This window comes from Aedes aegypti, chromosome 1, assembly GCF_002204515.2.
Source record: "Aedes aegypti strain LVP_AGWG chromosome 1, AaegL5.0 Primary Assembly, whole genome shotgun sequence".
Lineage (NCBI taxonomy): Eukaryota > Metazoa > Arthropoda > Insecta > Diptera > Culicidae > Aedes > Aedes aegypti.
In genome coordinates this window covers 282,489,787-282,778,144 of record NC_035107.1, presented here as the reverse complement: position 1 = coordinate 282,778,144, position 288,358 = coordinate 282,489,787, and the positions used below count along the sequence as shown (strand labels likewise).

The following is a 288,358-nucleotide window of genomic DNA, read 5'->3' as shown; positions in this document are numbered from 1 at the left end:
AGTAACAATAGTTGTCTAACTAACATTCTTTCCCTTCCCCGATGACAAGGACGTGGCCTCCGCCATTATTAACTTTTAAATTATGAGCTCTCGGTTTGTGCACATTGAGAATTGTACAATTCAACATTGTTAAACAGACATTTTTTTCGATATTGTATCTAGATCAAATCATGTCAAATCATAGATGAGACGTCATCATTTAAACTTCAAAAGCAGTTCTTCTGAAAGCTGAAACTTACTCTACGAAATTGTGTTCACTGTGTTTCAGTTGGAGAATTGAATATAGGGGAAGACGGGGTAAGAGCGCCCGCCGGGCGTTCAGTTTGGCATGAAAATGGCAATTTTCTTAAAAGTTCACCAAGCACATTCCATTAACATAAGATTTTTTACTTTACGGAGCATTTAGTATAATATTTACATCAAATTTTTCATAAAAAATGTCAAAAACAAAGTTTCTGCTCGTCGATATTGAATTTGATCTAAATATAACAGATGCTCACTTAACGATTTCGGGAGGGATTTTTTTGGAAAAACATATTAAATTTCCGTCCATGCTTTAACAGAAATGTAAAATAGGCTTCGGTGAAGTGAAATATGAATTGTAAATATTAAGCTTTGAAATAAGGCCATAGTTGTGAAAATTGCGCAAGAGGGGTAAAACCGACCATTGTTGACGGGGTAAAACCGACCATTGTTGACGGGGTAAGACCGCCACCCCTAATTTATACCAAATAACCAGGCTTCAAATTTATCCCTATCATTTATCATTATCACGTCTATCTTTTGATACTATCTGTGAAAACTTTTCGCAGTAGGGTTTTACCAAGCAACTCGACTGAAATATATTTCATTATTAGTTTGGTATTTACATTTAAATGACTATTGTCTTACAAATTGGTTCTCAATTAGCCTGATAGTAGCGCACTTGGATGGCTTGGGTGGTTTTATACCAATACTAAAATTCAGAAAATCGAATTCACGTTAATCTTTTAAATCTAGGTTTAGTTCAACTTACGGTTTTTCAACTGATCAATAGGACTTAAATTAGTTATTCTAGGTCAATGTATACCACAAAGCGCTTGCTAGTGGATTCCTAGAAGGGTATACAAATTTGTGGTTATATGGTACAATTTTAGTATTTACGAAACTATATTACCACTTCAAAAAAACTTTAGGATTTGGATGATAAAGCAAAGCTCTATAACTCGAATTAGGCTTATTAATTAAATTCTTTAGAAAACTGCATAATATTATATGAACTATAAATCACTCAACTAAACGTGCGCGCATTCGTTCACTGTCAATGTATCGGTTTTTTGACATATTCGTTCTACAGTGTATCATATGAAGTGGGCTTAACAATGTAAAGGGCCAATCGTTCCCTCGACGCAACACCCCACCCCGTAATACCTAATCTTCAATTAGTCTTACTATCTTCCTGTATGTCGAGCATAGCTACCTTCGTCGCAGCCCGTTGCAATATTCCTGAATCGGTCTTGACGTCTACTTTCCTAACTTGTCCGTCTGTAGCTGGATATGTTCGGACAATGCGTCCACGTAGCCACCCATTGCGCACACCTTCATCTACAATGACGACCAAGTCACCAACTTGAAGAGGACGTACTTCCGTAAGCCATTTCGTTCTATGTGCGATTGTCGGTAAGTAAGCCTTAATCCACGTCCTCCAAAATTGATTCAGCAGATAATTTAGTAATTTCCAATTCAGCTTCAGTGTCACGGAATCGTTGATAGGCATTTTAGGAGCATTGTTGGACCCACTAGAATCCAGCAACAAAAAACTGTTCGGCGTTAGTACTTCCTGGTTTGGTTCATCAAGTGGAACAAACGTCAATGGATGAGAATTCACAATCATTTCTGCTTCCATTAGAAAGGTTGCAAATCCTTCATCATCGAGTTTATCTCGGTGACACAATGATTTGAAAGCTTCTTTTATGGAGCGAACCTTTCGCTCCCACACCCCTCCCATGTGAGGGGCGGATGGTGGTGTGAATGTCCACTTTGTATCAGCATTAGTGAACGTTGATGCAATCTTGATGTTGATATTTTTGATTTCCTCGGCTAGTTCTCGAGCGGCCCCTCGAAAGTTAGTGCCATTGTCACTAAAAATTTCTCGCGGTGATCCTCGTCGTGCAATAAACCGGCGAATCGCCATCTTACATGAATCAGAAGACAGTGAATGCACCACCTCTAAATGCACTGCCCTCACCGTAAGGCAGGTAAATAGTGCCACCCAGCGCTTAACATTCGTACGCCCTCTCTTGATGATCATAGGTCCAAAATAGTCCAACCCGATGAAGGAAAATGGTCGTACATATGGCTGAACTCGAGGTTGAGGTAGCGCTGCCATTTTCGGAGTTCGTGGAACTGCTCGATACACGCGACACCACATACATCGCCTCACCATCTTTTTCACGACAGTTCGGAGTCTTGGTATATAATACCGTTGTCGTAACTCGTTCACGACGATTTCCACATTGGCGTGTCCAAACTGTTGATGGTATTGCAACACTAATAATTCTGTCACGTGGTTATGCTTCGGAAGAACGATGGGATTACGAAAGTTGAAAGCATAATATGCTGCTTCCGGATCAATCCGAGTCTGTACTCGAAGTATTTCATCGTCATCGAGAAACAGGGATAATTTTGACAACGAGCTGGACTTTTCTAAGCGAATTTGTTCGTTGGTTGGCAAAGTTGCATTCCTTTTTAGGACAGAAATCTCGTTGGAATACTCTTGTAGCTGGATTATTCTCCACATACTCCTCTCAGCAGCTTCGAAGTCTTCCTGAGATAACAGTACCTTGCTTTCTGCCGACGGATACCTTGATTTGAGGCGGCAACATCGCCCAAAATGATGAAGGTAAGCTAACCGCTTTATTAACGCTTTTAGTTCAGAGAACTTTGTAAAGTCCACTATTGGTTCAAAGCTTATTACATTATGAATATTAGCTACTTTAAGCTCCTCCGGTGGGTCCAGGATGCCGGGACGTTTAATAATCCATTCAGTTTCGTATTGAAGAAGAAAGCTCGGGCCTCTATACCAATCACTCTCAGGTTCGAAATCTGGCCCAGTGCCCCATTTGGTTGTCTTGTCAGCGATGTTCTTCGATGTAGCGATCCAATACCACTCGTTTACCTCACTTTCAGAGAGTATTTCGGAGACCCTCAAGGCAACATACTGTTTATATTTTCGAGGATCGGCATGAAGCCAGGATAGAACAGTAGTTGAATCGGTCCATAGAAAACGTTTTTTGATTTTGAGAGAGTGACTGTTTTCAATTGTCTTCATGAGACGAACTCCAATGACGGCAGCATTTAGCTCGCATCGTGGGATAGAAAGAGGCTTTAATGGCGTAACTTTTGCTTTCGCGGATACAAGTGCACATCGTGGTGTTCCACGATCCACAATACGGAAATATGCAACAGCTCCGTACGCCTGATCTCCAGCATCTACAAAAACGTGCAACTGGAGTGAATCATAGCTGTTTGTATCATAATTTGGGAAGTAGCAGCGAGGGATCATAACTTTGTTGAGTAGTGGTGCCTGTAATATCCATCGCTGCCAGTTGGAGAAGTCTCTGTCAGTGATGGGATCATCCCACTTCACATTGGACCGCCAAATATCTTGGAGCAGTATCCTTCCGTGGATGGTATAGTTGGTGATTATTCCAAGCGGGTCAAAGTAGCTCATTACCACGCTTAAAACTTGGCGTTTGGTAGGAACGATACCATTGGACAGAATAGGTGTTAAATCTTGCCGAAACTGAGCTGAGAACACGAATACGTCGTTTTCAGTCATCCATGATATTCCCAGGACACGTTCCATTGGTGTGGCTTTCTCTGCAGCAAAGCTTTTCTCCGCTGCATGGTAGTTACCACCAACACGACGCAAAATTTCGGTGGAGTTTGACTGCCAATTTCTAAGGTCAAATCCCGCTTTTAAATTTATTTCCCGCACATCCAACGACAGTTGAACAGCTTCTTCGATTGTGTCCCGAGAATCGAGGTAGTCATCAACGTATATATTTTTGATAACGGCCTCTGCCGCTTCTGGGAAACTACTACTGTACTCAGAAGCATTCAAGTTTTTGGCATATTGCGCTGAGCAAGGCGAACATGTCGCGCCAAACGTAGCAACATCTAGCACGTATACTGTCGGATTGGATTGAGGACTATAGCGGTACAAGAATCTCTGCACTTGTCGATCTTCTTGCCTGATGATGATTTGATGAAACATCTGACGAATATCCGCTGAAACAGCGTATTGTCGTTGCAGAAACTGGCATAACACAGTCAATAAAGGCGTGAGCAGATCAGGTCCAGGCAAGAGAAGGGAATTTAATGAAACGCCGTTTAGTGTTGCCGCTGCGTCCCAAACAACGCGCACCTTGTCAGGTTTCCGAGGGTTACGTACAACTCCCAATGGTAAATACCAAGTTCGCTTGGGATCCGATAATCGGAGCTCCTCATCTGTCGCTACATGTGCATACCCGAGCTGTAGGTATTCACTAATTAACTCGTCAACTTTCTTTTTTAATTCTGGTTCCTTGTGTAGTTTTCTTTCGAGACAGGTTAGACGCTTAGCAGCCATAGGAAAGCTATTTGGCATATCGATATCATCACTACGCCACAATAAGCCGGTTTCAAACTTACCGGAAGAGGTGCGCTTGGTCGTGTCCTGCAAAATCTTCCGCGCACGTTGGTCTTCGAACGACTCCAGAGTTGAACCGTTGATTCCAATATTATCCATTGTGAAATATTCCTTAACCAGCTCATGCAAAGTATCATCTTTTGAACATCCACATACGTGAACCATAAGATTGGCGCGTTCAGCAGTGTTCCTCATACCTCCAAACACCGTCCAGCCAAGTCGAGTTTTTGTAGCCACTGGCTCTCCTACCCTTCTTTCACGACGATCCAATGTTAAGATTAAGTTCGCATTATTCGCTCCAATAAGTATACGAGGAACAGCATCGCGATAACTTCCAATCGGTAGGCCCTGCAAGTAAGGAAATTGGCAAGACAGCTGTCTATAATCCATAGTTTGCCGAGGAAGATCCAGTTTCTTAACTGTGCGAACATCAAACATGTCATATTGAGCTCCTCCATTAACATTTGAAATGCCCAAACTAACTCGTCTCGAATTTGATTCCTTTCTTGTTACATTTCCAGTCCATTGAAGGCAAAGAGGAACTGCCTCGCCATCAAGACCAAGCTCGTCTGCCAAATCTTGGTCCAACAGTGTGTGGCTGGACCCGTCATCCAGAAAGGCATATGTCATGACTGTTTTACCGGCCACATGCAGTGTAGCAGGAAGTATCTTGAAGTACGTAGATTGCAGCAAGCAATGATGTGTTGAAACTAATGCTGAGGAACTCGATGCGCCTTCCTTCTGCATAATACAATCCGTGTGCAACAACCTGTGATGCATCTCGCAACATCCATTCAGTCCGCATGGTTGTTTGGTTCGGCAAGGCCATTTTCCATGTCCCACCAGACAACGCATGCACAAACTATACTGGTCAACCAATTTTCGCCTTTCTTGTACAGTCGATCCCTTGAACTTGTCACAATCACGTAACTTATGTCCAATTTGGTTACATTTAGGACAAGGCTTCACATCTAGATTAGGGAAGTTCATTGGCTTTGTTGATTCCGACTCCTCTGAGATATGAGCATTGATGAAGCTCTGCTTATCCCTCTTTCTCGTCTGCACATCTTCTGTTTGAAATGTTTCTGATGGCAATGATACGTGGCATGCAGCAGACCGAATCGCTGATACGAAATCGCTAAATGCTTTCAATGAGACGTCCCCAGTTGATCGAGAACGTAATCCCCAATCGAGTCTCAAGTTTGGTGGAAGTTTTGACACCAACTCTGTGAGCAACATAGGATTGGAAAGATGGGCTTGTAGATTTGCTGCTTCAATGAATGTCACGAGGTTGCCGACCTCTCGACCAAATGTGATGAGTGTGTCCAATTTGTTAATGTTTGGATGGGGAGCGTTTCTGACTTTCATCATCAAACGGTGCACCAATTGGTCGGGTCTACCACATTCATCTCGTAGTGTTGCTATTATGTCTGGAACAGCAGCTGGCAAGGTGAGAATGCTTTGCACTTTTTCGCGAGCACAACCAATGAGAGATTTCTGTAGTCTAGCCAAATTTTCATCTGGTTGTATACCACATAACTGTGTTGTCGTCTCGAAAGCTTGCAGAAACATTGGCCATTCCAACGGGTCTCCAGAAAATTTCGGCAATTCTCTTGGAACTACCTGTCTAGCAGCGAGTTGCTGTGAACTGATCATGGCTACTGATTCCAACGGGTGGGACGGCTGTACTGATTGGTTCTGTTGATAAACAGATTGTTGATAGCTATGCGGATGCGAAACTCGTTGTGATGAGCACAATTGTTCAACAGCATGCTGGTGTGGGTTAGATGGTGTTGTGTGGTGACTAGCAGATAGTAGAGGGCTGCGTATGATTTGATCATCGGCATCACTATTGTTCAAATACCGTGATGAGACATTATGTCCATCTCGCTCATTTCGTGGAGCAGGTGAATTTGCAGAGAGGAACTGAACACCACCATGCTGAGGTCGATGCTGAGTATATACTTCTCGGTCGATCGCATATTGATGTCTTGGTGCAGGTTGAGGTGTACTTCGCTGATTTTGGGTCACCGCTCGTTCGAACGTGTATATAGATTGTTCGAGCTGATGAGAGGTAGATGGGATATAAGTAAGGCCATGTTGATTTTCTTCACACAATGATCGATTTGATTCCATTCTCCGAAGTGGCGCTACAGTAGGTAAATCCTGGTTCGTCATAAGGTTTTCTAAACCGGTTGGTTCCAGTACGCCGATTGTGTTAGTCGGTGGAGCCAGTGGTATTGTTTGACCAATAGACGAAGATATCGGAATACGACTTTGCTGACCTCGAATGGAATGCTTCGATGGTATTTGGTGTTGACTCATCATGTCCTCGTACATCGATGTTCGTACAGAATCTTTTGGTAGTTGCTTATCTCGCATCGAACCGTGAAGTTCAATCGCAGTTGGTGCCGTTGCGCTCCGGTGAAATATCGGTAGTTCCGCAGTCGACGTAAAAATTGGCGTTGTTTGGAGATTTCCGGAGACAGTTTTAGGAATTGTACCTGTGTTTATAACCAAAGCTGGTTTTGCAGACGGCCTTGATTCAGTAAACGCCAGATCGCTAACTGCAGCTTCCAACGAATGATTCTGCTCTGTTATCCAGTCTTGCAACGATTCACGACGACCATGCGAAGTCCCAGAACTTTTGCTGCTGCATGTTTCCGTGCCTTCTGAATCTATTTCGGCTTCCAGTTGATGCTTTTGTGCAAGGTAAGCACGATCTCTTTCAGCCTTCTCCATTTGAATGTTGTCCTCTAAAGCCTTTGCTTCAGCAAGTTGACGCAATCGTAAACGAGCATTAGAGCTAGTTGACCTGAATGACCGGAGCGATTTGCGACTCTCGGCACAATTCATACAAATCCAGTATCTCTCGCTTACCGATGCTTGTACTCCAGCACAATCGAAATGCCACCAATTACTGCACTGGTCGCAAGCCACCATGTTGTCTACATGAATGGGGCGATCACATCCTTTACAGCCTTGTGGCGATGTCGGCACGGATACCCTAGAGTTTTTTCCGCTCATCTTGTGCGCCACAATTTTCGAGATTGTGAAAACTTTTCGCAGTAGGGTTTTACCAAGCAACTCGACTGAAATATATTTCATTATTAGTTTGGTATTTACATTTAAATGACTATTGTCTTACAAATTGGTTCTCAATTAGCCTGATAGTAGCGCACTTGGATGGCTTGGGTGGTTTTATACCAATACTAAAATTCAGAAAATCGAATTCACGTTAATCTTTTAAATCTAGGTTTAGTTCAACTTACGGTTTTTCAACTGATCAATAGGACTTAAATTAGTTATTCTAGGTCAATGTATACCACAAAGCGCTTGCTAGTGGATTCCTAGAAGGGTATACAAATTTGTGGTTATATGGTACAATTTTAGTATTTACGAAACTATATTACCACTTCAAAAAAACTTTAGGATTTGGATGATAAAGCAAAGCTCTATAACTCGAATTAGGCTTATTAATTAAATTCTTTAGAAAACTGTATAATATTATATGAACTATAAATCACTCAACTAAACGTGCGCGCATTCGTTCACTGTCAATGTATCGGTTTTTTGACATATTCGTTCTACAGTGTATCATATGAAGTGGGCTTAACAATGTAAAGGGCCAATCGTTCCCTCGACGCAACACTATCAAATGATACTATCCCTATGGGTAGTGATAGGGATACTATCACTTCTTGAAAAATGATGGATAGAAGATAGACCATATTATCTTTATCAATTGATAGACGGATGGAGATACTATCAGCATTTTTTCATCACTGATGGATCAAGCATATCTTTATCATCTATCTTTGGGGAAAAAGATACTATCAGCAAATTTCCATAGCTATCCCTATCTATCCTATCTTTGAAACAAAGCGAAACAAAAATCTTGCGCATAATGGGAAAGAGCTAATAGAAATAACTTAAAGTATGTTCTCATGGGTATTTTCGGAATGGGCGCGACGAGGGGATGACGAAAATCGATGTCCGGCGTCATTTTGAAATCCAAGATGGCGGCCTCCGGATTAGTGAACTCATTGGAAACCCATGCAATATGAGTATTTTCGGAACGGGCACGACGGAGGGATGACGAAAATCGATGTCCGACGCCATTTTGAAATACAAGATGACGGCCTTCGGATAAGTGAACTCATTGGAAACCCATGCAATATGGGTATTTTCGGAACGGGCACGACGAGGGGATGACGAAAATCGATGTCCGACGCCATTTTGAAATCCAAGATTTTATCTACCCCGATTTAAGCACCCTTTTTGACCCGATATTAGCATCCTTTGTTCCCGATTTTGTCAGCCTCAAATTTATATTTATTTTAATTAGACTTAACACGTCTATACTGGCAATATTGGGTGCATAAAGTCAATTATGACTTTGGCTACGACAAAACAATCATCTGAAGATCGATTTTTTCAATTATGAAATTTTTAATAATTATCCGAAAAACTTGTCAATATTACCTTGGATTACGGTACATAGAAAATGGAAGTAAAAAAACAATGTTTATATAAACAAAATCATAAAACTAAGTCCTTAAGTTAATATAAAACTTGAAACAGTTAAAAAAATTTATCCCGATTTTAGCTCTTTCCCGATTTTGTCAACCGTAAATGCAGCATGGGGCAGACAAAATCGGGACATAACTGTAACACATGGGTTTCCAATGAGTTCACTAATCCGGAGGCCTCCATCTTGGATTTTAAAATGGCGTCGGACATCGATTTTCGTCATTCCCTCGTCGTGCCCGTTCCGAAAATACCCATATTGCATGGGTTTCCAATGAGTTCACTAATCCGGAGTCCGCCATCTTGGATTTCAAAATGGCATCGGACATCGATTTTTGTCATCTCCTCGTCGTGCTCGTTCCGAAAATACCCATATTGCATGGGTTTCCAACAATTATTACATTCCTGAAGCCGCTAAATATGGAATTTAGTTAATTTTCTATGCCCATAGTCCAACAATTTTTATTCTATAATATTATCAATTGATAGAGATAGAACCTCTATCATTATTTATTGAGAGATGTTGTTCTGATAGTATCATGATGAGAAATTTTTGGGATAGGGATACTATCTCTCTATCCTCTATCTCTGATAGAAACCGTTCTCTCAGTGATACTATCAGAGATAGACAAGAAGTGATAGTATCATCTGGCTGAACTGATAGTATCAGTTGTCTATCAGATAGATGATAGTATCATCGTCTATCTGATAATTTTGATGCCTGCAAATAACTGTATAAACCATTTTAAAACGTTGTACATTACTGTTCAAGTAAAATGAAATCAATTTTGTGAAAAATACAAGCCAAATCCGCATATTTTTCCAAAATATCGGTGTTTAAAGGTAATAATAAGTATATGTTTAAGTTTTTTGAAATAATTAACCCTAAAAATGATTCAATGTCCACGTTAATCAATGTAGAATTCATAAAACATTATTCTTTTCAGAATTACAGGAAACTGATATATTTTTTCGCAAAATTGTGTACGAAAATCGTAGTGGTCGCTCTTACCCCGTGGGTGGGCGGTTTTACCCCGTCGCTAAAAATAATCGTGATAAGACAGCACTTTTTTAAAGCTTCAAGATATAAATATTTTTTAGAAATACAACCCCTGTGATATTTTTCAATCATGCTTAATGCTTCAAAACACCACATGCTGCGTCGAAAAAGGATTTATTGATTCTTGATTTTGACATATGAATTAAATTGCTTAGGCGGGCGGTCTTACCCCGTCTTCCCCTAGAGAACACATTTCATGTAAAATTCTTGACTTTTAACGGAATCATTGCTTTAGAAAATTCTCAATTCAATGACGGATTCTGCTTCCTTAATATTCCAAATGTTTCAAACTATAAAAGGAAAACAAATAAATACCTGCAAAAACTGATAACAGTAAAACTGGACACGACTATACTATAAAGAGCACTTTACAGCACTCAATGAGAAGGCGAGAGTTTACATTTTTGAATATACATTTTCCTAATGATGTAATGCACAATTGTTCGTATCAAAATAATTTGTTGTTAATTTTCCTGGCATGATTTGGGAAATCCGCGAAAATCGCGACAGAATTATATTAACTCGCGATTTTCGCGCCTGGCCCACCAAATCCGCTACAAATCCGCGAAAATCGCAAAATCCGCGAGAATCGCGAAATTCGCGACTGTTGTAACAGCCCTGAAGATAAGACGATTCCTAAAGAAACGCCAAAACGTATGCTTTCACTAGCACACCATTCGTTTGCCTCGCAGATAATTTGCTGTTATAGTGTTCTGATCCATGATATGAGTCGATTTGATCCATAATACGGACCCATTTTTGACTGTAGCTCTGTAGCTGGTAGGAGTAGAAGCGAAAGCTTTGCTTTTTTTTGTTCGAAATTCAACTAGAATTTCGCGAAATTCCGTTTTATTGCGTTTGTTTTCAATTTTTCATGCAAATATTTTAACAATTTGGCGAAACGAAACGAAATAGCAAATTTCGCCTGTGCGAGCTCCGTGGAATTCCGCGGAATTTCGTTTCGAAGCGTATTTGACGGAATCATTCGGTATTTCGCATACCCTTATGTAGAAGTGCTTATCGAACACTAAGCTGAGAAGCAGACTCTGTACCAGTGAGGACGTAAATGCCAAGTAGAAGAACGATGTAACTTATTTAAATTCCAATTGCGTTCGTGGAGAAAAATTGATTTCCGCAGATTTTATCCAAGAAATCCGCACATCCACAAAAAGTCTCCGATTCCGTAGACCTACGAATATTTCCATAGATCTGGCATCGCTGCTGACTATAGGAGTCTACTCAAACTCAATCGTACAATCGAACTGGTGCTTCTGCTTCGGCTGCGTCGGATCATTAGCCAAACGCATATATGAGACGCATACTCGGCCGCGGTTCTCTCCATATTTTTGACCCTGGGAAATGGAACTAACCTCTCATTTGCACGCGGTGGCGTCCGCACTTTAGTTGATGCGCGCAATTAGCTTAGCCAAGGTCACGATCCTCGCCGATCTTCACCACCGGGTCCATCAATCGGTCAGCAGTGGCCAATATGTGTTCGTTCACTGCCGATGATGTACGTTACACACATAGTCATAACATGATGAGTGTCCATCAATTTGTTTTACGACCAATTTTTCTGATTTTATTCCGTAAAAAAAAAACAATAATCGACGGAAGCAAACATAACTCTTTGCTTGGGCCGCCGAATGGCAATTATTCCACGCTTGTTTACCAAGAAGCGCGCCGTTGTTTGCCCGATCGAAGCTCAAACATCGTGTGCGATTCGTGGCTTCGAAAATATGATCTCTATGAGATATTCTTTCAGATCACATATGCTTAGCGGTCTCTAAGCGGTTCTTCCGGTTTTGATTGTCTCGTTCAAAGATCGTAGTTGATTATGATAATGTTTTTTTCATCTCATATTCACAATGGAATTACGTACTGAGACAGATTGGTTGGGTGATCTGTCGCATTAATTCATTGTCAATGAAGGATGCTGTGATGAAGAGGTTTTGAGTGTAAACAGGTCAAAAATGTTTACAGAAGGTATTTTTGTGGCACTAATTCGGCAAACAGGCGATACGACATTTTTATTTATTTATTGAGTTCAACATCAATTATCTTTATAAAACCTCGACAATCATATTTCGCCAATTCACTCGGTTCATGACCACTTCTCTCTAACCTCCTATGTGACCCTCACTCTCCATGTCCTGGTAGACAATCCATGTAGTTTACTGTTTCCCAAGTTTCTTGTTTCGACCAAATTTTAAGTGTACACATTTTTTACAGGAGTGTGCCCTGCAATGCTTAGAACATGACCTGTCCAGTGTAACCGTTCAACTTCAGCCACCTTCAAGATACTGGATATATGCGGGGCATGACTAACCATTACACATTGGTCCCAAAGCCATATCTAGGAAGACAAAAATGATTGCACCTAAGCCGTCAATTTTAGGTATAAGGTGTCATCGGCATATTTTTCAGATATTTTTTTTTTCAGTCATGTGAAATTATGTGGCCCACATGGTTTACGAGATCAGAATATAAACTATTTTTGTTGACGCATTAGGCCTACACAATGTGTTAAAACAACCGATTTGGAGCATTTTTGCCAAAGAACTCAAATTTCTATCTATTATGGTTCGCGAGTTATGATTTTTTTTAAACAAATAAGTTAGGGTGGTTCTGAAAATCAGTTTTTTCTTGATAACTTTTGATACGATAACTTCTCGCAAAAACTTTGTTCCGAGCACTATTAGAACTGTTGATTGTGCAACTTTTTGCTGAAGAAACTACTGTTCTATCTCTTATGGTTACAGAGCTATCATTGGATATTATATATGCTAAAGTTAGAAAACCGGTATTTGATCCTCAGCTTGCACAACCTCTCGTTGATCGGCAATCAACCGAACACGTGGATCTGCATATAGCTTGACGACTAGAGGCATATAACAAAAATATAATAACATTTTTATCAGAATATGATATACATATTATCTTATGATAGAAATTAGTTAGGCAACGTTATCCATAACAATTATTGAAACAAAAATATAACATAACGGGTTATGTTTCATTTCAATATATGTTTTGTTTATTTCAATAATATACAATATTTGAAACCTTTACTTATCTTCTAGACTAACATTATATGGTTTTATGTTTTTTTCATCCAGTTCATTTTAATCATCTTGAAATTTTAATTTATTAAGCGAAGCATGTTATATTATTTGTGCCTGATCACCACATAATTTCAACAATTACACAAAATCAATCTTGGGATGTTGTTGTTTGTTTGACCATGTTACCCTTTTTTAAATATTAATCAATTTTAAATTGAATCGTTTGTTTTACATCAAAAGGTTCATGTTTCTGTCTTTTGCACCAAATATCATATTTTGTTAGAATTGTCCTGTAATTGATCAAAAAGCTTGTAGCTCAATGAAATACCATTCTATTACACAGTATTATGATTTAAAGTATCAAACATTGTAACTGGGTTTAATATGTTTTTGATAGAATTAAAACATTTTTTTTTTAATTTTTTTACAAACCATATACCTTTTTGTTATGATTTTAGTTATTTAAACAACATCCTGCATCAAGTTTGTAACAACTTATGTTTTATAAAATCTTTATATCATATTAACATTAGCTGATATAATTTTGTAATGCACCCTTAGTCGGGTATGCTTGCAAGCTTCTGGAAGAGATACTTCTAACCCTCTTGAAGAGAAGTTTCTGGAAAGAAGCTTCCAAGCTTCTGGAAGAGATACTTCCAACCCTCTTGAAGAGAAGTTTCTGGAAAGAAGCTTCCAAGCTTCTGGAAAGAAGCTTCCAAGCTTCTGGAAAGAAGCTTCCAAGCTTCTGAAAAGAAGCTTCCAAGCTTCTGGAAAGAAGCTTCCAAACTTCTGGAAAGAAGCTTCCAAGCTTCTGGAAAGAAGCTTCCAAGCTTCTGGAAAGAAGCTTCCAAGCTTCTGGAAAGAAGCTTCCAAGCTTCTGGAAAGAAGCTTCCAAGCTTCTGGAAAGAAGCTTCCAAGCTTCTGGAAAGAAGCTTCCAAGCTTCTGGAAAGAAGCTTCCAAGCTTCTGGAAAGAAGCTTCCAAGCTTCTGGAAAGAAGCTTCCAAGCTTCTGGAAAAAAGCTTCCAAGCTTCTGGAAAAAAGCTTCCAAGCTTCTGGAAAAAAGCTTCCAAGCTTCTGGAAAAAAGCTTCCAAGCTTCTGGAAAGAAGCTTCCAAGCTTCTGGAAAGAAGCTTCCAAGCTTCTGGACAGAAGCTTCCAAGCTTCTGGAAAGAAGCTTCCAAGCTTCTGGAAAGAAGCTTCCAAGCTTCTGGAAAGAAGCTTCCAAGCTTCTGGAAAGAAGCTTCCAAGCTTCTGGAAAGAAGCTTCCAAGCTTCTGGAAAGAAGCTTCCAAGCTTCAGGAAAGAAGCTTCCAAGCTTCAGGAAAGAAGCTTCCAAGCTTCTGGAAAGAAGCTTCCAAGCTTCTGGAAAGAAGCTTCCAAGCTTCTGGAAAGAAGCTTCCAAGCTTCTGGAAAGAAGCTTCCAAGCTTCTGGAAAGAAGCTTCCAAGCTTCTGGAAAGAAGCTTCCAAGCTTCTGGAAAGAAGCTTCCAAGCTTCTGGAAAGAAGCTTCCAAGCTTCTGGAAAGAAGCTTCCAAGCTTCTGGAAAGAAGCTTCCAAGCTTCTGGAAAGAAGCTTCGCTTCCAAGCTTCTGGAAAGAAGCTTCCAAGCTTCTGGAAAGAAGCTTCCAAGCTTCTGGAAAGAAGCTTCCAAGCTTCTGGAAAGAAGCTTCCAAGCTTCTGGAAAGAAGCTTCCAAGCTTCTGGAAAGAAGCTTCCAAGCTTCTGGAAAGAAGCTTCCAAGCTTCTGGAAAGAAGCTTCCAAGCTTCTGGAAAGAAGCTTCCAAGCTTCTGGAAAGAAGCTTCCAAGCTTCTGGAAAGAAGCTTCCAAGCTTCAGGAAAGAAGCTTCCAAGCTTCAGGAAAGAAGCTTCCAAGCTTCTGGAAAGAAGCTTCCAAGCTTCTGGAAAGAAGCATCCAAGCTTCTGGAAAGAAGCTTCCAAGCTTCTGGAAAGAAGCTTCCAAGCTTCTGGAAAGAAGCTTCCAAGCTTCTGGAAAGAAGCTTCCAAGCTTCTGGAAAGAAGCTTGCAAGCTTCTGAAGAAAAGCTTCCAAGCTTCTGGAAAGAAGCTTCCAAGCTTCTGGAAAGAAGCTTCCAAGCTTCTGGAAAGAAGCTTCCAAGCTTCTGGAAAGAAGCTTCCAAGCTTCTGGAAAGAAGCTTCCAAGCTTCTGGAACGAAGCTTCCAAGCTTCTGGAACGAATTTCCAAGCTTGTGGAAGAGAATCTTTCAAGCTTCTAGAAGAAAAGCTTTCAAGCTTCTAGAAGAAAAGCTTTCAAGCTTCTAGAAGAAAAGCTTTCAAGCTTCTGGAAGAGAAGCTTTCTAGCTTCTGGAAGAGAAGCTTTCAAGTTTTCTGGAAGAGAAGCTTTCAAGCTTTCTGGAAGAGAAGCTTTCAAGCTTTCAAGCTATCTGGAAGAGAAGCTTCAAAGCTTCTGGAGCTCCTAATCTTCTGGAAGAGATGCATCCAAGCTTCTAGTAGAGAGGTTTCCAATTTTCTGCAAGAGAAGATTCCAAGCTTCTCAAAAAGAAGCTTCCAAACTTTTATGAAAAGCTTCCAAGCTCCTGGAAGAGAACTTCCAAGCTTTCGGAAGAGATGCTTCTTTTCTTAGCTTCTGGAAGAGAAACTTTCAACACTCTGGAAGAGAAGCTTTCTAGACTCTTGAAGAGAAGCTTCCAAGACCCTGGAAGAGAAGCTTGCAAGCTTCTGGAAGAGAAGCTTCCAAGCTTCTGGAAAGAAGCTTCCAAGCTTCTGGAAAGAAGCTTCCAAGCTTCTGGAAAGAAGTATCCAAGTTTCTGAATGAAAAGCTGCCAAGCATCTATGAGTTAAGCTCACCAGCATCTGGAAGATAAGCATCCAAGCTACTGGAAGAAAAACTTTCAAGCCTTTTGAAGAGAAGTTATCAAGCTTCTTGAAGAAAAGCTCCCAAGTTTTTGGAAGAGAAGCTTCCAAGCTTCTAAAAGAGAAGCATCCAAGGTTCTACAAGAGAAACTTCCTAGCTTCTGGAAAGAAGCTTTCAAGCTTTCTGGAAGAGAAGCTTCTAAGCTTTTGGAAAAAAAAACTTCCAAGTATCTGGAACAGAAGCTTCCAACTTCTGGAAGAAAAGCTCTTAATCTTCTGGAAGAGATGCTTCCAAGCTTCTATTAGAGAGGTTTCCAATTTTCTGGCAGAGAAGCTTCAAAGCTACTGGAAAAGAAGCTACAAGCATTTAAATGAGAAGCTTCCAAGCTCTTTAAAGAGAACTTCCAAGCTTTTGAAAGAGATGCTTCTAAGCTTCTGGAAGAGGAACTTCCAAGCATCTGGAAGAGAAGCTGCCAAGCTTCTGGAAGAGAAGCTGCCAAGCTTCTGGAAGAGAAGCTTACGAGCTTCTGGAATAGAAGTTTCTATGCTTCTGAAAAAGAAGCTTCCCTGTGTCTGGGAGAGAAGCTTTCTTGTTCCTGGGAGTGAAACTTCCATGCTTATGGAAGAGGAACTTTCTAAGTTTCTGGATGTTAAGCTTCCAAGCATCCACAGAAGAAGCTCGCAAACATCTGAAAACGAAGCTTTCAAGCTTATAGAAGAAAAACTTCCAATCGTAAAGAAATTTTTTTTTTAAGTTTTTCATGCTTCTCTTCAAAAAGTTAAGCATCTGGGAAAGAAGCTTCGAAGAGATGCTTGCCAGCTTTTGAATGAGCAGTTTCAAGCTTTCGCTAAAAGCTTAAAACCATTGCTTTCTTTCTCTTTTAGAGATGCTTTCATGGTTTTGGCGATCTGCTTCCTAGTTTTCTAGTTTTGGTGCGACTCATTCAAGCCTGTTTTCATTTTGCAAACTAGTTTGTGAGATGTAGGATTTCTCCGTCGGTTTTCGACTTATTCAAAATGTGCAACCGTAAAAAATCGTATAAATGGATGATGTTGGCCTCCAAAAATGTTGATCAACTTCCTTGCTGCATCCATTAGGTAGCTCGTGTCACTTAATGGCTCTAGCTGTTCATTTTCCCCGCAAGATAACCCGGTTAGTGAACCATATGAAACTAATACCGCGTAATCTTTGAATGGGCACTTCGCCTGAACAGCGCTTAGCCTAGGTCTAGGTCATCGATCATTTTGAACAGAGCATCGATCGCCGATCCGTTTATTAATAAACCCATTCAAAAACGTGTCAAGCCATCATAATCCTGCCGGCCTAAAAATAATCCTTGACCGAACTGGTTCAACCCAACTTTAGCGCGATCTATTTCTGAGCGAATTTGAATAAGGCAAACGCCGCCGCCGCAGCAGCAGTAGCAGCAATGACCAAGCAAATTCCAAACGGCTTCGTAAAACAATGCACAAAGGTAAGTGAACCGTCGTCGCTTCGTCGTCATCGGATCCAGAATCGAACTGTCAACGCCATTATTTGCAAGCTGCACTGAGGCTAACGACTGACCAAAGTAATTGACCACTGACCCCGGAAGTTTTTGAATAATGTTCGCCGTTGTTGGAATTATCGTTGGCCGGCGTCGTCATCGCAATAATAGGACTAAAATGGGGATTTTAACGCAGGTGTGTCATTTTGCCTTTGGCATCGTGTCCTAGATTTATGCGCGTTCGGTTTAGCGATCGCACAGGAAATTGCTGGTTGTTGTATAATGGCTTTGAACAGTGCTTGACATGGTGCTCTAGCCATTAATGTGCTAAGTGAATACGGTGTGTGGTATTATTTTGAAACTTGATTTAATCGGTAATTTATTAGGTTAAGAAGTTGCATAAACTGAAGGACTAATTTTGACTCATACAAGCTGTTTTTCCATACACTGTCCTTCACAAGTCCGGGCCTTCCAATTTCAGTGGAATACATGTTAGGCATGTTCGAATGACCCATTTCAAAAGAAAAACCTGTGTCTAGTATTGATCGTATTATACTAGTCCGACTCTAGTTGCTTCGCGTTTCAGGCAGGTGAACAAATAGGCCACCATTTAAAATTTTCTCCTTTATATGTATGTTTTCCGCGAAGCAGACAAACTGTTCGGATCTCGTGAAATCGTACCAAAGACAAATTAAAGACCTCCATGTCCCTTGCAGTTGCCCAAAATTTTATGGCTCATAAGGTAATCTAGAATGCCGTGAAAAGTGTACTGTAATCTGTCAAACTTGGGTACCTTTTGCACTACCGAGGGACCAAATGCAGTACTAGAAGTGGTACCCAATCTGGGCCCGAGTGGGACGGACCTGATCGTACCTCAACTGCTAAGACCGGCTCTTCGCATGAGAGGATTATTCACAGTATCCTGGGATGATTCCTCACAGAATTCTAAGAGTATTCTCCACAGAATCCTGAGAGGATTCTTCACAGTATCCTGAATAGATTTTCCACGGAAGTCTGAGAAGATTCTCCACAAAATTTTGAGAGGATTCTCCACAAAATCTTAAGAGCAGCTAATAGCTTGGAAGCTCCTCCTCAGGAGATTTTTACCAATAGTGTGCTAGCCTCCTATTTAGCTGTTAGAATATATTTCGTGGGTGGTATCTGCAACCACCGTCTGCGCAAATCGCCTATCCGTTTTATTGCTCCATGTAATGCTCATCGTGTCAAGTTCGCGGCATTTGCGACACATTTGTCGCTCTAAACCATGGAGCATGGTTTCCAAAAAAAAAAAAGCTTCGCTCATTAGACGAGGAGGATTCAACCGACGGCGGATGATGCATGAATAATTCAACACGTGAGCTGAAACTAGTCACGTTAGCTGTTACCAATTGGCTCGTGGGTAGGCAGGCATTTATGTGTGTACGGTGTAAGAAAGATTGCAACCACACCACCTGCCAAACCTTCGACCAAGCAGAAAAAACTAGGCTAGTCGATGGCGCTAAATTTAAAGCTATTTTTGGGGGTCAAACTGTTGCGCTAAACGATGTGCGAACGGAGCCTTCGAGCAGATAGATATCGATGCGAAACCACGCGCAGCGGGCGATAGCCGAAAAGCTGAATATTAGCAGAAGAGTGGCGCAAAAGAGGAGTGTCGCGCGGTTTGGGGGCTTTGCAATTGGATGGACCAAAGCACGTTTCAGATAACAAGCGGAACGCATGGAGGTGGCGGCGGTAGGTCAATGCTACTGCTAAAAATTTAAAAATGTTGGAAAAGTCAATTTTTACATATCTTCCTTACCATCTTTACCATGAAAATAATGTTCTGTGAAAATTTCAGCTTTCTAGGTGGTGATATAAAGGTGGCCCAAAGACAAAGAAGGTTTATATGGAAATTACTATGGAGAAATTTTGAAAAATAATTAAAAGGAACACGTTGACACTGAAATGTAAATACAAAATTATAGTACCATACTGAAGACTCAGTCTTCAAATCTCAACGAAGAATGTTGCTTTTGAATTTTCAAACTGTTTTTAAATTTTGTACAGCCCTAATATGGGCTTTTCTTAGCCTAGTGGCAACGTCTGTAGCAAAGCCACGATGAATGTGTATGGGTTCAATTCCCATCCCATCCAGGATCTGTTCGTATTAAACATTTCCTTCACATCCAAAGCAAAAGACAACTTTTTTAAAGCAAGTTCCCAGTTGACCTGTAAATACTCAAAACGATTTTATTATACAAAAAAAAGGTAAAACTTGGCAGTTTTCAACAATTTTGATCACAATTTTCTTTAGAATCAAGTAGATTATTGTACTTGGCAGAGTTCCTCCGCTCTATAAATTCTATCTCTTGTACAAATACGTGGCTTGTTACGTTACATTTCGAAGCTAGTTAAGCTTACTTTTATTTCTTACTAATGGGCCCGCAAACTTTGTCTTGCCATCAAGTAGGCTGTTGAAAGACTATGGACACTCCCGTAAAAAGTGACAGATTAGTTTTCTTCCGTTTTTGTTTTCAACTATTCCGGAGACTAAACTTTTTCCTCATACAAACACGTCGGAACCCTTGGCGAATGAAACAGTGAAAGAATCAGGTCAATCCGTTGACTCTCAAGCCATTTCGTGACATACAAACACCATTTTATTTTTATTTATTGCGAATCTTTACTTTAATCCGCAGACTGTCCAACAAGTTGCGCGCCGGTGGCCCATGCGCCGAGTTGTGCGCCAGCCAAAAAGTAAATAAAGAAATGTCAAAATATCTCGCCGAGGAAGTGAATTACTTTTAGAGCTTCAGTCCTAAACTGGACAACGAGCATAATTGTTTAATCATTAAAAAACATATGGAACAAAAATGTTCGTACCATCTTGTTTTCAAGTTGCAAGCGTTTTAAATGGTTTAGATTGATCACAACTCGGCGCATGATCGATCGGCGCGCAACTTTTTCGAGGGTCTGCGGTTTTCAGAAAAGATTCGCAAAGTGCCCAACTAGTACTGGCGCGCAACACAAAAAGTAAAGAGAAAGTGATCGAAATGCTAAAAATTCTCGAGAAGCATAATATATAGATAAATTTATTTGTTATCAATGGTTTTTACCTGGGAGGGAGGCACCGATACTACACACGAAATTACATACAATTGTTTTCGAAATTGCAAGATAACTCCAGTTTGCCAATGGCAATCAAGGCAGGCTTACCGAAAGTCGCTAGTTTTTACTTGTTGTGTAGCTTCGATCTTTCTGGACAAACATTGAAAAAGGGCCACAGTTTTCTATGCGTTTAATTTTCAGTTTTAATGAAAACAGTAAAAAGAGCCTCATTTCAATACGTCACATTCAATAAGAATAAACGCGTTGCTCTCGTGACGTTACTTTTGATTGTGCATGAATTGATTCTAATTCGATTTTTGCTACTTTTGATAAAATGCCGTTAGATTTTGCTCACGATTTCGCGCGTTTTCGTCGCCGGAGATTTTTTTTCCCTGTTTTGGAGCGCTTTGCTGGGTAGGTATTTGGGAAGGCCCAAGCAAGACGGTTTGTTTTCGGAACGCCAAGAAGTTTTGCTGTCAGTGCCAGTTTTGTGTTCAGTCGAGAATGGATTACCAACTGGTGAGTTCGTTTCATGCTTATGATAACACATTTTTTCTTGAAAGCGTAACTTTTATGAAATATTAAATCAAACTTTGTATGGTTCGTCACTATAAGTGTCGGCATTATGCTATTTTCTTATACAATTTCAATATACATATATTTTTCTCTTTTTGACATTATTAAAAATTATCTTTTGAATTGTTCGACATTGTGAATGTTGACGTATTTTTTAAAACTTCTACCATATCGAGACAAAATGCACAGTAATACTCATATGCCATTTTCAAACAAACTATGTATGGTTCGTCACTACAAGTGTCGGCATTATTCCTGTTTCATATAATTTAAAATATATACATGTAATTTTCAGTTTTCGTCATTAATAAAAACGTCTTCTGAATTGTTCGACATTATAGATGTTGACGTATTTTTTAAAGTTTCTACCAAAAACTTCTCGAGACAAAAATACAAAGCTAGCTTTAAATATAAGTCGTATATTTCCCCCTTGTCCATGGATCGCATCACCGACCAGAGGTGACTCCCAGATCTTTTCCTCCCTCACTAATAAACACCCTTCCCGTGGTGATTGTGGAGATGCAGAGGTATTCTCGGTCTCTAGAAGCAACAATCATTACACCCTAACATTCCTTCCCCATCCTAACTGACTGTAAGGACTTGGCCGGCGCCGTTATTGATCAATAATATTAGATCTGCTAAAATTGCACTTCGAGAGTAAGCGGAAACTCCCATCCCTTATTCATTTGGATCGAAGTGCAATTCTTACCAGTTCCGATCAATCACGGAGTAGCAACCATTGACATGTACAGTCAGTCTATGCTATGCTATGCTTTGATAAAATGCAAAAATATGCTTAGGCTAATTACGCGCTTTTATCATGTTTGTCCATTGTTTAAGTTCCGGGCTCACAGTGACAGTTCGTGACAGCAAAATCTCGGCTCACTGTGACGTAGAGAAATTTTATATTGGTTTCTCCCTCCCAGGTTTCTACTAATTATAAATAAGGAATATATAGATACCTATTCATAATAATCCATTCAAATTTTTATCTGAGCAATTCTCGCTGAAACCAGGCCGCCATCGGCACCCATCGTTAGAATTCCAATTTTATGTCACTGATCGCTAGCTTTCGATAAAACTTAAGGGTGGTCCTTTTTGTTTTCTCAAATTGGTGGACCCCTCGTACGCCAGCTAGCTGAACAGTTTGCGAAAAAGTCCATTTTTAGATAAAACTTGGGTATTTCTTCACGGGATATGTCTCATATTTCGCTTGGAACACATAGCAAACTTAGTGGCATCGTATAGAGAAAGGATATAGCTTTAATTTGAAGTTAAAAAAAAATCCGGCGGCCATTTTGAATTTGGCCGCCATCTTGAATTTTGTTAGAAAAATCGTTTTTTCACCATTAGCGCACCGCTTGTTTTGAATTCTGAGATCACCATCAGAAAGCTGAGGAAAAATTGCGTAAGATAGGCTACAGAAACTAGTGTGCAATGGTATTTACCCTATGAAATGAACGATTTTTTAAAACATGTTCCACGATTTTGACGTATATGGCGAGTGCAATCAATGCAAACATCATTTTTTGTACAACAAAGATACAAGTTTCCAATAGTTGGTGTATTTTTCGAGTCAGATGAAGAATAGGAGTGTTATTTAGAGTGATAAAATCTGGCGGCCATCTTGGATTTTGACGCCATCTTTATTTTGACTAGTAGAATGAATTTTTCACCTTGACAGCACTCAGCATGTCGAATTTAGAGGTTACCAATAAAAACAAGGTTACGTATACTCTTCTTCTTATTATTCTTCATTTTCCTGACGTTACGTCCCTAGTGGAACCGAGCCTGATACTCAGCTTTATTAGTTATAAATACAGGTATTTTATAAATAGGAATTTTCTATTATAATGCGATTTTTAATAACAGAATATTTCTTCGACATATCTTTGAATTCAGTTATTATGAATAAATAAATTTAATGAATAAAAACCGTCCAAAAACATTGATTGAAATAAACAAATTTTTTGTTTACCATATTCTTTTTTTGTCATCGAATGAAGTTTATAAATTGTGCGTTGGGACATTAGTAAGTTTTGTGGTAATATCTGTAGTTTTAACGTAAAACATTTCCAAAAGTGCATTAATTTAGAATGGAAATCTTAAATTTTTAAGCAAAAAAAATCCTTGATTTTCTGAATCATAAAGTATTGTTTTTACTAACACCCAACATGCATGTGAAAAATAGCGAAATTGAAAGGTGAGAAGCAGGCTTTGTTCTAATGTGGACGTAATGCCGAAACTCAGTTGAATCATTTTGAGTTTGGAAAATCTGGTGGCCATTTTGGATTTCGACGCCATCTTAGTTTTTAGCAGTAGAATGATTTTTTACCATCTCAGCGCTCTTCATGTTTAATTAATTGAAGATCTCCGTTAAAAAACAAACAGATTCTTTATTTCTTATCTTATTTTAGCTGTTCAACAGATTGTTCATTTCTATCAATGGTTTCAGACCAAATAAATGAAAGAATTAATGCTATTTTTCAACTCGCAGATATGCAGAACAATCATTCAGGTGGCAAATAAGCGTTAAAAAATTCTACTTGTTAATTTATTTTTGAAGCTTAGGGGCTGGCTCTATTCCAGTAGGGACGTAACGTCAGGAAAAAGAAGAACAAGAAGAATAGTAAGTGTAACGGTGGCATTAAAATTCAACATGTTGAGTGTTATCAAGGTGAAAACTCATTCTACTACTTAAAACCAAGATGGCGTCAAAATCCAAGATGGCCGCCAGATTTTTTCACTCAAAATAATACTCCTATTCTTCATCTGACTCGAAAAATACACCAACTATTGAAAACTTGTATCTTTGTTGTACCAAAAATGATGTTTGCATTGATTGCACTCGCCATATACGTCAAAATCGTGGAACATGTTTTAAAAAATCGTTCATTTCATAGGGTAAATACCATTGCACACCTAGTTTCTGTAGCCTATCTTACGCAATTTTTCCTCAGCTTTCTGATGGTGATCTCAGAATTCAAAACAAGCGGTGCGCTAATGGTGAAAAAACGATTTTTCTAACAAAATTCAAGATGGCGGCCAAATTCAAAATGGCCGCCGGATTTTTTTTAACTTCAAATGAAAGCTATATCCTTTCTCTATACGATGCCATTAAGTTTGGTATGTGTTCCAAGGGAAATATGAGACATATCACGTGAAGAAATACCCAAGATTTATCAAAAAATGGTCTTTTTTGCAAACTGTTTAGCTAGCTGGCGTACGAGGGGTCCACCAATTTGAGAAAACAAAAAGAACCACCCTTAAGTTTTATCGAAAGCTAGCGATCAGAGATATAAAATTGGAATTCTAACGATGGGTGCCGATGGCGGCCTGGTTTCAGCGAGAATTGCTCAGATCTCAGAGTCATTCCAAGTACAATATAGTTGTGAGTTTGACAATCAAACCCGGAATAATCTATCTATCTTCTGTCTATCTATCTATCTTCTATCTATATATATAAATAAAAATGGAGTGGTGTTTATATGTCACGAAATGGCTAGAGAACGGGTCAACGGATTGACGCAAGTTTTTCACTGTTGCCCTCCACAAGGGATGCGACGTGTTCGTGTGAGTAAAAAGTTCAGTAAAGTCTCCGAAATAATGGGGAAAACGGGAGAAGACTAAAGTGTCATTTTGTATGGGGAATTTCTTGACGTTTTCCAACAGCCTACTTGATGGCAAGACGAAGTTTGCCGGGACCACTAGTATATAAATAAAAGTGGAGTGGTGTTTGTATGTCACGAAATAACTTGAGAATGAATGAGCGGAATGACGAAAGATTTTCACTGTTACACTCGCCAAGGGATGCGACGTGATCGTGTGCGGATAAAGTTTTGAAATATCTCCGTAATAACCGGGACAACGGGAGAAGACTAATGTGTCATTTTGTAAGGGAGATTACATGACGTTTTACAACAGCCTACTTGATGGCAAGACGAAATTTGCCGGGATCACTAGTTAACAATAAAAATGAGGTAATAATTTGCGAAATACATTGCATCCCGAATAAGGAATAAGAAATAATTGAAAACTAATTTGATGATGTCATATAATCGTGTAAAATAACTCAATATAATAATATTCTTCTTTTTCTTGACGTGACGTTCCAACCGAGAAAGAGCCTTAGTGTTATTATGAGTACTACCTGAGAGAGACTCGCGAAGAGGAAAAATATCAACGTCATATGCAGCCCAGATTCCCCTCTCACGAAACGTCAAATGCAGCCCACCGTTTTTATGGCTGAAAAAGTGAAAAGTATTGTGTTCAAAGTAAACTGTTATTAAAAACCTCAGTCAGCGGAGCAGTTTTTTCCAAAGTTGCTGATAAATCTTAGCAGAAGATGAATTATTTCTAATGTCTGCTACGTTTGCTGGCATGAAATTTCACGCAAACGGTTATTTATGATTCGATGTGATGCAAACTCAATCATTTTTTGCTGAGAGATTCATGTGTGGATTTGAACAGCATGCGCATAATTGGTATAAACACAAAGTGGAATAAGAAAAAACTCAGCAATCACAGAAAAAGAAGACCGTCTTCGCGAGTCTCGTCTTAGAGTACTACCCCTTCCACTTAAATGAGAGATTTGTTTGTCAATTGACCATTACTGCATTCGTTTATTGTGTGGCAAGATGATATTATATGTCTTTGGATGCCGAGAATGTCTTTTTTACGTAAATATCCTCGACCGACGGGATGTGAACCCTCTATGGAACGTCATGTTTGTCGCTATATACAGTAATACCTCGATTTAAAGTAACTCAATTTTTATTTTCGTTACGTTATATCGAAGCAAAATATGTTTTTTTGTAAATTTCGTTCAACATGTATTGTTTAATTAGAAAGTGAATCTCAAATTGATATTATTTACCTAACAGGCATTTTCAGAATTTCTTTCATATTTTTTTTTCTTTTTTTTTCTCCTGTTTAACGTGTTTTTTTGTTTCTTTTTTCATATTCTTCTTTTTATTTTTATTTTTTTATTACAATGTCTCTAATCTAATGCTTTTAATTTTTGGATAAGCTAAGAACACTCTGAGGAACTGTAGAAGAAATTTAAAGGCGAGAACTTTAAGAATTCTATAAAAGAAAATGACGAGCATTTCATGAACATTTCAAGCAGGAAATAATGGAACTTGAAGAGTTTTATTATGAAGAGTTCATGGCAAAATTATTAAAAAACAGATCCTTTTTAATTTATTGGAAGAGTTTGAGATTAAATTTCCCAAGAACTGTTTAAAACAATGCATAAAATAATTAATGAAGAAATTGCTTAAAAACTCCATTTAAAACCGAAACTATCCTTAAGCGATTTTTCAAGGAAAAGTTTCCGAATAAATCCTATTGAGATTATTGGCGGTATTCTAGGAGAATTCTCTTGGGGATCTGGGGAACTTGATCAGGAAGAATCTATGAATAAATTTTTAAATTTTACAAAACGTTGAAAAATCTCTAGACAAATACCTTAAGAATAACATGGAGAACTCACTGAAAAAATCATAAACTTTCTTATTGGTCATTATGTTTTGATAAAATCTACCGTTCGATTTTGGCACATTTCGACTTAGACAACATGAAAGTATTTTTATTTTTTTTTGAGATATCATTTAAAAATATCTGTAGAGATTCCTAAAGCTATACCACAATATTTTGTTCAGCATTTTTAGAACAAATAATAGCAAATAGACGTTCAAAAGATCGGGGTTGGAAGCATTGCCCGGCGATGCACAAGTTTAATCTGAGTTTGACCTAGTGTTTCTGTCTTTGTGATTGCCATACAATGTACACATGCTGGAGATTATCTGTAGAGCAAATGAATACTTTGTGCTAAACTAGTGGAGCAATTTCTGATAAATTTTGAAGAGCCATGTTGATCGCACTGAACTAGAACGATAGCTAGCACGAGCTCTCCATTTGTTCGACACATATGTAACATTATTTGTTTTGAGCACCTACATTATTCTCCTTGTTCCACAAATTATGACCAAGTAGAAAATGACGATGATTTACACCCACCTGATTTTCTCTTGCAAAATTTCTGTGTCAGGATACAATGTAAAGCTTCAATCGTGTGAAATGTACCGGGCGGCGTCGAAGAGTGATTAATTGCCGGCGCGTCGAACATCACTTCGACAACGACGACGGATAGGTTTCGTTGAGGAAGGTTATGTCGGTGGCTAAGGTATGAGCAGTGCATTGATGTCGATAGACGAAAGAGGAATGATCTTGAGCCGCAGCAATCAAAGGAGGCCGGAAAAGTGCTAAGTCTGTTGTTAATCATGACTGAACTAGTCAATCACGAACCATGACTGCAAGATGATGGCGGGCAATTGCAATACCTACCTACTTCGATCGAAATGGTCGGAAGAGTCCGCGAGCAATTTAAAATAAGCCATCGACTGCGAGAGCGACCTTGACGCAGGTGGAATGAAGAGAATGTTGAAACCGATTGACTTCCGCCATGGTCGGTGCGTAAGGTTACAGTTGCGCAAGGATGGAGAGGAATTAATGTACAGTACCGGACAAAAATGTTTCTGTGGGGAAATCAATTGCATTTCTGAAGAGGAACCTCTTAAGGCCCAAGTCAGTGGAGGATCTGGAATCAACCGACAATTTGAAATTTATTGAATGAACATCTTTACCGAAATGAACTAATCACTAACTCATGCGCAAGAGAATATTTCTCTACCGGAAAAAGTATTGTTATCCCCCACATGAGAAAATGCGACAATATTATGAATGTTTATCCACAATATTTAAAAATCTACCAGTACCACTTAGCTTTAAAAATAATAAACTTTTCGTTATTTATAATCCCTCTATATAGCAATCCAAGTCATCATGCATGATATGGTTTATCATATAAGGAATGCATATATAGGATAGTGCCACTTCATGATTGCATTACAAGGATTCAAATATCCCGTCAAAAATATTCAGTAAATAATTGAAAATGATGAGTAAACTACCTATCTAACTGAATCTTTTCTGAAATAAATTTGACTGCTCCAATTGCAATATTGAAATTATATGAAAATTCGCATGCCCACCCTAGCCGTTGAAGAAATGAACCGTTACTCTTTGAACGTGGCAAAGGATGGTATTAGCATGAATGGTGGGTGCGCTCGTAAGACATGCAGTTGTTTGCCCCAAGATTATTTGGTTTTCTAATATGAAAGCATACATTTTTTTATATACCAATGAATTGCTGAGAAAATTTGCAATCTATTGGTGCTAATTATAAGACTGAAAAATAAAATTCATAGCATACTTTTTCAATTTCCATTTCATGCGCAAATGATTTCCGCTGCAACAGCAGCGGGCCGTGGGAAGTAGAAATACGAAAAACCGACCAACAAGCGATAAATGAAATGTGTTCATCTAACTGTGAGTCATTTTGCTAATGATGTAGGATGGGTGATCTGCTGATACTGATATTGGTATCACGTGTTGATTACTTCGAGCCTCGAATTCTTGGATCAATTTTCGGTTCTCAGCTTGCTCCTGGCGATCAACATGCTCGTGCTGTACGTATCAAGCGAGCGTGCTTGTGCGGAATGTACTAAGTATACGATGCAACTGATCTTGAATTAAATATTTCAAATTACAATTGGCATTGGAAATATCAAGTAATTATTTGTACCTCAAGGCTTTCTAAGTGGGATGCTCGAAATTCATTGAAAATATTCTAATTGTTTGTGGCTGAGAACTTTGAACAGACAATTTGAATGTGATTATTGGGAATTTGTTGAATATTTTCCAATTACTGGTAGACACTGAAAAAGGCTGCAATATGAAAAGATGATTGCTTAAAAAGTCTTTGATATAGTGTACAATATTTTGAAAAACATCGAGTTGAAAACAAACAAAGCTATGACAAGAACACTATTTGTATGACATGTAGGTTTCTTAAAATAAATTCTAATAATATTTGAGATTTTTATGGAATAATTTGAATATTTCCGAATACCTGAGGACAAATGGGCATTCCAGACAAATATTTGAATGAGATGAGGAGCTTTACCAAAATTTTGAGTGATACATTACATTCGAATGAAATAAGGGTTTCTAAAAAAACAGTTCAATGAATAAACGAAATGAGTATTTTCTAAACTCTCGAATATTTGAATGTTCTCTCGAAACATTCGCATATTTTCGAATACCTGGGCATTTCAAAGATTCCGACAACTTTTTTTTTCAATGAGATTAGGGTATAAGATTTTTTTTTGAATAATAGGAGTTGCTGAGTATTTTTTCAGCAACATAGAAATACCTGTGTTTTGTGGAATTCTTTAAATTATTCTGAATATTTGATGGCGATTGAGAATTTCTGACTTATATTTGAATGAGATTAGAATATTTGAAAATTTCTGAAAAAATAGAGTATCTCGTCAGTGATATTTGCATAAAGAAATTCTGAAGAATGCATGAATGAGATAAGTATTTTTAGTGCAATTTTAAATAAGACGTCTCAATATCATATGAATAAAATTTAATTAACTATTTAAACAATATTTGTTCCTTTTTTAAGAATTACCGCTGAATGTTTGACTGAGATGAGAATATTTTAAATAACTCCGGAATAATTCAGTTATTTATGAAAATTTTGGATATTTCTGAATATTCGATGTTATTTGAGAACTTCTGGCAAATATTTTAATGCGATGAGGATTTTGAAAAATTTGAGAATAACAAAATATTAATAATATTCATATATGGTTTCTGAATGAAATTTTGATAAATGTATGAATAAGATGAGTATTTTTATTTCACTTCAATATTTAAAATATTATGGAGTTCTTTGGAAAAAATCCGAATTATCGATGGCAGTTTAAAATTTCAGACTAATATTTTAATGAGATGAGGATTTTTACGAAAATTCTGAGAAATATAATAATGCGATAAGTATCTCGTAAACAACATTCGAATAAGACAGAATTTCTAAAATAAATACGGTATCATGCATGAATGATACGAGTGTTTTGTTAATAACCCTCGACTATTTGAATGCTCTCTGGAATCTTCCGCATATTTACGAATACCTGGGAACTCCAAAGATTCTGACAACTTTTTCAATAAGATAAAAATATAAGAAAATTTCTGAATAATAGGAGATAGACATCTCGAAAGTAATATTTGCATATAAAGAAGTGTATCAAAAAAAATTCTGACGAGCATGGGATAGATATTTTCTTAATATAATTTCAAATGATATGAGTGCCAGAAAATTTTTTTATAATATATGAATAAGATGAGTATCTCATGAATGACATTTGAGTAATATCAATGCTTTTTACAGGAATTCCGCTAAATGTATGACTAAGATGAGTAATTTTTGAATTACTCCGGAATACTCGAATAATTTATGAAATACTTTGAACAGTCACGAATTATTATGATGGCATGATGGCAATCGAGAATTTCTGACAAATATTTTAATGAGAAGAGGATTCCAAAATATTTCTGAAAAATATATAAATGTGATGGGAATCTGTAAATGATATTAAAATTATAGAAAGGTTTCTTCTTCTGAATTCTGAGAAATATGTAAATGCGCTGAGTATTTTTTCAGTAACTTCTAAATTCTTGAGTATTTTATGAAATTCTTTAAATTATTCGGAATACTTGATGGTGATTGAGAATTACTGGCATATATTTGAATAGAATATTAGAAAATTTCTGAAAAAAATGAAGTATCTCGTCAGCGATATTTGCATAAAAGGAGTATTTTAAAAGAAATTTTTGAAGAAAGCATGAATGAGACAAGTATTTTTATAAATCAATTCTAAATAAAACGAGGATACTAGAAAATATCCATATAATATATGAATAAAATGAATATCTTTTGAATGATACTCAAACAATATAAGTGTTAAATAACTTCCACTGAATGTGTGACTGAAATAAGAATCTTTAAATTGATTCCGCAATATTTTAGTAATTTATGAAAACTTTGAATATTTCCGAATACTCGATGCCTATTTAGTACTTCTGATAAATATTTTAATAAGATGAGGATTCCAAATAATTTCAGAAAAAAAATATATGAGTGGAATTTCTCGTGAATGTTATTTATATACCATAAGGGTTTCTTGATGAAATTCTGATGAATGTATAAATGAGATGAGTATTTTTAATTGACTGTAATATTTAATGTAATGGAATTTGTTGAAAAATCCGATCTTGATAGCAATTGAGAATTTCTAACAAGCATTTGAATAAGATGAGGATTACAAAATTGAGTGTTTTATGGAATTCTTTCAAGTGTTCCGAATACTTGATGCCAATTGAGAAATTCTGACATATGTTTGAATGATATAAGGATATTATAAAATTTCTATTTTATGTTGGTTGGTTTGGTTTGACTTTATTAACGAGATTTTTAGCCCTGGGCTAGTTCATCTCGGGACCAACGGCTTTACTTCCCTTCCGAAGGAAGTCGTCACTATAACTTTTTACGTCATAAGTGACTATGTCGGGGATGGGATTCGATCCCAGGTCCTCGGAGTGAGAGGCGAGTGTTCTAACCACTACACCAGGTCCGTCCCCATATCTATTTTATGTATAAAAGAAGTGTTTGACAGGAATTTTTGAATATTGAGTGAAGAACTAGCCGGATATGTTAAAATTCATATAAATAAAGACAAAAAAAAAGAAGTTTTGAAGAATGCATGCATGAGATAAGTCTAAGTATTTTGTTTCAATTAATTTAAAAAAAAATCTAGAAAATGTATTGATAGTACCGTAAAATCGGGTGTAATTGATGAGAAGGGTGAAATTGATCATCGTATCACACGATTTTATTTATTCGTCATTGAGCACAAATATCAATGTAAGCTGTAAATTAACGTTGAAGTAAATTAACGTTGTTTGTCGTAAATATTGTCAAATTGTGTGTTGTGAAGTATTTTGCGTTAAAAAATGTTAGTAATAAACATGAAAATAATGTAAAATTTCGAAATCATGCACGGTGCAGTATTGACAAACACCTATGAACTTCTATTTATAAGCAAGGATTTGAACATGTTATAAACCTGAAAGTTTGTGAGGATGCTTTAGATATATCCCCAAACCAGATCTCATCACCAAAACTCGTAACAATTAGCTCATATGGCTTAAATAATTGAATTTCTGTTAAATATCATTAAATTCCTTAGGAAATTGCATACACACTAAGCTCTTACGGTGAATTTCACCGTAATCTAAACAGCTGAACAGTTCGGTGAAATAAAACACCGTAATTCCGTCGAAATTTTACGGTTTCCGATGATTTTTAACGGAATACTGTAAAAATTTACCGTACTTCGTTAATTTATTTCACCGAACTGTTCAGCTGTTGAGATTTTACAGGAATCCGTAAAATAATTTAATTGTGTACATTTAGGCGTTTTCCGCGTAATTCTTGAAAATTAACTATTCGTTATTTATATAAATATTGCATTGTTACGAATATTCGGATTCAGAGAGCTCAAATTTATCATGTAGAGTTGTTTTGAAAACTAACAATAATGGCATTGAAAAGTGATCAATTTCACCCCGAAATGAGATCCTCTGATTTTTTTATTTTAGAGATATTTGTTAACACTAAAATGACATTTGTTAGAAAATGTACTTGTTGTCCTGCATTAAGTTGTTTGGCGTTGTTAACATTATAGAAAACAGACTAGAAAAACCATGAAAAATGATCAATTTCACCCGAAATTACGGTTTATGAATAAAATTAATATCTCGTGAATGATATTCAAACAATATAAGTTTTTTTTTTTAGAATTTCCGCTAAATATGACTGGGACGAGAATCTTTTAAATGACTCCGGAATATTTCAGTAATTTATGAAAACCTTGAATATTTCTACATTTTCGATGGCAATTGAGAACTTCTGGCAAATATTTTAATGAGATGAGGATTCAGATATATAAATGAGATGAGTTTCTCGTGAATGATACTTATATACGATAAGGGTTTCTGAATGAAATTTTGAATTGACTAGAATATTTAAAATGTTCTGGAATTCTTTAAAAAATTAGAATCCCAGATGTCAATTACCAAGTTTGTGACAAATATTTGATTAAGAAATGTAAGAATAAGATGAGTTTCTCGTAAATTGCATTCGAATAAGATAGAATTTCTGAATTAAATACGAAAGAAAATATTCTAATTAACTCTTGCTCTCTAGAATCTTTCGCATATTTTTGAATACTTGGGCATTTCGGAGTTTTTGAAAATTTTCTGAATAAGGCTAAGATATTAGATAATTTCTGAAAAATAGGAGATAAGCATTTCGTAAGTAATATTTGCACACGGGAAGTGTTTTAAAAGAAATTCTGAAGAATGTATGAATTAGATAAATATTTTTTTAGTTTAAATTAAATTGAACCAAGGATACTAGAAAGTTTCTTTTTAATATATGCATATGATAAAAATCTCGTAAATGACATTTGAACAATATAAGTGGTTTTTAAAAGAATTTCCGCTTTAATATATGACTGGGATGAGAATCTTTAAAATGACTCCGGGATATTTGAGTAATTTATTAAATGCTTTGAATATTTCCGAATACTCGATGCTAATTGTGTGCTTCTGACAAATATTTAAATTGATAAGGATTCAAGAAAATTTTAGAGAGAAACAAAAATGAGTTGAGTATCTGAATGATATTCATATACGATTGGTGTATCTGGTTAAAATACTAATGAATGTATGAATGATTTAAGTATTTTTAAATTACTTTAATATAAGAAACATTATGGAATTCTTTGAAAAATCCGAATAATCGTTAGCAATTGAAAATTTCTGACAATTATTTGAATGAGATAAGGATTCCAAAATATTTCTAATATATAAAAAAATGAGACAGAGACGAGCCTACCAACGACTCTTTAATAAAGATACATAATGAAAGTAGAAATGAGGTTTCCACCTTATAAATTATATTTGAATTATATAATGATATCTCATAGAAATTCTGAAAATTGTATGAATTATGATTGTTTTTTCATTGACTTCGGAATACTTGAGTGTTTAGTGCAATTCATTGAATTATTTTAAATACTTGATGGCAATTGAAAAATTCATGTTTTGAATAAGATTAGGATTTTAGAAAATATCTGAAAAAATTGGAGATAAGTGTGAGTGATATTTGCATAAAATAAGTGTTTTAAAACTAATTCTGCAGAATGTATGAAGAGGACAACTTTTACCTTAATTCAATTTCAAATAATACGGGGATACTACAAAACATTTTAATAATATATTAATAAGATGAGTGAATGATATTTAAATAACATAAATACTTTTTTTAAAGTAATTCCGCTGAACGTATAACTGAGATTAGTAATGATTCCGCAATATTTAAGTACATTATGGAGTACTGTGAATATTTTTAAATACGCCTGATGCCAATTGCGAACTTCTGAAAAATATTTGAATGAGATGAGGATGAAAGAAAATTTTAGAAAATTATTATTGAGATAAGTATCTCGGGAATGTTATTTGAAGGGTTTCTGAAAGAGAATATGACAAATGTATGAATGCGATTATTTTTTTATGACTATGCAATGCTTAAAATGTTATGGAACTTTTTGAAAAATCTAAATTCTTGATGGCAATTGCGAATTTATGACAAATATTTGAATGAGTTGAGGATTCCAAATAATATTTCAATGAAATGTGTATTTTGTGTAAATGACATTTGAGTGATATAATTGTTTCTGAACGAAATTCTAAAGAATGTATGAATGAGATGCAATATGTTTCAACGACTCCGGAATACTTGAGTATTTCATGAATATTTTTTTTCAAATTTCGTACAATTTTTAGCAATTGAGACATTAGAACATATATTTGTATGAATAAGTATTGTCTTAATTCAATTTTAAATAAGACGAGAACACTAGAAAAAAATTTTCAATATATGTTCGATTTCTCAATAGCCATCAAGTTTTCGGAACTTTTAAAAGTACTCCATAAAACACTCAAATATTCCGGAATCATTGAAAAATTATTCATCTCATGCATACATTTTTCAGAATTTATTTAAGATACCTAAGACTTTAAGGTACCATTATATATTGGATATACAGTATTGGGAATAAAAAAGTAAACAAATGCCGATTTTCAAAATGGTCATGTTTGGAGGTATATAGCTCTATGCGTACTTATCAAAATGACATGAAATTCGGCGAACTAAAAATAACGTAAATTTATCATTTTCATTGGATTTTGAGATTATTATACACATGCCCAAAAAATTAAGACGGTTTGAAATTGGAAATAAAAAAGTAAACAATAACATGGTCTTATAACTAAGGAATGAAAAAAAAAATGATTTTTTTTACCACTAATTTGTAATCCGGCACAGTCCTTACACAAAAAAAACTGTGGGATGTTTTTGTAATATATATCTGTTTTGAGTTATTTAACATTGATGTTGTTTACTTTTTCATTTCCATTTTTAAACCGTCTGAAACTTTAAGACATGTGTATACAAAATGTAAAATCCAACAAAAGTAGTAAATTCACGTTATTTTTAGTTCACCACCGCAATTTCATGCCATTCGGATCATTGCACACCAAACTACCGGCCTCCAAACATGACAATTGACGTCTTATTTAAATTTGAATTAAAAAAATACTTATCTCATTTATCTATTCTTCAGAATTTATTTTAAAACATTTCATTTATTCAAATATCAGAAATGCTCAATTGCGATCAAGTATTCAGAATAATGTAAAGAATTCCACAAAACACTTAAGTATTTCGAAGTTACTGGAAATATACTCAGTGCATTTATATATTTCTCAGAATTTCTTCAAGAAACCTTTATATAATTTTAATATCATTTACAGTTTCCCACCATATTTAAATATTTTTCAGAAATATCTTGGAATCCTCATCTCATTAAAATATTTGTCAGAAATTCTCGATTGCCATCATGCCATCGATGATTGGAAACTATTCAAATTTAATTTATGGCATTTCGAGTATTCGAGTATTCCGGTATCATTCAAAAAGTACACATCATAGTCATAAATTTAGCGAAATTCCTGTAAAAAGCATTGATATTACTCAAATGTCATTCATGAGATACTCATCTTATTCATATATTATTGAGAAATTTTCTGACACTCATATCATTTGAAATTATATTAAGAAAATATCTATCCCATTCTCGTCAGAATTTCATTTGAAACACTTCTTTATACCCAAATATTACTTTCGAGACGTTTATTCTCCTAATATTCAGAAATTTTCTTATATCCTTATCTTATTGAAAAAGTTGTCAGAATCTTTGAAATTCCCAGGTATTCGAAAATATGCGGAAGATTCCAGAGAGCATTCAAATAGTCGAGAGTTATTTAGAAAACACTCGTATCATTCATGCATGATACCGTATTTATTTTAGAAATTCTGTCTTATTCGAATGTTGTTTACGAGAAACTAATCGCATTCTTATATTTCTCAGAATTTTCGTAAACATCTTTTCTCGTCTTATAAAAAATTGAATTAAGACAATACTTATTCAAACAAATATATGTTCTAATGTCTCAATTGTTGTGAATTGTACGAAATTAAAAAAAAATCCATGAAATACTCAAGTATTCCGGAGTCGTTGAAACATATTGCATCTCATTCATACATTCCTTAGAATTTCGTTTAGAAACAATTATATCACTCAAATGTCATTTACAAAATACATATTTCATTGAAATATTATTTGGAATCCTCAACTCATTCAAATATTTGTCATAAATTCGCAATTGCCATCAAGAATTTAGATTTTTTAAAAAGTTCCATAACATTTTAAGCATTGCATAGTCTTAAAAAAATAATCGCATCCATACATTTGTCATATTCCCTTTCAGAAACCCTTCAAATAACATTCCCGAGATACTTATCTCAATAATAATTTTCTAAAATTTTCTTTCATCCTCATCTCATTCAAATATTTTTCAGAAGTTCTCAATTGGCGTCAGGCGTATTTAAAAATATTCACAGTACTCCATAATGTACTTAAATATTGCGGAATCATTACTAATCTCAGTTATACGTTCAGCGGAATTACTTTAAAAAAAGTATTTATGTTATTTAAATGTCATTCACTCATCTTATTAATATATTATTAAAATGTTTTGTAGTATCCCCGTATTATTTGAAATTGAATTAAGGTAAAAGTTGTCCTCTTCATACATTCTGCAGAATTTGATTTAAAACACTTATTTTATGCAAATATCACTCACACTTATCTCAATTTTTTTCAGATATTTTCTAAAATCCTAATCTTATTCAAAACATGAATTTTTCAATTGCCATCAAGTATTTAAAATAATTCAATGAATTGCACTAAACACTCAAGCATTCCGAAGTCAATGAAAAAACAATCATAATTCATACAATTTTCAAAATTTCTATGAGATATCATTATATAATTCAAATATAATTTATAAGGTGGAAACCTCATTTCTACTTTCATTATGTATCTTTATTAAAGAGTCGTTGGTAGGCTCGTCTCTGTCTCATTTTTTTATATATTAGAAATATTTTGGAATCCTTATCTCATTCAAATAATTGTCAGAAATTTTCAATTGCTAACGATAATTCGGATTTTTCAAAGAATTCCATAATGTTTCTTATATTAAAGTAATTTAAAAATACTTAAATCATTCATACATTCATTAGTATTTCAATCAGATACACCTATCGTATATGAATATCATTCACGAGATACTCAACTCATTTTTTTTTCTCTCTAAAATTTTCTTGAATCCTCATCAATTTAAATATATGTCAGAAGCATACAATTAGCATCGAGTATTCGGAAATATTTAAAGCATTTAATAAATTACTCAAATATCCCGGAGTCATTTTAAAGATTCTCATCCCAGTCATATATTTTAGCGGAAATTCTTTTAAAAACCACTTATATTGTTCAAATGTCATTTACGAGATTTTTATCATATGCATATATTAAAAAAAACTATCTAGTATCCTTGGTTCAATTTAATTTGAACTAAAAAAATATTTATCTAGTTCATACATTCTTCAGAATTTCTTTTAAAACACTTTCCGTGTGCAAATATTACTTACCAAATGCTAATCTCCTATTTTTCAGAAATTATCTAATATCTTAGCCTCATTCAGAAAATTTTCAAAAACTCCGAAATGCCCAGGTATTCAAAAATATGTTAAAGGTTTCAGAGAGCATTGAAATATTCAAGAGTTATTTAGATTATTTTCTTTCGTATTTGATACAGAAATTCTATCTTATTTGAATGCAATTTACGAGAAACTCATCTTATTCTTACATTTCTCAATCAAATATTTGTCACAAATTTTCAAGTGCCATCTAGAATTCTAATTTTGTAAAGAATTCCAGAATATTTTATTTTAAATATTCAAGTCAATTCAAAATTTCATTCAGAAACCCTTATCGTATATAAGTATCATTCACGAGAAACTCATCTCATTTATATATCTTGTATTCTAAAATTTTCTAGAATCCTCATCTCATTAAAATATTTGCCAGAAGTTCTCAATTGCCATCGAAAATGTAGAAATATTCAAGGTTTTCATAAATTACTGAAATATTCCGGAGTCATTTAAAAGATTCTCGTCCCAGTCATATTTAGCGGAAATTCTAAAAAAAAAACTTATATTGTTTGAATATCATTCACGAGATATTAATTTTATTCATATACTATCAATACATTTTCTAGATTTTTTTTTAAATCAAATGAAACAAAAAATACTTATCTCATGCATGCATTCTTCAAAACTTCTTTTTTTTTGTCTTTATTTATGTGAATTTTAACACATCCGGTTAGTTCTTCACTCAATATTCAAAACTTCTTATCAAACACTTCTTATATACATAAAATAGAAATTTTATAATATCCTAATATCATTCAAACATATGTCAGAATTTCTTAATTGGCATCAAGTATTCGGAACACTTGAAAGAATTTCATAAAACACTCAAGTATTCCAGAGTCATTGATAAAATTCTCATCTCATTCATGTATTTTTCAGAATTTCTTTAGGAAACCATTATGTAATTCAAATAACAAGACACGCATTTCATTTACATGTTATTCAGATATATTTTGGAATTCTCATCTTATTCAAATGCTTGTTAAAAATTCTCAATTGCTATCAAGATCGTATTTTTCAACGAATTCCATCACATTTCAAATATTACAGTCAATTAAAAATACTCATATCATTCATACATTCATCAGAATTTCATCAAGAAACCCTTATCGTATATAAATAACATTCACGAGAAATTTCACTCATATATTTTTTCTGAAATTATCTGGAATCCTCATCTTATTAAAATATTTATCAGAAGTACTAAATAGGCATCGAGTATTCGGAAATATTCAAAGTTTTCATAAATTACAAAAATATTGCGGAATCAATTTAAAGATTCTCATTTCAGTCCCACATTCAGCGGAAGTTATTTAACACTTATATTGTTTGAGTATCATTCACGAGATATTCATTTTATTCATATATTATATGGATATTTTCTAGTATCCTCGTTTTATTTAGAATTGATTTATAAAAATACTTGTCTCATTCATGCTTTCTTCAAAAATTTCTTTTAAAACACTCCTTTTATGCAAATATCGCTGACGAGATACTTCAATTTTTTTCAGAAATTTTCTAATATTCTATTCAAATATATGCCAGTAATTCTCAATCGCCATCAAGTATTCCGAATAATTTAAAGAATTCCACAAAATACTCAAGAATTCAGAAGTTACTGAAAAAATACTCAGCGCATTTACATATTTCTCAGAATTCAGAAGAAGAAACCTTTCTATAATTTTAATATCATTTACAGATTCCCATCATATTTATATATTTTTCAGAAATATTTTGGAATCCTCTTCTCATTAAAATATTTGTCAGAAATTCTCAATTGCCATCATGCCATCGATAATTCGTGACTGTTCAAAGTATTTCATAAATTATTCGAGTATTCCGGAGTAATTCAAAAATTACTCATCTTAGTCATACATTTAGCGGAATTCCTGTAAAAAGCATTGATGTTACTCAATTGTCATTCATGACATACTCATCTTATTCATATATTATTAAGAAATTTTCTGACACTTATATCATTTGAAATTATATTAAGAAAATATCTAACCCATTCTCGTCAGAATTTCTTTTGAAACACTTCTTTATATGCAAATATTACTTTCGAGATATTTATCTCCTATTATTCAGAAATTTTCTTATATTCTTATCTTATTGAAAAAGTTTTCAGAATCTTTGAAATTCCCAGGTATTCGAAAATATGCGGAAGATTCCAGAGAGCATTCAAATAGTCGAGAGTTATTTAGAAAACACTCGTATCATTCATGCATGATACCGTATTTATTTTAGAAATTCTGTCTTATTCGAATGTTGTTTACGAGATACTTATCGCATTATTATATTTCTCAGAATTTTCGTAAAAATCCTCATCTCATTAAAATATTAGTCTGAAATTTTAAATTGCCATCGATAATTCGGATTTTTTCCAAAGAACTCCATAATATTTTAAATATTGAAGTGAAATAAAAATACACATCTTATTCATACATTTATCAAAATTTCATTCAGAAACCATATATGAATATTATTCAAGAGAAACTCATCTCATTTAAATATTTTGTTATTCTCAAATTTTCAAAATTTCGCATTAAAATATTTGCCAGAAGTTCTCAAATAACATCGAATATTCAGAAATATCCAAAATTTTCATAAATAACTGAATTATTCCGGAGTTATTTAAAATATTCTCATCTCAGTCAAACATTCAGCGGTAATTCTTAAAAAAGGAACAAATATTGTTTAAATAGTTAATTAAATTTTATTCATATGATATTGAGACGTCTTATTTAAAATTGCACTAAAAATACTTATCTCATTCATGCATTCTTCAGAATTTCTTTATGCAAATATCACTGACGAGATACTCTATTTTTTCAGAAATTTTCAAATATTCTAATCTCATTCAAATATAAGTCAGAAATTCTCAATCGCCATCAAATATTCAGAATAATTTAAAGAATTCCACAGAACACAGGTATTTCTATGTTGCTGAAAAAATACTCAGCAACTCCTATTATTCAAAAAAAAAATCTTATACCCTAATCTCATTGAAAAAAAAAGTTGTCGGAATCTTTGAAATGCCCAGGTATTCGAAAATATGCGAATGTTTCGAGAGAACATTCAAATATTCGAGAGTTTAGAAAATACTCATTTCGTTTATTCATTGAACTGTTTTTTTAGAAACCCTTATTTCATTCGAATGTAATGTATCACTCAAAATTTTGGTAAAGCTCCTCATCTCATTCAAATATTTGTCTGGAATGCCCATTTGTCCTCAGGTATTCGGAAATATTCAAATTATTCCATAAAAATCTCAAATATTATTAGAATTTATTTTAAGAAACCTACATGTCATACAAATAGTGTTCTTGTCATAGCTTTGTTTGTTTTCAACTCGATGTTTTTCAAAATATTGTACACTATATCAAAGACTTTTTAAGCAATCATCTTTTCATATTGCAGCCTTTTTCAGTGTCTACCAGTAATTGGAAAATATTCAACAAATTCCCAATAATCACATTCAAATTGTCTGTCCAAAGTTCTCAGCCACAAACAATTAGAATATTTTCAATGAATTTCGAGCATCCCACTTAGAAAGCCTTGAGGTACAAATAATTACTTGATATTTCCAATGCCAATTGTAATTTGAAATATTTAATTCAAGATCAGTTGCATCGTATACTTAGTACATTCCGCACAAGCACGCTCGCTTGATACGTACAGCACGAGCATGTTGATCGCCAGGAGCAAGCTGAGAACCGAAAATTGATCCAAGAATTCGAGGCTCGAAGTAATCAACACGTGATACCAATATCAGTATCAGCAGATCACCCATCCTACATCATTAGCAAAATGACTCACAGTTAGATGAACACATTTCATTTATCGCTTGTTGGTCGGTTTTTCGTATTTCTACTTCCCACGGCCCGCTGCTGTTGCAGCGGAAATCATTTGCGCATGAAATGGAAATTGAAAAAGTATGCTATGAATTTTATTTTTCAGTCTTATAATTAGCACCAATAGATTGCAAATTTTCTCAGCAATTCATTGGTATATAAAAAAATGTATGCTTTCATATTAGAAAACCAAATAATCTTGGGGCAAACAACTGCATGTCTTACGAGCGCACCCACCATTCATGCTAATACCATCCTTTGCCACGTTCAAAGAGTAACGGTTCATTTCTTCAACGGCTAGGGTGGGCATGCGAATTTTCATATAATTTCAATATTGCAATTGGAGCAGTCAAATTTATTTCAGAAAAGATTCAGTTAGATAAGTAGTTTACTCATTATTTTCAAATAACCATGAAACATAACAACACCTCCTTATCAGGTTTTAGCAAACATATTTTTATATTTTGATGACATCTTTTCCGTCATGCAAATCATAATTAGTGTGGAAGCGTCAAATAAATTCTAACTCACGCAAAAGTTTTATCAAGTTGTTGTATATTTCTTTCACTGCTGAACTGGGAATAAAAGTGCGAGATTGCTTCGAATCATGTTGGTGTCTTCAGATCACTTATTCTTTGGACTGCGATAAATAATACCGCTGAAGAAACTAACTCGATTTGATGCCATCGCGTACTTTCGTTAGCGTTCCCGCACTTGTAAAAACTTTTGCGATAGTCCAGTAGTGAATAAATGCGCAATACATTGGTAAAGAAATGTAACAAAATTCATGTCCTGCAAAAGCATTCATTTTTTTTGAATTTAGGAAATATATTCAAATGATATAGTATCCCACTTCATATGTGTGTTTCGATTATAGGGATCTTTGGCCTTCCTGACATCTATATCACATGATACGAAATAAAATTATCATTATGAACTTTCACCATGAAATTGTACTTATCCAAGAAACAAAATATCTCTATAATCAAAACTCATCAACCACCGGAAAGTTTCCCATTAGCTGCAACGTGGATTACTCTTAGAATTCATTTTGCCCACTTGGATGAACTAAGCCTGATTCATCGATCGTTGCATGGCTATCGTTGGCGATTTGATGGCTAATTTTATGAAAAAAATGATGATTTCTAAATCGCGTTTAAAAGACATTCCCGTATTCCTGCCTAATTTTATTGGAAATATTTTTTTACAGGAATAATCCTTGAGGAAATATCTATCGATGTATATTATCCAATTTTCAAAATATGCCCCCAAACAGCTTCTATCAGATGAAATAGCAAGCAATGTCTTATATTTTCGGCATTTTATTTACCACTCAAAAGACATTCCAGCTAAATATAATAACTTTATGAACATGGTTTCTTAACAAGAAATAATCTCCTTTCAATTTCGAAGGGACAAGTGAGTTTAGAATTTTGAAATAAGTAGTCAAATTTGTTAAAATTGCGATCAAAGTTGCCAGCGCGCATTTCAGACGCGCCACTGACTTGGGCCTTAAGGCTCTGTGAAAAATCCTCATAGCAGACCCGTTCAGGATTTGGTGATGAATTGTCCCAGGAATCTGGATGCAATCCTCTCAGGATTCTGAGGAGAATCCTCTCTGAATTATGTGGAGAATCCTTTTTTGATTCTGTGAAAAATCCTCTCATAATTCTGTGGAAAATCCTCTCAGGATTCTGTGGAGAATCCTTTCAGGATTCTATGGAAAATCCTTTCAGGATTCTGTGGAGAATCCATCACAGGATTCCATGGAAAATCCTTACTGAGTTCTGTGGAGAATTTCCTTCAGGGTTCTGTAGAGTAGCCTCTAAGGATTCTGAGGAGAATCTTCTCAGGTTTCTGTGGAAAATATTCTGAGGATTTTGTGGAGAATCCTCTCAGGATTCTGTGAAGTATTCTGAGAAGAATCATTTTAGGATTCTGTGGAGAATCCTTTCAGGATTGTGTGGAGAATCCGCTCAGGATTGTGTGGAGAATCTTCTCAGGTTTCTGAGAAGAATCCTCTCAGGATTCTGAGGAGAATCCTCTCAGGATTCTGAGGAGAATCCTCTCAGGATTCTGAGGAGAATCCTCTCAGGATTCTGAGTAGAATCCTCTCAGGATTCTGAGTAGAATCCTCTCAGGATTCTGAGGAGAATCCTCTCAGGATTCTGAGGATAATCTTCTCAGGATTCTGAAGAAAATTTTCTCAAGATTCTGAAGAGAATCTTCTCAGGATTCCTCTCAGGATTCTGAGGAGAATCCTATCAGGATTCTGAGGAGAATCCTCTCAGTATTCTGAGGAAAATCTTATCAGGATTCTGAGGAAAATTTTCTCAGGATTCTGAGGAAAATCTTCTCAAGATTCTGAGGAGAATTCTATCAGGATTCTGAGGAGAATCCGCTCAGGATTCTGGAGAGAATTCTTTCAGGATTCTGGAGAGAATTCTCTCAGGATTCTGAGGAGAATCCTCTCAGAATTCTGAGGAGAATCCTCTCAGGATTCTAAGGAAAATCCTCTCAGGATTTTGAGGAGAATCCTCTCAGGATTCTGAGGGGAATCCTCTCAGGATTTTGAGGAGAATCCTCTCAGGATTCTGAGGGGAATCCTCTCAGGATTCTGATGGGAATCCTCTCAGGATTTTGAGGAGAATCCTCTCAGAATTCTGAGGAGAATCCTCTCAGGATTTTGAGGAGAATCCTCTCAGGATTCTGAGGGGAATCCTCTCAGGATTTTGAGGAGAATCCTCTCAGGATTCTGAGGGGAATCCTCTCAAGATTCTGAGGAGAATCCTCTCAGGATTCTGAGGAGAATCTTCTCAGGATTCTGAGGAGAATCTTCTCAGGATTCTGAGGAGAATCTTCTCAGGATTCTGAGGAGAATCCTCTCAGGATTCTGTGGAGATTCCTATCAAGATTCTGAGGAGAATCCTCTCAGGATTCTGAGAAAAATCCTCTCAGGATTCTGAAGAGAATCCTCTCAGGATTCTGAGGAAAATCCTCTCAGGATTCTGATGAGAATCCTCTCAGGATTCTGAGGAGAATCCTCTCAGTATTCTGAGGAGAATCCACTCAGGATTCTGAGGAGAATCCTCTGAGTATTCTGAGGAAAATCCTATCAGGATTCTGAGGAAAGTTTTCTCAGGATTCTGAGGAAAATATTCTCAAGATTCTGAGGAGTATCTTCTCAGGATTCTGAGGAGAATCTTCTCAGGATTCTGAGGAGAATCCACTCAGGTTTCTGAGGAGGATCCTCTCAGGATTCTGAGGAGAATCCTCTCAGTATTCTGAGGAAAATCCTATCAAGATTCTGAGGAAAATCTTCTCAGGATTCTTAGGAAAATCCTCTCAGGATTTTGAGGAGAATCCTCTCAGGTTTCTAAGGAGAATCCGCTCAGGATTCTTAGGGGAATTCTCTCAGGATTCTGAGGAGAATCCTCTCAGGATTCAGAAGAGAATCCTCTCAGGATTCTGATGAGAATCCTCTCAGGATTCTGAGGAGAATCCTCTCAGGATTCTGAGGAGAATCCTCTCAGGATTCTGAGGAGAATCCTCTCAGGATCCTGAGGAGAATCCACTCAGGATTCTGAGGAGAATCCTCTCAGGATTCTGAGGAGAATGTGTCTTCAGGATTCTGAGGAGAATGTGTCTTCAGGATTCTGAGGAGAATCCTTTCAGGATTCCGAGGAGAATTCTTTCAGGATTCCGAGGAGAAACCTCTCAGGATTCTGAGGAGAACGTGTCTTTTTTCTTTTTATTATTCAGTAGGGATCTGTAGAGAATCCTCTGATGATTCTTTCAAGAACCCTCTCAGGATTCTGCAGAGAACCCTATTAGGATTCTGCGGACAATCCTCTCAGGATTCTCTGGAGAATCCTCTCAGGACTCTGTCAATACTCAATACTCCTAGGATTATATAGGGAATTTTGTAATAATTCTGCAGATAATACTCTTGGGCAGATAAACTTCTCATGATTTCGCAAACAATCCATTCAGGGATTCTGTGATGGCTCCTCTCAATATTCTATGGAGAATCCTCACAGGATTCTGTGGAAAATCCTCCCAGGATTTTTTCAGGATATTCATCGTGAGCTTTTCATACACAAAAATATGTCGTAACACTTCAGGAATATAACTTTGGGATAGTTTTCAAAATCCGATAGTCCGTTTTTGAGCCAACTCGTGACATACAAACACTATTCCCTTTTTATTTATATAGACATATGGGTAACAAGATCGCATAAAACCAACAATTTTTCAATTATGAATAAGTTGGTTGGTTGCCCTCTCCCTATCTATAACATGACATTATATTGAAATATATATGGTGATCCTAAAACCATGTTGACCCAAGAAACTGTTTGGAACCGATAGGTTTGATCTTTTGTCCATTTTAAACAAATGCATTTTTTAAATTTTCTGCGTTTTGAGGGCAGTAAAACAAGGTATGCTTATTCACAACAAAATGACAGTGTCATTCTGCATCTCACAAGACGCTGCAACGGTTCTTAATAAATGATGGTGAATTACCCATTCAGCAACGTTCACCTCATTCCGTCATCATCTAATTGCCTCGATCGAAGTACCAGAAAATTTCCAGAAACATCCAACCAGAAATATCGACTTTGATCCTCCATCCATCTACACCGGTTTGGGCTTAAGTCCGAACGTGCATTTATCCCATCGCGGTATCCATGTCGAAATGCAGTAAAAACATTGCCGGTCGAAAAAAAGTGCTGAGTTCATCATGAGCGGGCAGCTTACATTATAGTTAGCGTGTTTCCAGGAACGCAAAAAACATAGGGGGTAAAATGGGTCGCACGCTTCTTACCTGGATTGTAGGCGTAACTAACTGGGAGCCGTTAATCTGGTGTCAAATAAGCTTATCACTTTATTGCCCATAACAGCACAGCTGTCTTATATGGAAAAGTAGGCATTGAGAAACTAGAAGATTGTATTCTTATTCAAATGTTCAAAATTTTCTAGTACATTTTTGCATTCTAGATTCATTTTGCACCACTGCACAGATTGCTCATTTTGCTTCTAAAAGGAAGCGAAGCGAGCTTGAAGTTTGTATGGAAACAATCGACCAATAATATAATTAGGAACAAAAAAAACTATACCTAGTACCTAGGAGACTGAAATTCAGTTCTCCCCAGGGTTGTATAAAATGATTCCAAATAATCAAATTTGGTCGATGAAATTCAAGATTTTTACAAGTTGATTTTTCCAAAAAATATTGGCCACATTATAGGACAGTTATGCTTTTATGGGCAGTTTAGTTGCGTGATTAACTAGCAGTAACATTATAAGTGTTGTCAGTCAGCAATCAGCTTAAAAAAGCTTGTCGCCTACTAGGATATTAAGTCAAACGCTACAACGATAAGTAGCGTGACATTTATGGGCTAAATGCTCGGGCTACTTAGATCGTTAAACTTTTACGATCAATGTCAGGGGTAATTCATTAGGTTCAGTTTATGTGAGAAAACAGTAATAAGCTCATGATCGCATGATTTCGTAAATCTATTAACGTATCATCTTTTGCGTCACGATGACGCGCATTGGTCACACATCCTGTGGATTATCGCACCACAAACGGTTAATGACCATATCGAAAGGACACAAAAAATTAATTTCAAATCTCATTTGTCATGCGGCTGGTTCCATAGTTGGTTGCTGGTATGTGTGTATTTTTTTTTAAATGCCGAACAATCGGCTAGAAGATAAAATTTCATACTCGCCGATGTGGTCTGTCAAACACGTGCCCGGTGACCCAGGCAAATCCACTCCGAATTGCGACTGAAGCTGTTGCAATGATCGCCTTATGGTCGTTTGTACCACGAGGAAGACCTCGGGGAGGCCATCGATTACACAGTGGTACAAAGCTAGCCAAGAGTCAGAAAATTGAAGTTTGCTAATTAGTAGGAGAACCTGGTTCTACTCGGATCCAGTTCCAATAGGGTCCTAAAGCCCTGTTCCAATTTTAGTATCAAACGCTTAAACTTAGGTCAAATACATGTTAACTCAAATTTAAAGTGCAAACTACACAAACTTTTTTTTCGGTTTTAATATTTTGTCACACTCTGTTGTTCAAACTCATATTTTGGGTGCATTTTATCCTCCGTGTTCCAAAATGTCAGATAGGAACAACCCCAGTGTAAAAAAGTAAAACCCCTTGTAGCGTTTTTGACGACTATGTGAACGACAGACATGAGCAAAAGTGCCAAAGTTCAAATTTGAACCCACTTTCAAAATTAAAGTTTAAATATGATATAGTCGTTATTGGAGCGGGGAAATTTGTAGAAAATAGTGGCAAAAACACGCTTTAATTAAAACAAGATTTTATCAAAAAAGAAATAGCATTTCTGAACCTTGGCGTTGCTGTAAAAATCGTGTGTACTAAAGAGAATCAAAATCAAAAAAGTTGATTTTAGTATTGTACTTTTCAATTTCTCTTTCTTTTGACAGAAACGCGTATTTCGACTACCACATGTAGTCTTCTTCGGTGTCAGTTACTCGCATCCACTGGAGGTCATGCGAGTAACTGACACTGCTCAGAGGGTTCGATTACGTTAAAGAGTGCATTGTTGTCATAACCATATTCTGACTCGGATCTTACTCAATGAGTTGCGTTCGTTTTATATTTTTTTTTTATTTTCGAGTGCTCTGGTCTACTGTCTTACCTCTAAGCGTTTGTAAGCAACAATCAATCTAACAGTGTTTACTTACTTGATACTTGATACTTGATGGGTTACAATCCGCTACGCTGAATCTACGCCGAATGGATAATTCTTCTCCACTGGGCTCGGTCCTGAGCCAATCGCTTCCAGTCATCCTGAAAGTGAAGTGCCCTTAAGTCCTCTTCAACTGCAAAAAGCCAACGTGTTCGTGGCCTACCACGAAGCCGACGGCCTCGTCAGGGTTCTCTACTGAATATTATTTTTGCTTGTCGTTCTTCCGGCATTCGTGCCACGGGACCAGCCCAACGTAGTCTGCCGTGTTTTATGAGCTTGATAATATCCACTTCTTCATTACTTGGTACAACTCATGGTTCATGCGACGCCGCCAGATGCCATTTTCTCGTTTAGCGCCGAGTAATGTTCGCAGCACTTTACGCTCGCAAACTCCAAACGCTTTCCGGTCGACCTCTTTTAACGTCCAGGATTCATGGCCGTATAGAGCAACCGGAAGGATAAGTGTCCTCTATAGCGCGAATTTTGTTTTCGTCTGCAGGCTACTGTACTTAAACTGGTTACGGAGCCCGTAAAAAGCCTTATTCGCAGCTACAAGACGCCTTTTCACCTCGCGGGTAACATCATTATCGCACGTCACTAATGTACCAAGATACACAAATTCTTCCACTACTTCAAATTTTTCACCACCGAGCACCATTTCACTACCAACGTCACGATTGGAAGCACGCTGTCTACCAGCGATCATGTACTCAGTTTTGCTGGTGTTGACGGTAAGTCCAATCCTTGCTGTCTCGCTTTTAAAAGGCACGAATGCCTCTTCTACGGCTCGACGATCAATTTCGATTATATCGATATCGTCCGCAAATCCCAGGAGTATATGCGACCGGGTGACGATGGTACCGCTTCTTTGCACGCCCGCTCTCCTTATAGCTCCTTTGAGAGCAATGTTGAACAAAAGGTTCGGAAGCGCATCTCCTTGCTTCAATCCATCTAAGGTTACGAAGGAGGTTGAAGTCTCACCCGCAACCCGCACACTTGATTTCGATCCATCCAACGTTGCACGAATCAGTCTTATCAGTTTCGCCGGAAAACCGTGTTCTACCGTTATTTGCCATAACTCATTTCTCTTAACTGAATCGTACGGCGCCTTGAAATCAGATGGTGAGTCTGCAAGTTGTATTCCCGGAACTTATCAAGGATTTGTCGCAAGGTAAACATTTGATCCGTCGTTGATCGGCCCTCACGAAACCAGCTTGGTATTCACCGTCGAAGGACTACTCTAGCGGTCTCAATCTGTTGAACAGAACACGCGACATTATTTTGTACGCCGAATTGAGGAGCGTTATTCCTCGGTAATTGGCGCACTCCAATCTGTGACCCTTCTTGTACAGAGGGCAGATGAGGCCCTCCAGTCAGCTAGCAGGCAATTCTTCGTCCTCCCATATCCTAAACAGAGTACGGGGCAGTATTTCTTACAGCTGCTCACTACCGTGCTTGAAAAGTTCGACCGGGAGCTCGTCTTTTCCAGCAGCCTTACAGTTCTTCAACTCCTTAATCATACTGCCTTTTCTTTCTGCGGTGAATTCGTTTCTCAGCTAACATTCGGCTTCTGGTAACATTCTTCTCATCCGTCACATTCTGGCACTCCTCATCAAACCATCCGTTTCTGGATCGTTTCTGAGCAGTACCTATCACCTCTCGCGCTGCTGTGCTCATCGCACCGTGGATTGACTCCCACAGATTGTTGAGGTTGTCGCCTACGTTGTATCCCCTTATCCGCTCATCAAGCTTCCGGCTGTGTTCTTGTGTTCGCCACGGTAGACAACCGTGCACGAATTTTACTAACAACGAGATAGTGATCAGAGTCAATGTTTGGGCCTCTTAAGGTCCTCACATCGATGACATCCGAGAAATGCCGACCGTCCAACAAAACGTGGTCTATTTGGTTGCAGAGCTCGCCATTTGGGTGCATCCAGGTGTGCTTTTGGATGTCTTTTGGATGATAACAACTTTTACGTCATGATTTGGGCACTCTCCGTAGGTCTTGTCGAGACAACCATAAAACGCATCCTTCGTGTCGTCGGGTTTATCCTTTGTCGGCGCATAAATGTTGATCAGACTATAATTGAAGAATTTACCCCGTATCCTCAATAGGCAGATTCGTTCATTAATCGGTTTCCACCTCATAACTCGCTTCATCTGTTTCCCGATCACTATAAATCCGACACCATGCTCTGCTTTATCGCTACCACTATGGTAGATGTTGTATTTGAAAGCTGTGTTGGCGACGGGATCCACCGCCCTGAATTCACGTTCTCCAGTTCTAGGCCATCTTACTTCCTGAATAGCAGCCACGCTCACTCCAACCTTCTGCAATTCACGAGCCAAAAGGCTCACTCGTCCGGGTTCATTTAACGTCCTGACATTCCAGGTACCGAGTTTCCAATCATAGTCCTTATTTCGGTGCCAGGTCGGTTGCCGAAAATATCTTTCGTTATTTCTCCATTTTTCGTGGTAGGTAAGAAATTCGATATGCTACCTTACCAGGGTCACGATACCTACATCACGATGGTGGGACTGCCACCTTAGGTGTAGCTGACGTGATTCAGCATTTCATACTCAGCCGCTGGATGCCAGAACAGACGCTGTTTGAGTCGCACTTTCTTGGTGGACATACGCTCGAGACGCACCTCCTCACTCTAGCTGATGTCAGAAGGACAACAGTGCCCAGGCTGCAGTACCAGCTAAGTACGCATACCTTAGCTGGCGGTCTTAATCATCGTTTGACCCGTCACACTGGGCCAGGAGCAGAATTTAGCCAGACAAAACCTCTAGCGCTTTAGGAGTGCATTTTTTTCGGGTTGGTGTCAAAGGAGACTTATCTTGAATTTGTTTGTTCTTCAATTTGATGATAAAAGTTAGTTGGAAATTTCGCCGCATAGGTGGCGCTGCGATGCAAACTTTTTTGTTTTGCGTCCTAGAGCTTTTGCGTCTTCGGCAATGTTTTAGAACGTGTAAAAATACGACAAGTTGTCGAAGACACCAATGTTCTAGGACTTCAAATAACAAAGTTATGGTAAAAAATGTGTAAATCACTTAAATTTTAAGTTTTTTCTTCTTTTTACGTCAAAATCGTAAAATGTTTCATTTTAACAACCATGCGTCGCTTTATTTCGATAACATGCATATACTGTATGAAAAAAAAAATCTTATTTTTAAATAAATATTTGAATTTTTGAACAAATTATTGTAAAAATATGATAATTTTTAACATAACTCAAAAAGTTATCAATGATCCCAAATACGCTATATTTCATCTACCAAATGTCAAAGTTTGCCGGATGTATATTTTGATATATTTGAGATATCTGAATTCAAAATAACCACCTTTTTCATATAAATAGAATAGACTTATTATTAATTTTATCATGTACTACAAGATTGTTGACACATTGCGTCAGTCAAGTTTTATTAATCAAATACTTTTTATTAGTCAGATGTTATAGTATCTAGATATTTTCATATTGTTGTGTGGCTCTTATGTCATCTCTAGCAACTGTCTAATTACAACGCTATGGCCTGCTATTATTCATTTTTTACATCCTGTTATGACCGCGTCGAGACAGTTCTCTCTGACATAAATCAAAATTTACAAATCATTAGTATCAAAATAAAAGTATTTGATTAACAAATCTTAACTGACGCAATGTGTCAAAAATCTTGTAGAATAATGATAAAATTAATAATAAGTCTATTCTATTTATATGAAGAGATGGTTATTTTGAATTCAGATATCTCATATATATCAAAATATACATCTGGCAAACTTTGACATTTGGTAGATGAAATATAGCGTATTTCGGAACATTGATAAGTTTTTGCAAAAACTTGCAACTTTTTGAGTAAAGTTATGTTAAAAATTATGATGTTTTCACAATAATTTGTTCAAAAATTCAAATATTTATATAATAATAAGATTTTTTTTCATACAGCACATGCATGTCATCGAAATTAAACAACGTACGCGTGTTAAAATGAAACATTTTACTATTTTGACGTAAAAAGTAGAAAAAACGTAAAATTTAAGTGATTTACACATTTTTTACCATAACTTTGTTATTTGAAGTCCTAGGACTTTGGTGTCTTCGACAACTTGTCGTATTTTTACACGTTCTAAAACATTGCTGAAGACGCGAAAGCTCTAGGACGCAAAACAAAAAAGTTTGCATCGCAGCGCCACCTATGCGGCGAAATTTCCAACTAACTTTTATCATCAAATTGAAGAACAATCAAATTAAAGATAAGTCTCCTTTGACACCAACTCGAAAAAATGCACTCCTAAAGCGCTAGAGGTTTTGTCTGGCTAAATTCTGCTCCTGGCCCAGTGTGCCGTGGAAGCGTGAGGTAGGAACTTGTGAGGACCAGAGCTATGTTGGACGCTCCTTCCTAGTTGTCGGCTCACTATTTCACAGCCCAACAGTGTTTATAATATTTTATAGTTGAATCTCCGGCCCGGAGATCACATGTGGTTTTGATATGTCTTTACACTGTTTGTGCTGAACTGGTTCGAATATTGTTGTTGTAATTCAGACATTTTGACATAGTTGAATCCAAACTTTTTTGTTTTCGAAGTGGAACTCGACCTATTTCGAGAGCTCCAGCAGTCTCATAAAAGTGTCTTAAAGCCAAAGAAGTTGCAAAATTGAACGATGATGCTTTTGCTGTTATCGAGAAAGAGTGTTCAAAACATCTAAGAAACAAGGTACTCGATCTTATGTAACTCGATTTTTCGCTAGTTCGATGAAATGCGCGGTCCCTTCAAAATAGCATCCTGACCCCTCTCGCTACATCTCTAACCCGATGTTATCTGTTCGGCACGGTGCCCCAACAGACCGTTATTATGTAAAAAAATGTCTATCAAGTCTGAGCCCAGGGCGCAATTCCTGAGGTCATTCTGCCCTTCTGGAGCAATTTAAAAAAAAAAAGTCCTTAAGAGGACTGTCGAGAAATCTTGATTGACTTAAAAATTCAATATAATCAATACTAAAATGGGAACGGAACTGGTGTAGTGGTTAGAACACATGCCTCTCGGAAGGAAGTAAAGCCGTTGGTCCCGAGATCAACTAGCCCAGGGCTAAAAATCTCGTTAATAAAGATAGAAAAAAAATATTAAAATTTTGCAATGACACTAAAAAAAACCTACAAAAACACTCAGAAAGTTGGCAAAATTGTTCTCAACTGGTATAAAACTGTTAGCTTTGTTATAATTAGCAATACTTACAACTGGCTTATCTTTCCAGAGTAACTTAAGTATGTTTTTTTATCGTTTACTGGTTTAAATTTAATTGATTGTTGTTTTCTACGTTGAACGGATTGAAAGGTAAAACAAATAAATTAACAATTCAAAATGTTGTTATTTCATAAAAAAGGAACTAACAGTAAGTGTAGCACAATAATAGATAGAAGTTAAGGCTAAATAGCCCGTCATTCATTTTGGCAACAATGATGACTTTTCAGCTTGCATTTCAAAGTGATAAAACTCAGTTCTGATAGTTTATAATGACTTGAAAAAGTATCACTGTACGCGCTAACGTGCATAAAGTATGCTCATACTTTTTCAGCTGTGTCAGTGCAAAACCAACTGATTTTCTTTGATTCGAAATCGTGAGATGAATTAGCAACAATCATCAACGACGCTTACAAACTTCAATGACGGCCTACTTCGCCTTAAGCCATGCGATTACTTTTATAGTCAATTAGAGCTAATATCAACCATTTGTTTCAAATCTGGAATGCTCCGGTACGCTAACGTCAATATAAGAATGAACATACGTTTTTATTCCGGCATTCTTACGAAATGACCAGCTCACTAAAGTTAGCCTATTTTATGCACTTAATAGTCTTCGCTCCTGTTCTCTAATAAATGTGCTTAGAAAGCCAAGAATGAGCGTTTTATCCAAGGCAAATTGACAATGATGTTTAATTTGGGTATGCTTAAATTCATAGTTGCTCTCTTTGCATTATTTTTGAAAACTGATTTAGTTTTCGAAACACTTTCCAGTGTTGTACGATAAAGGATCGCGAGGTGTTTTGACGAAGTTGTTAACGAAATAATGGATCTATGAAGTCAGATAAACCTTTATCAAGCAATAGTGTAGGAATGTCGTTTCCTTTTGTATGTTATAGGTCCCTAAGCTGGTTACGTAATCCGTGAAAGAAAATATGAAACATTCACGTAAATTTGTAAAATTATACACATAAATGAAATGAAAGATATATCGCAAATTTACATGATATTGCATGACATGACATCGTTAAAACTACATCAGCAACAAGTAAATATAAGCGAATTTTCGCGTAACCGGTTATAGTCCATGCTAGATTACGACTTAGTAATTCAGAGTAAAAATTGAATCGATGTTCTTAGAAATAATAGAACTATAACGACAATTTCCGTAATTGCAAAACAAAAACATTGTTTGCATTTCTTCTTCTTCTTGGCATTACGTCTCCAATGGGACCGAGCCTGCTTCTCAGCTTAGTGTTCTTATGAGCCACAGTTATTTACTGAAAGCTTTCTTTGCCAAATCGCCATTTTTGCATTCGTATATCGTGTGGCAGGTACGATGATACTCCATGCCCAGGGAAGTCAAAGAAATTTCCATTACGAAAATATCCTGGACTGACCGGGAATCGAACTCAGACACCTTCAGCATGGCTTTGCTTTGAAGCCGCGGACACTAACCACTAGGCTAAATGTTAAATGTAACGAAGATATCGATTTTTAATTTTGAGCAATTTGAGGGAGACTTGTGCATTTGACCAACATTTATATGGAGTGCGGTCAACTGTGCATCGTTGAGAGCCATATGTGTTACCTACCTAATCCGATCCGATGCGTGATACAAAAACGCATTCATAAATTCATGCAGAGGTTCACACTTTTCCGGTCAATCTTCGCGGTCATGGTACGCGTGAATTAACGCGCAAGACTCCGCAACTCCGCGGGGAAGAGATTTGGACGGGTCCGGGTAGTGGAGGCCACCGTTGTTAATCATAAATTGCTCTTGATTGCCGGCTATTCGTCGATCGAAGACGACGACGACAACGCACATCAAAGCGAGAAGAAGATCATCTCAACTAACTGACGTCAGTCAACAGGCGCGGACCTTGGCCGTCAAAACACTTTTCGGGGGTAGTGTAGGCAAGGTACAGGTAGTACAAGTACTTCAAGCTTCAGGTGCTTCGACGCACGATTGTGTTGTTCTGGGCTAAGCCTTTCTTCCTCGCTTTGCTCGAGGCTCTCCGCCTCTCGAGTCTGATCGAAGCATAGCAAAAAACGAATCCATTGGCAAAGTTCAAACAGCGGATACGGATGAATGACTCTTGGTGGGAGCTTGCAAAAAACTGCCCATTTTTTTGATCTTGGGAGTCGCAATTCTCCGGCATAGGCGTAAAAAGACAGCTGACTAAAGGGGGAAGGGGTCACGGTCCCTCTACATTGGAGATGGTAGAAGTTCTACCTTGCACTTCTAGGGAGTCGATGCCGGTTATGGACCCTTTGCATATTATGGACCCCCTACAGAAAAACATAAAATTAGCACTCAAAGCAACCTTATTCCTATGAAAATCAACCGGGGGAACTTCGATTGCTTTGTTTATCAGCAGTTTCAGGCAAAATATTTGGTTTGAGGCGCATAAATACAGATATTTGAACAGTTTTGTAAATGAAACCACACAAGAGGGTCCATGATACGCATTACCAGGTGGGTCCATAATAGGCACGTCGGCAGCGAGCCGGATTACATGGGAATCAAATGGAGGGTCCATAATACGCAACGTCAAATTTGTAAACAATCCTATTATGGACCCCGGGAGGGTCCATAATAGGCATTCGGACAACAGTTTTCCAAATGTATATTTCTCTGGGAAAATCGTATGATTTTGTATGTAGCATGGGTGTACTGTGAAGTAAAGACATTGAACTTGTTATAAGACTCCACAAAACGTATATCGGCCTGAGATATAATTGCGGAAAGGCGTCGAGAATGAATTTCAGCTACTAAGGGGTCCATTACACCCTATATGCACTTTTTATTTTTTTTTTCAAACTGTAAATTTTTAAGGACATACAGGAAGGAATCCCTGTCATGGCAGTGAAGATGGCTTCCTCACATATACAAACACATTTCTGGAAGTCCACATTATTTCTCAAAATATTTCACTTACCTGTACTAAATCCACTCCCAAATTTCTAACGAGACATCAGAACACTATTACCTTACAATTTCCGTAGTTTTAACACTAGTAGTTGAAAGAAATTCTACGAACCGTGCTAATTTTCAACTCGGACGTTTAACTTTGCTACAATTGTTTACACTTATCCGCCTGCAAATGAACAACACTTTTCGCCGAATTTTACCACTTTCGCTCAACGAAGAACCTCCAAACACAGTTTACTTTCACTACTTGTTAAATAAAGATCAATTACTAGTTGATTACTGATGAAAACAACTTAAAATTTCACCAAACCGTGCTATATACAACCACTCGATCACAGCATTTCGCTTTTTTTATTTTTCTAATTTTACGCCGGCTGCACGCTTGCAGGGCTGTCAGATAGGGGGACTGGGGGTAGTTTGCCCACGTTAAGGAGAACAGCGATTTTAGATGTGAAAAACATTATTTTATGCACTTTTTTAACTATGGTCGGATAGATAAACATATTTCCTACCAAATAGTAGAAACAGCTATCCATTTTAATTTTTCTGGGGTTTATAAATTAATTTAAAAAAAATGCTTGCTTAACTGCATATGTATTGTTTTGCGGGGTAAAACGCCCCGCTTGAGTTCGGCGTTAGCCATGCTGTAAACGAACGCACACAATCATGCTTGTATATGTGCTGCATACATCCGGGCGTTTGTTCGGATGTTATTGTTCAATAATAGTATACATGCTGATGCGAAAAATGTACATTTGTAAGGCTCCAATTTTGGCGTAACTTCAACGTGGCATTACGTTTGGTAGAATTTGAATTCAAACGGCTGTTTTGGTGTTATGAAATAGGGGTGGGCGTTTTGCCCCCAGAGTTGATTAAAGTTTAGGTCCTTCAATAAGCTTTTTTAGGGCAAATTTAACATATGTTTTGGGCGTAATACAAACTACGACAGTGCACAAGTTGGCTCTCAGCAATAGTTTCAGAAATTTGATTAATTATCGACCTTAAAAATGACATTGAAAATCGCACAAATATGCAACGAAAACAGTGAAAAACGTTTTAATACGATTTTATCGATTTGGTTGCGAAAAACACATAGAAACATATTAGAAAAAGCATTTTTATCCATTTTCTATGATCTAGGGTGAAAAAAAGCATTCTAAAATACATCGTTCGTCCAAATCGATGGTGGCGCGTTTTGCCCCCTATGGGCATATTACCCCCAGTTCCCCTATGTTGATGGTTACGTATGACATCAAGCAATCTTATTTAGCCGAAGGGCACAACACTCAAATTGAAGTAGCGATTACTGTCAACAACGTCTTATCAATTATAATTTCACTATTACCAAGAAATAGGAGAATATTTTTTTGTGTACCACAATTTTATACAGATAATAGTGGATTCAAAGGAGTTTCACCTTAATGTAAACAAGGTAAGCCTTCGTTAGTCGTGTGGATAGGGTCCGCGGCTACAAAGCAAAGCCTTGCTGAAGATGTCTGGTTTCGATTCCCGGTCGGTCCAGGATCTCGTAATTGATTTCGTAATGGAAATTTCCTTGGCTTTCCTGTGCATCGTACCTTATTAGTTATTAGTTGGTGCTGTTATGTTTGGATTTTTGTGCTTATTGGGTGGAGTTACATTTCGCAGCAATCATAAATGGATGAAATTGTAGGTTAGTGGTTGAATAATAATTGTTTTGATTCTAGTTCTACCCCACCATGGTGGGGCACGGGATCTTTTGGTGCAAATTTTAAAACCATCATCAGCAAAATCTCAACATATTACGATATGGGGTATATTAGTCCCTTATTTATTAACCGTTGATGACAAGTCCAATAAACGTTGCTCACAATAGCTGTACTATAAGATGAAGTTATTTGGTTTGGTTTTAAACTAACAATAAAACTATAAATAGATCAAACGAATTCCGTCAATTATGAAACTTGCTTCGGCGAATTTCAACATCGTGAACAAATAGGACAAACAAATGTTTGACTACCCATTTCTACTGCCTGTTAAACAATGATCATCCAGAAATTTAGAAAACAAATATCCAATATACAGTTTAACTACCACGCAATATCTAGATCAAAAATTTCTGCGGGGGGCATTTCCAATTTTGGGGGGCCACTGGCCAGCCCCTACTCGCTTACGCCAATTCTCTCCGGATAGAACCTTCGAGAAAGTCGTAATTGATGTCAAGAGTTGGACGGAGAGCCCGGTTTCCCGTAGGGTAAACTCGTTTTTTATTCCTGACGTCCGGAGAATAAACACAAGAAGAGATATCAATGACGGAACAGAAATTTGCGCAAATTGCGCCCGGTTTTTGCCAATTAGACACCCCGTCAGCAATAGTGCCAGTACTTTGGTCAATATGCATTGTTTGAGTGGAGGGGAGGGGGCAGAGCTTTATGACGAACTTTTTTACCGTCAGACAATGATCATCATTAGCGGATTGACGAACTTATAGCACCTCATTATGGTTTGGCGGTTGGGTAAATAATGTCCATTTGGGATACGCGTGACGCGGATATTAGTGCTGACGAATGATGATGAACGATCAGAGGGATTAATATTCCATTTCTTTTACTGATCTCATCGTAAGGTCGAGGTCATATATTTTTGGATTGAACATTTTCCTTCTTCCAGGTTTAACTTCTTTATTGACGTGGCGTTTGCTTCGCAGATATTGTTCTGTGAGCGCTTTTGCAGTTCTTAAGGTAAAACATGTCGGAATCTAAACATGGCTGCCACATTGGCCGGTTTGTGCCCTTACGTACGATTTCAAAGGCACATATCTGCAGAAATAGAAAAAACGTACGAAGTAGATCTTCAGGTTTTAAGCTTTCTACTAATGCACTAGTTGCTTAAGGTGGAACACTCGGAATCCAAATTCAATAATGGACCAAAACTTTGAAAGCACAAATCTCGTGAAAGAAGCATCATGAAACTGGGAAATTTCTATGTTATGTTTGTACGCGAGATTTGTGCCTTCAAAGTTTTGGTCCATTATTGAATTTGGATTCCGAGTTTTCCACCTTAAGCGACTTATGATCTGGTACTAAAAAGTCAAGAACCAGACGCACGTTCCTCGCCATTTGGGAGATTCTTGCCATCGCCATATGTTTAGTCAAATTTATCATCTGACTTGATGAGAAAGGAAAGAAAGATAATAAAAGGAATATGCTGCTTTCGTATGATTTAAAAAAAGAACATTTTTCTCAATTCACAAGTAAATCATTTCACCCCCTCAGAAAACGATTCATTGAAAATACAGCATCTGGTCAAGAATAGATATTTATCAGAATGAAATAAATAAAATCGCACAATTTGCCAGTATTATTCCTATTTCTCTTCCTTTACATTTATCGACATCTTCCGTTAGTATCGATTCAAGCTTTTCTTCGACCAGCAATTGTGACGCAATCTTCTATAAATAAATTCGTTATGGCATCACGTGGCATATGTATGTTTGTGACTCTTGGCTCTAATCTCGTGATCAACAATCAGAAGATGCAATTCAACATTTCGGCAGGAAATCCCGAAAAAACAGGCTCAACCAGAACGAGTTGACGCATTCGCAGAAATCGAAGATTTTCTACACAGCAAGAAATAAATTAAAGTCAGCCATGCATATAATATAATGCTGCCGTATCGTGCCTACCCCAGGTAAAATTGGTAGCTGAATAACAGCTGTTATTCAGCTACCAATGTTACTTGGGACTAGTTATTAACATTTACAGTACTGGGACCCGACATCAAAGTATGAAAATTCCATATCTTCGCCATCGTTTCATCGATTTTGATGAAATTTTAAGGAAAACTGACAAATTCGTTCTATTTTGGACTCACGCATTAAATAAGGCACTCAATGGCTGATTTTGTAACCTCTTTTGCTGTTGTCGTATGATGGCTTGAATTTTCTGATTTTCCATTAAAGTAAATTGACATCATCACATATACTTCCTCTCATTCCTGGCATTACGTCCCACCAGATCAGAGATCAGAGTCTATTTCTCAGCTAACTATTTCACAAACAGTTTCATATTATTGACCTGAGAACTTTCTTTAAAAAAATTACCATTATTTGCATTTGTATGCAATAGCCTCTAAACTGAAACAGGTGATAAGTGATGTCAACTGGTTCAATTTACAACGCTTTTGAAAAATGTTGGATTAAGTTTTTCACATTTCCCCATCATTTCAGTATAGAAATACCCTAGGTACCCCAACAAATGTGTAACCAAGTCTGTAGCCGTCACCGTGTTCAATTTTCTTCAATGCATGCATCATTTGTGATTTTGCCTGAAAATCTCATCAAAATCGATCGAACAATAGAGAAGATGCAGAATTTTAAAATTTCGATGTCTACACCCAGCACTGTAAAGAATAATTAATTTTTCAACATAATTCCATTCAAACCGTAAACAACGTTATTCGAAAAAAAAATGCAAACCCTGATTCTCGATAATGGTTAGGACTCTTTAAGGACATAAGACATTGGGGGGATTGAAGGGTTGCGGTTTGTCTGAAAATCCAAATAAATGATCACATGATTTATGGACAGCTCCTATGCAAGGGATAATATTTGATCCCAGATCACCATACTTTCTTATCAGGTCAAACCCTTATTTGATATCCTTTTATAAGTTTCTTAAGTATTTTTTGGTTAATCGGTAGCTCGAAGATTTATTATGGTTAATCGAGTTTCGGCCATTGTCAATTGTTTTTTTTTAGTTCTTCCTCTTTTTGGCAGTAAGTCCCCACTGAGATAGATGCTGATTCTCAGCTCCGTGTTGTTAAATTGCTTCAACAGTTATTAACTGAAAGTTTTCTTTGTTAAATTTGCCATTTATGCTTCCATATATCGTGTGGCAGGTACGATAGCACTTTATGCCAAAGAAAGTTCAAGAAAATTCAAAGATAAGTAACAAAAAATTTTTTGCTGTGCATTAAGTTTATTGATTTTTATTTCAGGTTATTCTTCTTCAAACAACTTTCTTCCTCGTGGTCTTCTTCCAGACCACCCCATCTCCCTTTAAGGACCATGAGATGCTATTCAGACCGGTCTTGGGTTCAGGATCACATGGTTTATGGATAACCAAATGTTCGTTTTGTTGCCAAATGTTAAAATCGCAGGGGCAATAAACTGTACTCCAGATGCAACCTTTGCCAACAACAAAAAAGTTCTTTCCGGTATCATCCGGTTTAAATGTCACAAACATAAATGTTATTCCACGTTCGATTGGGCGCGACGAACCGGTTCTCTGAATGTGGGAGTTGAAAAGATGCAATTTAATATTTGGACTGGAACCCCCCAAAAAGCCTGGTGCAACCAGCAAAAACGGGTTGATGCGCACCGAGAACACAAAACTAGCGTCCTCAACGGAAAATTTCATCCTTTGTTTTTTTTTTAATTTTTGATCGCTCTGAATTAATGAGCATTTTGTTGCTATCTCTAAGCAAATGAATTCAGAAATGCTTCCTGGTGTCATTAATGATATTTTCAAGCATTTTTTCTGATCTCATTTCAAACGCATCGCGAAATCGATTGATGAATATTTCCGAAATGACATGAGGTAGAAGGAAAAGGTTAAAAATTCTTCGGCTATAAATATTTATTTATATATTTTAAGGCTGCTTGAGCACGTCTGGAGTTGATCATTAATATGAGCTTCTTTTTCCCGAGCAGCCTAGATAGCCGGTAGTTCCAATTGGCTAAGAATTGTTCCGGTGGTGAAATTCCACCTCACAGGTGACCCCAATTCATGCGGCTTCATGCTTACCGTGCCTAAGAATGAATGGTTAGAGGGTCTAAATGAAACCTAACTGCAAACGGAGCCTCTCAGGAATCCCTCCAGAGTATTGAGCACTTTCTGCGCTACCCGGAGTAACGATGCAGGTGACCTTGTGTTTCTCCGTGACAATCTTGAGGCCCAATAAGGGTAGGGTTATGTCGTAATTAAGTTTGGATTTTCACCTTAATGATTTCACATAAAGCGTTTTATCACCGTGTATTGTGTGTTTTTCGCCTTTGGCGACTTTTAAAAGATTTCTCTGTTTTTTTTTTTCGCTGCTAGATGGCTATGGTTGAGATGGCTCGAATCATTTTCAACATAAAAGAACATCAACATTCAATCTTTGCAGACCCATGCAAAATACTACAACCCAAGTGATGTTTATTCAAGAACCTTACTTTTGCAGGGGAACTTCTATCTTGGTAACCTTGTGAACCCAGTTTTTGCTACTGTTAGTAAACATAAAATGCTTAAATAGCGTGCCATGCCTCGTGCATCGCTGATGTAAATTTTGAAGTTTCTGCTCTCCTATGCTTAAACGATGTCAATTATGATAAAAATCATTCTCCCAAAATTTGAAGTGATTTGGAAGAAATTTGGTTGTGCACACGGCATTTGATGTTTATATGGAAATTACTATGGAAAAAACCTTTTGTGTTCATATTTACTGCTCGTAATAATAATCTATGGAAAAGTGAATATATTCTTCTCTTTTGATTGGACTAAATGAGACTTTGTTATCAATGATAACTTATCATTGATAACAAACTCTAAAACATGCTGAGATGATCATTCAATTACTTTCAGAGCAACACTGCTTTTTTGCTGTAAAACATAGTAGCCTGGATTACTTTGATCTATTCTACCCGTCAGGAGCACCACTGTTGCCTGCCGAGCAGTTGGTTAAGGCCGCACGGGACGTCATTATAATCATCCTATCCATTTGAAGAAGCAGATCTCAAGTACCACTCCATATATAGATGTGAAAAATTTATCACTATATTCTATATATGTAATGCACAATCGATTAAATTTTCAGCTTCATCGGTTCACTAAAACTCGAGATTTGCTTCGGCAAAGTTTTGATGATAATTGTTAGAGTGAGACAAAAGATAGGGAAAATAACACGGTCTCCCGTGTCCCCTTAAGCATGCTACATGCAAACCCACTTTATGATTTATCCTGAATTTATCCTGAAGTTCAATCAATTGTCTTCGGCAAAGTTGTAACTGGAAGGATTTCACATGAAAAGAGTTTGTTCACTTTTCGGAAAAATATAATGACGAAGAGATAGAGGGCTGAACAAAAAAAAAAGGTTGGCGTTTTCCATACTAATATCCATATAAACTCTGTCAATAGCTTTTCCGGTACTCTCAGCTTGCCCAACCCTACAGTACCTGCACACTCTGTTAGACATCACAAGCAACGCTACCCAAATTCCGTCGAAGCATCACAGTCATCAACTGCTCCCTCACAAAAATGGAATAAATGATTTACTTGGATTTTCCCCAGTCCAAGTAATCATTATGAAAAAGAGAACCCAACCTGGCATTGTTCGGAAAAGGGCTTTCTCAAGAATATTATTTAGTTCACTTTAACAAAAAAGAACTAAATAATATTAAAGCTTTAGAAAAAGCTAAACTTATGTTCGATGTCCGTGTGACATGGTAACATTTCCAGAAACCTGGAGGAAATTACCAGAACCCCACTCAGTGCCGTCGGTGCCAAAAGTGGGGTCATGGTACAAAAAATTGTCGCATGGATGCTAAATGCATGATTTGCGGAGGTTCTTCTCACGCTAAGGACGACTGTCCTGTGAAAGAAGATACCAGAAAGTTTGAATGCGCCAATTGCAAAAGCCCTCACAAAGCTAACTTTTGGGAATGCATTTCACGCAAAAGAGTCGTTGAGGCTCGTGCCAGGCAGATGAAGGATAATATCCGTTACGATAACGGTCGTTTCCGGAGTTTGCCTGGTAGAGTATCGAACAATGCTCATTTTTCAGTTAACGATCGCTTGATTAGGAATCATACCCACCAGGAAGATCATAATCATGCTCATTCACAAACTAATTTTAATCCGTCGGGTAGCCGTTCGAATCTTTCAATTTCGAATGTATCTACCCACGGTAAATCCTTTGCCGATATCATAGCAGGTAATTTGAACTCTTCCCCTATTCGTTCCATGAGTACCCATTCTACTTGTTTCAAATCAAATGGAAAAAAACCCTACCGCCACAGGTAACTCCTACCCCGCTTCTTCGTCTACCGAAAATTCCAATGGGAAATCATCAGATGATATGTCTGCCTCTGATTTTAATTTTCTTACTGAACAATTGAATTTAATGATTGATGCATTGTTCAAAGCCATCACTATGACTGAAGCAGTCCAAGTAGGTGTAAAATTTACAAATCAAATTGTTATTGGATTACGTTTTTCTAATGGATCCAAATAATAATTTAAATATTTTAAATTGGAATGCTCGTTCTCTGAATGGTAAAGAGGACGAGCTGTTTAATTTTCTTACAGCTAATAACTTGCATATAGCAGTTATTACCGAAACGTATTTAAAACCTGGATCCAAACTAAAAAGAGATCCTAACTTTTTTGTTTATCGTAATGATCGACTTGATGGGGCATGTGGGGGAGTTGCAATCATCATTCATAGGCGTATAAAACATCAACTGTTTTCGTCATTTGAAACTAAAGTTTTTGAAACTTAAAGTGTTTCTGTTGAAACACAGTTTGGTAAATATACTTTCATAGCTGCCTATTTGCCTTTTCAATGCTCTGGACAGCAAGTTAATTTGCGCCAAACTGACTTGCGAAAATTGACTCGCAATAAGTCACAATTTTTTGTCATTGGTGACTTTAATGCCAAACATCGGCCATGGAATAATTCTCAAAGTAATTCCAACGGCAGAATTTTATTTGATGAGTACACTTCAGGATATTTCTCAATTCAATACCCTGATAGCCCTACATGTTTTTCCTCTTCTAGAAATCCATCTACGATTGACTTGGTCTTAACCGACTCTAGTCATCTTTGTAGCCAATTAGTTACTCATGCTGATTTTGATTCTGATCATGTCCCTGTTACATTTTAAAAATCGCATGAAGCGATTCTCAATCTTATCAGCTCCACTTACAATTATTTACGAGCCGACTGGAATATATATGAAACATATGTTGACTCTAATCTTGATGTTAACATTTCTTTAGAAACTAAAATTGATATTGACAATGCTCTTGAAACTTTAACAAATTCCATTGTTGAAGCCAGGAGCATTTCAATTCCAAAATGTGAAGTAAAATTTGAATCCGTGATTATAGACGATAATCTTAAACTCTTGATCCGTCTTAAAAACGTGAGGAGAAGGCAATTTCAATGCACTCGTGATCCTGCTATGAAAATTATATGGCAGGATTTGCAGAAAGAAATCAAGAAACGTTTTGCAGATTTAAGAAACAAAAATTTTGAAAATAAAATTTCTCAATTGGACCCCGGCTCTAAGCCCTTTTGGAAATTATCTAAAATCTTGAAAAAACCTCAGAAGCCAATACCGGCATTGAAAGAGGAAAACAAATTAATACTAACTAATTGCGAAAAAGCTCAAAAACTTGCTATGCAGTTTGAAAGTGCGCACAATTTTAATTTAGGCCTTACTAGTCCAATTGAAAATGAAGTTACTCAGGAGTTCGAAAATATTCTCAATCAAGAGAACGTTTTCGAAAATGCCTGGGAGACTGATTTGGAAGAAGTAAGAACTATTATTAAAAAAATCAAAAATATGAAAGCTCCTGGCGATGATGGAATTTTCTACATCCTCATCAAGAAACTTCCAGAAAGTAGCTTATCATTTTTAGTTGATATATTTAACAAATGTTTTCAATTAGCATATTTTCCTGACAAATGGAAAAATGCTCAGGTTGTTCCAATTTTAAAACCAGACAAAAATCCTGCAGAAGCTTCTAGCTATCGTCCAATCAGTTTGCTTTCCTCCATCAGTAAACTTTTTGAAAAGGTTATTTTGAACAGAATGATGGCCCACATCAACGAAAATTCAATGTTTGCCAATGAACAGTTCGGATTCCGCCATGGACATTTGACCACTCATCAACTTTTACGTGTAACAAATTTGATCCGTTCCAACAAATCTGAAGGCTATTCTACTGGTCTTGCTCTTCTATACATAGAAAAAGCATTCGACAGTGTTTGGCATGAAGGTTTGATCGTAAAATTAAAAAAACTTTAATTTTCCAACTTACATTGTTAGAATAATTCAAAGTTATCTGTCAAATCGTACACTTCAGGTTAATTATCAGAACTCCAGGTCTGAAAGACTTCCTGTAAGAGCTGGTGTTCCTCAAGGCAGCATTTTGGGACCAATATTATACAATATTTTCACATCTGACTTACCTGAGTTACCTCAGGGATGTCAAAAATCTTTGTTTGCGGATGACACAGGCCTCTCCGCCAAAGGACGAAGCCTGCGTGTCATCTGTAGTCGATTGCAAAAAAGTTTGGATATTTTTTCTTCATACTTGCAAAAATGGAAGATTTCTCCTAATGCTTCCAAAACTCAACTAATAATATTCCCACATAAACCAAAAGTTCTTTATTTGAAACCTTCAAGTAGACATGTTGTCACGATGAGAGGGGTTCCAATAAGGTCAGATGAAGTTAAGTATCTAGGGCTCATGCTTGATAAGAATTTAACTTTCAAAAATCACATACAGGGCATTCAAGCCAAATGTAACAAATTATTAATAGAAAATCAAAACTTTGTCTTAAGAACAAGCTTTTGATATTCAAACAAATTTTCAGGCCAGCCATGTTGTATACTGTACAAATATGGACTAGCTGTTGTAATACCAGGAAGAAAGCTCTGCAGAGAATTCAAAATAAAATTTTGAAAATGATTCTGAGGCTTCCTCCCTGGTATAGTACCAATGAGTTGCATAGAATATCCAATGTTGAAACATTGGAACAAATGTCAAATAAAATAATCAATTATTTCAGGCAAAAATCGTTACAATCTTCTATTGCCACGATTAATGCGTTATATGTTTAGGTTAAGTTAGGTTAAGTATATTTAAAGCTTTTTTTTTTCTCTTATAAGCAGGTGAAATCAACTCACCTGTAAAAAATCTGAACTGCTACGGCAAATGAAATGTAATATGTTGTTAACAAAATGTTAATAAAATCTTAGATTTGTTTTACCAAATTAGGATAATAGTGTTGTCTAATAACACAGTACACCTAGCTATAAGAAATAATAAATGTAATGTTTGGAATGATACTAATAAAGAAATTAAAATAAAAAAAAGTCTACTTGAGTATTCCGTGCATTGAATAACAATGCAATGCATTTTGACAACTTCTCAAACCAGCAACTGTGTTTCGTGCGCAGCAACATCGTAAAATTTTATCAAATGCTTTTTTTTTAAATTTAAGTATTTATCAATGTTTTCATGTTATAAAAACATCTCACGGAAGTAGAAATGAGTTGGATCGCTGAAATACTGGGATTATGACGTCAACATCTGCCTGAAATGAATTGATCGTGGAATGTCGCACCGAAATTTAATTATTTGCGAAGGTATAAAATAATCACTGTTTCAGTACACCTTTGAGGAAATTGAATAGACTGTATGGAAGTGGGGATGAGACTTTGAGGAAAAAAGAAGAAAATTTATGTAAACTTGACGATAAATGCTGGGTTCACATATTTTTTCTCAAAGCTCTTCAATTTTTTGGTATAATCGTTCTTTTAAGTGGGTTTATCATACCTGTGAAACATCTTAGATATGTTTTCGTCTTTTTTGCGTCGTATTTCATCAATGTATTTCAGCTGTGAATGGTTTTGCAATCATATTCTCAAAAACAAGTTATTTCAATTACAAACGGGTAAAAATGCGGCACTTTAAAACAGGAGAAAGAGTCATGATTTCGGGAGGAAAGTGTGTTTTCATGTTATGAAAATACACCATGACCAAAAGCCATGAAATCATGAAGCATTTTACCGTAACGCCTACTGTACGTTACGTTTTCAATTTTTAGCGAAGAAAAATGGCAATTAAAATTCTCAAATCATGAAGCATGCATGCTGGAACCATGAATACAATTCATGGATTTAGTCATTTGTCATTTATGATTCCTATTTTTGATTCGAAAAGTGGCAATTTCGGTCATGAAATCATGAAGCAGGATCTGATATCATGAACACAGGTCATGAAAACATAAGCACTTTTCATGTATTCAGATGCCTGTCATTTATGATTCCAATTTTGGTGCTGAAAAGTGGCGAGTTGAGTCATGAAATCATGAAGCAGGATCCCTGAATTATGAACTCAGTTCATGAAAACGAAACATTATACGTCAATTTAGATCCCAGTTTATATTTGCCATTGGTAAACAAATAAAACAAAGAATAACATTTTTACTGCTTTTGTGCCGATTGTTTCGTAATAAACCGCGAAAACATTCCACAAATGTCAACCTAACGAGTGTGACATCTTTAGCAGGAACGCGAACATTCGGTGGTTAGATTTGTACGCAAAATGTTGTTTTGAGCATCAATTGAATTGGTAAATGGTCCCTGGGCTGGTGGATTGCATGAGTCATGGAACACTCCCTAACAACTCTGCGGATGTGGAAAGTGGAACTGGATCATCCGGCTGCCGAAGGCCTTTTGTGACCTGCTCTGTTATAGGACGTGGGGTATGCATCACTTCCGAACAGTTAAAATCGCAGACGAGCTTGTCAAGCAAAATCTTCGCTCAAAGTGAAACATTGCCCGGTTCTGCAAAGTCAGGATTAAGTAAGTACATTGATTGTGTCGTGAAACAATGTTGGAACTCACGAGAATTTCACCAAGAATGTCATCGATATGATTACAAGGTTCCGAAGAATTTAAACTTTTTCAAAACAAAACTTTTTTTATAATTTCACTAGAAAAGATCACCGACCGCCACGAGACACGTTGATTAAGGTGAAGAAAGTGACAGTTAGATTTGTGTAACGCCCTGAGCATACGAATTCTTGCATAATAGTCACGATTTCATGACTTTTAGTCATGATATCATGAAACATAAAATTCTATGAAATCATGACTTTTTGTTCATGAATCCGGCAACGGATTTTTTTCCGTGCAGTGACTCAATGTCACCCCCTCTATGGGGAGAGATTTGGTCATTTTTCATTCACTTCTGATGCCGCTGTGAATAAATATTTTTCTTTAATTTTTTGAACTGTTGTTAATGTACCATCAAAGTACATAAACACCAAATTTGAAGTTTATTGGAGTTAAATTACGATAGTTATTCAATAAATAAATCGTACATATCCCTTTTTGACCCATTCTCACCCCCAACGACGGTAACCGTTATTTGAACAAGAAAAAATGTTAAATTGGTTGCAAGAACATGCTCTTTCGTATTATTAAATAAAAACAAGAATTCATTAAAAAAATTAGAACCCGATTGTTGCTTGGAAATATAATTTCGCTAGGTACCTGACTTACATGATTTTTTTAGTGGATTTTGAAAAGATTCTTTCTTGGAGGTTCTTAATCAGACCCTTGGAGAGATGTGTGATGGTTGGATTCTTGGCAGACTTGGTAGAATCTAGAGAATCATTCCAGAGTACTTGACGTGACTATAGTTGGAATGCCACACCTGGATGAAGATAGAATAAATTAAATTCTATTCCCCGATTGTCCCCTCAATAATTTCATGGATTTGACACCTCTGGTTGCGTTGCTTAGTAACGGAATATGTCGAAGATTGTATACTGAAAACATAATTTTCAAATATTTAACTGGAATCAGACAGCGGTTAAAACATTTGTTTGGCACTAGAGAAATTCTGATAGAGTCAAGCAAGTGTTTGGAACCCCGTCAGATCCCAACTAAATATTTTACACCGTGTACTGAGAGCTTTAATCGTATCTTCATCAGAATTTAAACACTTTTAGTAAATTGTTCATACTTACAGCTCCAAAACTGTAGTTGACGTAGCAGTTCGACGAAATCGACCAACAATTAAAACGAGATTTGCAGCTCAATCATAACACTGTGAAGGATTCCATGTCAAATCGGTCAGTCACAGAACTCGACCATCTTCGATTTGGATTAAATTTTGCACATGTTTTTGGTATGGTAGAATAAGTGTTTTCCATAGAAAAATTGATCATTTTGACTCAAGTGTAACTTTTGAAAATGGCCTACAAATTCTATCTCCGAAACTGTTGATTTTAGAGAAAAATGTTTTGTTAAGAAGTTGTAGTGAACCGTTTGTAACCGTTTATAAGAAAAAAATATACACTGAAAAAATATTTTATTTATTTTCACATAAAAATCAAAAATAAAACTTAAATTTTAAATTACACAAAAACCCCATTTTTATTTTTTAAATTTTCACCATAGAATCTTGATGGTAAAAAGATGTTTAGGACAAAGTTTATGATGGAGAAATTTTTAATAAAAAAGTTTGTCTAAGAACAACTTTTGGTCGATTTTCAAAATTTTGATTTTTTGTCAAAATAAATGCGTTCTGATGATACAGTAAGCATTTTGAAATGATTCTAAGCCATAATGATTGTATGAATAATTTCTCTAGAGGTAGCCATTTTCGAATTATATCGAGTTTAATGCAAAAAATATATTGTTTAAATATTAAAATAGGCCATTTTCATAAGTTAGATTCTATGGTGAAAATTTAAAAAATATTCAAATGGGGTTTTTGTGTTATTTAAAATTTAAGTTTTATTTTTGATTTTTTTTTGTGAAAATAAGTAAAATATTTTTTCAATGTATATTTATTTTCTTATAATCCAAACAGTTCACTACAACTTCTTCAAAGAACATTTTTCTCTAAAATCAAGAGTTTCGGAGTTAAAATTTTTCAAATAAGTTGAATGCAAAAATTTATAGGCCATTTTCAAAAGTTACACTTGAATCAAAATGATCAATTTTTCTATGGAAAACACTTATTCTGGCATATCAAAAACATGTGCAAAATTTATTCCAAATCGAAGACTGTCGAGCACGATTTTAATTTTTTTCGACTCATTCTGGGTGGAATTCGTCTCTATTAGGTACACTTCCATATAAGATTCAGCAACTTTTAGAACTTTCAACACGAATTACATATATCTTACATTTCTTGCATTAACCAAAAATATTACAAATAAATCGAGAAAGAACATGGTAACTTCATTGAATTTCACTAAATAACTGGAAAATCACTTTTTTTACCTTCCCATATACACTTTAATAGCGAAAACGACGCGTTACGAAGCTCTTTTAGTTTAATTTTTTCTCAATGATCGAATTAATGCATTTTCATTTCTCACTGATTCCGCGTCGAACTAAAAGAAGTTATAGCTGTTCCGTTCGGCAGTGAATTGGTTTAATCATGACTAAACCCGTTATTGTGACGTAAATAGAAGTTTTACTTTAACGTAAATTATTTCCAAAAAAAAAAAATGTACTGAATTTTACTCATGTTGAAAAACTTCTGTAAAATTGACCATTATGAGTACATTTGGCCAACAAATCAATAACACGTGCAGTTTTATCAATCTTCACTATACGAATGCGTTATGGTTGGTTGAAATTCAAACTGTTACTTGGATAAAGCTTACGCATATGTTCTCTTTCACTAAAATCTAACGTTGTCCCAAGCCTTGCTTCCAAAAGCTAAAATCGCAACAAAAATCATATGCAAACCGGATGCAAACTTCTAAAAATAAATTCGCTATGGTATGGCATGTTAATGTTTGTCATTCTTTTCTCGATCAGACGTGATCGACCAATTCTTCGAGCGAAAGAATGAAAACACGATGCAGTTTGACATTTGGACCGAAAATCCCCAAAAAAGGTGGCGCAGGCAAAACGAGTTTATACATCGAGTGGGCGATCTTCTAACCCAAAAGGAACAATGTGGGGTGCCTCTCATAGAGTTTGAGAATATTTATTTTTTATGTGTGAATAAATTTGGCTCCCGTCTGATGGATCCACATCGACTTCCAACAATCAATAAAGTGAAATGAAGCGTTTCCTATAACATTGTTTGCATCGTGTAGAATAATAATATACGAAAGCAAATAATGAACTGTGAAATGTTCACTTTCTAACTACAGTGTAATTAGAATACATTTGAATTATTCCAATTATAATGTCATATACTCGCATTATAACGATTAATTTTACGACCACTTATAAATGACCAAATTTTGTCTTTTTGACCGTTCTAATTAATAATCAATATAGGGAAGATTCCCTTCCTTAGCCGAGTGGTTAGAGTCCGCGGCTACGAAGCAAAGCCATGTTGATGGTGTCAGGGTCCGATTCCCGGTCGGTCCAGAATCTTTTCGTAATGGAAATTACCTTGACATCCCTGGGCATAGATTATCATCGTACCTGCCACACGACATACGAATGCGAAAATGGCAACTTTAGCAAAGAAAGCTCTCAGTTAATAACTGTAGAAGTGCTCATAAGAACACTAAGCTGAGAAGCAGGCTCTGCCCCAGTGAGGACGTCAATGCCAAGAAAAAGAAGAAGAAGACATGTTGTTCAGCAATGCTACGGTAAAGAGAAGATCCACCTCTATCTCCCAGTGATGATAGTTTTTATCTTGATTCAATATTTTCCTTGAAAACAACTAGCTACACGCTCGGTTACCAATGGATTTTAGGGCGAGATCAGAAGTTATGCGAAAAATAAACATTTTCTGTCAGACGTCATTTTACTTACGCTCATTACATTATTACGCAAATCGATTGTTTCTCCTTGAACTCGTATTCCATTTTTTTTCTCCTTCCATCAAAGTCCTTCAATTACTCTCATCAAAACTCTTTGGTAGGTACCCAGAAAACAAATTTACGTCACAAAAATTCTCCATCACTCATTTGACACGTTTGCTAAACGCACACGCCCGAGGGAAACCCGCAGACATCATCAATCTCAAAGCCTATGTTGATCATCTGCCGCTTCGCGTCATTCGCGGTGGGACGCCTCTTGAGATTCCACTATGTGCATTTTCCGTGTAGTCTGGTGGCCAAAAATATATATTGCCTTCTTACGAGATATTGTTGAGTTTAAGTGTATGTTTTGATTTCAACAACAGGTTTCCGAAACAAAGTGACATAACTGTTACAAATGATGCAAATAGGCCTCTTGTGCGATAAACATTTCGAAAATAAAAAAATGTATTGAAACTTACAAAGTTATGATGAAATGAATTATTTTGCGATATATGAATGATCCTTGAAAAGGCAATGCAGAGTTCGTTCTATTTGATTTTGAAGCACGAATAAAGCAAGCACAGAAAGATATCTCATCTGTATTGGTCCATGATCGGCAATGTATCGCAATTTGTAACAAGCTTGATAAATAACAGCAGCGAACGAGAGCCCCAAAGAGAGGGCGATGATAAAATACCGTAATCCGGGGTATCATTGATCAGCGGGGTAACATTGATCGGAATGACTCACCTCATCAAAATTTCGTAAGCTAATAAAAGTTAATATTTTTGTGAAAATTGCGTTTACATTTTGCGTAAGTTTGTCAACTTTTCGAAATAATGATTTTAATTGTTAAGGATGACACTACCGAAGATTCACATCTCACATAAGTTCTACAAACGATATAGGCAAGCAAAATGTGTTTCTCACTGAAAATGACATCGCCGGAAACGATTCCGTTGTCAAAACTTTTGTAAGTATGCTCAATTAGGCAACATTACCGAATTACTGTTAGGAATGTAAAATTCCCTAACGAAATTGCCTACCTTTAGGCGTATTCCGTGGTTCGAGGTGTTTTTACTTTTAAAATAACTCAAAAAGTAAATGACTTGTAAGCGTTTGGCCTTCATATTCGACTTCAGGGGTCATGATTGAAGTAAGTAACGACATTTTCAGTATTACCGAACGTTGTTTATATAGGTGATCAATGTTACCCCATATCAACTGAATCAAAAAATCGTCTAAAACATTTTTTTGATATGCTTAAATCATTCAATAAACAAAATACAGTATATAGTCACGAGCTATGGGTGGCAGTACTTGTTTTAAAAATATAAAACCTGCAACATTTGCATTTTCAAATGATATATTGCAGGAACATTCAGAAAAATGATCAATGTTACCCCGGATTACGGTACATTTTTTTTTTCTTATTTACCTTTGGAGATAGGTGTTTTCTTTACTTGCACGATAAACAATCCACGAACTTCCAATATCAATAGTGTCCCCCAGGTTTGGAGCTTGTTAAGATGGGCTATATTATGCACTGTTGTTGCCCTGATCTAATCAAAGCTGTACTGTAGCAGAAGATGAAAAAAGGATTTGATAACCATGAAAATTTTAAGAAATTATTTGAGAATCTCGTCAGGAAGCTGATAGAATCTTCAAAATTTTAAGCCGAGAGCATGCTAGAAATGTTCTGTGGATATATTTAGCCATTCATGGTAAACTCAAATTTAATCAATAAACACTCCCGCAGAAGTAAATTTCTTTGAGTTTTGTGTCAAGAATGTTCACGGTTTTTGACCATCTAAAAGATCATAATGCACTCTTCAGCCAAAGCAGTAAGCCAAAGCCTACCACCGCGATCGGTCGCACGTTTCGATCCCGATTGTTTGCGTTCTTGTTTAGCAGTCTCATTGTACTTACCGGCGGTGATTACCTCTTCGCTGCTTCAGCTGCCCTCAGCCCAGTGTTGTCTTGGATACCCACATTAGTGCTCCTTAGAGTCAACGCCATCTTGAAGGTTTGGATAGTGCTTAGAGCTAAGCGGATGATGGCAATGGTCTTCCTCCTCGTCGTCGTAGATGGTCGTTTTTTGATGAAATCATCTTAAACATCTCTTTTTTGCTAATTATCACCGCTGTTTCTAGCCAGAAGAAAATGGGTATTCAAATGAACGGGTGGCGATCGGTACGCGATCAATCGCTCGATCGAATGAACGATAAGTGCTTTCATGAGAAAATTGCTGGTCAAATTTCAACAGCTATTAGGACTATTTTTGAATCACGTAGCTACGTGTAGGTTGTTTTTGTGCCCCCTCAGTTACCCCTATACTTACACTAAATTATAATTAAAAAATATTCAAACTATTTTGCAATCTACTCAGGCTTCGTTCTTTGGCAAAGAGGCCTGTGTCATCCGCAAACAAAGATTTTTGACATTTCTGAGGTAACTCAGGTAGGTCAAATGTGAAAATATTGTACAATATTGGTCCCAGAATGCTGCCTTGAGGCAGTAATTCCTTCAGCATTGGAGTTCTGATAATTAACCTGAAGTGTACGATTCGACAGATAACTTTGGATTATTCTAACAATGTATGTTGAAAAATTAAAGTTTTTTAATTTTACAATCAAGCATTCATGCCAAACACTGTCGAATGCTTTTCCTATATCTAGAAGAGCAAGACCAGTAGAATAGCCTTCAGATTTGTTGGAACGTATCAAATGTGTTACACGTAAAAGTTGATGAGCGGTCGATTGTCCATGTTGGGATCCGAACTGTTCATTGGCAAAACATGAATTTTCATTGATGTGGACCATCACTCTGTTCAAAATGACCTTTTCAAAAAGTTTACTGATGGAGGAAAGCAAACTGATTGGACGATAGCTAGATGCTTCTGCAGGATTTTTGTCTGGTTTTAAAATTGGAACAACCTTAGCATTTTTCCATTTGTCAGGAAAATATGCTAATTGAAAACATTTGTTAAATATATCAACTAAAATTGATAAGCAACTTTCTGGAAGTTTCATGGTAAGAATGTAAAAAATTCTGTTATCGTTAGAGACTCTCATATTTTTTATTTTTTTATATAATAGTTCTTACTTCTTCCAAATTATTATTTATTTTTTTATTTGGTTTTACATCAATTAGTTTGATGAAACCTCGCCAACAACTTTTCGCCAATTCATTCGGTTCATGGTCACTTCTCTCCATCCTCGACTGCGACCCACGCTCTCCAGGTCCTGGTGCACCTGGTCAATCCACCTAGCTCGCTGCGCCCCACGCCTTTTTGTTCCGATCGGATTCGTAGCGAACACCATCTTTACAAGGTTGTTGTCCGGTATTCTTGCAACATGCCCTGCCCAGCGTCAGTGCCATAGCTTGTCGTTGGCCAGGTTGGCACACGCCAAGGGCGACAGGCTTCAAAGGGCGTCAAAATTGAAAATTTTTGGAGATACATATTTAGTAACGAGATTTTTTTTTGGTCATACATATTTAGTAAGGGTGCTCTTGAAGTCACAGTATCTAGAAAAATAGTCATAGACATAAACAAATAGTGATATAAAACTAAAAATAACGAATGTCGCGTCTTTCTTCCTATACAATTTATTAGCTCTACTCATAAACATGGTAGACTTAAAATATTTCTGAAACAATTTCAACAAAACATTACATAGGGGAAGAGCACCAGTTTTCGATCCATTCATACGTTTTAGCTCTACTTTGCATGAAATCCGAAAATTGACACAGATTTCTTTTCGGTCGAAAATTTCAATGCTACAACTTATGCGCAGTGCCACGCATCCACAAAAGGAATATGTAGATTCTATCCACTGATACCTAGATAAAATATAAGGGTTTCACAGAATTAATGTAAGGATTCTCTTACAACTCGTAACATAATTTCAGAAAAAAAACCTGGACAGACATACAATAAACAACCCCTTATAATGCATATTAAATAAGAATACCAACCATGTTCCGGACAGAATTTTAAGCAGGATTTTAATTCAAACCTGAGCGAAACTATCACAGAATCCCTAAAAGGATTATCAGAGAATTATATAACACTGAAATAAGAGCAAAAGTGAAAAACAATGCAAAAGATATAGAGTAAAGTGGGGCAAAAGTTCGAGTGGGGCAAGAGTTGCTTTTGATGATTTCTAGCTCAATTCAAAACAAAACTTATAAATGTCATGGTGGCTCGAATTCTATTCAAGTAAGAGACTTTCACTCCAAATATCATAAAAATTTATTGAGATTTGGAAAAGTTATGGCTATTTGTTTTTTTACGACGTGAAAATTGTAATTTTCGATCAAATTTTCTTTGCATGGAACAAAGTGAAGATAAAATCTTTTTCAATATTTTTTGTAGAGGCGTTTTTAGGCCTACCATAAGGATGCTTTGAGGTGTATTCGTTTCTGCATAAATGCTTGGAATCAATTTTTAGCCCATAGTGGGGCAAAAGTTCGACCCATGTATAAACTCACGGAAAAATTTGCAAATTCCCTAAAATCCACATATTATCTTCAAATTTAGCAAAAGTTGCCGGATCGTGCGAAAAATGTCACAAAAATTTTACATTTCCACTTAGTTTTGCGAAAAACTGCTATTTTTGAGTATATTACAATTAACCCTGTTTTGGGTAATTTTTTGATGGATTTGTAGTGTGTATTTTTCGGCAAACCTAAGTTTTCGGCTGGTATGAAGTATGCCTGTCATAAAAGTATCGATATCTTGTGTTTTAGCCAGCGAAATTTTGCCCCACACTAGATTCGAACTCTTGCCCCACCGGTGGGGCAAAAGTTCGTTTAAGACAATCAATTTTGAAACTGTTATAACTAAAAATGAGTAAATATTTTTACACAAGTTTGTTCAGCGAAATTATAGCCAATATGTTGAAAGTTTACTGTATGGTATTTGTTTTGTTTCAACTGCTTTTATTTTCCTGGAAACTTTGATTATACCACTAAGGTCGAACTTTTGCCCCACCTTACTCTAATGCAAAAGATATAATGCAAAAGATATAATGCAAAAGATATTTTTGTAACAACAGAAATTTTGTTTTGTTTCTCCAAAACAATACTATGAACTGGTCGGCGTTAAGTCAGAGGGGACCAAGTACAAAACATGGGGAAATTGGATTATTCTCTCATTGGATGCGAAATTACCTTACCTCCGTTTCACTTTGACCAGATGAATGCTGTAAACTGTGAGAGATATGCAACAAATTTACTTCGAATGACCAATAAAAATCGATAAAAGTGTGCAGTCAGAGTGGACCAAGTGCTTATTACCATAACAGCGAAAATGATCAGCGCGTTGAGGAATGCGAGGAAATGTAAAGCATTTCAAGAGATTTGTCAGATATTTCGACAACGAATGATTCTTCTACTTATCCATCAATAGAAATTTACAAATATTACTTAATTCGATGCATTTGATATTTATTTTTGACCATTTACCATTGTTGGATAGGTGGTCAGAAATTGCAATAATTTCTGTGCAGACAGAGCGGACCAAGTGTTGAAAAGCAATAAACTGATAGATTAATGCATTTTTTGAGTCATTTTCAGAGTCCGATAGAAGTTTATGGTAGTTCTATGGTGCATGTATAGAATGTGCTAGAACCCGCTTATTGAACCAATATATTTTGGTCGGTATTCAAGATTTTCACTTGGTCCACTCTGACTGAACACATATTTGAAGACCAGAATTCAATGCAATGACACTGCAATACCTTAATATTCAATGCAATAATTAATATTCAATAATATTCGCAATGCCACTGATTTCTGTATTGACACTAATGGATTATTGAAGAATTTACGATACTGGTGTCCAAGGGTCTCGATATTCTGATAATCTTAGGGATATGCACCCGGTTTGACCATTGAAGCATTTAATGATTATTATTTTCCTAGAAATTGTTCAGTCAAAGTGAACCAACTCACTGAACGGTGATCTTTAGTTCAGTCAGAGTGGACCAAGTACACATAGTTCATCAAAAAATCGTTCTATCAGAGGTTTGGATTATGATTTTTCATGATTATCACTTCACATTATATTGTTTTGAAGTAACTCAATGATTTGTAGAAATATTGAACCAAAATTAAAACGAGTTTAAAAATTACAGAGCGTTATACTTTAAACCCATTTTTCTCAAAATATGAAAAATATCACTTGGTTCACTCTGACTTAACGCCGACCAACTGACTGATTGACTGATTGATTGACAACATTTGCTATTTCATTATTTTTTTTCTTCTTCTTCTTCTTCTTCTTCTCCTATTTCACGAAAACAAAACTTCAACTTTTTTATACAAATTCATCGCCTTAACTTAGTTTTTTTTTTGCACAGACTCCATAGCGCTATTACTCCTTATTTTAATTTTTAAAAATGACTCTTCCAGGGATTCTTGTATGATTCAAGACAAAAATATTAGACAACTTCTTGATTATTAAAGTATTTGATTGAGAAATGCTTTGACAATGTTCTGCAATTGCCCCTTGTTTTTAAATCAAAATTTGACTAATGAATAGCATTAACGAAATTTAGTGCTTTTTTTTTAACTATGGACAAATGTTAACTTAAAAAAGTAAACTAAACTAAAGCTAAGTAGCGGAAACAAGAAAAGTTTTTTTTTTTCTGACATAAATAGTCATGGAATTTTACACAACGAACTTCATTTTTGCTTAACTGCTTAATGCGATAAAAAAAAATTTCTTGAACATTTCTTGCAAAAAAATTTCCATCCCAAATAGTCGTTTACTTAACTTTTCAGATGCATAGTCTCCATTGTAGAGGAATAAATGAGTCAGCAATACCTACAAATTTTTTTTTAACATTTAACAAATTTTAACAAAAGCACATAAAAGACGCGACGCGATTCTGGGCAGTAAATAAAGTACAGTGGGATTTCGTTTTTGGCATGCTCCATTTTTGGCACCCTCCGATTTTGGCAACAAAAAGGATCCGTTTTTGGCAACATTTTTGAATACCATTAAAAATTTTAATTGTTTGTAAATATTAACATGTCTGTTGCTATAGTCATTTGAATAACAGGTCAACTACACACCAAATTCATTCCAGAGCTCCATTTTTGTCGATATTTTACCAAATCTCACCAACTACTAAGGGCTTCCGCACGTGCTTATTTGCTATGGGATTGTCATTGGTCATGCATTCGCAACGTTTCATAAGGCCATTAATCTCCACCAGAACCTAGAGACCAATCACTATTCTTAGGCATTTATACTAAATGGCCAACCCACTTGAGTCTACCAGTACGTGACACACTAAAAACATTTTTCTTCAGATTTGGAACAGCTTGTTTGAACAAAGCACAAGCACCGAAAAGAGAAACAGAAAGTCTATACTCACACAGAGTTGCAATCATTAATTTCGTCTTGCTTTATTAGCTCACTGTTCTTATTATTAGGGAATTACAAACATTGCGAGAACACACCGCATTAATAAATACAAGTACAACAAAATGTGGTGTACCATAACTTCTATGGAATTTCATTACATAAATTGCGTTATTTTAGTGAATTGCAAAAATATATTTAAAAAAAACAGTGCATAATTAACTATATTGTACACTATTTTTTAAAAATTCCGGCACCATCTCAAATGCGAACACAATCCAAATTACACGTTATTTTCAATAATATCCTTGAATCGAGCGAGAAATACGATTGATAGTGTTTTAATTTTTTTCTGTGGTATTGTTGTGTATTTTGATCCTTATGCGCCAACTATTCAGAGCTACGGTCCCTCTTTGTTAGAGATTCTGTAAGACGTTAGATTTGTTAAGAGACATTTCAGAATTCTAATCTATATAGGGGATTATGTCCAAAATCTGGTAAGGTACCTCGGGGCAAGTGAGAATCCGGGGTAAGTGGGGCGTTTTGTCATAGCTCAACAAGGAAAAGTTTTTCATGGGGGTATTTTTCTAGAAAGTTGAAGATACAATGACAAGGAATGTATTTAGTACTAAACATATTGTTATTTTTATTACCATGTGGTTCATGTAACAGTTGTTAGTTCAGCGCCATTTTCAACTTGCATGACAAATTGTGACACGTTTCACGTCTTGGATTGACTCGCAAAAAAAAAGTGTTTTAAATCGAATTTCCATCAGTAAGCTATAATTTTTAGTATTATTACAAGCTGCTAACGATAAACCAGTATTTTGTTTTCATTTCATATGAAATTTTCGATGGTCTATCTTACCCCAAAATATATTTGTACCTGGGGTAAGTGGGACCTATCAAAACAAAAACCAGAATCAAAACTTTTCGTACACGTTCCATACATTTTGCTAGAGAGTAGCACTAAAACATTCAAACAAATGATTTTCATCAAAAAAGATCAACCTCAAATTACGTAATTGCATAAGAGGGAGAAGAAAAGTGTTATTATTATTTATTTTTTATTTTTTTTTTTATTTTTGAAATACGACTTCAAAATTGAACAAACACACAGCTGAAATTTGAAATGCATAATGAGAACGATTACTTTTCTATGCTATTTGAACTTTATTTGTTATTTCTACCAAATTAAGTAGTGATGGAAAACAATTCCATCCCATAAGGTGGTTTTCTGCCATGCGTATAAATAATAACAAAACATATTTAAAATTTCGTCAAATATTGATTGTTTATGTGCTACATTTTAATTAACAACTTATAAATGATATATTTTGAACATGTTTAATTCCTCTTTACGCTTTTATTGAGGAATTTTCAGTTAATATTATATGTGAGGTGACATACTATTAAATAAAGGGTTTCTTCCTAAAACGTAACGTATTTTATGGTTGATCCCTTATGTACATCAAATATGTACTTAAAATTAAAAATCTATGACTTATCAATCCTATTATTGTAATGGTTGACTTACTGATGTGGATTGACGCATGAAACTGGATGTGTCCCACTAGCCCCGCTTAGCGAGGTAACTGCGTCCATTGGCTCATTCTAAAATTTTCTTCCAAGGTTTTCACAATTTTGAAATTATTCGATTAGTTTCATGCACACACCAGCAAATATGTTGCCAAAACGTGATTGTGTTGTTGGATTTGAAAAATATTGACATTTGAAAATTTTATTGAACAATTTGTTTGAACTATCGTTTTTTTCGTTCCCACTTGCCCCGCGGTACCCTAATTTCTAATAAACTCTTAAGATTTCTAGGGTGTCCTGTAAATTCCTAGTGGGATAATGTGTATTTCTTGTGTTTTTATGAATATTTCTGGCGAAATCTTGGGGATTTTGAAAAGATTTCCAGAGGAATTTTAAGAGCGGTAGTGGTAGTCTAAGAAATTATTCTTAATTTTCAACGGAGACTTGATAATTTTCAGCAAATCACAGCGAAATTCCAAGATGTTAATTCCTAGTAAATTCTTCCAGAGAATTCTAGGTGAGTTCCTACAAAAGCCCTTATATTTTTCTGTAGATTCTTAACGAGCACATGAATATTCTGATCAGGCTCTTGAGGTTCGATAACATGATCCTGTAAATTTCCATTGATTTCATAAGGTGGGTGTAAAACATATATGAAGCTCAATTTAAACTCATTTCAAGTAAAAATAATGAGAAGCTTGTTTGTGTATTCTACATAATTACATCATGAGATGTAATTGTTTATGTTTGCCCTTTTGACTGCAATCAATCTTTATGAATGCTTTACTTTCTCAGAAACATAAATTGAAGGAGCCTTTCAAAACTTATAAAATTTCGTTGAATATTACACTAACACCTAAAAGTCAAACTGATTTTTGATGTTCATTAAATTGAAACTAAAAGCTCATGCCTTTTTGCTATACGCAGCGATTTTGTTTTGTAAACAGTCTGAGTAAAAGTACAGCAATACATTTAATTGTTTTGGTATTCTTACACAGTTTTAAGAAAATGAGCAGTTCTTGAATAAAGGTCACTTATGAGATTATTGATTTTACACAGCCCACTTATACAAATATTATATACAAAACTTCTAAAACAATATCGAACACGTTGAGGTGTAAAAAGTATGCAGAACGATTGCCACAATTGATGTTACGGGTCTATTGATTTATAGCATTCTACCTGAAACCCTACGGAAAACTGCTTCGAAGTGAACTGTTCCGACGTCTCGATGCCATATCGTTCCATAAGGATAATGTAATAACATTTTGATGATGTTTTCAAAATCAACAGTTGAAAAACAAAATTTAAATCTGGGTTCCGATTTTGGCAATTGAAAATTTCGACTTTGTTACCAAAAACGGAATCCCACTGTAGTTCCTTCAAATTCATCTCAGGTCTTTTAAACAATAATTTTATGTCAATTGTTTTTAATTTCCGACAGATTTGAAACATTTTTTATGCCTTCTTGCACAAGTTTCACCAATGTAAGCTAAAGTTTAAGTATGTCTTGAGCTCTATCATGACACTTCTTAAAAATTTCGATGGGAAATTCTTTCAGAAAACGCCCTAGAATCCTTGAAAATTTTCTGCAATTTCACGTAAACCTTCAAAATACGAGCTTTGAATAAGGGGCGCTTAAATGACGGTTCGCCAAGGGCGCCGGGAGGCCACGCAACTGTTCTGCCCAGCGTATCCTCCAGCCTTAGCTACCTTCACGATACTGGGTTCGCCGTAAAGTTGAGCGAGCTCGTGGTTCATCCTTCGCCGCCACACGCCGTTCTCCTGCACGCCGCCAAAGATCGTCCTTAGCACTCGGCGTTCGAAAACCCCAAGAGCTTGCAAGTCCTCCTCGAACATAGTCCACGCCTCATGCCCATAGAGGACTACCGGTCTTATGAGCGTTTTGTACATCGAACATTTGGTGCGGGGGTGAATCTTCCTTGACTGCAGTTTCTTCTGAAGCCCATAGTAGGCACGACTTCCGCTGATGATGCGCCTTCGTATTTCCCGACTCCAGCCATCAACAAGGATCCGAGGTAGACGAACTCGTCCACCACCTCGAAGGTATCTCCGTCTATTGTAACACTGCTTCATAGGCGGGTCCTATCGCGCTCAGTTCCGCGAAATTGTCCGGATCTCGGAAAATCGTGCCTCGACTGTTAAGGTGATTGTAGAACGAAGCCACACATTAAATTTTCAAGAGCACAAGACTTGAGAACCAAACAGCGGTCCGTGTTGAAAATTTGTCCCATTGGTCTCCATCAGCAAGCAAGCAAGTTGATTGATTTTCAACGAGAATTGTTGACAGATTCTCCAATCTTGTGCTCTTGAAAATTCAAAGTTTGCCTTCGTTTTATAATCGCATGACACCTTCAAGCGCAATATTGAACAACAGGCACGAAAGTCCATCGCCCTGTCGTAGTCCCCGCCGAGACTCGAACCAACTGGAGTGTTCGCCCGAGATCTTCACGCAGTTTTGCACACCATCCATCGTTGCTCTAATCAGTCTTGTGAGCTTCCCGGGAAAGTTCTCGTACATGATCTTCCATAGCTCTACACGGTCAATACTGTCGTATGCCGCCTTGAAATCGATGAACATATGGTGCGTAGGGACCTGGTACTCACAGCATTTCTGGAGAATTTGCCACACGGAAAGATCTGGTCCGTTGTCGAGCGGCCGTCGATGAAACCTGCTTGGTAACTTCTTACGAACTCGTGATTGCACGATAATTTTCACAATCCAGTTTGTCGTCATTTTTGTAGAAAGGGCATATAACGCCTAGCTTCCACTCCTCCGATAGCTATTCCGTTTCTCAGATTCTGACTATCAGCCAATGCAGACAACCGGCCAACTTGTCCGGGCCCATCTTGATGAGTTCAGCCCCGATACTATCCTTGCTAGTGGCCTTGTTGTTCTTGAGCTGTTGAATGGTATTCTTAACTTCCCCCATCGTGGGAGCTGGTTGGTTTCCGCTGTCCGCTGTGCTGATGAAGCCATCGCCTTCGCTGTCCTATCCTTCTGTGCCTGTGTTCTCTGTGCCATTCAGGTATCCATCATAGTGCTGCTTCCACCTTTCGATCACCGGCACATTTCAGCTCGCGGCACGAAGCCTTTGCGGGATGTGTTATGCTTGTGATAGAACTTCCACGTTTCTTGAGAACGGTACAGCAGCTCCATCTCTTGGCATTCCACCTCTTCCAATCGGCGCTTGTTATCCTGGAATAGGCGGGTTTGCTGTTTTCGCTTCAGTCTGTATCGTTCCACGTTTTGTCGCGTACAATGCTGCAGCATTGCAGCCCGCGCTGCATTCTTCTCCTCTAAAACCTCCTGGCACTCCTCATTGAACCAATCGTGTCTTGAGCTCCGTTCCATATATCCGACCATGCTTTAAGCAGCGTCGTCAATGGCTGCTTTGACTGTCCTCAAGAGGGGCCCTATCGACAGGGTGTCTACTACCTGGAAAAACCTGGAAAACCTGGAATTATCAGGGAATTTTATTCAACCTGGAAAAAACCTGGAATTCTCAGGGAATTTCGATCACAATCAGGGAAATTATTTTGAAGCAGTAATTAATGATAGAATATGTTCACGACAAAGGATTTTTGCGTTATTGCCAGAAAACTATCTTCATTCGAAAAAAATTCGGCTGCGCCGCTCTCCAAAAACTATATGAGCTATTCAGTGAGAATTCTTTCGAGTATGAAATTTCATCAGCTTATCAAAACTTGATTGATGTTTTTAATGTATCTAAATTTATTCGGTAAAGGATTAACATATCTAGGGCTGGTAGCAGGTTTCTTTTTAGGTACCATTTATTTTGCAAGTCTCTAAATAGTCTCTATTTTTGATAAAAGGTGTCTGAAGTCTCTATTTTAACCAAAATAGTATCTAAAGTCTCTTTTTTTTCCTTATCTTGCTTGCAGATAACTGAGATGCAAAATCTCTTCTCGTATTTCTCGAGAACAGCCTCAGGAAATATCCTTGTGGTTTCTCCAGAGATTTTATTATGAATTCTTCAAGAAATAGCTTCAGCATTTTTTTTCATAGGATGCTTACAGGAGTTCCTCCATAATTTGCTTCAGGAAATCCTTGAACATTTCAACGTTAATACCTCTAGAAATTTTTCTCAGGCAGTACTTTGAACAAAGACTATCTTAGAACTTCCTCCAGATATTTTTTCACTAACTATCCAACCGAATTCTACAGTCGTTAATCAAAAAGATATCCAAAGTTTCCAACAGAATTTCTCCCAAGAAAACTTGACAAGAATTTCAACGCCATTTTGTCTACGGTTATTCCAAAGAATAGATCCAAAAGCTCCTCGAGGGGTTATTCGAGTCAATATATTGAGAACATTTCAAATAATTCCCTCAATTCGATCTGTGTTTCATTATGTTCCTTTAGGGTTTTTTATTCTAAGAATTTCTCCAGCATTTTATCCAAGGATCACTGGAGTTCATCCAAACATTTTTCAATTAATTTCTCAAAAAATCCCCATGGAATATTGAAAAGTTCTTTTAAGGTTCCACACAATTTAACACCACAGCATTTTTTTTATGAAATCCTTCGACTGTAGGAATGATTATTCCTACACAATTTTCTAGTAATTTCGTCCTGTATTCCAGGAGATCCTGCGCAATATCCTGCGAGGTATTTTATTTTTTTTTTATTATCGTAGCAATAATCTTGGAAATCTTCTAAAAGTTCTTCAAGAGTAAGTCTTCCTGAAAATCCTCTTTAATCAAGGGTGGCCTAAGAAATTACATAAGTAACTGTAACAGAAGATACCCATACATTTACATCAGGGATTTTTTTTTTTAATTTCTCAGCTTTCTGGGAAATTACATTCAAATTTCCTTGGTGAAAACTCCTGGAAGAATGCTTGAGAAAAAGGTTTTGAAAACTTCCTTGAGAAATATCTTAGAATTAATAGAAGAATTTCCGAGAAGAAATCCTAGGAGCCATCCTGAAGGTATCCTCAGAGAAATTTGTAGTCAAAATCTTATAAAAATTCTAAAGAACAATTTTGTAGAAAATCCTGAGAAATCCTTGGAGGCATCTGGAGAAGTTTCTGGAGACTAAGGGTTTTTTCACAAAAAATATCTGAAATAATATGTGAAGGAATTCCTGACGAAAGCCTTGTGGTATTTTTTGTGATAATGTTTGGAAAAATCTTGATTCTATTTTGAGATATAAAAAACAAAATTTTTGGAGGAATTCCTTAGGAAAATTTTTGGAGAGTGAATATTTTAAATATAGATATGAATCCATCCCTTTCGTAATGTCGTCAATCAATGAATGTTTGTCCTTTACTGGCATATACCAGATGTGCTGGTATGTCGGCGTAATGTCGCAAAAAAAATATTTGAAAAAAAAAAAGTTTCAAAAATATTTTCAGAGAAATGTCTGGTCTGATTAAACTATTTTGTCATGGTTCCTGTTAGGTTTCGGTTTTTGATTACTGTTTTGTCTCTTTTCGGTCTCTTTTTGGTTACTTTTTAATCTCTTTTTTCCTGGAAAGAGGTTTCTAAATTTCATATTTTCAAGAAACTCATTCATTTTTAAAATTATTGGAAAATATTTAACACCAAATTTTTTTTTCGAGAAGTAAACTGGAACTTGAACAACAATCAATTCGAAATTTCGTAACAATCATGACTAATTTAGAACTTTTTCGAATGAAATGCAAACATTTATAATTTAATTATATTACCACAGTCAAATGTTATACGGTCGAACGCGATTACCCAGGGGCTTGATAATCCGTGTTTCTATCATAAAAAAATGAATCCGGGATCCAAAAGTTTTACGAATTATTTATGTTAATTTAGATTGTAGATATATTGTCACATGTCCAAATAAAGTTTAATTTAGCACCCATGAAGCTGTCTAAGTTATCCAGACGACCGATAGAAATGAATGGTACATAATCTGTACAAAAAATACTTTCAAGAAGACACATACTGATGGTCTTAAAAGTTCCGGTCATTAATTTGTTTTAGACATATAAAATTACAGTAACTCCTCCTCCTGGCCAATCTGAGCGTTCAAATCACTTATGATGATCTTGACGTCGTGGCTTGGGCAGCGGTCGTACTCGCGTTCGAACTGTGCGTAAAATGCGTCCTTGTTATCATCAGTGCATCCGAAGTGAGGGCTTTGTTGATCGGCCACCACCCGATCACGGGCCTTTGCATATCACGCATCACTATAAAAGCTGTTCCCAACTCACGTGTATTGCCGCAGCTCTGGTAGATAGTATGATTACCTCTAAACGTTCGCACCATCGAACCTGTCCAGCACACCTCCTGCAGCGCTGCGATACCGAAACCGCGAATCTTCAGTACATCGGAGAGTATGCGTGTGCTTCTACTGAAGTTGAGTGATTTGCACTTCCACGTACCGAGTTTCCAATCGCTAGTCCATTTCTGTCGCTGTGGCCTTTGCCGATTGTTCCGCTCTGTATTCACCAACCCCCTAGATTTACGGAGGACCATTCCCCCTAAATGTTTGGAGGACCATAGTGCGCAGTTTAGCTTAGAGTCCTTTTCTGGCACTCGGACGATAATCAGCCGCCCTTGACATGGGGAACAGACGCTCCAGATTTGCAGAAGCAAAAGAAACCCCCCCCCCCTTCCCTGTCAGCATACGACCAAAGTTCCCACCGGGCGGGGTTAGTTACACGATCTTCCCCAAGGTTACTCGTATCCCGGCCAGTACCACGAGGAGGTAGGGATAGGAGTTGTTGGGCAAGAGGCTAAGGACCGCACAAAGTCATGCAGGTACGCGAGGTACCAATGGTACGCCTTGCCCAGCCATTTACCGCGCCAAAGTCAATATATGTTTCATATATATTCCAGTCGGCTCGAAAATAATTGAAAGTGGAGCTGATAGGATTGAGAATCGCTTCATGGGATATTTGAAGTGTAACAGGAACATGATCAGAATCAAAAACAGCATGAGTAATCAGTTGGCTACAAAGATGACTAGAGTCGGTTAAGACCAAATCAATCGTAGATGGATTTCTAGAAGAGGAAAAACATGTAGGGCTATCAGGGTATTGAATTGAGAAATATCCTGAAGAGCACTCATCCAATAAAATTCTGCCGTTGGAATTACTTTGAGAATTATTCCATGACCGATGTTTAGCATTAAAGTCACCAATGAAAAAAAGGTGACTTATTGCGAGTCAATTTTTGCAAGTCAGTTTGGAGCAAATTAACTTGCTGTCCAGAGCATTGAAAAGGCAAATAGGCAGCTATGAAAGTATATTTACCAAGTTGTGTTTCAACAGAAAGCCTAAAGTTTCAAAAACTTTAGTTTCAAATGACGAAAACAGTTGATTTTTATACGCCTATGAATGATGATTGCAACACCCCCACATGGCCCATCAAGTCGATCATTCTTCTTCTTCTTCTTGTTTGAATTTGATTTGAAAATTTTACACCTACTTGGACTGCTTCAATCAAAGTGGTGGCTTTGAACATTGCATCAATCATTAGATTCAATTGTTCAGTTAGAAAATTAAAATCAGAGGCAGACATATCATCTGAAGTGATTACATTATCTGATGATTTCCCATTAGAATTTTCGATAGACGAAAAAGCGGAGTTACCTGTGGCGGCAGGGTATTTTCCATTTGATTTGAAACAAGTAGAATGGGTACTCATAGTACGAACAGTGGAGGAGTTAAAATTTCCTGCTACGATATCGGCAAAGGATTTCCCGTGGGTAGATACGTTCGAAATTGAAAGATTCGAACGCTACCCGACGGATTAAAATTAGCTTGTGAATGAGCATGACTATGATCGATTCCTAATCAAGCGATCGTTAACTGAAAAATGAGTTTGATACTCCACCAGGGAAATTCCGGAAACGACCGTTATTGTAACGGATATTATCTTTCATCTGCCTGGCACGAGCCTCAACGACTCCCTTGCGTGAAGGGCAAGCCCAAACATTTGACTTATGATTTGCCCCGCAATAAGAGCATATAAACTTGGTGGTATCTTCCTTCACTGGACAGACGTCCTTGGCATGAGAAGAACCTCCGCAAATCATGCATTTAGCATTCATGCGACAATTGTTTGTACTAAGACCCCACTTTTGGCACCGACGGCACTGAGTGGGGTTCTGGTAATTTCCTCCAGGTTTCTGGAAATGTTCCCATGTCACACAGATATCGAACATAAGTCTTGCTTTTTCTAAAGCTTTAATATTATATAGTTCTTTTTTTGTTAAAGTGAACTAAATAATATTCTTGAGAAAGCCCTTTCCGAACAATGCCAGATTGGATTCTCTTTTTCATAATGATTACTTGGACTGAGGAAAATCTAAGTAAATCAATTATTCCATTTCTGATCTCTTCAGGTGACTTATAGTCACTTGAGAGACCTTTCAAGACAATTTTGAACAAACGTTTAGTTTGGTCGTCATAAGTAAAAAAAATGTGCTTCTTCTCTTCAAGATGTTTGAGAAGAAGTTCGCAATCTTTAAGGCAAAACGCGATTATCTCCTTTCTTTGCGATTTGGAAGGAAACCTTGATTCCCCTAATGGAGTTCAAGATCTCCTGCCTAAATCCCCCAAATTCGGAATAACTGACCACGATAGGCGGCACTCTTTGCTTCCTCACTTGAATCAAAGAGCCTGGGCTAGAGGCTGCTTCGATGGTGTTCGGAAAATTTGTCTAGAGCATCGAACTGACTGCTCATTTCGATACAATTATCATTATTATTCATTTCACCCTTGGAAGAAAGTTCGCATTCCGGGGATACGTCCTTTCTTCCATTCTTGCCACGTGTAGTGACAGTTTTAAAACCCACTTTTTTGGAAGGAAGTAGTGAATTCAGAGATTCACCCTTCCTTTTGTTCGTTGTTGATACCATGTTAAGTTAATAAACGGAAGAAGACGTGACCTCCTGAGAGGTTTTTTCCCAAGACGGTGTCCAAGAAGGATTACCACCGCTAGCTTTCGCCAACGGGTCCAACGAAAAATCGAAGGCACGGGTCCAAACAAGGATCGTAAAGGGATCAATAGTAGAAAAAATAGTACTGAAAAGTACTGTTTTAGCAGCACTGAAAAGTACCGTTTTTAATTTTAGCACTGAAAAGTACTGTTTATGTAGCACTGAAAAGTACTGTTTCATTGCTTTAGGTAGTTTTTAAGAAAACTCCCAAGAGCAGAGAGAATTCGTGTACGCACAGCGCGAAGGTGCGATGCGCACTGTTCAAGCAGTGATTGATTCGATTGGTTCCTGAGATACTGCAATGACCTCGGATGTTTCTGGATTTGCTACTATTTTTGCAATACATGTGGTGTAATCAATATTGTTGGCAATATATGAAAACAATGCATTGAAACCGTTAACAATACTGCTTTTTAAGATTCCAAGATTCTTGAAGGACTGCTGCAAAGTGGTGTAGAGACAAGATCCCTCCATCCATCGTGCCACTCTGACACCGCCACTTTCCAAGCTGTTTTTAAGGGCTTGAAGATTGCAACATCAGCGGGTTGAGTTATTCGAGTGGTATTTGGGTATAACACAATAAGAATTATTCCCAATTCTAGGCACAAATCAGCCACATTTGCCGCCATGTGTGAAGCATGCCCATCGACGAAATAAATTACCGGAAATGTTACGCCTTCCCGAGCAGGTGAAAAAAGCTCAGCAATAGCTAATTTTGATATGGACATCTAAAAGTGATATTAACTTGATAGATATAAGAGATAAAAGATCTGAAAATGATATCTAAAATTTACTCCTAGAATATCATTAGCATATCATATTTAGCTTTTGTAAGATCTAACCAATATCAGCGAGCTATTCATTTGATCTGCAAACATCAAATTTTGATATGGCTTAGAAGTTCCAGGAATAAAATTTAGATATTATCTTCAGATCTTTTATCTCTTATGTCAATCAAATCAATATCTCGATTTGATGGTCAGAACTTCGCTTCTGCTCGGGTTTGTTAACCAGGAAGGGATGGAATGCTTTTTGAATATACAATTCAAAGTTCAAAGCATCCATCCATCCTTTGTCGCTTTTACCAATGCCCCAATCTGCTGGAAATTTAGCAGATCTGTAAGTATTCTTTTCATCGGTAAAATGACGTCAGGTGGTACAATTGAACCATCCGCTGCAAACCAAACATCACCGTTACATTAGTATAACTGCTAACGTGTTCAACTTCGAATACGTTTCGACTTCCACGGATGGCCAACACGGCATTCGTTTTTGGATGTAGAAAAAACGAAGTTTCATCACCGTTGTACACTCTCGACGGGTCTTGAAGGATGTCTAATAGGCCACGCTTCTCCAAGTATAAAGAAACTTGGGTGGACCAGCCGCGAATGTCAGCCTCGGATACTTTGGCACTAGCTGAAGAAACAGCTTCAGGTGTCCGCAAAGTGATAGATTTGTGTCTTCCAAGGAATCCGTTGAACCATTTCCGTCCTGCAAAATACTTAGCTTATAAGATGAAATTGGGTATCATAAGTGATGCAGATCTTACCGGGTACGTTGTTCCGAAAAGGATTGGGTCTGGAGGTGGCATCAAAGAAAGATTTGATTTTGGAGTTTAAGGTTTCTTTTACAACTGGGATGCCACTCTTGTCGTTCCTCCAACCACACAACGAGTTTTTCCTCCTCCTCTTTGGATAGCACTGTTGCAGGGCCTTTCTGAGTTTTCTTGCTCCATTTACTACTCAACCTGAATCGATGATAGACTCCGGGATACCGAACGACTTCGAAGCGCGGTAAATTGACTGCCTCCCAGTTTTCACGTTCAGTACGGCCTGGCGCACTGCATTTTCATCGTACTGGATACGCTTACCAACACGCCGCTTCTTTTTTGATCCGATTTGTCTTGCGATGCCATTCTAGAATAAACTGGTAATTTATCTTATGTACAGATAATATTTAATCAGTAAATGTACCTACTCAATGTGCTCAAGTAACTGTTAAATTGAGAAAAAACGGGTTCCACGCGAAAATTATTCACTATCAATGCCAAACTGCAGATCACGAAAACATAGCGCAACTAAAGGATCACAGTGTGCTGTGGTGTACCAATGGACCAATGCACGAGTTTATTATTTGACGTTTGAGTGGTGCCGTTTTATTCAGGTGGCCATGGTAACGAATCAATTTGGCACCGCTCAAACGTCACATCGTGAACCCGTGCATTGATCCATGGACCAATCCACAAGTTCACTAATTTGACGTTTCAGCGGTGCCAAATTCACGGGTTCACGATGTGACGTTTTAGCGGTGCCGTGTTATTTATGGGACCATGGCAACCAGTGAATTCGGCACCGCTCAATCGTCAAATTAGTGAACTCATGCATTGGTCCATGAACTGATGCACGAGTTCACTAATTTGACGTTTGAGCGGTGCCGAATTCACTGGTTGCCATGGTCACATAAATAACACGGCACCGCTCAACCGTCAGATAGTGAACCGTGCATCAGTCCATAGTGGAGGTACTGATTTTATCGTTATTTTGTCATTATTAGCTATGTTTCAGGTTTAAAATGATAGACATACTGCTTAGGATGTTGAAACATTTTCATTAAATATTTGGGCCAGACAAATGTGATTTTCATTGTTTCGTGCAAGCCTGCTACTATTAAAATGTTAGTGAATGGCGCGTGTTTGAACCGGTGCATAGAATATTATAATTTTTGAAAGATACGTTCACTTTTTAAGCGAAGTATGCACTTCAACAAAAAAGTAATCGCCTATCTCGATGCGTGGGAAATTTCTTGCAAGAAAAGCTCAAGAAAAGCATTTTTCTTTGATCGCAGTACGCAGTTGAAAAGGAATGTCAATTCAAATGGAGCTCCCTGTAGGAAATTTCTTGAGCATTTCTTGAGCAGAAATTTTTACTTTTCTTGAGCGAAACAGCATACTTAGCTTTATACGAAACTAGTGCTCCACAATACTTAAATTTAGAATATTTGTGACATCCATCATGTTCCAGAAGAAAGATCAGTTACAAATAAGTTAATTATTCCTTTATTAGGCCCATACCGCAACTATTGGTGCTACCACAACTAATGGATCATTGACCCTATAAATCTCAAAATATGTATTGTTCTCAACGAATATAATGCTGACTATTTTCCAGCAATAAGTAAAAAAAACAGCTTATTATAAAAAGAATGGTAAACTGATGGTAAAATGCTTGCAGTTATAATGTAAATAATCACTTTATCAACATAAATCCAAGGCACTGTCTTTGTTTAAATCAAATGAAAAATCTCTGATCGAAATGAAAGGGAGGCTATAAGGGACCGTCCATTAATTACGTAAGGGGTTTTTGGGGGGATGGAGGGTTTGAGATTTCTTACGTGCCATACAATTTACTTTTTATTTTCATACAAATAATCTTATCATGGGGGGAGGGGAGTTGACAAATCCCGAAAATTCGTTCTACTTCGTCGTGAGCGCTATTATTCATCGTATCAAACTTAAAATGTACCACTACGGTGGCTATTCCAACTTATCTGCAACATAGATTAATTTTCCAAGTGTAATTTTGTGATAGCTGTTATGGCTCGTACACTTGTACACCAAAACTGCAATAATACTACTGTATTTTGATAAATTACTTCAGTTCAATTATCCACTTTGCATTTTTTCACCGAAATCGCATAGACGAATACGATTTGAAAGAAATGCTTAGCGATCGACAACAGGCACACCAATTTATGATACAAGTTTTTTACCCAGAAAAACCCCCCTGTGTGACATACTTCACCGGGCACCTATTTTCACTGTGGAAAACCTTCGTATTTCTTCACTGAAGGATTTCATTCCTCTCACCAAGCAATTGTATTTATATGTTTGAACTGAATTTTGATGGCGAACAATGAATTTTAAAGGAAATTAATATATTTTATCATGCCGAAAGAATGGAGGGAGATGCCCGGACATCTATATATTCTAATAACACATTTTATAATAGCTTTGATGTGTTGTAATTTGACCACTCACTATGTCACAGTGAGCCGTAAGTTGTGAAACGAATCTGAAAACTGATTGCGACAGAAATGAAAACGATACGACCGATTGAGAATACGGTAAAATGCAATTTTATTGCAATTTCCAAAAATACGATCAAGATTTATCAAAATCTTATTGGACAATGCGAAAGCCGTTTTGGGAAAGAATTGTTTAACATCGTTTTGTATCAGCATCATTCTACTGGGACAATTGCAGGTTTTCACTGATCAAAGCTCAATATGATGGATACTAGCACATCACCCTAATTATCTACAGAACATCTCGAAACAATAGCTGGCATATTAAAATAGGAGACCCATTGATGGAAGTTTTAAGAGACACACAAGCCGTGGTCAGTACCGTTACATTTCTCACCCACATTACCTTTTTATCCGTATTATCCGAACTATTCAGGGTAATGGCTCATTCGGAATAGTGGCGTTTTCTTCCAGGTTTCTGGAAATGTTTCCATATCACACGGACATCGAACATAAGTCTTGCTTTTTCTAAAGCTTTAATGTCATTTAAATCACTTTCGTTAAAGAAGAAGTTTGCGATCTTCAAGAGTTTCCGGCAATACGCGACAGTCTCCTTTCTTTGCGATTTAGAAGGACACCTTGATTCCCCTACTGGAGTTCTAAATCTCCTGCCTGAAGCTAAGTATGCTGTTCCGCTCAAGAAAAGTAAAAAATTCTGCCCAAGAAATGGTCAAGAAATTTCCTACAGTGAGCTCCATTTGAATTGACATTTCTTTTCAACTGCGTATTGCGATCGAAGAAAAATGCTTTTCTTGAGCATTTTGTGCAAGAAATTTCCCACGCATCGAGATAGGCGATTACTTTTCTGTTGAAGTGCATAGTTCGCTTAAATCGATTAATTCGGAACTGGCTGAATTAAGATTCTTCTCTTCCACTGATCTATGATCCACAAGTACAAACCTTCGCAGTCAGGCTACCTGAGTGAAGATGCTGATAAGGTGATTATAATGATCAACGTACTTAATCTAGTCAATGAATAGCTGAATGTTGTTCTTCTGGGTGACGATAGTTTTTTTTGCGAATCTAAACTACACCAATCGCAGAGTTTTGCGAGTGTTTTTGTTTGTCGACTTGGGTATTTCCAATCATAGTAGGTATAGAGACTTTTTTCTTAGAAATCACCTCGAGGTCATCATCTCGAATGCCCCTGAACTGTTGCGCACAAATTCGACCGGAGTGATATTGAGCGCGAGGTAGAAAGCAGTAAAAACAAAAATAGCCATCGATTGGCAGCAGAGCAAAAAAGGAAGTGTTTAGTTTCTTTCAGCTTCTCTCTCTCTCGAGAGTGGAATTTTATAAGCTATTAAATGTCATTCTTGTTCGACTTGTTTTGCACTGTTGTTCAGATCGGAATTTAAAAACGAAACGCATTTATCAAAATGACGTTGCACTTTGACGTCAATTGGCGGATCAAATTTCTAAACGATTCCTTAGAAAGTTCTCAATTAGTAGCTGGAAAACCTCACTGTTTTCAAAGCTGAGCAGCTGGTTTTTGCTGCAGTTAGGAAGAAAAAAAATATGGTTAAGCTGTAAAGCTTTATATCATACTAACCAACTCCAGCAATAACATGAAGACAATGGTCAGCATTATATGCACTAATAGCCCAGACGGAATGATCACTCAGCGTGGTTCGGCGATTATGGCTTTGTATCAATAAATCCATAAAACAGCGCGATCATGAAGTTTATCTCTTCACATCATCAACGGAAACGTTTTTACTTCTCGTGTTTTGATTTCGTCTCAATTTGAAGCTGAAACGAGTCATTTTCGAGTGGTATGCCGGTACTGGTTCACCATTGAGCATTTTATAATCCGAAACAGAAGCAAAAATTTAGGCTTGGTCCACTCGGTATCATAAATCCGAACCAAAATAAGAGATCCTAATGAGATGTGGTTGCATAATAGCTATGTCGCTTTTTGATAGACTTTTGTTAGATATCCCTTCTCATGCAGGGCTTGATTTTAGCGTTAGTGTTGAAATAGTCTTCCTTTGATCAGTGCTTTCAGAAGTCTTTCAATCACCTAGTTTTACAAACCAGTACCAACAAAGCATTTACAAGTATCTTATATGTAAATCTGAATGTTTTGGTCGACGTTAAGACATAATGGTCCAAGTGCAAAGCCTGACGAAAACGGAATATTCTGTAACTAGATTCAAAATTTGAATTGAATTGAATTACTTTTTATTGGGATTTTCTGCCGTAGGCAGGTCCATCCCCATCTGGATGCGAAATAAGCTTAGTTCCATCTCACTCCATAACTTTGTTGAATGTTGCAAACTGAGAGAATATATAATTATTTGGATTATCAATCGATAAAAGAATGCAGTCAGAGTGAACCAAGTGCTTTTTACCATAACAGCGAAAACGATCAGCGCGCTGAGGAATGCGAGCAAATCAAGGCATTCCAAGTAATTTATTTATTTATTTATTTCGTCAATCAAATTTGTAATTTGTTATTTGAAGTCTGCCGTATTTAACACGCTTGATAATATTTGCATCTTTGTACACTTGATACAACTCGTGATTCACGCGTCTGCGCCACGCATCTAGCTGCGGGATCTAACTGGTTACGGAGTCCTAAAAGGCCCTATTCGCTTCGCAGGAAACGTCGTTGTCACATGTCACAAGTGTTCCAAGGAAAACAAATTCTTCAACAACTTCAAACACATCCCCATCAAACACTACCTCAGCACCTGTACCACTAAGCCTGACTCTGTCTCTACCTGCAACCATGTACTTCGTCTTGGTAGAATCAATGGTCAGGCCTATCCTTGCTGTCTCTCTCTTCAGAGGCACGAAGGCCTCTTCCACTAACCTGCGATCGATGCCAATTAGGTTTATATCGTCCGCAAAGCCAAGGAGCATGTACGACCTTGTGATAATAATGCCATTTCTCTGCACGCCAGATCTTCTAATAGCACCCTCGAGTGTAATGTTGAACAGTAAATTCGAAAGTGCGTCTCCCTGCTTCAACCCGTCTAACGTCACGAACGAGGTTGACACCTCGTCTGCGATTCGAACACTTGATTTCGAACCATTTTGCGGAGCACGTATCAGCCTAATTAGTTTCGCCGGAATACCGTGTTCAGATATTATCTGCCACAGCTCATTTCTTTCCACTGAGTCGTACGCCGCCTTGAAATCAAAAAACAGATGGTGAGTCTGCAAGTTATACTCTCGGAAAATATCTAGGATCATTCGCAAGCTAAACATCTGGTCCGTTGTCGAACGGCCCTCACGAAAACCAGCTTGGTATTTGCCGACGAAGGACTCCTTGAGCGGTCTCAGTCTGTTAAACAGGATGCGCGATATAATTTTGTACGCCACTTTTAACAAGGTGATTCCTCTTTAACTAGCACACTCCAATCTGTGCCCTTTCTTGTAGATTGGTCGTATTAGGTGATCCAACCAGCCGATGGGCAGTTTTTCAGAAGTACTCGGTGGATCGACTGATAAAGCTGCTCACTTCCGTGCTTGAGAAGCTCGACCGGGATCTAGTCCTTTCCAGTAGCCTTACAGTTCTTCAGCTCACTGATAGCCTTTTCAACCTCTCCTATGGTCGGTGAGTCCCCAGCTTGATCGTCATCATCAATGTTCATCCTGTTCCTCGCTACATTTCCATTTTCACCGTTCAACAATTGCTGAAAGTGCTCCTTCCATCTGGCAGCCACCGCCGTTTTATCGGTCAGCAAATTCCCTTCTCGATCATTGCACATGGCGGGCACTGGTACTCTCTGTTCTGTCGGGTACCGGCCACAAGCATACGACTTCTGGCGACATTTTTCATGTCTGTCACTCTCTGGCACAATTCATCGAACCAGTCGTTTCGTCTTCGTCGTTGACCAGTGCCAATCACTTCCCGCGCCGTTGTTGTCACAGTTTCGTGGATAGGGTCCCACAGGCTGTCGATATCTCCAGCAACGTTGATGCTTCCCAACTGCTCGTCTAGCTGCTGGCGGTACTGTGCAGCTACCCCATCAGTCGATAAGCGTTGTATATTGAAGAGCAGCGTTCTATTTGTTCTGGAACACCTTTGATTGAAACCGAGGAACTACAAACGCCGAACCAAAAGAATAGTAGTCGACACGGCCAACCAAAAGTAATTTACAAGGCGGAAATGTTCCGGTAAGTCATAGGTTTTTTCATACTATATTATTACGCCGAATACCTCTGCAGAGAGCGGACATTTTCGTTGTATTTACAATTATTGTTTTATTTTCTTTTGTTGCATTTTACTTTTGATACTTCCTTTTTTGTTTTGCCTTTTGAATTGAACATATTATCTACCTTTTATTTTAGTGAAAACTTGAGTCTAAACTTTTGGTCATACAGTATGAGCTCTAATATGGCTCTCACCATTGAGCCTTACAGGCGTGGTACCCCCTTCAGCGACTGGTATACCAGACTGAAGTATTTTTCCGCGTAAATAATGTGAAAGAAGAAGATAAAATGGCTTATTTTATCACATTAAGTGGGCCAATAATGTTCGAAGAAATAAAATTGCTCCATCCGGCGGGTAATTTTGAAGAAGCGGCTTTTGACGATTTGATTGCCAAACTCAAAAGTCGCTTGGATAAAATAGAGCCCGACCTAGTACAACGCTACAAGTTTAGTAAAAGAGTACAAAATCCGGATGAAACCACAGAGGATTTTGTAATGGCGCTAAAGCTTCAAGCTGAATTTTGTGGATTTAGTAACTTTAAAGAAATAGCTATTCTTGACCGCCTTATTGCGGGAATCAAAGATAAACATTTAAGACAACGTCTCCTAGGGGAGGAGAAGCTAACTTTGGCTAATGCGGAGAAAATTATAGCGACCTGGGAAGTAGCAAGGGCTAATGCAGGAGCAACATATGAACAACATGTAGGCCAACGACAAGTGGCGGCTATTCAAAATGGAACAGGTGGACATTTTGGGAAAACGTATGGAAGGTTGAGACACACTTTAGACTTGGCAAGACAGTACCAGGAATGGGAAGTGAATAGGGGAGCTGGAAGCAGCCGAGGACCTGTGAAAAGTCGCTTGGGTACAAAACCATATGAAGGACAACGAGGACAAAGATAATTTGGCACAAAGACCGTTCATTTTCAGCAGGATGGAGGAGATTTTAGGAGACAAAGGCCGGCCTACTCACAAATGATTTGTAACTTCTGTGGAACGCAAGAGCACATTAGGAAGAAGTGTTTTAAGCTCAAAAATCTTGAAAGGGACACGATTAGTATTGTGGAATCTTACAGGCCTGGTCCTTCGGCTGACAGGCACATCAATGAGCTAATGGAACGGTTGAGAGTAGATGATTCGGAGGACGAAGATAGTGACACAGGTGATCTACAATGTATGTTGGTGTCGTCTATTAATAAAATAAGTAATCCCTGTTTAATTAATGCGATAGTAGAAGGTAAAGACCTTGAAATGGAGATAGACTGTGGCTCCACTGTTTCAGTAATAAGTAAAAGCAGATTTATGTCTGAATTTGACGTCCCGTTACACAAGTACGGAAAACAATTGATTGTTGTAAACGGTGCTAAACTTAAAATTGAAGGAGAGGCAAAGGTCTTAGTAAAGCTTAAAGGCAAAGAAGAAATGCTACAGTTACTGGTCCTAGACTGTGAAAATGAATTTTATCCCTTATTGGGGAGAACTTGGCTTGATGTGTTTTATCCTAATTGGCTTGTTTAGGGGTACAAATTTTCTTACATATTCCGAATCTACGCTAAAAATTGAACTAGAATCCAAAGTTTCACAATTTTCCGTTATCTGGAACTATTTTTAAAACACGTTTGAAATTAGTATGGAAATCACTTTTGAATCACCCCTCGGCAAATTTTACTTCGGGACGAACTGTCATTGTGTAAATTGAAACGTCATTGAGTCAACCGATTGAAAATTTTGTTAATCATTTATAATATCAACATTGAGATATTGGAGTGCAATAAAATCGTGTTATACTTAGAATGATGTGCTCTTTCGATCAAGCTGCAACAAACTGTGAATTTTTCTTCACTAAACAACCCAATTGGAGGCAATTTTCCTCTGCATCCCTAGCGGTTAATAATTTAAAAGACGAATCCAGTAATGATACGGTGGAGATCATAAAACAACGTTTCAGTAATGTTTTTGAAAAAGATTTTGGGCATCCAATCAATGGATTTAAGGCAGAATTGGTTCTGAAAGACGAAACACCGATTTTTAAAAAGGCTTATGAAGTTCCATACAGGTTGAGGGATCAGGTGGCCGAATATTTGGACAAATTAGAAAAACAAAACGTAATTACACCAATTGACACCAGCGAATGGGCATCTCCTATTATCATAGTGATGAAGAAAAACAACGATTTTCGTTTAGTAATTGATTGCAAAGTATCAATCAACAAATCAATTTTGTCCAATACATACCCATTACCTACGGCACAGGATGTTTTTTTTTTTCAAATTTATCAGGATGTAGCGTTTTTTGTGCTCTTGATTTAGAAGGAGCATACACACAGTTGGAATTGACGGAGATGTCCAGGAAATTTGTAGTTATTAACACCATGAAAGGTTTATATGTTTATAATAGGCTCCCACAAGGCGCTTCTTCAAGTGCTTCTATATTCCAGCAAGTCATGGACAAAGTTTTACAAGGCATAGAAAACATCTCATGTTACCTAGATGACATATTAATAGCGGGAAGAACTCTAAAATAATGCAAAGAAAACCTTACTTTAGTGCTAGAGAGGTTGGCAAAGGCTAACATTAAAGATAATTTTGAAAAATGTAAATTTTTTGTTTCAGAATTAGTTTATTTGGGACATGTTCCCAGACAACCAATATGTACGTATAAAGAAATCACTTTGTATGTGCAAAATTTCACTTATAAGATGTTGCGAAAAGGCCTTCTACGTACAAAAGTGGAGGCGATATACGTGCATATATTATGTGATGAACAATAACAAACAATGCGAGTGTATAAATTTTCTTCCGAACTAACCTGTGATCTTAAGCGACTTAACTTATGATAACAAATGTTGATTTGACAGCTGCTACGGATTGATTCGACTTACTTTGTACGAGTGTACGAGACGAAACAAAATGTACAAATGAACTCAGAAAAAACAGCGTTTTATGCGAGGAAACTCATCAATCTGACGATTTTACCCAACGTGTGTTGCGGGTTTGATGAAATTTGTATGAATAAACGAGTTATTACGTGAACTTTCATGCGACTTCTGGTTTTCTGGGTAATAACTGAAAATGGTTTAATGCCTTGTGACGATAGAACAGGCAAAAGCTCCTAAGAATGAGTCGCAACTTAAATCTTTTCTAAGTTTGTTGAACTATTATCACAAATTCATACCACATTTGTCATTAAAGCTTTATCATTTGTACAATTTGTTGAAAAATAACGTGAAATATGTTTGGGATGACAACTGTCAAAAAGCATTTGAAGAGAGTAAAACCTTGCTGGTTAATACCGATTTTTTAGAATTTTATGATCCACGCAAGGCTATTGTGGTAATTTCAGACGCATCAAGCTATGGTTTAGGAGGATTAATTGCCCATGTGGTAAATGGTATAGAGAAACCAATCAGCTTCACTTCTTTTTCCTTGAATGATGCTCAGAAAAAGTATCCCATTTTGCACTTAGAAGCTCTGGCTTTAGTGTGCACTATAAACAAATTTCACAAATATCTCTATGGACAGCATTTTATAGTTTATACTGATCATAAGCCACTGGTTGGAATTTTTGGTAAAGAAGGAAAAAAATCAATTTATGTTACTAGACTCCAAGGTTTCATATTGGATTTGTCAATTTACGATTTTGATATAGTATACCGACCGTCAAATAAGTTGGGAAACGCTGATTTTTGTTCAAGATTTCCACTACAGCAGGAAATTCCTGATGGTTTTGATACTGATGCTGTGAGGAGTATTAATTTTAGTAAAGACTTACCAATTGATGCAGAGAAGATTGCTGAAGCAACCGAAAAAGATGACTATTTACAGAAAATTAAATATTTCATGCACAATGGATGGCCAAAAAAGGTAGAAAAGCATTTCGCTGATGTTTTTGCGAACCAACACGATTTGGAAATATTAGACGATTGTCTACTCTATAAGGACAGAGTGATTATACCAGTGAAAAGCAAATATTAGAACTTTTGCATGGCAATCATGCAGGAATAGTCAAGATGAAACAACTTGCGAGACTTATGGTTTACTGGTTTGGAATCGATAGTGATATCGAAAAACATGTAGACAGTTGTCTAACGTGCAATAGTGTGGCCATTCCCCATACATCTAAGGCGACGTCAAAATGGATACCTACAATAAAACCGTTAAGTAGAATTCACGTAGATTTTTTTTTATTTTGAACATCGGACTTACCTGCTAATAGTTACTAATTTTTATTATTATTATTATGCTTTATTAGAGACACTTTACCACATATCTGAGTGGCATTCGTGTCTGAATAGTTACTAATAGTTTTACAGAGACTAGCAGCATTTTTCGCTACATTTGGTCTGCCCGACGTGTTAGTATCGGACAATGGTCAATTCTTGTGGGTTTAACAGTTTTCTTGAAAGACAAGGTATCAAGGTAATGAAAAGCCCACCTTATCACCCTTCTAGCAACGGGCAAGCTGAACGCTTGGTTAGAACTGTAAAGGAGGTATTGAAAAAAATTCTGCTAGAACCCAAAATTGCGGTATTAGATCTGGAAGACCAGATAAATCTATTTTTGATTAACTTTAGAAACAACAATATAACGAGTGATGGACACTTTCCATCTGAAAGAATATTCTGTTATAAACCAAAGACGCTGTTAGGATTAGTGAATCTAAAAAACCATTACAAAAAACAGCTTACTGTACCACAGCCAGAAAATGATATCATCCAGCAAGAGTTTGGCGGGAAACTCCCGAGGCAATCTAATGATGCACTGGACAATCTGATGGTGGGAGATGAAGTGTGGTACAGAACCAACAATTTCCACAGTCAGGCAAGATGGGTTAAAGCCATTTTTAGTAAAAAATTTTCTCACAATGTATTTCAGATACATGTTGGAAACGTGGGAATAATGACCCATCGCATTCAGCTTAAGAGGAGCAAGGATTGTCCGGTGTGATCCCTGCCAAACGTGATTATCAGAAGACTGCGAGATGACGAACTAGAAGGCCTAGAAGTAGGAGAATCAACAAATGTTGACGAGGTCATGGACGAGATGCAGACTGACAATGACCACGAACCAGTAGACACGACTCCAAAGGGAGGAACCCACAGCAGAAAGAGGAAGATGCCGGATTCCGGAACCGACGCCGAAAGACTCCGTCGGTCCAAACGATCGAGGAAGACCAAGTGAGATAAGGAATATTGCTACGAGTTCTGATTAGGTTTCTGATACTTGTTCTATATTGAACGATCGAATTGTTTATTTTATAATTAAGTAATGTTGAACTAGAAGTTCATCTGATTTGAATTCGTATTAAATTGGCTGAGGCCTAATCTGATTCATTAACTAAAAGGGGGAAGAATTGTTATACTCTTAAGGATCATGTGCACTCCCCTGCGCATTCGAAATAAAACGTCAATGATCGTTTTTACTTCGGGAGTTCGATCTGCGATCGAACGGTTACCTATGACTTATGAAATAAAACAGAGAGGCCGAAAGTTGTGAGACACTGAACAAGCAACAAGCAATATTTCTACAGCGTAAATATCACCGTGCTCAGGGAATAGTCCGCTGGTTATTATCCGCTAGATTGAAATCTTGAAAGTATGGAGAAAGACATCTTACTTCAAATTTCTCGTAAATAAAAGCATTAATCGAAAAATTATTTGGTTGGCGTGATAGTCATTATCATAACGTACAACCGGAACCAAATATTTTTTCGATAATAGTTCCCATTTTTGAGAAATAATTTGTTAGATGCATTTGGCCATACGAATATTTTTCTCGTTGCCTTTTAGCGTTTTTTCGTGCATAGACACTAGCGCATGTGCGTTACTATGTGGTGAGTAGCGAATAAGGCCATGCATGTAACCCATTGAATCTTCAAACTTTTTGAAATCTAGAATTAAATTGTACCAGAACACGTTGCGGGCTCTACTCTACTCACTGTGAAAAATAAAAGAGGCTGTTTTCAAAGCTCAACGGTTTATGCAAAAATAGTGCATAAGTTATGTTTAATGATTATAATGAATATTGTGTATTTCTTTCACTGCTGGACTGCGAAGGGCGACTTCATAAGTGCGAAAATGCGAATAAAAATGCGGAATTGCATCGAATCATTTCGGTGTCTTCCGCAGGGTTGTTGTTCGGACTTCGAGGAATAACCCCGCTGAAGACATCGACTCGATTTGAAGCAATCGCGCACTTTTATCAGCATTTCCGCACTTGCAAAAACTTCTGCGATAGTCCAGTGATGAAAGAAATGCGCAATATAATGATTTAACAGAACAACTCTAGCCATGCATCGTCCAACATTGTAATGAAACTCCTCAATATCATAGAATTTTACTGCACCCCAGAGATTTGAGTGTACACAAACTCATGCTCAGAGTAGTGCTCAAAATCAACTTGGAATCATTCAACACTGAGTTGATCGCTGAACTTTTTGAGATGCAAAAATGGGGGTCATGCACAAATTATGTCACGCTTCAAGAGGGGAGGGGGCCAAGCCAAGCGTGACAACATTTTCGGAGGACTTATACAAAAAGTGTGATGAATGGGGAGGGGATGGGGTCGAAAACGTTAAAGTATAGCTAGACATAATTGTGCTTATTCTGCGCGGCGTGTGAGTCGAGACGAGTCACTCTCACTGCGAGTGACGGGAGACGACTAATGCTAATCAAATGGGAGCGAGTCGACAATTGTCACCTCATTCGACTCGTGTCACCTCACACGCCGCGCAGAATAAGCACGAATATGTATACCATCCCTTGCCAGAAGTGCACCTTTAAATAATCCAACGTCATCGTAGTGGTGTGTCTCCTCGAGACCAATCGACACTGATAAGAACATTCGAACAAGCAGTCTCAAACAAACTCCGTTGTTTCCATTGTGAAGGTCACATTGTTGCGCATTTTGAGCGCGCGCGCGAATTATGACCGTCCACTTGATGATGGTCGAATGTAATTTTTTGCTGCTCGAATTTCAAGCGGCTCCCGGTAAAACGGATCTCCTCACTATACTAGCACAGTCCGTCCGGTCCCAACCGTTGTCGTCCTCGCGCATGATGTGATTGCTTGGCTCTTACCTAAGCTACCCGATCAGAAAGATAGAACAGAAGAATATCGCAATAATATCAACATTGGATTACCTGCTTTGCTCTTGTCCACAGTTGATCAGCAGAAGTTTTCTCATTTTATTTTGTATGGGGAAAGGCATCCAACTTCAAATACCTTGCGAATGGAAACTTTAATCAAAAAAATATTTGGTAGGCGTGATAGCCATCATCATTACGAATATTTTTTTGAAAATAGTTCCTATTTTTGATAAATAATTCGTTAGATACATTTCTCCATACAAATATTTTCCGCGTTACCTTTTAGCGATTTTTCGTGCATAGGCACTAGCGCATGTGCATAACCCATTGGTTCTTTTTATAAATATCACTGGTTGTTAAATTTGCGTTATTCCTTTCTGATCGGGTATTGACCAACGAGTGGTGTTTTACGCGATTAAACAATCGTGTTCTCTAAGATGGTGAAGAGTTCTCTGGATCGGAACGGAACTGATTAAAGTCGCGCGTCCATGTGAGAACCTGCGCAAGAATAAAAGAAAACAAGCTAATGAACTAATGTCGATTCGGTCACATGTTCGAGGATGGAATTCGCGAGGAGGGATTTATTTGTTTTCCGAAGTACTTAATTTTATTTGGCGATACTGGTAGGACATACAATCATCTGCGAATAAAAATGGTAATGGCGAGTAAGGAATGTCAACAGTTTAGTGCCGATCCCATTAACATAACATGTAGCTTCCGTGATTCAGAAGGCTTCCGGCCTTTGATTAATGCTCAGAATGCACACATGCTAGATCTTAGAATTCTAAGTTTTATTTTTGAAATGAATTCAATGATTGCTTTTAAATATGTTTGATCTTTGATGTCCATTGATATGCTATACTTATGTGTCGATCAAACTAAACAGAAATAGGTTGACAACTTCATAATCAATCATACAACGATCAAGTGTTGTTGCATACTGGATGTACTGAGCAAATCTCAACACAAATTACATTAAGAAATTTGCTTCAGCAATTGTGAATTAGGCAATCATGCAAAACTAATTTATAATACTAACATAGACATAATCAGAAGGTTACCTAATTCTGTAACCATCCCTCATGATCAATCCAATATGACACCATTAGCTATGCGAATGCTCATCATCTATCAAGAAATGGATATGAACTCAACGCCGAATAAGAAACGAACCCGGTTTCGTAAGGCTTTCCCCATAATAACATTTACTTAATATTTTTTACGACTACTGAAATGTCACATTTTTGGGCATCGAATAGGTACCCGAACCCTAATTTGATTGAAAAATCATCGATTTCTGTGGTTTGCGAAACTTACTCAAACTCAATTTCATCGTTTACAAGAAGAATAGCGAGTGTGCCATATTAGCGTGGGAAATACAAGTTTGAACTAGCACCCGGTAGGCGGCGGTAGCGTACCAGTGAGAAATGGAGCTACATAACTAAACTATAGCTTGTATGCTACATCTTCAGCCGTTGCACTGTGCTTGTTGCATGGATTTGTCATGCACAGTAAGTGATCGATATGTAGGACGTAGCTGTAAAGTTTGTTATCGAAGTTTGACTTTTTTTTAAATAACTTTTCGAGTTTTAAAAGCCAGAATGTTTTATATGATAATTATTTTATGTTCGAAGCATACCGTGCTGCTTCTCAAACTTCATGGATTCGAAAGAATATGTTAATAAATGAAGAATGAACTTGGCACAGGATTATCTTCGGGGACATTTCTGTTTAATGGCCAAAACCTGCCGTTCGATATCTCAATCTTTATGAGTTTCAATGAACGCTACGGCTAGGGTTACCATATTTGTTTCCATGTTTTGACCATATTTTTTTCTAGACTCTCTTTAAAGAATTATTTCGAAAGCTGACACAATCGGGTCAGCACTGTATAAGCCTAGAAATTAACTACGAAATTATCATGAATTCTTTCATATATTTTCATTGGCGTAGCTAGGATTTTTTCTGGAGGGGGCCTAGGGGGGCCTAGCAAACTCTTGGTTTACAGAAGTAATGTCGGTCACAATAATCACGATTTTCACAAACTTCGTGATTTGCTTAGATTTGTATTGATTATGTTGATTTGTGGTTTTGTCTCATATCGCTGCACAATGATTCAATTTTCACTACGGAAAATATTAATTTCTTGTCTAATCCAGTAAAAGAAATCCTTCAAGAATTCATTCAAAGAACAGATGAGGAATATCCCTTTGTTATTTTTCCATAATTTTTTAAGGTATCGGAGATTTCTTCATGAATGGTTTCCGTACTTTTCCAATGCATTTTACAAGAACTACTTTATCTATTTTCACTGAGTTATTCCTAGGATTCCCACGGGAAATCATTTCTGGGATTAATAGTTATTATTGGACAGATTTTTTTCCTGAAGTTTCTTTATGCTTTTTGATATAACCACAAAATTTCTCGAAGCATCTGTATCAAATTGCTTAAAAGAATCTCTTGTCTTCAGAATTTTAATCATTTTTCCATGAAGGTCCTCTACGTACTTATTGCACATAAATTCTAATTGTTAGTTTAAAACATCATTCAGTTGTTCATCAATGATTCAATAATCATCAAATCTTTGAAATTCTTAAGTTTCTTTTCATGTTCCTTAAACAAATCTTTCAGCAAATCTCTTAGAAATTCTACAAGGATTGCTTGAAAAAATCATAGCAAAAAATATCCAGGATTGATTTATCCAGGTTGCTCTAATGATTCCTCTTAATAGTTCACAAGAATGTCCTAAACAATAAAATGAGATTCAACTGGGAAAATATTTTTCGAAATTTCTCAGAAAAGTTCTCCACAGGTCTATCTGAATTTTTTCACGGAAAATTTTTCTAAGTGTTTCATTAAATTAATCCAAAAATCAATTCAAACTTCTCGCATTCCTTCAAAATTTTCTTTCGAAAATTTCTTCAAAAATAACTAAGAAAAATTTTCAATATTAAAATATTCATATAAAGTTTCTAGTGAAAAGTACGTATTCTATCATAAATTCTTCCGCGAAAAATTAAAAAAAAAATCCGAGTGATTTGTATAGAGATTATGTCGGAGAATTATATTATTGTTTCTCTGGAATGTCGTGCTACGATTCTTCAAAAAAATCACCAGAGATCCATCCAAGTATTTTCTAAAGAGTTTGCTACTTTAGACTGCATTGACGAATCTTCTGGGGATTTTTAGAAGACAGTTTTCAACACATTTACTGAAGAATTTTGCAAATTCATTCTCGAACTTCTCGAAAAATATTTTTAGTTATTCTACCAAGTATTCTTTCACTCCATATTTTCTCTCAGGGATTCTTACAGAAATAATATCAAGAAATCTATCCACTCCCCATATTTATTTCAAAAAGTACTCCAACGATACCTTATTTCTATAGGGATTTTTTTTTCACAAATTACTCTACGAATCACTCGATGTCAATATTCGATTTGGAAAACCATATTTTTTTGTTTGATAATTTCAGTTTAAATTAAATCTGGAAAAAATACTAAATTATTGTCGGAAAATTCAAGGTTCAACGTAGAATTTCTGAATCTTTTTGATGAAATTCTTAACGGTGTACTTCACAGAAAAGCTTAGTTGGTTTTTATGAGATTTGCTACATTTTTTGTTTATATATACCCGTCTTCTTTAAATCCAAACCAATTAACGTTAAAAATGATGCAATTTTTACTGGAACTATTTGTACCTATTTCATGATATTATGGCGAACACATTGATGTAAAAACCGTTTCTACCTACTTGCAGAAATTCCAAACAAACTTTTTTGGAGGGACTAACTATTGTGGTACAACTGCAGAAGTTTAACGTTAGTATATTGTCAAAGATGTCTTATGGTAAAATTCGTAAAGTAAGATTTTACCTAATATATATCTTGGAGGAAATTTTTGTATTATGTACTTTGAAAATTTGTTGAGGAATTCCTGATGGACTTTCAGAAATTGGTAACCATACGTATAAAAATTCTGCGACTTTTTACAAATTCTTGATTTTTTCTTTAGATTCTTTAAAATGTTGCTTTTTAGAGTATAAAAAAATGTTGGTCGAAGTTCTTCAAGAAAGCGTCATGTAGAGGGAAGACTGTGGACAAAATTTCGAAGCAGGTAGAAACAGCAGATGGATAGCTGAACAATTAAAGATACGTGATTATTTATATTCTTCCTTCTAGAAATGGATACATACAGGATAAATAAAACCTCTCTAATGAGTTGAAAAGAAAGCTCCATCAGAATCTTTTTTAAAAATTATCCTTGAAATCTAACATATTTTTTTCTTCGATTTCTGGATTCCCCAGAATTCTGCCTGAAAGCCTCTTGGAAATCCGTATAAAAGTTGCTCATGAATTTAATTCCAAAAAATTTATGATTGGCAGAATTAAAAAGACAAAAAAAAAAAGACAATTTACACCGTCTTCAGCCAAAGGCTGCACAGACTGAACAATCACGAACATTAGGCAACGGACAACACAAAACACCCAGTAGTCCAGTGATGAATTTTTCGTTTGACGAAAAGTTTCCACCGACTGGAGTGGGAATCGAACCCACGCTTCGTGGCACAATACGCCTAAACGGCTGACGCCGCTAACCGCACGGCCACGAAGCCCACAGAATTGATAAAACTATTTCTAAAGAAATGTTTTAAGGAAGATCCTTACAAATTTCATTATGAATTTCTTAAGGTGAAGGTATAACGAAACCATAGCTCAAGTTTTCAAGAGCAGAAATCTAGAGAACTAGACGACGCTTTGAGATGAAAACTTGATCGATTGGTTATCACCAATAAATGACCAATCGATCAAGTGTTCAGCTTGAACGGTTCCAGATATTTTGCTAAATGTTGGTCAGCAGATTCCTTTACCGCTATGCTAATTTTGGAAGCAAAAGTATGCCTGGGGTTTTCAAACAAATTTCCTCTGAAGATTCGATGGCAAAAGACATTCCAAAAATACTTTTCATAGATAATTCCTTTATAATCCGGTTATTTGAATTAGAATTTTCAGAAAAGAAACATAGTACAATTTGTGATGTATTTTGGAAACTTCTGAAGGACTTCTGATAAACTTCGCGATATTATTTTCAATATATGGTTTTGTGAAACTATATGAATAAAAACTACAAAAACAAATATTTTTTGGAGGAATTGCAAAGGAAAAGATTGATCTATTAAGACCACATTTTTTTAGTCATATCCGGGAATGGCTGATTTTGTTGCACTTTTCTAAAAGTCTTGGCTAGTTTGAAGATCCTTGAAAAGATCTGTAACGAATACGCCAAAAATCCCAGATACCGTAATTTCGGGTGAAAGTGATCATTTTTCATGGTTTTTCTAGTCTGTTTTCTATAATGTTAACTATGCCAAACAACTAAATGCAGGAAAACAAGTACGAAGGTGAGCCTCATCGACTCATGTAGCGAAATTTTCTAACAAATGTCATTTTATTGTTAACAAATATCTCTAAAATAAAAAAATCAGGGGATCTCATTTCGGGGTGAAATTGATCACTCAAAGCTCAAATTTATCATGTAGAGTTGATTTGAAAACTAACAATAATGGCATTGACCATTATTGTTAGTTTTCAAATCAACTCTACATGATAAATTTGAACTCTCTGAATCCGAATATGCTTGTCAAATTCTTAACAATGCAATATTTATATAAATAAAGCCCTCAGTACACTCTTTGCCAAGTGTGCAAATTTTTCCACACGCATAAACTAACACTTCAATATCCACTTGACACTTCAGATGTTTTGTCATTGTTGAGACCGATGTTTGCATGTTGGTTTATGCGTGCGGAAAAATTTGCACACTTGACAAACAGTGTACTGAGGGCTTAACAAACAGTTAAATTTCAACAATTTCGCGGAAAACGCCTAAATGTATGCAATTTCCTAAGGAATTCAATGATATCTAACCAAAATTCAATTAATTCAACCATATGAGCTAATTGGTACGAGTTTTGGTAATGAAATCTGGTTTAGGGATATATCTCAAGCATCCTCACAAACTTTCAGGTTTATACCATGTTCAAATCCTTGTTTAGAAATAGAAGTTAATAGGTGTTTGTCAATACTGCCCCGTGCATGATTTTGAAATTATACATTATTTTCATAATAATGAACATTCTTTAACGCAAAAAAAAACTTCACAACACACAATTCGACAATAGTTACGACAAACAACGTTCATTTATTGTAGCTTACATTGATAATTGTGCTTCATTACGAATAAATAAAATCGTGTGATACGATAATCAATTTCACCCTTCTGATCAATTACACCCGATTTTACGGTATCTTTTGACAAAGAAGCTCCTTTAGTAATTTTGCTTATTTTTCAAATAATTTTATCGAACTTTATACGAGTTGTATACGAATTTCCAGGATACTGACGCATTTTAGTATAACAGTAATTTTTGCAATGAAAATGTCGAAAATTGCGCTTATCGTACATAACAACAAGCTGGTTCTATCGGTAACCAATTAAGCGATAACCGGATGGCTAATATTTCGGTTGTTGCGCGATTCACCGAAGTCAGAACCGCCACACTGATGCTGTGTACGACAAGCGAGGTTCTCCCACTATTGATGTACAAAATAAAACAACATAACTACTGAAGAAAATTTATTAATTAATTATTAAGAAAATTTATTAATTAACTTTCCTTAGCCGAGTGGTTAGAGTCTGCGGCTACAAAGCAAAGTCATTCTGAAGGTGTCTGGGTCCAAATCCCGGTCGGTCCAGGATCTTTTCGTAATGGAAATTTCCTTGACTTCCCTGAGCATAGAGTAAATTCGTACCTGCCACACGATATACGAATGCGAAAATGGCAACTTTGGCAATGAAAGCTCTCAGTTAATAACTGTGGAAGTGCTCATAAGAACACTAAGCTGAGAAGCAGGCTCTGTCCCAGTGAGGACGTTAATGCCAAGAAGAAAGGTTTTTCTTCACGATAAAATCACGTTAGTTATTTATTTTAAATTTTCATATATATTATCATCCAAAATTTCTGGGGGGGGCCCTGGATGGTTCTGGAGGGGGCCTGGCCCCCCTGGCCCCCTGTTCCTACGCCAATGTATATTTTTCAAAAAAGTCGTAAGTCCTCTACAATTTTATCCGGTGATTCGTCTATCAATTACCCTAGGACATTCCCCAAGACTTCCGTTTAGATCTTCTTCAAAAAATTAATTAGTAATTTTTCCAAAGATTCCTCCAGGGATTTCTTACAAAAGTATCCTTAAGTATTTCTTTGAGATTTTAACTATGAATTTCTTTGAGAATAGCTCCAGGAATTACCCAGAGATTTCTTTAGGAATTCCTACAATAATTCTTAAAATGTTCGTCCAAGTATTCTCCCAGGATTTCTTCCAGGCGTTTCTCCATGGAAATGCGTGAAAATTGCTTTTATTAGATATTTAAGAAAATGTTCAAAAAAGTAACCTATGATGAAACTTGTGTAAGTACTTAAGTCACCCTTGATGAACAATGGTTACCTATTAGAAAATCTCATGATCCTTGAGGAAATGTGAAAAGAGTTTCTATTTGAACTGTTAAGATCATTGAAAAAACGACTTAATCGAAGCCCTGAATAATGTCCTGCAGCATTTACTGAACGAACTCCTTGAAAAACATCGGACTAATATCTAATATCCGTTGAAAAAATGTGTAGGAGGATTTTCTGGAAAGCACTGCAGTTTTAACTAGTATGGAATTTTAAACAAACTTTTGTAGGTTCCTTGTGTGAGTTTTTTTTTTAAGAAGAAGAACTGCAGTTGTAATCCTTGGATGAAATTCCTAGAGAAAATCTAGAGGAACTCAATTCAACACAGGGTCGGATTTGTGGAATTCTTTGGAGTTATCGTAGATGAAATGACATAGAAATTCTTGTCGGGTTTCTTGGAAAAAATCCCTGATTTTTTTTCCCAAAAACTCTGGAATTAAGGGGTCCATTTTGTAAATCGAACAGATTCATGTGACTCATCTGTTGTCACTGTCGATCAAAGTAAACATGCATATTTGAGATGTCACCCGTCGGCTCTCATAGTAATCCAGTCACATAAAGTGACAACTGTCGAAAAACTCGAGTGACAGGGCCGTGTCGAGTGAAATTTTTGGTCGACAGTGACTCCAGTCGAGTCATTTTGATCGACTCGACTTATAAAATAGACCCCTAATATTTGTGGATTTTGGTGTAAAAAAAAACTGTTAAAATCTTTGATAGATCTCCTAAAGTAACAACTGAAAGCATCGGTTGAAGCATTAGTGGAAAAATATTTGGAGGAAGTCCTAGGAGAGTGTTTGGATAAACTTTCAAATTAATTCCTGAGCAAATTACTGGAAATAGACTAGGTTCATTTTACTAATCCTAGTCCGCCTTATGCTCAACAAGCTCACAATTAAACTTGTAAATTTTCCCTTTTACTCCTCAGATGCAAATGATCTGCACGTCTTGATGAATTCAGCTTTGATTATGAAACTACCGTTAAATATTACACAGTGCCAGGCCAACTCAGGACACAAGAGACTCTCCGGCAATCCTAGGGTCGGCTAGCTACTGGGTAATCAAGGGATTTTATCGATACAAAAAATAAATCACGGAATTTTCACTTTTCTTATACATTTTTTGAAAATTCCTAATTGTGGAGTGTGCGTGTGGTTCTGTATTATCAATTTCAGTGTTAATTTGTTAAGTATAACCTATTTCTATTGTTGGTACCGGTACATACCGCTGGCTTCTGTTGTTGGGTGGACGAATGACCGACACAGCGACACCAATCCTGCTGTGCGGCCGGAACTCTCACCGGAATGGCGAAGCGGGCGGATGTACGGATGGTTTCGCAGGTCTGTTGACGGGCCGAGAGGTGAAATCTCCTTTTCGTTTAGGGATAACGATCCTCTTAGGATCCACAATCTTTTATGATTAGGCGCGGAAACCGTTCGCGGTTTTTAGCTTTAGCCATCCTTTCAGCCATACTGCAGCATTGGTAGCAAATGAATCTATTTGCAGCGGCACTGAACCCTATCACTCCTGTGGTATTCCTTCTGCGCAAGAACAGTGAAGGGTCCAACAAACAACAATTGGGTTAATTTTACGAGTGGCGTGAGGTGACAATTATCGGTGTCGTATAGCGAGGTGACAATTCTCGACTCGAGTGAGGTGACTTGCCGTGTAAATCAAATGGAGAGTCACTTCACTCGAGTCGAGTATTGTCACCACTTTTGTGATCAGACATATTTTAATATTTTTTCTTAATTTAAGTTTTCGCCTGTATGAAAAGCTACGCCAGAAATGCGCACAGTCATCAACCATCATCATCGCGAAAACTGACGACGATGATTGAAAAATCCCAGGTCTCCTGTCATTTGACCTGCTTCGTAAAATGGCTCATACGACACCGACAAATGTCACCTGACGCCACTCGTAGAATAAACTCAAATAAACAAAACAAAAATCAACAATTTGTAACCAAACGGTTACAATCCTTAAGCTACGTTATTGTTCTTGAGATGTTGCATCCTTAATTTCTCAACGAGGGGTCTGGTTTTAATGGGTTACATGGGAGCGGGCCATTTGGCATAACGCCATTTGGCATAACGGTCATTTGGCATAACGGACATTTGGCATAAGTTTTAACTAAGTGAAAGAAGAGGGTCATTTGGCATAATTTCAATATATTTTCTGTACATACTTAAATTGAAGATTTTAGCATTTTATTACTGTTTCATTTTAGGGCGGGAGCACTGGCTGAGGGAAAGTTGTGCATTTTTGACGTGGTGTTCGAATGGTGAAAAAAGTGGAAATGTCAAAGTAAAATCGACGAAAAACATATATCCGAACGTAGAAAAGAGCAAAGTCGCGAGTGCAAGTTAAATTTAAATTGGAAAATATATAAAAAGTTAATAATTTAAGATTTTAAAAAGTGGAATTGATGTGAAAAAAAATGATCGATGACAGCATGCGCGGGGGGAAGTGATACGTGTTTGAGTGAACGCGGTAGTGGTAGTGAAAGTGATGTGGTGTGAGAGATGAACGTGTGGAGAATTACTGCTTGCGAGGCTTACCCACACCAACAGACTAGAGTGATCTCTCGGAAGGGGGAAAGAGAGGCGGGTATGAGTAAGATGATGGTACGATTAAAAAACTCGGCATGTACAATGGTGTTCAATTGGAGTGTTGCAAATTTGATACAGTGCCCGTTTGATTTTGGCAACTTTACCGTTCGATCTTTATTTCGAGAAGCCCAGCAAGCGAGTACAGTTTTCGCATGAACAAAGTATTCTGGCCTTTTTTTTCGATTGTCGAGCAGTGCGCTTCGAGAAGACCAGCAAGTGGATCCGATTTTCGTACCGCCCTATCGCAGGAGTGGGAGTTTGTTTTTTTCCCGAGTTTTGAACAGTTCCGTAGTAACTTGCATGAATAATACTCTATAGTTAACGGTGGAATAGTTCGACGACATTGTTTTGACGACCAGCTTAAAAATACTACAAGGATAAAAAAACCGGTGAGATCTTTTCATGATGAATTGTATTATTTGATTATATTTCCAATCTTTTATGCATTTTGGGTTGGGTGGGACCATCAAGGCACCCGATTGAAGCGAGATGGATAGGAAGAGTGAAACTGTCAACTTCCTGTTGCCAACATTTCGTGGAAAAAGGGCGGGCTCTTCTTCCCATCTATTGGGTCTTTCTGACAAGCAAGGGCTTGATTGTACAACTGTTTGTGTGAACTTACTTTTGGAAGGAGATTCTTTTTCCCTTGCGGGTTTCGCGTAAGTGTCTCTGCTTACGGGTCCGCCATTCGTTTTTGGCCCTTCAGTCATGAGTATGATTGAATACAAATAGTCATACAATCTTGATCAAATTGTTTTGTTGGAACAGGCCATTGCTACCGGTGGATACCTTGCTACAATAGATGGCAGCTTATATCATCATCATCATTTATTACTGTTTCATTTTAGTAACAGCTTAATCTGTTCTATAATAATTTATTTATTCTGTTCTCCGGCAAGCCGACGAAGAAGCACAACAAGTGCGGTATGAATTCATCAGAAGATTCCGGTTAAATCATACCACCGAAATCAAACGGATTGTAAACTTTGTAGATGTATTTTATACGACTTATGTTGACTTCCAATGATCTCGCTTACTAATAGACGAAATACCGATAAAGGAAAAATGGTGAATTTCTTTCAGATTTTATATGCTCAGGTGATGACTTTTGTGAATTGAGTATGTGTGAATATTCAATAAATATGGATTTATCTCATTTCGTCTATTAGTAAAATCGATTTTGAACGAGATAGAAAATATTGCTGTGTGCGTTTGAAATGCAAATATCAATTGCGGAAACACCAAACGCGGTAAGATTTTTAATAAGGAATGCGAAGTCAAAGAGTGATTTTCTTTGCTATGTTGGCGGTGACATGGATCATGGTTGCTAAGTATCCTTTGGCTACTTTGTGTTACCGCATTTGCAGCTCAGTTATACTGGATTTGCACGTCAAATGCAAACAGCAATATCATCTTCTCTTAATTTTGCTCAGAGATACTCGAAAGACTGCAAAATCATTAGGTGGAAAGAATCATTTTCTTCAGGTGCCCATAGTTGAGATACAAGGCACACAAAATATTAAATTTTAAGATGAAAAACTCGAATAACATGAAAACCATAAGAAATACAACTATGGAAAAGTTGTAGCAAATGATAAGTATTAAAACTTTGTAGAATTTAGTAGGCCAATAAATCGAAAAAAATAAAACACTTGAGAGCGACGATTTTTTTTATTAAAAATACTCAATTATCGTGGCTCTTAAGCTAATCGTTTGCAGAGTTGCTCGCTGTCACTATCCACGTCTAAAACTTGCTGATTTGTACAGGCAGACTGCGATACAATACGGATCATTCCATATCACATCAACATCATGCTGTCTACTCCATCACCAATGCATTGATGATTGAAAGCGATAGACTATGGATATCAATGATGGGTTAAGTTCAATTTTAAATTAAGCAAATAAAATGGCAATTTATCAATACGATATTTTTGATAAAGCTGCAGATGAATTAAAACTATGTGTTGGTCACAAGACTTATTGTTCTTGGAGAATTGTCACTTCTTCTTCTTGGAATTACGTCCTCACTGGGACAGAGCCTGTTTCTCAGTTGGGATTCAGCATAGCTTTGCTTTGTAGCCACGGACTCTAGCCACTCGGCTAAGGAAGGCCCCAGGGAGAAGGAGAATTGTCACGTGATCATTCATTCTGAATTGATTATAATCTAGAGTGCGATGTCGCATCACTGCTTTTGGTTGCCAAATCAAAGTGATATTGATAGCTCGCAACTGATATTAATAGTTTATGTAAATCAGCCATACGCTGTTACGACTGATATTGAGCAATTCTGATCATTTGCTACAACTTTGCTGAACATACCAACTCACGATTCGTTAAAATAAAGAAGTTGGCCTATACCTACTTCAATCTTGTAATCATCGTAAAAAATAAATAACTGATAAGCTAATTAATTTGTTGTTTTTCATAATGTGACGGGACGTAATTTTTTGTCACTCCATAAGAGCTCTAAGAGAATGATAATATCAACCCGATAATTCAGGACGAAGTTGTGAACTCCTCACATTGCGTCACGCTCTGAGGTGACGGTTAATTCGCCTCTGGACTACCAAAGGTGTAATAAGGTTTCAAGTTTTTTATTGATTTCATCAGATTTTTTTCCTTCTTTTGCACATAGCCTATTCATTCGAGTTATACTATTGAAAATAGTTCAGCTTATATTTTAATTGGGAATTTTACCTTCTTTAAATCATCGGAAGTTCTTTGTAGTTGTACTGATAAAACTATTATATGCATTACACTTGCCTAAATTTTCATAAGAGATTTTTCCTTCTTTTGATCATAGGCTGTTCTTTCAACAGTGAAGTATTTCTCATAGTTATTCATGTTAAAGCTTGTAATAAGGGTATCAGGGGTAATATGCACCCCAGGAGTAAAACGAGTTTTGGGGGTTTCTACAAATATTTTAGAAAAATTTAGACATTTTTCTGGAAGTTGCAATTGTAAAATTGCATGTTGTGGGTCACTCCTATCCGCCCTTGACGAATTGTTTCCAATTTGTTTACAAATACTCATAAAAGGCACCGTGGGGTTGTTTTGCCTCAAGGGTGTATATTACCCCAGATTCCCTTACGTCTTATTCAAAACACATTTATTTACCTCAACTTGGGTGAATGTCATTCTCCTCCTGCTTGCGTATAGCATTAAACGACTCGGGGAATATTTAAGTCAAAGAAGCCAAGACTTGTGGTTGCTAGAGCTATGACATATATTACTTAGTACGATCCGAGGAATCAAAACAACTAGATCCAGCAAAAGAACGAATAAGTCTTAAACCTTTGTGGTTACTGTCAAAATCTAACTACAAACATCTGCAGGTGGCTACCACCGCTAGCAGAGAAGTGAATAACTGCTTGCATTTAGGATGTTCTTCTTTCAGCACGAAATGTTTCTTGAAATACTACTAAAAAGCTAATTATGTGTATGTCAATGATGGTGTAACCTTATTCATGAATAAGCTGAATAAATTCTTTGAAATTCATTATAAATCCATGCTAGTTCACTTTTGTTTTCAATTTCGGCCGAACGGCATTCGGTCAAATGGCATTCGACCAAATGACATTCGGCCAAATGACCCGGAACCGAAAATTCTGAACATATTATCAGAAGTAACTATGGCTCTAAAATCAATAAATCGAGACGAAAACCTCATGTCCGCCTAAATTAGCTTCCTGGACCAGTGTGCACTGGTTGATCGGGTTCGTTGGAACACGAAATGTTATTTAAAAGAGAATTGTAGTAGCAATGTTGCTGCATTTTTTCTTCTGTTTTACAAAGTCATTACCTTGTTTTCAATTTTTAATTTCAAATAAAGAAATATTGCGTCACTGATTGACACCCTAGTTCATCTTCTGTTATCCTGTTTAGTCATGATATTTATCTAGAGATTTACCCTTCTTTAAAACATAAGGTATTCTTTCGAGGGTTATTGCTATAGCGATTCGACGCGTTATTTTGTTATATAGGACTTTGCCCTTCTTTTTAACATGAATTTTTCTTTTGCGTAATATTACAACAGTTCTTTCACATAGAAAAAGTAATATCTGAATTATACCAAATAACCCTTACTTTTCAGATGGTTTGATATTATGCCAAATGTCCGATATGACCTTTACTTCACATATGGTTTGATATTATGCCAATTGATTCTTACTTTACACATGTCTTGATATTATGCCAAATGTCCGTTATGCCAAATGACCCTTTATTTTCACATTGTTCATAATTATGCCAAATGACCGTTATGCCAAATGGCTGTTATGCCAAATGTCCTTATGCCAAATGACCTTATGCCAAATGGCTTTATGCCAAATGACCCAGACCCAAAAGCTTACGCGAAAAATATGTGTATGGCGAAATGCATCGAACGATTAATTTCTCAAAATTGAGAACTTTTTTTTTCGAAAAAAATATTTGGTACCGGTTACGCGTAATGATAATGACTATTACGCCTACCAAATATTTTTTCGATTCATGCTTTCATTTACGAGAAATTTGAAATTTGACACAGTTTAACCATCTGCTGATAGCGATCAGTCCGAGATGAGCCAGCCTCGGGCTGTAAATCTCGTTAATAAAGATAATAATAATAATAGCGATCAGAGCCAATGTTAGTTCCGTCAATAATGCCAGAGAAGTACCGTCTATAAATCTGAACGTTAACTATTCACGATTCTTTATATTTATATTATTGATCACCAGAAACAGGTAATGATACGTTGTGCCGTACTGCATGTATACTTTACTGGAAACTTTTTCATAATGAACCTCATAACGAGCTTCCCAAGGATCAATGAATTAGCAAGGATTTTGATCAAGTGAGAAAGCAGACAAAAATCTCGCTTGATATACGCCAAAAGGTACTCAAAAATAAATCTAACAAAGTGCTCTCAGAGAAGCAAAAAAAAAATAGGATAAATCTACCAAAATCTTGCAGATTGAATAAAAATTTTAGAAAATGGATTTCAAGAAAGAAATTAATCAAAAATATTTAATAATGTCTCAGTAAAAATCTACCAAAAAAGAGATTACCAGACATTTGAATACGGATGTTGCGTTCTATATTAACCATTACCCGAAGATTGCCACGAAATGGCGCCCAACCAAATTTCAGATTCGCTCAGTTATTCTTCGCTCGGTTTGCTTACAACATTAATAAGAAAGTTCTTTCAAAAATAAAACCAACTTGCAGCCGCTTTTCTATAGTTACTCCTCGAATTATATTAAACATTATCATTAATTTGGACCAGCTTCTTGCTCAACATCATCAGTTTTCTTCTCTCTCAATCGAACACCATTTTAGTAATCAAGCATATTTTGTTCTTTTCGCTTTTCTTCGTCACGGCCATCAGCTTTCCCATTTCTGTGCCGCATTGTTTTTTTTTTGTTCCAATTGCAATTTTTCAATTGTTACATTTTAACCTAAATAACAAGGAAATCAATACAGTGGCCATGCACCGTTCGGATCGAAGCACCTGTGTCTTCGCTCCTTCGTGCCCAGGTTCAATTTCAAACTCCTAATAGAAAAGGTTTCGTTCAACAAAAACAAGTCGATGTTTAATGCATAAGTTAAAAAAAAGTGTTAACCTAATAGACAGAAACAGAACCGAGTAATAAAACAAAACTAGAACAGAACGTAATTGTGTTGCTACAGTACTCTAAAAGGATGACTAACTTACAACCTAACAGTTTCCTGAACGAAGGGTATTTCTGTGTTTTTGTATGAGTGTTTGTTTTGTGTTTTGGATTGAGCTCTCCGCTTCATTTGTTCGATAACTGTTTGATCAAAAAATTCATGAGTGAAAATAACATTGTTGAGCTTACAATTTATTACTTTTACTGGTGCATTCTTTGGAAAAGGAAAGATTCTTCTTCTATTGTTTTTGCGTGGTGAATAAAACAACTGTTAAACAATATGATATGTGTAAAACAGGTCAACCAAAACCGGAAGAGACAAAACCACCGCGCATTGCCATCAGATAGATGTCCCAACTTGTTTTTGTCTTTCGAGAGTTGTTGAACGTTTAGTAGAGAACTGTCACCACCATTAAATTATATGTGTGTGTGTTTTTGTTACAACTGTTGTTCACTACAAAATGCTAGTTGTGTGCGCGCGCGTAAATCAGACCATAATACAAGTTTTTCGCACTGGAAAAAATAAAACGAAACTGAGCGGTTGTTTGAGCAATGACGGTGATAAATTAGTGTTGTGCGGCCTACACACATTACAACCGGTTGGACAAAGTTCGGCATTTGTGAATAGATCTTCCGATGTGATCACACTAACAACAGCAAATCGTCCCCTTTCCTACTGAGAAACTTTCATTACAACAGTAGTAGTCGATACTTGAATGATGTTCAATTACACATCAGGGTTTGCAAGTTTGACATTTTTCTGGAGGAGAAACAATGCAACTCTAGGGGATTTGAAACGCTACTAACTGCACTGCACCGATATACTGTCGGCAACGGGGTCAGAATTCAAATCTTACAAAGGGGCACAATTTGGAAGAAAATTGTTTTGAAAATTGGAATTTAGACCAAAAGGGGGAGGGGTTTCTCGTGAAGTTTGAGAAAAGGGGCGTATCGGCTGTTGTAATTTCGTCAAATTGGGTGCCAAATTCTCTAGCTTATCATCAGGTCATCATCATGGATGATACCCTGCTAACAGAGTCAATCTTTGTCCAACAAGTTGTAGCGTGTGTACAGTGGGTGAAAAGGTAGAACTTATCAACTCAGAAATAGCATCCGATGATACATTTTAGGTGATCTTCTGATAGCAAAAATGTGGATTTCCATTAAATAGGCCCCAACCAGAAAACAATTTCAATGTGGTAGGATTTTCATTCACCTAGAGGAAGAAGGAAGTAACCTACAACATTCGGAAGGTAATCAGACTCCGAATACAAAAAAAAGAAACCTGTTATTGCATACCTTTAGGCACCAGATCATCGCATGAAGACATCTGGAATCAACATGCCTTTTAGGTTTTCTACGGTTTTCGAAGAAAAATCTGAATGAATATGTGAATTGTCGTCCAACCCGTAAGGCCTTGGGGTTTAGGGGGAAGCTTGAAAAGCTTCCTTCAAGAAAGCTTGAGAGACTTTCTCCGAGATGCTTGGAAGTCTTCAACCAGGAAGCTTGAGCGCCTTCTATTGCAAAGATTCCTGAGATAGTTGAAAGGCTTTCTCTCAGATGCCCGAAAGGCTTTCTCTGATTTGGTTTAAAGGCTTTGAGAACCTAGAAAAACTTTTTTTGAATACTTTAGAGGTTCCCTTTTAGAAGCTTGAAAGGCTTCCTTTGGAAAACATGAAAGCCTTTCTCTAAAAAGCTTGAAATGCTTTCTCCGGAAAACTCGAAATGCTTCCTTTAGGAAGCTTGCATGACTTCTTCTGTTAGGCTTGAAATAGTCGTCTATAAATCTTTAATAACTTTCTTACGAAGCTTGAAAGGCCTTTTCTGGGAAGCTTGAAACCCTTCATGCAGAAAGCTTTTCTCTGGGAAGCATGATGGGTTTATTCTACGACTGGCGTGAGGTGACAATTGTCGGTCTCGTATAGCGAGGTGACAATTCTCGACTCGAGTGAAGTGACTCTCCATTTGATTTACACGGCGAGTCACTTCACTCGAGTCGAGAATTGTCACCTCGCTATACGAGACCGACAATTGTCACCTCACGCCAGTCGTAGAATAAACCCATGAAAGTCCCCCTCTGGGAAGCTTAAAGGTGGGAAGCTAAGAAGGCTTTCAATTTTCTTGAGAAGCTTAAAAGCCTTCCTCCGGGAAGTTTCAAGCGATTTCTCTAGTAAGCTTGAAAGGCTTCCTCGTGGAAGCTTATAAGGTTTCCTCTGAGAAGCCTAAAAAGCTATTTCATGGAAACTTGGAAGACTTTCTCTAGGAAGCTAAAAAGGCTTTCAACTTTCTTGCGAAGCTTGAAAGGCTTCCTCATGGAAGCCTATAAGCATTCTTCTGATATGCCTAATGAGTTTTTTCATGTAAGCTTGGAAGGGTTCTTCTGGGAAGTTAAAAAGGCTTTCAACTTTTTTGTGAAGCTCGAAAGCCTTCCGAGAAGCTTTAAAAACTTCCTCAAAGAAGCCTATAAGACTTCCTCTGAGAAGCCCAAAAAGTTACTTTATGGAAGTTTGGAAGACTTCTTCTGGGGAGCTAAAAGACTTTCAATTTTCTTGTGAAGCTTGAAAGCCTTCCTCCGGGAAGCTTGAAAGGCTTCCTCATGGAAGCTGAAAACACTTTCTCATGGAAGCTTAAAAGGCTTCCTCTGAGAAGCATGAAAATTTACTTTAGGGAAGCTCGGAAGACTTATTTTAAGAAGCTTGAAAGACTTCCTTTGGGAGGCGTAGATGGCTTCTCATGGAAGCTTGAAAGGCTTCCTCCGGGTAGCTTCCTCTTGGAGGCTTGAAGCGCTTCCTCTGGGAGGCTTGAAAGGCTTTCTCACGGAAACTGAAAAGGCTTTCTCATGGAAGCTTGGAAGGCTTTCTCTGGGAAGCTAAAAAGGCTTTCAACTTTCTTTTGAACGGCTTCCTCATTGGAAGCCCATAAGAATTCACTGAGAAGCCTAATAAGTTTGCTCATGGAAGCATGGAAGGCTTCTTCTGGGAAGTTAAAAAAGCTGAAGCTTGAAAGCCTTCTTCCGGGAAGCTCAAAAAGCTTCCTCTGGGATGCTTGAATGGCTTCGTCATGGAAGCTTATAAAGCTTCCTCTGAGAAGCCTAAAAAGTTACTTCATGGAAGCATGGAAGGTTTCTTCTGGGAAGCTAAAAAAGGCTTTCAATTTTCTTGCCAAGCCTTCCTCCGGGAAGCTTCAAGCTTTTCCTTTGGTAAGCTTCAAGCTTTTCCTTTGGTAAGCTTGAAAGGCGTCCTCATGGAAGCTGAAAAGGATTTCTCATGGAAGCTTAAAAGGCTTCCTCTGAGAAGCATGAAAACTTATTTAAGGAATCTTGGAAGGCTTATTTTAAGAAGCTTGAAAGACTTCCTTTGTCAGGTGTAGATGGCTTCTCATGGAAGCTTGAAAGGCTTTCTCCGGGAAGCTTTAAAAGCTTCCTAATGGATTCAAGGCTCCTCTGGGATGCTTGAAAGACTTGCTCATGGAAGCTTATGTTTCCTCTGAGAAGCCTAAAGTTATTTCATGGAAGCTTGGAAGGCTTCCTCGAAGAAGCTTAAAATACTTCCTTTGGGAAGCTTGGAAAACTTCCTTAAAGCTTAAAAGGCTTCTTTTGAAAGTGTAAAAGGTTTCTTTAGTGAAGCTTGAAAAACTTCTTCTGGTAAGCTAAAGCCTTTATAGTTCCGGGAAGCTTCGAAGGCTTCCTCCGAGAAAATGGAAAAGCTTCTTACGGGAAGCTTTCAAAGCTTCCTCCGGGAAACTTGAAAGGATTCCCCTGGTAGCTTGATACGGCTTCATCTGGAAAGCTTTTAATATTTCCTATAGGAAGTTTCTTATAGGATGCTTGAAAAGCTTCCTCTGTGAAGTTCGAAAGGTTTCTCTCTGGGAGGGCTTCTTTGGAACGCTTGAAATGCTTCCTCTAGGAAGCAAGAAAAGCTTTGTCTGAGAGCTTGTAAAGAAGTTTGAAGGGTTTCCCCGGAGATTTCTCTAGGAAGCGTAATGGATTTCCTTCTGGGATACTTTAAGGACCCCTATGTTTCTCTATCAATGCTATTTCTGGGATGATATGTTCGTGCAATCTACGAAGGAAAATAAAAACAAAATGCAAATAAGACGAACCAACAGAAAAGCAATCACTAAATGCAAAGGTTCTGTGACAGGATATAAGGCTGGGTAACTGTGTGTCAAATGCTAGAGCAATAATATCCAGTGATTATTCAGTTTTTTTTTTCGTACGATTGTTCCAGAGTACCTATTATAAATGACTCCTCTCCATGCATAATTCGTTCGTGACAGGAAAAGACATCCCAAAAGACAGGGTTACAAAAATAGTAGCTGATTTCGCAGCATTTCCGTACGGTACCATTGCCTTCGCTTCGATTTCTCCTACAAACCGTTTTATTTAAATCTCTCTAAAGAATAAAAAATACCACATGTTTTGCTCTATCTAAGCAGATTTTCAGTTTCAGTTTGTATTATCTCTCTCTCTTTCGTTTCCTATCCTCATCTTCCGTTCGCACACTAAATATTCACAACGTCGCACGCGCACGACGTCTACTGATTTGATTTCATATTAATAGCAGTACACCGAAGGCTGGGATCGTTTTAGAAACAATCTGCTGCCTCCCCTTATTATAGTACTAGGTGTAGGTAAAAGCCATCCAGCCGAAAAAAAAACAAAGGAAAATGGTTTTTTTGCTTTGCGCAAACGAACATCACTGTTGATCTATTCGTTTCTGTGTTCGCTACATCACTCCCGAAGAACACCTTCCCGAAAAGACTAACTTTAACAATTTCGTAATAACGACCAATCGGAGAAATGGCCTTCAGCAGCGATGTTGCTTTTGTTCGAATCTCTTCTCTCTCTCGCTCTTTCCTCTTTTGCGACAACAAAAACAAAACTTCTGCACTAGTTTCTAAGATCCTTAATAAGAGTCCTATCATACTGCAATTCGATCACCCTCTCTCACAAGCACTCATTCTTCTCGCACCTCGTTATCCTTTCGTTTGCTAATACATTATTAGAGACACTTTCTACTAGCTTAATCCTAGAGTTTTTCCCCCACACACTTGTTTGACTTAAAAATCTGTGTTAATCTTCACTTCCTTATGTTGCGTGCCTGGTTCGCGCGCCCTAACAGAGTACAGTTTACTAGTAGTAGGTTGTATCTAGAGGTTTTAGTGGTAGCAGGGATTTATCGCTTCTTCTTCTAGAAGGCGCAACGTCCCAGATTCCGTTGTTGTCGCCGCCGGCGCGACTGAAGACGCCGACGGCCTCCTACTCCTACTCCTTCTCCTTCTCCGTCACCTCCACTTGTACGGGCGCTGGGTTATTGGATCTTCCGGACCCGGTCGAACGCCGTTGCACTGGTCACCGCATCGTCGGAATCGTCCCGCAGCGCCTCGACGAATCCGTTCGAGTTGCCGTTGCTGTACGAGTTGGCCGCCGGCTTGGGCATACCGTTCACGTAGATCCCGTTGGCCGTCACCTTGCGCTGGTGCAGTGCGTCGTCATCGAGAACGGGCTGTTGGGAGGGGGGTGAAGAGAAGTTTCGAATTAATTACTATTACACAAGCGAGCGGGTGGTTGTAGGTGAGATGATTGAGGGGCGGGTGAGTCCGAGAACTGTGGTGGCGATGGGGGTCGTCACCGTCGTCGCAAGCTGCTAGTTAGCTAATGAAGTCGTTTGACTTGGAAGCGATCCTGCGTTGATTGTTGGCAGATCATAAATTACGGTAGAATGGAATCTGTGCGATATGGAATGTGATTAAAAGTTTCCATGTCACACAATGGAAAACTACAAACGGTAGCAAAAGCGTGGTCCAGATAGCCGTAGCGGCAAACGCCCATCTATTCAGCAAGACCAAGCTGAGGATCCTGGGTTCAACTCTCACCAGTCGAGGATCTTTTCGTAAAGGAAATATTCTCGGCTTCCCAGGGCATAGAGTATCTTGGTGCTTGCCATACGATAACACAAATGCAAAAATGGTCAATTACTAAAGAAAACTCTCAGTTAGTGAGCTGAGAAACAGGCTTTGTCCCAGTTGGGGCGTAATGCCAGAAAGAAGAAGAAGAAGAAGAAGCAAACACGATAATGGAGGAAAGGTACCTTGATTGATAGGATTCAACCTTGAATAAATCGTAAGGTTTACACAGGTGTCAATATATAGAAGGTGGATTCCTTTTCCGTCCGATCGAAGATCTTTCTGGATGGGCTCTACCCCGGCTCTATACTCGGTGGGTCTACCCCGTTTGGCATAATGCCATTTGGCATAATGCCGTTTGGCATACAATCGTTTGGCATAAAGTCGTTTGGCATAATAGTCGTTTGGCATAACAGTCGTTTGGCATAATAGTCGTTTGGCATAATGGACGTTTGGCATAATTTGAAAAAGGAAGATTTTGCAGTGGTACAGAAATATGCCGTACCATAAGAAGCGTCATAAAATTCCATGTTCCTTTATTTTTTCAAATGACATCGAATAACTTAGGCGTTGGATATATTTTTGTTAAAGATGCGCCATAATATCCTGGACTTAATGACCCCGGAAGTCATGTATGATGCAGTTCTAAACGAGCTTTATTGGATATTAGTTTCCTTGAAAAATGATGATTAGAAATATGTCCTATCACTAACTGACAACGGAATGTACGATCGTGAGCAGTTTATACACACCCCTTTACTAATGGAAGGAATTTGATCAAATTCAATGTTTTTCACAATTATGCCAAACGGCTATTATGCCAAATGGCGATTATGCCAAACGACCGTTATGCCAAATGGCATTATGCCAAACAGCTATTATGCCAAACGACTGTATGCCAAACGGCATTATGCCATACGGCATTATGCCAAACGGGGTAGACCCATACTCGGTATTATTAGGATTGAATCCTGAGAAAATCCCTTACGTATCGCTCTCTGTAACTATCATAACATGCTGCATATTATGATAGACTGTTTATCGTATACTGCTACAACTTTGATCAGATTAGGGGGATAGCAGTGCATGATAAAACCCCTCTAAACATGCTCCAAGCCTGGGGGACACTATTGCTATTGGAAGTTCGTGGATTGTTTATCGTGCCAGTAAAGAAAGACACCTATCCCCAACGGTAAACAAGCGAGAACAATGGATGTTATCATCGCTCTCTCTTTGGGGCTCTCGCTCGCTGCTTCCATTTATCAGACTTGCTACACCTTGCGATACAATGACGATCGTGGACCGCAACAGATGGGATGTTTTTCTTTGCTTGCTTCGATCGTGCTTCATACTCAAATGAGAGCGAATTCTGCAATGGGTCTCTGCACTGTTTTGATTTTGTATAGGATTTTGACGTTTACTGGCCTTGTTGTTTACTAATTTCATGGCAGAGTGAATTATGCAGATGCAGAGCCTCATGCCTGATTAGGATAACTAGGATAACTGTTACAACCAGTTTGGGGGGTGGGGTACATCTTCGTGTATTGAAACTAGCGAAATAACAGATTGAACAGTCAACATCTTGATGTTTTTTACCCATTTTCGGTCAAGCTGAATCGATAGTGTAATCATGATGCGTGGTTTTCTTTAATTGTTCGATCCGTTATCGAACAAGCGTTGAAATACAATAACTGATTGCCTGCTTGGAGGCTTGCAGGATGTATTTAAATGTTTGCTCTCCTTCCAATGCTATCGTAATATTGCATGTGCTTCAACTTGAGAGGACTCATGAACGCAGAAGTAAATCTGATTCGATTTCAACTAAATAACTTCTGCGTTCATGGAACATCTCGTTGCATAGCGATAACTGGTCCTATCTCCTATTATTGGTCCATTTAATCCAATTGAAAAGATTGTGTACCTGATGTTAAGTTTTTCGGTAGTTATTACGTAATGAATGATAAAACCTGCAAAAGGCGGACTTACAGCGGACCAAATCCTGCAAAAATCCCACAGCTAATATCATTCGACAAATATGGAGCTGTTATGAAGCAGGATTTACGCAAACATCCCAAAATAATCAAAACAGACTAAGAATTGGAGAAAGTATAGGGTGATGTACAACAACTTGTCGGTCCTAAAATAGTCAACTCTCCCTTACTCGATATTCCGTATCTCGATAGTTAAAGAACAATAATAAAAGTTGGTTTTCATGGCTAACTGGATGGTTCCTTAGATCGCAGTTACACTGGTTTTGTGTTCTGTAACTCGATACTTCCCTAAGTAGATGGTACTTTCAATATCGAGTTATGAAGAGTTCACTGTATTGTACAAAATTCCGGTGGTAGGTCATTTGGCATAAGGTCGTTTGGCATAATGGTCATTTGGCATAATGGTCGTTTTACATAATTGTCGTTTGGCATAATGGGTCTGAAATCAAGCATTTTTTAAGATGACATACGTTTTCTTGTTTCTATCGAATCTTTCTGATGACATCAGGCTTGTTTTGAAGTCAATTGACACTTCATTCAACAATCATATGCTCTTGAATAAATTAAAGCATATTAGGAAAGTAATTGCCGTTGATTTTAAATTTCAATTAATTTCACTTACTTTCATACATAGGCTGTTCTTTGAAGCTATATTATTTAAATATTTTATTGTTTCCATTTGACAAATGGGCGGCATTCGATAACATTGATCTGCTCAAATTTTTAGCACTCATAATTGTCGTAACTTTATGCATTTCAGGGTGGTGAACGAATTGGCCATCTAATATGCACCCTTCTTTATTTTCTTTATTTAATGTGCGGGTATTTCGATTTTTACCGTCCTCATCATTTTTCCAAACATGTGTATAGCCGAGAATGACAGAATACCTCCTTCTTTTGATTGCTTATCATTCTTTCTCGTTCACTATCCAGCCACTGAAGAGTATTATAGCACCTATTGAATTATTCGGGGAAATGGCATTCGAGGAACCGACATTCGGAGAAAAGTAGTACAATCACTTCGATGATTCTGAATGCAATTGTTGATGTCTTTTCGTTTTATTATGCCGCAATAATTTTTGGCGTCCAATCTTCTATTGGTTTAATCATTAATTTTTCCTTCTTTTAAAAATATGTTGTTCTTCATATTTCTTCATTTTATTATTTATGTTAACCATTTCTATATTTTGCTGCTTTATCAATTCTTGCAAGACGTGCTGCTATAGTGATAATTACCTTAGAACCTGCCAATATTCAACATATTTTTTTTGCAAATGCATGATCTCATTTCGAGATATGCTGGAAAAAATATTATCTCAATCACAATTTTTCTCTTTTTTCGATAAAAGACGGTATTTTTGATATATTTTTCCAACATTAAAATTTATATTGAATCGTTGAAAAGTTTTGCTTCAAATATTTTCTTTTAAAAGTGTGTTGTTCATTTGAGTTATGCTGTGAGAAGATTTTTTTGCGTTAGAGGCTTAAACATTTCAATCTGCTCTCGTATATAGGCTATTTTTGCATTATGCTGCAGTAATAGATTATTGGATAAGAGCTTTTAATATTTTGCAAATAAATTTTCCCTCCGTTCATCAAGTAATTTTTATCAAGTCTTACGTCCAAACTGGGGCAGAGCTTGATCTGCAGCGAAACATTCAATGAGCGTTCCCTTTAACTGCGAACTTTCTTTGACAATGTAATATTTTAAAATATGTATATTGCAACAAGCTCATCGATACTCTATATTCTGGGATGTAGAGAAAATTATTATTCCGAAAAGATCTACCGCCAGACTCTTCACAAGTTTTATTTAGTAATGCACTCAAATTTCACAACAATTTTTGACATTCATAGCTTGGAAAATTTCTGAACGGTGGTGTTCGTTGAGGACCTACCATTTTTTTGCAATGGGCTCGGTGGTGTTGATCTCGGTAAAAGTTTCAAAAATGCCGAAATTTATTGTAAGTCAAAGTCTGCCAAACGGTCATTATGCCAAACGACTTTATGCCAAACGGCCTTATGCCAAACGACTTTATGCCAAACGGAGTACAATCCAAAATTCCATGAAGGGTCATAAGACAAAGTGAAGGGCTTTTGGATTTGGAGCGCAATTTGAATAAAGTGAACAAGGTGAAACTTAGCAAAGATTATCTGTTTGATACTCTTAAAATTTGAAGGCAATAGATTAAGAGACGGATTTTGGCAAATCATTGTTTGTGGTGCAATTTTAACGTGGCAAACCTTTTGGATTCTACGCAGATGACTGACAAAATTCTTAGGAACTGCATGGAAGATCTGGGGAAAATTTTTCCGGAGATGCTTAGTGTATTTGATTTATGCTAGATGAGATCCTTGAAGTATAACAGGGTGTGAATTCAAAATCAACTTTTTGTTGAAATATCTAAAGACCTTAATTCATAAATTATATTTCAGGAAATTTATTGGGGATGATAAGAATAATTCGCTGTAAATATGAAGAAATCCAGACTACATCTCTACAAAAGCCTCATAAGACCTGTGTCGTAGATCAAGGACTACTCCAATTATTAATCGATGTAAGGCTTTGTTACATTTAAAATAAATGTTCTAAGATTCTTTTAAGGAATTCTGTTTTAAGGAGTTCTGATGTTTCTTGAGGACTCTTCAGAAAACCCTTCTGGGATTCTTCCGAAAATGTTCAAAGGGAATTCTAAAATTACTTTTGAGATTCTTCTGGATATTCTTCTAGGAGTTATCCTTTGGAGTTGTTCTGAAACTCTTGAAAGAAATCTTCAAAATGTTTTTCGAGGACCCTACAAAAAAAAAAAAAAACTTCTGAGCAGCATCCACAAAAACTTCGGAGATTTTTTCAATAATGAATCTGCAATTCTTGCGTAAATAAAACAAAAAAAATGATCAAAAATTCCAATTTTAGCGTTACATAATAAATGAATACTGCCTCAGGAAATCCTGCTGGAATTCTTCAGTTTATTTTTCGAAATCCGGAATTCCGGAAATCCTCCGGAGATTCTTCTACTACAAGGATTCTTTTGGAAATCTTTCTGAGATGCTTTCGGACATCCCTATTTGACTCTTTCGTATACTTCCAGATTTTTTTTCCCACTAATACGTCTCCCGGAAATTCACGAGAATCGTTTCGGATATCCTCTTGATATTTTTCAAAAAATCCTTCGTAGATTGGTTTCTCAATGTGTTCTTCTAATTCCCGGATATTTCATGGACATTTGTTATTCCCGGGTCCCGTTTTTACCGCTTTTCCTGGATGTCTCGTATGGATGGACACAGTCAGTTAATTCAAGACGAAATACTTCTGATATAGGGTAGCTGTACCAGTTATGGCCATAGTGGTTTCCCATTTCGTCATACGTGATAACTTGAACGTCTCCACATTTTGAAAAGTTTTACGTTTTTTAGCAGTAAGATATAAGATACATCTCGACCTAAAAGCCATTCGTAACCGAGTGTGTAGCACCTTGTTTTTAAGTAAATTAATGGACCAAGATGAAAACTATCATCACTAGGAGATAGAGGAGGGCCTTTTTTCATCATAGCATTGTTGAATAAGGTATAAATCCATTCGTTTGCTCAGTAACAACTCGATTAGCAATGACTTTTAGATCCAGGTTATATCCAGTTCTTTATATAAATATTGATAAATACTAGTTATCATAAACAATACATATAAAAAACTACTAGTTATCGGATCAGTTGATTCAAATTACGGTCACTTGAGGCCTCACTGAAGTAAATTTTATCAAATAGCATATCAAATAAATCTTTCTGTAAGATTCTCAGCGTTATCAAGCCTTGAAAACACCTTACTTTTGAATTGTCGGTAAAGCTTTCACTACCGCAGATTGAGTTTTAAATAATTATAAATGTGTGAACTTTCCGTGATTATTCCGGATGCTACCATACTTCGCCTCGTATTCCGAACAGTTTGATTCTAAGTCTACTCATTCAAGCTCGGGAAATTCATAATCAGAAAAGTCAAATCAATTATTGGAATCATCATCAAGAGAGACATCTAAAATAGTGGAGCATTTCCAATTTTCATAAATATCTATGAAAAAAACTTATTAAAACGAGCTTACAAAAAGGGAGTTTAAACGACAAATATTAAAACAATTTGTGTGAAATGTTTCCCATACATAGTGGAATGTCCGGAACTCGAAGATGTACGGAATTTGAATCGAAACGGCATGCCTATAATATTAATAAAATTTTGAAAAGCCAATCATTTTGATGTCTTTAAACAAGCGCCGAGCAAAATAATGTTCTTGCTTTCACCAGTTTCAAGGGCATGAAGCATTTTTTTGGTTGTAAAATAAATTCCCGCACATTTCCCGGTGATGTGAAATTCCCGAATATTTCCCGGTTTTCCAATTTCCCGGTTCGCTGATCACCTTGTTAAGTTAACCCCCTAAGATGGTATTTTTTACCTCATTATTTTATTGCGTGCACAAAGAAACTTTAGAGATCAAGGATTCTACAGATAACACGACCACACATTTTTTTAGGGTACCATTGATAGTTACTTCGGGGATTCCTCGTGACTTTACGCCAGCTCTTATTAGCTGGAGATTTCTTCAATAATTCAATCAATATCGGAATCGGAAGATATTTTTAAAACAAATCCTAAAATGATCCCTAATGAAACAACCGATTACCTAATGATCTTTTGCTGTAGGGAACACTTGCAAGAATCTATAAACGAACTTCTGCACCCCTGCCGAAGTCTTGGAGAAATTCCTAGATATACTAATACAATAATTTCCAAACCTGGATCCTGCAGAATTATTAGGAGGAACTTCTTGATAAATTAGTGTAACATAATAGAATGACTTCTTCTTTCTGGCATTACGTCCCTACTGGGACAGAGCCTGCTTCTCAGATTAGTGTTCTTATGAGCACTTCCACAGTTATTAACTGAGAGCTTACTGTGCCTATGACCATTTTTGCATGCGTATATCTTGTGGCAGGTACGAAAATACTCTATGCCCTGGGAAGTCGAGAAAATTTCCAACCCGAATAGATCCGAAGGCTGTAGCCTTTCCTGAAAAATTCACTTGAGAAAACACGCGAGAATAAGTTGGAAGATACGGAACTTTTGAACATGTTTATTGAAAAGCACCGGAAGAATTTCTCTAGGAATTACTCAAGTTATTACTTAAGGAATTGGGGGAAAAAAATCCTGGAACTTCTTATGATTTATTGGAATGACCTTATAATCAGGAGGCACATTGTGGGTTTGAAATCTTTATTTGAACAGGTCCATTTCCTGAAAATACTTGCAGGTAATTTTTTTTTTTTTTGAAAGATACTTCTGAAGTAACTGAAAAAATCGGTGAAACAATTCGTGAACCAAACCTCAGGAGGAATTTATGGAGGAAAACCTAGGATAATTTTTGAAGCAATTCTTGAAAGTCACGGAATGTATTCCTCAAGAAACCACTAGAAGAATTCCTGAAGCTTCAACTCGAATCTATGAAGAGATTACTTGAAAACCAGTGAAAATATGAACTACGCAAGGATTTCTAGGACCTAGAGGATATACTCCAGGATTCTCTGCAAAGATCGTTTCACAAAATTTTTTTTTCGAGGAATTTTCCAAAAATTGTCATGAAATTTTGCGGTTTCTGTTATGATATTTCGAAAATTTCCCAAAAACATCCTATAATTTCTTCATTTTATATCATAAAGAATTTCTAGAGTAATTTACATGAAATAATAACAGTTAATTTCTCAGTAGTAGGAAGTACATCGATTGGACCAAGAATTGATTTAAAAATTTCTATAGGAATTTATCCAAGGATTCCATTCCCATTTGTCTAGATATTGCATCATAAATTCTGCGATAGTATGATGATTTCAGAAATGTTTTCCGAAACTATTCCAGGAAAATTGGTTCACGATTAGTTTTTATTTTTTTATAAACATCGCATCTGTATCGGTCTCTGATCGGCAATGTTTCGCATGTTATAACAAGCTTGATAAACAACAGCAGCGAAGGAAAGATCCAATGAGAGAGCGATGATAAAACCCATGTTTCTCGTTTATTTATTTACTACGTTTTTATTTACTGGCATGATAAACAATCCCTGGACAGCCTCCAGGTTTGGAGCTTGTTTAGATGGATTTTATTATGACTATTATCACCCCGATATAATCAGAAGTGTAGCAGTAGACGATAAACAGACTCTCATGATTTGTTGCGGATTCTGATTGTTACAGAGAGCGATAAGTGAATTTTATCAGAACTCAGAACTGCTCTGGTCTATGGTACCGAAACCGATAGATTTAGCAACATTTTACTAATCGAGATCTACCCATCTTAACTTGTCCCACAAGCTGATAAATTGAAATTGAAGAAAATAATAAATGAAACTGAATTAAATTTGTTCACAACGCTAGAAAGAAGCAGCCTTGCGCTTTATACAAAAAAAAAAACAGTAGAATCGGGAAAATGCTGCTGAAGGGGTAGATGTCCAATACGTAGAATACGTAAGGACATGATGCAAAAATCAACGCAAGAAATACGTGAAGCACATCTCGAAACACAACAGACTTTCAAAGAAATTCCTAAAAATTACCGTTTTGACACATATTTCGAACACTTAAGGTCAACAAAGTCTTCAAATGCATATGATAGGAATGAATTAGCTGATATTTGTGAAAGTTTTTATTTCTTCGCAAAGTCCAACTGTTATCTATTGGGTGTGCCGATAAAATTACTAATTTGAACTTGTTTAGTATTGTTTTTAACACTTCAGTCGTGGCGCTGTTGTATTTTGACAACACTGCTGAAAAAACCTCGCTATTTGTTCACAACAGCAGCGCGGTGCTTCTGACTGTGGCAAACCGCGCGACGACTGAAAGGTTAAGTAAAAGTATGGAACAACATTTTAACTCAAATGCCGAACACTGTGTTCATTCTGTCTCATATTCCGAAAACCTTGATTCAAATTCCGAACAGCACGAATAAATCGTATTCAAATGAATAATTTTGCAAATAAATTTATCTGAGCTAATTTAACTGGTTTCGAACTAGAGAATCATCACTACTCCCGAGGTATAAAATAGTTTGGAAGACGTTAGTATTGAATTGCATTGACTACCATTATCTTGTAATTTGATTACATATTTCAGCGAAACATTTCAATAAAATCGCCATACAAAAGACAAGTGTTCGGAATATAAGTCTGTTCGGAATTTGAGACAAAACGATACATTAGATACACGCCAAAAACTACAGCGTTTATCAAATATTTGCCATGAATCGTCTTTACGAATCATAAAAAAGAAATCCAAAAAATTTTTTGTCTGGAATCTATCAAGCCAAACATTTTGGGAAAACCTCGCCAGCAATCTTAATCCTGGTATTCACAAAGAGGAACGCACAAAGAATCTCTCATAAATAATAAAAGTTGTTTGGGGGATTCTATAGCAAATTTTTTCTAGAAACCATCAAGCTAATGACGTGACGCATCGTCAGGGATTCGCATATATTTAGCAAAGTTATTTAAGCTGACATGTGCAATCTGGAAACATAAAAAAACTATATTAATTCAGGAATTCGACAGGAGTCTTCGCCTTTCCGAAAGACGGAAGCATTGTTTTTGCTTCCAAATTCAACGCCTGAACCGTGATGACCAGCGGCCGTAAATTATGAACTATCTCATTTTATTGCACCCTCGACTGCTACCGTCAAACTGCTATTCTTGTCTATGATGCTACCACCTATTTGATGAGCAGTAACAGCAAAAAACCCATGAAGTACTACTGAAGATCGTTAATCTCCCTTGTAATGACGCCAGTAAATCCACTTGACCATCATGGTGGTGGCAGAGTCGTGTGGCCGGCAGGTACTTCACCCGAATCGAGTAAGGAAAAAAATTCTGTTCTCGTCCACTGACCGGTGGTACGTAAATCAAGCAAGACGCCACCACCATATCACCTTTGGACAGATTTTTTTTTTTCTTCGTTTGATACCGGATCAAATCCAGAGGATTTCAGAATGATGAGAAGAACAACAGCGCAGATAATAATCCGCAATTCGTGGGATTGGCGGGTTGGGACGAGGTCCAAAGCACGCCTGCGTGACGAATAATTGAACCGAAAATTGTTTCATGCCGATAAACATCCATCAATTGTGCTTCGGTAATAGAAGGATGATGAGGTTGATTGAACAAGTTTGTTGTTCTGCTGCATAACAAAATCTCTGTACTTCCCGCGTGAGCAATGAGTATACAGATTCTTGGTCGATTGACGTCAATCGCCGACAAATTGTAAACAAAATTGTGTTCGATTATCCATTTACCACTCGATTAGCTTAGTCAGTGTGTATTCTTCAAAAGCCCAATATTGACTATGATCTCGGACGAGCTCCCCGTTTGGAACAACAACGTGACCGGGAACTTACCATGCACGCTCCCTGGTTATTGTTGGCCAGGTCGCCGTTGGACAGTTTGTCGTTCTGGTACAGATGGTGTCCGTTGGCCAGGGAACCGTTGTTGGCTCCGTTGACCAGGGCATCGTACTTGCTCTTGTTCTGGGCCTCGGCAGCCCGTCGCGCCTTCCGCTTGCTGTAGGCCTGCTTGTAGAAGTCCGAGAACAGGAACAGGAACATGACGCCGTGCAGTCCGATCCACACCATGAAACCCTTCGGGTAGTCGCACTCGGTGAACAGTAGCTGGAACTGGTGCGTGAAGATAGCCACAAATTGCAGCTGCAATGAGGGAGAAGTGAGTTGAGGAAGTGGTTAGTGCTAGTACTAATTAATTGCGAATTAATTGACCGGTAGGGCACTCGTAGGCGTGGGGGCGGTTTGCCTTGGGTAGGTTATCGCTCTCAACGCCTCACGACAAATGGACTAAGAATATTTCCTTAATTTATCGAAACTTACCATCTGGAAAGCGGTGAGGTACTTCTTCCACCAGATGTACTTCTGGTACTTTGGTCCTAGGGCAGCTACCATGTAGTAGAAATACATAACAATATGTACAAACGAGTTCAGCATGGCGAAGAATGTGCTGTGACCACCTGAAATTTGAAACCAACGGAAAATTCGAGAGATGAAGAAATCAGTTCGCAACAAAAACGGCCACCAGCAGACTCGAATCGAGAAGCTTCGACCGAGCCGCGCCGGTTGAACCGAACTGTAACTTTAATGAATTCGATTGAATTTTGACATATACACACGGACACAGACAATGACGCAGCACTTGAAATAATAATTATTCACATTAATTAGTTCGCGCTTGCGATGGGTGCATCCAACAGTAGAAAAAAAGCATTTTTTGCGCCGAACTGCCTTACCAGGGTAAGGCGCAGCCGCTCGCTCGAACTGATGTTTTTCCGTGAAATATTTCCAAACAAAACCAAATTGGCCACTTATGTTGATTTAGTCGGTTTGAATAGCAAACTATTGTTTTCGCATCGATTTCGGCGGGTAAATGACGAGCTCCGGAGCGAAGGTCGCTGTTCGAATTTGCCATTTTGAACCCGACGGTTGCAGCGCCATCATTCACATCGCGGTGAGTGAGATTACGTGAGGCTTTAGGTTAAATCAAGATGCGTTTCTCCATTTTAAGCATGTTAAGCGCGAACGTACTTATCCAATGTGTGCAATCTGCTTGGGAGGCTTGAACCAGGGTAGGTAATTAACTGCGCTAATCTTTGTGGCGTTTGCGAATGTATTGACTTTGTAGGTCTGTAGTATCAGATGGAGCAGGGTTTTAATTTGAAGTTTGAGTAATGTAACAATCACATTATCAACGGAATAAATTTTCGTCAAGTATTCAACAGTTTGTACTTCACTACTAGTCTGGTAAAGGGCGAACACGATTTTTTTGCGACACATTCAACAGGGCATAACTTTTCTACCATTGGGTAAAAATCAACCAAATTTTGCACACTTTCTCATTGATGTGTATTGTTTACATGCTGTCAAACTCGAAGTCGTGTTTTTCGATTCAACGAAAATGGAGGTGAACCAACGCAAGTCGAGAGAACAAATTCTTTCCAAACACCTGGAATTTCCTGACCTGTCGCACCGGCAGTTGGGAAAAATGTTGAACATTCACCATTCAACCGTCTCCGGAGTGTTGAAGCGGTTTCAGGAGCGGTTGAAGTTGGACCATGGCAAAGCAGCTGGAAGAAAACCGGGACCGGAGAACAAAAAGACGGAGGGAAAGGTGAAGCGGATGATTAAAGCAAATCCCAACGTCTCAAGCCGTGATTTGGTTAAAAAGATCGGCATGTCACAGAGCTACGTCCAGAATGCAAAGAAGAGAGCTGGACTACATACATACAAGGTACAGAACTTCCCAAACCGCGATGAGCGGCAACAATCGACGGCTAAAACTCGGGCACGGAACGGAAGCTCTACGAGAAGATGCTGACAAAATATGGCTGCTGTGTGATGGACGACGAAACGTATATAAAAGCCGATTTTAAGCGAATTCTGGGGTTGGAGTTTTTCACCGGCAAGAGCAAGTTCGATGTGGGCGACAAATTTAGGAAGAAAAAAATGTCGAAGTTCGCCTACCAATATCTCATCTGGCAGGCCATCTGCTTTTGCGGACTGAGGAGTGAGCCTTTCGTGGCAAAGGGCACAGTAAATGGCGAGATCTACAAATCTGAGTGCCTTTTGCCGTTCTTACAGCAGCACGACTATTCTTAAAGTGTACTGGAGTGGTATGAGGCCAATTCTGTTCATTTTGTTCCAACGGACATGAAACCGCCAAACTGTCCGGAGCTGCGTTCGGTGGAGCAGTACTGGGCAATAATGAAGCGGGAACTTCGGAAGAGCAAGAAGACAGTCAAAGACGAGAAGGACATGTTAAGAAAATGAAAAAAAAAAACGGAGAAACTGGTACCGGATGACACTGTAAAGACTTTGATGGAGGGCATCATTATACACTCAAGGCTTCATCGATTAACTTTTCTTTTGATTTTTGCAGTAAATATATGTATAAAACTACCATAAAATTTTGGTTTGATTCTAAACATTATAAGAAAATTGACATGACATTTTCGGAGTCGCAATAATTTCGTGTTCGCCCTTTATTCGCCAATCTCAATCTGTCAAATCAGGAACAGCAGGATAATCCATTGTAATTGCCGCACTCCAGTCCATCTAACTGTTGGCGCACTGAGTCCGTCTAACCGATCGGTGGACATTTGTTCGTCCTTTGATTGCTTAAGAAGAACTCGAACGGGATCTCGTCCTTATTGGCACAAATTGCGGGGAACGTGCCTTGAGAGCCGGATTTCTAATTCTACTACCTTCTCAGTAGCCTTATAGGTTTTCAGCTCGCTTATAGCCTTTTCAATCTCTTCTATGGTCGGTGGGACCAGTAGAAGGATGAGCCTAAGAATGCTAATGGCGCGAGCTGTAGTACAGATCCTTCTAATATCATTCCGAACATTCTTTACGAATATCTGGCAGGTCTTTGAAGAGCTCCTGGCAGGTTTTTTGAAATATTCTTTCAATGAGCGTTGGTTGGCTCCTAACTCCGCGGATATCTTTGGGATATTTCAAGAAATAGCTTTGATACAGTTCTGTCTGCGGAACAATTGTAGAACTTCAAAGGGCAGGGTGTCTACTCGTTTACCGAAATGAAATTCCCTGATATTTCCAGGTTTTTTCAGGTTTTATAAAAATAATTCCAGGTTCAAGAAATACTAAAGAAATTTTGTCTAAAACAAATTAATGACAAATTTTAAAGTGTTTTCGATTTAATAGCTATTTATACACTTCTAAACATTATGTAAAGCATGCTGAAACTATCCAAAATATCCAATATTACAATGTGAATATGAGAACAATACAAAAGCTAAGTTTTATTCAAATGAATCGTATTTGCCAAGGATGATGTCTTTTATTCCGTTTGTAAGAGCTCTGTGAACTGAACGGAACATTCAAGTGCATCAGTATGTGTCTTCTTGAAAGTGTTTTTAGTACAAATTATGTACCATGCATTTCCATCGGTTGTTTGGATAACTAATAAGCGGTTTCTTCACCATCGCTTAGCCCTTAAACTTGGTTTAAATGTATGGGTAAACGTGGTTTACGGCTTAAGCGAAGGTGAAGAAATCGGCCCTAAGACAGTTGCATGTTCGCAAAATGCCAAATTCATTAAAATATCTCAAATTGAATCGATCGTGTTAATGATCATCTGCTACATATTTAAGTTGACATATACCCAACACAAAACAATTCGTAAAACTTTTGGATGTCGGATCTTTTTTTTATATAATAGAAATACGGATTATCAAGCCCCTGGGTAATCACGTTCGACCGTATAACATTTAACTCTCGTATAACATGGGATAACGCCTTAGAAGCCGCATTGGTAACCTCGTGTGTAGCTCGTTGTTTTAGCGCAAAACAATTATTAAGCATCCAAACCAACACTACTGGCAGGTATGGAATGATCCATTCTTCACCATATCGTTGTTAAATAACGTGAAACTCCATTCAAATGCTTATAAACAACGAGCTATACACTTGGTTACCAATGGCTTTTAGGGCAAGATCATAAGTCATTCGAATACTGTGGTAATATAAATAAATTATAAATTTTTGCATTTCATTCGAAAAGGTTTTAAAATAATCATGATTGTTCGAAATTTTGAATTTATAGTTGTTTAAATTCCAGTTTACTTTTCCAAAATCGTTTTTTTTTTTTTCTCAAATTAAATATTTTCCAATAATTTTAAAAATTGTGCATGGTAAAAGAATTACTTGAAAATATGAAATTTAGAAACTTTTTTTCCAGAAAAAAAGATAATAAGTAACCAAAATGAGACCGAAAAGAGACAAAACAGTAATCAAAAAACGAAACCTAATAGGATCAGGACAAAATAGTTTGATCAGACCAGAATTTCCCTGAAAATAGGGAGACTTACGGCTTCGGCCCCATTCGACTATTATCGGCAACCGAATTTCAAACACCAAATTCACAGTATTATTCTATCAAAGCACGTCAATGAAAACATTCAGATGATTCTTTGTTCTGTATATGCCAGTAAAGGACAAACATGCATTGATGTATTGCGACGACATTACGAGAGGGATGGATTGATATCTATATTTGAGATTTTCACTCTCCAAAAATTTTCCTAAGGAATTTCTCCAAAAAATATCACAACAAATACCTCAAGGCTTTCATCAGAAATTCATTCACATATCATTTCAGATATTTTTTGAAAAAGCCCTTTTTCCTCGAGAATTTTATCCGGTGATTCTTCAATCAGATTTTCTAGAACATCCTCCAAGACTCCCGTTTAAAACATGTTGTAATATTCAACCAGAAACTTCTCCAGATGTCTCCACGGATTTCTCAGGATTTTCTTCACAATTGTTCTTCAGAATTTTCATAAGATTTTGACTACAAATTTCTCTGAGGATACCTTCAGGAATTACTTCAGAGATTACTCCTAGGATTTCTTCGGGAATTCCTCTATTAATTCTAGAGATTTCTGAAGGAAGTTTTCAAAACTTTTTTTCTCAAGCAGTGTTCAAGGAGTTTTATCCAAGGAAATTTAAATGAAATTTCTCAGAAAACTAAGAAATTGTAGAGAAATTTCGTGACGCATTCCTAAAGCAAATTTACGGGTATCTTTTGTTACAGTTTCTTAATTTCTTAGGTCACCCTACATGAAAGAGGATTTTCAGGAAGACTTAATCTTGAAGAACTTTTAGAATATTTCCAAGATTATTACTTAGATAATTAAAAAAAAAAACATCATAATATCTCGCAGGATATTGCAAAGGATCTCCTGGAAGACAGGATGAAATTACTAGAAAATTGTTTAGGAATAATCATTTCTACAATCGAAGGATTTGGAAAAAATGCTGTGTAAAACCTTAAATAAGCTTTTCAATATTCCATGGGAATTTTTTGAGAAAAACATTGAAAAATGTTTGGATGAACTCCAGTAATCCTTGGATGAAATACTGAAGAAATTCCTAGAAAAAAATGTAAAGAAACTTAATAATGAAACACAGGTCTAATTGAGGGAATTATTTGAAATTTTCTCAATATATTCACTCGAATAACCCCTGGAGAAGTTTTTGGGTCTATTCTTTGGAATAACCGTAGATGAAATGGCGTTGAAATTCTTGTCGGGTTTCCTTGGGAGAAATTCTGTCGGAAACTTTGGATATCTCTTAGATTAACGATTGTATAACTCGTTGAATAGTTAGTGAAAAATATCTGGAGGAAGTCCCAGGATAGTCTTTGTTCAAAGTACTCCCTAAGAAAATCACTAGAGGTAGTAACGTTGAAATGTTCAAGGATTTCTTAAAGCAAATTATGGAGGAACTGGTAGCAGGTTTCTTTTTAGATACCATTGTCTCTAAAAAGTCTCTATTTTTGATGAAGGTGTCTGAAGTCTCTATTTTGACCAAAATAGTCTCTACACTAAGCTCTTACGGTGAATTTCACCGTAATTTCAACAGCTGAACAGTTCGGTGAAATAAATTAACGGAGTACGGTAAATTTATACAGTATTCGGTGAAAAATCACCGGAATCCGTAAAATTTCGACGAAATTACGTGTTTTATTTCACCGAACTGTTCAGCTGTTGAAATTACGGTGAAATTCACCGTAAGAGCTTAGTGTAGAGACTATTTTGGTCAAAATAGAGACTTCAGACACCTTCATAAAAAATAGAGACTTTTTAGAGACAATGGTATCTAAAAAGAAACCTGCTACCAGCCCTAGACATGTTAATTCTTCACCGAATAAATTTAGATCATGTTTTGATCAGCTGATGAAATTTCATACTCTAATGGATCCTCACTAAACAGCTGATATAGTATTTGGAGAGCGGCGCAGCCGAATTTTTTTCGAATGAAGAGAGTTTTCTGGCAATTAATGATAGCTCTGAGTTATGACGTAAAAATACTTTGTCGTGAACATATTCTATCATGAATTACTGCCTCAACATAATTTCCCTGATTGTGATCGAAATTCCCTGAGAATTCCAGGTTTTTTCCAGGTTGAATAAAATTCCCTGATAATTCCAGGTTTTCCAGGTTTTTCCAGGTAGTAGACACCCTGTAAGATAATCATTTTAAGCTTCTTCGTCTTCATCTTCCTGGCAGGATCTGTCCATAACTACTTCTCAGCTTAGTGTTTTATGAACACTACTACAGTTATTAAACCTTATCTCGTAACGCAGGTAGATCACCTTTACGTGGTGCTTTATGAGGTAAGATCTACCGGGTCAGCAGGGACGAAAGTCCAGGGGCTTAACGGAAACCCTCCCTCCCCTCTCAGGAGTTGGGGTTGTGCCCAAGGTGTGGTGAAGCTCACAGTGGGCTCTGATGAACCTTCATAAAAACCACAAAAATCCGAATGCAACTCTGTCGAAGCGGCCGGTGCCGCTTAAAGTACCAAAGCACCCTAGTCCAAACTAACAGGATTGATGCCAGTAAGATCCTGATTATGGCATACTGTTCGTGACACAAACGGGCAAGGCATGGAGCTACCAGTAGGAGCACATTAAAAATAACGCTAGTACGGCTCCAAAAATGTATACTGGCAGCGCACATCTAAGGATAAGTAACAATACAGTACATATGGATAATATGTGTTGACAGCGGCGATATTCTACTCCCTTAATAGGGTCGGGTGACATTGGCCTGAAACGGCGATCGGGATAATGGCGCAGGCAGCCCCGTCCCGTAAAACCTTGGCAGGCCTTAGAGTACGTTCCAAATACGTCGCCTGGTTGTTTCAGCTGGGCGGGAGTAGGCTCAGATGCCACTACCTGACTTACGCCGATCCGGCTCTGAACATAGTACCCCATGAAGCACTATGTCGACCCTACGGCCTCCCTGCCTCCCTGCTCGCATAGATAACCATGCGATCACAAAGGCGACTATTCCAACGGAGATGGATAGCGGCTTTTAGGGGGACCCATAAGAGATGATCCATCAAAACAAACAACTAGCGGAATGTGAAGGAGAGGCTTCTGGACCCATCAGTAACCGGCTAAGGTTCCCGCCAAGGAAGGAGGTGACCAACATCAACTTAAGTTAGAACAGTGTGGGAAAAAGCCTAGACACTGACGACGGCAGGCACCGGCCGCTCCAGTGCAACATGTGAGGTGAGCGATGACCCGGGACTAATCGAGGCCATGGATCGCAATAGGGAGTACCACTCGAAAATGCAGCTGGCTGCTGAGCAACTCGATGTCATCATCGAGTTTGTAAAGAGCAAAAGCAGGAATACGAGAAAGCCAAGGCACAACTTGGCAAGATAGAAGGCAAAAATGACACTAATTCGTGCCAGACTTAAGTGTTTTCCTCCACAGACAACGCAAATATATCAGATGCGAAAGATTTTTGACAAGGGTCATCCAAAAATTACGTTCATAATTTGAGGGAGCAGAGGATTAATGAAAGTGTGACAGTGCATGCTTCAGGTATTTGAGAAAGTGTGAGAGGGAGGGGGGAGGTCTAGAAATTCCGAAAGACGAGGGACGTCATATGTGAATCTTCTCCTACAAAGAGGGAGGGGTACAAATAGAGGGAGAGTGTCAATATAGGAGAGCTCATCCCTCCCATTAGTATGAAAATAAAGTTTTCTCTCGGTATGGAGCACGCATACTTAGTTGTTCTCGAATATGTTCTCAAGAAATGGTGGAGGTTAGGTGGAGCGTGACAAGTGTTAAAAATCTTAAGGTCTGTGGCAGTTGTAGACTCAGTTGAAATTACTTCATCGTCCAAGGCAATTAGCATTCGGTATTACTTGAAGGAGCGAGGATCGATGGGGCGTGACAGGATTTGCGTGTGACCCCTATGAAGTATCTAGACTGAGAACAATATGTGCGTCCGATACCGAAATAAGTGATCATTGTAAGAGAAAACTATATTTTCATACTAGTGGGGAGGTCTCTTATATTGACCACCTCCTTCTGTATGTATCCGCCCCTTTTCTAGGAGAAGATTCATATATGACGTCCATCATTTATTTGAATTTCCAAACCCCCCCCCCCCCTCTTTCTGACCAAGTATAAATAGTGGGCCGGTCTCAGCGACGCACAGAAGCGATGCCGCATTCAGAGAAGCAAAGTTAGCTCTCAATAAGGAAATCAAGAGTCGAAAACGGACATACTTTGATAGTCTATGCCAGAGCTAAAGGAACTGGGCGAAAACGTTGTCAAAACGCGGCGTACGCAGAAGGGCGACATGATCTTCGTTCTGAAGAAAGACCCCTCTGTGAAGAGCACGGCGTACAAGGAGCTCATCGCCAAATCCTTGGGCGACGAGGCCAACGTAAGAGCTCTTTCGCAGGAGACAGTGGTCGAGTGCAGAGATCTGGATGAGATCACGACGGAAGAAGACCTGAAATGTGCACTGGTCGAGCAGTGTAACCTAGAAGGACAGATGTCTATGCGGATAAGGAAGTCGTATGGAGGCACACAGACGGCGGCAATCCGGTTGCCAGTGGATGCTGCCAACAAACTGGTGGCGTTAGGCACGATCAAAGTTGGTTGGTCGGTGTGCCCGCTGAGATTGATACCTAGGGTCGCCAAGCAAATGGAGAGATGCTTCAAATGCAGGGGATTCGGCCATCAGTCGAGAAACTGTAAGGGCCCGGACAGGTCCGACCTATGCTGGAATTGCGGCGGAAATGGTCACGTTGCTCGAGACTGTACAAAGCGGACTAGGTGCCTGCTATGCATGCCGGAGGACGGAAACGATCATCCGACGGGAGGCTTCAAATGCCCGGCGTATAAAAAAGCGAAGGCGGCCAATAAGGATGGAGATCACGCAAGTGAATCTCAATCATTGCGACACTGCACAGCAACTGTTGTGGCAGTTCACGACAGAAACCAAGTGCGATGTAGCAATAATTGCGGAGCCATATCGGATTCCCCTTGAAAACGGTAATTGGGTGGCTGATTGAGCAGGTATGGCGGCAAAACAGGTGATGGGCAGGTTCCCCATTCAAGAAGTAGTCGATAGCTCACACGACGGCTTTGTTATTGCCAAAGTCAACGGAGTCTTCGTATGCAGCTGTTATGCGCCTCCGGTATGGACAGACGAAGAGTACAATAGTATGATGGATTTGCTCACAGATACGCTGATGGGAAGAACGCCGGTAGTCTTAGGAGGAGATTTCAACGCCTGGGCCGTAGAGTGGGGCAGCAGATTGACCAACGCCAGGGGGTACAGCTTACTCGAAGCTCTGGCGAAGCTAGATGTGAGGCTGTGCAACGAAGGGGCTGTCAGTACATTCCGTAAAGACGGTCGGGAGTCCAGCATCGATGTTACGTTCTGTAGCCCATTGTTGTTGGATGACATGAATTGGAGGGTGAGCGAGGAATATTCCCACAGTGATCACCAGGCGATTCTCTACAGAATCGGCCGGCGAATCTCCCCAGCGCCGATGAGAATGAGGACATACGAGCGGAAGTGGAAGACAAAGGACTTCGACAAGGAGGTGTTTATTGAGGCGCTTCGAACATACAGCAAGGTGAACCTTGACGCAGAAGAGTTGACAGAAGTGGTAGCAACGGCGGCTTGTGATGCATCGATGCCGAGAAAGTTGGAGCCTAGGAACCGAAGGCGCCCAGCGTACTGGTGGAATGAGACGCTTAGTACCCTCCGTGCTGCATGCTTCCGAGCCAGAAGACGCGTCCAGAGAGCAAGAACCGAAGTAGAGAGAGAGGAACGGAGAATCTCTTTTCGTGAAGCCAGAGCTGCTTTCAAACAAGAGATTAAGCGAAGCAAGTCCAGCTGTTACAAGGAGCTATGTCGAGAAGCCGAAGAAAACCCTTGGGGCAACGCCTACCGTATTGTGATGGCGAAGTTTAAGGGTCCGGCGACACCAGTCGAAACATGTCCAGACAAGTTGAGGATTATCGTGGAAGGTCTGTTTCCGCATCATGACCCAACAGTGTGGCCGCTTACGCCATACGAAGACGAGGAAGAAGAACCCAGAGGTGTGCGAATCTCTAATGAAGAGCTACTAGCAGTGGCGAAGGGTCTGAAGGCGAAGAAAGCTCCTGGTCCGGATGGGATCCCCAATGTAGCACTAAAAACCGCGATATTGGCGTTCCCGGATTTGTTCAGGACGACGCTGCAGAAACTCTTGAATGAAGGCTGTTGCCCAGACAGTTGGAAGGTTCAGAAGCTGGTGTTGGTGCCAAAACCAGGGAAGCCAGCATCGTATAGACCTATATGTTTGCTGGACACACTTGGTAAGCTCCTGGAAAGGATCATCCTTAACAGGCTGACACAATGCACAGAGAGCGAGAGTGGCTTATCGAAGAGACAATTCGGATTCCGGAAAGGGGTCTCGACGGTGGATGCAATCCGGACAGTTGTGCAGAATGCGGAGAAGGCATCCAAACAGAAGAGGAGAGGCAATCGGTTCTGCGCCGTAGTGACGATTGACGTCAAAAATGCTTTCAACAGCGCCAGCTGGGAGGCTATAACCTTAGCACTGCATAGAATGCGAGTTCCTGGCTACTTGTGCAATTCGTTATCAAACGTCAACATCCCACCGCAAAATCGCTAGTGTTTGGAGGGGATTTTAACCTCAAACTTGCCAAATAACCTCCAAATCATCACCTCCAAGTTGGTTCTAATACCCTCCGTTATATGAAATATGGTGGCGCGTCGATCGTCGCAAGTTTATCGTTAAACAGTCAATATGCTAAAAAGCTATTTCCAAAACAGAGTCTTGGTATATGAAACGGAGTTGGGTCAAAAGTCGATCAGGATCACGGCAGGAGTGCCACAAGGCTCAATCCTTGGTCCAACGCTTTGGAACGCGATGTACGATGGAGTATTAATGCTGGAGCTACCTAACGGAGTGGAAATCGTTGGAATCGCAGATGATGTCGTTCTAACGGTGACTGGCGAGACGTTGGAAGAGGTCAAAATGCTAACGACGGAAGCGATTGACACGATTGAAGCGTGGATGACTGGAGCAAAACTGCAGCTGGCTCATCATAGGACGGAGCTAGTGCTGGTTAGCAACCTCAAAGCTGTTCAGAGGGTTGAAATCAACATCGGTAGACAAGACATTTCATCAAAACGTGCCTTGAAGCATCTGGGGGTGATGGTAGATGACCGTCTATACTTCAACGCTCACGTGGACTACGCCTGCGAAAAGGCGTCGAAGGCGGTCAACACGATAGCGAGGATCATGCCGAACGTCGGAGGACCGAGAAGCAGTAAAAGGCGTCTCCTAGCGAGTGTAGCGGTCTCTATTCTCAGGTATGGAGTCCCAGTCTGGGCCGCAGCGGTGAAAACTAAGCGTAATCGGAGGATGTTGAACAGCACATTCCGACTCATGGCCATACGAGTAGCGAGCGCCTATAGGACGATTTCATCGGAGGCAGTATGCGTTATCGCTGGCATGATGCCCATCTGCATCACCCTGGCCGAGGACGTGGAGTGTTATGAGCGAAGAGGCACCAGAAATGTAAGAAGGATCGTCAGAACGGACTCGTTGGCTAAGTGGCAGCAAGAGTGGAACAACGCGGAGAAGGGAAGGTGGACTTACCGTCTAATTCAAAATGTTTCACTGTGGATTAATAGGAAGCATGGAGAAGTGAACTTCCATCTGACGCAGTTTCTGTCCGGACACGGCTGTTTCCGGAAGTATCTGCATCGGTTTGGACATGCTTCTTCACCTTTTTGCCCGGAGTACGAGAATGTGGAGGAGACACCGGAGCACGTAGTCTTCGAATATCTTAGGTTCGAAGAAGTGAGGAGGGACATGCGAGGAGTCACTGTCGATAACGTTGTCGAAGAGATGTGCCGAGAAGAAGGCATCTGGAACGCTGTCGATAGCACGGTATCGAGAATAATGTCCGAGCTTCAGAGGAAGTGGCGTAGCGACCAACGATTTGCTAGCTAGAGTGAACGCATGAAAAGGAAGAATGGCTGCTCGGTTTCTGGAGATATTCCTTTGCCGGGGAACTCTCTGACGGAGTAGGCTAGATCCACCGCCGGGGACTAGCTGAGTAGACGCGGCGTTGCACCGGTCCCGGGTCGTAGGAGCACCAGTGTACCGGACGATAGGCTTCACCGGAATCGCTGGACTGACTTCGGCACCCTACCGGTCGTCCCGTAAAAAAGTGAAGATCAGCAGTAGCAGCAGCAGCAGCAGGAGAATCGGTCTCGGGAGAACTTCCATCGCCGGGGAATTCCTCGTCGGTGTAGGCTAGGTCCACCGCCGGGGACTAGTTGAGTAGACGTGTCATAGCGCCGGTTTTAGGGTCGTCGGGGCACCAGTGAACCGAAAGCTAGGCTCCACCGGAATCGCTGGACTGACTTCGGCACCCTTCCGGTCGGCTCGAAACGTAGAAAAAGAAGAATCGGTCTCGGGAGAATTTTCACCGCCGGGGAATTCTTCGTCGGTGTAGACTAGGTCCACCGTCGGGGACTAGTCGAGTAGAGTACGTCGGGACGCTGGTAATGGGTAGTCGAGGCGCCTACGAACCGGAAGTTATGCTCAACCGGAATCGTTGGACCGACCTCGGCATCCTACCAGCTGAACAAAGAAAAAGAGAAGGTCGTCGTAACTGTGTGAGTACGCGCTCTGAATGAGTGCAGAGTAGTGTACAAACTGGAGCCGAAGGGCTCAGAATGTTGCATGTAGGTACTAACAAATTGACGGGTCGCCAATGGGCGAAAATAGGTACTAACAAATTACTATCGTGAGGAACCGAAGGGCTCAGCATGAGGCACAACGTTGAACGGTTTTAAAAATGCTAACAGGAGCCGAAGGGCTCAGCATGTAGAATAACAAATTGAAGAGGTGCGCTCAGCACGTTAGCCTCCCCTCCGAAGTAATACCGGAAGGTGGTTCCGGAGGGTTATGGTACTAAACCTAGGAGAGTGTTTTTAGTGGGGAAAGCACTTTGTGGATCCCACACCGCGCCAAAAATTACACTGGCATGAGCATGAACATATACAGGCCAGTCTATGAAGATTTTTAAACTCCTAGTTGCATGAAAAAAAAAAGAGTGCTAACTCGAGTCCGTGGGGTGACTCCTACAGAGTGCCATAGGACCCCAAGAGAAGTCACCCGAGCTGTTGCGAGACATTATCGAGTTCTCTTCCCGCATCACCACAAAATTCCATGGCTCCAGGCGCAGATGGAGGAGAAGAAGTTGCGAGGGTTACTAACGAAGAGCTGGCAGAGGTCGTGAAATCATTCACGTCAAATAAGGCAACGAGACCCGATGGTATCCCGCATGTTTTCTTAAAAGCGGCTGTGAATGCGAATCTGAACATGTTCAAAACAGCGATGCAACGTTGCATTGATGAAGGAATCTTCCCGGATGTATGGAAGCGACAGAAATTGGTGCTACTATCAAAGGCGGGCAACCACCAGGTGACCCGTCGGCGTATAGACCTATCTGTCTACTAGATACGACGGGCAAGTTGTCGAAGAGGTTGATCCTCAACAGGCTAGTACCGTATACGGAAGGTGCGGACTGCCTGTCCAACAACCAGTTTGGATTCAGGAAAGGTAAATCTACTCTGGACGCTATGCAGTCGGTCGTTGAAACAGCTCAGGTGGCAATCGAGCATAAAAGGAACGGTATCCGTTACTACGCGGTAGTCACTCTGGATGTGAAGAATGCGTTCAAAAGCGCAAGCTGGGTAGCGATAGCCCACACACTTCATCGCCTCAAGGTACCAATGGGGTTGTGTAAGCTTCTTCTTCTTGGCATTAACGTTCCCACTGGGACAGAGCCTGCTTCTCAGCTTAGTGATCTTATGAGCACTTCCACAGTTATTAACTGAGAGCTTTCTTCACCAAAGTTGCCATTTTCGCATTCGTATATCGTGTGGCAGGTACGATTATACTCTATGCCCAGGGAAGCCAAGGAAATTTCCATTACGAAAAGATCCTGGATCCTGGATCTTGGGGTAATGATAGATGACAAGCTCCGCTTCGCTAGCCACGTTGGATATGCCTGTTAAAGGATATCTACGGCTATAGCGGCACTTTCGAGCTCTGTTGTAATTATTAGCAAACGCAAGCTTCTGGCAGGCGTGGTTATATCCATACTAAGCAGGACCATTCTGGTCAAAAGCGCTTAGACCGAACACAAACCTAAAGCGGCTGGATCATGTGTAGTAAGAGTAGCAAACGAACGGTTTCTGAAGAGGCCGTGTGCATCATATTCGGGATGACGCCCGTCGGGCTCATCATCAAGCTTCCTGTTCAATGCTCCAACCAAAGGGGTACTAGAGGAATCTGCAACACGTGTAGAGAGATAATGCTCAGAGGTTGGCAGCAGAAAGGTAGATGAACCTATCAGCTAATACCAAATGCGGATGCCGAGTGCTGGAATGCAGTAACTACGGTTGTCACTTATATTATGCTGAAATTGCAGAGCTTTTGGCGCGCCGATCAGAGAGTTAGCCTTGCCGAGGCTGGTTCCCTGTAGCATTGTTTAAGTCGGCTAGAAGAAGCAGTTTGCCTAGGCTATTTCTGCTATATGTGTTAAGTGCTATATGCATTAGCCCCTCCCCGAAGAAACACCAAAAAGTGGTTCCGGGGGAAAAGAAGCTAAGGGTAAGGTCTGTGCATTCTGTACATCACTTGGGCAATTCAGCAAGAATTGCTCACTTACAGTGCATGGACTGGTATTAGTGGGTTCTGTGGTATTCCACACACCTTGAGTTACCTTCTCAGGGGTCTGATTGCAGATTCCCCCCTTATAAAGAAAAACATCTACGTATCGGCGCTTCTCTATGTCCTAGGAAATCAAAATAATTTCCGATCTGAAAAGATCCTTGAGTGTAACGTGATTTGATTATTGAAGATTATTTTTTCCCAAATGTGGCAATAAACATGACTTTCGAGATGTAGGTAAAATCAACTGAAGCACAAGCTACCCCCATGGCAAGCTTTTCATCATCTTGCGTCATAATCAGATCATTGGGATTCTTCCAAAAAAAAAACAACTTTTACTTTCGTTCTCATTGCCAATCCCACACCGGTTCCATCAGTATCGCCCCAAATCAGCGCTTACAGGGACCAGCATTCCATAAACGACCTTCAACATTACTCTTTCTCTCTCTGTGTAGGTATATCCAGTAATTGTCATTACTTAAGTCTTAAGAAGACGGATGTCACACTTTTACTTTCATATATTCCTCCTCTCTTTACCGAGTACCAAGTGTAGCCATCACCACCAGCACACCATCAATCGCGTGAAGAACGAAATCCATCGCAGACCCCCGTCCTGGGAAAGGTCATGTAAATTTACACCCATCCACACAATCCGCAGCCAGTCGGTGAACGCAAAAAACTGTCTTGTGTTCGTGCAGCACATGTACACTGTCGTGCCAAAGTTTGGGGTCACTCTCTAGAAACACACATGCTCAATTGAAACTTTCTATGGCTCATTAGCAAGTAAAACATTAGTAAATTGATGAAAAGTATTTGAAAAAACATCTACGATTAGCTCATTGTCTTACGAATAAACTATACAGAGTATCAATCAGACGAGTAGTCACAAAGCCACTTTCGTATGTTCTTTAAAAGGTGACACCAAACTTATGCACGGAAGTGTGTGTCTTGCCCTACTGGCTTGAAGTGGCCGAAGCAAACCCGCACTGCATCGAAATGCCTCTGTTGATTACGGACAGGCTATTATGACATAAATAAACAGCCGAAACCGGTCCAGCCGAAAATAGTGTGCGCACGCGGTGCACAAATGACCGAAAACGGACCGTGCAGAGAATTCCATGAATGCTAGACACGACGACTTCGGCCCGAAAGGGCAGCGGTGCATTTCCTTGCCGGACGGAGTTAGATGCACTGGCGGGGGGAGGCTTGGCCCCCCATTGGGGTATGACCCAGTAACAGGTGCCGGACGGAGCGATTAACAGCGAAATAAATCAACTTCAAGCGGCGTGAGATGTGCGCATGGGTGGAACCACCACCGGGGGCCTCTTTGGGACTATGCTAGGCTGGCAAACGGACGGTTGGGATGTGTTGGGTAGGGGCAGCAACTCCGTGCCGCGATCATTGCGCGCACGGCTGAACTTGACACGATTTGAGGTGGCAGTTTTGTAACACACACTAACACATCCATTCCCGCTCAAGGTGAGAGAAATTGAGGAAACGCAACATCCGAGATTTGAATTTGGATGGTTCGTTCGTATGCTGCACGTGGAACGGTAGAGTTTGTAAGGTAGCTTGGCGGCGAACCGGATGACGATAGTCTGAATGGTGTGTAACATTAATCGAGTAATAATTGAGGATATTTTTCTTGAATTAAGGCAATCATCTCGTCGCACAGGTTTGTGAATAATTCTCGAATGCCTTATAACGCACCCTGCTCTTCAACCTGCGCGTACAATACGAGTACGTAATGAATGCAAATAATAAACGTCGGTATTTATTTACATGAAACAAATACGTCGATGGTGACGACGGACGCTCTACTCCGAGCTAGTGCTCTTCGGTTGTTGTTCGTCCATGCTGATTGGTAGTGCGCTGTTTATTTGCTGCAGCAGCAGCAACTCTCGCAGGATTACACAATTCCTGGCGGGTGCACACGCTTGCCAATAAATGGCCGGCCATTGAAAGATCATGCCGAACGATACACCATGTGCGAGGCGTGGTGAGAATTGTTCCGAAACCTACTGGCCTGATTGCACGGACGCTCAAGCTCGCGTCAAGTTCACCTGTCTGTGTCCCGATGTTGATGAACGTTTGAAAGTGCGGGAAACTTACCGGGGGCGAATTTCATGCCCATCCACACCGAGAACGGCATGCATCCGTGGTGGATAACGTGCAGGGTCGACACGTGCTGGTTCTTCTTTCGCAGCAAGAAGAACAACGTGTCGAAGAATTCGGTGAACTTGGAGATGTAGTACCACCAGCACGTCCGCGCCATCTGTAAGAAACGAAGAGCGGAAATAGGGGTCAGCTTTGACACAGGATGTTTGCGATTTCCGGAACTTACCCGTAAGGCAAGGGGATTATCCGAATAGTCTACTGGTTGACATCTAAAGCTATAGTGGCCCCACCATCCACTCTGTAAATACTGTAAAGAAAAAAGAGCAAAACACAAAAAGGCGAGGATTAGTGATATGGCAATGGACAACGAAAGATTTGTTCACAAGCGAGAAACCTTGTTTTTGTTTGCAACTATGTATATGAGGCAGATCTCGTTTTGCGATCTTGTTAGGAATGCGCGCTTGATCTTTAAAACAAGATATTCCAGATGATGTTAAATGTCAAATCAATACTACACGAAAAAACTTTGATTGCTTCTTCTTCTTGGCATTACATCCCAACTGGAACAGAGCCAGCTCCTCAGCTTCTAAAAGCAAGTTATTAGCTGAGAACTTTCTTTGTCTTTTGCCATGTTTGTAATGTAACACTTATGATGGATAATACTGTATGCAGTGCTCACACTCAAAATCTCAATCAATACGATCTCCCGTGAGAGCAAACTCATTAGAGATCTGCTTCGCAAATCTCACGCTTGAGATTTTGACGCAAAATCAACTCAATCAACTCAAACCGTAAAAAATGATTCAGTCGCAAAAGCCGGCAAAAACTCATGAAACCCGAATATTGTTGTTTACATTAGAAAGGATCAACATAATTTTACCAGACTAACAAGAAATTATTGCCGTGTGTGAGTAAACTGTGGAAATACGAGACAATGAGTTAAAAAGGTGAGCCAACTCATCCATGATTTTTTGACTACTGAGTTGCATGATTGACAACTCACGCATGAAAAATCTCAAGCGTGAGTTGTGAGAATTTGAGTTGTTCACAACACTGACTGTATGCACAGAACACATTCAGCAACGCTTTGCTCTTTAGCCGCGAACGTTATCAAAAGGGGTCTTCATCTACTGTTTGGGCCTGTTGAACTTCTTTAGCTGGTTTATTGGTATTTCCTGTGTTGATCCGGTTATTCCCAATGGTGATTCGATTACCATCAGCTGCTACTTGGCCAATTTTTTGCATGTCCTTGACAGCGGGTCTAGCATTTTCCAATGAAGCACACACTGACGACTGCAATTTTGTTTTGCCCCAACAAAGTATAAATGATCATCTCAAAACTATTCTGGACTCCATTGGATTCAATCCCAGCCAAGGGCGTCTCGTTCACTCACTCTCCATCTGCTCATTGACACCAAAATAAGTGGTTTTTATAATTCTCGAATCAAAATCCAAAAATACATATTTGAAATCGACATTTTTATAGTTCTCTAACCAGTCACAAGAAAATTTATCCTTGGACTTTTTAGCACTTACTCTCCCAAGCAACTATTTAAAATCTAATTGGTTTTGTTTAGCTTTTACGATATGTAATTCCATCGGAGCTACGTAAATTTCGCAAGATTTTGTGATTACTTAAATTCAATTCAAATAAATCTATATATTATATCTTCAAGAATACTCAAATCTGAGCTGGTAGCGGTCAGACAGTAAAATAATGACTCTAGTGACCAAAATGTTCAAAATAGTGACCTAAAAGTGACTTTAAAACACAAACTTGTTTTAAAAAATATGCCTAGAATCCAAAATATACATTGCTTCGAACATGGATAAAACCAATCAGCATATCATATGCAATTTGAAATGATGTAAACTACAATGATTTGAAATGTTTCTTAACGGTTATCTGTACAAGATAAGACTTCATTGTTCTGAATGGCTCTTTCTTAGAAATCAGGTCACCAAATCACAAAAAAAGATGCCTAAAAGATATTCCCTCGTTATTTTTCTACGGGCCGAATATGAGCTGGGAATCGGCTAAAATTTTTGGAGAAGCCAAAATAGATCTCATGCGGTAGAATACTTTTGGAAATATCTAATTCTTGAATCCCGGAAAAAAAGATCTTCTGGAGAACTCTCTTAAAGAATTTGAATTTTTCAGATGTCTTAGAGGTGCGCGAAAGATGTTTTTGGGAATATTTTGACGTTTCCAGACAAACTCCTGGAATAGTTTAATTGGAATCAGTTTTGGTAGAATACTCAAAAATTCGTTGATCATGATAAGATTTATCAAAAAATAGATCAAAGATTCGTTCTGACTCTCTGCCGAATGTTGCTCTAGAACTTCTGTTGAGTGTTGAACTTGCGTCAGTAAAAAAAAACACATAAATAAAAAAAAAAAAAATGAGGAAATTACCCTAGAACTTCTGCTAGCAATTCGTTCAGCAAATCTCTCAAAAATACGTGCTGGATTTTAGGTAAACTTAGTTCAAATATCTCTGCCAAAAAATGCAGGCCAAACAATTTTACTTGTGTTTAATTTTCATCTGAATTATTCAGACAGTTCACCTCTTTCTTTGATTATTTGTTTTTAAGACCAAAAAAAAAATATTTTATGAAAAATTAATTTCTATAAAACGTTACTAGTTTGGAAAGTTACTTTTGTAACCGTTTTTATGAAAAACAAAGTTTATTTACTTTTAGTGAACAGGTCAAAATTAGTGACCAAGTCGCTAAAAAGTAACTCGTTACTAGCCCTGTCAAATGCATTAATACATTACAGGTCAGGCTCGATTATCCGACGACACGATTATCCGGAATTTCAGGCTCGATTATCCTGAGTATTTTTTTTTTTCTTTGAGAAATTCATCATCCAATCATCAACAATAATCGAACATCTGAAACTATTTCTTTCATTCAAATTTCAAGAAGCCTTTATGAAAATCATTTCACTAAACTCCAGATAGCAAGTGCAGTGCTATGATAGGTTACTAATAAATCCTCTGTTTTTGAGAGTAAAAACTGGTCTTTAAAACTGCAAAACGATTACGACTGGTTCCCTCCTAATTAAAAAAACGGGAACGCCCATAATGGGTTCATGTCACGCTCCAAGGAGGGAGGGGGTCAAGCCAAGCTTGACAGGCCTTACTACTCATACAAAAAGCGTAACAAAGGGGAGGGGGAGGGGTCGTAAAGTTTTGAATTTTGCTTGACATAATTTGTGTACCATCCCTGAATTATGCCTCGCCAAATTTGTTCTTTTTCAATTTTTGAACACAAATACCAGGTGAAATACATCAGAAGATAGTACAAAGTTCTGCTAAAAAACTTAGGAAAAATATACAGAAAAATTCACTACAGATTTTCTCAGAAACTTTAAAGGGTTCACCAAGGAATCTATCAAAGGTTTGCCCAGCAGCTCGCAAAAAAAAATACAAGACATTCGCCAGTTTTGACAAGAAATTTGATAAACAAATGTCACAAAATCCAGTAAAGATCCTATTCCAAATCTGTGGAAAATTAAGTATGGATTTTGCTAGATATGCCAAGGTGTAAGATCGCAACAAATATCTAGGAATATTCCTAGAAAATCTTTTTCGGTTTATGCTCGATATCTGCTAAGGAATATACCAGGTTTAGAGCTTGGACTCTTGACCTTCTGCTTCGAAATGGTCGTTAGATTACTTAACCTATTCCAACGCGATTTCACCAGCAATTTGCAAGTCGTGATCGGTTAAATAAAAACTTCGAAGGATTCTCTTACAAATCATGCAGGTAAGTACACGAAAATTTTCGCATATTGGTCCTTTAAATATTTGAGGAGTTATCCGGATTTTTTGCCTGGAAATAATAAAGGATTTACCGAGAATGAAGAATTTATCAAAGCATTTTCATTAGAATCTATGAAAGATTTCAGTAGAACTTTGTTCAGTGCTTATTGGATATTTGCACAGAAATCATGATGGATGTCGCTAAAAATTGCCAAAAACAATGAAATATTTTCGCTTTTACCCTCCAAACGCGTTCAGTTGAACACGTCACAATAGTACCTAGTCAGCGTAAGCGCCATGACGGAGCTGCCTTCATCTTTTATGTAGTGCTAATGAGCCTGTTTGAGTAACTGTAATTTGTTTAGTCGCTTGTGCTTGTGCTAAACTAATGAAAAAATAGAAATCAATGTTTATTCGATATTCAATACATTCCATAAACTATAACAAAACACATAAAGTTAACATAGCTGATATTGCAGGTTAAGTATTAACTATAACAGAAATATTTATTCAATTCCGACAAATAAAACAATAAAAAATAAGTTTTATATTCATTGATTTTTTCTTATGATTCCATTATTCGGGGGATTCGATTATCTGGAGTGAAAATTTGTTTCGATACTCCTGATAATCGCGTCTAACCTGTACAAAAATACAAAGCAAAATACAAATTGATATTTTTGAAGACATTATTGCCCAAACGTATCCTATTTTACACAAGAATAACAAGTTAGGGGGGTCCGTAGCCTTGAGGTTACGCTTTCGCTTCATAAGCGGAAGGTCATGGATTCAATTCCCAGCCCCTCCACAAAAAAACCCGTCCAGCCACCAGAAGACGCCGCACGGAGGACCGTGACCGTGGGGAGCACATCCATTCTCCGTCAGTATCAGATGGTGACTGAGACAAACTGACCCTCTTCGTAGGCAGCTAGCCTCAAACGACTTAGGAACACGGCGAAATGAACCACCGCAAGAGCAAAGGACTATGGCTTATGGAAATCGATTGGACTGAACAGCAGAGCTCTCTCCTACCTGCTCGGTGTGAGAGTAAAAAAGTAGAAGAGAGTGAAAGCAGATGTATATATAGATTAGTTAAAAATAGATCTGTATCGGTATAGCAGATACAGACGAACAGAATCCGGCACAGTAGTGGCCACGATCACGGAGTGCCTTAGAAAAAAAAAAGAAAAAAAAGGCATCCCAATAACATTAAAAAGAGGGATCTATCACGTTATTTCTAGAGATCAGATAAATTCCTCCAAATAAATCCATCTATGTCACCATAAGACTTTTTCTGAATTAAAAATTTCCTAGGGAATCCATAAACGACATAGAAATACGCTGAACAATTTGCCAAGAGTATAAAAAGCCAAAAACCAACAAAGAATTTGTTGAGGACCTCAAGCATCTATTAAAATACTAATAGAAATTTCGTAATGTTGAAGAAATTCGCCAACGGTATAGATATACGCAAAGTTAGAATGGTACATGCCTAGCCGAAATTGGACACCACAGATTTTACATCAATATTTTTTCCTATCTTGTGAAACTCTGGACTGTTGGCACGGTTAAGGTGAAATAGTTTTGAATTCAACTTCCAAAATTGCACTAAAACTTCAATGGCACAAATCTCGCGAAGGAAACTTCTAACAACGGTGCACTTTTTATTTTGACATTGTGCACTAGCAGAAAGCTTAAAATAAAAAGATCAGGAACGTTTGCCTACTATTTCTCCAGTTTAGTGCCTTTGAAAACGTGAGTAAGGGCACAAGACAGCGATTGTGACGGTTATCTCTGGATTCCGGATGTATCACCTTAAGCCGATTTCAACCAATTTAAATCTGTTTGTGGCCGTATCTGTAGAGAGGGTGAAAATTCCTGCTTGTTTAGGTAAATATAAGGCTAGGTTTAGTAGAATTCTACAACCAAGTTTTCTTGTCTCCAAAAATGTTCGAGCATGAAGATGTCACCAAGGATGACGAGAGCTACTCAGAGAAGCGATCGGAGTTTAGCAGCAAATATTACAACGCGAAGCGTTGCTGGAAAAGGTGAAAGCATTGGAGGAGTCATCTGGACTAAATAAATCCATCCGGAACCTGGATACAACGCAACAACCAACCATCGAGCACGTACGGCTGCCGCAGATTATCGGCAGCTTCCGCGACCTGTATACGTTGCTCATTCATTTGAAGGTAGACTTGCCGAATGTGGAAAAACATAACTACCAGAAAGGATGTTTGGCAGGTGAGGCAAGGGCACCGGTGGACCCTTTGGCAATTATGAAGGCCAACTATCAAATCGCTTGGGAGATCCTAACGAAGCAATACATAACTCATTTTGCTTCTTTTGGTCAGCTAAAAATATAAACTTGAACACAATTCACGTTTTTCAGTTGCTATTTGGATTGGAAGTTCATATAGAGACTGTTATGCCTTTATTTTTCAATATGGGACTGCACCAACTTCATATTTTTCCACAATATTTTCAAACAAAGTGTGTGAATGTTTATATGCATAGTAAAATATACGTTAAGACATGAATGTTGCGATGAAAAAATGTATTTGTTCGAAAATCCATATGGGACAGTTATGCTTTTATGGGCAGTATTGTTGGATATCATTTGCTCTCGCATGGATTCAAAAACGAGGAGAAGTTGGGAAGAATTCTCTTTGACTAAAGAGCAGGGTGCCGTCAAGAATCTGATCGAGTTCCTACAGCCAAGAATCAGAGTTCTTGAGTCCCTTCCCGTGAAATTATCGAGTGGCAATCCCACTACCGGAATCAGAACATCTATGGAGAACACCTTCTCTACCAATATACAACATTCAGGCGAAGACATCGAGCGATGGAAAACGCTGCTGTGCTGACAACCATTCACATTTAATGTTGAAAACTACCATCACAGCGTGTAGTAGTACCCAATCACCAGAGAGGCCGGAGATTCCCCATAGAACGCTTACCCTGGTAGAATCCGGATGTGATGAAGGACTGCAACAGAGCAAATTCGTTACTAGTAACATGGCGACATGTTCGAGAGGGTTACCGACCCAGTTTGTTCATTTCAGAGAATCGAGGTGCCCAAATGTTTTCTTGGAAGCAATTAAATCCTCAACAAAAGCAGACAGCCAAAATATTTCGTCCAGGAAGCAAGTCTGAACCTGGGAGGGAGAAACCAATACAAAATTTCTGTACGTCATAGTGAGCCGGGATTCCGCTGTCACGAACTGTCAATGTGAGCCCAGATCTCAAACATTGGACTAACATGGAAAAAGCGCGTAACTGATTGAAACACATTTTCGCATTTCATCAAAAGTGACAAAAATAGAATGAAAATCAATTCATGCACACAATGCAAGTAATGTTACGTGAGCACCTTTCAATCGGATTGAATATAATGCATTGAAAACCGCATCGTTTTACTTTTTTCAATAAAAATGAATATTTAGTGCATAGAAAACTGTGGCCCTTTTTCCATGTTTGTCAGGAAAAATCGAAAGTACAATACAAAAGAAAACTAGCGATTTTCCCCAAGCCTGCCTTGATTGTTGTTGGCAAGTTGGAATTATCTTGCAGTTCAAACATTGTTCTATATTTCGTGTGTAGTATCGGTGCCTCCCTCCCAGGTCTGAACCTACACAGATCCCAGTGAAGCAGCTTGCGATTAACGAGCGAGTGACAGTAAAGGCCATGACTACTGACCAGACGTTCAGTTGGACAATATCATTGGAATGTAACATATCAACCGAGCAGCATAGGCGTTCCGAATCCAATTCTAAAACAGAAGTTGTGTAGAAAAGTGGAGCCCACTTAGATCCAGCAACGAGGAGCCAAAGACTAGTGTGGCATCCGTAATGTTAGGGAATAGCTAGAAGAATCGAACCAAGAAATAAGTTGAATGGAAATGTTTTCCATTGTATGAGGTGAAGCCAAGAAGCGTGGAATTACCCGGAAGATTAGTGGGATTTTCTGAAATCCCAATCATTTCAGGGCGGGCAGGAATGTTCAAGTGTAACGTCATATCGACAAATTCCTCGGTGTTTGATTGATCATCAATGGTGGTGAACGAAAGGCAACGGAAGGAAGATGACGCACCCAATTACCGAAGATCAGTGTTGAATACGTCGCCAAAATACTCAGACGGAGCCTAGAATCTAAGTTTACCCGATCGGACCCAAAATTATCTGTCAAACTCTATCAAAAACCTTGCACGGATTCAACAAACGGATCGCCACACAATCTCCCATGATTATTAGCTTAGCTTAGCTTAGCTTAGACTGACTACACATATCAATGGTTGCTATTCCGTGATTGACCGAAGTCAGTGAAAATGCACAAAGAATCAACTAGAAGTTCGGCTGGGATTGGCCATAATCTTCTTCAGTGTGCATAATTCAGTGCCTCTATTTATACAGGGTCAATAACGGCGCCGGCCACGTCCTTGCAGTCAGGTGGGATTGGGGGAAGGAATGTTAGTGTGTAACCTTTGCTTTTTGGAGACCGTGTTTGCCTCTGCATCTCCACAAAGGTTACTGGGAGGGATGTTTGTTAATGGGGAGGATCGTTGGGTCATAGGATTCACTTTGATAAGCGATTAGACCATGATAAACAATGATTTGTGAGATATATACATGCTTATACGTAAATATAATTGTTCATATAATTTCTATGTAGAGGAAAATTATGCCGACACTTGAGGTGACGAACCATTCAAAGTTTGTTGAACAAATACCTAAATGTAACATTCCTACAGCTGTCAGGACGAAAGCATGTGTTATTATATTTTACTCATTTGAAAAGAAACAAAAAACTCGATTGGTTGGGACATCATAGAACACTTATTATTATGCCGACACTTACAGTGGCGAACCATCCAAAGTTTGTTGAATAAAGTGAACCTTTCGCAAGTCTACACTTGTAGTGTCGAACCATTCAAAGTTTTTTTAATTACAAAAATAAAGGTATATAAGAGGTGTTCTGAAAAAAAAAATGTTAAACATAAATAAATCATGAATCAGAGTTTGTGTCGACACTCACAGTGACGAACCATCCATAGTTTGTTGAAAAATCATATTTACATCCCACCATTGTAACGATCGAATGTGCAGTCATACATATTTTATAGATTAGAAATAGTAGCATGAAACGAGCTCACCAATTGATCCGTTATCCTTGACTGAGCAGCCACAATCCACTTTCGGCTTCACTCGTTTGCTCGGCTATAAAAAAGCACTCAGGAAAAAAAATAAGCGCGCGACCCAAAAAGAATAAAAAAAAACTGTTCGGGCTTTCTTGACGCACTGCCCAGGAGCAAGCGTCAAGGTCGAAGGATCAAACAGAACTCACCACACAATCTCCCATGATTATGTATAAAAAGCCATAAAAGCCGCCAACAAATTTGTGAGGAATCTGCTTAGAATATCTAAATCAATTAAACGAGAATCTGCAAATAATCTGATCAGAAATACAAACACGACTAGAATCTATCGGAAGGAAAATTGTAAAATGGTTTGAGACGAGTGCCTCACAAACGACCCGCATCATCTGTGGATGCCGCGTCACTCTGTGGGCTCCAGAAGAAACTGCGATCAAGAAAGATTCACCCCCGCACCAAATGCACGATGTACAAAACGCTCATTAGCCCGGTAGACCCCCCCCCCCTACGGGCATGAAACGTAAACTCTTGGAGTTTTCCAACATCGGGTGCTTAGGCCGATCTTCGGCGGCTTGTAGAAGAACGGTGTGTGGCGGCGAATGATGAACCACGAGCTCGCCCAGCTGTACGGCGAACCCAGTATCCAGAAGATGGCCAAAGCTAGAAGAATACGCTGGGCAAAACATGTAGCAAGAATGCCGGACAATAGCCCTGTAAAGATGGTATGTTCGCTTCGAATCTAATCGGAAATTGACCTAAAATTCTAACACAAATCGGAATTCCAAATCAACTTATAAACAAAAATTTATGATATTCGCAACAATAGGATAGTTCTCCTTACATTCTCACGCAACATTTTATCAGCGGATACCTCAGCTGATCAACTTCAGTATAATTCATATATCACTCAACTTAAAATAGCGGCAGTATTACAAATTACTCGATTACAAATCACTGACAGTCTAACAGTAACAAAACACTTCCTGATATAATCGATACCAGGTAGTCACTGTCAGCACGCAAAATTCGTATAAACAGTTTCACATTATCACACGAGACCATAAATTAGCCCAACGATCGCCACCGTTTGTTCGTTGCGATGTAAAGCAGTGCAACTAATTACCTATAGATCGTTTGTTGGCTTGCCCGGAAGAGTCACACGACCACACACTGGTCGAGCGCTAAGCTCACCTACTACATACCGCAAACAAAGAGTTTCGATTCGATCCGATCCGACCGAGATTTGCATGGCAAATTAGCGCCCAGTTTGTACCGGGCGCTATCGCCCGTTTTTTTTTTGTTCCAATTAATCCGCGTTGATCACTCACCTCGTAAAATATCCACGTGCTAAAGATCGTCTGAAAAAGGTTATAGCCCACGAGTAGGTTCCTAAGGTCCATCGGTTTCCGCTTCTCCATGATTCGCGGTGCGAGCGATTTGCTAAAGTAGGCATAGAATATGCAGAGGGCCAGTGTGGGCAGTGGTGAGGACATCATTGGCCAGTCTGCTACTCGGGGATCTGCGAGGGGAAAGAGAAAACAAGCATTAGTACAAATTATGAAAAAGTATTTTGCGAAATTTATCTCTGACAAGTAAACAAACTTAGATTATCGTTTCATCGTATTCCGAATACAAGATTCAAACATTCTACTCTAAACCTTACTTGCAGCCAGGGATCAAATTCTGAGACAATTGAGAGTATCTCTCACTAATCGCTCTGTGTGACAATCATGATCCGCTGCATATCATGAGTTGCTGTTTATCATTTTCTGATAAAGCTCTGATTAGATCGGGAGATAACAGTGCTTGATAAAAACCCATTTAAACAAGCTCAGAACCTGGAGGACAGTATTGCTATCGGATGTTTTGGGATTGTTTATAATGTCTCTGACACCTAACTCCAATCGTAAATAAGTGAAATAAATGAGTTTTATCATCGCTTTCTTGTTGGGACCCTCGTTCGCTGCTGTTATTTATTAAGCTTGTTACAACTAGCAAGAGGGGCCTTCCTTAGCCGAGTGGTTAGAGTCCACGGCTACAAAGCAAAGCCATGCTGAAGGTGTCAGGGTTGGATTCCCGGTCGGTCCAGGATCTTTTCGTAATGAAAATTTCCCTGGGCAAAGAGTATAATCGTACCTGCCACACGATATACGAATGGGAAAATGGCAAACTTTGGTAAAGAAAGCTCTCAGTTAATAACTGTGGACGTGCTCATAAGAGCATTGAGCTGAGAAGCAGGCTCTGTCCCTGTGGACGTTAATGCCAAGAAGAAGAACAACTAGCAAAACATTGCCGATCATAAACCGATACAGATGTGATGTTTTCCTAAACTTGCTTTGATCTTCATTCGAAATTAAATAAGACTGAATGAAACTATGTATCATTTTTTTTTTTTTTTTTTTTTTTTTTTTTTTTTTTTTTTTTTTTTTTTTTTTTTTTTTTTTTTTAAGGCACTCCGTGCTTGTGGCCACTACTGTGCCGGAATCAGTTTATCTGTATCTTCCTTACCGATGCAGTTCTATTTTTAGCTAATCTATATTATTTACATCTGCTTTTTCACTCTCTTCTGCTCTTTTGCTCTCACACCGAGCAGGTAGGAGAGTGCTCTGCTGTTGGTCCAATCGATTTCCATAAGCCATAGTCCATTGCTCTCGCGGTGGTTCGTTTTGCCGTGTTCCTGAGTCGTTTGAGGCAAGCTGCCTGCGAAGTGGGTCAGTTTGTCTCAGTCACCATCTGAAACTGACGGAGGATGGATGTGTTCCCCTCCTAAACACGGTCCTCCGTGCGGCGTCTTCTGGTGGCTGGACGGGTTATTTTTTGGAGGGGCTGGGAATTGAATCCATGACCTTCCGCTTATGAAGCGAAAGCGTAACCTCAAGGCTACGGACCCCCCCTACCTATGTATCATTCTGTCATTAATTTCTTGTGAAAAAAATATAAAATCCCTAATACTTGAACGCGAGCTAATTGCATACATTTATTGATGGATTTAAGTGGTGTACACGACGAAAAATGTTTAAAAGGGAATTTGTTTGAATTCCACTCAACAAATTTTCTCAAAACCGTATGAAAGTTACCTAGGTCGATTTGAGAAAGCCATCGAGTAATGGTGTGCCATAAAAAAAGATCATTGTCACCCCTACGGGTCAAACTTTGGGCGATTAGTTAGGGCGCTAATTGGGCCGATTAGGTATGGGTGAAATGGGGTTGTAATCGACAGGGGTCACCTCGAGTGCAAGCGGCGCCTCTTTGTATGCAAATAGGAAGCGCGACTACCTATTGGGTACGAGCTGACTGTTGGAAGCCGGTAGCTACATGTACCCACTTAGCAATTCAACGACCGATCGATTACGCAGTGAATGGGTGGATTAAAGGCAGTAGGTGCCCCCGTAGAAACGGGGTTTCTACCGATCGAATTTTCTTTGTGGTGTAAGCTCTGTCTGTGACAGCTATCCAGGTATAATTTATAGGCGTACGAGCGATTCAATTTGTCCGCAGTGTGACCGCAGGGTGACTTACGGAAAGTTTTTGCTGTTTGCTGAATGTTTTTCCTGGTGACAGATTAGCTTACGGTAATGAATTGCGTTTAGATCTAGCATACTTAGCTTTGTTTAGTACACATTTGCATAATTCTATTGAAGTGGATCGTTGCGATCGATTTTATGGCTTCAATTTGTGCTCTTAGCAGCACAAATATATTTTGGAGACATGCGCTTAAAATCATCCACAAGATGCCACTAAAGAGCAACCTTTTCAGTGAACTAAGCGCCCTAATTGTAATTTTCGGTTCATTGTGGAATTGATGAGCAGTTTTCGGCTTTAAGCCAGTCATAAAACCACGAGAGATCCTATAATATTACTTAAGAGTAGAACCAGAGAAATCGAATGCAATAGTAAGAAATCAGTTGCGTTTATTTGTGCTCAATTGATGGTAAGGATGCTACCTGAAACAATACTGGTGCATTATCGCAATCCCAAAATAGATAGTGAAATAACGCCAATGATCTACGTAAATTCACATGGGGTTTCGATCTACTTCGTCGCAAGCGCTATTATTCGTTGTATCAAACTTCTGTTCAACTACGGCGGATATTCAAACTTACCTTTAATATACATTCATTTTCCAAGTGTATTTTTTTGAAAGCAGTTTTTATAAGCCCTCTTTACACCAAAAATGAATTAACACTGCTGTATTTCGTTAAATAACTTCAGTTCAATTATCCACTTTGTACTTTGTCACCGAAATCGTAGGACGAAGACGTACCGAGCGAAATCTCATTAGCTATTATATTAGATTCCTTCAACGACGGCATAAAATTGAGAACGTAAACAAAGTTTTCAAGTTATACGGAGAAAAAAAACTTGTGCGTATCAATGTGTGCGTGATGTTCGTCGTTTTTTTGATTGAGGTGTTTTCGTTGCACTGTGAGTAGCTGTCATTATTGTTCGGTCAAAAGGGATTGTACTTGTGTTTGGCCTGTATTTTGATGGCCCAATGAATTTTAAAGGAAATTTATATATTTCGTCATGCTGAAGTAATAGAGGGAGATGTCCGTAGATCTAGAATTTGTAGTAAAACATGTTATTGTAACGTGTAGGTGTTTTATTTTCAACAACTCACTATATCACAGTGAGCCGTTAGTTGTGAAACGAATCAAAATTGACTGTAATCGATACGATAACGGATACGACGAATACAGGCAAAGATAAGTAATATTTTCATGGCTTTATTTCAAATTAACGATCAAGATTTATCAAAATCTTATTGCACAATCTGAAATATCCTGGTCTTGGAAAAGAATTGTTTGGCATCGGTTCTATCATCATAATTCACTGCAATACTGGGAAAATTGTAGGTTCTCACTGATCAAAGCCTAATACGATGGATATTAGTACATCTCCCTATTCAGAAATCAGACGACGATCTCGAAACATAAACTGCACTCATATCGAAGTAGTCAAATAACCGAAAAAGATGGAGGAAGAATTCCGAAGAGAATCTTGGGAGAAACCTAGAGAGGATCTTGGAAAAAATCTATCAAAGATTTTGGAAAAACTTTAACAAGGATCATTAATGAAATCCATTGATAATCTTCGAAAAGAATTGTCGTAAATTTCTGAAGAAACCCACCACACGCTAAACTTGCCACGCTCAAAAATGAGTGCCGAGTACACAAAATCAGCCTCTCTTCATGCAGCACAGATTCTGTGCAAAGGGGGCTGTACACAGTTTTGTGCAAACGATGGTAAACAAACCGAATGAGTGAAATGCGCACAGAGGAGGAACGCTTGGAATGCGGAAATCGCTTCCATTTTTGTTTTGTTTCTGAAAACATTAAAAAAAACATTCACATGCTCAAGTTTTCAGAGATTTTTTCATTCAAATAGCCGAAGCGGAAGCAAATGGGGAAAAAACTTCCACATTTGCGACCATCTTCCGGCCCATCGAAGTTTATGAAAGAAATCTACAGTTGCTTTTCAAAAAAAAAAAAAAAAAAACCCGTGGAATGAATGTTAGTAAAAATTTGTCTAAGATCATGAAAGAAATCCTCCATATATATATCAGCAGAAATTCAACGAAAGTCTAGGGACCATGAAGGATGTTAGAAAATATCTGACAAAGATCGCAGAAGAAATCCGTCGAGGTTATTGAAAGAAATCCACAGAGAACCTTGAAAAAAAAACCTGTCACGGATCTTTGAAAAAAAAAAAAAATAGTTCGAAAATATTGGAAGAAGTTAGTAAAAACTCCAACGATAATGTTGTAACAAATCTGCCACAGATCTTAGAAGAATTCTTTAGAGCATATCTAAAACCTAATAAGGAAATATGTTGAAATTCTTATTGATTATTGATCTCAAAGAAGTTAGAAATCCGTCAAATATCTGGAACATGTACACTGTAGGTTTTGCATAAGAAGAATCTACCAAGGATTTTGAAAAGAGGCCAAAAAGAGATCTCTCCAGTAATATTTGATCTGTATTGCAGAGTTCATGCTCAATTGATTTTGAAGCACGATCAAAGCAAGCGAAGAAAAACATCGCATCTGTATCGGTCCATGATCGGCAATGTATCGCAAGTTGTAACAAGCCTGATAAATAACAGCAGCGAAGGAGATCCCCAAAGAGAGAGCAACGATAAAACCCGTTTTTTCGCTCATTTATCATTGGGGCTAGGTGTTTTATTTTACTAACATGATAAACAATTCCCGAACATCCTATTGCAATAGTGCCCTGAGGTTTGGAGCTTGTTAGCTGGGTTTTATCATGCACTGTTATCCTCCCGACTAAATCAGAGTCACAGCAAAAGATAATGAACAGACTTTTAAAATGTGTTGTGGATCATGATTGTTACAGAGAGCGACAAGTGAGAGATATTCTCTTTTTTGTCAGAATTCAACCTTTGATCTTCGATAATATGTCGAGATCTAGTTTTTAAAGCCTCCGAGATCTACCAAAGATTTCCAATCAAGGATCTAAAAAAAGGAATCGCAAGAAATCTTCCCACAATTAGGTTAAACTTTCGATAAGAATATCTTCAGATTTTTCCCACTATTTCATAAGAAGTCTACCCAAGCTTACCCCAAGAATCTGCAAAGGATGCAAAGTTTCATGGATACCATGGATTTCAACAGAAGTATAAAGAGGATTTTTCGAGCATTTTGAGAATATTTTTTGCCATGAAGCTGCAAAGGATTTTGGCGATGTTCTGAAAAGGTTTAGTATAAAGAGAGTCAAGGATATCTGCAGAAGGCTGCTGGAAATATGTCAAGGATTTCGTCTAAAGTTTACCATAAAATATTGCAAAATATCTGCCTGGATGGAACTAATCCTGCCATACATATACAGAGTATTTTCCCAGGATATTGAGGATACTCCAATGATGATTATCGAAAAAAAATCGTCAGACAATTGTCAAGCACTTCTCAGGAGAACTGAGATCATCTGCGAAAAATTTTGTCATAAATCTGCCAAGCCGAGCTGAGCTGAGATCGAATCTTCAGGAAGAAGTTAATTTAAATCTTTCGATAATGTTGTAGCCAATCTGCCGAAGATCTCAGGAGAATTTTATTGATATCCTCAATAGATTTCTTCTACGATCTTCGGCAGATAAAGAAATCTAATAAAAAATCGAGAATAAATTTACTAAGGAAATATGTTCTTGAGAATAAATTTACTAAGTAAATATGTTCTCGATTATTGCAGATTATCGGGGATTCCACGAGAAATTTGTTAAGAATCTGCGAAGGATTTTGTCGAAATACTGCCAAAGTTTTGTCAGTACATTGCCAAGGTTTAGAAACGAATGCCCCTTCTGGATATCTCCAAAAGTAAGCGAAAGATTTCTGTGGAAATATGTCAACGATTTCGACTAAAATTTGCAAGATATCTGCCAAGAATTTCGCCACTTATGAAACGAACATTGCCATACATCTACAGAGGGTTTTCCCAAAAGTATCTAGGAGAATTCCAAGGAGAGCATGAACAGATGTTCCGTCAAAAATATCTACAGACGTTTGTCAAGAATTTGATAATAAATCTGATAAAATTTTACCCGAAATCTCTTCTATGATTTCGGTGAAAATCTGCTAAAGATTTCAAAACAAATCTAGCGGCCTGAGCTGAGCTGTTGAATAACCAAGTGGCTCAGTAGAACTGGATTTACCCAGTCTTGTTAGCGGAGCACACAGGTATTTCTAGCATAACTTATCAAAAGAACCTATCAAACACTGAGAGGCTCTCTTTGTTTATGTAATCAAAAACTGAGCCACAGTAACGTCTTCCTTTGCGTTTTTTTTTGTATGAAACGCTAACCAAGTCTCTTGATCCATAGTGAAAAACTTTCCGGAAGCTTTAGTATTGCACTGTTATTACCGAAAGAGAGCGAGATGGAGAATCTCTCATTGTTACATAGGTGTTTTTGAAAAGTTTCGATTTTAGAAACATGAGAAGAATTAGGATGTGGGTAGTTGTAGGCTTGAATTTCTCGAAAATCACGTCAATCTTCTCACTGGATTCGCTAATTGTGATTTGCTGCGATTGCCAACTGTAGTCGGAATCTTATGAATTCTCCCAATTCTGATTAGGATTAAATACTGAGGCAGGATTTCGCCAGAAATCTGCAACGGCAAACTTACCAGAGCTTTCGTCAGAGATTTTCTTAGAAACTTGCAATCTATCTAAATAAATAAATATGAAGTGGCGTTGTTATTGTGGAAGGTGCTTGAAGACATCTACTCTTTCAGCAGAACAAAAGACAAGTGCGTTTGTATATGATCACCTAAAAAGCTATAAAATTATGATTATTTTAAGAGACAGACAAGAATACTTTAAACTACTTACAAATTCGATGGATTAATGTAGGAAAACAATTGATAGCTAGTTACTCGCACCTCCATCTTGGCAACGCAGATTCACTTCTACTCATTATAAATGTTGTACAGCTAGGGTCGCTGTCAAATTAAATATTGCAATGAATTTTAAATTGAAATGCGCTCTTGTGCGCAGCAAGAGGTGTTTGTTTGTCATGAATTGGCATGAAAACAGGTCAATTCTTTCACAGCCCTTAATCTATCACAGTTTCATTCTTCATTGGCTGCGACGTGTTCGTGTAAGAAAAAAATGTTTCCTTTGGAATAATCGAAAAAGCGGAAGAAAACATAACTAAAAACTATATTCATTTTGTATGGGAGATTTCACGGAATTTTCAACAACCTACTTGATGGAAGTTTGCCCGGACTACTAAAAACACGTTTAAAAGTTCAAATTATATTAAAAAATCTATCGAGAATTTTGCCGGGAATCTCTCAAATAATATAAAAGGTTTCATTGTGGCTTTATTGCATTATATATTGCAGTTTGAAAACGAAAAAGGAATCCGCCAAGCCAATAATGCCAGGAATCTTTCGAATACTTCAACTCAGATCTAGAATTATGCTACAGTCAACTTTCCCTAACTCGATGTTAAAGGGACCCTCGAGAGAGATATCGAATCAATGAACCCAAAAGCAGTGCAAATGCGATCCAAGATACCATCGAGGTAGCCATAAAAATCAATGAATAAAGCACATGTAGATTTTATAAGGAATTGATCAAGAATTTTTGCTGGCATTCTCCCAAAAAAAAAATCCTGCGAGAGAACCTCTTGCATTTAACCAATCTCATTTTATATCAATTTCCTAAATTCTTTAGGATTTTATAATATAAAATAATAAAATTCAAGATGCAAGAAAATCTCTTTATGTTTGTAGGAACTATATAAATGATTGTAAACAAATTATCCTATGAGCGAAATGTTCCAATCAGGAAACCAAGAACTCAAATCCCAACTTACCGCTTTTATTGTCCATTAGATCTCGGTACCAGTCGTGTATGTCTGTGAGTATGAACGCCATCTTGGATGATCTGCAAGCGAAGAAAAAGTGTGAAAATTAGTACCGGCTAGTGAATTATCATCAAAACAAATTGTACGACAAGCAGTAGATAACGGCAATACAAATCTCCGCTAGTCTGAAACGATATATCGCCTCGGCGCGTAAAATCACCACCACAAACTATCCCCCGCCTAACATAAATCACTAGGTTTTACAAGCCGCCATCACGTCTAACTGGTTGGTTGGTGGAGACCTCTCGCCGCATAACCGTTACAGAAAACAAAACCCATCAATCAATCGATCACCCATCGCTCGGGTGCTCTGTGCCTACACCCCTAAGGAATACCGATCATGACTTTATTGGTCACAAAACGATTCACAGTGGCCCTAAACTGGTCAAAAGTAAAATACTGACTTTTAAAATGAATCTAACATTGAAAGGAAGAGAATCTCTCAATGTTAGATAGGCGCTTTTGAAAAATTACGCGATAATTCTAGGTAATGTCATTAAATTGCCTTAAAAATCATGTTTCATCATTGAATTAGGATTTGTGAACGATTTGTACTTTTGACCAACATTAGTCTGGAGCGCGACCACTGTGCGCCTGACCACGATCGATGGTGTGTCGCACAGCTACCGGCGTTGCCGCCTCTACGACACCGCCCCAACCATAAAAGCGGGCGTTGGATGCGTTTCCGCATCGATCAGCAATATAATTGATATGGTCGCCACCGTTAAGCCCCCTTTTATGTGTCCGCGCACAAACTTTTCTGTGTCACTTGAACCGTGATCGACAACTTTCTTGATTCGTTTCAATGGTCGAAGGTTTAGGAGCGGGCAACCTCGTGATCCTTTGAATTTATTAGTCTTTGTAGAAATTCATACGCTGCGAAGAAGGGTCACCATTCATGACATCTCAAGTTCAAAAAAGTCATGACATTTTGCTCGCACTGTGAATTATTATATCATATTTCGCCGCTCACGATGAACATAAATTCCTCTCCTTCTCTTCGATCACTTGCTCTCGTTTTTGAGCGCTCTCTCCTTTTTAACAATTAACCGCGAGCAGCAGCAGCACCTTATTCCGCTGGATCCCGTTAGTAGGTCATGACCAACCTGTAGACCGAAAAGAAAGGTTTCCGTCTTTGTCCCCTTCCCGGATTACCCTTCGGTCCGGACAACACTGCACAGCTTTTGCACGATTATCATCCTATTTCTCTTCGTATCGCCTTCGCGTATTACTCTGTATCGGTCGGCGTGATAATCACCAACGATGATGATACTACTTAGCACTATCAGTCACCTCAGAGGGGCACAGTGGTATTGGTAGTGCCCATAGGCCAAAAAGGAATTCCTTGAGACATAATAAACAGAATCTCTGAAGTAATTTGTACAGGAATTATAGGACGAATAACTGGAATAAGTGCTGTAGTATGAAGTGATGTGGAACCTAAAATAATTTTTTGAAGAATCTATGGAGATTTTGCTTGAGAAGTTATTCAAGATAAAATTGGAAGAACTGCTAGAATAATCTTTGGGTGAAAGCTGGAGGAATTCCTATAGAAATTCTTGGAACTTATTGAGGAAGTCAGCATTGACGAATTTATGCAGAGTTCTTAAAAAATTTCTTCGAATAGACCCTGGAGGTATTTTGGAGCGATACCTATGTTTGATTGTGGATGAATTGTTGAAGAAATCCATATGGAAGAGCAAGTGGAAAATCGGCGTAAGAATTTGTGTAAGTTTTCATGGAAAGTAGTTTAACGAATTAACCCAAAAACTCTTGAATAAACTTTGTAGATTTTCTGGGTAGAACTGTTTTAAGAATGTTTGAAAGATGTTCAAGAGTAAAAATGAAATATTTAGAGGACATCTCGAGAAAGTATTTGATATTTTTTTTCAGTTTTCGTTGTTCTGGAAGAGTTTCTGGGAGAATTGATGTGATCTCGGAAAGTATTTCTGGATGAATCCCTGAACAAGTCTTTGAGATTTTGCTCAAGGAATCTGAGAAGTATCGGTTGAATAGTTGCATAATAGTCTCTGAAGCCACTAGAATTTTGTACTAGAGTTAAAAGCAAGTGGAATAAGTAGAACATACTTGAGAGACCATTTTGATTGAAATAGTGACTTTGAAGACCCTCCATTGACTATATGGACTTTTTTAGGACTTGCAATAAAATAGTGACAAAGTCTCTAAAGAAGAAGGATGATTTATGACCGCTCTGTAGAACAAATAGAACCACTGTGCGGTGGCGACTACTCGATCCCAAAGAGAGACCTCTCCTAGAGTCCACAGTTGTACCCCTCGCGGAGGGGTGGTGCTGTTGAGTACAACATATTCACAATACACAAACAATCCCGGTCCGTACTCACTGTATGAGCGTGTGAGGCAAAAATATGCGAACCAACAACAACACCCGACCCGAACGATTATGCAACGGTTATTGGTTTGTCCTTCGCTCGTCAACTTTTACTTTCGTCGATCGCGGAATGATCGCGCCACCGATCAAAGTGCGCATATACCAGTACCTATTCACCGAATGCGGCGCGAACAATGGGAACCGGTTGGGTTCGGTTCGGTGCGGGGTGACTGTGCAGGTTTCAATGAATGAACTTGTCTAGGGGGGCCGGCGACGATGATAAGGGTCGGAATGTATTGTTTTCTGCAACGTTTAGCGCATCGCTAGAAGCTTCGGTGATAGCGCAATTAGAATGCTAAGAATTTTGTTTTTGAATATATCAACGACATGATTCAAATTGTTTGACGTAATTTTTGTATATTTGCATACAGAACCAGTAGGGAGCCAGATCCTATTCTTGGCACTTTTGAATCACTTCGGCAGTGGGGTTTTTTTAAAGCTACTAAGCTACTCATATTTGGCCAGAATATGCGTCGTATGGGAGGGCTTCTTGTTGCAAAATTTCAGACGATGCGGCTGATAAAAAAAAAACCCATGCCAAAGTGAATCATGGAAGCGCCCAAGTAGCTCTGCACCCTAGTTTCTTCAGGATTCTTTCTAGAGTTTCTCTCAGAATTCTTCTAGTGACTCCTACTACAGAAAATGCTCAATATTTTTCTCCAGGATTCCTCAAAATTGTCTTTGAAAAATTAAGTAAAATTACATTCAGAGCTTTCATCAGGAATTTGTTCCAAAACATACTCAATGGTTTTGTAGGGTTTTTATAGGGATTCACTTAATTTTTTTTTTTTCAGAGATTTACCCTAGAGTACTTCTGTAAATTTCTTCCAATAATTATTGGAATCTGAATTGTTGTAAACATAACACCTAAAGCGATTGTGCTGTCTTCCGCAACTGTCGGTTTCCCGAATGTCCTCGGCATTTTTACTATCAAATGGTAAGATGAGGACACATATCTCCAGTAAAGACATTTCTTGCTCCATTTCTAACTGTTTCATACTCAAAAATGGCATTCGAAGAGAAGAGGTATTAAACGAGCGTGCGTTCAATGAAAAACCTTCTGAGAAAAAATAAAAGAATCTTCTGTAGTAATTTGTTATTTAAATAGGGAATTTCAAAGCTAAATTTAAAGGAATTTCTAAGAACATTTTGTGGGATTTTTTTCCGAAACATTGAGGGAAATTCTGGCAAACTCTTAAAAAGGGTGTTTGAAAGCTTGAAAAATTCAACCAGAAGTTTATCCATAGATGCCTCCAGGGATTTCTTAAAAATTGTCCTTCATAATATCTTCAAGATTTTAACTAACTTTTAACTTTTTTTTTCTAATGATATCGGCAGGAATTACTCAGAGACTCAGGAATTCCTACAGTAATTCTTAAGATTTCTCAAGGAAGTCTTTAAAGATTTGTAAAAAGTATTCTTCCAGGATTTTTTTAAGCATTTCTCCATGGAAATCTAAACGATTTTTTCAGAAATTTAAGAAAACGTTCAAATAATTCGTGAGGTATTTCTAAATTAAATTTCAAAGTAATCTTTGATGAAACTTGTGTAAGTTTTTGATGAATAACGGTTACTAGGAGAACTCATAAGATTTTTAGAATAGTTTCTAGTTAAATTGTTAAGATGATTAAAAAAAGCAAAAAAAATGTGTAGGATTTTCTGGCAACATGCTGCAGTGTTGATTAGTATGCAATGTTAAATAAACATTTGTAAGTTCCAAGGCATTTTTTGGGAAATGTTTTGTAGAACTACAGTATTAATTCTTCGATGGAGTTCTTGATAAAGTTCTGGAAAAAAAATCTAGAATAACGCAAGAAATATATAGGGTTGAATTTGAGATTTTTTTTAAAAACATTCCTAATAGATATTCTCGAATGACCCCTCGAGGATTTTTTGGAGAAATTCTTTGGAGTTACCGTGGATAAAATGACGTAGCATTCTTGTCGTTTTTTTTTTAAACAAAAATCTCTGGACAATTTTTTTCAAAAACTCTGGAATTAACCTTTGCGGTTTTTCTTGGAAAAAGATCTGTAAAAATCTTTAGAAGATCTCCTAGAGTAACAACGAAAAAATTCGGTTTAAGGATCAATGGCAGAGGAAGTCCTAAGATAGTATTTGTAAGTAATCCCTGAGCAATTTACTGGTTTATGATAGTAACGATGAAGTACTCGACAATTTCATGGAGCAAATTCTGGAGAAATTTCTCGAAATATTCTTTGAAAAATAACTGGAAGAATATCTAAGTGTATTTGTAGAGGAATCTCTAGAAAAAAATCTGGAGAAATCCCTGTAGGAATCTCTGGAAGTGCTCCAGATGAAATCTCTGGAGAAACCACTAGGATAATCCCTGAAGCTGTTCCTCGACAATTCGTAGTTGCTACTCCGTGATTGACCAGAATAATCGAAGTTCCACAGGGAACCACCAAGAGATGTAGCTTGAAAGTAGCTTTCCATCTGCAATGTACACTTACAAGAACTCCAAACATTAAAAACTCAATAACGGCGCCAGCTACGTCCCTCCGATCACCAGGAAAGGGAAGGAATGTTAGTGTGACATCCATTGCTACTAGAGACCGAGATCACCTCTGCGTCCCCATGGTTGTCACAGGAAAGAGTTAGTGGGGAGGGATGATAGCTGCATGATCAGGATTCACCTTGGTAAGAGATGGGATTCATGCAACCTCAGTTCAAAAAATCACCTATCAGTACTTTAAACACAACGTGAACATACGGTAAGTCGACACTTTTAGCGTCGAACCATTCAAAGGTTATTTTCTATAATGATAAAAATCAGGTAAAAGCAGGGATTGAATCCTGAGAAAATTGAGAGAATCTCTCACGTATCGCTCTCTGTAACTATCATAACATGCTGCACATTATGAGAGACTGTTTATCGTATACTGCTACAAGTTTGATCAGATTGGGGGGATAGTAGTGCATGATAAAACCCCTCTAAACAGGCTCCAAACCTGGGGGATACTATTGCTATTGGAAGTTCGAGGATTGTTTATCGTGCCAGTAAAGAAAAACACCTATCCCCAACGGTAAACAAGCGAGAAAAATGGATTTAATCATCGCTATCTCTTTGGGGCTCTCGCTCGCTGTTTCCATTTATCAGACTTGTTACACCTTGCGATACAATGACGATCGTGGACCGCAACAGATGGGATGTTTTTCTTTGCTTGCTTTGATCGTGCTTCATACTCAAATGAGAGCGAATTCTGCAATGCCTGGGTAAAAGGAAAGGTACCGTCGTTGGGGGTGACAATGGGTCAAAAAGGGATATGTGCGATTTATTTTTTGAATAATTATCGCAATTTAACTCCAATAAACTTCAAATTTGGTGTGTATGTACTTTGATGGTACATCAACTGTTCAAAAAATTAAAGACAAATATTTATTCACAGCGGCACCACAAGTGAATGAAAAATGACCCAATCTCACCCCATAGGTGACATTGGGTCACTGTAATTGAAATAACTTGTTTTTGAGAATATGATTTCAAAACCATTCACAACTGAAAAATATTGACAAAAAAACGATGCAAACAAGACAAAAAGATATCTAAGATGTTTCACAAGTATGATAAACCCACTTAAAAGAAAGATTATACTGAAAATTGAGGAGCTATGAGAAAAAGTATGTGAACCCAACATTTATCGTCAAGTTTACATAAATTTTCTTGGTTTTTCCCTCAGATTGTCTTCAAAGTCTCATCCCAATTGCTATAAAGCCCATTCAGTTTCCCCAAAAGTGTACTGAAACAGTGATTATTTTAAACCTTCGCAAATAGTTAAATTTCGGTGCGACATTCCACGATCAATAAATTTCAGGCAGAAGTTGACGTTATAACTCCAGTATTTCAGCGATCCAACTCATTTGTACTTCCGTGAGATGTTTCTATAATATGAAAACGCTGATAAATAATCAAATTTAGAAAAAATAACACCCTTTTGATAAAAATTTACGATGTTGCTGCGCACGAAACACAGTTGCTGGTTTGAGAAGTTGTCAAAATGCGTTATATTGTTATTCAATCCACGGAATACTCAAGTAGACTTGTTTGATATTTCAGAGATGCTGTATTTGGAAAGAATAAACACATCTTAATGAAAAAAGAGAACACCCGGCACCGTAAAATGTCAAAAAAGTGGACTTGGAATTTCATTTACTATCGTTCTTGCTTGACCCAATCTCACCCCCATTTTCAATGTTTTAGACATCATACCGAAAAAAATGATTTTTTTGTGGGAAAATCAAACAGATTCCGGAAAATACCTGTGATGTGTAATGAAAAGACTTTCAACATTCTACTAATACAACGATAGAGGCTAGAGTACATGCGTGATACTTTGTACAGGAGAAATTTAATGTTGTAAATTTTATCTAGTTTCAACATGCAAGTTTATTGATGTAGTAAACAAAAACTACTATTTCTAAAAATGTATATTGTTTTGAATTATGTGCAAAAATATGTTCCCTAACATTGAGCGTTATTAGCTGAAATATTTCACAAAACATATTTTTCCGTTTTGACCCTATCTCACCCCCTAGACCCATTGTCGCCCCCATCGACGGTATGGGTTTTTTTTTTTATTAGTATCATTCCAAACATTACATTCATTTCTTATATCTAGGTGTTCTGTGTTATTTGACAACACTATCATCCTAATTTGGTAAAACAAATTTAAGATTTAATTTACATTTTGTTAACAACATATTACATTGCATTTGCCGTAGCAGTTCAGTTTTTTTACAGGTGAGTTGATTTCACCTGCTTATAAGAGAAAAAAAAAACGTTAACCTAACTTAACCTAAACATATAACGCATTAATCGTGGCAATAGAAGATTGTAACGTTTTTTGCCTGAAATTATGAATGATTGTATTTGACATTTGTTCCAATGTTTCAACATTGGATATTCTATGTAACTCATTGGTACTATACCAGGGAGGAAGCCTCAGAATCATTTTCAAAATTTTATTTTGAATTCTCTGCAGAGTTTTCTTCCTGGTATTACAACAGCTAGTCCATATTGGTACAGCATACAACATGGCTGGCCTGAAAATTTGTTTGAATATCAACAGCTTGTTCTTAAGACAAAGTTTTGATTTTCTATTAATAAGGGGATAGAGACATTTTACATATTTATTACATTTGGCTTGAATGCCCTCAATGTGATTTTTGAAAGTTAAATTCTTATCTAGCATGAGCCCTAGATACTTAACTTCATCTGACCAATTTATTGGAACCCCTCTCATCGTGACAACATGTCTACTTGAAGGTTTCAAATAAAGAGCTTTTGGTTTATGTGGGAATATTATTAGTTGAGTTTTGGAAGCATTAGGAGAAATCTTCCATTTTTGCAAGTATGAAGAAAAAATATCCAAACTTTTTTGCAATCGACTACAGATGACACGCAGGCTTCGTCCTTTGGCGGAGAGGCCTGTGTCATCCGCAAATAAAGATTTTTGACATCCCTGAGGTAACTCAGGTAAGTCAGATGTGAAAATATTGTATAATATTGGTCCCAAAATGCTGCCTTGAGGAACACCAGCTCTTACAGGAAGTCTTTCAGACCTGGAGTTTTGATAATTAACCTGAAGTGTACGATTTGACAGATAACTTTGAATTATTCTAACAATGTATGTTGGAAAATTAAAGTTCTTTAATTTTACAATCAAACCTTCATGCCAAACACTGGCGAATGCTTTTTCTATGTCTAGAAGAGCAAGACCAGTAGAATAGTCTTCAGATTTGTTGGAACGGATCAAATTTTTTACACGTAAAAGTTGATGAGTGGTCGAATGTCCATGGCGGAATCCGAACTGTTCATTGGCAAAAATTGAATTTTCGTTGATGTGGGCCATCATTCTGGACGGTATGGGGTTTTTAATGTGGCTGTACGAGAGTCTATGTCGACGCTTACAGTGACGAACTGTTCATATTTTGTTCAATCAATTTAATAAAACGAACTCACCAAATTGATCATCCGTCCTTGATTGAGCTTTAATCAGCATACCAATTTCACAAAAGAAAAATATCACTACGGCGACGCGAAAACCTGAACTCGATTGCACTCAGAACGCATGCAAACTGTACTCCCGAATATTTGAAGTTTGTCTTCGATGCATCTCAACATTTTGCTTGGGCTTTACGAAGCACTGCCCAGCAGAACTCGTACAGAATAAATCGTTTTATTTCTGCTATATACACTATGTTTTCTAAAAGTGCAACAGCCGTTTTACCAATCGAATCTTCCTACACATTCTTTTTTTTCTCGTAATTTTTAAATTTCTTATTGCTTATCATTGACAGAAATAAATGGTATGTCTTTTGGGCGGAAATAAACAGACCCCGATTTTTCTAAGATTTTTTCAAGACGACATACGACGACATTGAAAACTTTTGTCGTCGTAAGTGAAAAAATATGCCTCTTATCTTCAAGATTTTCATAAAATAGTACGCGATCTTGAATGAGATCTACTTTTTTTGCAAAGCTGGAAGGAAAACTTGATTTGGAAATACTGACCAAGATTGGCGACATCCTTTCTTCACTTCAATCTAAGAGCCTAGGTCTGCATCGATTCTGTCCAACTTTTTTGATTCGCGGGCTCAAATCCCAAAAACACACAGACATGAAATCTAACAAAAGTTATTAAATGTAGTATTTTTCTAGAAATCACAAAAAAAAAGTTGCTGCCAAGCATCGTGCTGGATATTGTGAGAATGTTTTCGGTATTCTTCAGAACCTTGCCTATGATTTGTCGAAATTCTACCTTTGAATCTTTGATGATGCTGTTCAAGATTTTTAAAGAATGCTGTTCATGACCCCTTTAGGAAGATTCTATTAAAATCTATTTCATTATAAGATTCCGTGAGAATCTTTCTCAGGATTATAATAAAACTATGCCCAGATGCCATCGAGTTTATTGGTAATCTTGACCAGGAGTCTGTGAAAACCTGCTGAGATTTTATCAGAATCTTCTGCCCAAGTTATCCTTAAATCATATCCAGATTTATTTGGGAATTCTGCCCATAGTTTTGTGAGTAGTCTGTCATTTTCTTGTCGCAATTCTTTCAAATAGTCTGCGAGAAGATTTTCTAATTATTCAATGAGATTGTATTTGAATACTGAGATTTTTCACAAAGACTTTTGTTCCGCCTACAGATTTACAGGCATACAGATTTGCCTACCAAAATGGTAAAAAAAAGTCATGGAAAATAAATTGCTTCTATAACCCTAATAAGATTATTTTATTAGATAAACAATTTTACATTACAAATACGAAATCAACAATTTTAAGTTAAATCTGTGTAGTATATTTTTTGTCATTATTCATACTCCAAAAGTGCTCAAATGTAGCTGCAAAACAAGATTTTTTTCAAAGAAGGCTACAGGTGAAAGTCAAAATCCTCTTTTACCGTAAAATCGGGCGTAATTGATCAAAAGGGAGAAATTGATCATCGTATCACACGATTTTATTTATTCGTAATGGAGCACAAATATCAATGTAAGCTGCAGTAAATGAACGTTGCTTGTCGTAACTATTGTCGAACTGTGTGTTGTGAAGTTTTTTGCGTTAAAGAATGTTTATTACTATGAAAATAACGTGAAATTTCAAAATCATGCACGATACTGTATTGACAAACCATGAACTTCTATTTATGAGCAAGAATTTGAACATGGTATAAACCTGAAAGTTTGTGAGGGTGCTTAAGATATATCCCTAAACCAGATTTCATCACCAAAACTCGTACCAATTAGCTCATATGGTTGAAATAATTGAATTTCTGTTAGATATCATTGAATTCCTTAGGAAATTGCATACATTTAGGCGTTTTCGGCGTAATTCTTGAAATTTAACTATTCGTTATTTATATAAATATTGCATTGTTAAGAATTTTACAAGCATATTCGGATTCAGGGAGCTCAAATTTATCATATAGAGTTGTTTTGTAAACTAACAATAATGGCATTGACCAGTGATCAATTTCACCCCGAAATGAGATTCTCTGATTTTTTATTTTGGAGGAATTTGTTAGTACTAAAATGACATTTGTTAGAAAATTTCGGTACATACGTCGATGAGGCTCACCTTCGTACTTGTTTTCCTGCATTTAGTTGATTGGCATTGTTAACATTATAGAAAACAGACTAGAAAAACCGTGAAAAATGATCAATTTCACCCGAAATTACGGTATGTCAAAGATAAGCAATTAGGGCAGTATTTAAAGGCACAAGGTACTCAAATCTACCTTCAGATTCTCTTTATTCCGATATATTAAAAATAATAAAATTTATGTTGAGATTTTAAATAATTCACAATAATCAGTAAACATGAAATGTTAAGCTTTGATATGTTTTAACTCCAAGTTGGTAGAATTGTTGACGGGCCAGATATGAGAAGAATCTTCTCGCGTTGGCCGTACGTTGAGTAGCACTGGTCTAGAGCATCGAATGGATTGCTTATTTCAGTTCAATTTTCAACATTACCCATTCTGTCCTTGAAGAAAGCGAGCATTCCGAAAACACCTTTCCTTCCATTTTGTTACGTTTAGCACGTTTCGAAAAACACTTTCTTATGAGGAAGATGTGAATTTATATTCATGTTCATAGTAAAAACCACATTATGAGACTGATTCCTTCTAGGAGGTTGTTTCTCAAAAGGCAAATCCGATTTAGTCTTTAATTCTAATTCTAGTAATTCCAAGATCTCTTCTTTTTTCATCGCAAAGTTAAACTGAAAAGCAAAACTCTGTGGATCATAACCTTCTCGGCAAATAGTTTTTGATGGAGCATGACGAGCACTACCACAGTCATTAACTGAGAGCTTTTTTTTGCCAAAGTTGCCATTTTCGCATTCGTATATCGTGTGGCAGGTACGACGATACTTTATGCCCAGGGAAGTGGAGGAAATTTCCATTGCGAAAAGACCAGAAATCTAACCCAGACACCTTCAGCATGGCTTTACTTTGTAGCCGCGGACAAGGAAGGCGCTCAGAAGCAGACACATAAAACCGTAAATGCTTAGAATCGGCTTCGAAAGAAATTTCATCATGTCTGTGGAAACATTAGTGTACCAGAGTAGTTTTCGAATTGTTGAAACAATTCCATAATTTCAACTTTTCCTCCAGATAAACCGAACCAAACAAATCATCACAAGTAGATGAAAAATAAAACAATTTAGTACTATACCATTTAATTCCACTAGAGTTTGTATCCTTTGACAGATACGCGTAATTTCGACCTCAACTGTAAGGCCGTCTTCAGTGTCGTGTACTAGATTCGACTCGAGTCGACGGCCTTACAGTTACAGATACAAACTCTAGTGGAATTAAATGGTATAGTACTAGATTCGGTTTTTTTCATCTACTTATAGGTATTCTACTAAACAGCTCGAAGATTTATTAAAATCTTCACACTTTTGATAATCAAATCAGATTAGTTCTATGTACCTTTACAGTATCGAATAGATAGGAAGTCGATGTAGATAATCTAGTCAAAATTATAAAAAAAAACACATAAACAAGAGAATAATTACAGTCTTCGACATCCGCGTCAGTTGAATGTTGAATCCAATCATTTTATACTATCGGAAATTTCCTTAACTGTTTGTTTACCAATAGTTCGATAGCTCCCATCGAATCGCTAATCGTTTTCTGCTGAGCAAACAAAAAAAACAACCTCACCTCTGTTTAACTAGCCAAAGTACGCCGCAGAACATTGCCGCCATTCACAACCTAGCAAAAAGAACTTGACTTTAAGTGCCGAATGACGAAACGGTCTCTTGACCGGCGATGATGATGCTAATCTGCCAATCGATCTGGCCAGCAAAAATTTCAAGATCGGAATCCCGTGCGCAAAAACCAGATATCTCGAAAATAAACTTTCAAGGTGTTCACGTGGTTGAAGACGTCGCAATTAACTCTGAACTACAGCAACGTGTGTTTACCTCTCCGAACTTTGCCAACAAAAGTGATCGTCTAACGATCGACGTAGGAAAAAAAGTTCTCTGCAAACACGGATTTCCAGCAAAATATGATCTTGCAAAGTTTTTGCTCTGCTCGTTTACTTGCTGTGTACTTGCCTTTGAGCAAGCAAATGTTTACAAAAGAACTACAATTGTCGTTGGCGACGACGCCGAGAGGTGCAAATCACCTGCAAACCTCCAACCAACGTGATTGTTCGGTCGGCAAACATCCCGTTCCTACACCATCATCATCCGGCGCTTTTTTGTCATTCTTCCAAAGGCTAAAGTCTAACAGAAGAGCATCGTCGCTCGCTGGGCCAAGATCATCCGATGGATTCCGGTTTCAGGGCTGGTGGCGACTCAGGGTCTTGACAATAGGAACATTTGGGACCTCTTTCCTTAACAAAGAGATCGAAAACAGACCATCTTTACGAGATGTTTAAACCTACGCCAGTTCATCTCGTAACCAACGGGCTTATTTCCTTTCCGAAGGAAGTCGTCACTATGTATAACCTTTAGATCATAAGTGACTATTATCTAGGGGAAGGAATTCGATCCCAGGTGCTCAGTCAGAGAAGTATATGCTCTAACCAATACACCAGACCCGATTAGCTGATGTGAAACCTCAAATGAACTTTTGAAGAATCCATGAAGATTTTGCTTGAGAAAATACTCGATAAATTGTTTGGAAGTACTGCAGGAGACCTCCTTGAATGAAATTTTAGAGGAATTCCTAGGGGAATTTCTGAAGGAGCTTCAAGAGAAATCCCGGGATTAAAGAATTCCTGAAAGAACATTTTATGTTCTGGAGCAACTCATGGGAGTAAATGTGGATGCAGGAATTCATATGAAAATGCCTAAAGATAACTGGAAAAATTATCATAGGATTCTTATAGATCCTCCTAATACAAATCCCTGAGCGACAATCTTCAATAACTCTGAGAAGAACCTTTGTGGTTTTTTTTTTGGAAAAACTCGTGTAGGGCGACTAGGAGAATAGGTGGAAGAATTAAAAAAATATATAGGAAGAAAATCCTGAGATAGTCTCTGGAAAAATTCAGGAGGTACAAGCTTTGAAGTACTTAAAGAAAGAGACCTGCTACCAGCCCTGCGTTTCGGATGAGCATTTCCGAGGAACACGTGCTAAATTCGAAGATTTCGACCCAAACATGGAAACTGGTTATGGCTCGATACCGCGGGGATTAGGGCCATTGCCCCTCTACCTGGGTAGCAGGTGATAAAAATATTCTGGGAACATTGAGAATGAGTTATGGCCTGCCTTGATCTGCTAGCTGCGTCACCCTCTCCGGAGATGAAAGATACATTTTGATCGATCTCCAAGAACCAGAACACCCCCTTTTACGACCAGATAGAGTGTTGGTATTGTCGATGTTGTAAATTTATTCCAAATTGGCAGGCGACCACTCGTCTCGAGCGATTTTCGGGCCAAAAACTTGTCACACTGGTTTGCATCGAAGCAGTGGTTTTCGGGACGTACCGTTGGTCGAGGGTTCTCGGTTGAGCTTTCATATTGAGCAAAAAGACGTTAGGAGCACGAGTTCAATGAATGGGATCAAAGTCCACACTCGACATTCGCAACAGCGTGCGAAACCGCATCCAAAGGCTGCATTTGAAATGATCCGTGGCGGTCGTTAGCCTTCGAATATGGTCGAATATCATTTCCGAACGGTACCGAAGATCTCAAACTGACGAGCCAAACCTGTTTGTGCACTAGAAAGTGGGTCCTACATTATAGAACCATAGCTTGTTCACCGGATAAAATGATGATAAAACCGCTGTTAGAGACGAGTCATTTGCTAATTTTATTAGCATCTTCCCACTCCGCCCAGTGATGGGTCCGGGTGTTAATGGGTGCCAAAGCTGTAGCCATGTGGACGACTGGTGAATGGAGCGAACATTTAGGGATTTCTCGTGATTTGATGTGCTCCAGCCAGAATCATCTTAATACCAAGTGGTATAGGTTCAGGGTTTTTATGGTCTTAATACAAGCCTTGTTAGTTGAATAATACGTATGAACATTAGCTTCGTCATCATGACAGCTATCAGTTCAGCGATTACCAGTTGGGATAATGTTTTACTTCTTTATGTCCTTAGTGAATACATAATACACTTATCCGCTCGTCCAGCTTCTGATGGTATTCAGCTGTAACATCGTCTGCTGGGAACCGTTCATTGTGATCTAGGTTTCCCCACAGTTTCGGCTACTTGGATTTCTTGATATAACTGCCAAGAGTCAGGCCAGGAATCAGCCAAGAACTTCGTTTGAATTCAGGGTTTCACGAAGGTCACACGTCAGTAAGCAAATTTTGTAGATGTCGAAAAGAAACAACGTTCTTGATTGTAGAGGTCGAACGTTTATTTCAATTTTTTGTTTCATAGTTACAAACGAAATGACAAATATCTTCGCTAATCAAACAATATCTATAGAAGATCATGCAGAAGTTCACTGAACTGTTCAGAAGGATTTTTTTAATTCTTTATTAGTATCATTCCAAACATTACATTCATTTCTTATATCAAGGCGTGTTATTAGACAACACTATCATCCTAATTTGGTAAAACAAATTTAAGATTTTATTAAAATTTTGTTAAGAACATATTACATCTACTCGTTTACCGAAGTGAAATTCCCTGATATTTCCAGGTTTTTCCAGGTCTTGAAAAAAAATTCTAGACCAAAAACAATTCCCCAAAATACATAAATGATCGACGAATAGTTAGTTTTAGATGACCAAAAATATATACCATCAACGTACCAGTATCCGCTCATGTTCCAGTAGCCCACTCACGAGTTCAAAAAGTAAGGTAATTTGAGTAAATGCACAAAAAAATGTCCACAGAATGATTTTATTTGTCCATTTGAATTGTATAGCGGCTAGTTTTCAAATCTACGTTGTGTAAACTTATCATTTTTCAGTGTGAGCGGGCTACTGAAACATGAGCAGAAACTGGTGCACTGATGGTATTCAAAGAAATAATGTAACGATAAATTTGAAAGTATTGTTCCTTTCTAAAAACTATCTGTTTTGTTCTAAAAGTTTAAGCAACACAGGAAAAACCATTCGAAAAAAAAGATGATTTTTACTTAATTTCCACAAAACACAAGAATGTTTATCAACTGATCTGAAAATGCTATTAATCATCAAATTCAGATATTCCCCAGTCTATTCGATCTTAAGGAAAAAATAATCTTTCGTTCAAAATGAAATTAAGATAATAAATCTTCGAGCTGTTTAGTAAAATACCTATAATTAGATGAAAACCAGAATTTAGTACTTGTTTTTAATTATGAATCGTGGTTTACGGCCAATCAGCCGAGTGGAAGTTTAACAACTACCGAAAAGCTAAACATTACATATAATTTGCAATTGGATTAGATGGACAAATTGATGTGAAGATTTGCGAAAAAGTTACACGTCTTCTCAGTGAGAATCAAACTCACGACTCCCCGATCTCTAGTTGGGGCGCGTTACCACTACGCCATGAGAGGACTCATGAACGCAGAAGTTAACCTGAATTCGATTTCAGCTCAATAATCACGTGGTCCTTTTTCGCAAAGTGCACCTCTTTCGGAAGAATTAGATGCCCATCCAAACACAACGCTTTCTATTTATATCCCATGCCTAGCCCGAGAGCGCATTGTTTTTTAGGTATAGGAATAGCACACTACAGTCGTGAGTTCGATTCTCACTGAGAAGACGTGTAACTTTTTGTCAATTTGTCCATCTGATCCAATTGCAAATTGTATGTGACGTTTAGCTTTTCGGTAGTTGTTAAACTTCCACTCGGCTGGTTGGCCGTAAACCACGATTCATAATTAAAAACAAGTATTTATCGAGCAACGGACTCATGTTCCGTAACCGGTCGTTTGAGAATGTCGCGACCCATTGGAAGCCCACACAATAGAAACCTCAGCCAGCGCAGTTGCTGGCTAGTGGGTAGTGGTGTGGAATCTTGAATAAGGTTTTGAATAAGCCATAGAGATTTGGAAATTTTAATTAATTTTTTTAGAGAAATCTTTGAACCGCAGCAATAATATTTTGATGAAACGTTGAAGAAATGCAGTGAGAAAATTCTGGGGAAACTTAATGAGGAATCCCAGGTCAAATTTACCGAGGAATATTTGGAAAAGTTTATAATAGATTTCATCGAACAATGTCTGAATGATTTTTGGAGCGATTCGTGAGAGTAATCGTGAATAAATGTGCCTAAATGAAAAATAGTCATAGGAATTATTGGAAAAATGTTGGGAACGATTTTTTTTAAACTCTGGAATAAAAAAGAGAACCTGCAGGATCTGTGGAAAATATTCTAAAGTAACTATCTAAATAAGGAATAAACAGGAAATATTGGTGAAAAATTCCGTGGAAAAACATCTGGAGGAAATCCTGGGAAAATCATTGTGAAAATTACTGCAGTTGTTTTTTTCAACTCTGAAATAAACGTTTGTGGAAGCGTTGGATTGCACTAGGATTTGCTGAACCAAGTTCTGAAGAAATTATCTCAGCATCCATTGAAAAATCGTTGGTAGTATTCCTGGAAGTATTCCAGAAGAATTTGGAAGAAAATTTAGAATGTTTACACTTATGCTTCATATGCTCATGAACGACACCCCGAACTTTACTTGCCTTTACCGATTTGGCAATCTTAAGGTCTGTTCGTTGTCAAAACATGTTTTATGCTGAATAATTAAAAAACGTTAAAAGAATCATATATATAAATAAAAGTTTTGATAGCGGCGCAGCCGAAATTTTTTTGATTGAATGCTACCATGTACTACTGCTTCACAATAATTTCCCTGAGTGTAGCCGAAATTCCCTGAGAATTCCAGGTTTTTTCCAGGTTGAATCAAATTCCCTGAGAATTCCAGGTTTTCCAAGTTTTTCCAGGTAGTAGACACCCTGAGTTCAGATTTTTTATAGGTGAATTGATTTCACATGCTTATAAGAGAAAAAAACACGATTTTATTTCACGTAATCATTTCTGAATCGAATCAATGTTTTGGGAAATTGCGATGGAGTGATTGACCGAATTGTTTGTGTGGGTTCAGCTTATAGAAATTTCACAACATTTCTGAACATTTATAGAAAATTGAAAAAAAAAAATATAGATGATTTCGGCAAACCAATGATTCCTCGACCAATTGTATTTTTTTGCAAGAAAATTTTATAAAAAGAATCTAGGCGCAGTTTGTAGTGGTTATCTAAAAAAATTAGACTAACTTCAACATTTTCTGGAGGCAAAACCTGTTCGAGATCAGATAAGTTTCTTGCAAACTTACAGAGGCCTTGCTAGAAAAACATCCTTTCGTTAGAATTTCCGGAGGCATTTTTTCTTGATATAGAGTATCAGAACACCGCTAACGCATGACAGCTCACCATTTTAGCATGCCCAAAAGAACTTGAAACTATTGAAAACCACAGCTATAGGTCCAAAGCCCAGTGGATGGCTATGACCGTGGTCATCATGTAGAGACCAAACGGACAATGCTGTATCGTGTCAGCACCGAGGGGGCAGCCCCTCTACCACGATGTAGGTAGCGCAACCCTGGTTAGGTGGCCTATCAAAGACTCTTCAACAACCAAGAAAGGCAAAAGTAGAGCAAACGGATTAATTTTACGGCAACAGACCCGGCCATGAATAAAGGACAACGATTGGAAATTCGGGCTCCTGGCTTGTTAACTGCGGAATGTGGCTGCTATCCAGGAAATACGCTGGCCAAAAACCGGAGAACGTGAATTCCAAGCGGTAGATCCCATCGCCATTCAAATATCACATCTTCTACAGCGGCGACGATAGAGCAGAATGTGGAGTTGGCTTCATAGTGACTGTGAAGCAGATGAAGCGATTTATTCGGTGGAAACCGGTAAGATTCTTCATTTTACGAGAGCCCACCGGCTGCTGCCCATTACAGAGAAAGAACCCTGCTGAATTCGGCGTACAAAATACTGTCACGCATTCTGATTAACATACAGAGACCGCTTGAGGAGTCTTTCGTCGGCTAATACCAAGCTGGTTTTCGTGAAGGCCGCTCGACAACAGACCAGATGTTTATCTTGCGAATCCTAGATAAATTCCAGGAGCATAACTTGCAGACTCACCATCCGTTTGTTGATTTCAAGGCGGCGTACGATTCAGTGAAAAGAAATGAGCTGTGGCAGATAATGTCTGAACATGGTTTTCCGGTGAAACTAATTAGGCTGATACGTGTAACGGTTGATGGTTCGAAATCAAGTGTTTGGATTGTGACGTTAGTCGGATTGAAGCAGGGATACGCATTTTCGAATTAACTGTTCAACATTGCACTCGAGGTTGCTATTGAAGGAGATCTAGCGGGTAGAGAAACGGCTCTATCATCACACAGTCGCAAATGCTCCTTGGCTTGGCGGACGATATCGACCTTATTGGAATCGATCGTAGGTCAGTGGAGGAGGCCTTCGTGCCTCCAGCGCGAAAAAACAACGAGGATAGACCTGACCATTATTTTTTTCAAAAAGAAGTTCATGGTTGCAGATAAAGAAAAAGGTAGGCTTGGTGGCGTGTGTGCTGACGTAGTGTTTGATGGGGATGTGTTAAAAATTGTTGAAGAATTTGTTACATTTGACACTTGTGATATGTGACAACGACGTTTCCCGCGAAGTTAAACGACAAGTTGCGGCTGCGAATACGGCCTTTTACGGACTACGTAACCAGTTTAGGTCCCGCAACTTGCAAACGGAAATCATATTCGCCCTGTATAATATATGGATTGTAGGGGCCTTCCGGTGGGTCTCTACGGACACGAAGCACGTTGAAAGAGGCAAACCGAAAAGTTTTCCGTGTTTTTGAGCGCAAAGTGCTCTCCGCTGTATATACTTGATGGGAAACTTGAAAATGATGTGTGACGCAGACGCATGAATGAGTTGTATCAAGTGTATGAAGATGTGAATATTATGAGGCGTGTGAAATACGGTAGACTTCAGTGGGCTGGTCACTCAGTGTGAATGCCGGGAGAAAGAATTGCGAAAATAATATTCAGCAGGGAACCAGCAGGGTAGAAGTCGGCGACTTCATGGATGACCACGAATACGCTAACTATACAGAGTGGATGAGGATCTGGTGACCCTAAACTTTCGGGGCAACTGGAGAAGAATCGCCCAATCGAAGATCAAGCTCTACAATAAGTACGGCAATTGCGTGACGCTACGCTATAGCCATCAAGGTATAAGATAGACAAAGTATTAGTAGCGCAAAGTAAAGTAAGAAACACAGATAAAAATTTTAAATTTCAATGTAGCGTAAACAGAAGAGTATAGTAAAAGTCAAACAAATTCGTCTATTGTTACAGCATCACGTTCAATTTTCAACTAAATATGCTTGAATATTACACGATCGTGTAAATTTAATGTGCATTCGATTGAAAAATAAGCTATTTGTCGTTGACATTTCAGTTTATTTTGTTGCTCCTAATATGTGCATGAAAATAAACTGAAATTCACAACATATTTTTAGCTGTAAACTTACAGCAGCATTTATAGACAAACTTCTAAAAAGACTATTTTTGAGTCCTGGAGAAAATACTTGATTCAAAACGAAATTGCTTGAGAAATTTCAGTCAAAATTCTTAGACAATTCTCTACGAAAATCGTGGAGCCTGAAATTCCCAGCATGGCTCACATTCCATTTCAAAGAAACATAATTTCAATATTGTTTGAATGCACAGAATTTGAAATAAGGAACAATGGATCGTCCAGGTGCTCGAAATGTAAACCATATTGTGAATGGGAAACGAATTAATATTGACGCTGTTCTGTAGGAGATTTTTCAAACTTTGAAGAAACAATTTCTGAGTTAAATTCCGAATTTTTAGTAACTTGTCTGAAGTTTCTTTTAAGCTTTATGAATATATGGAAATCCAAGAAATTCACAGGACCCTGTAAGTTACTCAAAGAATTGCGGCAATGCTAGTTTAATATTTTGATAGAATTCTTTGAGCCTTGTAAGAAGTTGACAACATGAATAAAATGAAAGATCGTTCACATTGGATTGCGTTCGTAAAAACACATTGCGAAAGACATCTTCATAGATCATTAAGACTCCGAGATACCCACTCATCAGCATGTATCTTCGTATCTTAAAAGGATTATTTGGGAGCTTAACATAATTTCATAAAAAATCAACTAATTTGAAAAGTTAAACTAATTAAACGGGGCAGTATGGACACCCTAAGGAATTTGCCTATTTTGACTGTGAGGACATGAATATTATACTATTTTTTATGTGCAGTATGCTTTTTAGAGTTCTTGAGCATTTTTTAAACATGGTTGCATAATTGGGAAAAAAATATTTTGTTTCCAAAAATAGGCTGAAAAAAAGCTTATATTTGGTAGTCGCCATCAAGCTAGCGGGGTAAAGTGGACACCCCCATGGGGCAGTATGGACACCCTAATGTTTATAGGATAATTGCCCCACGATCGTTCTCAAAACCTCGAAAAATGAAGTTCATATTCAGGAAACCATAGTGACAGGTCACTGTGCCACTGGAAACATGATTAAAACCAATTTACGACATTTTTCGTAGAGATGCTTTCAATATTGCCTCCAGGTTTGTTTTCATCAAGAATTGACGATTTTCAACTGATTTGTGGTTCCGCTTCATAATCATTGCATTGAATGCTAAATATTTTTGGATAATTTTGTACTTGAAGTTATATTTTTTTCTCTTTGAAGTGTCAGCTCTTAAAGTCAATGTAAAGTACTTAAAGTACCAGAAAAAAAATCTACTATATTTTTGAATATAGCATAAATAATTGAAGATTTAATCAAGAGCTACATTATCGGTCAACTTGCAGTCATTTGCCTTTGAAACCTTATTTGGTGAGGTGTGAATGTTATAATTTTCGAACCAAATAAAAACATGCTCAATTTTTCTTGAGCTTGAGCTTGATTGGTCGCCCGTGGTTGCTACTCCAGTATTGCCAGATCAGCTGCACTTAGACAAGGAACCAACCAGATGACTGCTTGGGACTAACAGACACCCACAGTGTATAAGTGCTGGTGATCTTCATTTTTAGACAACAATGGCGCCTGCCACGTCAGAATGCTGACCAATGTGGGGAAGGGGGAGGAATTGATGATGCATTAAACTGGCTCCCACGATAGACCGTATATACCACTGCATCTACGCCAGTTCATGCGGGTGTGTATGGGTTGGGGGAAAGGTATGGCAGAGAGGTTTGCTCTTTGGTTAGCAGACTGTCTATGTAGCAGGCTTAAGGAAAGGCATGCTATAATGATGAGATAGAGTGGAAGCGTAGGGAAACGGTTTCTTGTCCGTTTCTGGTTCTAGCGTATGAACGGATAGATTGTGAGTGTGATAGATTGTGAGTGGAAGATAGAAAGCAAGTGAAAGGTGCAACTACAAAGTACGAGGAAAGGGACGGGCCTGGAATAGAACCCATGACCTTCTGCATATTAAGCAGAAGCGGTAGCCGTTAGACCACCAACCCCGTCTAATAAAAACATGCTCAATTTTTCTATTTAAAATCAATGTTTTGAACATTTTTTCTGAAATTTTAGTGGATAATTTACTCCTCCGACAGGCAACTGAAATATTGTTTGTATTTAAAGTGTAAAAGTATTCGCTTATGCAAAGATACAGGGGGTGTCCATTCTGCTCCGGGTGTCCATACTGCCCCCGGTACCCCTATGAAGAAAACTATCATTTTCCTGTTTGACCTCTAGAACAAGATGTAGTCTATGAATGTCCCTCGAACGTAAAATAAAATATCTTTGTTTTTTGGAAGTTATCAGTTAAAACGGAATTATGTCTATTCGGACATGAATGTGTTTGAATTCCTCATAGCAGATGTTGTTTTATGTTTTTTTTGGCCAAGCGAATTTTATTCATATGTTCAGGGACATATTTAACCTTATATAGGGCCTTCATTAAAGGCATAGATATTTTTTGTGGTATTTATTTCAGTAGGGTAAAAATCTAAATTAGGGGCCCAGATAGCCGTAGCGGTAAACGCGCAGCTATTCAGCAAGACCAAGCTGAGGGTCGTGGGTTCGAATCCCACCGAGGATCGAGGATCTTTTCGGGTTGGAAATTTTCTCGACTACCAGGGCGCCGTCCACAAATTACGTAACGCTTTAGGGGGAGAGGGGGAGTAGGCTCAACCGTTACGGCTCATACAAAAATTTGAAATTTTTCATACAAAAAGCGTTACGGACGGGGGGAGGGGGTCCGAAAATTGCCACACGATATACAAATGTAAAAATGGTTAATTGGCAAAGAAAATTCTCAGTTAATAGCTGTGGAAGTGCTCATAAGAACACTAAGCTGAGAAGCAGGCTTTGTCCCAATTGGAACGTAACGCCAGAAAGAAGAAGAAGAAGGGTAACAATCTAGTCTTCGCCCTACTCCTGCCCGTTTCAACGAATTACGTTTTAAGCAAAATTGTTCTACACATCAAGGACCTCCTGATAGCTATCTTTTTATGATTGGGATCACATCCCAATTGAAACACCACCAAATTTTAGCATAATTTTAGTTGTCATGAGTTTCTGATCTTTTGGAAAACACCCACATCTTGCTTGATACGGATATTATCAACTATGCGCTCACATACTTTGTACCTGCAAGCAACCGACATCACGCCATTACAAAACCTTCTCAGAAGCAACAACCTTCACGCAAAGTGAGAGCCCCGAAAAAAGGCCGAAAACAGTTTCCGACAAGTTTCAGTTTCGGGTTGGCTTTAAAAAAATCCTCCAGCGAAAAATTTTGACGGCTTAACCAGAGCAAGCTTCTGAAGTCGTCACCAAGACTCAACGCTCAAATCAAAAGTAAATCGGCCCCCGAAACGAACACTTGCAGCGCGGAGAGCGTGCAAGTACCCAGCCAAGCTGATAAACCGGAGGTGATGGGAGCCAAAAGTAACTGCGCAAGTCGTCGAAGACTACATGCCTCTATACAAACATATTTGGCAAGCATCGTGTGCGTCGTCGTCGGGGATGACATAATTGGAATTTTGCCGCGGGGTTTACTTTTTTTTTCGATTACCCACAAAAGACTTGGTGCGAGCAAGTGATGAACCTGAATTACACATACGGATCAGGTTGCCCCTCTCTCTCGATTCGGACGGGGAGTTGTATTGAGCTGTCTCTGTGTGAACGCTCCACCGGAGTCGGTCAAGGGGACTTATGGGGAACAATTAGCGAGTGGTCGAACAGTGGTCGACCCCTTATAATCCTTGTTTTTTTTTTCGAAATGAGCGAAAAAATTCCACTCCATTCACTATGGCCGGACCCATAGGGATCGTGTTGAACTGGTCTCGGAGAATCAAGAGGCCTGTTCGGCAAGTCCGAAACAGCTTGGTCTCGAACCACTCGAACCAGCAGCAGCAGCAGCAACCCAATTCGCTTTCGTATTGCACCGCTGCTGTAGTTGCGATTTCTGCTGCGCATAGCCAAAGACCAAACCGGGCAAGACCCAGACCAAAACGATGACGACAGAGTGCTGTCGTTGCTGATGTGATGTAACTCCTTGGTATGCGAGTCCAGTCAACGAGCTAGTCAGTAAACCAACCAACCGATTGCAATCTGTGTGTGAGCTCATGATTTCATTGTGAGAGCGCGCGTGCTCGGGCGGACCACTAGCCTTCATCGATTGTTGTACCCGGGGGATCAGGGGTTCTCAATTTTGATGTGCTGGTCTATGATGATCTTCAGTTCCGAAAATTTTGAATCGTGCAAACGATGGCTAAGTTGTGAAAATTATCGTTGAATAAATCAGTCTTGCCATTGTTAAACAATGGTATCTAATAACTAACAGTTTCTGTAAGAAGAAAAATCAGTAAAATGATGAAGCTAGTTGTAAAGCTGCAGTGAACTAGAAGTTGTGATCCACTGGATGACTCTTCGATCCAAATTCAAGTAAATAGACAGAGTAATTGAGATGTCATCCTTCACGGACCATCATGCCATCTTAACTCCATCAATGAATCTGGACGTTTTGTACACCTTGTTTCGTCGACTCCTCATTCATCTAAGACGCTATCGCTAATTGGGCGCAGACAGACTGCCGGCTTAGTCAATTACACCGCGCCCCAATCGCCGTACCCAACCTAGGCAACCTACAAACGTTACCGTTAGCCAAGTGAGCGTGATTGTTTTTTTTTTCTTCGCTTCAATTCCATTTCACTTGTGTACTGCTTGAAGCACGAAGGCTACGAAGACTTGGGCAAACGCCAAAAGCCAAGAAATGGGGTATCGAGGTGAAAGAAAACACTACTTCCAATGTTGACTGGATTCGAACCGATCGAGGTTTCAATTTCGGTTTCGTTTTCAAGGGGGAATTGGCCATAATCGCTCATTCCAACCGTTTGCTAGATCTTCTGATATGGATGCATGCGTTGGGGGTTTTTGGTGGGGCTACTTCCGAATTCGTGCACGTAGGCATCGATCGATCGTCCCCTGTTAGGCTTGTGTGTGCTCGCGCATGCTTCCAAACGTTTAAATGGCGGTTCGGCAGTGCTTTGGGGCTGCTAAGGCCATTCCGGTGGTGGAGAAATTTCGTTCGCCTGCATAATTGTGTCGTTGATGGTAAGTGGGTCAGGCGATTGGAAATGCTGCAGTCGATGGATACGGTGACATTGATGACAATTGGTGGATAAGTTTGTCAATGTTGAGCGTCGTGCAAATCAGGCTGTGAGGATTTTTTTAGGTTCGGTTGCTTCTGGGATTTCTTAGGTACCTTCCATAGTCTGCATCTTCAGCTTTGAAGATCGATGTTTTCCTCCAAGACTTTTGTTAAACTATGTATTCTGTGTTTGATTTATTGACGAATGTTTGAAAACCGATGTGACGAATCAAATATAAACCCAATGATATGAAAAAAATGGAGAAAAATCTTTAGACCTCCTTCAATATCTTTTCACTTGTCTTCAGAAAACTCACCTTAATGTAATCTCTCGGCTAGTAGATGAAAATGAAATCTTCCCAAACAAATCTGAATTTTAGCACCAGGTAAACTATTTCTGGATCAAAGGGACATCTTTTTGATGAAAAAAAAATTTAAAAAAAGGTTGTTCTCCTATACTCGCTATTTTTAACATGAATTCATACAAAGCAGCTTCTTAGGAATCCATCAAAAAAATTTCCAACAATTTCGTCAAAAGTTAAACAAAAATCTGCTCAAGAATACATAAAGATCCTGACAATTTCTTCATGCCATGGCTAAAAAATCAGTGTGAATCTACAGAAATCCATTTAAAATCATGTCAGGAGTCTCATAAAGACATTGCCTTAGATTAAGGGCCAATCACTAGTCAAACTAGTGATCTAAAATAACCTTCAGAATCAGCATCAGTATTTCAAGGAATCCGACAAACGGAATTCTTAATGGAAGCCCAGGAGTTCAATAGGTGACCACTTAAATCTTTAAAAAAAATACCAAATACCTTTACGGCTCATCTTTTCGCCATCCTCTATGAAACTGCTGCGATTGTCAAGAAATATCAGCAAAAGATCTACAGAAACCACTAAAACCTTTTTTGAAAACCTCCCCTCAAAAAGCTAAGAAAATTTCACCCACAAATCTGAATAAACTCTTCCCGTGAAACCGCGATAGCTTTTCCCAGAAAAGTTTATGAAGGTCGTACTAATAGGCTGAGAAAGCTTCTACCGAGAAGCTGGAAAAGCTTTAACCAAGAAGCTTAGGAAGCTTTTCCCGAGAAGCTGAGGAAGTTTCTCATGGGAAATCTTTTCCTGAGAAACTAAGAAAGGGTTTCAAGAAAAGCTTAGAAGAAGGCTAAGAAAGCTTCTACCGCCAAGCTAAAAAAGCTTCTCCCGAGATCCTGAGAAAACTTCTCCCGAGGAGATGAGAAAGCTGCTCCTGTGATGCTTCCGAGATGCTAAAAAAGCTTCAACCGAAAAGCTTTGAAAGCTTCCTCTACTTGAAACTGCACAAAGCTTCTTCCAGAAACTACAGAACATCTCCCAGAACACAGTTGGGACAAATCTCTTTTAGAAGTTGGGGATGCTTCATGAGCAGGAAGAGCTTTTTCCTGAAGCTGGGAGAACATTTTCAGTAGCTTTCAGAGGCTGTAGCAACCTTTTTCCAGTGACTGTGAAGGTTTTTTTTTTTTAAGAGTCGCGAAACGCTTCAAAGAGCTTCTTTCAAAAGCCACAAAGAGTTTCTTCCAGTAACTGAAAATGCTTTATCCATAATTTGCAAGTTTGTCTCAGAAGCTGTAGAAGCTTCTTCCAAAAGCTAAAAAAAAACTTCTATCCAGAATCAGGAATAGCTTCCTTTTGGAATTAGCGTACGACCCTATTTCTCGATTCAATCGACTCTTCAATATTCACACTTTGTTTTTCAGAAAACTCTTTCAAAAGCCGCGAAAAAATGCTTCTAAAAGCAAGTTTTATCCGGAAGTTGCGAATGTTCTTCCACAAGATTGAAAATCTTTTTCCAGGAACTACATCCTTATGATACTAAATCATTCTTTCAATAGAGTAACGATTGTTTATTTCGTTCTTAAATACAAGCGCATGGAAGAATGGAACGTATGGAAAATAATGAAAAACGTAAATTACTTGCAATTAGAAAACTGGATCAAAAAAGTAGTGATTAGAAATCAAGTGTAAAGTGAACACATAACTTTTTGTGTTTAAGGACTGTTCATTTTATAAAGTGGACACTTTGTTTATGCTATATCTTTTTTATTTATTGATAAAATCGTAATCGGTTTTCTGTGTATCGTTGACCTATTATTCTAAAATGCTATGAAAATATAAAATCTTTGAAAATGCTTTTGGTTGAAGAGCTAAATAGTTTTTCCAAAAACTCTTAAAAAAAGCTGTCCGTCAAAGTTTAACATTATTTTTCGCAAAACAAAAATCCTTATTTTTATGAACAAATTGTATTTTTGTATCCTTTACTATTCTACTAAAGGTAAAGCTTTAAAAATATCAATTATATTTCACCATTCTATGACATTAGGTAACTTTAGTGATTTACCCATTTATGGCCAAATTTGCTGATACACCTTCCTTTCACTCCCAGCAAAAGAGAAAAGTAAAAAGCGTGTTCAAAACTAGTTTGGATTACTGAGGAAACTATATTAGTATAAACGAAAGCTAAATCGTGAGATTAAACTACAGTCTTAAGTATAAATTTTACTGTTTATGGTAGTTTTACTAAAAAGTCTCATACTTTTAAAATCATGTACGCATATTTATCGATCTACAGCAAATTGTAAACAGTTTTCTCCGAATTTTTCAATTGGTAATCTCAGAATAACATATTATGAAAATAATATGTGGAAAATAAAATCGATTTTATTACAGCAGTGTTGCCAATTTTGATGATTGTCAATGTACTTTGATAGGTCTCCTAAGAATAAAACAATTGTGTTTCTGTTGTGCTTTGAATGTGACGTGGGGACTTACTAAGTAACTCTATGAAGGCGCAAGTTATTTTTCATATTAATACTATATTAGGACTTCCGTCAGGACACAAAAAATTCGACTCATATCAATTCCCATCAAATTTAAAAAAAATTTCTTTAAAAATATACGGGAAAATTGATTTTATTATATCTGTAAAATTGTTGCTCCAAAAATAACTTGATTTTTTCCATCAGGCTTCTGATTGATGATGCTTTCGAAGAACAAGCCTTTTTTGAAAAAAGAAAATATAAATTATCGAATTTTCCAGCCAATTTCATACAATCATTGATTTTGATAACCTCAAAAAATCGACCGATCTAATCGTTGTTCCATATTCGTGTGAAATTTAATTATTTTGGAGAATTTTTATTATCACAACATTGTACAATACTAGTCGAACGATGTGCAAAAAACCGATTGAAATTTCATTGATTAATAAGAAAGATACAGCATGCACAAGGTGTCCTCTTTATAAAATGAACAGTCCTTAGTTCATCCTCCGTGGTGCTTTCTTTGCTCCAGGATTTCGTTTTTACTACCACTGAAAAAGAGCCATCTATTGCCTTTTCAGTTTTAAATATCGCCCTATTGCTACGGAAAGATTCTTACCAGGAGCTGCAGAAACGTCTTCCAGGTTCTGCGGAAAGTATTTTCTAGAAGTTGAAACATGTTTCTTCCAGAAGCTGCGAAAACTTTAGAAGACGGTGGAAAAGCTTTTTCCAGAAGTTGGAATAGCCTTTTTCAGAAGCCTCTCTTTCAAAATCTTCAGTATCTATTCACGAATTATCTTTCTTCAGTGTATCTACACTCAGCACCTGGCTGCAAGATTCCAATATAACTGAACATGAAAACTCTACAAATGTTTCATAATATCGTTACATTTACAGGAAATGTCAAAATTTCATACAGTAAACAGTATTGAAATTTTTTGAGAAGCTGAAAGTGTTTCTCACGAGAAGCCAAAAATGCTTATCCCGAGAAGCTGAAAAAGTTTCCCTGAAATGGTAGAATTATCAGCTTTTTCTTTCTTGAGCAGCTAAGCTTTCTTCCAAGAAGCTGAAAAAGCTTCTCCCTAGAAGCCGAGAACGCTGTTCTTGATGAATTGAGCGCTCCGTCTTGAAAATCTGAGAAACCTTCTCCTGTGGAACTGAGAAAGTTTCTTCCAAGAATCCGAGAAAGCTACTCCCAAAAAAACTAAAACGGCTGCTCCGAATGACTGAGGAAGCGTCTCTCGAGAATTTGAGAGAGCCTCTCCCGGGAAAATGAGGAAGCTTCTCCCGAGAACCTGAGAAAGCTTCTGCCAAAAAAGTGTTTCCCAAAAGCTGTGAAAACTTCTTTCGAAATACTAAGAAGGTTTCTCACAAGATGCTTATAATTTTTTTTCCCCGAAAACTTGAGTTTTTTTTCTGAGAATCTGTGCTTTTCTTGAGCTGATGAAGCTTCTACAATTAACTAAAAAAATATTTTCCAGAGAAGCTGAGGAAACTTGTCCCGAGAAGCTGAGAATGTTTATCCTGAGAAACTGCGAAAGTTTAACTGGAGAAGCTGAGAGAGCTTATATCGAGAATCTTTGAAAACTATTCCTTATGGGTTGAAAAATTCCTCTCAAAGATACGAGAAACCTTCTTCTGTGGAGCTGAGAAAGCTTCTCCGAAAAGCTGAGGAAGCTTATCTCGAGAATTTGAGAAAGCCTCTCCCGGGAAGATGAGAAAGCTTCTCTCGAGAATATGAAAAAGCTTCTGCAAAGAACCTGACAAGTTTCTTCCAAGAAGCTAAGAGTTTTCCTAGATGCTGAGAAAGATTTTTACGAAAAGCTGTAAAAACTTCTTTAGCAATGCTTTTCTTGAGAAGCTGAAAAAGCTCATCTAGAGAAGCATTGAAAGCTATTCCTGATGAGTTAGGAACCACCTCTAAAATGTATGACGAATCTACTTTCCAGAATTTGAGAAAGCCTCTCCCGGGAAGATGAGAAAACTTCTTCCAAGAAGATGAGAAAAGTTCTGCAAAGAACCAGATAAGTTTCTTCCAAGACGCTTAAAATTTATTTTCGAGAGGCTGAGGAAGTTTTTCCCGAAAAGCTGGGAAAACTTGTTACGAAATGCTAAGAAGGTTTCTCCCGAGAATCTGAGAAAGCTGGGTGGAGAACTTCCTCTTAAAGATGTGAGAAACCTTCTCCTGTGGAGCTGAGAAAGCTTCTCCGAAAAGCTGAGGAAGTTTATCTTGAGAATTAAAAAAAAATCCTCTCCCGGGAAAATGTGAAAGCTTCTCTCGACAATCTGAGAAAGCCTCTGCAAAGAACCTGATAAGTTTATCCAAGAAAGCAATGAAAACTTCTTTCGAAATGCTGACAAGGCTTCTCCCAAGATTCTGATAAAGTTTCTTCCGAGAAGTTGGGTAAGTTTTTTTCTGAGAAGCTGAAAAAGCTTCCCTTAAAAAGCTAAGAAATATTCTACTGGAAGCTGGAAAGTTTTTTCTAGAAGCTGCGAATGTTTCTTCCGAGAATCTGAAAAAGTTTATCTCGAGAAGTTGAGAAAGCTTATCCCTCGAAGCTGGAACAGCTTCTCCCAGAAGCTAGAGGAGATTTTACCAGAAGCAGGAGAAGCTACTTCCGAAAGCTGGGCGAACTGCTTCCAGAAGCGAAAAGAGCTGCTGCCGGGAGCTGGAAGAGCTGCTTACAGAAGCTGGGAGAGCTGCTTCCAGAAGCTGGAAGAGCTGCTTCCAGAAGCTGGAAGAGTTTCTTGTATGGTGGAGCTTCTTCCAGAAGCTGGAAGAGCTGCTTCCCGAAGCTGGAAGAGCCACTTCCAGAAGCTAAACGAGCTGCCTTCAGAAGCTGGAAGAGCTGCTTCCAGAAGCTAACAGAGCTGCTTTCAGAACCTGGAACAGCTGCTTCCAGAAGCTGGAAGATCTGCTCTCAGAAGCTGGAAAAGTTGCTTCCACAAGCTGGAAGATCTGCTCTCAGAAGCTGGAAGAGTTTCTTTCAATAGTTGGTGGAACTTCTTCCAGAAGCTGGAAGAGCTGGTTTCAGAAGCTAGAAGAGCTGCCTTCAGAAGCTGGAAGAGCTGCTTCCAGAAGCTAGAAGAGCTGCTTCCAGAAGGTGGAAGGGTTTCTTCCAAAAGTTGGTGAAGCTTCTTTCAGAAGCTGGGAGAGCTGTTTCCAGAAGCTAGAAGTGCTGCCTTCAGTAGCTGGAAGAGCTACACTCAGAAGCTGGAAGAGTTTCTTCTAGAAGTTGGTGGAGCTTCTTTCAGCAGCTGGAAGAGCTGATTCCAGAAGCTGGACAGAAGCTGGAAGAGTTGCTTCCAGAAGCTGGAAGTGCTGCTTCCAGAAGCTGGAAGTGCTGCTTCCAGAAGCCGGGAGAGCTGATCCCAGAAGCTGACATAGTTTCTTCCAAAAGTTTGTGGAGCTTTTTCCAGCAGCTGGAAGAACTGCTTCCAAAAGCTGGAAGAGCTGCATCCAGAAACTGGAAAGCTGCTTCCAGAAACTGGAAGAGCTGCTTCCAGCAACTAGAAAAGCTGCCTTCAGAAGCTGGAAGAGCTGCTCCCAGAAGCTGGAATAATTTTTTTTTTCCAAAAGTTGGCGGAGTTTCTTCCAGCAGCTGGAAGAGCTGCTTCCAGAAGCTGTAAGAGCTGCTTCCAGAAGCTGGAAGAGCTGCATCCAGAAAATGGAAGAGCTGCTTCCAAAAGCTGGAAGAGCTACTTCCAGAAGCTGTAAAAGCTGCTTCCAAAAGCTGGAAGATCTGAGTCCAGAAGCTGGGAGAACTGCTTTTAGAAGCTGGATGCTTTCATAAGTTGGTGGAGCTTTTTCCAAAGCAAGAAGAGCTGTTTCCAGAAGTTGGAAGAGCTGCATGGAGAGTTACAGAAGCTATAAAAGCTGCGTTGAGAGTTGCTTCCAGTTGCAGGGAGAGCTGCTTCCCGAAACTGGAAGAGCAAAATCTGAGACAAATACTTTCAGAACATGGAAGCACTGCTTCCAGAAGCTGATAGAGCTGCTTCCAGAAGCTGGAAGAACTACTTCCAGAAGCCGGAAGAGCTGCTTGCAGTAGCTGGGAGAAATGCTTGCAGAAACTGGAAGAGCTGCTTCCAGCAGCTAGAAGATTTTTTTCCAAAAGTTGGTGGAGCTTGTTCCAGAAACAGGAAGAGCTGCTTCCAGAAACTGGAAAAGCTGCTTCCAGAAGCTGAAACAGTTTCTTCCAAAAGATCATGGAGCTTGTTCCAGATGCTGGGAGAGTTGCTTTCAGAAGTTGGAAGAGCTGCTTCCAGAAGCTGGAAGAGTTTCTTCCAAAAGTTGGTGGAGCTTGTTCCAGAAGCAAGAAAATCTGCTTCCAGAAGCTAGAAAGCGGCTCTAGAAGCTGGAAAGCTGCTTCCAGAAGCTGTAAGAGCTTCTTCCAGAAGCTTGAAGAGCTGCTTCCAGAAGCTGCAATGACTACTTCCAGAAGCTGGAAGAGCTTCTTCTAAAAACTAAAAGACCAGAAGCTGGAGAATTTTTTTTCAGAAGCTTCTAACAGTAGATGGAGGAGCTTTTTTTACAAGCTGGAAAAACTTTTTACAGATGTTTCTTTGAAAGGTATGAAAATTTGCTTTCAAAAGCTCCAAAAAATATTTTTGCGAAGGTTCAGAATAAGCCGCATAATATTTTTTTTCAGTCGAAATTTATGAGAAACTTTTTCATGAAAAAGTTTAAATTAGCTTCTTCGATAAACTTCCAGTAGCTGATAAAAGCTACCTCCAAAAAAATACAAAAGCGACCTCCTGAAGTTGTAAAAGGCCACTTTTATAAGCCTTGAGCATTTTCTTCCAGAAACCATTTCTTTCGAAAGCTTTGAAAGGCTTTTTTTAGTATCTGCAAACAGTTTTTCTAAAAGCAACAAACGATTTTTCTACAAGCAGAAGCTCGTGCAGAAGCTACGGTGAGGTACGAATTTGTCAACTCCTTTTAGAAATTGTGGAAATGCTTCTTTTTGACATGGAAAATCACTAGAAGCAGGAAGATACAAAAAGTTTCAAAAAGTAGTATTGATCGACACAATAGTTATTTTAAATTAAACATTTGAACACATAACTTTCCTTAAATGAGCGGAATCTGGTGCACTGATGGTATTTTGTTTTCATTGATTGTCAAATTGTTCAATTGGTGAAAGAATAATTTTGCACAGCGCTAAAGTTTTATGACTATAAAAAACAATATTCGTTTTACACAATTATTTTACAATATTTGATAAAAGTAACGATACAGAACGACATGCACTAAAAGCATATCACAAATCATCTTATATTCGTAAGTGGTTCATGCCGAACCAAAACAGGATGCTATGCACGTAGAGTTGCATTCAATTAACGCATGACGAGATAAAAAAATTGTGCACACTTCAAAATTTGAAATTTCAGAAAATTGTTCTCAATTAAACAAGATTTAACTAACACTGTCTTGCGTAGCGTAGAATACGCGGATCGATTGTCAAACAACAGTAACTGTTTATCACTTACCAAACTGATCTCCCCTTCTTCTTTCGAATGGATACTATCCCTTTTCCGTGACACTTAGGAAGATGGAGCTGATTCCACGGTCTAAAGAAGCATTAGATGTTCAACAAACATTTTTTTCCTAATCTCAATTGCTGCTAGAGTCGTGGTCATTTCTGAATCTGAATGGAGCCTCCAAACCATGCATAGTTTGGATGGCTTCCTAATCTCAACGAAAATTCGATTGATTCATTATATTCGATACACCCACTTTTAACAACAACGATGTATACAATCAAACATGCCTTTGCTCCTTTTTAGCAAATCAGTAAACGGTTTACCACAGCCGAAGTCAAACAACATCACTTTCGGTTACAGCTGCAACTACGAATTTGTTCACGAGCACTGCACATAATTTTCTCGAACTTTGCCATTTTCGACCTACGTGGGCGGATCGAAAACTTTTTCACAACGGTTTCTCCTATCACGGAGATTTATTCGTCGGTCAAGAATAACATTCGAACTGGATCGTATTCGATCAACTGACGCATTTAACAGTATTACCACAGCTTGGTACAACAAATTTCCCAAAAATATAACCTTCCAATCAAACCTCGGACAACAGGCTCTTCTCAGAATCAATTAACGGTGTACAAAAAAAATCACTTAGCGTAACGCACACGTAATTTGGACACGGACGGCTTTCGACGGCACCACATTATTTCGTCAAATTGTAAATCACTTTTTGCATTTTCCGCTGATCAATTGGCACGTGCCACCTTCAACCGTGCATCGCCAGACACGTAGAGGCTAGAACACCATTTGAATACACTTGGATGTTAGCTTTTCGGTAGTAACGATTGGTAACGATTATCTTCACCATTTTCGTTTTTTTTTCTTTCACGATGACCTTGATTTTAGTGAATTCGTTGCACTGCTGAATCATCTCTGAGCGGTTTCTCTAAGCACAAACCTCAATATCATTGCTCACGATGCGTGTTTTTCCAATACGTACCTGCGAAGAAGATCGGAAAAGAAACATTCATTAGTTTAATGCGTTCAAATACAATACAATGGAATATCCCGTGATGATATGCGAAAGTGAATGATCGGAATTAGGTTTAATCTACTATAATTTCTCAAGCACCTAGAACAGTCGCCGTAACCGAACTTCGGGGGAAAACCCTCCAACCGCGAGAGCTAAAACGTTGTATCGAGTAACGCTGGCCACAACCTGGTAAACACTGCGAACCGCTTTCCCACAACAACAGCAGATCACCCCGAAGATCTTGAACGAAAACTCCAATCACGACTGGTGCGATCCGATCGCGGTAGACTTATGTGCAGCAGCAGCGACAGCAGCAGAAGCAGAAGTACATATCAGCCTGTGCAATGTGCAATTATTGGACTTTGGTCAGTTCGGCGTAAAAGTCTAGAGCGCACGGTGGTCCGGATTGGAAATATCTTGGTTAAAAAATACGCATGTGTAATATTTTACAAGTTTTTTTGAGGAACAAGTTTTAGTATTGCAGATTCTATTATGAAAATAGTCACCATTGTTTTAGTTTTCATAGTACAAGATTAAATAAAACTGTATTTTCATACATTTTGAGAATCTTAACTTAAAAAAATTTTTAGGCAAAGTTAGGATGGTTCTCTTAGAAAAGCTTGTGCTGAAAACCTAATTTACACGAGTTTCGGTGAAGACTTAATAGTTCTGTTGTGTATTTAAAGTTTAAACATGAAGAAAAACAATGATCTTTGAAATTATCACATGGGTTCTTAAATATCTGATATTGAAGATGTTTGTTTTCGGCTTTCAACTTATAACATGTTTGGAAATTGGATTTTTGTCAGCTTTCTACAAAATTGGACCTCTGCGAAGCGGTGGCGCGCACCACAGCCGGCAGGCTACCAAAGATGTTGCATAACTCCAATTCTACTCTCAATTATGTATGTATGATCGCGGCGGTATGGCCAACCGGGCTGTCTGTGCCAACGCCAACGGTATGTACCGCGCGCCAGCGAACGCGCATTCACTCGCAATTGGCACCAGTTTTCTGGAAGTTTCGATGTTTCAATGTTACAAGGCTATCGGCCCCGGTGGACCAATGTGCAAAAATTAAAAAAAAAAACACCACGAATGGACCGAGTGCAAGCTCAAGAACTTTCCAGATCGCCACCGGCAAACCGGATCTTTCTCTAGAACAAGCCCCCCATGTGTGGAAGTGGATCAATTAGTACACAACAGCTTAGGATCGGACGAGGTGGAAGTACAAGGTCTGCCTCTTCCAAGGTAGGGTCTTGCGCAAATCCTGCGGAGTTGAGCAGCGGCAGGGCTGCTGCAATCGCCATATGGGCGTGCGCCCTCGATTCTGGCTTATGAGTAATGGCTCACTTCTAATTGTTGGATGTTTATCTATTACGAGCATACGGGGTGGTGAAGGTCAAGAGTTGCGCGAAGCGAATTTATGCTGTTTTGAAGCATTAGGACCAATCGAGGGGTCCTAAAACCTGAGAGTATCGGATATATCGTCATATCCAGGGGTGGTAGCCACTGTAAGTGGCTTAAGAATAGAATCAAATTCAGGTATTCACCCAAAGTTTCCTTCAGCGAAGATTTCTAAAGGAGCCCATTTGGTGAACTTCCTAAGGAATTTTTCCAAAAATATTGTCAGGATACTTCCAAGAAGTCAATCTGGAATTTTTCTAAGAATAAACCTAGGAATTGTTCCAAACTTTCGACCAGGAATGTTCTCATGAAATTCTCCGAAGATTCTATCAAAAATTTCTTAAGACAGTCCTCCAGGAATTCATCCAAGATTCCTATTAAGGACATCTTCAAGAACTCAAGCTGTTGCTTCAGGAAGTCTTCCAGAAATTGCATAGGTTTACAAAAAAAATGTTCCAGCATGTTTTCTAGAAGTTGTCGAATAAACTATTGAAGATTTTACAAGATATATTTTTATTAGAAATCTTATAGAATCTCCGAAAAAAAAACCCTTGGACTGCTGAGGTTAGTTTTCTAGATCATTAATTACAATCTCAGCAAGAATTTCTGAAGGAATTCCTTGAAAAACATCGACCGGAATTCCTGAAGAAATTTGTGTATGAACGATCGGAGGAATAATTGGAATGATTGCAACAGTCTATTCTGCTGTGTAACGCCAGCCTTGTTCGGATCCTTGGCAGAGCCTAATGAGGTGTTGAGTTGGTTGATGTGTCTGTCGTACGGGATGAAAACTCTCTTCATGGGTTCGCAGATAGGGGTGAGTATCGTCAAAGCATAAGATGGATCTTATCGTCCATGCCTTGTATTCCAGTTCTTTAGTGTTTCCGTCTTCGCTGAGGGGTAGAGTCTGCATCCTGTGGACCATGTGGTGAAACGCTGGCATCTTATGCTGGAACGAATGGTTCGATGTGTAGGAGATGACTCTCTGAGTGTTTGTAGACTTCGTATAGATTTCGAAGTTGAACGATGAACTTTCTTCCCTGATGACAAGTAGATCCAAAAATGGCATTTTCCCTCCTTCTCCTTCTTGTGGGTGAACTTGATATCCTTGTGTACGCTGTTGATTGTACCAAAAATCATAGGTACATTCTTCCGCTTGCTAACGCTGAAAATGTCGTTGACGTATCTCTACCATTTATCCGGCAATACATGTTTCTTTAAATTTTCCTCAGGACTCGCCATGAATAGCTTTCACAAAAACGGGGAGAAAGGGTTTCCCATGGGGGACCCTTTTGTCTGCTTTTAAAAGTTTCCTCGAAACTGAAAGTAGTTCTCGTCCATGCACATTCATGCCAACCTCTTGACTTTTTCTTTCCATGCTGCATCCGCCCTTTGAGGTAATAATCAGTCTTCGAGATGATTTAGGGAGCCCTTTACTGGAACGCTGGGGAAAAGAGCCACTCGTCATCCTCGATGTTTCCTGACTCTAATAGTTTCTTGAGAACTTCTGGATATTTTTAACTAACCTAGTGGGTATGCCTCTGGAATTCCTTGACTAACCATTTTGCCAATTTATGAGTGGGGGATCCACCTGCCGAAATGATTTCACGGCAATTAATTTTCGGAAGTCCTTCGATTCGTGGAAGAATGGGGTTTGTTTCGCCAATGATTGCCTTGCAGTCCTTCAGGGTTTTGTCCATAAACTTGATGACTCTCAAATGTCGGTAGGGGCCTTCGTTTCTTTTTCGTTCGTCGAAATTCTTCTTGTCCATGATTACGACCTGCTGCGTTGTCCTGTTCTAATGGCCTTTGTTACGATGTTCCTTGTTGTGTTGCGTTAACATCTGAGTATTCGTGCGTTATTTCATCTTCGTGTCCGCCATCTGGAATAGCAGGGCTCGGGACGATGCCTGTAATCAGCGAGGGAATGATTCACCGGAGCCACTGGGTTCGGAACTTAAGCTGGAATACGTCGATCAGGAAGGACAAGGGCAGCTGATTACGAGGCGTTGGATCAACATCATTTATGCTTGAGTGACGTTGTAGTAGCTGTTTGATGTGCGCTCGGATGAGGCGTTTCGAGCAGAACGGCGTAGTTCACGGAGCTCTTGCGCTCAATTACCTGTCTGGCAATCCATTCGGTTGCGTTACGGCTGTAGACCTGAACGTAGACCAAGTCTTTGGGATCGAAGTTTCTCTTCACTGCACCGTATTGTCTGTTGAATCTCGTTGATACGGGTTGGACTCAGGAAGCATGACTTCAGCAGGTCCAGAATTGTTCTTATCAGTTGCCCTAGAAATAGTTGAGATGATGTCACCATGTAGGAAGCACAATCGAGCTGTAACGTTGCTGCTGAACCATTGATCTTGACATTTACACTTCCGCTGTTCCCTGAGACTGAATCGCTTAACCGAGATACTCTTAGACTTGACGGTGTCATTAGGTTTCGGTTTGTCGAACTGCTTCGATGGCATCTTTTCGGATGAGGAGCAGTAACCTTCCTTGTGGCCCTTCAGCTTGCACTTCGCACAGCTACGTGATTGATAGGGGCACTCCTTGACGAGGTGTAGAACCCCGAAGAATCAGCAAGGTGTCTTCGGGGTTTTCTCCTTCTGGGTAGAAGCACGATGACGAGTGATCATCAACCAGGTTTTCAAGCTTCAAGGTGCCACCGTCGGCGGGCGGCGCGTTTTCTTCTGTTTCCAATTTCCCGTGGAGCCTCGTCCGGATGTCCAAATCGCGCGGTAACTGGAAACCGCAGCGTTTTGAATTGATCGCTAGATAGCTTTCGATCTGGAACACTTCACAGTACTTGTTGACCAACGCAGCGTACGAGTAAAAATCGTCTGCGTCTTTTTTGTCATATTGAAGACACCGCTAGCTAGCGTTGATGAGGGACCTGACGGTGTATTCGAAGTCAAAATCACGTGGGTGATTCGCCAAACATTTTTCGTGGAATTGCCTTACGATTTTACGCAGAAGCAGCCTTACCTTCACCTTGTCGTCCAGCTGCCTACCGTCCTCTTTGAACACGTCCTCGTACCGGGCGTACCCTCGAATCGAGAGATATGTCGCCGTCTGGATCGTACCGAAACTCTTCGATTCCGGTGGAGAGTGTGACTCGATGATTTTCTCGCTTCCAACTTGATTGGGGTTGCTCTCTTGGAGAGCTGCCATGCCAACAGGGTCAGGGCTTACTATGATTACAATTTTCGTCGTGCCTACTCTAGTGGCGCAACAGAATTACTGCAGGTAACTACGTTGAAGTGTTCAAGGATTTCTTGGAGCAAATTACGAATAAATAACTAGTAGAACTTCAGAAGCTTATCCTGTAGGAACCTCAGAAGAATTTCACGAAGAAGCCGTGAACTATTTGCGTAAGCTTCTGACGATTTTCCTAGAGCCTCTAGAATATTGCACTAGGACTTACTACAAGCAAATAAGAGACAGAGCCCATCAACTAAAAATGGAGACTGTCTAAATTCACATTATTGCTGTTTGCATTTGAGATGCAAATCTTGTCTAAACGTCCTCCAAATGCGGTAACACAAAACAATCAAAGGACACCTAGCAACGATTACATAAATCACCGCCACCCTAGCAAGAAAAATCCATCTTTGACATCGCATTTCTTGTGAAAAATCTTACCGCGTTTGGTGTTCCCGCATTTGATATTTGCATTTCAAACGCACACAGCAATACAATATTACACATACATATTACAAAGTCTCTAAATGCTACCACTTTCTTTCAGCATTCCTGAGTAAAACGCTGGAGGAATTTCGGCACGGATCCCTGGTAGAATTGTCGGTGGAATCTATAGAGAATTGAATGCATGTTTTTATGAAGGATTACTGGAAGAATTTCTAGCTGTTGATCGAACAATATGTGAAGAAACTCATGCAAATCTGTGAGAAAATCACGCAAGAATTTTTTGGAGCCTCTAATCAATCAAATCTAAGATTTTTTTTTAATTCGCGTTTAGTGTCATGAGTGATTACTACAGACATCGGTTTGTCTACATCGATTTTTTCTTTTGCTAATAACTTGATCAGATGAAGTTTTTTGTTTGTTTTTCGTGTTTCAGTAGAAAGTTCTCTACGTCCTTCTTTACACTACATTGGAAAATCTACCGAAAACCGGATAAATTTCACGTATAAATCCAAAGAGAAAATCGAAGAAAATAGAAATCAATCACTGCAGATACGCTCTTATGATACTAAACGCGAAAAATGATTCGAGACGAATCTGTCTTAGATTCATGTCTCAGAATCGAGATGAATCTACCTCACATTCGAGCAGAATCTCTTAGATTCGAGCAGGATCCATTTCAGATTCGTGCAGAATCTGTCTCAGGTTCAAGCAGAATCTGTCTTTGATTCGAGACGAATCTGTCTCAGATTCGAGCAAAATCTGTCTCAGATTCGAGGCGAACCTGCATCAGATTCGAAACGAATCTGCCTCAGATTCGAATCTCAGAGCAGAATATGTATCACTCAGATTCGAAACGAAATTGTCTCAGATTCGAGACGTATCAGTCTCAGATTCGAGACGAATCTGTCTCAATATCGAGACCAATCTGTCTCAGATTCGAGCAGAATCTGTCTTAGATTCGATCAAAATCTGTCTCAGATTCGAGCAGAATCTGTCTTAGATTCGAGCAAAATCTGTCTCAGATACGAGCAAAATGTGTTTCAGATGTGAGAATAATCTGTCTTAGATTGAAGACGAATCTGTCTCAGAATCGAGCAAAATCTGTCTCAGATTCGAGATGAATCTCTCAGATTCGAGAAGGATCCATTTCAGATTCGTGCAGAATCTGTCTCAGGTTTAAGCAGAATCTGCCTCAGATTTTTGATTCAAGACGAATCTGTCTCCGATTCTGTCTTAGATTCGAGCAAAATATTCCTCAGATTCTAGACGAATCTGTCTTAGATTCGAATCTGTCTCAGATTCTCGAATTTGAGAGCAGAATCTGTCTCGGATTCGAGACGAGTCGGTCTCAATTTCAAGACCAGTCTGTCTTAGATTGGAGACCAATCTGTCTCAGATTTGAGACGAACCTGTCTCACATTCGAGCAGATTCTGTCTCAGATTCGAGCATAATCTGTCTTAGATTCGAGCAAAATCTACCTCAGATTCAAGACGAATCGGTCTCGGAATTGAGCAAAATCTGTTTCAGATTCTTGGCGAATTTGTCTCAGATTCGAGACGAATTTGTCTCAGATTCGAGACGAATCTGTCTCAGATTCGAGACGAATCTGTCTCAGATTCGAGACGAATCCGTCTCAGATTCGAGACGAATCTGTCTCAGATTCGAGACGAATCTGTCTCAGATTCGAGACGAATCTGTCTCAGATTCGAGACGAATCTGTCTCAGATTCGAGACGAATCTGTCTCAGATTCGAGACGAATCTGTCTCAGATTCGAGACGAATCTGTCTCAGATTCGAGACGAATCTGTCTCAGATTCGAGACGAATCTGTCTCAGATTCGAGACGAATCTGTCTCAGATTCGAGACGAATCTATCTCAAATTCGAGACGAATCCATCTCAGATTCGAGACGAATCTGTCTCAGATTCGAGACGAATCTGTCTCAGATTCGAGACGAATCTGACTCAGATTCGAGACAAATCTATCTCAGATTCGAGACGAATCTGTCTCAAATGCGAGACGAATTTGTTTCTGCAAGTATTTCAACACAAATTGGAGAAAAAAATGGCTTAAATAATGCAAGGAATTTTTCTAACAATTTAGATGGAATTCTTTTAAAAGTTCTTCAAAATTTCACCCAACAGTTTTCCTTTATGCAGGGCTGCTAGCGAATGAGTCTTACAAGCCCTATGTCTGAAAATAGACGGAAAAGAGACCAAATAAAAAATACAAATAACTCCAAGAGTAATTATTTAAAGATTTTATAATTCATCAAAGAATGCCAGCCAACAGGTTTTTCTTAGAGCGCACTTCTATGAATTTCTTTGAGGATTCATACTATTACCTCCGATATTGCTGAAGGGTTTTTGACGTTTTCATCCTGGAATTGTAACCCCAAATATTTGTACAGTCCATTATGATTTGTCTATGAATTTGTTCATGATCTTTGTTTAGTGTACCTTTACTAATACAATTAGGAATGGTTACAATAATTCTTCCGTAGATTTCTTATGATTAACTACAAAAGTTCCGTTAGTAATTTTCGGAATTTCCTCAAGCTTTCAACCAGGAATTTCATTAATACAGTCAACTCTCCTTACTCGATATTGAAGGGACCATCGAGTTAGTGAGGTATCGAGTTATAGAACACAAAACCAGTACAAATGCGATCCAAGGGACCATCGAGGTAGCCATGAAAATAAACTTTAACTATGGTTCTCTAACTATCGAGATACGGAATATGGAATAAGGGAGAGTTAACTGTATTAACTTTAGCAAGTATCCAATTGATTTATTCTGGGCTTCCTTCATAAATTCCTTAAAATATTCTTCCATAAATTTTTCAAGGAATTTATGAACTCCTTCAATGTAATGAAGGAATTTATACAAAAAAAAAATCATATATTAGAAAAATCCCTAATTAATCTTGAAAAGGGTTTTTTGAGTAAATATCTTGGGAAGTACCTCTGAATAAATTTCCTGACCTTCGAGATAATTTTGTAGTATTCTTTTAATAAATTGCTTTAATAATAATTGAAAAAAAAAAACTAAATGTATCCTCGACGATTTTTTGCAGGAATCCCTGAAAAACTTCGTGCAGATTCTCATTTCAGACTTGCATTGAAATAGTGATCAAGTTTAAAAACACCTGCCCCGCGCATTGTGGACCAAACTCGTCAAAGCGAATTCATTTTGGAAAATTTCAAATTCGACAACAAATGCGACGTCAAAATGTTGACAGTTGGCATTGGAATTTCATTCAAGGTAAAATTCCGAAAAAAAAATCTATCTTAAGAGGTTGTTGTACGAATCGATCGACCGACCGACCGACCGATCGACCCCCACGATAAGAGGAACCATAAAATTTCAATATGCAGATTTGCTGACGACTATTTTGAACACTGGGCCCCGGACCGGTAATTGTGGCTCATGTTCGGGTGGTCTGATATCAAAACAGGAATTGTCTCTCTATGTTGTGGTCCCCTCAGTGTGCCATGGTTACTATCTTACGGTAGATCCATTCGCCAGTCCGAATACCTGACCGCATGTAGGGGACACACTGGACAAGGTTTGGCGTCGAAAGTGCAACTTTGTAGCAGACACGTGTAGTTTCTCACGTTTTAAATTTATCAGGGCGTTTCCCGAGTCGGAGTCCACCTGTCTAGCATTATGATAATGGTTTGATTGCTATCTTCCACGTTGGGGCGAATCAATCCTCCAATCAAGTAGATTGCCTTTCCGAATGATTGAAACTACTGAATAGTGAAAACAAATCCATTCCATTACGACCTGCGATAATGCTTTCCCTGGGCAAGTAATTGGTTTGCTTTTCGCATCGACGTTCAACGTCGTCGATGGAAGTCGATGCGGGGTATAATGGAAGCAACACGTGCAACGATATCAAACTCAGGTACCACCGCCACGCCGCGCCCGGCATCGTCGTGTTTATTTATCTTTATTGTTTTAGCCTCAAAAATGCGAATGCTGTTTCTGCTCGACCTGGTCTAGTTGCGCAAAATCGCTTGTCCACCCGGACATTCGCCGGGCTTGTAGCGAGTCGTCGCCGCCACCGTCGTCTTGTGTTCGCGTCTTTCTTGGGCAACTTTGAGAAATCTGCATCATCGTCGGCATCTGTCGAAGACTTCAGCATCTCGCTAGCTTCAAATTTCACATTTGTGGCGAAAAACGCGTAGAGACGAACCCCCAAGGCGATCGGCGATGCAGCGACGTGACTCCATGTTGTGGTATGGAAGGGCGTCTTTCTTTGGATCAGTATGCTCAATGTTCATGCACAATGCAGTTTTCGGTTCGGGCGGAGACCCGGTTTTCTCCGATCCGCACACAAATTGCATAATTCACACGCACGCACACCATCGGTGTGGTCAGTTCGGGGAATCATGCGGAAAATGTTCAACGGTGAACACCATGCTTCTCCATGTATGTGTGTTTGAGTTCGAGACGTGGGGTGATGAAGCTTTGTCAAGTGTGCTCGAGTCGATTATGATGATACATCTTCTCGAGGCATGTCCTCTCTGTAGCCTTGGTTCGATCGGATGTTATTGTTGTTATTTATCTCTACGCGTGATCGAGTTGCGGTGGATGATCTTGGCCGATTGACCTTCACGCGGATGTAGGAAATCCTTCGTGGAATTTTCCGTTCCTGCTATGACAAAGTCGGTTGAAAGCATTAGATATCTACTTAAGAATCTATTTAAATATGATTGCGTTTCGGTTCAAGGCACTAGTTGGTCTCAATCATTGCAGATTTGTGAGAATGTCACTGAAAACTGTTGACGTGTGAAATTTTGGCAACGAGTTCTTGCCATTTTAACGCATTAATAGCCTGATCTCCATTGTATCATCCAGATTCCTGCTATCGACTTTTAACGTACAACGCTCCGTCATCGTAATCATCGTCATCATCGAAACTTCAAAAGCAGTTTTTTTGTTCAAAACTGAAAATTATTCGATGAAAATGTGCTCACTGTGCTTCGGTTGGAGAATAAAAAACAGTGAACAAATTTTCCTGTAAATTTTCTTGATTTTGGACGAAAAAACTGCTATTGAAAATTCCGAAATCAATGACGGATCCTGCCCCCTTAAAGACATCTTCATAGCATGTGTATCGTGGACAACTTTTCGATGATCTTCTTGCTTGCTTGCTTGCTTGATATGCCCAATAGGGCAGTTTAAATTTGAAAAGAAGTTTCAAAATCCTGCCTCCCATATCTTTCTTACAATTCTTACGATAAATATAGCGTTCTGTAAAATTCTCAGCCTTTTCGGTGGTGATTTGAAGGTGGTCCAAAGACCATGTAGGTTTATATGGAAATTATTATGGAGAAATTTTGGAAAATGTTCTGGGCTCGTTAATACTGTCATGTCAGTATAAATTTGTTATCTCATAGTGAAAAATCATTCTTTAAACCTTGATGAGTTTAAGTTGCTGATGAAACATATCCTTTTGAGCTTATTTTGTTTGAGACTTTCGCAACAGTTTGCAGGGCTGAATTCCCATATAAAGCTAAATAATAACAAACAAATTAATGAATAGGGTGCCGGTGCCATTAGTGGACTACCTTAGCTATAAAAATATCATAACAAAATAATGAAAAGCCTTAACAGAGATCTTTTTGCGTTAACAGAAAGAATTCAACCTCTACTATATGGGAAAAATATAACAAGAGTGATAAAGCTATTTTTTTACATAAAATCGCCTGAGCCACTACACGTACACGTGCGCTAGTGCTCCAGTAATAGACGTTCGGGAATGATACAAGGAATTTTAAACAAAATGGTAAATTTTTACATAGGTTTAACATTTTTCCCTCGGAACAGCAACTAATATCTTTCGAATGAAGCATAAAGATCATCTCTGGGACTTTTCTTCATTTTTATACATCCATTTTAAAAACTGCCTCCATCCGTTGATCCACTACTGGAACACGACGGCAACTACTGGTGCAAGGGAGCAAATTGTTTGCGTAAACTTAATTATGTATATGACTTTTTAATAAAATAAAAAGCTGAAACTTGGCAAATCGACTAAACTAGAGGCGAGCCATCCACCAAAAATAGCACATGTTGTTTTAATCACAAAATGTACGTTTTATTCCTACCCTTTTTTCTCATTCGTCGTATTGATCTGCTCTCTTCAGCAACTCTCTTTATTAGGCTTTGATGATTATGCGATATAAGTTTGTACTTACGTTGCCGTACTTAAGTGTTCGGAATATTTCTCAAAATTTATCCATAGTTAACATAGCAACCTTTAAATCACCACCGAAAAACCTGAAAATTTCACATTATACTATTTTTGTTATAAGAATTGTAAAAAGAGATATGGAAGGTGGGATTTTAAAACTTTTTTTTTTCAATTTTTAAATCTCCTAATGCCCAATTGATTAGTAACACATTTTCTTGATGATATACAACCGGGCGAAAACCTAGAAGCTAATTTGTAATTCACTCTTGTACGATCAACCAATCAAGACATTTTAGCTTAGCTTAGCTTAGACTGACTACACATATCAATGGTTGCTATTCCGTGATTGACCGAAGTCAGTGAAAATGCACAAAAAATCAACTAGAAGTTCGGCTGGGATTGGCCATAATCTTCTTCAGTGTGCATAATTCAGTGCCTCTATTTATACATGGTCAATAATGGTGCCGGCCACGTCCTTGCAGTCAGGTGGGATTGGGGGAAGGAATGTTAGTGTGTAACCTTTGCTATTTGGTGACCGTGTTTGCCTCTGCATCTCCGAGAAGGTTACTGGGAGGGATGTTTGTTAATGGGAAGGATCGTTGGGTCACAGGATTCACTTTGATAAGCGTTTAGACCATGATTAATAATTATTTGTGAGATATAAACATGCTTATATGTAAATATAATATTTTCATTTGATATGAACAATATATATGTAGAGAAAAATTATGCCGACACTTGAGGTGACTAACCTTTCAAAGTTTGTTGAATAAAGTGAACCTTTCAGAAGTCTACACTTAAAGTGTCAAACCATTCAAAGTTTTTTTTTAATTACAAAAATAAAGGTAAAAAGAAGAAGCTGTTTTGAATAAAAAAAATTTAGACATAAATAATTTATGAATCAGAGTTTATGTCGACACTCACAGTGACGAACCATTCATATTTTATTGAAAAATCATATTTACGTCTCACCGTTGTAACGATTAAAGGTGCAGTCATACATATTTTGTAGATTAGAAACAGTAGCATGAAACGAGCTCACCAATTGATCCGTCATCCTTGAGCAGCAACAATCCTCTTTCAGTTTCACTCGTTTGCTCGGCTATATTAAAGCACTCAGAGAAAAAAGGCGCGCAACCCGTGAGGGAAAACAACTGACGCCTTCTCGGGCTTTCTTGACGCACTGCCCAGGAGCAAGCGTCAACGTCGGAAGATCAAAAAGAACTAATCGAAAGCGGCACTTTCTCACTTTACTCGATCGACGCGCGACATGTTTGATCCTGCCCTCATCGCCGGCCCCCGCAGGAGCGAGCGTCAAGGTCGGAAGATCAAACACAACCCGACCAACCAATCAAGACATTTTCAGTAAAAACTTGTTCATTGTTCTATCGAAACCACTCTGTTTTCTCTGAACTTCACGAGGTTATGGACCCAGCACGGAGAGAATCAGTCAGGAAATTTCACGTAGAAAAGTTCTTGAAATCGGTTGGTTTACTGAAAGTTGTGAATTAAGTTCCTCAAGCCGCTACATTTGATTGCTTGTCCATCGAAAAGGATAGCAAGGCATTGCATTGGGTTATCGCTCTAGTTCATGATGACCTAATCGATCTGATTCTTGACAAAAAAAAAACTGGCAATCGAGCAACTAAGAATTCGCAGCATACTGTCAAAGGTCTTGCCAGGAGCCCGCTTATTATTTTAGCAGACATTATTCAAGCATAACTTTGGTTTCTTGAAGTCATAGTTCTCTTTAAAAAATATGAGATCCAAAGAATCAAATCGAAAATTTATTAGAAATTACGAAGACAACAAACGCCAACAGACTCAGTCTATGGCTGCTTGTCTCCAGTTTCTCGATTGTTTCACAGTTCCAAGATCATGCTACCCTTGGTCAAACCCCCTAACTCGTTGCGCCCCTCTTCGTCTCGTACCGGCCGCATTCGAGATGATTACCATTTTTTTCTGGATTATTGTCCGAAATTCCCCATCGTGGCTTCCAGCTTTAGTGAATTTCTGAATACTAGGTTCACCGTAAAGTTACGCAATCTAGTGATTCATTCCTCTCTTTCATACGCCGTTCTCACATACTTCGCAAAGATCGTCCTAAGCACACGTCGTTCAAAAACTCCTAGCGCTTGCAGGTCTTCTTCGAGCATTATCCACGTCTCATGCCCATAAATGACTACCGGTCATATCAGCGTCTTGTACATGGTACATTTAGCACGGAGAGAAAGTTTACCAGACCGCAAGGTCTTATGGAGTCCGTAGTAAGCACGACTTCCGGCAATAATACGTCTTCGAACTTCTCTGTTGCTGTTGTTATCCGGCGTCACCAATGATCCGAGGTAGACAAATTCATCCACCACCACGAACTCATCTTTGTTGATCATTACACGTCTGCCAATGCGAGCTCTATCGCACTCGGTCCTCCAGCTAGCAGATGATTCCGTATTCGACAAATTTACCTTCAATCCCACCCTTTCTGCTTCACACTACAGTCGTCAGCGAAACAGATTAACTGGCTGGAAGATCGTGCCACGCATGTTGAAGCCAGCCCGTTTCATAACTATCGCCTTGTCGAAGTCCTTTTCGTGTTTCAAACGGATCCGGTAACGCCCGACATCTTCACACAGCACTGTAAAGTATGCATCGTTGCCTTGATCAATCTAGTCAGTTTCCCGGGAAACCCGTTTTCGTTCATAATTTTCAATAGCTCTTCGCGGTTGATATTATTATAGGTTGCTTTGAAATATTTCTCACATTCTAACTTGTTATTCATATTGTATATTGGGTGTATAACTCCCTCCTTCCACTCCTCCGGTAGCTGTCCTGTATCCCAGATCCTGGCTATCAATTGATGCAAACAAACAATTTGTCCGGGCCTATTTTAATCGATACTTTTGTCTTCCTCATCTGCGCCATTTAGGTGTTCCTCGTAATGCTGCTTCTACCTTTCAATCACCTTCCACTCCTCCGGTAGCTGTCCTGTATCCCAGATCCTGGCTATCAATTGATGCAAACAAACAATTTGTCCGGGCCTATTTTAATCGATACTTTTGTCTTCCTCATCTGCGCCATTTAGGTGTTCCTCGTAATGCTGCTTCTACCTTTCAATCACATCACGTTCGTCCGTCAAAATACCTCCATCCTTACCCCGGCACATTCCAGTTCGTGACGCAGAGCCTTTGCGGGATTGAGCTTCTTGTAGCACTTACGCGTTACTTGAAAACAATAGAGCTGCCTAGGAATTCATTGAATACCTCGGAAATCCGACAAGAATCTCATCATTACGCAAGTCACCACTAGCCCGCTAATTAGGCTTTTTGATCTTGAAGGGCTATTATACGACTAATCAAATAACTAATGATTTACTAATCTATTTCATACGACTTTTAATCAAGCAGGCTATTTTTTTCCATTGAAAATATTCCAAAAAGTCGAGGGCGGGAAGGGGTTAACTCTCCAAGGGTTTGATCTACTTCATCAAAATACCGAGAAACTTTTCAAAATGATCTATTGAGAGGCTCTATTTGTGTACTTTCTCTTTAATCAATAAATGAGCCACTTTAACCTCTTCTATTGCGTTTTATATGAAATGCAAGCCAAGGAATTATGCGTTAGAAATTACCCATGACTGGTTGCTGGAGCAATTCTTGATCTGATGAACTCACGTTAGATCCAAGGAGAGATTGTTTGTTTTCAACAGGAACGATATCTCCAACAATACTTCATTGTTCTCTTATGAAACTAGCTGACATTCTTGACATAAATACCAAATCGCATCTTCCAAGTAAGAGCTGATTCAGAATCTAATCAAAAACTTATCAAGACTTCGACGAAGAATAAAAATCTGACCGAAAACATCTGAAGGACCTCGCCGTTTATTTATCCATCAAAGATCTTTGGTATTTGTATTTGTATTTGGACTATAGGATATAAGCCCGTTACCATTACTTAAAATTAACAAACAAATTAGTTTCTTAAAAATATTCTTAATCTACTACGAATTTCATCACTTGTCATATTAATAGATATTACATCCTGTAGTCTGTTGAAGTCATTCATAAATCTAGCTGTAGGCTCATGCCGGGTGTAGTTTCTCGACCTCAATGGGGGATCAAACACCCTTCTGCGGCGAAGTGAAACTGGACTGGTGTTAAAACAAAGCCGATCGTACAAAAGTGTACTCCTTATGCGTCCACTCAAAATATTGCAGAAAAATACAATGTCTGCGATCTGATGTCTGTTGCTTATGGTGTCGATATCTACAAGGCGGCAAAGTTCATCGTAATCAGACATTTGCTCATACATACAAATTTCACGAACTTTCTCTGGATTGCCTCAAGTCTCTGCACATGTATATCATATTGGGGACGCCACACAACGCTCGCAAAATCAAGCTTAGTCCTAACTAGGTTGGTGTAGATTGTTAAAATAGCATGAGGATCATCGAAATCTCGGCCAAAACGTCGGGTCAGCGCGAATAGTTGAAGTGATTCCTTAACAACTGTGTTGATGTGGTCGTTAAACGTTAAGCACTGATCCATCGTCACACCTAGATCTCGAACAGTTTCTACGCGCCACAAGATCGTGTGTCCCAAGCTGTAGTCAAATATAATTGGTTGAACTCTTCTTGCGAATGTTATTACAGAACATTTGCTTGGATTAATGCTCAGCCTATTCACGTCGACGAATCTTTCAAAGTTGCGTAGGTCATGTTGAAGCAGAAGACAATCATCGATGATCTTCACTGGCATCTTGCCATGATTTCATAAATAATCCTACAAGAAATGTGTTGGAATTTATTGAAAGAATTCGCTGTAAATCTGCAGATATACATACAAAATCTCGATCATGAGAACTTTGTCGTAGATCAAATACTAGTCAAACTAGTCCAGTCAAGGCTACATCAAGAATCAGTATCATAAATAACCCCAGAAATCCGCGAACGGAATCCATGATGAAGCTATCCAGGATTAGATCTCCCAAGGATTTTTCTGAATATTTTTGGGCTTAGCTTTTCGCCAAGCTTTAGTATCTATTTGAAATTTTAAGCAAAATAAGTCAAGGATCTTCTCTAGAATCCATTAAAACCGTAATAACAATATACTAATATTTTTTTTTAATAAACTCTTAGAAAGAACATTCGGAAAAACTGTTATACTGTCGGCTTGATTCCCGTTAGGACTCCAACAAATAATTCGTTAAAAATTTGGCTTGAATCTAACAAGCATCTCGCCAAGAACCTTGCTATGAATCTTAAAGTTTCCTTCTAGAAATATTTCAATGATCTCAATCGTTAACTATCTCTCTACCAACTCACCAAAAGTTAGTTATGAGTTGACAGACAGTCGTGCACCTTCTGGAAAAAAATCCTACTTTCACCCATAGTGCTTGAAGTTGAAAAAACTGGAATTCTTTTGTCTAAAATACATTTTTACCGGGTGTATTCTCTAAATTCCCGGCTATTTCCACGCTTTTTTCCTGCTTTTCGCGGATGAATGGACCCTGGCTTTAGATATAATTGTAAGAGAGCGAGAGAGAAGAGAATTTATCATTGTTACATAAGTTCAGCGAGAAATCTTATCGTATGATCTTCTTCTTCTTCTCACATCTCAGACAATGGTAAGAGCTCTCGTCAAGAATTTCAGCAGTATTTCGACGATGATCTTACTAGTAATGCACCAAGGGTCTTTCAATGATTCCGATAAGAATCATAACAGGAGTTTTCGACTGTATCACGGAGCGTTTGCATAACGTTATCGAAAATCGATGCACGAACGTTATCGAAAATCTTCCAAAAACAAATCTAGTGATCATTCTCTCAACATATTTTTCTGAAAATCATGGGCAAGTTTGTTCCACGCTACTTGACTAGTCTCAGTCTCGAGATTCATTAGAAGAAGTTTTGTTAAATTCCTAACGAGACTTACGGATAAATCACTAAATTTTGACGGGATTCTAGCAAGTCCCTAGATGTGATCATCTACTTTGACTTATCTACTAGAATTATTTGGTGAATCTTTCCTGAGAGCGTTGATGGAATTCATGGCGAGTCAATTCCGTATGATGCTTACTGCCCACAAAAGCAAAACTGTCCTATAGGGATTTTGAATCAACACCTTTTTGCATTGGAACAAGTACACTTTACTGTGCATGTCAAAATTTACATACTTTGTTCGAAAATGTTGCGGAAAAAATATGAGCTTGGTGCAGTCCCATATTGAAAAATAGAGGCATAACAGTCTCTATATGAACTTTCAACACAAATAGAAACTGCTAAACGTAAATTGTGTTCAAGTTTATATTTTTTGATGGTCAATAGAAGCAAAATGAGTAATCTTAGTGGTGGAGCTAAATTATTAAGGCGTGCAGAAGTGTACTAGAAAGTTATGAAAAATTGTGTGAGAAAACAAATTTTAAACTTTGAGCGCAATTTTCTCAACGCTTACTTATTCTATATGGGACAGTTATGCCTTTATGGGCAGCTTACGATCATGCGAAATTGACGAATTAAACAACTGTGCCAGTTTTGCGTATGTTTTTACTTTACCTGTGAGAAATCTACAGTGCGTACTTTTTCCAAGAAAAATCAGATCGATGAGCATTGATTAATCATGACGAAGTTCAAACTTATGACGATTCAATAACCTCAAATTTACAAATTTGTATCTACTAAGTAGGGAATTATTCTAAAGTCGATTTGAATCATTTACTTTTTCGTTTTAGAATATATAAATTTGCTAAAATAACAATTTTTGATCACGTTGAACAGGTGCATGATGAGATTACGAGACGCTACCGATGGAAACCATCAAATGACACCATTTTGAGTGAAATGTGTCTTCCCATAAGAACACCACCAGATCTTCCAGAGTATTTCCATTCTCTATCTCATGTACAGGTTTTACCTGCTGTAATGAATAAGACACAGGGAAATGGACACCATCAACTTTCATAAAACTAGCTCGCAGCTTTTACGCAACCACCAGGTGCTCACACTTAACGATCGAATGTACCAATCGTAATGTACGAAATGAAACGTTTTTGAGGTTGAGATAAATCCCTGTTTTATAAAACAAACTGAATGCTATCTGGAAGAGTCGTTGAAGGTGTACCTATCCTTGAATTGATAAAAATGAAATAAATTTCATGGAAATCTATGACTATGATACTGGAATTACAAACTGGATATCTAGTCATCAAAAACCAGAAAATTCCGAAATGATTCACAAGTTACATCCAACCAAATCGCCACCCTCCGATACAAGTAACAATTACAACCCGAAAAAAACTGCGTACTTGCAAACATTCGCCATTGTTTACCGATTAATGCTGAGGTGATGTGGAACACTCGTTGGCGAATTCCGTCTCTCTGGCCCCAAGCACAAATGGAATACGCAAATATGCACTGCAAACATATCGGTAGCCACCATTACCTTCACCCCGAAGCAGCACATAAATCGATTCCTCCGAAATTTATACTGTTATTGATGGCGGTGACGACGACTACCGCGACAATTTTGTCAACTTTCTCCTTTGCGCGCGTTCATGGTCGTTTGACGCTATCTATTGCCGTGGCACGCACAATCGGCATTGAGCAAAATCGAGCTGGTCCGTAAAAAAAAACGTTTAATCCGATTGCGAGATATCTAGTTCACAGTGATTTTGACCTCCAATCTCGAATCAATCAACGAGTTCACAGCCGAAGTTGGCCATACGACCCTACTTGGATGACTCGACAGTATCTTCAACGCCAACTCATTCATCTAATCCGTTTGATCCGGACAATAAAGCCTAGGAAATCGATTTCCTTATCCACCGGTAATCCTCGAAGAACCACATCGATAAGCGCCTAGCTGGACGGACGTTGTTTGCTCAGGGGGGAACACTTCAAGGGTTGTTCTACTGACACATTCCTATCTAAAGTCAGCTGATTATTCACCCTCGCCGGGGCGCGTTGAATCATCCTGCCGGTCCACGAAATCATTCCACGCGGTTTCTTATCGCAATCCAGTGACGTTTCGCCAACGCTATCGTATCGACGGCGCAGTGCGGTTGTGTGGGAATCCATATCCTCAGTGTGAGTGAGAAGTGGCGCATATGCAACTCAACGAATCCAACCGTGGAAAAGTCTACATGGGGAGGTAGGCAGATATGACGAAAAATTCTGCAACAAGTGTGGTTGCTTTTCTTGAGTTGCTGCTGCAACGACAAACCAGAAACCCCAAAACTTCGAAACCTGATCGATGAAAACAGGGTGCTAGAAGCGAGTCTAGTCGGTTGACTGTTTGCATGGCTTCTCGGAGGCTTCGAAAGGGAGAGTCCAGTTACCTTTCTTGGGTTTGATGAAGTCGTGTATGATGGTCGGAGGCGTAGCGATGATCTGGATTAAACTCAGAAATTTAAAAGTTACAAAACTGTTCGTGTCTTTTGCACAAAGTTTGAGCCTTCCATTGTATAGAGAATTCATCTGTTAGCTATTTTGATAAAATATCATCAAATGTTGTCAATTCATTCGGTTCATGGCTGCTGTTCTTCATCTGTCCGTTGTCGATCGGCCATCAACGAAGCCGGCTTGATAACTTCCAACGAGCTACAGGTGACAGACGACGGAAGATGATCTGGGATAATACTTTGTAGGCCGCATTTAGAATTGTGATCGCTTGAAAGTTCTCACAATCTAACTTGTCGCCTTTCTTGTAGATGGGGCATATTACCCCTTCCTTCCACTCCTTCGGTAGCTGTTCTGTTTCCCAGATTGTGCCCATCAACCGATGCAGACAAATGGCCAGCCTCTCCGGGCCTATCTCAATGAGTTCAGCTCCGATAACATCCTTACCAGTAACTTTATTGTTCATGAGCCTGTGAATGGCATCCTTAACCTCCCTCAACGTGGTGGCTGGTTGATTTCCATCGTCCGCAGTAGTGACGAAGGCATTTCCTCCGTTGTCTCGACCTTCATTGCCTGTGTTCTTAGCGCCATTCAGGTGTTCGTCGAAGTGCTGCTTCCACCTTTCGATCACCTCACGCTCGTCCGTCAAAAGGCTCCCATCCTTATCCTTGCATATCTCGGCTCGCGGCATGAAGCCGTTACTTGTTTTAATTATGAATCGTGGTTTACGGCCAACCAGCCGAGTGGAAGTTTAACAACTACCGAAAAGCTAAACATTACATATAATTTGCAATTGGATTAGATGGACAAATTGATGTGAAGATTTGCGAAAAAGTTACACGTCTTCTCAGTGAGAATCGAACTCACGACTCCCCGATCTCTAGTTGGGGCGCGTTAACCACTACGCCATGAAGCCGTTGTTGCGGGATGTGTTGAGCTTCTGATAGAACTTACGTGTTTCTTGAGACTGGCACAGCTGTTCCATCTCCTCGCACTCCGTCTCATCCATGCGGCACTTTTTCTCCTGGAACAGACGGGTCTGCTTCTTCCGCTTCTGTCAGTAACGTTCAACATTCTGTCGAGTACTTTGCTGTAGCATTACAGCCCGCACAGCGTTCTTCTCCTCCAGAATCATTCTACACTCCTTGTCGAACCAGTCATTCTATCGAATCCGTTCAACATACCCACCAAAGCTCTCGCTTGCGACGTTGATGGCGGCTTTTATTGTACTCCATCAGTCCTCGAGAGGGGTTTCGGCGAGCGAATCCTCTTCCGGCAACGTTTGTTCGAGATGCTGTATGCATGCTTAGGCAACACCCGACTGCTTGAGTCGGGGCGGGCGTCAGTACCGTAGGTTGTTAACAACGGAGAGTTTTGGGCGCAGTATTACCATCACCAGATAGTGGACTGAGTCGATGTTAGCGCCACGCTAGGTCCTGACGTCGATAATGTCGGAAAAGTGCTGACCATCAATCAAAACGTGGCCAATTTGCGATTCTGTTTGCTGTGGTGATCTCCAGGTGTATCGGTACGGAAGACTATGTTAGAAATAGGTGCTACGAATTGCCATATTTTTGAAGGCGACGAAATCAATCAGTCTTGGGCAGTGTCCTCCGCGCTATTCAGGAGCTCATAGTAGTGCTGCTTTCACCTTTCAATCACCTTGCTTCTGTCCGTCAAGATATCTCCGCCCCAGCACATTTTGACTTGCAACACTTGAATCTCTTGCCGGTCCTTTTTCCCAAATACGCAGTTTTGCTATTTTCACTTTAGTCTATATCCGTGCCACATTTCAGTTGCACTAGATTCAACTATTTCTTATATTGTTTTGTGAAAAGAACTTCAATGAAAAATATTCGAATGGGTCTTGTACAAAAGGTCAAACGAGATTTGAATACAGCATTATTTGGGATTTGAACAAATTTTGATCAAGAATTCAAAGAAATATCATCCAAAATTCAAACGGAATATGGATGAAATTGGAACTCCAGGTTGGAGTCTTCCCAAGAGTTCTGAAATTTTACCGAAATTAGATCTTCTCAGATTAACAACTGAAGTACTATCAAGATTCAGTACATATAAGCTCTTTTCAATTTCTTAAATTTTGAATCCAGCATTGTTTCTATTCTCCTCTATTTTTTCAAACTTCAGCAAAAACTTTCCAATCGATATTCAACCATAAACTACTTCTATCAGTTCGCAATAAGTATTGTCAAACTCTACTTTCAAACTTTCACAGTGCTTCTCTAGAATTTCAGAATAAGTCATAATACATCATTTAGGTTGTACATGAACTTGTAGTTGAATATTTTGCTAATTTAATTGGAATTTTATTCCATATCCTAATTGCAAGTACACTACCCACCATTAGTATGGAATCGCATCACCCAGTATTGCAACACCCCAATTGAATATTGAAGCACCTCGAAAAGTTAAGCATCACCCGTACTCCATAATATTAATGATGCAGTATCTCGGAATCCTTACTTTCTACAAAGCTACGAACTTCAGCAAAGGTGTTCAGAAGTTGTAATGGCTTTCAAGAGGTGAATATTTTAATGTGCCATTTTGCCAGTACGTGGCGCTAGTGTGCATGTAAATTTGGCCATATTCCAAAAGACTCTAGCTCATGACCCGGGCCACCTAGAAAGTCAATGTCTTCAGCAAAGTTGTTCAGAAACTTGAAAGCAATCTACATGTTCACTAGCGCCACGTAATAGCAATGTTACTTACTAAACAGTGTTGCATCAAATTGCTCTCAAGCTTCTGAACAACTATGCTGAAGACACCAACATTGCAGGAGGTCATGATCATGAGCTAGAGTTGCTGGAAATGACCAAATTTACAGTGACGCTAGTGCTGTCTCAAATTGTTCTCAAGGTTATTAACAACTTTGCTAAAGATATGAACTTTCTAGGAGATCAGGATCATGATCTACAACCTGCTAGGGTTTATTCACAAATTTCATCACGCCAAAAGAATTTCAACAGAAATTTATTGATGCATTTTTGCAGGAACTTTTCCTGGGTCTCTCTCTCTCTCTACTATAATTCAGTGCATCTTTCCTGGAGAAATGCCTAAAGAACTCATGCAAGAATCCATGAGAATGACTTTGAGACCTCTCCAGATAAATTTCCAGAATAAGTGTTGGAAAAATTATCAAGCGATATACCCTGCACAATGTTTTAAAGCAATCTTCAAGAAACCCAAAAGCAGCAGTATATTTCATTATGGAAACTCTGGATGAAATATTTGGGAAATTCTTGGATGAACCGACATATCTCTGGATAAAATTCCTGGACAAATTTCACGAGAGGAATTTTTGAAGGAATCTCTGAGGGTAGTACATGAAAAAAATATCTACCTTTTTGATGTCTACCTGCTTTGAGTTTCAAGATAGAAAGATCTACGTTGGATTTGATGGGAAAATCGCTTAACTAATCCCGAAATAAACCTTTGTGTGTTTTCATGGATGATTGCATTTAGTCAACTTTGCAAGAGCTCCTGGAGTAACAGTTGAAGAAATCGATTGAATAATGACATGAAGCACATTAGAAGGGAACCCCTAGTGGAATTTCTGAAAAAAACATAATAAAAAACCATTGGAGAATTTCCGGAAGAGTTCTTCGGAAATTACTATCAGTTATTAGCTTTGAAATGCCTAACGATATTCTAAAACAGTTATGGACGTATTCCTAAGAGAACTGCTAGAGAAATCTTTGGACGTAGGACGTAGGAAGATTCTTTAACAACTGCTCATTCCTGACCTCAATCGAAAGGATACTCGATTTAAGATGAGAGCTTCTGATAAGCCCAAACGCAAGGGTGTGTAAGAAACTTTTTGATTGGTTTTGATTTGAGTATAATGAAATATTCGACTGCATGGCTGAATTTAGAAACCTCATGTGGGACGATTCAAATATGACGTCCATCGTTTTTCGGGATTTCTAGACCCCCCCTCCCCCCTCTGTCACGCTCTTTCCAATATCTTATACACGTACTGTCACACTTTAGTAGACACCCCCCCCCCTCCCCCAAATGATGGACGTCATTTTTGAATGACCCCTGTCTGAAAAAAAAGATCTAAAAGAGAATGAACAGGCACCAAGAAGGGAACAATCAGGGACCAGGAAATACTCCAAAGTTCCAATAAAAATTCTTCAAACAATCCGACTATACATCACTCAAAGATTATTTCCATAAGAATTCCTCGTGACATTACGCCAAATTTTGCTATACGTATTACTTATGATGCTTAAAGCAATTTCATCAGGTATTTGCTCGAAGTTTATCTCAAGTATCTTTGTGAAGATATCTTTAGAAATAGATCCAGTAGTTCTTTCACGGAATTTCCAAGGAATTTTTCCAGGATTTTTTAAAGAATCCATCCGAGAATTCAACTAGGAATTATTCTGAAGATATCTCCTGAAGTTACTACTGATTCTTCCAGAGATTTGTTCATGATTCTTCTAGAAAGTCCTCAGCTTCCCAATCCAAAAATTGTCTGCTACATCTGAAAGAGGCTCTGAAAGCGTTTTCAGCTATCTAGGACATAAGAATTATTAGTGAAATTTTCCTAGAACGTCTCAGCAACACTAGAAGAGTAATGGAAAGATTGTGGAATGAGGTTTTGGAAACATCTAAGAGGAATAACGGTTTTGAACCTTTAAGGTTTTTGAACCATTTGTAGAAGTTTCTGAAGCTGTCTAAGATCGACAAGGGGAAATCATAAAACGTAGGAAATTATTCGAATTTCATCCTCACTCTAAACTACTGTGATTCTATTGGAAAACATTACATTGATTCTATTGAAAACATATCTTACCGTAATGTTACTAAAGGTAGTTTTGAAATCATTAGTTTAGATTCTTCCTCTAAAGAATGCTGAACATTCAAATTTCTCGGAATTTACTCGTCAAGATTGCATCATTCTCGAAAGACAAAAATCCGTAAGTGCCAATCCGAACAAGTTCAGATGGTCGTAAATCAGAACTGATAATGTTCGTCGTTCACCTTGACGACACCCACCACTGATGACGCCGGGGTGCCCTCCCTCTCTTGTTGGAATCGATGACGACGGCATATCGCGCGATATTATATTGTTTTGACTTTCTCTCTCGCTTCGATTGTGGACTTTATTCGCGCAAACACTTTCAACACGATACCAACGATACTGAAAAAAACACACGGCAAAACTAGATCACTCACACTGGCGCAGCAAATCCATCGAAGCGCCATGTGGTGGCCATGGCACGAGCTGCACATGCCGCGGAGAACTCGTGTCTCGGAGAAGCGAGAGAGTGAGCAAGACGTCCAATTAATGACGTTTGATGAAATTTTGGTGACTAATGCAATGCGATTATGGTGTTGATACGGACTAAACCAAAGTATGTAGAATACGGGGCCAAATATTGAACTGTGTTCTGACAGCAGTTCAAACATTTGTTTGACATTGGAGAAAATCTGATAGAACCAAACAAATGTTTGGACAGATGTCAGATCCCATATTCGACACCGTGCTAAACAAAATAGAATCTAATATTTGTTTGGCAGATAAATATTTCTGACTTGGAATGGTGTCACATGGAATTGATTTATACAAATAAGAGAAACATTGATTCATTTTTCATTGAGACAAACCAAAAGAGGTGCGGTCACATATCATTGATTAACTTTCAAAGCAGGCTATATAGAAACAATGCTTCTCACTGTCTCTTGATCCTGATAGCGCTTACTTTGATGAATCGCACTTGAACCACTTTTGAATGAACACCAGCAAAATATCACGATTTTGGTCAAAAACGACCGCTCCCCTTACGGGTTAAAATATAGATTTTCACTTGCAACACACACCGATTAGTGATCTCTATTGTGCTACGGCGACAGCGGAATTGCAACAGCTCCCGCGCATAGTTTAATTGCAACTAACTACAATTACCCACCATGCTTGCGTCGGGCTGCAACACAACACACAAAGTCAAGCCCATCATATCATCCATCGTACATCGCACACGAACCATATATCTCGGAAGAAAATTAATAGCTTTTTGATGGGTGGTATAGGTCTGGCCTCAAGAGCACGCGGGCCACCCATACATACAGTTGCCCGCGATGTGACGACAAGCTGGCGGGATATTCGAGAAGATCCTCAGTTCGGGACACGGTGTCTCTGGTAGAAAACATTAATATAAAAAAATCAGTATCGCTGAAACACCCACCAAATGAATGCTTAGGCTTTCCCCTTTCATTTGAGACCGGTTTGGAAATGTTCTATCGGGGGGTCCTGAACATTTTTTTTTAAATTTTAATAAGAGGTAGGTACCATACATAGGTAATCTTCATTCACCAATAGTATACTACTACGAATCGCTTGTGCCATATGATGACAACTCAATCGAATCGTAGAAGGCCTTGACAAATATTTCCATGTTACAAATTTGTTTTTGTTTTGGCAGTGCTGCTGGAGTTGTCGCGTTCTTAGGTGGTATATTGAAGAATTAGTGCTTGTGTCGGGTCATAAGTTATACTTTTATTGCTTGTGTCAACATTTTGGTTTGCTGATTAGAGTTATGTCTGTGAATAATTGAAATACATATATCACAATTTTGCACATATTTATAAATATATATTTACACTAAACTATGTCAGGAGACCTGAAACATGAAACCGAAAAGCCACGAAGATAATAGTTCGAAGGTTTGCGTACTGTGTTTGAAGAAGCAGTGTCTGCAACCGTTATCAACAAAAGTGGTTGATATTATTGAAAAGCACATTCTTCACGACATCAGGATTAAAGCTTGGTATTATCCTACAAAAATATGTCGAGCTTGCACGTTTGAGGTTTATTCGTGCAGTAACCAAAATAAACCTTTGAATTTAGCACTGTACAAATATAAATACAATCTAAAACTTTCCATTCGAAGCAATAGCATTTGTTTGTGTGAAATATGTAATGCTGCGAGAACAACAATCTCACCAAAACAAAAGGGAAAACGTGGTAGACCCAGTACTACTGATAATGCAAAAAGGAAGTGCCCATTGAACTTGTGTTCGATCTGCTACTCAGAGAAGCACAAAGGTATGCGTCATATTTGCACGAGTGCTACAACGCAACGCAACTTGGTCAGCATCATCCAGACTGCTCGCGCTGGTGAATCCGCGGTTGCCCAATATATGAGACAAAAACCGACAGATGAAGAGGGCCAAGTCCAGCTGTCCAATCTACACGGTTTACCATCCAATTGGAAATCGACTCTAAATTCTGTGCAACCAAACAAACCCTATTTATCCGCTGATGACTTGTTTTTGATTAAAAAAAACGTGTGACTTGAGCACCAGACGAACGTTGCAGCTGAACAGCTGTCTACGGGGTTTGGATGTTGAAATCGACCCAAACATCGCTTTCAAAATCAGCAGACTTAACCAATCAGTTCAGGGAGCACATCTACATTTTCATGTAAACGATTATGCTGAAACGGTATTAAAACCAGTAATATACTGTAATAACGTTCAGGGGTTGATTGATTATGTGACGTCCAAAAGGGGGATTGACCTGGGCAGTTCGTTCTGCAAGATTGGTGTCGATGGAGGAGGAGGGTTTTTTAAGGTGACCCTGTCGATTATCGAGCATAATTCCGACGTCACCAGGACTCAAGGCCGATGTAAGGATACTGGCGTAAAAAAGCTGTTGCTGCTTGCTGTTGCTCCTGACGTTCCGGAAAAATATAGCAATATTGAGAAAATCTGGACGACACTGTTACATTTGAACAATTTCAATTGCTTCATTGCTGGAGATTTGAAGATTGTCAAGTTTCGGCTCGGACCATAAACTGGCGAAACAGTTCTTCAATTGTATTGACGAGCCACTGCTTAATGGATCATCCGACGTACAAATAGTTAATCTTTGCCCACCACCGTCCTTGCACATAACGCTAGGAGTTGTAAATGCTATCACGGAGAAAAAAATATGGTAAACACAACCAAATTTTAGCTATTTTCAAACTAAAGTTTAGGTTGAATTTCGCACAAACAAAATTTTAGTTTGATTCAGCCTTTTACGCTGGTTAAAACAAACCAATATTTTAGTTGTTTGTTACTTGGTTTTACATTTAAAATCAACCAAAATTTGTTCTAAACAAACAACAAATTGGTTGTTTATTTTGACATTTGTAAAAACAACCAACGCTTTAGGTTGTTTTAACCAAGACAATTATTTTGAAATTACCAATTTTGAGTTTGTTTCAAACAAATCTCTGGTTTGAAATAAACAAATCGTTGCTTGAAGGTAGGTTTACTCTTTTTCGTTTCGTATTAATTTATATTAGATTTAATGATAATAAAATTAATAAACGCTGCATTTTAAAATTGTGTATATATTTAATTAGATTGCAAATTTGTACAAACATGTAATGATGTTGATCCCGCGTTTACATCCCGCGGCCGACAGATTTCTTGGTTTTCGTACAACGATCCTGCTTATTTCCGCCTAAATATTGGATGTTGAAGCCATATCAATGTGTTTCTGCGAATGAAACATAAGTTTGAATGTCGCTGTATCAAATTTCAAATACTTAATGCATAAATACCTTTCTTCATCTTGAGTGAAATGTAGAAATCTTTAAAATGGTCGTTCAGATCGTGTTGCTTCGTTGACAGCATGTTAAACATAAATCCTGTTAAATAATTCGTAGTTAGATTTTAGAATCCAAATTCAAAATGTTATTTATTTGAGCAATTAAAATAAAAAACAATCTATTATAGTGTAGCATTACCTGGTTTCATCTGCATATTGAAAATAATCAATCATCAACAACACAATGCACCGAATTCCTCTGATACTGAGCACGCACAAAGCAATATTCAATTTTGGTGACAGTGAAAAACAACAACCTACACTTTGTTAAAAATGAAGTAAACATTGGTTAAAATCATGTAAAGTATTAGTTTGAAACAAACAACATTTTATTGGACACAACATAATTTCTTAGGTTGCAATCAACTAAAAATCTATTTTGTTTCAATAAAAATTAGGGATTTGCATCAACAAAAATGCAGTTGGAAACAACCAAAATTCTAGATTGAATTTCAACCAACGAAATGGTTGTTTCAAACTAAGGCCGTTTTTCTCCGTGATCTACAAAAAAGTAGAATCCATTGATCTAAATACTGCCGAGGAATGAGTAAGGATCAGCAGCTTGATCTTGTGATTAATAAAAATGACCTTAAAATTAATTCGTTTATCACAGGTGAGGATCAGCAGTTGTCAACGCCACAGTAAATATGGATTCACCGGCCGAAACTGTCAGAAGCTATGGATCAATGCACGAGTTCACCAATTTGACGTTTGAGCGGTGCCGAATTCATTCGTTACCATGGTCACGTAAATAACACGGCACCACTCAAACGTCAAATAATGAACTCGTGCATTCATCCATTGAACAATCGGCATGTTTTGGAAGCTAATGGGGATCTCAGCTTACAGTTGCTAGGTAAGTTATCGTACATTTTCCTGAATTATCTCTTCTCATTGAAAAATTGTATTTCAGGCGCTTGATCAATTCGAACAGGTACATAAAAGTTGTTTTCAAAAGAGTTTGGCTGATGATTATACAGAAAAGATTGAGAACTTTTCGAAAACGTGGATTGAAGCAGGCTTACTCAATAGCTCGAAGTTCCATATATTGCACTATCATATCCCGGAGTTTTGTCAAATCACAGGAAGTGGTTTGAGCAAATACGGTGAACAAGCCAGTGAAACCGTGCATTTCGATTTTCAAGTTGCTTGGAATCGTGTTAAGGTTTCGGAGAACTCCGAAGCATATGATCGACAGCTTCTTCGAGCTGTAGTAATGTATAATAGTGAGCATTTGTAAACCGTATTGACCGTATTTACCTGGATAAAAATTTGGATTAAATAATTGGATTAAAAAAATGGTTTAATGCTAAGTCCTTTTTATTTGTTGGTTAACTATTCGCAGCGAAATTTCTCATGGCTACCTAGATAAACATGAACGAAAATTACTGTGTGGACCATAATCTAGAAATCAGTAATGAAACAAACGGCATCGTACTGTTTTGAAAAAAATGTTCAGGACCCCCCGATAGAACATTTCCAAACCGGTCTCAAATAAAAAGGGAAAGCCTAAGCTTTCATTTGGTAGATGTTTGAGCGACACTGATTTTTTTATATTAATGTTGTTCTACCAGAGACACCGTGGGGAGAGGAAGTTGTGTCGAATACGAATTTTGCTATCTAATCTGAGATAGGTTGGGATGACCATATTTCACATACAGTTAGAACAGGTATCGGTTTGAAACATAGTCATGCAAACATTGTCGCCCAAAACTAACAATACCAATATAATAGTTATGGATCAATTGACAACTAGGTTGCGGTAGTGTGCAAACGTAAATATCAAGTAAACGAGCGTCATCTATTATTCCGTCACCTAACTAAACTATTAATAAGCACATATTCTATAAAAACACGTGTATTAATTCTGTTTATTTATGATATTGTGTTCGACATTTTGATATAGATTTCAGTTTCAAATGTATCAAAGAATGTCAAAAATGTATTATTTTCTTACAATAAGTGTGCAATGAAAACCAGAACCCGTACAATCTCTTCATCCGTTACACCAGACGGATCGGTACCCAAACTAGGTGATTATGTAGAGGAGCAAGCGGGATGCACGTGTTTCGCCGTGCGGCCAAAGACGACACGATTTGTTGACCCCCCTCCTGCTTTTCCGACACCCCCTCCTTTAGACATCAGTACCCTCCAATTGAACGGACGGAGTCAGTCGGTCGGCCAATAAACAGTATTACTTAACCGATGGCGGCTCTCTCGTCGCTCCGAATACTATCCGGGAAGAAAACGGTACCCACATGGATGGGGGAGCAAAAATGCGCTTCTCTCCAGTTTTCTCTGCGATGATAGTCGTGGAGGTCGCGCATCATCTAGTTGAAGGAAAACGTTTTTTGTACGTGTGTGGGTGAGTTGGTTAGAATAATTGGTGGGTGAGAAGGGCTGCCAGACGGAAAGGACAATTTTATGACGAACGAATTTTAATCTTCCTCAGATAATGCTCAATGCCTTCTCAGCACAGATTTCTTGAGAGATTCCTCTTTTAATTCATGAATTCATCGACAGTACTTGTTTTGCTATATTGGCAGTTCCATTAAAGATTGCTCTAGCTTTTTCTAAAAATTCCTACCGGAATTCCACCTTAACTCCTCTATAGCCGCCTCCGCAAATCTACAAGAAATGTCTTCCAGATTGCTGCTAGTATTTTTCCAACAGAAAACCCTCTAGCAGTTCTACTATAAAATCTTTCACGAATTCGTGCAGATGTTCTGCTTCCTCGTGTTCTCCTTGGATTTCTTTGCTTCTGAAAAATTTTCAGTGAAAATTTTAAGCTTGGCTCTGATATAGAGTTTGTTTGACGAACGCAATACACGCCATCCTTTTACAGTATGTTAACTGGATCCTTTGTAAAACCTTACGAAGTCTGATTAGTGATGTGTTTGTTTGTGAGCTTCAGCTACCACACTTTCTTCGCTCTGCCTTTTTTTCTGTGGTGGATTCGCCTTTCTTCGGCTTTTGCTGCCCTGTACCGCTCTCTGCGCTGTCGGATATCATCCACAAGCAAACGGCTCCTGGCCACATTCTTCATGTCTGTCACTCTCTGACACTCTTCATCGAACCAGTCGTTGGCCGGCGCCAATCACTTCCCGCGCCGTTGTTGTCACTGCATCGTCGATTGATTCTTCCCAAATGCTCGTCTAGCTGCTGGCGGTACGTTGCAGCAACCCCATCAATCGACAAGCGTTGGATATTGAAGCGCAGCGTTCTGTTAGTTCTGGAACTCGTAACGCTGAATAACCGTGCCCGAATTTTAGCTACAACGATACAATGATCCGAATCGATATTAGGGCCTCGGAAAGTCTATCACGTGGTCTATTTGGGAGCAGGCATCGCCACTCGGGTGTAGCCAGGTGTGTTTGCGGATATTCTTGCGTGCGAAGTAAGTACTGCTGATTGCCATCTCTCTAGGAGTGGCGAAGGTTACGAATAATAATTGTAACGGAATGGAGGCTTTCCGTTCCAATGACGGGTCGGAAGAAGTCTTCTTTTCCGATCTGCGCAGTTGCGTTTCCCTTGTATTCACGAATCTTTTCAGTTTCAAAAATGTATTCCAGTATCTTGATTTTCCCATCTTCGCTGAGGGGCTCTAAGAAGTTGAACGATGATCTTTCATCTTGATGAACATTGAAAATTGAAAATAATCGAATTGAATATTATAGGTATTACATAATAATAATCGTAATCGTAGATCGAAAACGACAGCTTTGCGCCCTTTTCCTACTTTTGAGTGAGCCAGATATCCCTGTCTGTGTGTATGCTGTTTATTATATCCAAAATCCTTGGTGAATCCCTTAGAACGCTGAATGTGTCGTCGAGGTATCCCCATATTTCGCCTGGTAATACTTGTGAAATTTAATATAAATTAGTATGAATAGCTCGCATACTCGTCTGTTTGTATAAATTTTCTCGAAACTGAAAGTAGTTCTTGTTTTTACCAATCCCATATATAAACTGAGCGTTCATTTTTAAACTGCATCCATCCTTTAGAGAAGAAAGCAGTCCTTGTGATGGTTTATGGAATCCATGGAAAGATCGCTGTGGAAAAGAGCCACCTGGTCGGAGAACACCATCAGCTAATGATCCTGCATATTACTTATGAATGCATTTCCCTTTGTGAACCTCCGGAAGTTCTCCGATACATGGACGAATGGGGTTTGCCTCTTTTGAACGAGGATCGTTAATGATTGTCTTGTGTATTCCTTCGTCGAAAGGTAACCGCAAAACCTTCAATAAGTTCTACCAGCCAAGTAGCAGTTTAAATACAGAGTATAGCAATTCGTAGTCAGCTTGTTTAGTATCTCGTAGTGTCTTTTAATCTTGTCCTTGGTGTACTCTGGTTTGCTTGAAATTCCTTCAGATTCAAATGCATCGATTTTTCGTCGTTTAATCCCTTCATATGGATCCCGTCTATGTAGCTGTGAGCGAGATTTACATATTAATTCAGTCAAAACCTGCTTAGCCTTGGTGGTTGCTTGAGGCGCATTATTGACACATTTTTATTTATTAGATGACTAGTGGTCCCGGCAAACTTCGTCTTGCCATCAAGTAGGCTGTTGAAAACCGTTATGAATCGTCCCATACAAAATGACAGTTCCGTTCATTCGTGTTTTTCCTGCTTTCCCGGTGATTACCTGGAACTTTTATACACACAAACACGTCGGAGCCCTTGACGAACAAAATGGAGAAAGAATCATCGAAATCCGTTGCCCCGTTCGTGAGCCATTTCGTGACATACAAACACCATTCCATTTTTATTTATATAGATAATAATAATCAGGGTATCCATTTAATATAAGTTTTTCAATTCCCGGATTTTTCCCGGATGCCCAAAATTCTAGAAAACAGGTGATCCCGACAAACTTTGTCTTGCTATCAAGTAGACTGTTGAAAGACGCTCTTAGACTCCCATACAAAGTGACAGATTAGTTTTCAGTCGATTTTCCAGCTATATGGGAAGTATGCACTTCAACAGAAAAGTAATCGCCTATCTCGATGCATGGGAAATTTCTTGCAAGAAATGCTCAAGAAAAGCATTTTTCTTTGATCGCAGTATGCAGTTGAAAAAAAATGTCAATTCAAATGGGGCTCACTGTAGAAAATTTCTTGACCATTTCTTTCCGCAGAAATTTTAACTTTTCTTGAACTGAGCAGCATACTTTGCTATAGCGGAGAATTTTCCAAAACTTTTCACACAAACACGTCGTAACAATTGAAGAATGCAACAGTGAAAGGGTCATGTTAGTCCATTGTTCTCCGTTCTTATGCCATTTCGTGTCATACAAACACCATTCCATTTTTGTTTATATAGATAGATAGATAGGGAGCCGGATCCTATTCTTGGCACTTTTGATTGCCTTCGGCAGTGGGGTATTTTAAAAGCTACTGAGCTCATATTTGGCCACAATATGTTTTTTTTTACTTTATTAACAAGAGTTTTAGCCCTGGGCTAGTTCATCTCGGGATCAACAGCTTTACTTTCCTTCCGAGGGAAGTCGTCACTGAAATTTTTAGTGATTATCTGAAGTGCTTTTTTTTTGCAAAGTTCAAGACAATTTGGCCGAGAAAAAAAACCATGCCAAAGTGAATCATGGAAGTGAACAAGAATAATTTTACAAGAAATGTGTTGAGATTCCCAAATGTGGAATGATAGACATAATTTAATACAAATCTGCAGAAATCCATAAAAATCTTATCAGGGACCTCCTAAGAACTTTGTCATAGATCTAGGACTAGTTAACCCCTCTACCGGCAGCTTCAGTTTTTACCGCAAAGTTCAAATTCAAATTGTTATAACTTTTTTGTTTTTCAATATTTTTGCATCATTTTTTCACGAGTTCTCAAAATACTCTTCTAGTTTTAGGATCTGTGTCGATATTGGTCATCGGTCATCTGGTTTTGAAGATATTCCAAAATTCTTTGGGGGACCGACCCGTAACCAGTACTTCCCGTTAATTTCGCAGGCTTCAGAATTTTAATCGTATTCGAATATTCACTCTTTGAAACAATACATTAATGAGAGTATGTTGTGAAAAAATGAAGTAATTTGGTGCAGCCGTCTTTAAGTAATGAGAGTTTTCAGTCGATTTTCCAGCTATATGGGAAGTATGCACTTCAACAGAAAAGTAATCGCCTATCTCGATGCATGGGAAATTTCTTGCAAGAAATGCTCAAGAAAAGCATTTTTCTTTGATCGCAGTATGCAGTTGAAAAAAAATGTCAATTCAAATGGGGCTCACTGTAGAAAATTTCTTGACCATTTCTTTCCGCAGAAATTTTAACTTTTCTTGAACTGAGCAGCATACTTTGCTATAGCGGAGAATTTTCCAAAACTTTTCACACAAACACGTCGTAACAATTGAAGAATGCAACAGTGAAAGGGTCATGTTAGTCCATTGTTCTCCGTTCTTATGCCATTTCGTGTCATACAAACACCATTCCATTTTTGTTTATATAGATAGATAGATAGGGAGCCGGATCCTATTCTTGGCACTTTTGATTGCCTTCGGCAGTGGGGTATTTTAAAAGCTACTGAGCTCATATTTGGCCACAATATGTTTTTTTTTACTTTATTAACAAGAGTTTTAGCCCTGGGCTAGTTCATCTCGGGATCAACAGCTTTACTTTCCTTCCGAGGGAAGTCGTCACTGAAATTTTTAGTGATTATCTGAAGTGCTTTTTTTTTGCAAAGTTCAAGACAATTTGGCCGAGAAAAAAAACCATGCCAAAGTGAATCATGGAAGTGAACAAGAATAATTTTACAAGAAATGTGTTGAGATTCCCAAATGTGGAATGATAGACATAATTTAATACAAATCTGCAGAAATCCATAAAAATCTTATCAGGGACCTCCTAAGAACTTTGTCATAGATCTAGGACTAGTTAACCCCTCTACCGGCAGCTTCAGTTTTTACCGCAAAGTTCAAATTCAAATTGTTATAACTTTTTTGTTTTTCAATATTTTTGCATCATTTTTTCACGAGTTCTCAAAATACTCTTCTAGTTTTAGGATCTGTGTCGATATTGGTCATCGGTCATCTGGTTTTGAAGATATTCCAAAATTCTTTGGGGGACCGACCCGTAACCAGTACTTCCCGTTAATTTCGCAGGCTTCAGAATTTTAATCGTATTCGAATATTCACTCTTTGAAACAATACATTAATGAGAGTATGTTGTGAAAAAATGAAGTAATTTGGTGCAGCCGTCTTTAAGTAATGAGCATTTAGGTTTCTGGAACCACACTGGCCAAATAAAGATCTTAAAATCTTCAAAAACATCATATCGTATTTTTCAGATATTTCCAAGAATTCTTAATTCATTTGTATGATTTTTTCAGAGTAGCTCCTTATTACCTGGCATTATATAGCCTACATTTAATTTTTTTGATAAATTGGCCTAAAACAAAATGGCCACCAAAGACATTTTATATGGGAAATGTCGGTCCCCCAAGGAACATCGTAATATCTCTAAAATTAGATCACCAATGATCAATATCGACACAGATTTCTTAAACTAGAAGATTTTTTTTAGAACTTGTGAAAAAATGGTGCAAAAATATTGAAAAATAAAAAAGTTGTAACGATTTGAATATTTATTTTGCGGTAAGAAATTAAGCTGCCGGTAGAGGGGTTAAACCAGTAAGCCAAAGCGTAGAGGGGTTAAACCAGTAAGACAAAGCTTCATCATCAATCCTCATCAATAACCAGAAACCCTGTTAAATGGATTTGTCCACAATTTCAGTAGATCTCACAAAAAATATTTCAGCTTTTCGCCAATCTCTACGAATCTACCAAGAGTTTCAAGAAATATCAGCCAAGGATCTTTTCATAATTCAACTAGAAACCTTATTAGCAATCTTCTCATAACATATTCAGTTATCTCTCGAAGAATTCGCAAGAAATTGATCAATTATCGCCTCGATTTCCGTTAGCATTCCTGTAAAGATCTCATTAAAAATTTGTCATGAATCTAAATGGAAGTCTTTCAAGCATCTCGCCAAGAATCTTGACAGGAATGCCTATGTACTTCTTCTAGAAATGTTTTAAGGATCTTATTGGTGTTCTATGAAATCTCCTTTGAATATGTTTAACATTTTTCCACCAAAAATCTACAAAACATTTCACAAGAAATTGGTAAGAATTACTTTTTCTCTACCAAATCAGTCCAACTAGTCATTATGCAAACAGCCTTTTGAAAGCCTCCTGTCAAAATTTTCTAGTATTATTTGGAATAGACCATTTCCTTAAATTTTTTTTCTTATATGCTTTCTGTCAATTTACTGACCAAACTTTCCTGAGGAACCGATATGTTTTGGAGCCTGTTGGGTGGATGAGATATTTGTTGTTAGGGGGTGGTTTTGAATTTTGAATCTGTGGAGGAAAATATATTTTCCTAAAGGAAGACCTGAATCGGGTTGGGGTTGAAACTGTGATTCAGAACGGGTTGCGCAAGTTCAAACCTGGTTCAAAAACGTTTATTTGAGTAATTTGAGGTTAGTTTCGTTGGCGCTCCTGTTTGGGGCGCCCTGACCGGGATCACGGTCAGTTTGAGCGCGCACCTGATTTGACGTTTCCAAATGTAAACAAGCATCCCAATGCAGGGGTGGAATCGAAAAACTGTTGCAAAATCACAACGCTGATACTCATAGGGTTGAACAAACTGTGCGGCATCTCAAATTATTTTTCAAAATGTGGTGAGTATCCATGTTTTCAAAAATTTGTAAGAAAATCAGGAGTGCATATAAACAAAATCTGATAGCGTTAATATTCATTAAAAATGATTGTCTTTCGAAAAAAAAAAATACAAAAACTGGGGGTTAGATCTGACGGAAATGGTCTATTGAAGCAAATCGGTCTTCATATGTTCGAAACACACATTTTCCCGGTGTGTTCTCCGAATTCCCGGGTATTTCCCGGCCATTTTTAATTCCCGGGTTTTTCCCGGATTTCCCGGATCGATGGACACCCTCCCTGTAAAATGCTATGATAATAAATTATTATTACCCATTTTCTGTTGAATGTACTTTATTGTGGACATTTTTATGCCTTTTTAGTTCATTTTTAGCCTTGATTTCTGTAGTTAGCATCGGAGTCAGTATGGCAAAATTTGGTTTCGCATTTTAAACAGCAATAAAAGGTCAAACCAAAAATGTTTTAGATGTATTCCGCTTTGAAAAGACGTGATCTTTTCAATGCAGCAATCAGTTTTTTTAATAGAATACCTTAGCCTCGGCCAATTTGTAGTTAGCACCGAAAGAACCCTACAACAGCAAACTAAATATCGAGGCTAACTACAAATCGCTCTGATTTTGGATACTAAGATTATAAAGCAAACAGTAACAAAGAATAAAAAACGTCCTTTTTAAGAAATCTCTTTTTATCACATGCATATTCATAGCTAAAATTCATTAACAGGATGATTGGACAATAGGGAATCAACAATGTTCAAGCATTCTTTATAGAAACGTGTTTTTTGTACACAAGTAGTTGGAAGTCGTAGAATAACAGTATCAAGTGTTGATCAATGGGAAATTGCATAGCTTATATGATTGATTGGAATTTCCAATATGATTCCTGAAATGATTTCTAGTATTCGCTTTTGAAGTCCTAGATGAGTTTGTGGCAAACTCTTTGAATTTGTTTGGTCATCTGGTTTGCCTTCCGGAGGAGTTTTGATGAGGTTCTTTCCGAAGGCAGGTAGAGATTCCTTCAATAGCCGCAGATTACTGTAGAAAGCTTACTAGGTAATTATTCAGCAAATCTTTTAGATAGTGGTCCTGGTTTCCGCTAAAACGTGTTCTAATATTTCGGCCGAAAAATTCAACTCAAAGTCGCTTCTCAAGTTTTGCTACAATCTTCTCCAAAGCATCCGCCAGAATTTTACATTTTCCTTCGGAATAATACACCTGAATTCTTCTTGTTAGACAGGAGTTCCTATCTTCCTCGACATTTCTTGCTAATTTGGTTTGAGAAGCTGACCCAGCCTACGGAATTTAAATGCATCATTTTTTCGACGTCTAATTTTAAGCATTCGAATGTTTGACTAAGGCATTCCACAATTCTATTCATCGTGCCATGTAAATCCATCTTTGGAGAGATCCTTCCGAAAGATTTCGTCGAACGCTTTGCTTAAGTTCAAATTATCATCAACGTTCCACTTTCTTTCTAGAACCACCTTGGTGACAAGGAGATGGTCCGTCGTAGATCTGCTATGGATGGCGGCTGATTGATGAGCACCGATAGAAATCGTGCAACTGATTAGGTCTTGTGGCAGTCATAAAGCATACATTTTATGATGACCCTGAAAACTGCGATTTCCAGTCACACAGTCAATGCTCGGAATCGTCCTTTCTGGGAGTTCGCTACTTAATGTATGCAAATTTATTGCTGAAATTCATGCATTTCTATTCGTTGAGATAGATTTGATAATAGAGAATTTCGGCGGTATAAATAACATGCGTAAAGCAGAGATTACTACCTTCTGTGTAGTAAATGCTACATGTGGAACACAAGTGGAACATGTTTGTGACATTTAATTTTACTACACAGCTAAAAATAATGAAGATTACACGTTATGTAAACTTCATTTATGCAATGTAAACATGACGTCATGTAAATTTAAGTCTGAAATCATCTAAAAATGTGTTATATGTCCTGTAACCACTCAGAATCCTGCTGCATTACATGACATATAATCGAAGTTTACATGAGATATCATGTAAATATCCATGATATTTCACGCTCCAATTATGTGCACTATATGTCTCAGAAATTTACACGTTTCGTTCGAACTGTGTACACATTTCAATCATACTAGAAACAATATGTTGATATGATTACTGTGATATTACGAAGTCGAGTGAAATAATTTCAATTTTAGAGAAAAATATGAAAATGCGATGTGAATTTTAAGATTCAAAAAGATATTTTGATATAAATGTAAAATATTCTTGGGTTCCGGTGAGAATACAAGGACTTTCATAGGAATGTGGAAATTTCAAAAGATTCAGGCAGGAGTAATGGATCACCTGCTTTGCGCATGTCCACAGTTGAACAGCAGAAGTTTAAACATTTGATTTTGTATGTAGAAAGGCATCTAACTTCAAATACCTCGGAAATAGAAGCTTTAATCGAAAACACAATTTGTAGGATGTACATCCGGTGCCAAATATTCGATAAAAAAACAATTTTCAGAAACAATTCTTTTGATGCATTTCGCCATAAAAATAAGTTTTTCGTTTTAGCGACATTTTGTGCATAGAAACAAGCACGGTGCTAGCGCCCTGCGGCAAGTTGCGAATCAGGCTATGAATTAATTAATTCTGAAAAAAACCTGTTGATGTGTCAGACCCAAAAGGAACATTAACGAAAAGATTTGGCAAAGAAACATGAAGCCTGAAAGATCCACATGGAAACCCTGTTCCAAGGAGAGGAGATTACGCAATAATTTCTGTTAGTACTGAATACGTTACAAATTTTTTTGTTGAGAATAGTGAGAATCAAGATCCAGAAAGAATGTAATGAGGATCTACAATCTCATTTGAGGTTTGCATGGCAAGAGATTTTTCTTACTGATGTGCGGTAGATTATTACCGTATAGCAAATTTATAAGATTCAATACACAACTGGAATCAAATTTCAGCAGTAAAGAACCGCATTGACTGAAAGGATTGAAGGCCAAGAAAGACAATCTAAAATTACTATTCGGATGATTCACTGTTAGGGGCCCAGATAGCCGTAGCGGTAAACGCGCAGCTATTCAGCATGACCAAGCTGAGGGTCGTGGGTTCGAATCCCACCGGTCGAGGATCTTTTCGGGTTGGAAATTTTCTCGACTTCCCAGGGCATAGAGTATCTTCGTACCTGCCACACGATATACACATGCAAAAATGGTCATTGGCATAGTAAGCTCTCAGTTAATAACTGTGGAATTGCTCATAAGAACACTAAGCTGAGAAGCAGGCTCTGTCCCAGTGGGGACGTAACGCCAGAAAGAAGAAGAAGATGATTCACTGTTGGAACTGAAATCACAAGCTTAGGATAGACACCCTGAAAGAAGTAATGATTATTGTTCTTGATTCAATAAGAAACTACAACTAATCTTCGTTGGTCTTAAATCCGATGACTTAAAACTAATACAAAAGTCATGCAAAATGGAGTTTTTCTCTCAAAAAAACTATGCATATATCAGTCACACCAATCATCCTGCGAAAACCGGAACTGAAAACGAAAATCATCAAATTTAATCCGAATCTTTTCGCTGCAACGTCAATTAGTGACATTTCGGAAATAGTTTGCAATAAAATTCAAATAGACTATCGCACCCCATTGAATAGATCGGAATAGATCTGATTCTTCCGCCTTCAGCTCTATGGAAATAGAAAACAATAAAAAAAAAATGCATAATTGATAGACCCCGACGTCAGCATCCTCCTCATTGCCTTTATTTTTAACCCCCAACGAAAAGACGGAGAATGAGTTTGCAGAACTTGTTTGCAGAAAGGTTGGTTTTTTTCTGTTCCGAACCCCACTTGCTAATTCAAGGTTACTTCGGCAAAACACGGGATGGGTGCGAAGAAAACATATCGATTTAAAAACAGCTCCGCAATCTAACTTCCATCGCGACTCTATTTCGGTACTGCAGGTTGGAGTTCGTGTGAAGGACATTAACGTTAGAGGTAGGCAAAAAGAAGATGACTTCGATTCAGAGGCGTCTTCTTCTGTTTTTGTTCGTCCGGATTAGTCCGAATATGCGTATGCATATTAATTGGGAATGGCGTCAGAAACGGACTGGGATCTGCCGGAAGAGCGAAGGATAAATTTGATGAATCGATGAGAAATGCAAGATCACACCAATTAGGTTGGCAACAGGTGTGCGCCTTTATCATCATGCGGTCTCATCTTGACGTCAGGCGGAGACGTACTGGAAAGTGGAAGGTTACTTCGTAAGAAACTTTTTCTGTAGGAGAAAAACGTGATTGAGGTAATCTAATTGCGTTTGAAGGTTTTACTTATATTTCAACAAGCTGTCTACCATGTCCAGTTTCATCTTGGAGACTTTTCAGGGACCTTCCTTAGCCGAGTGGTTAGAGTCCGCGACTACAAAGCAACGTCATGCTGAAGGTGTCTGGGTTCGATTTCCGGTCGGTCCATGATCCTTTCGTAATGGAAATTTCCTTGGCTTCCCTGGACATAGAGTATCATCGTACCTGCCGCGCGATATACGAATGCGAAAATGGCAACTTTAGCAAAAAAAGCTCTCAGTTCATATCTGTGGAGGTGCTTATAACAACACTAAGCTGAGAAACATTGTAGAAGTTTCTACAGACATTTTCGTTCGATTTTTTGTTCCCTACGAGTGTTTCCAGAATGTTCTTAAAGAATTCTAGTGATGATTCCTCCGGATATTTCCCTTGGAATTCCTTCAAAAATATTGCCAGGGATTATGGAGACAAAATTTTCAAGGATTCCTCTAATAATTCGTCAGAGAATACCTTCATAATTTTCCGAGCGATTTCTTCAGGAATTGTTCTCTTAGTTCTGCCAGAATGTTTTTCTCAGTTCAACTAAGAGGATTTTCAAGGATTATTTCATACATTTTTCTAAAGATTACTTCTACCTTTTTTGTTGGGGAGATTAAGCCATTGCGTTCATTGGATTGAACTTTTATGACATTCTCTTTTTCTTCTTCTTTCTGGCGTTACGTCTCCACTGGGGCAAAGCCTGCTTCTCAGCTTAGTGTTCTTATGAGCACTTCCACATATATTAACTGAGAGCTTTCTTTGCCAAAGTTCCATTTTCGCATTCGTATATCGCGAAACTAGCGAAGCTTATGTTACTTTTGGACAAATTATTAACCTTTTTGGTTTCAAGCCCCATCTTCTGCCAAAAATTTTGGAGTGTGCCCAAAAAGAACTAGTGGCTTTACTAGTCACATAAGGTAAAAAGGTGTAATACGCCCCCCTTAAGGAAAAACTGCTCTATCGCAGTAGCAAATGCATCACTTCTATAGTTTTCTATGTCAATGTGTTGCTTACTTAGTTGGCCATGCTCTGCACGCAACTTTCTCCTTTAAAAAAGTATATAAGATGTTTTTTTGTAAACGGTCCCAATGTTTACGTTTCAAAACAACCCGGGCAATATGCCCCTCCCGTAGAAAAAACGTCCACAGCGTTATAGAAATGTTTCCAAGGAGAATTCCACCACCTGCTAATCTTAAAAGGGTCCATTAGCAGTCGTCTTCCGGTAAAAGTTTTTGTATTAAGTACAATAGTAAAGAATGAGCTTCATCCCCCCTGAGGCTCGCTTATAAAAAGCAAATTTTTAAACCAAAAACCTTATTTTCGATATTTTTAGAATTTCTATTGATTGTTTATACTTTTCAAAGAACTTATATGCGCAACATCATTTTTTCGCGAATATTCAAGATATGTAATCATATTTATGTGTGAAAAAAGCCTCAATCCCGTGAAAATGAAGAGGGGCGTATTGCCCCGTTGGGGCGTATTACACCCAGATACCCTACTCAATATAAGCATTCCAATTCAGTTTAAAATCCATAATTACTTCTGAGTATGGAACCTATTCACTAAGATGCATTTGTACTGCTCCAAGCTTTCCTTCAGCCTTTGTTCAAGAAGTTCTTTAAATAACTTTTACTGAAATTTCTACAGAAATTCTTACGGGGTTTTGTCCAGGAACTTGTACAACTCCATTTCAGGATATCTCCCAACAAAATTGCCACAGTTCTCATATTTTTTAGAAGGTCCTTCAATAACTTCTTTATTAGATCTACATTGATTTTTTTCCAGAAATTTTTCTTCGAGCTCATCAAGAATTTTACCCAGAAGTTCTTACAGGGCTTCTTCTATGAATTCTTGTGGATATTCATCTGAGAGAATCTCATCAACATTTTATCAATTCCTGGATCTCTTCAAAGATTTGTTATCAGTATTTGTAAGAAGACTCGTCTCTTCGATTTTTCAAAACTTCTTCCAAGTTTTTTGTTGTGATTCCATCAAGAATTCTTGCGGAGATTTCTCCAAATTTCTACAGTGAATCTTCCTTAGAAAATTTACCAGGTGATCCTTTCAGGATTTGTCCAATAATTTTTCCATAGATTTTCTAAAGGTTGCTCTAGAAGTTTTTGGAAATAAAGTGCCTTTTCCATTTTGGCAACACATTGAAAATATTTTTTTATTGATTAGTAGATTCTGAAACCTAACATTTTGAGTAAAACCAAAGTGAAAATAAGTCAAAAAGATAACGACGGTGAACATTGCGAGCTAAAAAAATAATGTGGAAAGTACTTATGAATATAACTCGCATATTTCAATTGGTATTGTTGAAAGTGTATGAGATATAAATCAGGAAAGCTGTATAATTATTGCTACATAGTTAAATAGGCATTGGTGGAATAGGATGGTAATCGACAGTAAAAGCATCAAATGTTAAGATGATCAGCTATACTGTGTTGATCATGAATGTGTTGTTGTGTTTTTGTTTGTATTCTTTCAACATATCAATCGGATTTTGTGTAGCGGTCTGAAGAACCTGAAAATGATTTCAAATTATCTCGTGATCATTGATTAGTTAATCCGTAAAAGATTTTATAGAATAATTGGTAAGTTTTCTTTCAAGTATTCCTGTAGGCATTTCAATGACAATTGTTCAGGGAAATATTGAGAAACTTTGTTCATAACTCCAGAAGACATTTTAGGCAAAATGTTAGGAATGGGTTTTGACGTACTAATTGCAAAACGTTAATTGGCGATTAAAAGCGAGGTTAGGTGGCGAAAGTTTTTCAAATGGAAATGAATATTTACGGTTTCCCGTACCTCAAATTGCAAAAATCTTGTCAGTTAAATGATTGTGGTGATTTTTCTTCCAAATTTATCACTAGATATTTTGATTAAGATGCACTAATCCCTATTCTAGAGCGCCATCTACGCATTTTAGTTTTGCGTTAGATCATCAATAGAGGAATTCTTGGTGCAAATAAAAGAAGCGTTTATGTTCAAAATTCTTTGGACAGTGTTAAAATTTGTGTAATTTCCTTCTTCCTGTCGCATTTATCCAATACAGACATTTGGAAAATTATCTCTAGCAATCTAGACTTGATTGACGCTTTTTCAGGAGTCAAGAGTTTTCCTGACCACAAACTTGCGACAGTTGGAGAGTGGTATAGGAGAATATTTGGATGCCTACTATTGAAGAATTAAAGTGAGGTTAAATATTGGGTTAAATGTTGCAAAATCTGTTTTGGAAACTCAAAATTGACGTTTGGCAGACAACTTCAATTATGATGAAAAATGAGAAAAATGGTTTTATTAAAATCTTGACAACATTATTTAGGCAACAGCAAGAAATTTTGGATGAAATATTTGAAGCGACCCTCCAATGAACTCCTGAACGAATCGATGGAAGACTTCTTAGAATTCCTAGGAAAACTTCTAAAAAGCAAGATTCCTCAACATCTCCGAAAGAATTCCTGAAGAAACACTTTAATGAGTTTATAGGAGAATCTTATAATAAATGACGAAAACCAACGAATACCACAACGAATAGTTGGTGAAATAGAGTGCATAGTTACATGAGCACTTCCATGATTCTCTTTGGAATAGGGGGTTTTTCTCGGCCAAATTGTCTGAAAATTTGCAATAATAAACACTTCAATACGACGCATATTGTAGCCAAATATGAGCTCAGTAGCTTTCAGAAAACTCCAGTGCTGAAGTAAATCAAAAGTGCCATTAATAGGATCCGGCTTCCTACTTGGAAGAATCTATGGACTAATATTGGAAGAAACCTGGGACAAATTTTATAAAAACTCAAAGATGAATCTCATGAGTAGTTTTAATATAATCAGTGAATTCATTCTTGGATGACATCTCAAAAGCATCACTAACGATGTTTGGAGAAAAGTTTCTAAATGAGCATCCGCAAAAAATGCTATAGGAATTTCTAAAAATCTCTGGTGAAATACCTTACAAGTTTACTGGAAATCTTCATGGAAGATTTCCTAGAACCATACCTGGACAAAATCCTAAATAGGAATGCTAAATCCCTTCCAGTAATTCTTCGTGGAACTTCCGGAGAAACTCTACTAGGAAATATCCTCAAAAGATTTCCCGAACAAATCTTTAGAGCAATTCCTGGAGAAACCCTTCACGTGATCTTTGGAAGAAACCCTTCAGAAATATGTTAGAGAAACTTTTGTTAAAAATACTCACACAATCTCGAGACGATTCTATTGGAGTTATATGCGAAATTGCCGGAGCAGTTCTGGTAGAACTCCTGAAGAATCTTAGAAGCAATTCCAGGATAAACTTGCTTGAGGAATCTATGGCAAAATTTGAGTTTATATAGAAACTTCGTCAGAAGTTCTTGCGGAGATTTCAGCAGAATTTTTTTGAGAAATATCTCCAATTGTTCCTTTCATGAATTGCCCTTTTTCCATAGATTTCCTTGAGATTGATTTAGTTGTTCAAGAAACTACTGGAAATACTGGAACAATCACGAAAGCTTCTGAGAAAACCCCCTGGGAATTGTTGGAGGAATTTCTGGAGAACTATTTGGAATATAAAACCCAGAATAAGTTGCTTGAGATTTTGGGAAGAATTAATTTAAAAAAAAAAAATAAAAAAGACATTGCTGACGAAATATCCGAAGCGATCCTCTAATGAATTCCTGAACGATTCATTGGAAGAAATCCTAGAACTCAAGTTTCTGAAAAATGTGCTTAAGGAATCTCTGGAGGAATTCCTGAAAAAAATCATGAAGGAGTATATTGGGATTTTTTTTAAGAATAACTTAATCATCTCTAAAGAAATACTCGGAGAATTATTTTGAAGAATCGCAGAAAAAAGTATTGAATGAAACCTGAGAGAAATTTGTTGAAAGAATCATACATAAAGTAATTGCAGTAAAATTAGTCGATGAATCACTGGATGAAATCTCAGAAGCATTGCTGCAAGATATTTGAAGAAATAGTTCTAAATGAATATCTGAAAAAATGATATAGGAATTTCTACAGAAATAACTGGAGAGATACCTGATAAGTTTTCTGAAAATCTGCCTGGAAGAAGCATACCTAGACAAGTTCTTTAATACGAATGAATTACTGAAAAGAATTTAGCTTTCAGTAATTCTTGGTGGAACTTCTGGAGAAACTCTAGTAGGAAAAATCCTTAGATTCCTAGAGAAACCCTTCACGAAATTCTTCAACGGAACTCTTAAAAACCCATGCTGAAGTATCTTATAGGAACATTTGGAAAACAAAACTGATTGTTTCTCGAGACGATTCTCTTGGAAATCTATGAAAAATTGCCGGAGAAGTTCTTAGAGCATACTTATGGGTAATGACTGAAAGGATTTCGGAAAAGTATTGGAATCAATTCCATGAGAAACTTGCTAGAGGAATCCATCCAAGATCGTAGTAAAATTTGTTCAAGCTGGATTAACTCCTGGAGGAATTTTCTAAAGCAAATCTCGAGGGATCCCCTGAAGGAATTCTATAACTTTTAGTTCAATAACTAGTGGTCCCGGCAAACTTCGTCTTGCCATCAAGTAGCCTGTTGTAAACGCTATGGATCGTCCCATACAAAATGACAGTTCCGTCCACTCTCGTTTATCCGGCTCTCCCGGTGAATATCCTGGGATTTTTATACGCACAAACACGTCGGAACCCTTGACGAACAAAACGGAGAAATAATCATTCAAATCCGTTAACCCGTTCGTAAGCCATTTCGTGACATACAAACACCATTCCATTTTTATTTATATAGATAATGGATTATTCATATATTGTAATGCAATTTGTAACATTTTATTCGAGAATTCCTCCAAAAAATGTTTAAGTACTTTAAGGAGAGTCGTTCAGGCAATTTAGATTTCAGATTTTCCAAGATTTCCTACAAAAATTTTGGAGTGATTTCATCCAGAATTCTGTCGGAGATTTCTCGAGGTGTTCTTTACATATGTTATTATTTATTTATTTGAAGTAGGGAAAAGCCCCTGTGATTTCTCCAATAATTCTGCTACAGACATTTCAAGAAATACTGGAAAAATCGCCGTTTCCTTTGAAGAGTTGTAAGAGAAATTCCAGGAGAAATAATTGCGAGTAATATTTCTAAAATCCATATAGAAAATCCTAAGGAAATCCCAGGATTAATTGCTTGAGGAAATTTTGAAGGAATAATTATTAAATATCTGAAGGAATTCATAACAAAATATCTGGAGGGATCCTCTAATGAAGTCCTCAGCGAATCACTGGAGGAAGTCCAAGAAAAAAAATACCTGAGGGAACTTTTGTAGAAATCCTTGAAGAAATTTATAGAAGAACCATTCAATACCAGGATAATTTTTTGGTAGAAACCTGGTTGGTTGAATTTCAGGGGTAGTTTCAGTAAAATAAGTGGATGAATGCCTTGCAAAAATGTAAAGTTATATCACTGGATATAATTTGATACTTGGAGGTATTGTTCTGAATGAGTATCTAGAAAAGAAACAATAGCTATAGGCAGTGGCGATTCCCTAACCTCAAATCTACCTGTTCCACGATTATAAATTCTTGACTTTCAAGAACAAATTTGCATCTATCAAGTAGAGCTTTGATAGTAAGGAAGATTTCAACAATTTACTTCATGCTTCACAATCTAAATTTGCCAAATTAGCCAATTTTAGATTCGTAGAACAGGTAAAAAGTGAGGTTACGAGTCGCCTCTGGCTATAGGAATTCCTAAAATATATCACGACAGAAAAAAATATCTGAGAGGTCTACTGGAAACCTTTCTGGATGAATTCTTAGGAATATACTTCGACGAATTCTAATTCCTTTTTAATAATTCTTTGTGAAACTTATGGAGAAACGTTTCTAGGAGTAATCTTTGGAGGAATTTATGAGAAACCTTAAGACTTAATGGAGAAACCTTTAGAGAGATTCCTGGCCGAAAATCTGCGAAATCCTTCAAATTATTCTTAGGAGAATCGCTCGAAAAATTAGTGTCATAATTTAGAATGTAGCTCTGGAGGAGGCAGGAGGAAATATGTTCAAGCTGGATGAACTCCTGGTGGAAATTTCATAAGAATCCCTGGAAGAACCCTCGGATAACGCATAGTATTGTATAAGATATTTCTTATTTTCTTTATCTTTCAAAGGTAAGAAAATTTCTTTTAATTTTATTCAATCATTCATTCACTTGGCATCATTGCCTAGTCCCCGTCTTCCGATTCCCACATTTTCGAAACGTCAGAAATTCTAACCAAATGCAACGCGGAACAAGTTCACGCACACCAGCCCAGAACGGTAGATATCACACTCCGCAGGTTCGGCGGAGACCGGTTGATCATCTTCGCACACCTCTAAAGCAGGAGAATATTTTCCCTCGGCCCAACCCAAACATCTATTTCCATATGGTGCTCTCGATTCACCCTTCATCAATCCCAGCACTGAGTGGATGATTAAAATGAATCATAAATGTATCCATTTCCCCCCTTTCGTTTAGAATGATGGGCTTCTAGAACAGAAATAAATAGATCTGCCGTCATCGATTGCAACATCGCAATGTCACGGTGGCCAAGTGGCCGCCACCTCACACACCCAGACTTCTACTAGCTGTGCTGTGGTGTAATATCATCATAATTATTATCAAGTCGTCGATTTCATCTCGCCGCTATTCGTGCGTACAAATTGGAATTGAAGTCCCCCTTAAAGATACCTTTCAAAGTACCTTCAAAACGCAGCTGTAATCCGCACAAAATTCTAATCGAAGCAACAGCTCCCTTCTCCGATACCGTTTGTTTTTCCTTCAAAATTGGATAAACAATGCGCGCGTGAAACGTCAAACAACAGATCGAATTCAATCACCAGCGAAGCACTTTTCCTTTTTAGCTCACCGTCGTTTTGCAACAAAAAAAAAAACACTCTATTCTCAAGACGGAGCGAGGCTACTTTGCGTATTTGCGCGTCGTCGTCGACGTTTTTCCAACCGAAACCAGGAAAAGAAACCACCCTTACTACTCGACTAGCTTTCGGAGCAACTTTTCCTCACGCGTTCTCAGCACCAAACGCCAGAAAACCTTCTCGTCTTGCACCGTTCGAAACTTATTTGGACTCCGCCGCACAGAAAAGCGAACCGTTCGCCGCGAAAGCTGAAACTCCAACTAACTGTCCGAGTTGGTTCTCGTGTGCGATATCTTCTCGGCGGTTTGGCAGAGTCTTGCTCTTTGCGCGTGTGTTTGTGTGTGGGCAGTGTGTGATGGTCCGATTTCGACCCGAAACCTTCCCGCTTCTTCACTCTCGATATCCGCTTTCTCTTTTCGACCGCTGGGCGATCACCGAAAAAGAAGTGTCAAAATCAAAATCAAAAATGCATTCGCTCGCACACCACGAAACCGAAGCCGCGAATTTTAACGCGTGTCTGCGTGTGTGAGTGCTTCTTCGGGAACGGAGAAAAAATGATGACCACGACGGGGTCTAACCAAAATCTCGGAAACCGAATCCTTGCGCAAATCCTTCTCAGAACACGGACACCAAAACAGTACCTTTTCTTCGCCTTGAAACAGGAATAATCCACACTCTTCACTGCTCCACACCCCGGACGAGGACGAGAATAGGAAAAGAACTTCCGTTCCACGCAGCAAAAGAACAACCGATAAATGCAAGAGCTCAACCAAAACTGCTGCCGAGTGGAGCCCGTGCTAGGCGTAAATATAAAACATTTCGCGAGACGGCGTCGCGACGCCGCCTTCCGACCGACAAGCGCAAGCGAGATGGCGAATTCGGACGTAAAGTTCTCGCCTCCGTTCCAAGTGAACATTTTCCAATGTGCTGAACAGAGATGGGAAGCAGTATTTGCACTTTGGATATGGGTGGTTGATTGTGTGTGTGAGTGCCCACGACGCGGTTTGTCAGAACTCTGTGACGTCATATCCAGACGACCGGCACGGCGTGCACTCTGATACAACCCTACTCAGAAGCTGTGATACTACAGGGCTGTTACAACATTCGCGATGCTCACGGATTTGGTGTGCCAGGCGCAAAAATCGTAGATTTTCCAAATCTTGTCGCAAATATTGCAAACAAATTGGTAAGATGGTACTTAGGAAAGTCATACAGTTCATACAGTGAAACCTCCATGAGTCGATATTGAAGGGACCATCGACTCATGGAAATATCGAGTCATGAAACAGAAATCCGTTGGAAAGCAGTTTCGAGGGACCATCATAGTAACCATGAAATTTTGTTTCTAGTATGGTTCCATTAGTCGATATCGAGTCATGGAACATCGACTCATGGAGGTATCACTGTACTTAGGAAATTAATATGTATTCAAAGAGTTAATCCACGTCTTTCCATTGAGTGCTGTGTTTAAAGCCTGATTTACTGCTGAACAGGAATCGCTCAAGAAATTTCACGCCGATTCCTTGCAGAAATTTTCTACAGCGACTCCCGTTTGAACTGACATCTCTTTTTAACTGCGTACTGCGATCAGAAAAAAGCGCTTCCTTGCAGGAATTTCCCATGCATCAAGATAGGCCAAGAAATTACTTGTCAGCAGCGAATCAGGCTTAACTCTGAACTTTATAGTATTGTCACTGATTTTGTATTTTTGGAAAGATCTCAGGTTTTACTGTTTGTTCAGTTATATGCAAAATCTTGATCTGAAGCCATTTTCTAAAGATAAAATAAGATTAAGGTGATAAGATTCATTATGTATCTAGATATCTTATAAGAAAAATATCAGTCAAACAATTTTAAATGTTAACTTTCTTGACGAAAGTTTTAAATGTTAACTTTCTTAGTCAATGGTTTAATCGAAGTTAGATCAAGTTGATGTGGCTCAGATTTACTCTCTGGACCAGTAGTGTAGGGTGCGGCTTATTTTTCAAAAGTTCTCAAAACCAAAAATTCGTATGCTCTTCTGAATTCAAACACATAAAATAATTTTAAGTGGCGCAAGCGATTTGAAGGTGAATTTCCAAGTTATCAAATATGAATTTCCAAGTTATGAAATATGAACTTCAGAAGTCTTCATAAAATTGTTAATGTTCAACAAATTTTGAAACTCTTAGCATCATCCTCTTCAAAATTAAATTTATGAAAAGTTTGTAGAATACCAAATTTGTCTAAAATGAAACGATATGTTTGCAAAACTTGAAAACCAACATTATATTCCTTTCTAATGAATTACCTGCTTTGCTTTTGTCCACAGTTCATCAGCAGAAGTTTTTTCATTTTAATTTTGTATGGGAAAAGACATTTAATTTCAATTTTCTCGTAAATGAAGGCTTTAATCGAAAAAAAAAATTGGTAGGCGCGATAGCCATTATCGTTACGCATGACCGGTACCAAATATTTTTTCGAAAATAGTTCCCAATTTTGAGAAATAATTCGTTAGATGCATTTCGCCATACCAATGTTTTTGCGTTAGCTTTTAGCGATTTTTCGTGCATAGACACTAGCGCATGTGCGTTACTGTGCGGTGAGTAGCAAATCAGGCCATGCATGTAACTCATTCTTGGAGAAATACCCTGGAGTAATCTTGGAAATAATCTTCGGAATATTTCCTGGAGCAAATCGTCTGATTAAAAAATACCTCTAGAGAAGTCCTAGTAGAAATCCCTAGGGAAAATCCCCGAGGAAATCTCTAATCGATTATCTGCTTTGCTCTTGTCCACTGTTGATCAGCAGAAGTTTTCTCATTTAATTTTGTATGAGGTTTTCCTCATCTAACTTCAAATTTCTCGGAAATGAAAGCTTTAATCGAAAAAATATTTAATAGGCGTGAAAGCCATCATCATCACGCACAACCGGTACCAAATATTTTTTCGAAAATATTGACCATTGCACGAATTTTTAGATTCTATTGAAATTGTTCATGTGCTAGAGACAATTTGCACACTCACTAACATCAGTAGGCGTATGCCTCGAAAGCTATTTATGACGTTTCAAAATAATTCCAAGCAGAGAAATGAAAACTTCTTTTTAGTTATGTTTATTAGAAAGTAATTAGCATTGGTATAGAAAAGTGTCTACCGTATTGCCAGCTACATCCCACAAACAAACTTCATTTCCCTTGTCCCTTTTCCTGGGTCTTAAAATCGCGAGCGGCAGCCAATAGCCAGCATCTGCAATGGGGATGGGCATTTTTATTTCTTTGTGAAGATATTATCTGATGATCCATCATCTAAATCGTCTTTGGAATCAGAGTTGTTTCCGCAGATACAGTACGTAATCGATTAGCGATTCAGCATTCCTCCTAGCGGAAGAACTTTTACCAACTTGATCCTCGCCGCTGTCCAACGGCTCATCCAACTATTTTACGTTGAGGATCGAACTTAACTCGTCATCTAGAGGTATACCGGGTATGAATTCTGCACAAGCCATTGTATCTTTCTTTGGGTGGCATTTCTGGCAATGTTCGGATTGCATTCCCGGACCGAGTAAATTTAGTTCGTCAGTTGAATCATTTCCCCAAATCAAAACAAACACTTAAAAAGTCAATATCAAAGCATGCTGTCAAACTCTAAAGTACGTGGTTGTGTGAAGTGTGCAATTGTTCACTGTGCAAATATTTTCTGCACAGTAGTCTAATAAGGTGCAAAATGCTCAATAGTTCCCAGTTTTGAGAAATAATTCGTTAGGTGGCATCCATTTATTACGTAACGCTAAAATTTGAAATTTTTGACCCCCTCTCCCCCCCCCCTCCGTAATGCTTTTTGTATGAAAAATTTCGAATTTTTGTATGAGCCGTAACGCTTAAGCCTACTCCCCCCCCTCCCCCTAGAGCGTTACGTAATTTGTGGATGCCGCCTTAGATGCTTTTCGCCATACAAATATTTTTCGCTTACCTTCTAGCGATTTTTCGTGCATAGACACTTGCGCATGTGCGTTTCAACGCAGTATACTACACTGAGGAAAGCAAACGTAAGACTGTCATAAGATTTGCTTATGGAATTACGACACAAGAAAAATCTTTGAAATTCATAAGACCATCGTATGGTTTTCGGCAGATGTTGTTTCCATAATACACCTCGAAGGTATTTCGTAAGATGATCTTATGAACCAGCATTGACTTGATAACAAAATCCATAGATAGTCTTATGAATTACGTTCTGATCCATAAGACTGTCTTGTGTAATTTGAGCTTTAGATTATAAATTTCAATGAATGAATAATACTAATCCGCGTTGAAATATAGGTAAACCAACTTGGGAAAATCAAATTTTCATCCATTTTGTCGTATCGCAATTCGATTAAAGCACTTTACTGTAAGCATTAGAATCGATTTGTGATACGACAAAATGAATGAAAATTCGATTTTCTCTAGTTGGCTATCCTATTTTGAACGCGAAGAAGTATATTATAGCAGCGAAACATTATTGAGAAAAGTTGTGAAGAACGCCTGAATTGGTGCAGGTTTACGTTAGGGACGGATTAATGGATGAGGGGGGTTTGTGATTTCTTACGCGTCATACAAATTGTTCTGAATTTTCATTCAAAAATCTTATTCTTTGGATCCAATTCCTTAATCTGATCGAAAGAAAGTGTTAGTTACAGCGGAATTGATGATAAATAGAAAATATTTACCCTTTGATGCATTAGAAACGGAGTCAGCCAGCGACAAATCAGCAAACACGTCCATTTCGGAAGCCATATTGAATTTCTGATAGTGAAATGGCTGTACCGAGAAAATTTGCCTCACGTGGTTCTTCACAATGATGAGCAATGGGGTTCATAAGCGTTCTTATGACATTGACAATTTATTGTTATGAAAAAATTACACTTGTCTTATGAATCTCAATCTCGTCGAATGAAATACGCAAGTGTCTTATGAACCAACAAAAAAATAATAAAAAAACGCGTTCATTAGTGCGATCTTATAAAAATCATGCGAGATTTTTGCCTCAGTGTATCACTCAAAATAATCCACACGTCAAGGCTACATGAAAACATACGTAGTTTTTGACGTAGAACTACGTCTTTCTTCTCTATACAGGAGTGAAATTGGAATTTCAAAACCAAGAGCGTTACGTTGGCATGAAATATTTTGAACGCTCATAACTTTTTGCTGGTTTAACGAAATTCCATGATTAGCACATCAATCGAAGGACAAGACATCAAAGGTTCATGTCGTTCACTTACTGAATCCCACATGCCTGTCCAGAAAGCTTTCTAACTGTTTTAAAAGAGAACGTTGATTTCAAGCAAATCTATAAATAGGGGTGCTAGAGAAAAGTTGACGTCATTTGCTTTTCACTCTCCGATTGGCTCGCATCTCAGCAGGCAACAGATCGGCTTGCTCTGACCGGTCGTGTTTCTCAGGCACATACATCGATAGCGAAGGACGCCCCCGTTTGTCTTGCTTGGCTCTAATCAAACTGTCGAGCGAGCGAGAGAAGATGCTGTCCGAAGCTAAAGCCATCACCGCTGCCGCCGCCAAGAAGAAGAAGAGGGAGCAGTCCACAGGAGAATTTGCGGTTGAACTGTGAACACGGTCGTGCGAGTCATTGTTGCTTTGCGGATCACCGCTTGTTTGCGTTCACCCAGCCATCGTCATCGCCGCCGCAAATTTCATCGGCCGAGGAGCTGTTGACACTTCAAGATTTCGACTCGTGATAAAATCAACATTGGTGGTCAAGACGCAATCCCGTTAGGAACAAACAACAGAAGCCCCCTGAGTTGCTGGGCCGAGGAGCTGCTAATCGAGCGTTGGACTTGTGAAATCGCTTAAGATTTCAAGACTGAGCAACGTTTCCAGACACGAAACATTCAGCTGGTTCGTCGTATAAGCAAATAACTTGCTCAAATTTAGCTAACAAAGCCATCGGCCCTTTTTAGGGCCTTCAAATTAGTGGAAATGAGTTAAAAGAGAAATATTTCCGGCTTTATTTATGACTTCTTACATTCCTAAAAAAAATTTCACAGCTTCATACAAAATTTCATTTGTCATGAATAATTTATGACTCAACAATTTGTGACTGTATTCGCGGGCGCTGCTGCAGTGCCGTCGGGGTGAGTGCTCAACATTTCACAACGAATGTAAAATAGAATGGCATTTCCAACAGCGTCTTTGATGTCAGCGTCAAATTTCATAGGAACACTTTGATTTGAAAAAATATCACATGTAACAAAATTGCGGCATATTTAGAACGCTTTTGAAAAAATATTCTCATTGAACAAGTGTAATAATTTTGGCACCCATGGATCAGAAATTTACCTTCATAATGAAGAAAACTATTGATTATCAATAGTTAAGTATTGAATATTTAGGGATTGTCAACCCTTCCAACAATTCATGGTCGACCAATTTCTCAAGCATCAGCATTCTCCGCTATTTTCAAGTAATTCTAAGCCCAACACATTATTGGCACATACCCATTTCCCAGATTGGTCGATCAGAAAGCGAAGAGCACAAGAGGGAGGAGCATCATCTGCTATTTTAAGATTATAAAACATGCTGCCTTCGTCGGATTCATTTTCATTCCTTTCCCGCTTTCGAGCTGGTAAGAGTTTCCCGCTTTCGAGCTGGTCGAATTCCGATTTCCATAACCTTTACGCACATTGATCAGAAATAATTGAAATTTGCTCGAAGGCAAAACATTTGTGTTTTTTTTTTTCATTTATTGTAAACTATTAAAATAATGTTTTATTGTCCATACGAACACATCATTAAGACATCAACATCATATACCTTATGTCCCAGATTGGTCGATTAGAAGAAGACAAGAATATGCAAGGAAGGGACATCGTCTGCTATTCAAATTGTGTAAAAATACTACTTTCGACTGATTCGGTTCATATCATTCAAACTTTCGAGCTAGTAAGAGCTCCTCGTGATGATCGCAGCATCGGTACAGTCAAGACACAATCCCGTTAGGCACCACTACAAGAAGCCTCATGATCGGCTGATCCGAAAAGCTGCCAGTCTTCGGGTAAGTGCAATCGCTCAAGATTGAGCTACGTTTCTAGATTTCGACTTAATCCCTGTGATTTTCATATAGCCTATTTACCAGATCAGCAGGCGAAGAAATAGGCTAAATAGAAAATAAGCTATATGAAACTGATGTCTTGTCAAGGTTATGTCTTATGCTGTTATTGCATCCCGACGGCACTGCAGCAGCGTCCTCGGAAACATCCTCAAATTATCGTCGATTATTCGTAATAAATCTGATACAAACTAATTTTATCGCCGAAATCGATGAATTATGTAATCTGAATATGTTTTTTGGAGTTTTTATTGTTTCAGAAGGGGTTATTCACATATTACGTAACTTTTTTTAAAAAGGTTTTTTTTATTAGAAATGCAATCTAATTTTGCTGAAAGTACAAATTTTGTTTGTATTTTTAACGAGTTTGATCAAAATATGTATGAAGAGTGTTTAAAAATATTTTATATAAACTTTGTATGAAAAATATCGTCAAAATGTATGAAAATATTGAATTATTTAAAAAGCTCTAACTTGCAAATCAGCAAATTTCTGCAAAAAATTTAAACGTTTTTTGTAAGGTCTAAGGATGCTTTTGAAAGTGCAATATTCGAAATGGCGGCGACATGACGCGACAAGAGTTGTTTTTAATGTAAAAAATCGTCAAATTTACGAAAGTGTAATATTGAACAGTATTGAAGCTTCAACCAAATATTTGTTTCCATCCTCATGCTCGATAAAAGTGTTGAACCATAACCTTTTAGATAGGGCGTAACTTTGGGAAAATATTGCATTCCTTAAATATTACACAGCCAATTCAGATTACCGACCCCAGTGAAATTTTACTGGGTTTTGGAACTACGGTTTTTTCGGTAATTTTTACGATTACCGAAAAAACCCAGTAAATCACAATATGTTTTGATTGATGGAAATTACTGACTTAGTCAGTAAAATTGTAGAGCGTTTTTACTGACTTTCCAGTTTCCCATGCTCCTCCATGCTTTGCTTTTCCGGATACTGTTTTTTCAGAAATCAATACAAATTAAAACCCAATCGACATGAACATGGACATCGACATGCATTTTTCGTACGAATAAACATTTACGGTAGTGGAAGTAACCGAAAAATGTGTGACAAAATCATTATTTGGATGGTTTGCATACAAGAGGCAAACTCAATGATGCAGATGAATTTACCTCTTGTATGTAAACCAACCAAATTTACCAACGTAAGCAGTCCTGAGCCTTTTTGGTTGCCTAAAATGGTTGAGTTTTTCACTTAATTTCGACTACTTACCACAAGAAAGCGCAAAATAAGTGCAGGAAAAGATTGGTTGCCATAGCCGTGTCTCCCGGCGCCGGACGATTTTACAGCAGGTGATTCTCATTTGACACTTCCCCGCATGCGCATAAGTTTGTTTTGATTTTATTTTGACGACAAATCAGTAAAAAACATCAACTACTGAATAGTCGGTAATTGTTTTTACTGACTTTTCGGCCTGTTCGGTACTGCTGGAAAATTGGGTCTGACAGCAACCGTAGTTCAGTAAAAAGTAAAAATTATTACTGAACCTCAGAAGTTTTCAATCAAAAAGCTGAAAGTTCGGTATTTTTTATGATTTACAATTCGTACCCAGTATAAAAAAATACCGAACAAGCAAATCGTGATTGAGTGTGTAATTTTGTACTTTATTTTATTGTTACATTTTTCAATTTTTTGACTTCAGTCAGTTCGACGTCATAAAAGTCAAAGAAATTTAAATTTCAGTTCAATTTCAATTAGGAATCATAATAATATAAAACATGAGGTATATCTTAAAATGATAAAAACCATAAAAATCTCAAAAAAGTGTTTTGGTAGTTTTGGCCGCTCCTTTATATGGAGCCCGACCATTGTGTATTGTATGATGCTATGAGATGAATTAAGATATTATAGCAAGTATGTAATTTACACACTAGGAAATATTACACAAATAATTCTTTAGTACACCTTTGTTGGCCCTGAAAAGATTGTTGTTGAATTCGAGTCACACAGACACATTTTGACGACGCACTGGTTGAAATCCTCCTTGCCCGATGAGGTTTGCGTTGGCGGCTTCTTCGGGGTCTTCTTCATCACGGCGGTCTTTGAAACATGGTGGTGTTTTGCTTAGGAATTGCCTTCTTTTTCTCTTCCTTTCTCCAGCACCTCTATCTATAGATTTGATTGAAATCAACGTTATCTTTTAAAACAGTTATTGAACCAATTGGACAGGTATGTAGAATTCTGTAAGTAAACGACATGAGCCTTTTATGCCTTGTATTTTGATTGAGGTGCTGATCGAGGAATTTCGAAAAGTTTTAGGGTTTAAAATATTTCATGCCAAAGCTCTTGGTTGGCCAAACCAAAAGAAAGATCTCCCTTAAAACTCACAATCGCAGCACCTATCATCTTTCATCAAACATCCTATCATTTGCAAAAAGCTACCGCATTGTTGTTAGAGTCTGACCCAGAATTGATCGAAGTTATGTCCATAGTAGTTCTACGTCAACCCCGCGGTAATGTAACAGACATTACCCACCCCAAATTTTTTCCATCGCACTTTTCACGTAGCACTTACGTGAATCATAGGTGACGATGAATGAACGCATGAACTCACGAGCTTCATCCATTTCACTGGTGTGTCCGGTAGTTGTTACGTGTTTTCTTCGTACGTTCTACAAATTGCATTAGTGGAGAGTAGGTGACATTCCAGTGTATTTTATCAAACATTATAGTTCACATCATGTTGTTTCTCGTTGATTTTCATCAATTGTTTCAAATTCAAGGTAGTCAAAGTAAATTGAACTCAGATATAATTTTCTTAACTGCATTATTTATTGCACTGATGATCTTTAATTCTCACATTTGGTGCAATGCTTCCATAGTCTAGATCAGTGATTCTCAAAGTGGGCGAATTCGCCCCCCTGGGGGCGATTTTCAGAGTCAAGGGGGCGAAAATTTGTAAAATAGAATTTGGGGGGCGAAAAATTCAGAAAGGGGGCGAAAAGGCTAACACGGGAGCATTTAAAAACAGTTACTCATATTTTTAAGGCCGCACATCTGAAGGTTAATCAATTCCAAACTTAATCAACTCCAGGAATATTTACCTAGGATCGATATCACGGTGTGCCAGAAACCGTTATTAACAGAAAAAAATGTCCATGAATTCGGCACCTACCATTCGAAAGATATAGTATTCAAGCATCTTCTCCGTGAATTTGAAAATATTCTAACGAGGGAATCGAAAATTATAGTGATTTGAAGGTTTTAAGCTATTTTGCATGGGATATTCGCATGTTTAAAAATATTCTTCAACGGTGCATCATTATTAACTTGTAAACAAGCCAAGTAACCATCAGCTTTGCATTAAGCTTTCAAATCATGTGATATCCAAGCATCTTGCCTGTAAATTTGAAATCATTACGTCGAGAAAATCTGAAGATACAGCGATTTGTATATTTACTATTATTTCTATGAAGTCTAAATTAGAGCTTTTTATAGCTTTTTTTTATATTAGTGCACAGAATTTACAAATAAAAATGTCCATATGACTGACACTCGGCATTCAAAAGATGATCATTCAAGCATCTTTGCAGGTTGAGAAATCTTTATCTAGAGACAATACTACTAAAGTACTTTGAAGTTTTGGACCTATAATAAAGTAAATTTTGAGTATTCAATTACCACATTCAATGTTTTTACCACTACTAATTGCAACAAATTCTTATCAATATGTTGATCAATGTGATTTAATAGCTAGATTGACCGCCTACTGATGCTTCTCCGTTATTACAAGAGCAACTATACATGCACAAGGATCCAACGGATGTTACTTAGGATTAGTCGCAGCACTCTCAGTGTGTAAGTAATGGAATTATCATTCCTTGTACTAAGCAATACCGCGTCCTGATGCGTCCGAATACATGTCAATTGGGGTTATGGAATAAGTTTTTACGTGATACTATCTTTGAGGAAGCCGTTGGAATCCTCTGCACTTCCACGAGAAGTCAATGGGAGTTTGGAAAATTGAAAGTGGTTATATTACAGATTCGTCTTGGTAAACAAAACGCTTAATTACAATAGTCCTAGGGATCATCACATCATTTTCACTGGTTATACCCTGTTATACCTCTCTTTAAACATAATGAAGTCATCAACATAAAACAAAAAATAAAGTAAAAAGTAATCCTTTTATATGCATAAAACATGACTGAATCAATATGACGATACCTTTGATGACGAACTATTCAAAGATTTCGCATGATGCAAATCATGCAGCATCAATCCAAAAAGTAATCTATCAGTATCTAAAGGGAAAGTCGACGCTTATAGTATCCAATAATTCTAGGAACTAAACAAAATATGAGGCTTGTTGCACATACATATTTTGCAAAACACGATAATATAAATAAATAAACTCCTACTAACTATTAATTGAACAAACACATATATAAACGTATCCCCTTCGCTGTCATGAACAAAATGTGAACCATCATATTTAACTTATTTAAAACACTAGCACAAAACGATCTCACTAGTTAATAATCTAACCTCGACTGAGCAACATGGTGCCACTTTCAAATTGTTCAGGTTCGCCAATATGCTTATTTGGGCCATAACGAAACATTGCCCCGCAAAACGCGCAGAAATGAAACAAAATTCACAAAAACGAACCCATATGCTTATCATTTAACGAAACACTGCATTTCTTCAATGTAAGATATAAGTTGAATGCAAATCTGTTAAGTTAATTTGTGCCGAAACTATTAAATGCGTGTTTCGAACACTATTTTAGACGATTGAAAAAAAAAAAATCTTAATGACTCCAAAACTTCAAAGAACTCTAGTTATGCTGTCTTTTGATAAAATAATCTAAAACTAACTGCGAAGATAATTGACTACTATATTTATTGAATGCCGAGGGTCAGCCCCAAAGACATTTTTATTTGCAAATTACGTATGTACGCTTTCATAACAAACACACTTGGAAAAAATCATGTAATTTTGCGTCACAAAAGCCCGACATATTAAAGCGAGCAAAATGACACAAAATTACGTCTTCTGCTATTTCTGCGTCAGGTCTTATAAGCCAGAATTGTAATTTTACTAGTAAACAATCCGCATGTTGTAATTTTGAAATATGACGTAACTATGTATTAACATAACCTCAACCATTGGAAGCAATACTTCTCACATTCCTTTCTTATTCTCTTTAGCAGCTATAAGAATAAATAACATGATAGTACATGTATTTGACATAAATATTTATTATTCACATGTTTAAACTACAACACAATTCAAATTTCATACAACATACATCAGACCACTTTCCCGTTCTACATCACAACGCACTATGGATCCGATGCGATGGGGTGAACAATTGCACTGCACATAGCTGCACGCTTCCGAAGATGGCGAATCACTCCAAAAACTCCCCGTGTTCTTCAGATTATCTCAGTAGTTGAAGATGTGAAGGAACGTTGAAATACCAAACAATTATTATTCGAAAACAACACTTTTAGCTTTCTTTCGATGGCGTTTGACGTTTCTCCAACGTGACTCTCTTCAATTGAGTTACCATTCGTTTAATTTTCAGTTACTTATAACTTAAAACCAGGTCAGACAACGGAATGTTGAAAGTCATTTCTCAGAGAAATTTTAAAATTACTGGTTTTCGTGTTTATGTCATCGATGATTTACAAATCAATCACATTTTGATTTACGGCACGAATAATTACGGCAACTTCAACGTTTATGTCAACTTGACAAATGATATATTTTTAGTGTGAAGGCATAAAAATCAGCCATAATTTAAACTTCACAGAAATAATCATAAAAATACAAATCACTGTAACTTCAGATTTTCTTACCGTAATGATTTTAAATTTGCAAAGAAGGTGCTTGGATATCACATGTTTCGAATGCTGAATGTTAAGCTGGTGATAACTTGGCTGGTTTACAAGTTAATAATGACGAACCGTTGAAGAATATTTATAAGCATGTGAATTTTCCTTCCAAAATAGCTCAAAACTTTCAAATCACGATAACTTTCGATTCCCTCGTTAGAATATTTTCAAATTCACGGAGAAGATTCGTGAATACTATATCTTTCGAATGGTAGGTGCCAAATTCATGGACATTTTTTTCTGTTAAAAACGGTTTCTGGCACACCGTGATATATCTCCAATCAGGGTCATTTCAAAACTATGATAGACTACACTTGATAATTGTCAAACGCATGCACTCATGTTTTTAATATCATGTGAGTTTAAAGAATGGTCGGTATTTGAGATTTCCACAAGGCCGAAAGATTATTCACAGATAACATTTGAAACACAACATATTTTGGATGTACAAAACATGTATTTGAGAATTTTTAGAACTTTTTGCAAATGCCCAATATTCTATGTAAGGATTTTTTATGTGGGAACTTTGAGGTTAGGAAGCTTATATTGCTTTCATTGACATCCAAATTTTTTTACAGAAAAAAAAGAAGAGTCGGTTGCACAACTGACATTTTGGTTGACAATTTTTTACTTGGTTTTAGAAAAAAATACCGTTTTTATATGTTGCGTTGAAATATGACTTGAAAAACATTCTGGATTTTGATATATTTGTTCAGTATTTTTGGATTGAATGAAAAAAAAAAATCGTTCTCAGAAACTTCAAACATTTAATATTCACAATTTCTGAAAATTATTACAGTAATTTTATAAATAAAAGAAACATCAGTATGTAATCACCATTAACGAATCATCCACCAACTACGTCACAAGTTGGTGGCTATGCATAAATTACATTCGAATAGTTTGACCTGAGCTGAACTTGTATCAAAAACTGATTCAGTAGCCTGTAATGCACGCAAAATATTCTGTGGATATGCGAGTCAAAGACATTTTTGACGTGCAGCACTTAATTACATAAAATATTTATCTCATATTTCGGGGGGCGATTTCAGATACATGTTGGCCTCAAGGAGGCGAAAGTTGAAAATTTTGGGAAGCACTGGTCTAGATGGTCCGAGAAGCTGGTTCTTGCACGCGGGCGGGAGATGTTCTTATTAAAAACTCCATTGAATCAATCTATAGTTGTTATTTCATGGAAAATTGGAGGCTCGAGCAAATTTGTGTCATTTTGAACTTTACACGTAAGTCCGGTAGTCACTATCGAAAACATCCTGGCTGCAGCTTCTGTGAATTACGATTAACATTTATGACGAAAAACAAATCAAGACAAAACAAAATCAATATTAGCAGACTTCAAGTGTTAACAATTTAAATATTTACTTACTTTTTCACCAAGTTGGATTAATGATCGGTTAAAATGTCGTTTACGGTTTTCGGTCCGTCTGACACACAGTAGGATGGATACTGAATGAACACAACATTCAGCTGTCAAAATGAACGAGACTCTACGTACGAGATCATCACGTACACACTTAAACAGAGTGTGCGAGTTCGGTAAATAAAATCACCGAAACAAATCGGTAATTCACGATATTACCGATGTTTCGGTAATCAAGCAGTTTTTGACAGCGTGCCAAAAACAAAATTACCGAACTACGGTGAACTGTGGAAGATCTGTCAAAAAAATTACCGACAGATCTGTGAATCGGTAATATTACCGAAACCTGTAAAACATTTTACTGAAATTTCGGTAAACGGACTATTAGGCTACCGAATTCTGTAATTTGGCTGAATGACAGCATGAATTCATCTTGTATAGTTGTTTCCCCGTTGCAACGAATCTCTGTGGTGTATCTAAACGATTATTTTTATCATCCGATAGATTTTAGGGACACTTCGTTATGTTTGAGGTGAGTAATATGAACAGAATATTTTATCCATCATTTAGCATCATTTCTTGCAGTCCAGCCATCACCTTCCGCTGCTCTCTCGTTGTTCTCGGCGCATCGAACTTTGTGGAAACTGAAAATGTGACACCGCACCCGACGTTATTTTTTTCTCACATCTTACGCCGGATTATGATTATGCTGGATCCGGGAACATATTCCTCAATATTTATAGAACCCAATTACTTAGTAATAAAATTGCAATGAACTAAAAACAACGTTGATATTGTTCTTTTTTGTCTAAAAATTGAATTCCGACGAACAAAAAATCGGTTCACCGTGTTTACAGTTCTTCGGTAAACGATTACCGATCATTCGGTTGTTTTGACAACTGGGATCGAAAATGCGAATTACCGAATGGTCCGTAATTTATTCGTTTACCGAACCGATTACCGACCATTCAGCTGTTGAGATTTCGGTAAATGGATTACCGAATTCGGTGATTTGATCTAAGTGTGTATGTTTGAGGTGAGTAATATGAACAGAATATTTTATCCATCATTTAGCATCATTTCTTGCAGTCCAGCCATCACCTTCCGCTGCTCTTTCGTTGTTCTCGGCGCATCGAACTTTGTGGAAACTGAAAATGTGACACCGCACCCGACGTTATTTTTTTCTCACATCTTACGCCGGATTATGATTATGCTGGATCCGGGAACATATTCCTCAATATTTATAGAACCCAATTACTTAGTAATAAAATTGCAATGAACTAAAAACAACGTTGATATTGTTCTTTTTTGTCTAAAAATTGAATTCCGACGAACAAAAAATCGGTTCACCGTGTTTACAGTTCTTCGGTAAACGATTACCGATCATTCGGTTGTTTTGACAACTGGGATCGAAAATGCGAATTACCGAATGGTCCGTAATTTATTCGTTTACCGAACCGATTACCGACCATTCAGCTGTTGAGATTTCGGTAAATGGATTACCGAATTCGGTGATTTGATCTAAGTGTGTAACAGTCACATTCGACATTTTTGGAAATTTCGAGTTAATACCGGGGAGAGTCATCAAATAACAAATACTTTCGACCCACTTACTAAAATCTGTGAGATTGTTCTAGAAAATTCGAAAAAAATACCAAGTTGTTTTGTCACATTGGCAATTGTAACCGCATAACAGTCACATTGAGATTATACATGAGCCTTATAATGCAGTGGCAACGAAATTTCTATCAGAATTTTTTTCTGACTATTCACCCAATAAGCGATATGAGTTGTACAAAATTTCAGCCTCAAATAAACACTTTTGAATTCTTAGTGATTTTTTGAAATATCAGTTCCCTCCCATACTGCAATAAAATGCAAACTTGGTATCCCATTTACCCAATGCCTACTTTTGTCGAATGTTACAAATATGCAGTTATGGGCAGAGAAGTCCTGGGACAAATCCCTAGAAAAAATCCCCGAGGAGATCTCTAAATCACTGAAGGAATTTTTGGACTAATTCCCGGGAGGTATTTCTATTGCCAAGAGTTCTTGGAAAAAAATCTCTGAAGTACAGACGAAGCTCGTTATAACGACAGCTTTTATAGCGACAAAAGCTCTCTATAGCGACAATTTTAGATCTCATGAAAAACATTTCTGTGTTGAAACTATTCTCTATAACGACTTTTCTCTATTGCGACGGTCCCTTGCGATGTCGTTGTAACGCGCTTCGTCTGTAAATCCAAGGAGGAATTACTGGAGAAAATCTTGGAGGTAATCTCCGGAGAAATTCTCTGAATAATCCCCGAAGGAATTTATCGAGAAAATCCCCTGTGGTATTTCTTAATGAATTACCCGGAGAAATTCCTGGACAAAATCCCCAGACAGATTTCAGGACGAAATCCCCGGATGAATTGCTATTTGCAAGCCCCTGAGGAATTCCTAGAGGCAATCCCAGGACTTATTTCTAGAGCATATGGTCGGAGGAGCTTCTGGGGGAAATTATTGGAGAAATTGCTATTGAAAATCTTCTGAGGGCTTCCTGATGAAAATCCCCAGAGTTCTTGGGGATATCCCCGGAGGAATCCTTGAAATCTCCGCAAGAATCCCTGGAGGAAATCTCCGGAGAAATTCTTTGCGCAAATTCGCAGTTAAAATTCTGGAGGAAAACTCCGGATAAATTCATTGAAAAAATCCCCGAAGGAATTTCTAAGAAAAATCCCCGCAGAAATGTCTTAATGAAATCCTCGGTGGAATTTCTATTGGTAATTTCTGCAGAAAGTCCTGGAGCTTATCCCCCGAAGAATTTCTGGACGAAATCCCCAAAGGAATTACTGCCTTCTTCAGTGTTACTCGTATCCACTGTAGATACGAGTAACTGACACTGAAAAGGCTATAAGTGGTAGTTGAAATACGCGTGTCTGTCAAAGATAAGCAATAAGGGCGGAATAAAGGTACAAAGTACTCCAATCTACTTTTTTGTTCCTCTGTTGAGATTCTGCTCAGAGGATTCGATTACATTAAAAAGAGTGATAATTTGAACATAGATTCAATTATTTGATTATAGCTTGAATTATAAATTTTTCATCGGTCAAATAAACGATGTCCACGTGGCCATTTCAATTTCCTTCACATCCTCTCTGTGAACTTTTTCATACCACCTGCCCTCTTCAAGTTGTCAAAGTGATATATGGACGGCCCTTCGTGGGAGGCCAATTTTCTTCATCTGAGTCTTGTTATGAACATGAGTAATTCAAGAACGGTATAGTTGAAATATGCATTTTAGTCATTGACTATTAACAATAACATAGGTAGTGTACGTAGTTTTACTTAATGTACTAATGTGTAGAAGTTAATGCTTCTAACGGTTCAACATTCCAGTTTATACAACTCGCCACTTTCATCCCCCCTACCTAAACGAACGATCTTTGCACTTTTCCCAGCACTGTCATAATGGTTCCTCGATGGGTACTTTCCGCTTTGCCACCACGTAGCATCTAGGGAACTGCTCCCTCAGCGAGCTGATCACCTCCGGGGAGCAATAGTCAGCCAGGGCTAGCTCCAGCCACCTCAGCTCACCCATCGAACCGATTAGTTTCTGCAACACACTCGGCGAAATCAGAGGCGAGTCCAGAATCAACTTCTGCACCGGGATTTTCCGCGGGCTTTCGTCCTCCGGAAAAACGCCTGAAATGCTCCAACACTTGAATCGGAGCTCTTTTGGGGCGTGGGAGGCGCAAAACTCCAGGAACGTGCCCAGTTTGATGTTGGAGGTTGGTTCGCTTAGCACTAGGCGTTGTAGGGACGGAATGTTGCTGCAGATGTTTCCGTGCAGCTCGAATGATCGGCCTTCGTTAGTACGGGACGTTAGATGTAGCAGTTCCATGACGGCCAGATTTGGGAAGGCACCCTGCACGAAACTGTTGAACTTTTCTTGGTGGACGATTCGGGTGGAGTAGAGGGATAGTTTCTGAAGACTTTTGAGTGGAGTGTACAAATCCGTAGGGACATTAACAGCGGCCTCTTCTATTCTCAGGCGTTTCAGATGCTTCAGCTCGCAAATGGCGCGAAAACTGTCCTGCAAGAAGTAATCCATACTGACGCATAGGAACTGCATTTTAACACACGAGCGGCACAAGTTTCTTATAACCCTATCATCCAAGTTACACCGAAGTGTAACTTCCTTCAAGAGAGGCAGTTGATGGAAGAACAAGTCAATCAGCTCGACTTCCGCGAATGACCCTCCGGGATCAATCTCCAAATCGACACAGTAAAAGTTCAGCTTCTCCAACAAAGGAAACTGCATCTCACATACTGTCAGGAAGTAATCCTCCGAAAGGAACCAAATCCCCAGCTCGACCAACTGTAAGCTGAAATGGCGTAGGAACAATCGTGATTCCTCCGAGTAGAAACTTATCTGCATGTGCAACCGCGTGATGTTCGGCGTGATGTCCCTCATGTTGGGAATCAAACTGAGCAGGTTGTTCTCCAAGTACAGTTCTTCAAGCTTGTGCATCGGCGAGAATTCCAGATCGCGTCGGTTGAAGTCAAAGTTGCACGCATCGATGTGCAGATGGCGGAGATTTGAGCATAAGGCCGTAATTTGCGCGAACAGCTTCAGCTTGACCGGAACGAAATTGTTCGGTATGAGCTTGAGTGTTTCCAGTTTGCGGCAGAAGTGCTGCAGAATGTCCACCAGCAAGTCGTACTTGTCGGAGTCGTACCCGAAGTAGAACACCAAATGCTTGTATTGGCGGGTGCTGGCAAGGAGTGTCTGATGATAGCAGGCTTCCTGGCCGGTGTTTCGCGCGAAGTCGACCACTAGCTGAACCGAAGACCAGTCGAACGGCTTCAGAGTGGACCACCTTCGGCAGACTCGGAGAGCTGATCGGCGATCGTCTAGGGTCAGGAACAATAGGATTTGTTCCAGCATCTGGCGAAATTGAAATTCAGATACATATTGGTTGATCCCAGGCGATTCAAAGTTTTTACGTACCTCATCTGGTAGATCCTCAATACTGGTTTCACTATACATCTTTGATACTTCGAGAGACATTGTACCTCTTAGAAAAGTACATGAACAAGTACGTTTACAAATTTACTGTTAATATCGTGAACATTGTATTGGACCAAAAACGCACTGAATTCCAAGGCGCGTAGTTTTGGAGTTGATAGTAAACCAAACAAAAACAGCTGATTTATTGATACGCAACAAAACATAGAGGAGGTACTAGCGCAAAAATAAGTCGCGCGACACTCATGCACTGTAGTGAGTTTTTACTCAGAAGCGGTGCATTCACACCAACATAAACACTGCGTAGAAATTTATTGGAGTCTTTCAATAGATTATGCAGTACTAGAGGTCTATGATTCGACTATTGGCCGCCAGGAAGATACCAGATAATGCACTTTAAAAGATTTCTTCTCAGAGCCTATGATTTTGACGAGGTGTATCGTGAATAGTCTACCTATAGGCGAATTACCAGTGGCTAGGAGTAGAAATATATTGGTGAAAATTCGTACTCAGAGCCGGTATGCTAGACTCAAATATTATCAGGCCAGGGATTGAATCCCTGCAGCATAACATAAGTCCCAGTTTATTGTACACTGCTCAGTGGCGCAACCAAGGGGGGATTTTGGGGGTCAAAACCCCCCCCAGAGCAGATTTTTTTGAAAGAACTATCAAATATATTTTTGAAATTCAACACTCAAATCCACAAACACCGGAGCAGTAAGTTGTATGAACAATTATGTTGTTCTAAGATGTGGCTAATTTGACGACCTTCTTCTTTCTGGCGTTACGACCCAACTGGGACAAAGCCTGCTTCTCAGATAAGTGTTCTTATGAGCACTTCCACAGTTATTAACTGAGAGCTTTCTTTGCCGATGGACCATTTTTGCATGTGTATATCGTGTGGCAGGTACGACGATACTCTATGCCCTGGGAATCGAGAAAATTTCCTTTACGAAAAGATCCTCGACCAGCGGGATTCGAACCCACGATCCTCAGCATGGTCATGGCTGAATATCTGCGCGTTTACCGCTACGGCTATCTGAGCCCCTTCTAGGGGTTCAAAAACCTTCTTAGCTCTCTTTTTTCATAAATAACCTACAGTGAAACCTCCATGAGTCGATATTGAAGGGACCATCGACTCATGGAAATATCGAGTCATGGAACAGCAATTCTTTGGAAAGCTGCTTCTAGGGACCATCATAGTAACCATGAAATTATGTTTTTAGTATGGTTCCATGAGTCGATATCGAGTCATGGAACATCGACTCATGGAGGTATCACTGTAGATGTTTTTGAAGAGAAGTCTCTCAAACAAACATGCAGGAATGTATGCAAACCGAAACCATTTATGAAGCTGATACAGGTAAAATTCGATGCTTTAAAAAATATTTTAGTTGGCTCAGAATTTAGCCAAATTTTGTGACAAGGAAATTCAGGGCAACATTATTTAAATTTTGCTTGTGATCAAGGTGATAAATTTAAGATTTCGAGGTCCCAGAATTTTGGCTATATTTTACCCAAAAATACACATTTTTAGTAAAAACAGACTTCATATGTGTAAATTAAGCAGAATTCAATCAAATATTTTTTGCATGCAAAATTTAAACCAAAATAGCAAGCCAAAAAGACGTCCAAGGTAAACCTTAACGGTTATAAAATGTTTGGTGGAGCTTCGATGGATATCGAGATGAATAAACCAATTTCATAAGCAAATACTGGAATTCACTGTGTTTTTCATATGAATTCTCCAAATTTGACTAACTTCGCGGCATTTCACGGGGTTCCTCAAATTTCACGGCGAAGGCTAAAATTTGAGGATTTAGCAGCTTCGTGAAATTTCCATTGTCCCTATTTATGGCCTTTAGAGAGCACGTGAATTTCTGGAGAAGCAATTCTTTAGTTTTAACGATCACAAATAAAAATCTTAGGAAAGATCGAGGGAGATCGTGGTTCCATTGCTAAGCTGAAAAATAACAAATTTTCGTCTATACTATCTGGAAATGAATCAACATCTGCAATGCTGATTTGCCATCGACAAACTGCTGATGATAGTTTCATTACTCCTTACTGAAACTTGCACTGCAATATCATTTTTCGTTGAAAAACTTGAAAACGTATGTAAGGAACAGAACAGACGAAGAGTTATTGAACGCTTTTTAATTATATTGGATACTTGAAGGTTTACTCATATCCAACAAACGTATTTCGTAAATCTTTTGGAAAATTTCACCAGGTACAACAGATTTCCTTAGAGTAGCGTTTCATATTCATATAAAATTTAAAATTCATATAAAAATTGATGCCGAAAAAAGTTTAATTTTGCATATGGTGTTAAGTTTTTTCTTTAATGTTAATTTAGCAATATTTTTTAATTTTTCTGTTCGAAATGTTTACCCTCGTTTTATTTTCTCAAAAACACATTATCTTCAAGTTCACAAAACCCCCCCTAGAGACAAATCCTGGTTGCGCTACTGACACTGCTACAGCTCTGATTAAATCGGCATTAAATGCATGTTTAAACCCATCTAATAAAGCTCCAAACCTGAGGGACATTATTGCTATCGGATGTTTGTGGATTGTTCATCGTGTATTCGTGTCAGTAAATTAAACGCCCATGTACCTAATAGTTTCCTTTTCTCACCTGACAATGATTTTATGAATTCCTTTTCTAATAACAACCTTCCAAGCATCAAATAAGCACTGTCCCATCGGGTTACACAATCTAGTTTTGGGACTTTCTTCTTACTGACTTTAAACATTCTTTTGTAACAACTTTTTCTCAAGGTTTTATCAGCCTTTCGTGTTCTACAAACCAGAGCTTTTAAATTCGCCTCCTTGTAAGAATCGTTCACGGCTAGTTGCAAAGTGTGTTCCGCACATTGTAAGGAGTGTATCGAAAAGTAGTCGCAAACATTCAAAACAGTCTCAAAAATATTGGGCTGAAACTACAAATTTTTTTTTTGATCAGAGATGGATTACAATGTATTTAAAATTTATGATGCGGGGATCGGGATATTGATTCAATAAAGTGGAATTTTGTATGATAATTTTGCAAATTACTAACAGATGTCGATGAAAATCTTGCACACCTCTGAAAAAATTGATATGTTAATAAATGTGTTAAATTTTAAGCAAAAATAGTTTTTGATTATGCTAATATATTCTGTGCCACAACTCTCATGACATAGTGTAAAAAATATTTTGAAAAATACATTAACAAGCATTTGAGAGCAAATGCAAAAATCAAAAAAAGTAGATTTTTAAGGACCTCGTTTTTTGATTTTTTCTTTCTTCACGTTAGTGGTAATATTGAACGATTGTAACGAATAAAAAATAGTTTTTTGATTGGAAAAGTTTCTTTGCATATTTATGAAGTGACGTAAGCAAAAAATGGTACTCTATGCAATTACCGCTGTTTCTGACAGAGCTTCAAAAGTTGATTATATAAAAGTGGCATTCTAAAACCGACCTTATTCCAATAATTGAACTTTCTTAGAGCAATAATTTATTTTTTTGAAATCCGTTTTACGTGCTGTGTGAAGTAAACATGTTTTCCGATAGAATAAGCTTTTCATCCTATTTTGTTTGATATACATTTTGTTCAATACAAATCATCGAATCTTCAAAAAACACTTCAAAAATGAAATTTTGTGCAAGATTTTATTTTCTATGCTTTATAAAACTTGCTATATTTATATTAAGACTGCATATTATTCAATATTTTTTTAGTTGCTTCAATATTTGATGACATGATGAAGATTTGCGCGAAAAAATCTTTTAAAAAGATGAACTATGCTCTGCGATATACCGTTTTGAATGTTTGCGACTACTTTTCGATACACTCCTTACTCCTTGTAATATTGGCTCTAATATTTCTTTTTGTTCCCTGCTCTTTCTACATTATTTACGTTTTCGTTATCGTTAATCAGATGGAGTGACAAAATTGCAATCTTCATTGCTAAATCTTCATAATTCAAATACAAAATAAAGGGTAACGTATATAACTTGGACATGCATATAATTTGGACAGGCTAAACGTTCTATGCTCATTTCCAATGAGATGGTGAGGAATATATGTACGGGAAATCATGTATTGCATTAATAATACACTATGCTGCTTATTATAGATGACCTTTTTCATAACAATTACAAATTGGCTTCAAAAATATCAAAATTGTAAACTGTATCAACAGAACATCTGTGAAACTTACGAATGCAAAAGGATGTGCATTTCAAGAACATAAATTTAATGCAATAATAGCACTCAGAATTGGCATTCATAAAACAAGTTTAAAAGTGGCAACATGATAAAATGTGTCTAAAATTTATTCTACGTTCATCTAAAATCTTAAAATGAGTATATAAGGCATAAATCAGATGATGTCCAAAATAGATTATGGTTTTTGTTCAGTTGATATTGCGCAGTTCCCACCTTATTGGACCCCGCACTTCAGAAGTGCGGGCGGGTTCATAAGTGCGGAAACGTCAAACCTTTTGTTTAAGTTTTAGCAAAAGCATGTGTTCTCAGCAGGGTTGCTAGTTTGTTTGTTTTATATGTTTCACGAAAACTTTGCTTGTAAAACATTTGTAACAGCATGTCAGCCACTTGAAATAGGCTTGTTCGATTATTATTAATTGTGGGAATGATGCAGTCAAGTGTCAATCTGCATTTGGATAGTAAAACCAGTGTCATTTGTCGCGTAAATGTTCATTTGAAGAACTTTGGATATGGATCCATTTGCATGGAAACACATTTGGAACCACTGCTTGGTGATCTTCGAAGCGCGATACACAACTTTCCCAATAATCCATCTATCAAAGAAAAACACAATATAATTTAGCCATCTGATGAAACACACTGGAATGTCGCATACATGCATACTTGCAGGCGTTTTTCGGGGATCTGATGATATTAAAATTTTGCTTGCATCAAATTAATTATTGATTATCACTAAAATACACATCCGTTAAGTGAAAAAATGCATAAGTCACATGTAAACCCTTAAAATTTTATGATATGATCGTCTTTTTAAGAAATCATTGCATGGATATTGAGATAACGTCCCTGTCCAAATTATATTCACGTGAGGGTGTCCAAAATGTATATTTGGTGTCCGAAGTGTATAACAGACAGGCCGCCAAAATATGCTATTTTGGAAAAGAATGCTACAGTTTGTAAGCTTTTACTCCCTAGAAACTCAAAGTACAATGGGACATTAAGCATATAAGTAACATAATAACATAATAACATATTATTATCTAATGCAGTTAATCAATCACCGTTCACAGACATATCCTTAGCCTGTCCAAAATACATAATTTACCCTATGTATTCAGATCACAAATAGATATGTTCGAGATTCCTTAAATGTTTTGAAAAAATATAATATGGGGCATATATTTAATATTAAATTAAAAAAATAACATAGAAGAATTTGACTGTTGACATCAAATATGTATGTGTGACAATGCACTATGGTCCAGGAATCAGTTTTACGCGGAAAGATGCATTTTGAGCTTTAGAATGAAACATTAGACAAAAACGGTCTTCTACAAAGTTGTTTGTATTAGTTGAGCCCTTTGTTTGGTTTTATTGAAAATTAGGGTGGATCACATTTTCATAGAAATTGTGTAACTAACTATCTTATTTGTAGAAATTTTATTATACATGCTTCAGCAAAGTTATAGACCATTAAATTTCAAGCAACTTTGCCAAAAAAGTTTTTTTGTATCTCTTAAATTGACCGATTTAGAGCTTTTTTCCTACGGTGACATAGGGTGGTCCGTAAAAAACTGGTTTTCTGGCTCTAGAGTTTTCAATTCAAATTTCTCATCAAAGTAGTCTATGAAACACTTTTTGAGCTTTGAAAAATGCGTAATTTGGTGAGTGAAGAAACTCGCTATCTCCTTCCGTTTAGGAGTTATTGTTGTTTTTCTCTCAAAAACATGCCTACTTTGATTGTGAATATCTCTGATTGGGGCAAATATAAAAATATCTTTTGACGGCGTTCAAAAGACAAAATAAAATTGTATATTATATCAAAAAATTACAGATGTGTTATTTTTGTAACTCTAATAAAACGTCTTGAAAGTCAAATATTTTTTATCACAAAAACTTTAATAACTTTTGAACTAAAAAGGACATCAACAATCTTTTTGCATGAAAATTTGCGTTTTGTTAAGTTCTAAAACGACGTTCATAGACGACTTTGACGAGAAAATAATATTACAAAACTAGAGTTGAAAAACTTATTTTTGTAGGACCACCCTGCGATGGTTAGGAAAAAATGCTCTAGATTGGTCAAATTTTGAGCTACAGAAAAACTTTTTTTGGCAAAGTTGATCAAAATTTCAAGTTCTACCGCTTTGCTAAAGAGCATATACCAGTATTTTTGCTAATAAAAAAGTTGATTATATGATATGTGTGATATTGTGGACCACCCTAGTTTCAAATGACACAGTATGAATGCTTATATTATAAGAAACAATTTTGAAAAATTCATTTTTGTCTAAAATTTCATTTTCATGCTCAAAATGCAAAATAATAAAGAAATACATACTATGAAAATCTTCAAAATAGTTTTAGAGCCCTATCTTTCTTATTTCAGATTTCTCGTCAAAGCGGTCTATGAACGACTTTAAGAGCTTAGAGCCAGAAAACCAGTTTTGTTCGGACCACCCTATGTCACTACAGGAAAAAAGCTCTAAATCGGTCAATTTAAGAGATACAAAAAAACTTTTTTTGGCAAAGTTGCTTGAAATTGAATGGTCTATAACTTTGCTGAAGCATGTATAATATAATTTCTACAAATAAGATAGTTAGTTACACAATTTCTATGAAAATGTGGTCCACTCTAATTTTTAATAACACCAAACAAAGGGCTTAACTAATACAAACAACTTTGTAGAAGACTGTTTTTGTCTAATGTTTCATTCTAAAGCTCAAAATGCATCTTTCCGCGTAAAACTGATTCCAGGACCACTGTGCAATGGGTTACATGCATGGCCTGATTCGCTACTCTTCACATAGTAACGCACATGCGCTAGTGTCTATGCACGAAAAATCGCTAAAAGGTAACGCGAAAAATTTTTGTATGGCGAAATGCATCTAACGAACTATTACTCAAATTGGGAACTATTTTCGAAAAAAATATTTGGTACCGTAATTCGGGGTGTAGTTGATCAGCGGGGAGAAGTTGATCATTCCCGTACCCACATGTATAGACTGTTATAAAAGGTACGACACGATTTCAATTATCACAATTTCTGAGTTGTGGCATTACCTGATAGCTACTCTTGATTTTCATAAATTCGGTTTGGCATTCAAGGTAGTTATTTCATGGAAAAACAGATTTTTTAGGAAATGTTTCATGAACTGTTGAAGGGTTCTTCTCCAAACAATCGACTTTTTCAAATGCTATACAAAGCTACACTTTCAATAAACTGTTCCACACATTCCAGATATGTTTTTTTTCCTCAGTTTCGAATTTGTATTGAGGATACAAATTCTGTTTTTAGAGAAAAAATGATCTTTTTGCAAGAGGGTTGCTGATTTCCACTAAAATTGCCTACCTTTAGGCGTTTAATGTGGTGTAATCTGTAATTCACAACTTTCAATTAAAAAATTATCCGATTTATCAATAGGTTGTAAGATTTTTAAGTCTTGATTCAGATTCAGAGACCCCAAATTTAGTGAATAGCATACTTCTTTATTTTAGAAAACGTATCGCAGTAATTGATCAACTTCACCCCGGAATCAAAAACACCACTTTTTGATCTCCAAAAATTGTTTTTGTTATTACGGTAATAATTCGTCAAAATTTCGTTTATATAATTCGTTAAACATTCAACCAGTACAGGTTTTAAAAATATTTGGATGACAATACATGCATCCCACTAGGAATTATAGCACAGAATTGCTCAAAAGTGATCAACTTCCCCCCAGTTTACGGTACCGTAATCCGGGGGCAAATTGATCACTGGGGTGAAATTGATCAGGTCGGTACCAAATAACATTTCCTTTCAAGGATGCTTAATACTTCGTTGCCATCAAAGAAATTTGAGTGTTAAAAATGTTGTGTTAGCTTCAGTGAGAACTGCTGAACTCGTTTTTGAACTCATACAGCATTACAAGAATAGTTTTTTGCTCGTAAAACCGTTTATTGTTGAATAAAGTGCTTATTTCAAGGGAAATTGCATACATTTAGGCGTATTAGGCAGATTTACAAAGTTTAATTTTGCAATAAAATGATGATATACACGAGTTGTAAGAATTTTGACATCATTTTCAGATTCAGGAGACCCAAATTTAGCTGATAGGGAAATTTTACATACTAAAATTAGCTTTATTATAAAGCGATCAATTTCGCCCCAATGAGTCATTTTCAATTTTTAATATTAAACTAATTTTATGAAATGTTAAATTTTATTGCATAAAAAATCGATTATATAAACTGATAGAGATCAATAAAGTACTGATTTTATTAAAGTTGTGAAAAAGTGATCAATTTGCCCCCGGATTACGGTACCGATTTTGCATAATGATGATGGCTATCACGCATACCAAGTATTTTTTTTTTTCAATTAAATCTTCCATTGAAAGATACAAAATAAAATGAGAAAACTCCTGCTGATTAACTGTGGACAAGAGCAAAGCAGTTATTCCATTTTGATTTCAATATATTAAAATACTCATCAACTCGTATATCGTGTCGAAATGTTTTTAACCATATAAGATAACATGATTTGTTACCAAACAGTATCTATGTTGAAACCTTAATGCACAAACACGTCGTTACGATATATACACATTGAATATAGAATAGAGAGTAAGAATGGATTACCTGCTTTGCTCTTGCCCACAGTTGATCAGCAGAAGTTTCCTCGTTTCATTTTGTATGAGGAAAAATATCTAACTTCAAATTTCTCGTAAACGAAAGCATTAATCGAAAAAAATATTTGGTAGGCGTTATAATCATTATCATTACGTACAACCGGTACCAAATATTTTTTTGAAAATTGTTCCTAATTTTGAGAAACAATGCTCTTGTCCACAGTTGATCAGCAGAAGTTTTCTCGTTTAATTTTGTATGGGGAAAGGCATCTATCTTCAAATTTCTCGTAAATGAAAGCATTAATCGAAAAAATATTTGGTAGGCATAATAGCTATCATCATTACGTACAACCGGTTCCAAATATTTTTCCGAAAATATTGCCCAATTTCAAGAAATAATTCGTTAAATGCGTTTCGCCATACAAATACAATTCGCGTGGCCTTTTAGCGTTTTTCCGTGCATAGACACTAGCGCATGTGCATTACTATGTGGCGAGTAGCGAATTAGGTCAAGCATGTAACCCATTATGCAATGCTGGGTTTCTATGGTTTCATTCCTTCCATCATTATAGCACGCCTCTCCTTAAGTCTGATACATGGGCAGTACCCATAACCCATACACTCCCGCATAGAATGGCATAGATGCAGTCGGACTCCACGGTCATCAGTGGGCCAGTATAAATGCAGCATTACTAATGGACCCGTGTACTAATGAGATATTCTCTCCTCTCTCGATTATAACAGTGGAATACTAAAACTATTGGGAAGTTTTTCGCTATAGATTGAAAGGCAATTTCCTTGACTACCGTTCCATACAAAAAACGCAACAGAAGAGGTTAATGTGACTCAGTTATTGATTAACGAGAAAGTAAACAAAGAGAGCCTCTCAATGTTATATAGGTTCTTTTGTAACGTTGCGCGAGATTTTTCTCCCTTCTCCTCATTGGTCTGCATTCTGAAGTGACAGGCGCCATTGTTGCCTAAACATTGAAGATCATCAGCACACTGAAGATGCCTGTAAGTTCCAAGCAGTCGTCTGGTTTGTTCCTTGTGTAAATGCAATTGATCTGGCGGTACTGGAGTAGCAACCATGGTGGCCAATCAAGCTCAAGCCTAGATGAATAGGTAGTCAGGACTTCGAAAACATTCTTAATCAAGTGAACGTTTTCAAAAATTCGTAGGAGACTGATTTGGAAGAAGTGAAAACTATTATTAAAAATATGAATCAAAATATGAAAGCTCTTGGCGATGACGGAATTTTCTACATTCTCATCAAGAAACTTCCAGAAAGTAGCTTATCATTTTTAGTTGATATATTTAACAAATGTTTTCAATTAGCATATTTTCCTGACAAATGGAAAAATGCTAAGGTTGTTCCAATTTTAAAACCAGACAAAAATCCTGCAGAAGCTTCTAGCTATCGTCCAATCAGTTTGCTTTCCTCCATCAGTAAACTTTTTGAAAAGGTCATTTTGAACAGAATGATGGCCCACATCAACGAAAATTCAATTTTTGCCAATGAACAGTTCGGAATCCGCCATGGACATTCGACCACTCATCAACTCGTACGTGTAACAAATTTAATCCGTTCCAACAAATCTGAAGGCTATTCTACTGGCCTTGCTTTTTTAATAGAAAACATAGAAAAAGCATTCGACAGTGTTTGGCATGAAGGCTTGATTGTAAAATTAAAAAACTTTAATTTTCCAACATACATTATTAGAATAATTGATAGTTATCTGTCAAATCGTACACTTCAGGTTAATTATCAGAACTCCAGGTCTGAAAGACTTCCTGTAAGAGCTGGTGTTCCCCAAGGCAGCATTTTGGGACCAATATTATACAATATTTTCACATCTGACGTACCTGAGTTACATCAGGGATGTCAAACA

The 288,358-nt window shown here is 38.0% G+C and overlaps 2 protein-coding genes across 6 annotated transcripts; both read right to left on the bottom strand.

Moving 5' to 3' along the window:
* Positions 1-125,396: 125,396 nt before the first annotated feature.
* LOC5572161 (elongation of very long chain fatty acids protein AAEL008004) lies at positions 125,397-259,080 on the bottom strand. Of its 5 annotated transcripts, XM_001660189.2 has the most exons (8): positions 209,179-209,277; positions 174,682-174,752; positions 166,677-166,867; positions 156,653-156,733; positions 156,421-156,583; positions 139,581-139,717; positions 139,098-139,403; positions 127,132-128,281 (listed from the first exon to the last, which is right to left on the bottom strand). In XM_001660189.2, the coding sequence occupies exons 2-8, from the start codon at positions 174,740-174,742 to the stop codon at positions 128,087-128,089; spliced, it is 1,134 nt and encodes a 377-aa protein (XP_001660239.2). In that variant the 5' UTR covers positions 174,743-174,752; positions 209,179-209,277; the 3' UTR covers positions 127,132-128,086. The 5 variants fall into 5 exon arrangements, with proteins under 5 accessions (XP_021693685.1, XP_021693686.1, XP_021693687.1 ...); XM_021837993.1 differs by lacking the exon at positions 209,179-209,277 and adding an exon at positions 258,114-259,080 and having other exon boundaries at positions 125,397-128,281; positions 156,421-156,733; XM_021837994.1 differs by lacking the exon at positions 209,179-209,277 and adding an exon at positions 258,928-259,080 and having other exon boundaries at positions 125,397-128,281; positions 156,421-156,733.
* A 16,791-nt stretch (positions 259,081-275,871) lies between these two features.
* On the bottom strand, positions 275,872-277,811 carry LOC110674159. The gene is made up of 2 exons (XM_021837992.1): positions 277,616-277,811; positions 275,872-277,552 (listed from the first exon to the last, which is right to left on the bottom strand). The coding sequence occupies exons 1-2, from the start codon at positions 277,673-277,675 to the stop codon at positions 276,068-276,070; spliced, it is 1,545 nt and encodes a 514-aa protein (XP_021693684.1). The 5' UTR covers positions 277,676-277,811; the 3' UTR covers positions 275,872-276,067.
* Between the last annotated feature and the right edge of the window lie 10,547 nt (positions 277,812-288,358).

Excerpts from the sequence above, each read along its gene's own strand:
- LOC110674159 (XM_021837992.1), bottom strand. The coding sequence starts at position 277,675 with ATGTCTCTCGAAGTATCAAAGATGTATAGTGAAACCAGTATTGAGGAT. Across the intron at positions 277,553-277,615 it reads TTGAGGATCTACCAGATGAG|ATGCTGGAACAAATCCTATT; the intron begins GTACGTAAAAAC and ends CAATTTCGCCAG.
- LOC5572161 (XM_021837993.1), bottom strand. The coding sequence starts at position 174,742 with ATGGCGTTCATACTCACAGACATACACGACTGGTACCGAGATCTAATG. Across the intron at positions 156,734-166,676 it reads GCACGTGGATATTTTACGAG|TATTTACAGAGTGGATGGTG; the intron begins GTGAGTGATCAA and ends TTTTCTTTACAG. Across the intron at positions 128,282-139,097 it reads ATAACCAGGGAGCGTGCATG|CCCGTTCTCGATGACGACGC; the intron begins GTAAGTTCCCGG and ends CCCTCCCAACAG.